Source organism: Phyllobates terribilis, unplaced genomic scaffold, assembly GCF_046119375.1.
Source record: "Phyllobates terribilis strain yellow unplaced genomic scaffold, ASM4611937v1 Scaffold_2__4_contigs__length_985480577, whole genome shotgun sequence".
Classification (NCBI taxonomy): domain Eukaryota; kingdom Metazoa; phylum Chordata; class Amphibia; order Anura; family Dendrobatidae; genus Phyllobates; species Phyllobates terribilis.
The window spans coordinates 552,592,446-552,880,803 of record NW_027362762.1 but is presented as its reverse complement, the minus strand read 5'-3'; positions in this window follow the sequence as shown (position 1 = coordinate 552,880,803).

Genomic DNA, 288,358 nt, shown 5'->3' with positions numbered 1-288,358 from the left:
CCGAAATTCTGCTGACGTTTAAAAATGCTTCCGATCTCTTTCATTGTTCAAGGAATTCCGCTGATGTTTAAAAATGCTTCGGAACTCTTCCATTGTTCTCAGAATTCAGCTGACATTTAATAACCCTTCGGAACTCTTCCACTGTTCTCGGAATTACGCTGGCGTTTAAAAATACTTCGGAACACTTCCATTGTTATCGGAAATCCGCCGAAGTTTAAAAATGCTTCGGAACTCTTCCATTGTTCCTGGAATTCTTCTGAAGTTTAAAAATGCTTCGGAACTCTTCCATTGTTCTCGGAATTCTGCTGACATTTAAAAATGCTTCAGAACTCTTCCATTGTTCCCGGAATTCTGCTGATGTTTAAAAATGCTTCGGAACTCATCCATTGTTCTCGGAATTCCGCTAAATTTTAAAAATGCTTCGGAACTCTTCCATTGTTCCCAGAATTCTGCTGATGTTTAAAAATGCTTCGGTACTCTTCCATTGTTCTCGGAATTCTGCTGACATTTAAAAATGCTTCGGAACTCTTCCATTGTTCCCGGAATTCTTTTGAAGTTTAAAAATGCTTCTGATCTCTTTCATTGTTCAAGGAATTCCACTGACGTTTAAAAATTCTTCGGAACTGTTCCATTGTTCCCGGAATACTGCTGACGTTTAAAAATGCTTCCGAACTCTTTCATTGTTCAAGGAATTCTGCTGACGTTTGAAAATGCTTCGGAACTCTTCCATTGTTCCTGGAATTCTTCTGAAGTTTAAAAATGCTACGGAACTCTTCCATTGTTCTCAGAATTCCACTGAAGTTTAAAAATGCTTTGGAACTCTTCCATTGTTCTCGAAATTCTGCTGACATTTAAAAATGCTTCGGAACTCTTCCATTTTTCTCGGAATTCTGCTGACGTTTAAAAATGCATTGCAACTCCTGCGTTGTTTTCGGAATTCTGCTGAAGTTTAAAAATGATTCTGAACCCTTCCATTGTTCTCAGAATTACGCTGAAGTTTAAAAATGCTTCTGAACACTTCCATTGTTCTCGGAAATCCGCCGGAGTTTAAAAATGCTTCTGAACTCTTCCATTGTTCTCGGAATTCCGCTGACGTTTAAAAATCTGTTGGAACTCTCCATTGTTCTGGGAATTCTGCTGACATTTAAAAATCCTTCGGAACTCTTCCATTGTTCTCGGAATTCTGCAGACGTTTAAAAATGCTTCGGAACTCTTCCATTATTCTGGAAATTCTGCTGATGTTTAAAAATGCTTCAGAACTCTTCCATTGTTCTCGGAATTCTGCTGAAGTTTAAAATTGCTTTGAAACTCTTCCATTGTTACTGGAATTCTTCTGAAGTTTAAAAATGCTACATAACTCTTCCATTGTTCTCAGAATTCCACTGAAGTTTAAAAATGCTTCGGAACTCTTCCAATGTTCACGGAATTCCGCTGATGTTTAAAAATCCTTCAGAACTCTTCCATGGTTCTCGAAATTCGCAGACATTTAAAAATTCTTCGGAACTCTTCCATTGTTCTTGGAATTCCGCTGAAGTTTAAAAATGCTTCGGAACTCTTCCATTGTTCCCAGAATTCTGCTGATGTTTAAAAATGCTTCGGAACTCATCCATTGTTCTCGGAATTCCGCTAAATTTTAAAAATGCTTCGGAACTCTTCCATTGTTCCCAGAATTCTGCTGATGTTTAAAAATGCTTCGGTACTCTTCCATTGTTCTCGGAATTCTGCTGACATTTAAAAATGCTTCGGAACTCTTCCATTGTTCCCGGAATTCTTTTGAAGTTTAAAAATGCTTCTGATCTCTTTCATTGTTCAAGGAATTCCACTGACGTTTAAAAATTCTTCGGAACTGTTCCATTGTTCCCGGAATACTGCTGACGTTTAAAAATGCTTCCGAACTCTTTCATTGTTCAAGGAATTCTGCTGACGTTTGAAAATGCTTCGGAACTCTTCCATTGTTCCTGGAATTCTTCTGAAGTTTAAAAATGCTACGGAACTCTTCCATTGTTCTCAGAATTCCACTGAAGTTTAAAAATGCTTCGGAACTCTTCCATTGTTCTCGAAATTCTGCTGACATTTAAAAATGCTTCGGAACTCTTCCATTTTTCTCGGAATTCTGCTGAAGTTTAAAAATGCTTCGGAACTCTTAAAATGTTCACGGAATTCCACTGATGTTTAAAAATCCTTCGGAACTCTTCCATGGTTCTCGAAATTCGCTGACATTTAAAAATTCTTCGGAACTCTTCCATTGTTCTCGGAATCCCGCTGGCGTTTAAAAATACTTCGGAAAACTTCCATTGTTCTCGGAACTCCGCCGAAGTTTAAAAATGCTTCGGAACTCTTCCATTGTTCCTGGAATTCTTCTGAAGTTTCAAAATGCTTTGGAACTCTTCCATTGTTCCTGGAATTCTTCTGAAGTTTAAAAATGCTACGGAACTCTTCCATTGTTCTCGGAATTCTGCAAATGTTTAAAAATGCTTCGGAACTCTTCCATTGTTCTCGGAATCCCGCTGGCGTTTAAAAATACTTCGGAACACTTCCATTGTTCTCGGAAATCCGCTGAAGTTTAAAAATGCTTCGGAACTCTTCCATTGTTCCTGGAATTCTTCTGATGTTTCAAAATGCTTTGGAACTCTTCCATTGTTCCTGGAATTCTTCTGAAGTTTAAAAATGCTTCGGAACTCTTCCATTGTTCCCGGAATTCTGCTGATGTTTAAAAATGCTTTGGAACTCAACCATTGTTCTCGGAATTCCGCTGAAGTTTAAAAATGCTTCGGAACTCTTCCCTTGTTCCCAGAATTCTGCTGATGTTTAAAAATTCTTCGGAACTCTTCCATTGTTCTCGGAATTCTGCTGACATTTAAAAATGCTTCGGAACTCTTCCATTGTTCCCGGAATTCTTTTGAAGTTTAAAAATGCTTCTGATCTCTTTCATTGTTCAAGGAATTCCACTGACGTTTAAAAATTCTTCGGAACTGTTCCATTGTTCCCGGAATTCTGCTGACGTTTAAAAATGCTTCCGAACTCATCCATTTTTCTCGGAATTCCGCTAAAGTTTAAAAATGCTTCGGAACTCTTCCATTGTTCCCAGAATTCTGCTGATGTTTAAAAATTCTTCGGAACTCTTCCAGTTTTCTCGGAATTCTGCTGACGTTTAAAAATGCATTGCAACTCTTGCATTGTTTTCGGAATTCTGCTGAAGTTTAAAAATGCTTCTGAACCCTTCCATTGTTCTCAGAATTACGCTGAAGTTTAAAAATGCTTCTGAACACTTCCATTGTTCTCGGAAATCCGCCGGAGTTTAAAAATGCTTCTGAACTCTTCCATTGTTCTTGGAATTCCGCTGACGTTTAAAAATCCTTCGGAACTCTTCCATTGTTCTGGGAATTCTGCTGACATTTAAAAATCCTTCAGAACTCTTCCATTGTTCTCGGAATTCTGCAGACGTTTAAAAATGCTTCGGAACTCTTCCATTATTCTGGAAATTCTGCTGATGTTTAAAAATGCTACATAACTCTTCCATTGTTCTCAGAATTCCACTGAAGTTTAAAAATGCTTCGGAACTCTTCCAATGTTCACGGAATTCCGATGATGTTTAAAAATCCTTCGGAACTCTTCCATGGTTCTCGAAATTCGCTGACATTTAAAAATTCTTCGGAACTCTTCCATTGTTCTCGGAATTCCGCTGACGTTTAAAAATGCTTCGGAATTCTTCCATTGTTCTCGGAATTCTGCAGACGTTTAAAAATGCTTCGGAACTCTTCCATTGTTCAAGGAATTCCGCTGACGTTTAAAAATGCTTTGGAACTCTTCCATTGTTCTCAGAATTCCGCTGACATTTAATAATCCTTCGGAACTCTTCCACTGTTCTCGGAATTCCGCTGGCGTTTAAAAATACTTCGGAACACTTCCATTGTTCTCGGAAATCCGCCGAAGTTTAAAAATGCTCCGGAAATCTTCCATTGTTCCTGGAATTCTTCTGAAGTTTAAAAATGCTTTGGAACTCTTCCATTGTTCCTGGATTTCTTTTGAAGTTTAAAAATGCTTCGGAACTCTTCCATTGTTCCCGGAATTCTGCTGATGTTTAAAAATGCTTCGGAACTCATCCATTGTTCTCGGAATTCCGCTGAAGTTTAAAAATGCTTCGGAACTCTTCCATTGTTCTCGGAATTCTGCTGACATTTAAAAATGCTTCGGAACTCTTCCATTGTTCCCGGAATTCTTTTGAAGTTTAAAAATGCTTCTGATCTCTTTCATTGTTCAAGGAATTCCACTGACGTTTAAAAATTCTTCGGAACTGTTCCATTGTTCCCGGAATTCTGCTGACGTTTAAAAATGCTTCCGAACTCATCCATTGTTCTCGGAATTCCGCTAAAGTTTAAAAATGCTTCGGAATTCTTCCATTGTTCCCAGAATTCTGCTGATGTTTAAAAGTGCTTCGGAACTCTTCCATTGTTCTCGAAATTCTGCTGACATTTAAAAATGCTTCGGAACTCTTCCATTGTTCCCGGAATTCTTTTGAAGTTTAAAAATGCTTCTGACCTCTTTCATTGTTCAAGGAATTCCACTGACGTTTAAAAATTCTTCGGAACTCTTCCATTTTTCTCGGAATTCTGCTGACGTTTAAAAATGCATTGCAACTCTTGCATTGTTTTCGGAATTCTGCTGAAGTTTAAAAATGCTTCTGAACCCTTCCATTGTTCTCAGAATTACGCTGAAGTTTAAAAATGCTTCTGAACACTTCCATTGTTCTCGGAAATCCGCCGGAGTTTAAAAATGCTTCTGAGCTCTTCCATTGTTCTCAGAATTCCGCTGACGTTTAAAAATCCTTCGGAACTCTTCCATTGTTCTGGGAATTCTGCTGACATTTAAAAATCCTTCGGAACTCTTCCATTGTTCTCGGAATTCTGCAGACGTTTAAAAATGCTTCGGAACTCTTCCATTATTCTTGAAATTCTGCTGATGTTTAATAATGCTTCAGAACTCTTCCATTGTTCTCGGAATTCTGCTGAAGTTTAAAATTGCTTTGAAACTCTTCCATTGTTACTGGAATTCTTCTGAAGTTTAAAAATGCTACATAACTCTTCCATTGTTCTCAGAATTCCACTGAAGTTTAAAAATGCTTCGGAACTCTTCCAATGTTCACGGAATTCAGCTGATGTTTAAAAATCCTTCAGAACTCTTCCATGGTTCTCGAAATTCGCTGACATTTAAAAATTCTTCGGAACTCTTCCATTGTTCTTGGAATTCCGCTGACGTTTAAAAATTCTTCGGAATTCTTCCATTGTTCTCGGAATTCTGCAGACGTTTAAAAATGCTTCGGAACTCTTCCATTGTTCTCGGAATCCCGCTGGAGTTTAAAAATACTTCGGAGCACTTCCATTGTTCTCGGAAATCCGCCGAAGTTTAAAAATGCTTCGGAACTCTTCCATTGTTCCTGGAATTCTTCTGAAGTTTAAAAATGCTTTGGAACTCTTCCATTGTTCCTGGAATTCTTCTGAAGTTTAAAAATGCTTCGAAACTCATCCATTGTTCTCGGAATTCCGCTGAAGTTTAAAAATGCTTCGGAACTCTTCCATTGTTCCCAGAATTCTGCTGATGTTTAAAAATGCTTCGGAACTCTTCCATTGTTCCCAGAATTCTGCTGATGTTTAAAAATGCTTCGGAACTCTTCCATTGTTCTCGGAATTCTGCTGACATTTAAAAATGCTTCAGAACTCTTCCATTGTTCCCGGAATTCTGCTGATGTTTAAAAATGCTTCGGAACTCTTCCATTGTTCCCAGAATTCTGCTGATGTTTCAAAATGCTTCGGTACTCTTCCATTGTTCTCGGAATTCTGCTGACATTTAAAAATGCTTCGGAACTCTTCCATTGTTCCCGGAATTCTTTTGAAGTTTAAAAATGCTTCTGATCTCTTTCATTGTTCAAGGAATTCCACTGACGTTTAAAAATTCTTCGGAACTGTTCCATTGTTCCCGGAATACTGCTGACGTTTAAAAATGCTTCCGAACTCTTTCATTGTTCAAGGAATTCTGCTGACGTTTGAAAATGCTTCGGAACTCTTCCATTGTTCCTGGAATTCTTCTGAAGTTTAAAAATGCTACGGAACTCTTCCATTGTTCTCAGAATTCCACTGAAGTTTAAAAATGCTTTGGAACTCTTCCATTGTTCTCGAAATTCTGCTGACATTTAAAAATGCTTCGGAACTCTTCCATTTTTCTCGGAATTCTGCTGACGTTTAAAAATGCATTGCAACTCCTGCGTTGTTTTCGGAATTCTGCTGAAGTTTAAATATGCTTCTGAACCCTTCCATTGTTCTCAGAATTACGCTGAAGTTTAAAAATGCTTCTGAACACTTCCATTGTTCTCGGAAATCCGCCGGAGTTTAAAAATGCTTCTGAACTCTTCCATTGTTCTCGGAATTCCGCTGACGTTTAAAAATCTTTTGGAACTCTCCATTGTTCTGGGAATTCTGCTGACATTTAAAAATCCTTCGGAACTCTTCCATTGTTCTCGGAATTCTGCAGACGTTTAAAAATGCTTCGGAACTCTTCCATTATTCTGGAAATTCTGCTGATGTTTAAAAATGCTTCAGAACTCTTCCATTGTTCTCGGAATTCTGCTGAAGTTTAAAATTGCTTGGAAACTCTTCCATTGTTACTGGAATTCTTCTGAAGTTTAAAAATGCTACATAACTCTTCCATTGTTCTCAGAATTCCACTGAAGTTTAAAAATGCTTCGGAACTCTTAAAATGTTCACGGAATTCCGCTGATGTTTAAAAATCCTTCGGAACTCTTCCATGGTTCTCGAAATTCGCTGACATTTAAAAATTCATCGGAACTCTTCCATTGTTCTCGGAATTCCGCTGACGTTTAAAAATGCTTCGGAATTCTTCCTTTGTTCTCGGAATTCTGCAGACGTTTAAAAATGCTTCGGAACTCTTCCATTGTTCCCGAAATTCTGCTGACGTTTAAAAATGCTTCCGATCTCTTTCATTGTTCAAGGAATTCCGCTGATGTTTAAAAATGCTTCGGAACTCTTCCATTGTTCTCAGAATTCAGCTGACATTTAATAACCCTTCGGAACTCTTCCACTGTTCTCGGAATTACGCTGGCGTTTAAAAATACTTCGGAACACTTCCATTGTTATCGGAAATCCGCCGAAGTTTAAAAATGCTTCGGAACTCTTCCATTGTTCCTGGAATTCTTCTGAAGTTTAAAAATGCTTTGGAACTCTTCCATTGTTCCCAGAATTCTGCTGATGTTTAAAAATGCTTCGGAACTCTTCCATTGTTCTCGGAATTCTGCTGACATTTAAAAATGCTTCAGAACTCTTCCATTGTTCCCGGAATTCTGCTGATGTTTAAAAATGCTTCGGAACTCATCCATTGTTCTCGGAATTCCGCTAAATTTTAAAAATGCTTCGGAACTCTTCCATTGTTCCCAGAATTCTGCTGATGTTTAAAAATGCTTCGGTACTCTTCCATTGTTCTCGGAATTCTGCTGACATTTAAAAATGCTTCGGAACTCTTCCATTGTTCCCGGAATTCTTTTGAAGTTTAAAAATGCTTCTGATCTCTTTCATTGTTCAAGGAATTCCACTGACGTTTAAAAATTCTTCGGAACTGTTCCATTGTTCCCGGAATACTGCTGACGTTTAAAAATGCTTCCGAACTCTTTCATTGTTCAAGGAATTCTGCTGACGTTTGAAAATGCTTCGGAACTCTTCCATTGTTCCTGGAATTCTTCTGAAGTTTAAAAATGCTACGGAACTCTTCCATTGTTCTCAGAATTCCACTGAAGTTTAAAAATGCTTTGGAACTCTTCCATTGTTCTCGAAATTCTGCTGACATTTAAAAATGCTTCGGAACTCTTCCATTTTTCTCGGAATTCTGCTGACGTTTAAAAATGCATTGCAACTCCTGCGTTGTTTTCGGAATTCTGCTGAAGTTTAAAAATGCTTCTGAACCCTTCCATTGTTCTCAGAATTACGCTGAAGTTTAAAAATGCTTCTGAACACTTCCATTGTTCTCGGAAATCCGCCGGAGTTTAAAAATGCTTCTGAACTCTTCCATTGTTCTCGGAATTCCGCTGACGTTTAAAAATCTGTTGGAACTCTCCATTGTTCTGGGAATTCTGCTGACATTTAAAAATCCTTCGGAACTCTTCCATTGTTCTCGGAATTCTGCAGACGTTTAAAAATGCTTCGGAACTCTTCCATTATTCTGGAAATTCTGCTGATGTTTAAAAATGCTTCAGAACTCTTCCATTGTTCTCGGAATTCTGCTGAAGTTTAAAATTGCTTTGAAACTCTTCCATTGTTACTGGAATTCTTCTGAAGTTTAAAAATGCTACATAACTCTTCCATTGTTCTCAGAATTCCACTGAAGTTTAAAAATGCTTCGGAACTCTTAAAATGTTCACGGAATTCCGCTGATGTTTAAAAATCCTTCGGAACTCTTCCATGGTTCTCGAAATTCGCTGACATTTAAAAATTCATCGGAACTCTTCCATTGTTCTCGGAATTCCGCTGACGTTTAAAAATGCTTCGGAATTCTTCCATTGTTCTCGGAATTCTGCAGACGTTTAAAAATGCTTCGGAACTCTTCCATTGTTCCCGAAATTCTGCTGACGTTTAAAAATGCTTCCGATCTCTTTCATTGTTCAAGGAATTCCGCTGATGTTTAAAAATGCTTCGGAACTCTTCCATTGTTCTCAGAATTCAGCTGACATTTAATAACCCTTCGGAACTCTTCCACTGTTCTCGGAATTACGCTGGCGTTTAAAAATACTTCGGAACACTTCCATTGTTATCGGAAATCCGCCGAAGTTTAAAAATGCTTCGGAACTCTTCCATTGTTCCTGGAATTCTTCTGAAGTTTAAAAATGCTTTGGAACTCTTCCATTGTTCCCAGAATTCTGCTGATGTTTAAAAATGCTTCGGAACTCTTCCATTGTTCTCGGAATTCTGCTGACATTTAAAAATGCTTCAGAACTCTTCCATTGTTCCCGGAATTCTGCTGATGTTTAAAAATGCTTCGGAACTCATCCATTGTTCTCGGAATTCCGCTAAATTTTAAAAATGCTTCGGAACTCTTCCATTGTTCCCAGAATTCTGCTGATGTTTAAAAATGCTTCGGTACTCTTCCATTGTTCTCGGAATTCTGCTGACATTTAAAAATGCTTCGGAACTCTTCCATTGTTCCCGGAATTCTTTTGAAGTTTAAAAATGCTTCTGATCTCTTTCATTGTTCAAGGAATTCCACTGACGTTTAAAAATTCTTCGGAACTGTTCCATTGTTCCCGGAATACTGCTGACGTTTAAAAATGCTTCTGAACTCTTTCATTGTTCAAGGAATTCCACTGACGTTTAAAAATTCTTCGGAACTCTTCCATTTTTCTCAGAATTCTGCTGACGTTTAAAAATGCATTGCAACTCTTGCATTGTTTTCGGAATTCTGCTGAAGTTTAAAAATGCTTCTGAACCCTTCCATTGTTCTCAGAATTACGCTGAAGTTTAAAAATGCTTCTGAACACTTCCATTGTTCTCGGAAATCCGCCGGAGTTTAAAAATGCTTCTGAGCTCTTCCATTGTTCTCAGAATTCCGCTGACGTTTAAAAATCCTTCGGAACTCTTCCATTGTTCTGGGAATTCTGCTGACATTTAAAAATCCTTCGGAACTCTTCCATTGTTCTCGGAATTCTGCAGACGTTTAAAAATGCTTCGGAACTCTTCCATTATTCTTGAAATTCTGCTGATGTTTAATAATGCTTCAGAACTCTTCCATTGTTCTCGGAATTCTGCTGAAGTTTAAAATTGCTTTGAAACTCTTCCATTGTTACTGGAATTCTTCTGAAGTTTAAAAATGCTACATAACTCTTCCATTGTTCTCAGAATTCCACTGAAGTTTAAAAATGCTTCGGAACTCTTCCAATGTTCACGGAATTCCGCTGATGTTTAAAAATCCTTCAGAACTCTTCCATGGTTCTCGAAATTCGCTGACATTTAAAAATTCTTCGGAACTCTTCCATTGTTCTTGGAATTCCGCTGACGTTTAAAAATTCTTCGGAATTCTTCCATTGTTCTCGGAATTCTGCAGACGTTTAAAAATGCTTCGGAACTCTTCCATTGTTCTCGGAATTCCGCTGGAGTTTAAAAATACTTCGGAGCACTTCCATTGTTCTCGGAAATCCGCCGAAGTTTAAAAATGCTTCGGAACTCTTCCATTGTTCCTGGAATTCTTCTGAAGTTTAAAAATGCTTTGGAACTCTTCCATTGTTCCTGGAATTCTTCTGAAGTTTAAAAATGCTTCGGAACTCTTCCATTGTTCCCGGAATTCTGCTGATGTTTAAAAATGCTTCGAAACTCATCCATTGTTCTCGGAATTCCGCTGAAGTTTAAAAATGCTTCGGAACTCTTCCATTGTTCCCAGAATTCTGCTGATGTTTAAAAATGCTTCGGAACTCTTCCATTGTTCTCGGAATTCTGCTGACATTTAAAAATGCTTCAGAACTCTTCCATTGTTCCCGGAATTCTGCTGATGTTTAAAAATGCTTCGGAACTCATCCATTGTTCTCGGAATTCCGCTAAATTTTAAAAATGCTTCGGAACTCTTCCATTGTTCCCAGAATTCTGCTGATGTTTCAAAATGCTTCGGTACTCTTCCATTGTTCTCGGAATTCTGCTGACATTTAAAAATGCTTCGGAACTCTTCCATTGTTCCCGGAATTCTTTTGAAGTTTAAAAATGCTTCTGATCTCTTTCATTGTTCAAGGAATTCCACTGACGTTTAAAAATTCTTCGGAACTGTTCCATTGTTCCCGGAATACTGCTGACGTTTAAAAATGCTTCCGAACTCTTTCATTGTTCAAGGAATTCTGCTGACGTTTGAAAATGCTTCGGAACTCTTCCATTGTTCCTGGAATTCTTCTGAAGTTTAAAAATGCTACGGAACTCTTCCATTGTTCTCAGAATTCCACTGAAGTTTAAAAATGCTTTGGAACTCTTCCATTGTTCTCGAAATTCTGCTGACATTTAAAAATGCTTCGGAACTCTTCCATTTTTCTCGGAATTCTGCTGACGTTTAAAAATGCATTGCAACTCCTGCGTTGTTTTCGGAATTCTGCTGAAGTTTAAATATGCTTCTGAACCCTTCCATTGTTCTCAGAATTACGCTGAAGTTTAAAAATGCTTCTGAACACTTCCATTGTTCTCGGAAATCCGCCGGAGTTTAAAAATGCTTCTGAACTCTTCCATTGTTCTCGGAATTCCGCTGACGTTTAAAAATCTTTTGGAACTCTCCATTGTTCTGGGAATTCTGCTGACATTTAAAAATCCTTCGGAACTCTTCCATTGTTCTCGGAATTCTGCAGACGTTTAAAAATGCTTCGGAACTCTTCCATTATTCTGGAAATTCTGCTGATGTTTAAAAATGCTTCAGAACTCTTCCATTGTTCTCGGAATTCTGCTGAAGTTTAAAATTGCTTGGAAACTCTTCCATTGTTACTGGAATTCTTCTGAAGTTTAAAAATGCTACATAACTCTTCCATTGTTCTCAGAATTCCACTGAAGTTTAAAAATGCTTCGGAACTCTTAAAATGTTCACGGAATTCCGCTGATGTTTAAAAATCCTTCGGAACTCTTCCATGGTTCTCGAAATTCGCTGACATTTAAAAATTCATCGGAACTCTTCCATTGTTCTCGGAATTCCGCTGACGTTTAAAAATGCTTCGGAATTCTTCCATTGTTCTCGGAATTCTGCAGACGTTTAAAAATGCTTCGGAACTCTTCCATTGTTCCCGAAATTCTGCTGACGTTTAAAAATGCTTCCGATCTCTTTCATTGTTCAAGGAATTCCGCTGATGTTTAAAAATGCTTCGGAACTCTTCCATTGTTCTCAGAATTCATCTGACATTTAATAACCCTTCGGAACTCTTCCACTGTTCTCGGAATTACGCTGGCGTTTAAAAATACTTCGGAACACTTCCATTGTTATCGGAAATCCGCCGAAGTTTAAAAATGCTTCGGAACTCTTCCATTGTTCCTGGAATTCTTCTGAAGTTTAAAAATGCTTTGGAACTCTTCCATTGTTCCCAGAATTCTGCTGATGTTTAAAAATGCTTCGGAACTCTTCCATTGTTCTCGGAATTCTGCTGACATTTAAAAATGCTTCAGAACTCTTCCATTGTTCCCGGAATTCTGCTGATGTTTAAAAATGCTTCGGAACTCATCCATTGTTCTCGGAATTCCGCTAAATTTTAAAAATGCTTCGGAACTCTTCCATTGTTCCCAGAATTCTGCTGATGTTTAAAAATGCTTCGGTACTCTTCCATTGTTCTCGGAATTCTGCTGACATTTAAAAATGCTTCGGAACTCTTCCATTGTTCCCGGAATTCTTTTGAAGTTTAAAAATGCTTCTGATCTCTTTCATTGTTCAAGGAATTCCACTGACGTTTAAAAATTCTTCGGAACTGTTCCATTGTTCCCGGAATACTGCTGACGTTTAAAAATGCTTCCGAACTCTTTCATTGTTCAAGGAATTCTGCTGACGTTTGAAAATGCTTCGGAACTCTTCCATTGTTCCTGGAATTCTTCTGAAGTTTAAAAATGCTACGGAACTCTTCCATTGTTCTCAGAATTCCACTGAAGTTTAAAAATGCTTTGGAACTCTTCCATTGTTCTCGAAATTCTGCTGACATTTAAAAATGCTTCGGAACTCTTCCATTTTTCTCGGAATTCTGCTGACGTTTAAAAATGCATTGCAACTCCTGCGTTGTTTTCGGAATTCTGCTGAAGTTTAAAAATGCTTCTGAACCCTTCCATTGTTCTCAGAATTACGCTGAAGTTTAAAAATGCTTCTGAACACTTCCATTGTTCCTGGAATTCTGCTGACATTTAAAAATGCTTCAGAACTCTTCCATTGTTCCCGGAATTCTGCTGATGTTTAAAAATGCTTCGGAACTCATCCATTGTTCTCGGAATTCCGCTAAATTTTAAAAATGCTTCGGAACTCTTCCATTGTTCCCAGAATTCTGCTGATGTTTAAAAATGCTTCGGTACTCTTCCATTGTTCTCGGAATTCTGCTGACATTTAAAAATGCTTCGGAACTCTTCCATTGTTCCCGGAATTCTTTTGAAGTTTAAAAATGCTTCTGATCTCTTTCATTGTTCAAGGAATTCCACTGACGTTTAAAAATTCTTCGGAACTGTTCCATTGTTCCCGGAATACTGCTGACGTTTAAAAATGCTTCTGAACTCTTTCATTGTTCAAGGAATTCTGCTGACGTTTGAAAATGCTTCGGAACTCTTCCATTGTTCCTGGAATTCTTCTGAAGTTTAAAAATGCTACGGAACTCTTCCATTGTTCTCAGAATTCCACTGAAGTTTAAAAATGCTTTGGAACTCTTCCATTGTTCTCGAAATTCTGCTGACATTTAAAAATGCTTCGGAACTCTTCCATTTTTCTCGGAATTCTGCTGACGTTTAAAAATGCATTGCAACTCCTGCGTTGTTTTCGGAATTCTGCTGAAGTTTAAAAATGCTACATAACTCTTCCATTGTTCTCAGAATTCCACTGAAGTTTAAAAATGCTTCGGAACTCTTCCAATGTTCACGGAATTCCGCTGATGTTTAAAAATCCTTCAGAACTCTTCCATGGTTCTCGAAATTCGCAGACATTTAAAAATTCTTCGGAACTCTTCCATTGTTCTTGGAATTCCGTTGAAGTTTAAAAATGCTTCGGAACTCTTCCATTGTTCCCAGAATTCTGCTGATGTTTAAAAATGCTTCGGAACTCTTCCATTGTTCTCGGAATTCTGCTGACATTTAAAAATGCTTCAGAACTCTTCCATTGTTCCCGGAATTCTGCTGATGTTTAAAAATGCTTCGGAACTCATCCATTGTTCTCGGAATTCCGCTAAATTTTAAAAATGCTTCGGAACTCTTCCATTGTTCCCAGAATTCTGCTGATGTTTAAAAATGCTTCGGTACTCTTCCATTGTTCTCGGAATTCTGCTGACATTTAAAAATGCTTCGGAACTCTTCCATTGTTCCCGGAATTCTTTTGAAGTTTAAATATGCTTCTGATCTCTTTCATTGTTCAAGGAATTCCACTGACGTTTAAAAATTCTTCGGAACTGTTCCATTGTTCCCGGAATTCTGCTGACGTTTAAAAATGCTTCCGAACTCATCCATTTTTCTCGGAATTCCGCTAAAGTTTAAAAATGCTTCGGAACTCTTCCATTGTTCCCAGAATTCTGCTGATGTTTAAAAATGCTTCGGAACTCTTCCATTGTTCTCGAAATTCTGCTAACATTTGAAAATTCTTCGGAACTCTTCCAGTTTTCTCGGAATTCTGCTGACGTTTAAAAATGCATTGCAACTCTTGCATTGTTTTCGGAATTCTGCTGAAGTTTAAAAATGCTTCTGAACCCTTCCATTGTTCTCAGAATTACGCTGAAGTTTAAAAATGCTTCTGAACACTTCCATTGTTCTCGGAATTCTGCAGACGTTTAAAAATGCTTCGGAACTCTTCCATTATTCTGGAAATTCTGCTGATGTTTAAAAATGCTACATAACTCTTCCATTGTTCTCAGAATTCTACTGAAGTTTAAAAATGCTTCGGAACTCTTCCAATGTTCACGGAATTCCGCTGATGTTTAAAAATCCTTCAGAACTCTTCCATGGTTCTCGAAATTCGCAGACATTTAAAAATTCTTCGGAACTCTTCCATTGTTCTTGGAATTCCGCTGAAGTTTAAAAATGCTTCGGAACTCTTCCATTGTTCCCAGAATTCTGCTGATGTTTAAAAATGCTTCGGAACTCATCCATTGTTCTCGGAATTCCGCTAAATTTTAAAAATGCTTCGGAACTCTTCCATTGTTCCCAGAATTCTGCTGATGTTTAAAAATGCTTCGGTACTCTTCCATTGTTCTCGGAAGTCTGCTGACATTTAAAAATGCTTCGGAACTCTTCCATTGTTCCCGGAATTCTTTTGAAGTTTAAAAATGCTTCTGATCTCTTTCATTGTTCAAGGAATTCCACTGACGTTTAAAAATTCTTCGGAACTGTTCCATTGTTCCCGGAATACTGCTGACGTTTAAAAATGCTTCCGAACTCTTTCATTGTTCAAGGAATTCTGCTGACGTTTGAAAATGCTTCGGAACTCTTCCATTGTTCCTGGAATTCTTCTGAAGTTTAAAAATGCTACGGAACTCTTCCATTGTTCTCAGAATTCCACTGAAGTTTAAAAATGCTTCGGAACTCTTCCATTGTTCTCGAAATTCTGCTGACATTTAAAAATGCTTCGGAACTCTTCCATTTTTCTCGGAATTCTGCTGAAGTTTAAAAATGCTTCGGAACTCTTAAAATGTTCACGGAATTCCACTGATGTTTAAAAATCCTTCGGAACTCTTCCATGGTTCTCGAAATTCGCTGACATTTAAAAATTCTTCGGAACTCTTCCATTGTTCTCGGAATCCCGCTGGCGTTTAAAAATACTTCGGAAAACTTCCATTGTTCTCGGAACTCCGCCGAAGTTTAAAAATGCTTCGGAACTCTTCCATTGTTCCTGGAATTCTTCTGAAGTTTCAAAATGCTTTGGAACTCTTCCATTGTTCCTGGAATTCTTCTGAAGTTTAAAAATGCTACGGAACTCTTCCATTGTTCTCGGAATTCTGCAAATGTTTAAAAATGCTTCGGAACTCTTCCATTGTTCTCGGAATCCCGCTGGCGTTTAAAAATACTTCGGAACACTTCCATTGTTCTCGGAAATCCGCTGAAGTTTAAAAATGCTTCGGAACTCTTCCATTGTTCCTGGAATTCTTCTGATGTTTCAAAATGCTTTGGAACTCTTCCATTGTTCCTGGAATTCTTCTGAAGTTTAAAAATGCTTCGGAACTCTTCCATTGTTCCCGGAATTCTGCTGATGTTTAAAAATGCTTCGGAACTCAACCATTGTTCTCGGAATTCCGCTGAAGTTTAAAAATGCTTCGGAACTCTTCCCTTGTTCCCAGAATTCTGCTGATGTTTAAAAATTCTTCGGAACTCTTCCATTGTTCTCGGAATTCTGCTGACATTTAAAAATGCTTCGGAACTCTTCCATTGTTCCCGGAATTCTTTTGAAGTTTAAAAATGCTTCTGATCTCTTTCATTGTTCAAGGAATTCCACTGACGTTTAAAAATTCTTCGGAACTGTTCCATTGTTCCCGGAATTCTGCTGACGTTTAAAAATGCTTCCGAACTCATCCATTTTTCTCGGAATTCCGCTAAAGTTTAAAAATGCTTCGGAACTCTTCCATTGTTCCCAGAATTCTGCTGATGTTTAAAAATTCTTCGGAACTCTTCCAGTTTTCTCGGAATTCTGCTGACGTTTAAAAATGCATTGCAACTCTTGCATTGTTTTCGGAATTCTGCTGAAGTTTAAAAATGCTTCTGAACACTTCCATTGTTCTCGGAAATCCGCCGGAGTTTAAAAATGCTTCTGAACTCTTCCATTGTTCTCGGAATTCCGCTGACGTTTAAAAATCCTTCGGAACTCTTCCATTGTTCTGGGAATTCTGCTGACATTTAAAAATCCTTCAGAACTCTTCCATTGTTCTCGGAATTCTGCAGACGTTTAAAAATGCTTCGGAACTCTTCCATTATTCTGGAAATTCTGCTGATGTTTAAAAATGCTACATAACTCTTCCATTGTTCTCAGAATTCCACTGAAGTTTAAAAATGCTTCGGAACTCTTCCAATGTTCACGGAATTCCGCTGATGTTTAAAAATCCTTCAGGACTCTTCCATGGTTCTCGAAATTCGCTGACATTTAAAAATTCTTCGGAACTCTTCCATTGTTCTCGGAATTCCGCTGACGTTTAAAAATGCTTCGGAATTCTTCCATTGTTCTCGGAATTCTGCAGACGTTTAAAAATGCTTCGGAACTCTTCCATTGTTCAAGGAATTCCGCTGACGTTTAAAAATGCTTTGGAACTCTTCCATTGTTCTCAGAATTCCGCTGACATTTAATAATCCTTCGGAACTCTTCCACTGTTCTCGGAATTCCGCTGGCGTTTAAAAATACTTCGGAACACTTGCATTGTTCTCGGAAATCCGCCGAAGTTTAAAAATGCTCCGGAAATCTTCCATTGTTCCTGGAATTCTTCTGAAGTTTAAAAATGCTTTGGAACTCTTCCATTGTTCCTGGATTTCTTTTGAAGTTTAAAAATGCTTCGGAACTCTTCCATTGTTCCCGGAATTCTGCTGATGTTTAAAAATGCTTCGGAACTCATCCATTGTTCTCGGAATTCCGCTGAAGTTTAAAAATGCTTCGGAACTCTTCCATTGTTCCCAGAATTCTGCTGATGTTTAAAAATGCTTCGGAACTCTTCCATTGTTCTCGGAATTCTGCTGACATTTAAAAATGCTTCGGAACTCTTCCATTGTTCCCGGAATTCTTTTGAAGTTTAAAAATGCTTCTGATCTCTTTCATTGTTCAAGGAATTCCACTGACGTTTAAAAATTCTTCGGAACTGTTCCATTGTTCCCGGAATTCTGCTGACGTTTAAAAATGCTTCCGAACTCATCCATTGTTCTCGGAATTCCGCTAAAGTTTAAAAATGCTTCGGAATTCTTCCATTGTTCCCAGAATTCTGCTGATGTTTAAAAGTGCTTCGGAACTCTTCCATTGTTCTCGAAATTCTGCTGACATTTAAAAATGCTTCGGAACTCTTCCATTGTTCCCGGAATTCTTTTGAAGTTTAAAAATGCTTCTGATCTCTTTCATTGTTCAAGGAATTCCACTGACGTTTAAAAATTCTTCGGAACTCTTCCATTTTTCTCGGAATTCTGCTGACGTTTAAAAATGCATTGCAACTCTTGCATTGTTTTCGGAATTCTGCTGAAGTTTAAAAATGCTTCTGAACCCTTCCATTGTTCTCAGAATTACGCTGAAGTTTAAAAATGCTTCTGAACACTTCCATTGTTCTCGGAAATCCGCCGGAGTTTAAAAATGCTTCTGAGCTCTTCCATTGTTCTCAGAATTCCGCTGACGTTTAAAAATCCTTCGGAACTCTTCCATTGTTCTGGGAATTCTGCTGACATTTAAAAATCCTTCGGAACTCTTCCATTGTTCTCGGAATTCTGCAGACGTTTAAAAATGCTTCGGAACTCTTCCATTATTCTTGAAATTCTGCTGATGTTTAATAATGCTTCAGAACTCTTCCATTGTTCTCGGAATTCTGCTGAAGTTTAAAATTGCTTTGAAACTCTTCCATTGTTACTGGAATTCTTCTGAAGTTTAAAAATGCTACATAACTCTTCCATTGTTCTCAGAATTCCACTGAAGTTTAAAAATGCTTCGGAACTCTTCCAATGTTCACGGAATTCCGCTGATGTTTAAAAATCCTTCAGAACTCTTCCATGGTTCTCGAAATTCGCTGACATTTAAAAATTCTTCGGAACTCTTCCATTGTTCTTGGAATTCCGCTGACGTTTAAAAATTCTTCGGAATTCTTCCATTGTTCTCGGAATTCTGCAGACGTTTAAAAATGCTTCGGAACTCTTCCATTGTTCTCGGAATCCCGCTGGAGTTTAAAAATACTTCGGAGCACTTCCATTGTTCTCGGAAATCCGCCGAAGTTTAAAAATGCTTCGGAACTCTTCCATTGTTCCTGGAATTCTTCTGAAGTTTAAAAATGCTTTGGAACTCTTCCATTGTTCCTGGAATTCTTCTGAAGTTTAAAAATGCTTCGGAACTCTTCCATTGTTCCCGGAATTCTGCTGATGTTTAAAAATGCTTCGAAACTCATCCATTGTTCTCGGAATTCCGCTGAAGTTTAAAAATGCTTCGGAACTCTTCCATTGTTCCCAGAATTCTGCTGATGTTTAAAAATGCTTCGGAACTCTTCCATTGTTCTCGGAATTCTGCTGACATTTAAAAATGCTTCAGAACTCTTCCATTGTTCCCGGAATTCTGCTGATGTTTAAAAATGCTTCGGAACTCATCCATTGTTCTCGGAATTCCGCTAAATTTTAAAAATGCTTCGGAACTCTTCCATTGTTCCCAGAATTCTGCTGATGTTTCAAAATGCTTCGGTACTCTTCCATTGTTCTCGGAATTCTGCTGACATTTAAAAATGCTTCGGAACTCTTCCATTGTTCCCGGAATTCTTTTGAAGTTTAAAAATGCTTCTGATCTCTTTCATTGTTCAAGGAATTCCACTGACGTTTAAAAATTCTTCGGAACTGTTCCATTGTTCCCGGAATACTGCTGACGTTTAAAAATGCTTCCGAACTCTTTCATTGTTCAAGGAATTCTGCTGACGTTTGAAAATGCTTCGGAACTCTTCCATTGTTCCTGGAATTCTTCTGAAGTTTAAAAATGCTACGGAACTCTTCCATTGTTCTCAGAATTCCACTGAAGTTTAAAAATGCTTTGGAACTCTTCCATTGTTCTCGAAATTCTGCTGACATTTAAAAATGCTTCGGAACTCTTCCATTTTTCTCGGAATTCTGCTGACGTTTAAAAATGCATTGCAACTCCTGCGTTGTTTTCGGAATTCTGCTGAAGTTTAAAAATGCTTCTGAACCCTTCCATTGTTCTCAGAATTACGCTGAAGTTTAAAAATGCTTCTGAACACTTCCATTGTTCTCGGAAATCCGCCGGAGTTTAAAAATGCTTCTGAACTCTTCCATTGTTCTCGGAATTCCGCTGACGTTTAAAAATCTTTTGGAACTCTCCATTGTTCTGGGAATTCTGCTGACATTTAAAAATCCTTCGGAACTCTTCCATTGTTCTCGGAATTCTGCAGACGTTTAAAAATGCTTCGGAACTCTTCCATTATTCTGGAAATTCTGCTGATGTTTAAAAATGCTTCAGAACTCTTCCATTGTTCTCGGAATTCTGCTGAAGTTTAAAATTGCTTTGAAACTCTTCCATTGTTACTGGAATTCTTCTGAAGTTTAAAAATGCTACATAACTCTTCCATTGTTCTCAGAATTCCACTGAAGTTTAAAAATGCTTCGGAACTCTTAAAATGTTCACGGAATTCCGCTGATGTTTAAAAATCCTTCGGAACTCTTCCATGGTTCTCGAAATTCGCTGACATTTAAAAATTCATCGGAACTCTTCCATTGTTCTCGGAATTCCGCTGACGTTTAAAAATGCTTCGGAATTCTTCCATTGTTCTCGGAATTCTGCAGACGTTTAAAAATGCTTCGGAACTCTTCCATTGTTCCCGAAATTCTGCTGACGTTTAAAAATGCTTCCGATCTCTTTCATTGTTCAAGGAATTCCGCTGATGTTTAAAAATGCTTTGGAACTCTTCCATTGTTCTCAGAATTCAGCTGACATTTAATAACCCTTCGGAACTCTTCCACTGTTCTCGGAATTACGCTGGCGTTTAAAAATACTTCGGAACACTTCCATTGTTATCGGAAATCCGCCGAAGTTTAAAAATGCTTCGGAACTCTTCCATTGTTCCTGGAATTCTTCTGAAGTTTAAAAATGCTTTGGAACTCTTCCATTGTTCCCAGAATTCTGCTGATGTTTAAAAATGCTTCGGAACTCTTCCATTGTTCTCGGAATTCTGCTGACATTTAAAAATGCTTCAGAACTCTTCCATTGTTCCCGGAATTCTGCTGATGTTTAAAAATGCTTCGGAACTCATCCATTGTTCTCGGAATTCCGCTAAATTTTAAAAATGCTTCGGAACTCTTCCATTGTTCCCAGAATTCTGCTGATGTTTAAAAATGCTTCGGTACTCTTCCATTGTTCTCGGAATTCTGCTGACATTTAAAAATGCTTCGGAACTCTTCCATTGTTCCCGGAATTCTTTTGAAGTTTAAAAATGCTTCTGATCTCTTTCATTGTTCAAGGAATTCCACTGACGTTTAAAAATTCTTCGGAACTGTTCCATTGTTCCCGGAATACTGCTGACGTTTAAAAATGCTTCCGAACTCTTTCATTGTTCAAGGAATTCTGCTGACGTTTGAAAATGCTTCGGAACTCTTCCATTGTTCCTGGAATTCTTCTGAAGTTTAAAAATGCTACGGAACTCTTCCATTGTTCTCAGAATTCCACTGAAGTTTAAAAATGCTTTGGAACTCTTCCATTGTTCTCGAAATTCTGCTGACATTTAAAAATGCTTCGGAACTCTTCCATTTTTCTCGGAATTCTGCTGGCGTTTAAAAATGCTTCTGAACCCTTCCATTGTTCTCAGAATTACGCTGAAGTTTAAAAATGCTTCTGAACACTTCCATTGTTCTCGGAAATCCGCCGGAGTTTAAAAATGCTTCTGAACTCTTCCATTGTTCTCGGAATTCCGCTGACGTTTAAAAATCTGTTGGAACTCTCCATTGTTCTGGGAATTCTGCTGACATTTAAAAATCCTTCGGAACTCTTCCATTGTTCTCGGAATTCTGCAGACGTTTAAAAATGCTTCGGAACTCTTCCATTATTCTGGAAATTCTGCTGATGTTTAAAAATGCTTCAGAACTCTTCCATTGTTCTCGGAATTCTGCTGAAGTTTAAAATTGCTTTGAAACTCTTCCATTGTTACTGGAATTCTTCTGAAGTTTAAAAATGCTACATAACTCTTCCATTGTTCTCAGAATTCCACTGAAGTTTAAAAATGCTTCGGAACTCTTAAAATGTTCACGGAATTCCGCTGATGTTTAAAAATCCTTCGGAACTCTTCCATGGTTCTCGAAATTCGCTGACATTTAAAAATTCATCGGAACTCTTCCATTGTTCTCGGAATTCCGCTGACGTTTAAAAATGCTTCGGAATTCTTCCATTGTTCTCGGAATTCTGCAGACGTTTAAAAATGCTTCGGAACTCTTCCATTGTTCCCGAAATTCTGCTGACGTTTAAAAATGCTTCCGATCTCTTTCATTGTTCAAGGAATTCCGCTGATGTTTAAAAATGCTTCGGAACTCTTCCATTGTTCTCAGAATTCAGCTGACATTTAATAACCCTTCGGAACTCTTCCACTGTTCTCGGAATTACGCTGGCGTTTAAAAATACTTCGGAACACTTCCTTTGTTATCGGAAATCCGCCGAAGTTTAAAAATGCTTCGGAACTCTTCCATTGTTCCTGGAATTCTTCTGAAGTTTAAAAATGCTTTGGAACTCTTCCATTGTTCCCAGAATTCTGCTGATGTTTAAAAATGCTTCGGAACTCTTCCATTGTTCTCGGAATTCTGCTGACATTTAAAAATGCTTCAGAACTCTTCCATTGTTCCCGGAATTCTGCTGATGTTTAAAAATGCTTCGGAACTCATCCATTGTTCTCGGAATTCCGCTAAATTTTAAAAATGCTTCGGAACTCTTCCATTGTTCCCAGAATTCTGCTGATGTTTAAAAATGCTTCGGTACTCTTCCATTGTTCTCGGAATTCTGCTGACATTTAAAAATGCTTCGGAACTCTTCCATTGTTCCCGGAATTCTTTTGAAGTTTAAAAATGCTTCTGATCTCTTTCATTGTTCAAGGAATTCCACTGACGTTTAAAAATTCTTCGGAACTGTTCCATTGTTCCCGGAATACTGCTGACGTTTAAAAATGCTTCCGAACTCTTTCATTGTTCAAGGAATTCTGCTGACGTTTGAAAATGCTTCGGAACTCTTCCATTGTTCCTGGAATTCTTCTGAAGTTTAAAAATGCTACGGAACTCTTCCATTGTTCTCAGAATTCCACTGAAGTTTAAAAATGCTTTGGAACTCTTCCATTGTTCTCGAAATTCTGCTGACATTTAAAAATGCTTCGGAACTCTTCCATTTTTCTCGGAATTCTGCTGACGTTTAAAAATGCATTGCAACTCCTGCGTTGTTTTCGGAATTCTGCTGAAGTTTAAAAATGCTTCTGAACCCTTCCATTGTTCTCAGAATTACGCTGAAGTTTAAAAATGCTTCTGAACACTTCCATTGTTCTCGGAAATCCGCCGGAGTTTAAAAATGCTTCTGAACTCTTCCATTGTTCTCGGAATTCCGCTGACGTTTAAAAATCTGTTGGAACTCTCCATTGTTCTGGGAATTCTGCTGTCATTTAAAAATCCTTCGGAACTCTTCCATTTTTCTCGGAATTCTGCAGACGTTTAAAAATGCTTCGGAACTCTTCCATTATTCTGGAAATTCTGCTGATGTTTAAAAATGCTTCAGAACTCTTCCATTGTTCTCGGAATTCTGCTGAAGTTTAAAATTGCTTTGAAACTCTTCCATTGTTACTGGAATTCTTCTGAAGTTTAAAAATGCTACATAACTCTTCCAATGTTCTCAGAATTCCACTGAAGTTTAAAAATGCTTCGGAACTCTTCCAATGTTCACGGAATTCCGCTGATGTTTAAAAATCCTTCAGAACTCTTCCATGGTTCTCGAAATTCGCAGACATTTAAAAATTCTTCGGAACTCTTCCATTGTTCTTGGAATTCCGCTGAAGTTTAAAAATGCTTCGGAACTCTTCCATTGTTCCCAGAATTCTGCTGATGTTTAAAAATGCTTCGGAACTCTTCCATTGTTCTCGGAATTCTGCTGACATTTAAAAATGCTTCAGAACTCTTCCATTGTTCCCGGAATTCTGCTGATGTTTAAAAATGCTTCGGAACTCATCCATTGTTCTCGGAATTCCGCTAAATTTTAAAAATGCTTCGGAACTCTTCCATTGTTCCCAGAATTCTGCTGATGTTTAAAAATGCTTCGGTACTCTTCCATTGTTCTCGGAATTCTGCTGACATTTAAAAATGCTTCGGAACTCTTCCATTGTTCCCGGAATTCTTTTGAAGTTTAAAAATGCTTCTGATCTCTTTCATTGTTCAAGGAATTCCACTGACGTTTAAAAATTCTTCGGAACTGTTCCATTGTTCCCGGAATACTGCTGACGTTTAAAAATGCTTCCGAACTCTTTCATTGTTCAAGGAATTCTGCTGACGTTTGAAAATGCTTCGGAACTCTTCCATTGTTCCTGGAATTCTTCTGAAGTTTAAAAATGCTACGGAACTCTTCCATTGTTCTCAGAATTCCACTGAAGTTTAAAAATGCTTCGGAACTCTTCCATTGTTCTCGAAATTCTGCTGACATTTAAAAATGCTTCGGAACTCTTCCATTTTTCTCGGAATTCTGCTGACGTTTAAAAATGCATTGCAACTCTTGCATTGTTTTCGGAATTCTGCTGAAGTTTAAAAATGCTTCTGAACCCTTCCATTGTTCTCAGAATTACGCTGAAGTTTAAAAATGCTTCTGAACACTTCCACTGTTCTCGGAAATCCGCCGGAGTTTAAAAATGCTTCTGAACTCTTCCATTGTTCTCGGAATTCCGCTGACGTTTAAAAATCCTTCGGAACTCTTCCATTGTTCTGGGAATTCTGCTGACATTTAAAAATCCTTCGGAACTGTTCCATTGTTCTCGGAATTCTGCAGACGTTTAAAAATGCTTCGGAACTCTTCCATTATTCTGGAAATTCTGCTGATGTTTAAAAATGTTTCAGAACTCTTCCATTGTTCTCGGAATTCTGCTGAAGTTTAAAATTGCTTTGAAACTCTTCCATTGTTACTGGAATTCTTCTGAAGTTTAAAAATGCTACATAACTCTTCCATTGTTCTCAGAATTCCACTGAAGTTTAAAAATGGTTCGGAACTCTTAAAATGTTCACGGAATTCCACTGATGTTTAAAAATCCTTCGGAACTCTTCCATGGTTCTCGAAATTCGCTGACATTTAAAAATTCTTCGGAACTCTTCCATTGTTCTCGGAATCCCGCTGGCGTTTAAAAATACTTCGGAAAACTTCCATTGTTCTCGGAACTCCGCCGAAGTTTAAAAATGCTTCGGAACTCTTCCATTGTTCCTGGAATTCTTCTGAAGTTTCAAAATGCTTTGGAACTCTTCCATTGTTCCTGGAATTCTTCTGAAGTTTAAAAATGCTACGGAACTCTTCCATTGTTCTCGGAATTCTGCAAATGTTTAAAAATGCTTCGGAACTCTTCCATTGTTCTCGGAATCCCGCTGGCGTTTAAAAATACTTCGGAACACTTCCATTGTTCTCGGAAATCCGCTGAAGTTTAAAAATGCTTCGGAACTCTTCCATTGTTCCTGGAATTCTTCTGATGTTTCAAAATGCTTTGGAACTCTTCCATTGTTCCTGGAATTCTTCTGAAGTTTAAAAATGCTTCGGAACTCTTCCATTGTTCCCGGAATTCTGCTGATGTTTAAAAATGCTTCGGAACTCAACCATTGTTCTCGGAATTCCGCTGAAGTTTAAAAATGCTTCGGAACTCTTCCCTTGTTCCCAGAATTCTGCTGATGTTTAAAAATTCTTCGGAACTCTTCCATTGTTCTCGGAATTCTGCTGACATTTAAAAATGCTTCGGAACTCTTCCATTGTTCCCGGAATTCTTTTGAAGTTTAAAAATGCTTCTGATCTCTTTCATTGTTCAAGGAATTCCACTGACGTTTAAAAATTCTTCGGAACTGTTCCATTGTTCCCGGAATTCTGCTGACGTTTAAAAATGCTTCCGAACTCATCCATTTTTCTCGGAATTCCGCTAAAGTTTAAAAATGCTTCGGAACTCTTCCATTGTTCCCAGAATTCTGCTGATGTTTAAAAATGCTTCGGAACTCTTCCAGTTTTCTCGGAATTCTGCTGACGTTTAAAAATGCATTGCAACTCTTGCATTGTTTTCGGAATTCTGCTGAAGTTTAAAAATGCTTCTGAACCCTTCCATTGTTCTCAGAATTACGCTGAAGTTTAAAAATGCTTCTGAACACTTCCATTGTTCTCGGAAATCCGCCGGAGTTTAAAAATGCTTCTGAACTCTTGCATTGTTCTCGGAATTCCGCTGACGTTTAAAAATCCTTCGGAACTCTTCCATTGTTCTGGGAATTCTGCTGACATTTAAAAATCCTTCAGAACTCTTCCATTGTTCTCAGAATTCTGCAGACGTTTAAAAATGCTTCGGAACTCTTCCATTATTCTGGAAATTCTGCTGATGTTTAAAAATGCTACATAACTCTTCCATTGTTCTCAGAATTCCACTGAAGTTTAAAAATGCTTCGGAACTCTTCCAATGTTCACGGAATTCCGCTGATGTTTAAAAATCCTTCGGAACTCTTCCATGGTTCTCGAAATTCGCTGACATTTAAAAATTCTTCGGAACTCTTCCATTGTTCTCGGAATTCCGCTGACGTTTAAAAATGCTTCGGAATTCTTCCATTGTTCTCGGAATTCTGCAGACGTTTAAAAATGCTTCGGAACTCTTCCATTGTTCAAGGAATTCCGCTGACGTTTAAAAATGCTTTGGAACTCTTCCATTGTTCTCAGAATTCTGCTGACATTTAATAATCCTTCGGAACTCTTCCACTGTTCTCGGAATTCCGCTGGCGTTTAAAAATACTTCGGAACACTTCCATTGTTCTCGGAAATCCGCCGAAGTTTAAAAATGCTCCGGAAATCTTCCATTGTTCCTGGAATTCTTCTGAAGTTTAAAAATGCTTTGGAACTCTTCCATTGTTCCTGGATTTCTTTTGAAGTTTAAAAATGCTTCGGAACTCTTCCATTGTTCCCGGAATTCTGCTGATGTTTAAAAATGCTTCGGAACTCATCCATTGTTCTCGGAATTCCGCTGAAGTTTAAAAATGCTTCGGAACTCTTCCATTGTTCCCAGAATTCTGCTGATGTTTAAAAATGCTTCGGAACTCTTCCATTGTTATCGGAATTCTGCTGACATTTAAAAATGCTTCGGAACTCTTCCATTGTTCCCGGAATTCTTTTGAAGTTTAAAAATGCTTCTGATCTCTTTCATTGTTCAAGGAATTCCACTGACGTTTAAAAATTCTTCGGAACTGTTCCATTGTTCCCGGAATTCTGCTGACGTTTAAAAATGCTTCCGAACTCATCCATTGTTCTCGGAATTCTGCTAAAGTTTAAAAATGCTTCGGAATTCTTCCATTGTTCCCAGAATTCTGCTGATGTTTAAAAATGCTTCGGAACTCTTCCATTGTTCTCGAAATTCTGCTGACATTTAAAAATGCTTCGGAACTCTTCCATTGTTCCCGGAATTCTTTTGAAGTTTAAAAATGCTTCTGATATCTTTCATTGTTCAAGGAATTCCACTGACGTTTAAAAATTCTTTGGAACTGTTCCATTGTTCCCGGAATTCTGCTGACGTTTAAAAATGCTTCGGAACTCTTCCATTGTTCTCGGAATCCCGCTGGAGTTTAAAAATACTTCTGAACACTTCCATTGTTCTCGGAAATCCGCCGAAGTTTAAAAATGCTTCGGAACTCTTCCATTGTTCCTGGAATTCTTCTGAAGTTTAAAAATGCTTCGGAACTCTTCCATTGTTCCTGGAATTCTTCTGAAGTTTAAAAATGCTTTGGAACACTTCCATTGTTCCTGGAATTCTTCTGAAGTTTAAAAATGCTTCGGAACTCTTCCATTGTTCCCGGAATTCTGCTGATGTTTAAAAATGCTTCGAAACTCATCCATTGTTCTCGGAATTCCGCTGAAGTTTAAAAATGCTTCGGAACTCTTCCATTGTTCCCAGAATTCTGCTGATGTTTAAAAATGCTTCGGAACTCTTCCATTGTTCTCGGAATTCTGCTGACATTTAAAAATGCTTCGGAACTCTTCCATTGTTCCCGGAATTCTTTTGAAGTTTAAAAATGCTTCTGATCTCTTTCATTGTTCAAGGAATTCCACTGACGTTTAAAAATTCTTCGGAACTGTTCCATTGTTCCCGGAATTCTGCTGACGTTTAAAAATGCTTCCGAACTCTTTCATTGTTCAAGGAATTCTGCTGACGTTTAAAAATGCTTCGGAACTCTTCCATTGTTCCTGGAATTCTTCTGAAGTTTAAAAATGCTACGGAACTCTTCCATTGTTCTCGGAATTCTGCAAACGTTTAAAAATCCTTTGGAACTCTTCCATTGTTCTCGGAATTCTGCTGACATTTAAAAATGCTTTGGAACTCTTCCATTGTTCCCGGAATTCTTTTGAAGTTTAAAAATGCTTCTGATCTCTTTCATTGTTCAAGGAATTCCACTGACGTTTAAAAATTCTTCGGAACTCTTCCATTTTTCTCGGAATTCTGCTGACGTTTAAAAATGCATTGCAACTCTTGCATTGTTTTCGGAATTCTGCTGAAGTTTAAAAATGCTTCTGAACCCTTCCATTGTTCTCAGAATTACGCTGAAGTTTAAAAATGCTTCTGAACACTTCCATTGTTCTCGGAAATCCGCCGGAGTTTAAAAATGCTTCTGAGCTCTTCCATTGTTCTCAGAATTCCGCTGACGTTTAAAAATCCTTCGGAACTCTTCCATTGTTCTGGGAATTCTGCTGACATTTAAAAATCCTTCGGAACTCTTCCATTGTTCTCGGAATTCTGCAGACGTTTAAAAATGCTTCGGAACTCTTCCATTGTTCTCGGAATCCCGCTGGAGTTTAAAAATACTTCGGAGCACTTCCATTGTTCTCGGAAATCCGCCGAAGTTTAAAAATGCTTTGGAACTCTTTCATTGTTCCTGGAATTCTTCTGAAGTTTAAAAATGCTTCTGAACTCTTCCATTGTTCTCGGAATTCCGCTGACGTTTAAAAATCCTTCGGAACTCTTCCATTGTTCTGGGAATTCTGCTGACATTTAAAAATCCTTCAGTACTCTTCCATTGTTCTCGGAATTCTGCTGAAGTTTAAAATTGCTTTGAAACTCTTCCATTGTTACTGGAATTCTTCTGAAGGTTAAAAATGATACATAACTCTTCCATTGTTCTCAGAATTCCACTGAAGTTTAAAAATGCTTCGGAACTCTTCCAATGTTCACGGAATTCCGCTGATGTTTAAAAATCCTTCAGAACTCTTCCATGGTTCTCGAAATTCGCTGACATTTAAAAATTCTTCGGAACTCTTCCATTGTTCTTGGAATTCAGCTGACGTTTAAAAATTCTTCGGAATTCTTCCATTGTTCTCGGAATTCTGCAGACGTTTAAAAATGCTTCGGAACTCTTCCATTGTTCTCGGAATCCCGCTGGAGTTTAAAAATACTTCGGAGCACTTCCATTGTTCTCGGAAATCCGCCGAAGTTTAAAAATGCTTCGGAACTCTTCCATTGTTCCTGGAATACTTCTGAAGTTTAAAAATGCTTTGGAACTCTTCCATTGTTCCTGGAATTCTTCTGAAGTTTAAAAATGCTTCTGAACTCTCCCATTGTTCTCGGAATTCCGCTGACGTTTAAAAATCCTTCGGAACTCTTCCATTGTACTGGGAATTCTGCTGACATTTAAAAATCCTTCAGAACTCTTCCATTGTTCTCGGAATTCTGCAGACGTTTAAAAATGCTTCGGAACACTTCCATTATTCTGGAAATTCTGCTGATGTTTAAAAATGCTACATAACTCTTCCATGGTTCTCGAAATTCGCTGACATTTAAAAATTCTTCGGAACTCTTCCATTGTTCTCGGAATTCCGCTGACGTTTAAAAATGCTTCGGAATTCTTCCATTGTTCTCGGAATTCTGCAGATGTTTAAAAATGCTTCGGAACTCTTCCATTGTTCAAGGAATTCCGCTGACGTTTAAAAATGCTTTGGAACTCTTCCATTGTTCTCAGAATTCCGCTGACATTTAATAATCCTTCGGAACTCTTCCACTGTTCTCGGAATTCCGCTGGCGTTTAAAAATACTTCGGAACACTTCCATTGTTCTCGGAAATCCGTCGAAGTTTAAAAATGCTCCGGAAATCTTCCATTGTTCCTGGAATTCTTCTGAAGTTTAAAAATGCTTTGGAACTCTTCCATTGTTCCTGGATTTCTTTTGAAGTTTAAAAATGCTTCGGAACTCTTCCATTGTTCCCGGAATTCTGCTGATGTTTAAAAATGCTTCGGAACTCATCCATTGTTCTCGGAATTCCGCTGAAGTTTAAAAATGCTTCGGAATTCTTCCATTGTTCCCAGAATTCTGCTGATGTTTAAAAATGCTTCGGAACTCTTCCATTGTTCTCGAAATTCTGCTGACATTTAAAAATGCTTCGGAACTCTTCCATTGTTCCCGGAATTCTTTTGAAGTTTAAAAATGCTTCTGATATCTTTCATTGTTCAAGGAATTCCACTGACGTTTAAAAATTCTTTGGAACTGTTCCATTCTTCCCGGAATTCTGCTGACGTTTAAAAATGCTTCGGAACTCTTCCATTGTTCTCGGAATCCCGCTGGAGTTTAAAAATACTTCTGAACACTTCCATTGTTCTCGGAAATCCGCCGAAGTTTAAAAATGCTTCGGAACTCTTCCATTGTTCCTGGAATTCTTCTGAAGTTTAAAAATGCTTCGGAACTATTCCATTGTTCCTGGAATTCTTCTGAAGTTTAAAAATGCTTTGGAACACTTCCATTGTTCCTGGAATTCTTCTGAAGTTTAAAAATGCTTCGGAACTCTTCCATTGTTCCCAGAATTCTGCTGATGTTTAAAAATGCTTCGGAACTCTTCCATTGTTCTCGGAATTCTGCTGACATTTAAAAATGCTTCGGAACTCTTCCATTTTCCCGAAATTCTGCTGACGTTTAAAAATGCTTCCGATCTCTTTCATTGTTCAAGGAATTCCGCTGACGTTTAAAAATGCTTTGGAACACTTCCATTGTTCTCAGAATTCCGCTGACATTTAATAATCCTTCGGAACTCTTCCACTGTTCTCGGAATTCCGCTGGCGTTTAAAAATACTTCGGAACACTTCCATTGTTCTCGGAAATCCGCCGAAGTTTAAAAATGCTCCGGAAATCTTCCATTGTTCCTCGAATTCTTCTGAAGTTTAAAAATGCTTTGGAACTCTTCCATTGTTCCTGGAATTCTTTTGAAGTTTAAAAATGCTTCGGAACTCTTCCATTGTTCCCGGAATTCTGCTGATGTTTAAAAATGCTTCGGAACTCATCCATTGTTCTCGGAATTCCGCTAAATTTTAAAAATGCTTCGGAACTCTTCCATTGTTCCCAGAATTCTGCTGATGTTTAAAAATGCTTCGGTACTCTTCCATTGTTCTCGGAATTCTGCTGACATTTAAAAATGCTTCGGAACTCTTCCATTGTTCCCGGAATTCTTTTGAAGTTTAAAAATGCTTCTGATCTCTTTCATTGTTCAAGGAATTCCACTGACGTTTAAAAATTCTTCGGAACTGTTCCATTGTTCCCGGAATACTGCTGACGTTTAAAAATGCTTCCGAACTCTTTCATTGTTCAAGGAATTCTGCTGACGTTTGAAAATGCTTCGGAACTCTTCCATTGTTCCTGGAATTCTTCTGAAGTTTAAAAATGCTACGGAACTCTTCCATTGTTCTCAGAATTCCACTGAAGTTTAAAAATGCTTTGGAACTCTTCCATTGTTCTCGAAATTCTGCTGACATTTAAAAATGCTTCGGAACTCTTCCATTTTTCTCGGAATTCTGCTGACGTTTAAAAATGCATTGCAACTCCTGCGTTGTTTTCGGAATTCTGCTGAAGTTTAAAAATGCTTCTGAACCCTTCCATTGTTCTCAGAATTACGCTGAAGTTTAAAAATGCTTCTGAACACTTCCATTGTTCTCGGAAATCCGCCGGAGTTTAAAAATGCTTCTGAACTCTTCCATTGTTCTCGGAATTCCGCTGACGTTTAAAAATCTGTTGGAACTCTCCATTGTTCTGGGAATTCTGCTGTCATTTAAAAATCCTTCGGAACTCTTCCATTGTTCTCGGAATTCTGCAGACGTTTAAAAATGCTTCGGAACTCTTCCATTATTCTGGAAATTCTGCTGATGTTTAAAAATGCTTCAGAACTCTTCCATTGTTCTCGGAATTCTGCTGAAGTTTAAAATTGCTTTGAAACTCTTCCATTGTTACTGGAATTCTTCTGAAGTTTAAAAATGCTACATAACTCTTCCAATGTTCTCAGAATTCCACTGAAGTTTAAAAATGCTTCGGAACTCTTCCAATGTTCACGGAATTCCGCTGATGTTTAAAAATCCTTCAGAACTCTTCCATGGTTCTCGAAATTCGCAGACATTTAAAAATTCTTCGGAACTCTTCCATTGTTCTTGGAATTCCGCTGAAGTTTAAAAATGCTTCGGAACTCTTCCATTGTTCCCAGAATTCTGCTGATGTTTAAAAATGCTTCGGAACTCTTCCATTGTTCTCGGAATTCTGCTGACATTTAAAAATGCTTCAGAACTCTTCCATTGTTCCCGGAATTCTGCTGATGTTTAAAAATGCTTCGGAACTCATCCATTGTTCTCGGAATTCCGCTAAATTTTAAAAATGCTTCGGAACTCTTCCATTGTTCCCAGAATTCTGCTGATGTTTAAAAATGCTTCGGTACTCTTCCATTGTTCTCGGAATTCTGCTGACATTTAAAAATGCTTCGGAACTCTTCCATTGTTCCCGGAATTCTTTTGAAGTTTAAAAATGCTTCTGATCTCTTTCATTGTTCAAGGAATTCCACTGACGTTTAAAAATTCTTCGGAACTGTTCCATTGTTCCCGGAATACTGCTGACGTTTAAAAATGCTTCCGAACTCTTTCATTGTTCAAGGAATTCTGCTGACGTTTGAAAATGCTTCGGAACTCTTCCATTGTTCCTGGAATTCTTCTGAAGTTTAAAAATGCTACGGAACTCTTCCATTGTTCTCAGAATTCCACTGAAGTTTAAAAATGCTTCGGAACTCTTCCATTGTTCTCGAAATTCTGCTGACATTTAAAAATGCTTCGGAACTCTTCCATTTTTCTCGGAATTCTGCTGACGTTTAAAAATGCATTGCAACTCTTGCATTGTTTTCGGAATTCTGCTGAAGTTTAAAAATGCTTCTGAACCCTTCCATTGTTCTCAGAATTACGCTGAAGTTTAAAAATGCTTCTGAACACTTCCATTGTTCTCGGAAATCCGCCGGAGTTTAAAAATGCTTCTGAACTCTTCCATTGTTCTCGGAATTCCGCTGACGTTTAAAAATCCTTCGGAACTCTTCCATTGTTCTGGGAATTCTGCTGACATTTAAAAATCCTTCGGAACTGTTCCATTGTTCTCGGAATTCTGCAGACGTTTAAAAATGCTTCGGAACTCTTCCATTATTCTGGAAATTCTGCTGATGTTTAAAAATGTTTCAGAACTCTTCCATTGTTCTCGGAATTCTGCTGAAGTTTAAAATTGCTTTGAAACTCTTCCATTGTTACTGGAATTCTTCTGAAGTTTAAAAATGCTACATAACTCTTCCATTGTTCTCAGAATTCCACTGAAGTTTAAAAATGGTTCGGAACTCTTAAAATGTTCACGGAATTCCACTGATGTTTAAAAATCCTTCGGAACTCTTCCATGGTTCTCGAAATTCGCTGACATTTAAAAATTCTTCGGAACTCTTCCATTGTTCTCGGAATCCCGCTGGCGTTTAAAAATACTTCGGAAAACTTCCATTGTTCTCGGAACTCCGCCGAAGTTTAAAAATGCTTCGGAACTCTTCCATTGTTCCTGGAATTCTTCTGAAGTTTCAAAATGCTTTGGAACTCTTCCATTGTTCCTGGAATTCTTCTGAAGTTTAAAAATGCTACGGAACTCTTCCATTGTTCTCGGAATTCTGCAAATGTTTAAAAATGCTTCGGAACTCTTCCATTGTTCTCGGAATCCCGCTGGCGTTTAAAAATACTTCGGAACACTTCCATTGTTCTCGGAAATCCGCTGAAGTTTAAAAATGCTTCGGAACTCTTCCATTGTTCCTGGAATTCTTCTGATGTTTCAAAATGCTTTGGAACTCTTCCATTGTTCCTGGAATTCTTCTGAAGTTTAAAAATGCTTCGGAACTCTTCCATTGTTCCCGGAATTCTGCTGATGTTTAAAAATGCTTCGGAACTCAACCATTGTTCTCGGAATTCCGCTGAAGTTTAAAAATGCTTCGGAACTCTTCCCTTGTTCCCAGAATTCTGCTGATGTTTAAAAATTCTTCGGAACTCTTCCATTGTTCTCGGAATTCTGCTGACATTTAAAAATGCTTCGGAACTCTTCCATTGTTCCCGGAATTCTTTTGAAGTTTAAAAATGCTTCTGATCTCTTTCATTGTTCAAGGAATTCCACCGACGTTTAAAAATTCTTCGGAACTGTTCCATTGTTCCCGGAATTCTGCTGACGTTTAAAAATGCTTCCGAACTCATCCATTTTTCTCGGAATTCCGCTAAAGTTTAAAAATGCTTCGGAACTCTTCCATTGTTCCCAGAATTCTGCTGATGTTTAAAAATGCTTCGGAACTCTTCCAGTTTTCTCGGAATTCTGCTGACGTTTAAAAATGCATTGCAACTCTTGCATTGTTTTCGGAATTCTGCTGAAGTTTAAAAATGCTTCTGAACCCTTCCATTGTTCTCAGAATTACGCTGAAGTTTAAAAATGCTTCTGAACACTTCCATTGTTCTCGGAAATCCGCCGGAGTTTAAAAATGCTTCTGAACTCTTGCATTGTTCTCGGAATTCCGCTGACGTTTAAAAATCCTTCGGAACTCTTCCATTGTTCTGGGAATTCTGCTGACATTTAAAAATCCTTCAGAACTCTTCCATTGTTCTCGGAATTCTGCAGACGTTTAAAAATGCTTCGGAACTCTTCCATTATTCTGGAAATTCTGCTGATGTTTAAAAATGCTACATAACTCTTCCATTGTTCTCAGAATTCCACTGAAGTTTAAAAATGCTTCGGAACTCTTCCAATGTTCACGGAATTCCGCTGATGTTTAAAAATCCTTCGGAACTCTTCCATGGTTCTCGAAATTCGCTGACATTTAAAAATTCTTCGGAACTCTTCCATTGTTCTCGGAATTCCGCTGACGTTTAAAAATGCTTCGGAATTCTTCCATTGTTCTCGGAATTCTGCAGACGTTTAAAAATGCTTCGGAACTCTTCCATTGTTCAAGGAATTCCGCTGACGTTTAAAAATGCTTTGGAACTCTTCCATTGTTCTCAGAATTCCGCTGACATTTAATAATCCTTCGGAACTCTTCCACTGTTCTCGGAATTCCGCTGGCGTTTAAAAATACTTCGGAACACTTCCATTGTTCTCGGAAATCCACCGAAGTTTAAAAATGCTCCGGAAATCTTCCATTGTTCCTGGAATTCTTCTGAAGTTTAAAAATGCTTTGGAACTCTTCCATTGTTCCTGGATTTCTTTTGAAGTTTAAAAATGCTTCGGAACTCTTCCATTGTTCCCGGAATTCTGCTGATGTTTAAAAATGCTTCGGAACTCATCCATTGTTCTCGGAATTCCGCTGAAGTTTAAAAATGCTTCGGAACTCTTCCATTGTTCCCAGAATTCTGCTGATGTTTAAAAATGCTTCGGAACTCTTCCATTGTTCTCGGAATTCTGCTGACATTTAAAAATGCTTCGGAACTCTTCCATTGTTCCCGGAATTCTTTTGAAGTTTAAAAATGCTTCTGATCTCTTTCATTGTTCAAGGAATTCCACTGACGTTTAAAAATTCTTCGGAACTGTTCCATTGTTCCCGGAATTCTGCTGACGTTTAAAAATGCTTCCGAACTCATCCATTGTTCTCGGAATTCTGCTAAAGTTTAAAAATGCTTCGGAATTCTTCCATTGTTCCCAGAATTCTGCTGATGTTTAAAAATGCTTCGGAACTCTTCCATTGTTCTCGAAATTCTGCTGACATTTAAAAATGCTTCGGAACTCTTCCATTGTTCCCGGAATTCTTTTGAAGTTTAAAAATGCTTCTGATATCTTTCATTGTTCAAGGAATTCCACTGACGTTTAAAAATTCTTTGGAACTGTTCCATTGTTCCCGGAATTCTGCTGACGTTTAAAAATGCTTCGGAACTCTTCCATTGTTCTCGGAATCCCGCTGGAGTTTAAAAATACTTCTGAACACTTCCATTGTTCTCGGAAATCCGCCGAAGTTTAAAAATGCTTCGGAACTCTTCCATTGTTCCTGGAATTCTTCTGAAGTTTAAAAATGCTTCGGAACTCTTCCATTGTTCCTGGAATTCTTCTGAAGTTTAAAAATGCTTTGGAACACTTCCATTGTTCCTGGAATTCTTCTGAAGTTTAAAAATGCTTCGGAACTCTTCCATTGTTCCCGGAATTCTGCTGATGTTTAAAAATGCTTCGAAACTCATCCATTGTTCTCGGAATTCCGCTGAAGTTTAAAAATGCTTCGGAACTCTTCCATTGTTCCCAGAATTCTGCTGATGTTTAAAAATGCTTCGGAACTCTTCCATTGTTCTCGGAATTCTGCTGACATTTAAAAATGCTTCGGAACTCTTCCATTGTTCCCGGAATTCTTTTGAAGTTTAAAAATGCTTCTGATCTCTTTCATTGTTCAAGGAATTCCACTGACGTTTAAAAATTCTTCGGAACTGTTCCATTGTTCCCGGAATTCTGCTGACGTTTAAAAATGCTTCCGAACTCTTTCATTGTTCAAGGAATTCTGCTGACGTTTAAAAATGCTTCGGAACTCTTCCATTGTTCCTGGAATTCTTCTGAAGTTTAAAAATGCTTCGGAACTCTTCCATTGTTCTCGGAATTCTGCTGACATTTAAAAATGCTTCGGAACTCTTCCATTGTTCCCGGAATTCTTTTGAAGTTTAAAAATGCTTCTGATCTCTTTCATTGTTCAAGGAATTCCACTGACGTTTAAAAATTCTTCGGAACTCTTCCATTTTTCTCGGAATTCTGCTGACGTTTAAAAATGCATTGCAACTCTTGCATTGTTTTCGGAATTCTGCTGAAGTTTAAAAATGCTTCTGAACCCTTCCATTGTTCTCAGAATTACGCTGAAGTTTAAAAATGCTTCTGAACATTTCCATTGTTCTCGGAAATCCGCCGGAGTTTAAAAATGCTTCTGAGCTCTTCCATTGTTCTCAGAATTCCGCTGACGTTTAAAAATCCTTCGGAACTCTTCCATTGTTCTGGGAATTCTGCTGACATTTAAAAATCCTTCGGAACTCTTCCATTGTTCTCGGAATTCTGCAGACGTTTAAAAATGCTTCGGAACTCTTCCATTGTTCTCGGAATCCCGCTGGAGTTTAAAAATACTTCGGAGCACTTCCATTGTTCTCGGAAATCCGCCGAAGTTTAAAAATGCTTTGGAACTCTTTCATTGTTCCTGGAATTCTTCTGAAGTTTAAAAATGCTTCTGAACTCTTCCATTGTTCTCGGAATTCCGCTGACGTTTAAAAATCCTTCGGAACTCTTCCATTGTTCTGGGAATTCTGCTGACATTTAAAAATCCTTCAGTACTCTTCCATTGTTCTCGGAATTCTGCTGAAGTTTAAAATTGCTTTGAAACTCTTCCATTGTTACTGGAATTCTTCTGAAGTTTAAAAATGCTACATAACTCTTCCATTGTTCTCAGAATTCCACTGAAGTTTAAAAATGCTTCGGAACTCTTCCAATGTTCACGGAATTCCGCTGATGTTTAAAAATCCTTCAGAACTCTTCCATGGTTCTCGAAATTCGCTGACATTTAAAAATTCTTCGGAACTCTTCCATTGTTCTTGGAATTCAGCTGACGTTTAAAAATTCTTCGGAATTCTTCCATTGTTCTCGGAATTCTGCAGACGTTTAAAAATGCTTCGGAACTCTTCCATTGTTCTCGGAATCCCGCTGGAGTTTAAAAATACTTCGGAGCACTTCCATTGTTCTCGGAAATCCGCCGAAGTTTAAAAATGCTTCGGAACTCTTCCATTGTTCCTGGAATTCTTCTGAAGTTTAAAAATGCTTTGGAACTCTTCCATTGTTCCTGGAATTCTTCTGAAGTTTAAAAATGCTTCTGAACTCTCCCATTGTTCTCGGAATTCCGCTGACGTTTAAAAATCCTTCGGAACTCTTCCATTGTTCTGGGAATTCTGCTGACATTTAAAAATCCTTCAGAACTCTTCCATTGTTCTCGGAATTCTGCAGACGTTTAAAAATGCTTCGGAACTCTTCCATTATTCTGGAAATTCTGCTGATGTTTAAAAATGCTACATAACTCTTCCATGGTTCTCGAAATTCGCTGACATTTAAAAATTCTTCGGAACTCTTCCATTGTTCTCGGAATTCCGCTGACGTTTAAAAATGCTTCGGAATTCTTCCATTGTTCTCGGAATTCTGCAGATGTTTAAAAATGCTTCGGAACTCTTCCATTGTTCAAGGAATTCCGCTGACGTTTAAAAATGCTTTGGAACTCTTCCATTGTTCTCAGAATTCCGCTGACATTTAATAATCCTTCGGAACTCTTCCACTGTTCTCGGAATTCCGCTGGCGTTTAAAAATACTTCGGAACACTTCCATTGTTCTCGGAAATCCGTCGAAGTTTAAAAATGCTCCGGAAATCTTCCATTGTTCCTGGAATTCTTCTGAAGTTTAAAAATGCTTTGGAACTCTTCCATTGTTCCTGGATTTCTTTTGAAGTTTAAAAATGCTTCGGAACTCTTCCATTGTTCCCGGAATTCTGCTGATGTTTAAAAATGCTTCGGAACTCATCCATTGTTCTCGGAATTCCGCTGAAGTTTAAAAATGCTTCGGAATTCTTCCATTGTTCCCAGAATTCTGCTGATGTTTAAAAGTGCTTCGGAACTCTTCCATTGTTCTCGAAATTCTGCTGACATTTAAAAATGCTTCGGAACTCTTCCATTGTTCCCGGAATTCTTTTGAAGTTTAAAAATGCTTCTGATATCTTTCATTGTTCAAGGAATTCCACTGACGTTTAAAAATTCTTTGGAACTGTTCCATTGTTCCCGGAATTCTGCTGACGTTTAAAAATGCTTCGGAACTCTTCCATTGTTCTCGGAATCCCGCTGGAGTTTAAAAATACTTCTGAACACTTCCATTTTTCTCGGAAATCCGCCGAAGTTTAAAAATGCTTCGGAACTCTTCCATTGTTCCTGGAATTCTTCTGAAGTTTAAAAATGCTTCGGAACTCTTCCATTGTTCCTGGAATTCTTCTGAAGTTTAAAAATGCTTTGGAACACTTCCATTGTTCCTGGAATTCTTCTGAAGTTTAAAAATGCTTCGGAACTCTTCCATTGTTCCCGGAATTCTGCTGATGTTTAAAAATGCTTCGAAACTCATCCATTGTTCTCGGAATTCCGCTGATGTTTAAAAATGCTTCGGAACTCTTCCATTGTTCCCAGAATTCTGCTGATGTTTAAAAATGCTTCGGAACTCTTCCATTGTTCTCGGAATTCTGCTGACATTTAAAAATGCTTCGGAACTCTTCCATTGTTCCCGAAATTCTGCTGACGTTTAAAAATGCTTCCGATCTCTTTCATTGTTCAAGGAATTCCGCTGACATTTAAAAATGCTTTGGAACACTTCCATTGTTCTCAGAATTCCGCTGACATTTAATAATCCTTCGGAACTCTTCCACTGTTCTCGGAATTCCGCTGGCGTTTAAAAATACTTCGGAACACTTCCATTGTTCTCGGAAATCCGCCGAAGTTTAAAAATGCTCCGGAAATCTTCCATTGTTCCTGGAATTCTTCTGAAGTTTAAAAATGCTTTGGAACTCTTCCATTGTTCCTGGAATTCTTTTGAAGTTTAAAAATGCTTCGGAACTCTTCCATTGTTCCCGGAATTCTACTGATGTTTAAAAATGCTTCGGAACTCATCCATTGTTCTCGGAATTCCGCTGAAGTTTAAAAATGCTTCGGAACTCTTCCATTGTTCCCAGAATTCGGCTGATGTTTAAAAATGCTTCGGAACTCTTCCATTGTTCTCGGAATTCTGCTGACATTTAAAAATGCTTCGGAACTCTTCCATTGTTCCCGGAATTCTTTTGAAGTTTAAAAATGCTTCTGATCTCTTTCATTGTTCAAGGAATTCCACTGACGTTTAAAAATTCTTCGGAACTGTTCCATTGTTCCCAGAATTCTGCTGACGTTTAAAAATGCTTCCGAACTCATCCATTGTTCTCGGAATTCCGCTAAAGTTTAAAAATGCTTCGGAATTCTTCCATTGTTCCCAGAATTCTGCTGATGTTTAAAAGTGCTTCGGAACTCTTCCATTGTTCTCGAAATTCTGCTGACATTTAAAAATGCTTCGGAACTCTTCCATTGTTCCCGGAATTCTTTTGAAGTTTAAAAATGCTTCTGATATCTTTCATTGTTCAAGGAATTCCACTGACGTTTAAAAATTCTTTGGAACTGTTCCATTGTTCCCGGAATTCTGCTGACGTTTAAAAATGCTTCGGAACTCTTCCATTGTTCTCGGAATCCCGCTGGAGTTTAAAAATACTTCTGAACACTTCCATTTTTCTCGGAAATCCGCCGAAGTTTAAAAATGCTTCGGAACTCTTCCATTGTTCCTGGAATTCTTCTGAAGTTTAAAAATGCTTCGGAACTCTTCCATTGTTCCTGGAATTCTTCTGAAGTTTAAAAATGCTTTGGAACACTTCCATTGTTCCTGGAATTCTTCTGAAGTTTAAAAATGCTTCGGAACTCTTCCATTGTTCCCGGAATTCTGCTGATGTTTAAAAATGCTTCGAAACTCATCCATTGTTCTCGGAATTCCGCTGATGTTTAAAAATGCTTCGGAACTCTTCCATTGTTCCCAGAATTCTGCTGATGTTTAAAAATGCTTCGGAACTCTTCCATTGTTCTCGGAATTCTGCTGACATTTAAAAATGCTTCGGAACTCTTCCATTGTTCCCGAAATTCTGCTGACGTTTAAAAATGCTTCCGATCTCTTTCATTGTTCAAGGAATTCCGCTGACGTTTAAAAATGCTTTGGAACACTTCCATTGTTCTCAGAATTCCGCTGACATTTAATAATCCTTCGGAACTCTTCCACTGTTCTCGGAATTCCGCTGGCGTTTAAAAATACTTCGGAACACTTCCATTGTTCTCGGAAATCCGCCGAAGTTTAAAAATGCTCCGGAAATCTTCCATTGTTCCTGGAATTCTTCTGAAGTTTAAAAATGCTTTGGACCTCTTCCATTGTTCCTGGAATTCTTTTGAAGTTTAAAAATGCTTCGGAACTCTTCCATTGTTCCCGGAATTCTGCTGATGTTTAAAAATGCTTCGGAACTCATCCATTGTTCTCGGAATTCCGCTGAAGTTTAAAAATGCTTCGGAACTCTTCCATTGTTCCCAGAATTCGGCTGATGTTTAAAAATGCTTCGGAACTCTTCCATTGTTCTCGGAATTCTGCTGACATTTAAAAATGCTTCGGAACTCTTCCATTGTTCCCGGAATTCTTTTGAAGTTTAAAAATGCTTCTGATCTCTTTCATTGTTCAAGGAATTCCACTGACGTTTAAAAATTCTTCGGAACTGTTCCATTGTTCCCGGAATTCTGCTGACGTTTAAAAATGCTTCCGAACTCATCCATTGTTCTCGGAATTCCGCTAAAGTTTAAAAATGCTTCGGAATTCTTCCATTGTTCCCAGAATTCTGCTGATGTTTAAAAGTGCTTCGGAACTCTTCCATTGTTCTCGAAATTCTGCTGACATTTAAAAATGCTTCGGAACTCTTCCTTTGTTCCCGGAATTCTTTTGAAGTTTAAAAATGCTTCTGATATCTTTCATTGTTCAAGGAATTCCACTGACGTTTAAAAATTCTTTGGAACTGTTCCATTGTTCCCGGAATTCTGCTGACGTTTAAAAATGCTTCGGAACTCTTCCATTGTTCTCGGAATCCCGCTGGAGTTTAAAAATACTTCTGAACACTTCCATTGTTCTCGGAAATCCGCCGAAGTTTAAAAATGCTTCGGAACTCTTCCATTGTTCCTGGAATTCTTCTGAAGTTTAAAAATGCTTCGGAACTCTTCCATTGTTCCTGGAATTCTTCTGAAGTTTAAAAATGCTTTGGAACTCTTCCATTGTTCCTGGAATTCTTCTGAAGTTTAAAAATGCTTCGAAACTCTTCCATTGTTCCCGGAATTCTGCTGATGTTTAAAAATGCTTCGGAACTCTTCCATTGTTCCCAGAATTCTGCTGATGTTTAAAAATGCTTCGGAACTCTTCCATTGTTCTCGGAATTCTGCTGACATTTAAAAATGCTTCGGAACTCTTCCATTGTTCCCGGAATTCTTTTGAAGTTTAAAAATGCTTCTGATCTCTTTCATTGTTCAAGGAATTCCACTGACGTTTAAAAATTCTTCGGAACTGTTCCATTGTTCCCGGAATTCTGCTGACGTTTAAAAATGCTTCCGAACTCTTTCATTGTTCAAGGAATTCTGCTGACGTTTAAAAATGCTTCGGAACTCTTCCATTGTTCCTGGAATTCTTCTGAAGTTTAAAAATGCTACGGAACTCTTCCATTGTTCTCGGAATTCTGCAAACGTTTAAAAATCCTTTGGAACTCTTCCATTGTTCTCGGAATTCTGCTGACATTTAAAAATGCTTCGGAACTCTTCCATTGTTCCCGGAATTCTTTTGAAGTTTAAAAATGCTTCTGATCTCTTTCATTGTTCAAGGAATTCCACTGACGTTTAAAAATTCTTCGGAACTCTTCCATTTTTCTCGGAATTCTGCTGACGTTTAAAAATGCATTGCAACTCTTGCATTGTTTTCGGAATTCTGCTGAAGTTTAAAAATGCTTCTGAACCATTCCATTGTTCTCAGAATTACGCTGAAGTTTAAAAATGCTTCTGAACACTTCCATTGTTCTCGGAAATCCGCCGGAGTTTAAAAATGCTTCTGAGCTCTTCCATTGTTCTCAGAATTCCGCTGACGTTTAAAAATCCTTCGGAACTCTTCCATTGTTCTGGGAATTCTGCTGACATTTAAAAATCCTTCGGAACTCTTCCATTGTTCTCGGAATTCTGCAGACGTTTAAAAATGCTTCGGAACTCTTCCATTATTCTTGAAATTCTGCTGATGTTTAATAATGCTTCAGAACTCTTCCATTGTTCTCGGAATTCTGCTGAAGTTTAAAATTGCTTTGAAACTCTTCCATTGTTACTGGAATTCTTCTGAAGTTTAAAAATGCTACATAACTCTTCCATTGTTCTCAGAATTCCACTGAAGTTTAAAAATGCTTCGGAACTCTTCCAATGTTCACGGAATTCCGCTGATATTTAAAAATCCTTCAGAACTCTTCCATGGTTCTCGAAATTCGCTGACATTTAAAAATTCTTCGGAACTCTTCCATTGTTCCTGGAATTCTTCTGAAGTTTAAAAATGCTACGGAACTCTTCCATTGTTCTCAGAATTCCACTGAAGTTTAAAAATGCTTTGGAACTCTTCCATTGTTCTCGAAATTCTGCTGACATTTAAAAATGCTTCGGAACTCTTCCATTTTTCTCGGAATTCTGCTGACGTTTAAAAATGCATTGCAACTCCTGCGTTGTTTTCGGAATTCTGCTGAAGTTTAAAAATGCTTCTGAACCCTTCCATTGTTCTCAGAATTACGCTGAAGTTTAAAAATGCTTCTGAACACTTCCATTGTTCTCGGAAATCCGCCGGAGTTTAAAAATGCTTCTGAACTCTTCCATTGTTCTCGGAATTCCGCTGACGTTTAAAAATCTTTTGGAACTCTCCATTGTTCTGGGAATTCTGCTGACATTTAAAAATCCTTCGGAACTCTTCCATTGTTCTCGGAATTCTGCAGACGTTTAAAAATGCTTCGGAACTCTTCCATTATTCTGGAAATTCTGCTGATGGTTAAAAATGCTTCAGAACTCTTCCATTGTTCTCGGAATTCTGCTGAAGTTTAAAATTGCTTTGAAACTCTTCCATTGTTACTGGAATTCTTCTGAAGTTTAAAAATGCTACATAACTCTTCCATTGTTCTCAGAATTCCACTGAAGTTTAAAAATGCTTCGGAACTCTTAAAATGTTCACGGAATTCCGCTGATGTTTAAAAATCCTTCGGAACTCTTCCATGGTTCTCGAAATTCGCTGACATTTAAAAATTCTTCGGAACTCTTCCATTGTTCTCGGAATTCCGCTGACGTTTAAAAATGCTTCGGAATTCTTCCATTGTTCTCGGAATTCTGCAGACGTTTAAAAATGCTTCGGAACTCTTCCATTGTTCCCGAAATTCTGCTGACGTTTAAAAATGCTTCCGATCTCTTTCATTGTTCAAGGAATTCCGCTGATGTTTAAAAATGCTTCGGAACTCTTCCATTGTTCTCAGAATTCAGCTGACATTTAATAATCCTTCGGAACTCTTCCACTGTTCTCGGAATTACGCTGGCGTTTAAAAATACTTCGGAACACTTCCATTGTTATCGGAAATCCGCCGAAGTTTAAAAATGCTTCGGAACTCTTCCATTGTTCCTGGAATTCTTCTGAAGTTTAAAAATGCTTTGGAACTCTTCCATTGTTCCCAGAATTCTGCTGATGTTTAAAAATGCTTCGGAACTCTTCCATTGTTCTCGGAATTCTGCTGACATTTAAAAATGCTTCAGAACTCTTCCATTGTTCCCGGAATTCTGCTGATGTTTAAAAATGCTTCGTAACTCATCCATTGTTCTCGGAATTCTGCTAAATTTTAAAAATGCTTCGGAACTCTTCCATTGTTCCCGGAATTCCGCTGAAGTTTAAAAATGCTTCGGAACTCTTCCATTGTTCCCAGAATTCGGCTGATGTTTAAAAATGCTTCGGAACTCTTCCATTGTTCTCGGAATTCTGCTGACATTTAAAAATGCTTCGGAACTCTTCCATTGTTCCCGGAATTCTTTTGAAGTTTAAAAATGCTTCTGATCTCTTTCATTGTTCAAGGAATTCCACTGACGTTTAAAAATTCTTCCGAACTCATCCATTGTTCTCGGAATTCCGCTAAAGTTTAAAAATGCTTCGGAATTCTTCCATTGTTCCCAGAATTCTGCTGATGTTTAAAAGTGCTTCGGAACTCTTCCATTGTTCTCGAAATTCTGCTGACATTTAAAAATGCTTCGGAACTCTTCCATTGTTCCCGGAATTCTTTTGAAGTTTAAAAATGCTTCTGATCTCTTTCATTGTTCAAGGAATTCCACTGACGTTTAAAAATGCTTCCGAACTCATCCATTGTTCTCGGAATTCCGCTAAAGTTTAAAAATGCTTCGGAATTCTTCCATTGTTCCCAGAATTCTGCTGATGTTTAAAAGTGCTTCGGAACTCTTCCATTGTTCTCGAAATTCTGCTGACATTTAAAAATGCTTCGGAACTCTTCCTTTGTTCCCGGAATTCTTTTGAAGTTTAAAAATGCTTCTGATATCTTTCATTGTTCAAGGAATTCCACTGACGTTTAAAAATTCTTTGGAACTGTTCCATTGTTCCCGGAATTCTGCTGACGTTTAAAAATGCTTCGGAACTCTTCCATTGTTCTCGGAATCCCGCTGGAGTTTAAAAATACTTCTGAACACTTCCATTGTTCTCGGAAATCCGCCGAAGTTTAAAAATGCTTCGGAACTCTTCCATTGTTCCTGGAATTCTTCTGAAGTTTAAAAATGCTTCGGAACTCTTCCATTGTTCCTGGAATTCTTCTGAAGTTTAAAAATGCTTTGGAACTCTTCCATTGTTCCTGGAATTCTTCTGAAGTTTAAAAATGCTTCGGAACTCTTCCATTGTTCCCGGAATTCTGCTGATGTTTAAAAATGCTTCGAAACTCATCCATTGTTCTCGGAATTCCGCTGAAGTTTAAAAATGCTTCGGAACTCTTCCATTGTTCCCAGAATTCTGCTGATGTTTAAAAATGCTTCGGAACTCTTCCATTGTTCTCGGAATTCTGCTGACATTTAAAAATGCTTCGGAACTCTTCCATTGTTCCCGGAATTCTTTTGAAGTTTAAAAATGCTTCTGATCTCTTTCATTGTTCAAGGAATTCCACTGACGTTTAAAAATTCTTCGGAACTGTTCCATTGTTCCCGGAATTCTGCTGACGTTTAAAAATGCTTCCGAACTCTTTCATTGTTCAAGGAATTCTGCTGACGTTTAAAAATGCTTCGGAACTCTTCCATTGTTCCTGGAATTCTTCTGAAGTTTAAAAATGCTACGGAACTCTTCCATTGTTCTCGGAATTCTGCAAACGTTTAAAAATCCTTTGGAACTCTTCCATTGTTCTCGGAATTCTGCTGACATTTAAAAATGCTTCGGAACTCTTCCATTGTTCCCGGAATTCTTTTGAAGTTTAAAAATGCTTCTGATCTCTTTCATTGTTCAAGGAATTCCACTGACGTTTAAAAATTCTTCGGAACTCTTCCATTTTTCTCGGAATTCTGCTGACGTTTAAAAATGCATTGCAACTCTTGCATTGTTTTCGGAATTCTGCTGAAGTTTAAAAATGCTTCTGAACCCTTCCATTGTTCTCAGAATTACGCTGAAGTTTAAAAATGATTCTGAACACTTCCATTGTTCTCGGAAATCCGCCCGAGTTTAAAAATGCTTCTGAGCTCTTCCATTGTTCTCAGAATTCCGCTGACGTTTAAAAATCCATCGGAACTCTTCCATTGTTCTGGGAATTCTGCTGACATTTAAAAATCCTTCGGAACTCTTCCATTGTTCTCGGAATTCTGCAGACGTTTAAAAATGCTTCGGAACTCTTCCATTATTCTTGAAATTCTGCTGATGTTTAATAATGCTTCAGAACTCTTCCATTGTTCTCGGAATTCTGCTGAAGTTTAAAATTGCTTTGAAACTCTTCCATTGTTACTGGAATTCTTCTGAAGTTTAAAAATGCTACATAACTCTTCCATTGTTCTCAGAATTCCACTGAAGTTTAAAAATGCTTCGGAACTCTTCCAATGTTCACGGAATTCCGCTGATGTTTAAAAATCCTTCAGAACTCTTCCATGGTTCTCGAAATTCGCTGACATTTAAAAATTCTTCGGAACTCTTCCATTGTTCCTGGAATTCTTCTGAAGTTTAAAAATGCTACGGAACTCTTCCATTGTTCTCAGAATTCCACTGAAGTTTAAAAATGCTTTGGAACTCTTCCATTGTTCTCGAAATTCTGCTGACATTTAAAAATGCTTCGGAACTCTTCCATTTTTCTCGGAATTCTGCTGACGTTTAAAAATGCATTGCAACTCCTGCGTTGTTTTCGGAATTCTGCTGAAGTTTAAAAATGCTTCTGAACCCTTCCATTGTTCTCAGAATTACGCTGAAGTTTAAAAATGCTTCTGAACACTTCCATTGTTCTCGGAAATCCGCCGGAGTTTAAAAATGCTTCTGAACTCTTCCATTGTTCTCGGAATTCCGCTGACGTTTAAAAATCTTTTGGAACTCTCCATTGTTCTGGGAATTCTGCTGACATTTAAAAATCCTTCGGAACTCTTCCATTGTTCTCGGAATTCTGCAGACGTTTAAAAATGCTTCGGAACTCTTCCATTATTCTGGAAATTCTGCTGATGGTTAAAAATGCTTCAGAACTCTTCCATTGTTCTCGGAATTCTGCTGAAGTTTAAAATTGCTTTGAAACTCTTCCATTGTTACTGGAATTCTTCTGAAGTTTAAAAATGCTACATAACTCTTCCATTGTTCTCAGAATTCCACTGAAGTTTAAAAATGCTTCGGAACTCTTAAAATGTTCACGGAATTCCGCTGATGTTTAAAAATCCTTCGGAACTCTTCCATGGTTCTCGAAATTCGCTGACATTTAAAAATTCTTCGGAACTCTTCCATTGTTCTCGGAATTCCGCTGACGTTTAAAAATGCTTCGGAATTCTTCCATTGTTCTCGGAATTCTGCAGACGTTTAAAAATGCTTCGGAACTCTTCCATTGTTCCCGAAATTCTGCTGACGTTTAAAAATGCTTCCGATCTCTTTCATTGTTCAAGGAATTCCGCTAATGTTTAAAAATGCTTCGGAACTCTTCCATTGTTCCTGGAATTCTTCTGAAGTTTAAAAATGCTACGGAACTCTTCCATTGTTCTCGGAATTCTGCAAACGTTTAAAAATCCTTTGGAACTCTTCCATTGTTCTCGGAATTCTGCTGACATTTAAAAATGCTTCGGAACTCTTCCATTGTTCCCGGAATTCTTTTGAAGTTTAAAAATGCTTCTGATCTCTTTCATTGTTCAAGGAATTCCACTGACGTTTAAAAATTCTTCGGAACTCTTCCATTTTTCTCGGAATTCTGCTGACGTTTAAAAATGCATTGCAACTCTTGCATTGTTTTCGGAATTCTGCTGAAGTTTAAAAATGCTTCTGAACCCTTCCATTGTTCTCAGAATTACGCTGAAGTTTAAAAATGCTTCTGAACACTTCCATTGTTCTCGGAAATCCGCCGGAGTTTAAAAATGCTTCTGAGCTCTTCCATTGTTCTCAGAATTCCGCTGACGTTTAAAAATCCTTCGGAACTCTTCCATTGTTCTGGGAATTCTGCTGACATTTAAAAATCCTTCGGAACTCTTCCATTGTTCTCGGAATTCTGCAGACGTTTAAAAATGCTTCGGAACTCTTCCATTATTCTTGAAATTCTGCTGATGTTTAATAATGCTTCAGAACTCTTCCATTGTTCTCGGAATTCTGCTGAAGTTTAAAATTGCTTTGAAACTCTTCCATTGTTACTGGAATTCTTCTGAAGTTTAAAAATGCTACATAACTCTTCCATTCTTCTCAGAATTCCACTGAAGTTTAAAAATGCTTCGGAACTCTTCCAATGTTCACGGAATTCCGCTGATGTTTAAAAATCCTTCAGAACTCTTCCATGGTTCTCGAAATTCGCTGACATTTAAAAATTCTTCGGAACTCTTCCATTGTTCTTGGAATTCCGCTGACGTTTAAAAATTCTTCGGAATTCTTCCATTGTTCTCGGAATTCTGCAGACGTTTAAAAATGCTTCGGAACTCTTCCATTGTTCTCGGAATCCCGCTGGAGTTTAAAAATACTTCGGAGCACTTCCATTGTTCTTGGAAATCCGCCGAAGTTTAAAAATGATTCGGAACTCTTCCATTGTTCCTGGAATTCTTCTGAAGTTTAAAAATGCTTTGGAACTCTTCCATTGTTCCTGGAATTCTTCTGAAGTTTAAAAATGCTTCGGAACTCTTCCATTGTTCCCGGAATTCTGCTGATGTTTAAAAATGCTTCGAAACTCATCCATTGTTCTCGGAATTCCGCTGAAGTTTAAAAATGCTTCGGAACTCTTCCATTGTTCCCAGAATTCTGCTGATGTTTAAAAATGCTTCGGAACTCTTCCATTGTTCTCGGAATTCTGCTGACATTTAAAAATGCTTCAGAACTCTTCCATTGTTCCCGGAATTCTGCTGATGTTTAAAAATGCTTCGGAACTCATCCATTGTTCTCGGAATTCCGCTAAATTTTAAAAATGCTTCGGAACTCTTCCATTGTTCCCAGAATTCTGCTGATGTTTAAAAATGCTTCGGTACTCTTCCATTGTTCTCGGAATTCTGCTGACATTTAAAAATGCTTCGGAACTCTTCCATTGTTCCCGGAATTCTTTTGAAGTTTAAAAATGCTTCTGATCTCTTTCATTGTTCAAGGAATTCCACTGACGTTTAAAAATTCTTCGGAACTGTTCCATTGTTCCCGGAATACTGCTGACGTTTAAAAATGCTTCCGAACTCTTTCATTGTTCAAGGAATTCTGCTGACGTTTGAAAATGCTTCGGAACTCTTCCATTGTTCCTGGAATTCTTCTGAAGTTTAAAAATGCTACGGAACTCTTCCATTGTTCTCAGAATTCCACTGAAGTTTAAAAATGCTTTGGAACTCTTCCATTGTTCTCGAAATTCTGCTGACATTTAAAAATGCTTCGGAACTCTTCCATTTTTCTCGGAATTCTGCTGACGTTTAAAAATGCATTGCAACTCCTGCGTTGTTTTCGGAATTCTGCTGAAGTTTAAAAATGCTTCTGAACCCTTCCATTGTTCTCAGAATTACGCTGAAGTTTAAAAATGCTTCTGAACACTTCCATTGTTCTCGGAAATCCGCCGGAGTTTAAAAATGCTTCTGAACTCTTCCATTGTTCTCGGAATTCCGCTGACGTTTAAAAATCTTTTGGAACTCTCCATTGTTCTGGGAATTCTGCTGACATTTAAAAATCCTTCGGAACTCTTCCATTGTTCTCGGAATTCTGCAGACGTTTAAAAATGCTTCGGAACTCTCCCATTATTCTGGAAATTCTGCTGATGTTTAAAAATGCTTCAGAACTCTTCCATTGTTCTCGGAATTCTGCTGAAGTTTAAAATTGCTTTGAAACTCTTCCATTGTTACTGGAATTCTTCTGAAGTTTAAAAATGCTACATAACTCTTCCATTGTTCTCAGAATTCCACTGAAGTTTAAAAATGCTTCGGAACTCTTAAAATGTTCACGGAATTCCGCTGATGTTTAAAAATCCTTCGGAACTCTTCCATGGTTCTCGAAATTCGCTGACATTTAAAAATTCATCGGAACTCTTCCATTGTTCTCGGAATTCCGCTGACGTTTAAAAATGCTTCGGAATTCTTCCATTGTTCTCGGAATTCTGCAGACGTTTAAAAATGCTTCGGAACTCTTCCATTGTTCCCGAAATTCTGCTGACGTTTAAAAATGCTTCCGATCTCTTTCATTGTTCAAGGAATTCCGCTGATGTTTAAAAATGCTTCGGAACTCTTCCATTGTTCTCAGAATTCAGCTGACATTTAATAACCCCTCGGAACTCTTCCACTGTTCTCGGAATTACGCTGGCGTTTAAAAATACTTCGGAACACTTCCATAGTTATCGGAAATCCGCCGAAGTTTAAAAATGCTTCGGAACTCTTCCATTGTTCCTGGAATTCTTCTGAAGTTTAAAAATGCTTTGGAACTCTTCCATTGTTCCTGGAATTCTTCTGAAGTTTAAAAATGCTTCGGAACTCTTCCATTGTTCCCGGAATTCTGCTGATGTTTAAAAATGCTTCGAAACTCATCCATTGTTCTCGGAATTCCGCTGAAGTTTAAAAATGCTTCGGAACTCTTCCATTGTTCCCAGAATTCTGCTGATGTTTAAAAATGCTTCGGAACTCTTCCATTGTTCTCGGAATTCTGCTGACATTTAAAAATGCTTCGGAACTCTTCCATTGTTCCCGGAATTCTTTTGAAGTTTAAAAATGCTTCTGATCTCTTTCATTGTTCAAGGAATTCCACTGACGTTTAAAAATTCTTCGGAACTGTTCCATTGTTCCCGGAATTCTGCTGACGTTTAAAAATGCTTCCGAACTCTTTCATATTTCAAGGAATTCTGCTGACGTTTAAAAATGCTTCTGAACTCTTCCATTGTTCCTGGAATTCTTCTGAAGTTTAAAAATGCTACGGAACTCTTCCATTGTTCTCGGAATTCTGCAAACGTTTAAAAATGCTTCGGAACTCTTCCATTGTTCCCGAAATTCTGCTGACGTTTAAAAATGCTTCCGATCTCTTTCATTGTTCAAGGAATTCCGCTAATGTTTAAAAATGCTTCGGAACTCTTCCATTGTTCCTGGAATTCTTCTGAAGTTTAAAAATGCTACGGAACTCTTCCATTGTTCTCGGAATTCTGCAAACGTTTAAAAATCCTTTGGAACTCTTCCATTGTTCTCGGAATTCTGCTGACATTTAAAAATGCTTCGGAACTCTTCCATTGTTCCCGGAATTCTTTTGAAGTTTAAAAATGCTTCTGATCTCTTTCATTGTTCAAGGAATTCCACTGACGTTTAAAAATTCTTCGGAACTCTTCCATTTTTCTCGGAATTCTGCTGACGTTTAAAAATGCATTGCAACTCTTGCATTGTTTTCGGAATTCTGCTGAAGTTTAAAAATGCTTCTGAACCCTTCCATTGTTCTCAGAATTACGCTGAAGTTTAAAAATGCTTCTGAACACTTCCATTGTTCTCGGAAATCCGCCGGAGTTTAAAAATGCTTCTGAGCTCTTCCATTGTTCTCAGAATTCCGCTGACGTTTAAAAATCCTTCGGAACTCTTCCATTGTTCTGGGAATTCTGCTGACATTTAAAAATCCTTCGGAACTCTTCCATTGTTCTCGGAATTCTGCAGACGTTTAAAAATGCTTCGGAACTCTTCCATTATTCTTGAAATTCTGCTGATGTTTAATAATGCTTCAGAACTCTTCCATTGTTCTCGGAATTCTGCTGAAGTTTAAAATTGCTTTGAAACTCTTCCATTGTTACTGGAATTCTTCTGAAGTTTAAAAATGCTACATAACTCTTCCATTGTTCTCAGAATTCCACTGAAGTTTAAAAATGCTTCGGAACTCTTCCAATGTTCACGGAATTCCGCTGATGTTTAAAAATCCTTCAGAACTCTTCCATGGTTCTCGAAATTCGCTGACATTTAAAAATTCTTCGGAACTCTTCCATTGTTCTTGGAATTCCGCTGACGTTTAAAAATTCTTCGGAATTCTTCCATTGTTCTCGGAATTCTGCAGACGTTTAAAAATGCTTCGGAACTCTTCCATTGTTCTCGGAATCCCGCTGGAGTTTAAAAATACTTCGGAGCACTTCCATTGTTCTTGGAAATCCGCCGAAGTTTAAAAATGATTCGGAACTCTTCCATTGTTCCTGGAATTCTTCTGAAGTTTAAAAATGCTTTGGAACTCTTCCATTGTTCCTGGAATTCTTCTGAAGTTTAAAAATGCTTCGGAACTCTTCCATTGTTCCCGGAATTCTGCTGATGTTTAAAAATGCTTCGAAACTCATCCATTGTTCTCGGAATTCCGCTGAAGTTTAAAAATGCTTCGGAACTCTTCCATTGTTCCCAGAATTCTGCTGATGTTTAAAAATGCTTCGGAACTCTTCCATTGTTCTCGGAATTCTGCTGACATTTAAAAATGCTTCAGAACTCTTCCATTGTTCCCGGAATTCTGCTGATGTTTAAAAATGCTTCGGAACTCATCCACTGTTCTCGGAATTCCGCTAAATTTTAAAAATGCTTCGGAACTCTTCCATTGTTCCCAGAATTCTGCTGATGTTTAAAAATGCTTCGGTACTCTTCCATTGTTCTCGGAATTCTGCTGACATTTAAAAATGCTTCGGAACTCTTCCATTGTTCCCGGAATTCTTTTGAAGTTTAAAAATGCTTCTGATCTCTTTCATTGTTCAAGGAATTCCACTGACGTTTAAAAATTCTTCGGAACTGTTCCATTGTTCCCGGAATACTGCTGACGTTTAAAAATGCTTCCGAACTCTTTCATTGTTCAAGGAATTCTGCTGACGTTTGAAAATGCTTCGGAACTCTTCCATTGTTCCTGGAATTCTTCTGAAGTTTAAAAATGCTACGGAACTCTTCCATTGTTCTCAGAATTCCACTGAAGTTTAAAAATGCTTTGGAACTCTTCCATTGTTCTCGAAATTCTGCTGACATTTAAAAATGCTTCGGAACTCTTCCATTTTTCTCGGAATTCTGCTGACGTTTAAAAATGCATTGCAACTCCTGCGTTGTTTTCGGAATTCTGCTGAAGTTTAAAAATGCTTCTGAACCCTTCCATTGTTCTCAGAATTACGCTGAAGTTTAAAAATGCTTCTGAACACTTCCATTGTTCTCGGAAATCCGCCGGAGTTTAAAAATGCTTCTGAACTCTTCCATTGTTCTCGGAATTCCGCTGACGTTTAAAAATCTTTTGGAACTCTCCATTGTTCTGGGAATTCTGCTGACATTTAAAAATCCTTCGGAACTCTTCCATTGTTCTCGGAATTCTGCAGACGTTTAAAAATGCTTCGGAACTCTTCCATTATTCTGGAAATTCTGCTGATGTTTAAAAATGCTTCAGAACTCTTCCATTGTTCTCGGAATTCTGCTGAAGTTTAAAATTGCTTTGAAACTCTTCCATTGTTACTGGAATTCTTCTGAAGTTTAAAAATGCTACATAACTCTTCCATTGTTCTCAGAATTCCACTGAAGTTTAAAAATGCTTCGGAACTCTTAAAATGTTCACGGAATTCCGCTGATGTTTAAAAATCCTTCGGAACTCTTCCATGGTTCTCGAAATTCGCTGACATTTAAAAATTCATCGGAACTCTTCCATTGTTCTCGGAATTCCGCTGACGTTTAAAAATGCTTCGGAATTCTTCCATTGTTCTCGGAATTCTGCAGACGTTTAAAAATGCTTCGGAACTCTTCCATTGTTCCCGAAATTCTGCTGACGTTTAAAAATGCTTCCGATCTCTTTCATTGTTCAAGGAATTCCGCTGATGTTTAAAAATGCTTCGGAACTCTTCCATTGTTCTCAGAATTCAGCTGACATTTAATAACCCCTCGGAACTCTTCCACTGTTCTCGGAATTACGCTGGCGTTTAAAAATACTTCGGAACACTTCCATAGTTATCGGAAATCCGCCGAAGTTTAAAAATGCTTCGGAACTCTTCCATTGTTCCTGGAATTCTTCTGAAGTTTAAAAATGCTTTGGAACTCTTCCATTGTTCCTGGAATTCTTCTGAAGTTTAAAAATGCTTCGGAACTCTTCCATTGTTCCCGGAATTCTGCTGATGTTTAAAAATGCTTCGAAACTCATCCATTGTTCTCGGAATTCCGCTGAAGTTTAAAAATGCTTCGGAACTCTTCCATTGTTCCCAGAATTCTGCTGATGTTTAAAAATGCTTCGGAACTCTTCCATTGTTCTCGGAATTCTGCTGACATTTAAAAATGCTTCGGAACTCTTCCATTGTTCCCGGAATTCTTTTGAAGTTTAAAAATGCTTCTGATCTCTTTCATTGTTCAAGGAATTCCACTGACGTTTAAAAATTCTTCGGAACTGTTCCATTGTTCCCGGAATTCTGCTGACGTTTAAAAATGCTTCCGAACTCTTTCATATTTCAAGGAATTCTGCTGACGTTTAAAAATGCTTCTGAACTCTTCCATTGTTCCTGGAATTCTTCTGAAGTTTAAAAATGCTACGGAACTCTTCCATTGTTCTCGGAATTCTGCAAACGTTTAAAAATGCTTCGGAACTCTTCCATAGTTCACGGAATCCCGCTGGCGTTTAAAAATACTTCGGAACACTTCCATTGTTCTCGGAAATCCGCTGAAGTTTAAAAATGCTTCGGAACTCTTCCATTGTTCCCAGAATTCGGCTGATGTTTAAAAATGCTTCGGAACTCTTCCATTGTTCTCGGAATTCTGCTGACATTTAAAAATGCTTCGGAACTCTTCCATTGTTCCCGGAATTCTTTTGAAGTTTAAAAATGCTTATGATCTCTTTCATTGTTCAAGGAATTCCACTGACGTTTAAAAATTCTTCGGAACTGTTCCATTGTTCCCGGAATTCTGCTGACGTTTAAAAATGCTTCCGAACTCATCCATTGTTCTCGGAATTCCGCTAAAGTTTAAAAATGCTTCGGAATTCTTCCATTGTTCCCAGAATTCTGCTGATGTTTAAAAGTGCTTCGGAACTCTTCCATTGTTCTCGAAATTCTGCTGACATTTAAAAATGCTTCGGAACTCTTCCATTGTTCCCGGAATTCTTTTGAAGTTTAAAAATGCTTCTGATATCTTTCATTGTTCAAGGAATTCCACTGACATTTAAAAATTCTTTGGAACTGTTCCATTGTTCCCGGAATTCTGCTGACGTTTAAAAATGCTACGGAACTCTTCCATTGTTCTCGGAATTCTGCAAACGTTTAAAAATGCTTCGGAACTCTTCCATAGTTCACGGAATCCCGCTGGCGTTTAAAAATACTGCGGAACACTTCCATTGTTCTCGGAAATCCGCTGGAGTTTAAAAATACTTCTGAACACTTCCATTGTTCTCGGAAATCCGCCGAAGTTTAAAAATGCTTCGGAACTCTTCCATTGTTCCCAGAATTCTGCTGATGTTTAAAAATGCTTCGGAACTCTTCCATTGTTCTCGGAATTCTGCTGACATTTAAAAATGCTTCGGAACTCTTCCATTGTTCCCGGAATTCTTTTGAAGTTTAAAAATGCTTCTGATCTCTTTCATTGTTCAAGGAATTCCACTGACGTTTAAAAATTCTTCGGAACTGTTCCATTGTTCCCGGAATTCTGCTGACGTTTAAAAATGCTTCCGAACTCTTTCATTGTTCAAGGAATTCTGCTGACGTTTAAAAATGCTTCGGAACTCTTCCATTGTTCCTGGAATTCTTCTGAAGTTTAAAAATGCTACGGAACTCTTCCATTGTTCTCGGAATTCTGCAAACATTTAAAAATCCTTTGGAACTCTTCCATTGTTCTCGGAATTCTGCTGACATTTAAAAATGCTTCAGAACTCTTCCATTGTTCCCGGAATTCTTTTGAAGTTTAAAAATGCTTCTGATCTCTTTCATTGTTCAAGGAATTCCACTGACGTTTAAAAATTCTTCGGAACTCTTCCATTTTTCTCGGAATTCTGCTGACGTTTAAAAATGCATTGCAACTCTTGCATTGTTTTCGGAATTCTGCTGAAGTTTAAAAATGCTTCTGAACCCTTCCATTGTTCTCAGAATTACGCTGAAGTTTAAAAATGCTTCTGAACACTTCCATTGTTCTCGGAAATCCGCCGGAGTTTAAAAATGCTTCTGAGCTCTTCCATTGTTCTCAGAATTCCGCTGACGTTTAAAAATCCTTCGGAACTCTTCCATTGTTCTGGGAATTCTGCTGACATTTAAAAATCCTTCGGAACTCTTCCATTGTTCTCGGAATTCTGCAGACGTTTAAAAATGCTTCGGAACTCTTCCATTATTCTTGAAATTCTGCTGATGTTTAATAATGCTTCAGAACTCTTCCATTGTTCTCGGAATTCTGCTGAAGTTTAAAATTGCTTTGAAACTCTTCCTTTGTTACTGGAATTCTTCTGAAGTTTAAAAATGCTACATAACTCTTCCATTGTTCTCAGAATTCCACTGAAGTTTAAAAATGCTTCGGAACTCTTCCAATGTTCACGGAATTCCGCTGATGTTTAAAAATCCTTCAGAACTCTTCCATGGTTCTCGAAATTCGCTGACATTTAAAAATTCTTCGGAACTCTTCCATTGTTCCTGGAATTCTTCTGAAGTTTAAAAATGCTACGGAACTCTTCCATTGTTCTCAGAATTCCACTGAAGTTTAAAAATGCTGTGGAACTCTTCCATTGTTCTCGAAATTCTGCTGACATTTAAAAATGCTTCGGAACTCTTCCATTTTTCTCGGAATTCTGCTGACGTTTAAAAATGCATTGCAACTCCTGCGTTGTTTTCGGAATTCTGCTGAAGTTTAAAAATGCTTCTGAACCCTTCCATTGTTCTCGGAAATCCGCCGGAGTTTAAAAATGCTTCTGAACTCTTCCATTGTTCTCAGAATTCCACTGAAGTTTAAAAATGCTTTGGAACTCTTCCATTGTTCTCGAAATTCTGCTGACATTTAAAAATGCTTCGGAACTCTTCCATTTTTCTCGGAATTCTGCTGACGTTTAAAAATGCATTGCAACTCCTGCGTTGTTTTCGGAATTCTGCTGAAGTTTAAAAATGCTTCTGAACCCTTCCATTGTTCTCAGAATTACGCTGAAGTTTAAAAATGCTTCTGAACACTTCCATTGTTCTCGGAAATCCGCCGGAGTTTAAAAATGCTTCTGAACACTTCCATTGTTCTCGGAAATCCGCCGGAGTTTAAAAATGCTTCAGAACTCTTCCATTGTTCTCGGAATTCTGCTGAAGTTTAAAATTGCTTTGAAACTCTTCCATTGTTACTGGAATTCTTCTGAAGTTTAAAAATGCTACATAACTCTTCCATTGTTCTCAGAATTCCACTGAAGTTTAAAAATGCTTCGGAACTCTTAAAATGTTCACGGAATTCCGCTGATGTTTAAAAATCCTTCGGAACTCTTCCATGGTTCTCGAAATTCGCTGACATTTAAAAATTCTTCGGAACTCTTCCATTGTTCTCGGAATTCCGCTGACGTTTAAAAATGCTTCGGAATTCTTCCATTGTTCTCGGAATTCTGCAGACGTTTAAAAATGCTTCGGAACTCTTCCATTGTTCCCGAAATTCTGCTGACGTTTAAAAATGCTTCCGATCTCTTTCATTGTTCAAGGAATTCCGCTGATGTTTAAAAATGCTTCGGAACTCTTCCATGGTTCTCAGAATTCAGCTGACATTTAATAATCCTTCGGAACTCTTCCACTGTTCTCGGAATTACGCTGGCGTTTAAAAATACTTCGGAACACTTCCATTGTTATCGGAAATCCGCCGAAGTTTAAAAATGCTTCGGAACTCATCCATTGTTCCTGGAATTCTTCTGAAGTTTAAAAATGCTTTGGAACTCTTCCATTGTTCCCAGAATTCTGCTGATGTTTAAAAATGCTTCGGAACTCTTCCATTGTTCTCGGAATTCTGCTGACATTTAAAAATGCTTCAGAACTCTTCCATTGTTCCCGGAATTCTGCTGATGTTTAAAAATGCTTCGGAACTCATCCATTGTTCTCGGAATTCCGCTAAATTTTAAAAATGCTTCAGAACTCTTCCATTGTTCCCAGAATTCTGCTGATGTTTAAAAATGCTTCGGTACTCTTCCATTGTTCTCGGAATTCTGCTGACATTTAAAAATGCTTCGGAACTCTTCCATTGTTCCCGGAATTCTTTTGAAGTTTAAAAATGCTTCTGATCTCTTTCATTGTTCAAGGAATTCCACTGACGTTTAAAAATTCTTCGGAACTGTTCCATTGTTCCCGGAATACTGCTGACGTTTAAAAATGCTTCCGAACTCTTTCATTGTTCAAGGAATTCTGCTGACATTTGAAAATGCTTCGGAACTCTTCCATTGTTCCTGGAATTCTTCTGAAGTTTAAAAATGCTACGGAACTCTTCCATTGTTCTCAGAATTCCACTGAAGTTTAAAAATGCTTTGGAACTCTTCCATTGTTCTCGAAATTCTGCTGACATTTAAAAATGCTTCGGAACTCTTCCATTTTTCTCGGAATTCTGCTGACGTTTAAAAATGCATTGCAACTCCTGCGTTGTTTTCGGAATTCTGCTGAAGTTTAAAAATGCTTCTGAACCCTTCCATTGTTCTCAGAATTACGCTGAAGTTTAAAAATGCTTCTGAACACTTCCATTGTTTTTGGAAATCCGCCGGAGTTTAAAAATGCTTCTGAACTCTTCCATTGTTCTCGGAATTCCGCTGACGTTTAAAAATCTTTTGGAACTCTCCATTGTTCTGGGAATTCTGCTGACATTTAAAAATCCTTCGGAACTCTTCCATTGTTCTCGGAATTCTGCAGACGTTTAAAAATGCTTCGGAACTCTTCCATTATTCTGGAAATTCTGCTGATGTTTAAAAATGCTTCAGAACTCTTCCATTGTTCTCGGAATTCTGCTGAAGTTTAAAATTGCTTTGAAACTCTTCCATTGTTACTGGAATTCTTCTGAAGTTTAAAAATGCTACATAACTCTTCCATTGTTCTCAGAATTCCACTGAAGTTTAAAAATGCTTCGGAACTCTTCCATTGTTCCCGGAATTCTGCTGATGTTTAAAAATGCTTCGGAACTCATCCATTGTTCTCGGAATTCCGCTAAAGTTTAAAAATGCTTCGGAACTCTTCCATTGTTCCCAGAATTCTGCTGATGTTTAAAAATGCTTCGGTACTCTTCCATTGTTCTCGGAATTCTGCTGACATTTAAAAATGCTTCGGAACTCTTCCATTGTTCCCGGAATTCTTTTGAAGTTTAAAAATGCTTCTGATCTCTTTCATTGTTCAAGGAATTCCACTGACGTTTAAAAATTCTTCGGAACTGTTCCATTGTTCCCGGAATACTGCTGACGTTTAAAAATGCTTCCGAACTCTTTCATTGTTCAAGGAATTCTGCTGACGTTTGAAAATGCTTCGGAACTCTTCCATTGTTCCTGGAATTCTTCTGAAGTTTAAAAATGCTACGGAACTCTTCCATTGTTCTCAGAATTCCACTGAAGTTTAAAAATGCTTTGGAACTCTTCCATTGTTCTCGAAATTCTGCTGACATTTAAAAATGCTTCGGAACTCTTCCAATTTTCTCGGAATTCTGCTGACGTTTAAAAATGCATTGCAACTCCTGCGTTGTTTTTGGAATTCTGCTGAAGTTTAAAAATGCTTCTGAACCCTTCCATTGTTCTCAGAATTACGCTGAAGTTTAAAAATGCTTCTGAACACTTCCATTGTTTTTGGAAATCCGCCGGAGTTTAAAAATGCTTCTGAACTCTTCCATTGTTCTCGGAATTCCGCTGACGTTTAAAAATCTTTTGGAACTCTCCATTGTTCTGGGAATTCTGCTGACATTTAAAAATCCTTCGGAACTCTTCCATTGTTCTCGGAATTCTGCAGACGTTTAAAAATGCTTCGGAACTCTTCCATTATTCTGGAAATTCTGCTGATGTTTAAAAATGCTTCAGAACTCTTCCATTGTTCTCGGAATTCTGCTGAAGTTTAAAATTGCTTTGAAACTCTTCCATTGTTACTGGAATTCTTCTGAAGTTTAAAAATGCTACATAACTCTTCCATTGTTCTCAGAATTCCACTGAAGTTTAAAAATGCTTCGGAACTCTTCCATTGTTCCCGAAATTCTGCTGACGTTTAAAAATGCTTCCGATCTCTTTCATTGTTCAAGGAATTCCGCTGATGTTTAAAAATGCTTCGGAACTCTTCCATGGTTCTCAGAATTCAGCTGACATTTAATAATCCTTCGGAACTCTTCCACTGTTCTCGGAATTACGCTGGCGTTTAAAAATACTTCGGAACACTTCCATTGTTATCGGAAATCCGCCGAAGTTTAAAAATGCTTCGGAACTCATCCATTGTTCCTGGAATTCTTCTGAAGTTTAAAAATGCTTTGGAACTCTTCCATTGTTCCCAGAATTCTGCTGATGTTTAAAAATGCTTCGGAACTCTTCCATTGTTCTCGGAATTCTGCTGACATTTAAAAATGCTTCAGAACTCTTCCATTGTTCCCGGAATTCTGCTGATGTTTAAAAATGCTTCGGAACTCATCCATTGTTCTCGGAATTCCGCTAAATTTTAAAAATGCTTCAGAACTCTTCCATTGTTCCCAGAATTCTGCTGATGTTTAAAAATGCTTCGGTACTCTTCCATTGTTCTCGGAATTCTGCTGACATTTAAAAATGCTTCGGAACTCTTCCATTGTTCCCGGAATTCTTTTGAAGTTTAAAAATGCTTCTGATCTCTTTCATTGTTCAAGGAATTCCACTGACGTTTAAAAATTCTTCGGAACTGTTCCATTGTTCCCGGAATACTGCTGACGTTTAAAAATGCTTCCGAACTCTTTCATTGTTCAAGGAATTCTGCTGACATTTGAAAATGCTTCGGAACTCTTCCATTGTTCCTGGAATTCTTCTGAAGTTTAAAAATGCTACGGAACTCTTCCATTGTTCTCAGAATTCCACTGAAGTTTAAAAATGCTTTGGAACTCTTCCATTGTTCTCGAAATTCTGCTGACATTTAAAAATGCTTCGGAACTCTTCCATTTTTCTCGGAATTCTGCTGACGTTTAAAAATGCATTGCAACTCCTGCGTTGTTTTCGGAATTCTGCTGAAGTTTAAAAATGCTTCTGAACCCTTCCATTGTTCTCAGAATTACGCTGAAGTTTAAAAATGCTTCTGAACACTTCCATTGTTTTTGGAAATCCGCCGGAGTTTAAAAATGCTTCTGAACTCTTCCATTGTTCTCGGAATTCCGCTGACGTTTAAAAATCTTTTGGAACTCTCCATTGTTCTGGGAATTCTGCTGACATTTAAAAATCCTTCGGAACTCTTCCATTGTTCTCGGAATTCTGCAGACGTTTAAAAATGCTTCGGAACTCTTCCATTATTCTGGAAATTCTGCTGATGTTTAAAAATGCTTCAGAACTCTTCCATTGTTCTCGGAATTCTGCTGAAGTTTAAAATTGCTTTGAAACTCTTCCATTGTTACTGGAATTCTTCTGAAGTTTAAAAATGCTACATAACTCTTCCATTGTTCTCAGAATTCCACTGAAGTTTAAAAATGCTTCGGAACTCTTCCATTGTTCCCGGAATTCTGCTGATGTTTAAAAATGCTTCGGAACTCATCCATTGTTCTCGGAATTCCGCTAAAGTTTAAAAATGCTTCGGAACTCTTCCATTGTTCCCAGAATTCTGCTGATGTTTAAAAATGCTTCGGTACTCTTCCATTGTTCTCGGAATTCTGCTGACATTTAAAAATGCTTCGGAACTCTTCCATTGTTCCCGGAATTCTTTTGAAGTTTAAAAATGCTTCTGATCTCTTTCATTGTTCAAGGAATTCCACTGACGTTTAAAAATTCTTCGGAACTGTTCCATTGTTCCCGGAATACTGCTGACGTTTAAAAATGCTTCCGAACTCTTTCATTGTTCAAGGAATTCTGCTGACGTTTGAAAATGCTTCGGAACTCTTCCATTGTTCCTGGAATTCTTCTGAAGTTTAAAAATGCTACGGAACTCTTCCATTGTTCTCAGAATTCCACTGAAGTTTAAAAATGCTTTGGAACTCTTCCATTGTTCTCGAAATTCTGCTGACATTTAAAAATGCTTCGGAACTCTTCCAATTTTCTCGGAATTCTGCTGACGTTTAAAAATGCATTGCAACTCCTGCGTTGTTTTTGGAATTCTGCTGAAGTTTAAAAATGCTTCTGAACCCTTCCATTGTTCTCAGAATTACGCTGAAGTTTAAAAATGCTTCTGAACACTTCCATTGTTTTTGGAAATCCGCCGGAGTTTAAAAATGCTTCTGAACTCTTCCATTGTTCTCGGAATTCCGCTGACGTTTAAAAATCTTTTGGAACTCTCCATTGTTCTGGGAATTCTGCTGACATTTAAAAATCCTTCGGAACTCTTCCATTGTTCTCGGAATTCTGCAGACGTTTAAAAATGCTTCGGAACTCTTCCATTATTCTGGAAATTCTGCTGATGTTTAAAAATGCTTCAGAACTCTTCCATTGTTCTCGGAATTCTGCTGAAGTTTAAAATTGCTTTGAAACTCTTCCATTGTTACTGGAATTCTTCTGAAGTTTAAAAATGCTACATAACTCTTCCATTGTTCTCAGAATTCCACTGAAGTTTAAAAATGCTTCGGAACTCTTCCATTGTTCCCGAAATTCTGCTGACGTTTAAAAATGCTTCCGATCTCTTTCATTGTTCAAGGAATTCCGCTGATGTTTAAAAATGCTTCGGAACTCTTCCATGGTTCTCAGAATTCAGCTGACATTTAATAATCCTTCGGAACTCTTCCACTGTTCTCGGAATTACGCTGGCGTTTAAAAATACTTCGGAACACTTCCATTGTTATCGGAAATCCGCCGAAGTTTAAAAATGCTTCGGAACTCATCCATTGTTCCTGGAATTCTTCTGAAGTTTAAAAATGCTTTGGAACTCTTCCATTGTTCCCAGAATTCTGCTGATGTTTAAAAATGCTTCGGAACTCTTCCATTGTTCTCGGAATTCTGCTGACATTTAAAAATGCTTCAGAACTCTTCCATTGTTCCCGGAATTCTGCTGATGTTTAAAAATGCTTCGGAACTCATCCATTGTTCTCGGAATTCCGCTAAATTTTAAAAATGCTTCAGAACTCTTCCATTGTTCCCAGAATTCTGCTGATGTTTAAAAATGCTTCGGTACTCTTCCATTGTTCTCGGAATTCTGCTGACATTTAAAAATGCTTCGGAACTCTTCCATTGTTCCCGGAATTCTTTTGAAGTTTAAAAATGCTTCTGATCTCTTTCATTGTTCAAGGAATTCCACTGACGTTTAAAAATTCTTCGGAACTGTTCCATTGTTCCCGGAATACTGCTGACGTTTAAAAATGCTTCCGAACTCTTTCATTGTTCAAGGAATTCTGCTGACATTTGAAAATGCTTCGGAACTCTTCCATTGTTCCTGGAATTCTTCTGAAGTTTAAAAATGCTACGGAACTCTTCCATTGTTCTCAGAATTCCACTGAAGTTTAAAAATGCTTTGGAACTCTTCCATTGTTCTCGAAATTCTGCTGACATTTAAAAATGCTTCGGAACTCTTCCATTTTTCTCGGAATTCTGCTGACGTTTAAAAATGCATTGCAACTCCTGCGTTGTTTTCGGAATTCTGCTGAAGTTTAAAAATGCTTCTGAACCCTTCCATTGTTCTCAGAATTACGCTGAAGTTTAAAAATGCTTCTGAACACTTCCATTGTTTTTGGAAATCCGCCGGAGTTTAAAAATGCTTCTGAACTCTTCCATTGTTCTCGGAATTCCGCTGACGTTTAAAAATCTTTTGGAACTCTCCATTGTTCTGGGAATTCTGCTGACATTTAAAAATCCTTCGGAACTCTTCCATTGTTCTCGGAATTCTGCAGACGTTTAAAAATGCTTCGGAACTCTTCCATTATTCTGGAAATTCTGCTGATGTTTAAAAATGCTTCAGAACTCTTCCATTGTTCTCGGAATTCTGCTGAAGTTTAAAATTGCTTTGAAACTCTTCCATTGTTACTGGAATTCTTCTGAAGTTTAAAAATGCTACATAACTCTTCCATTGTTCTCAGAATTCCACTGAAGTTTAAAAATGCTTCGGAACTCTTCCATTGTTCCCGGAATTCTGCTGATGTTTAAAAATGCTTCGGAACTCATCCATTGTTCTCGGAATTCCGCTAAAGTTTAAAAATGCTTCGGAACTCTTCCATTGTTCCCAGAATTCTGCTGATGTTTAAAAATGCTTCGGTACTCTTCCATTGTTCTCGGAATTCTGCTGACATTTAAAAATGCTTCGGAACTCTTCCATTGTTCCCGGAATTCTTTTGAAGTTTAAAAATGCTTCTGATCTCTTTCATTGTTCAAGGAATTCCACTGACGTTTAAAAATTCTTCGGAACTGTTCCATTGTTCCCAGAATACTGCTGACGTTTAAAAATGCTTCCGAACTCTTTCATTGTTCAAGGAATTCTGCTGACGTTTGAAAATGCTTCGGAACTCTTCCATTGTTCCTGGAATTCTTCTGAAGTTTAAAAATGCTACGGAACTCTTCCATTGTTCTCAGAATTCCACTGAAGTTTAAAAATGCTTTGGAACTCTTCCATTGTTCTCGAAATTCTGCTGACATTTAAAAATGCTTCGGAACTCTTCCATTTTTCTCGGAATTCTGCTGACGTTTAAAAATGCATTGCAACTCCTGCGTTGTTTTTGGAATTCTGCTGAAGTTTAAAAATGCTTCTGAACCCTTCCATTGTTCTCAGAATTACGCTGAAGTTTAAAAATGCTTCTGAACACTTCCATTGTTTTTGGAAATCCGCCGGAGTTTAAAAATGCTTCTGAACTCTTCCATTGTTCTCGGAATTCCGCTGACGTTTAAAAATCTTTTGGAACTCTCCATTGTTCTGGGAATTCTGCTGACATTTAAAAATCCTTCGGAACTCTTCCATTGTTCTCGGAATTCTGCAGACGTTTAAAAATGCTTCGGAACTCTTCCATTATTCTGGAAATTCTGCTGATGTTTAAAAATGCTTCAGAACTCTTCCATTGTTCTCGGAATTCTGCTGAAGTTTAAAATTGCTTTGAAACTCTTCCATTGTTACTGGAATTCTTCTGAAGTTTAAAAATGCTACATAACTCTTCCATTGTTCTCAGAATTCCACTGAAGTTTAAAAATGCTTCGGAACTCTTCCATTGTTCCCGGAATTCTGCTGATGTTTAAAAATGCTTCGGAACTCATCCATTGTTCTCGGAATTCCGCTAAAGTTTAAAAATGCTTCGGAACTCTTCCATTGTTCCCAGAATTCTGGTGATGTTTAAAAATGCTTCGGAACTCTTCCATTGTTCTCGGAATTCTGCTGACATTTAAAAATGCTTCGGAACTCTTCCATTGTTCCCGGAATTCTTTTGAAGTTTAAAAATGCTTCTGATCTCTTTCATTGTTCAAGGAATTCCACTGACGTTTAAAAATTCTTCGGAACTGTTCCATTGTTCCCGGAATACTGCTGACGTTTAAAAATGCTTCCGAACTCTTTCATTGTTCAAGGAATTCTGCTGACGTTTGAAAATGCTTCGGAACTCTTCCATTGTTCCTGGAATTCTTCTGAAGTTTAAAAATGCTACGGAACTCTTCCATTGTTCTCAGAATTCCACTGAAGTTTAAAAATGCTTCGGAACTCTTCCATTGTTCTCGAAATTCTGCTGACATTTAAAAATGCTTCGGAACTCTTCCATTTTTCTCGGAATTCTGCTGACGTTTAAAAATGCATTGCAACTCTTGCATTGTTTTCGGAATTCTGCTGAAGTTTAAAAATGCTTCTGAACCCTTCCATTGTTCTCAGAATTACGCTGAAGTTTAAAAATGCTTCTGAACACTTCCATTGTTCTCGGAAATCCGCCGGAGTTTAAAAATGCTTCTGAACTCTTCCATTGTTCTCGGAATTCCGCTGACGTTTAAAAATCCTTCGGAACTCTTCCATTGTTCTGGGAATTCTGCTGACGTTTAAAAATTCTTCGGAACTGTTCCATTGTTCCCGGAATTCTGCTGACGTTTAAAAATGCTTCCGAACTCATCCATTGTTCTCGGAATTCCGCTAAAGTTTAAAAATGCTTCGGAATTCTTCCATTGTTCCCAGAATTCTGCTGATGTTTAAAAGTGCTTCGGAACTCTTCCATTGTTCTCGAAATTCTGCTGACATTTAAAAATGCTTCGGAACTCTTCCATTGTTCCCGGAATTCTTTTGAAGTTTAAAAATGCTTCTGATATCTTTCATTGTTCAAGGAATTCCACTGACATTTAAAAATTCTTTGGAACTGTTCCATTGTTCCCGGAATTCTGCTGACGTTTAAAAATGCTACGGAACTCTTCCATTGTTCTCGGAATTCTGCAAACGTTTAAAAATGCTTCGGAACTCTTCCATAGTTCACGGAATCCCGCTGGCGTTTAAAAATACTTCGGAACACTTCCATTGTTCTCGGAAATCCGCTGGAGTTTAAAAATACTTCTGAACACTTCCATTGTTCTCGGAAATCCGCCGAAGTTTAAAAATGCTTCGGAACTCTTCCATTGTTCCCAGAATTCTGCTGATGTTTAAAAATGCTTCGGAACTCTTCCATTGTTCTCGGAATTCTGCTGACATTTAAAAATGCTTCGGAACTCTTCCATTGTTCCCGGAATTCTTTTGAAGTTTAAAAATGCTTCTGATCTCTTTCATTGTTCAAGGAATTCCACTGACGTTTAAAAATTCTTCGGAACTGTTCCATTGTTCCCGGAATTCTGCTGACGTTTAAAAATGCTTCCGAACTCTTTCATTGTTCAAGGAATTCTGCTGACGTTTAAAAATGCTTCGGAACTCTTCCATTGTTCCTGGAATTCTTCTGAAGTTTAAAAATGCTACGGAACTCTTCCATTGTTCTCGGAATTCTGCAAACATTTAAAAATCCTTTGGAACTCTTCCATTGTTCTCGGAATTCTGCTGACATTTAAAAATGCTTCAGAACTCTTCCATTGTTCCCGGAATTCTTTTGAAGTTTAAAAATGCTTCTGATCTCTTTCATTGTTCAAGGAATTCCACTGACGTTTAAAAATTCTTCGGAACTCTTCCATTTTTCTCGGAATTCTGCTGACGTTTAAAAATGCATTGCAACTCTTGCATTGTTTTCGGAATTCTGCTGAAGTTTAAAAATGCTTCTGAACCCTTCCATTGTTCTCAGAATTACGCTGAAGTTTAAAAATGCTTCTGAACACTTCCATTGTTCTCGGAAATCCGCCGGAGTTTAAAAATGCTTCTGAGCTCTTCCATTGTTCTCAGAATTCCGCTGACGTTTAAAAATCCTTCGGAACTCTTCCATTGTTCTGGGAATTCTGCTGACATTTAAAAATCCTTCGGAACTCTTCCATTGTTCTCGGAATTCTGCAGACGTTTAAAAATGCTTCGGAACTCTTCCATTATTCTTGAAATTCTGCTGATGTTTAATAATGCTTCAGAACTCTTCCATTGTTCTCGGAATTCTGCTGAAGTTTAAAATTGCTTTGAAACTCTTCCTTTGTTACTGGAATTCTTCTGAAGTTTAAAAATGCTACATAACTCTTCCATTGTTCTCAGAATTCCACTGAAGTTTAAAAATGCTTCGGAACTCTTCCAATGTTCACGGAATTCCGCTGATGTTTAAAAATCCTTCAGAACTCTTCCATGGTTCTCGAAATTCGCTGACATTTAAAAATTCTTCGGAACTCTTCCATTGTTCCTGGAATTCTTCTGAAGTTTAAAAATGCTACGGAACTCTTCCATTGTTCTCAGAATTCCACTGAAGTTTAAAAATGCTGTGGAACTCTTCCATTGTTCTCGAAATTCTGCTGACATTTAAAAATGCTTCGGAACTCTTCCATTTTTCTCGGAATTCTGCTGACGTTTAAAAATGCATTGCAACTCCTGCGTTGTTTTCGGAATTCTGCTGAAGTTTAAAAATGCTTCTGAACCCTTCCATTGTTCTCAGAATTACGCTGAAGTTTAAAAATGCTTCTGAACACTTCCATTGTTCTCGGAAATCCGCCGGAGTTTAAAAATGCTTCTGAACTCTTCCATTGTTCTCAGAATTCCACTGAAGTTTAAAAATGCTTTGGAACTCTTCCATTGTTCTCGAAATTCTGCTGACATTTAAAAATGCTTCGGAACTCTTCCATTTTTCTCGGAATTCTGCTGACGTTTAAAAATGCATTGCAACTCCTGCGTTGTTTTCGGAATTCTGCTGAAGTTTAAAAATGCTTCTGAACCCTTCCATTGTTCTCAGAATTACGCTGAAGTTTAAAAATGCTTCTGAACACTTCCATTGTTCTCGGAAATCCGCCGGAGTTTAAAAATGCTTCTGAACACTTCCATTGTTCTCGGAAATCCGCCGGAGTTTAAAAATGCTTCAGAACTCTTCCATTGTTCTCGGAATTCTGCTGAAGTTTAAAATTGCTTTGAAACTCTTCCATTGTTACTGGAATTCTTCTGAAGTTTAAAAATGCTACATAACTCTTCCATTGTTCTCAGAATTCCACTGAAGTTTAAAAATGCTTCGGAACTCTTAAAATGTTCACGGAATTCCGCTGATGTTTAAAAATCCTTCGGAACTCTTCCATGGTTCTCGAAATTCGCTGACATTTAAAAATTCTTCGGAACTCTTCCATTGTTCTCGGAATTCCGCTGACGTTTAAAAATGCTTCGGAACTCTTCCATTGTTCCCGAAATTCTGCTGACGTTTAAAAATGCTTCCGATCTCTTTCATTGTTCAAGGAATTCCGCTGATGTTTAAAAATGCTTCGGAACTCTTCCATGGTTCTCAGAATTCAGCTGACATTTAATAATCCTTCGGAACTCTTCCACTGTTCTCGGAATTACGCTGGCGTTTAAAAATACTTCGGAACACTTCCATTGTTATCGGAAATCCGCCGAAGTTTAAAAATGCTTCGGAACTCATCCATTGTTCCTGGAATTCTTCTGAAGTTTAAAAATGCTTTGGAACTCTTCCATTGTTCCCAGAATTCTGCTGATGTTTAAAAATGCTTCGGAACTCTTCCATTGTTCTCGGAATTCTGCTGACATTTAAAAATGCTTCAGAACTCTTCCATTGTTCCCGGAATTCTGCTGATGTTTAAAAATGCTTCGGAACTCATCCATTGTTCTCGGAATTCCGCTAAATTTTAAAAATGCTTCAGAACTCTTCCATTGTTCCCAGAATTCTGCTGATGTTTAAAAATGCTTCGGTACTCTTCCATTGTTCTCGGAATTCTGCTGACATTTAAAAATGCTTCGGAACTCTTCCATTGTTCCCGGAATTCTTTTGAAGTTTAAAAATGCTTCTGATCTCTTTCATTGTTCAAGGAATTCCACTGACGTTTAAAAATTCTTCGGAACTGTTCCATTGTTCCCGGAATACTGCTGACGTTTAAAAATGCTTCCGAACTCTTTCATTGTTCAAGGAATTCTGCTGACATTTGAAAATGCTTCGGAACTCTTCCATTGTTCCTGGAATTCTTCTGAAGTTTAAAAATGCTACGGAACTCTTCCATTGTTCTCAGAATTCCACTGAAGTTTAAAAATGCTTTGGAACTCTTCCATTGTTCTCGAAATTCTGCTGACATTTAAAAATGCTTCGGAACTCTTCCATTTTTCTCGGAATTCTGCTGACGTTTAAAAATGCATTGCAACTCCTGCGTTGTTTTCGGAATTCTGCTGAAGTTTAAAAATGCTTCTGAACCCTTCCATTGTTCTCAGAATTACGCTGAAGTTTAAAAATGCTTCTGAACACTTCCATTGTTTTTGGAAATCCGCCGGAGTTTAAAAATGCTTCTGAACTCTTCCATTGTTCTCGGAATTCCGCTGACGTTTAAAAATCTTTTGGAACTCTCCATTGTTCTGGGAATTCTGCTGACATTTAAAAATCCTTCGGAACTCTTCCATTGTTCTCGGAATTCTGCAGACGTTTAAAAATGCTTCGGAACTCTTCCATTATTCTGGAAATTCTGCTGATGTTTAAAAATGCTTCAGAACTCTTCCATTGTTCTCGGAATTCTGCTGAAGTTTAAAATTGCTTTGAAACTCTTCCATTGTTACTGGAATTCTTCTGAAGTTTAAAAATGCTACATAACTCTTCCATTGTTCTCAGAATTCCACTGAAGTTTAAAAATGCTTCGGAACTCTTCCATTGTTCCCGGAATTCTGCTGATGTTTAAAAATGCTTCGGAACTCATCCATTGTTCTCGGAATTCCGCTAAAGTTTAAAAATGCTTCGGAACTCTTCCATTGTTCCCAGAATTCTGCTGATGTTTAAAAATGCTTCGGTACTCTTCCATTGTTCTCGGAATTCTGCTGACATTTAAAAATGCTTCGGAACTCTTCCATTGTTCCCGGAATTCTTTTGAAGTTTAAAAATGCTTCTGATCTCTTTCATTGTTCAAGGAATTCCACTGACGTTTAAAAATTCTTCGGAACTGTTCCATTGTTCCCGGAATACTGCTGACGTTTAAAAATGCTTCCGAACTCTTTCATTGTTCAAGGAATTCTGCTGACGTTTGAAAATGCTTCGGAACTCTTCCATTGTTCCTGGAATTCTTCTGAAGTTTAAAAATGCTACGGAACTCTTCCATTGTTCTCAGAATTCCACTGAAGTTTAAAAATGCTTTGGAACTCTTCCATTGTTCTCGAAATTCTGCTGACATTTAAAAATGCTTCGGAACTCTTCCATTTTTCTCGGAATTCTGCTGACGTTTAAAAATGCATTGCAACTCCTGCGTTGTTTTTGGAATTCTGCTGAAGTTTAAAAATGCTTCTGAACCCTTCCATTGTTCTCAGAATTACGCTGAAGTTTAAAAATGCTTCTGAACACTTCCATTGTTTTTGGAAATCCGCCGGAGTTTAAAAATGCTTCTGAACTCTTCCATTGTTCTCGGAATTCCGCTGACGTTTAAAAATCTTTTGGAACTCTCCATTGTTCTGGGAATTCTGCTGACATTTAAAAATCCTTCGGAACTCTTCCATTGTTCTCGGAATTCTGCAGACGTTTAAAAATGCTTCGGAACTCTTCCATTATTCTGGAAATTCTGCTGATGTTTAAAAATGCTTCAGAACTCTTCCATTGTTCTCAGAATTCTGCTGAAGTTTAAAATTGCTTTGAAACTCTTCCATTGTTACTGGAATTCTTCTGAAGTTTAAAAATGCTACATAACTCTTCCATTGTTCTCAGAATTCCACTGAAGTTTAAAAATGCTTCGGAACTCTTCCATTGTTCCCGGAATTCTGCTGATGTTTAAAAATGCTTCGGAACTCATCCATTGTTCTCGGAATTCCGCTAAAGTTTAAAAATGCTTCGGAACTCTTCCATTGTTCCCAGAATTCTGCTGATGTTTAAAAATGCTTCGGAACTCTTCCATTGTTCTCGGAATTCTGCTGACATTTAAAAATGCTTCGGAACTCTTCCATTGTTCCCGGAATTCTTTTGAAGTTTAAAAATGCTTCTGATCTCTTTCATTGTTCAAGGAATTCCACTGACGTTTAAAAATTCTTCGGAACTGTTCCATTGTTCCCGGAATACTGCTGACGTTTAAAAATGCTTCCGAACTCTTTCATTGTTCAAGGAATTCTGCTGACGTTTGAAAATGCTTCGGAACTCTTCCATTGTTCCTGGAATTCTTCTGAAGTTTAAAAATGCTACGGAACTCTTCCATTGTTCTCAGAATTCCACTGAAGTTTAAAAATGCTTCGGAACTCTTCCATTGTTCTCGAAATTCTGCTGACATTTAAAAATGCTTCGGAACTCTTCCATTTTTCTCGGAATTCTGCTGACGTTTAAAAATGCATTGCAACTCTTGCATTGTTTTCGGAATTCTGCTGAAGTTTAAAAATGCTTCTGAACCCTTCCATTGTTCTCAGAATTACGCTGAAGTTTAAAAATGCTTCTGAACACTTCCATTGTTCTCGGAAATCCGCCGGAGTTTAAAAATGCTTCTGAACTCTTCCATTGTTCTCGGAATTCCGCTGACGTTTAAAAATCCTTCGGAACTCTTCCATTGTTCTGGGAATTCTGCTGACATTTAAAAATCCTTCGGAACTGTTCCATTGTTCTCGGAATTCTGCAGACGTTTAAAAATGCATCGGAACTCTTCCATTATTCTGGAAATTCTGCTGATGTTTAAAAATGTTTCAGAACTCTTCCATTGTTCTCGGAATTCTGCTGAAGTTTAAAATTGCTTTGAAACTCTTCCATTGTTACTGGAATTCTTCTGAAGTTTAAAAATGCTACATAACTCTTCCATTGTTCTCAGAATTCCACTGAAGTTTAAAAATGCTTCGGAACTCTTAAAATGTTCACGGAATTCCACTGATGTTTAAAAATCCTTCGGAACTCTTCCATGGTTCTCGAAATTCACTGACATTTAAAAATTCTTCGGAACTCTTCCATTTTTCTCGGAATCCCGCTGTCGTTTAAAAATACTTCGGAAAACTTCCATTGTTCTCGGAACTCCGCCGAAGTTTAAAAATGCTTCGGAACTCTTCCATTGTTCCTGGAATTCTTCTGAAGTTTCAAAATGCTTTGGAACTCTTCCATTGTTCCTGGAATTCTTCTGAAGTTTAAAAATGCTACGGAACTCTTCCATTGTTCTCGGAATTCTGCAAATGTTTAAAAATGCTTCGGAACTCTTCCATTGTTCTCGGAATCCCGCTGGCGTTTAAAAATACTTCGGAACACTTCCATTGTTCTCGGAATTCCGCTAAAGTTTAAAAATGCTTCGGAACTCTTCCATTGTTCCCAGAATTCTGCTGATGTTTAAAAATTCTTCGGAACTCTTCCATTGTTCTCGGAATTCTGCTGACATTTAAAAATGCTTCGGAACTCTTCCATTGTTCCCGGAATTCTTTTGAAGTTTAAAAATGCTTCTGATCTCTTTCATTGTTCAAGGAATTCCACTGACGTTTAAAAATTCTTCGGAACTGTTCCATTGTTCCCGGAATTCTGCTGACGTTTAAAAATGCTTCCGAACTCATCCATTTTTCTCGGAATTCCGCTAAAGTTTAAAAATGCTTCGGAACTCTTCCATTGTTCCCAGAATTCTGCTGATGTTTAAAAATGCTTCGGAACTCTTCCATTGTTCTCGAAATTCTGCTGACATTTAAAAATTCTTCGGAACTCTTCCAGTTTTCTCGGAATTCTGCTGACGTTTAAAAATGCATTGCAACTCTTGCATTGTTTTCGGAATTCTGCTGAAGTTTAAAAATGCTTCTGAACCCTTCCATTGTTCTCAGAATTACGCTGAAGTTTAAAAATGCTTCTGAACACTTCCATTGTTCTCGGAAATCCGACGGAGTTTAAAAATGCTTCTGAACCCTTCCATTGTTCTCGGAATTCCGCTGACGTTTAAAAATCCTTCGGAACTCTTCCATTGTTCTGGGAATTCTGCTGACATTTAAAAATCCTTCGGAACTCTTCCATTGTTCTCGGAATTCTGCAGACGTTTAAAAATGCTTCGGAACTCTTCCATTATTCTGGAAATTCTGCTGATGTTTAAAAATGCTACATAACTCTTCCATTGTTCTCAGAATTCCACTGAAGTTTAAAAATGCTTCGGAACTCTTCCAATGTTCACGGAATTCCGCTGATGTTTAAAAATCCTTCGGAATTCTTCCATTGTTCTCGGAATTCTGCAGACGTTTAAAAATGCTTCGGAACTCTTCCATTGTTCCCGAAATTCTGCTGACGTTTAAAAATGCTTCCGATCTCTTTCATTGTTCAAGGAATTCCGCTGACGTTTAAAAATGCTTTGGAACTCTTCCATTGTTCTCAGAATTCCGCTGACATTTAATAATCCTTCGGAACTCTTCCACTGTTCTCGGAATTCCGCTGGCGTTTAAAAATACTTCGGAACACTTCCATTGTTCTCGGAAATCCGCCGAAGTTTAAAAATGCTCCGGAAATCTTCCATTGTTCCTGGAATTCTTCTGAAGTTTAAAAATGCTTTGGAACTCTTCCATTGTTCCTGGAATTCTTTTGAAGTTTAAAAATGCTTTGGAACTCTTCCATTGTTCCCGGAATTCTGCTGATGTTTAAAAATGCTTCGGAACTCATCCATTGTTCTCGGAATTCCGCTGAAGTTTAAAAATGCTTCGGAACTCTTCCATTGTTCCCAGAATTCTGCTGATGTTTAAAAATGCTTCGGAACTCTTCCATTGTTCTCGGAATTCTGCTGACATTTAAAAATGCTTCGGAACTCTTCCATTGTTCCCGGAATTCTTTTGAAGTTTAAAAATGCTTCTGATCTCTTTCATTGTTCAAGGAATTCCACTGACGTTTAAAAATTCTTCGGAACTGTTCCATTGTTCCCGGAATTCTGCTGACGTTTAAAAATGCTTCCGAACTCATCCATTGTTCTCGGAATTCCGCTAAAGTTTAAAAATGCTTCGGCATTCTTCCATTGTTCCCAGAATTCTGCTGATGTTTAAAAATGCTTCGGAACTCTTCCATTGTTCTCGGAATCCCGCTAAAGTTTAAAAATGCTTCGGAATTCTTCCATTGTTCCCGGAATTCTGCTGATGTTTAAAAATGCTTCGGAACTCTTCCATTGTTCTCGGAATCCCGCTGGAGTTTAAAAATACTTCTGAACACTTCCATTGTTCTCGGAAATCCGCCGAAGTTTAAAAATGCTTCGGAACTCTTCCATTGTTCCTGGAATTCTTCTGAAGTTTAAAAATGCTTCGGAACTCTTCCATTGTTACTGGAATTCTTCTGAAGTTTAAAAATGCTTTGGAACTCTTCCATTGTTCCTGGAATTCTTCTGAAGTTTAAAAATGCTTCGGAACTCTTCCATTGTTCCCGGAATTCTGCTGATGTTTAAAAATGCTTCGGAACTCTTCCATTGTTCTCGGAATTCTGCTGACATTTAAAAATGCTTTGGAACTCTTCCATTGTTCCCGGAATTCTTTTGAAGTTTAAAAATGCTTCTGATCTCTTTCATTGTTCAAGGAATTCCACTGACGTTTAAAAATTCTTCGGAACTGTTTCATTGTTCCCGGAATTCTGCTGACGTTTAAAAATGCTTCCGAACTCTTTCATTGTTCAAGGAATTCTGCTGACGTTTAAAAATGCTTCGGAACTCTTCCATTGTTCCTGGAATTCTTCTGAAGTTTAAAAATGCTACGGAACTCTTCCATTGTTCTCGGAATTCTGCAAACGTTTAAAAATCCTTTGGAACTCTTCCATTGTTCTCGGAATTCTGCTGACATTTAAAAATGCTTCGGAACTCTTCCATTGTTCCCGGAATTCTTTTGAAGTTTAAAAATGCTTCTGATCTCTTTCATTGTTCAAGTAATTCCACTGACGTTTAAAAATTCTTCGGAACTCTTCCATTTTTCTCGGAATTCTGCTGATGTTTAAAAATGCATTGCAACTCTTGCATTGTTTTCGGAATTCTGCTGAAGTTTAAAAATGCTTCTGAACCCTTCCATTGTTCTCAGAATTACGCTGAAGTTTAAAAATGCTTCTGAACACTTCCATTGTTCGAGGAAATCCGCCGGAGTTTAAAAATGCTTCTGAGCTCTTCCATTGTTCTCAGAATTCCGCTGATGTTTAAAAATTCTTCGGAACTCTTCCATTGTTCTGGGAATTCTGCTGACATTTAAAAATCCTTCGAAACTCTTCCATTGTTCTCGGAATTCTGCAGACGTTTAAAAATGCTTCGGAACTCTTCCATTATTCTTGAAATTCTGCTGATGTTTAATAATGCTTCAGAACTCTTCCATTGTTCTCGGAATTCTGCTGAAGTTTAAAATTGCTTTGAAACTCTTCCATTGTTACTGGAATTCTTCTGAAGTTTAAAAATGCTACATAACTCTTCCATTGTTCTCAGAATTCCACTGAAGTTTAAAAATGCTTCGGAACTCTTCCAATGTTCACGGAATTCCGCTGATGTTTAAAAATCCTTCAGAACTCTTCCATGGTTCTCGAAATTCGCTGACATTTAAAAATTCTTCGGAACTCTTCCATTGTTCTTGGAATTCCGCTGACGTTTAAAAATTCTTCGGAATTCTTCCATTGTTCTCGGAATTCTGCAGACGTTTAAAAATGCTTCGGAACTCTTCCATTGTTCTCGGAATCCCGCTGGAGTTTAAAAATACTTCGGAGCACTTCCATTGTTCTCGGAAATCCGCCGAAGTTTAAAAATGCTTCGGAACTCTTCCATTGTTCCTGGAATTCTTCTGAAGTTTAAAAATGCTTTGGAACTCTTCCATTGTTCCTGGAATTCTTCTGAAGTTTAAAAATGCTTCGGAACTCTTCCATTGTTCCCGGAATTCTGCTGATGTTTAAAAATGCTTCGAAACTCATCCATTGTTCTCGGAATTCCGCTGAAGTTTAAAAATGCTTCGGAACTCTTCCATTGTTCCCAGAATTCTGCTGATGTTTAAAAATGCTTCGGAACTCTTCCATTGTTCTCGGAATTCTGCTGACATTTAAAAATGCTTCAGAACTCTTCCATTGTTCCCGGAATTCTGCTGATGTTTAAAAATGCTTCGGAACTCATCCATTGTTCTCGGAATTCCGCTAAATTTAAAAAATGCTTCGGAACTCTTCCATTGTTCCCAGAATTCTGCTGATGTTTAAAAATGCTTCGGTACTCTTCCATTGTTCTCGGAATTCTGCTGACATTTAAAAATGCTTCGGAACTCTTCCATTGTTCCCGGAATTCTTTTGAAGTTTAAAAATGCTTCTGATCTCTTTCATTGTTCAAGGAATTCCACTGACGTTTAAAAATTCTTCGGAACTGTTCCATTGTTCCCGGAATACTGCTGACGTTTAAAAATGCTTCCGAACTCTTTCATTGTTCAAGGAATTCTGCTGACGTTTGAAAATGCTTCGGAACTCTTCCATTGTTCCTGGAATTCCGCTGATGTTTAAAAATCCTTCGGAATTCTTCCATTGTTCTCGGAATTCTGCAGACGTTTAAAAATGCTTCGGAACTCTTCCATTGTTCCCGAAATTCTGCTGACGTTTAAAAATGCTTCCGATCTCTTTCATTGTTCAAGGAATTCCGCTGACGTTTAAAAATGCTTTGGAACTCTTCCATTGTTCTCAGAATTCCGCTGACATTTAATAATCCTTCGGAACTCTTCCACTGTTCTCGGAATTCCGCTGGCGTTTAAAAATACTTCGGAACACTTCCATTGTTCTCGGAAATCCGCCGAAGTTTAAAAATGCTCCGGAAATCTTCCATTGTTCCTGGAATTCTTCTGAAGTTTAAAAATGCTTTGGAACTCTTCCATTGTTCCTGGAATTCTTTTGAAGTTTAAAAATGCTTTGGAACTCTTCCATTGTTCCCGGAATTCTGCTGATGTTTAAAAATGCTTCGGAACTCATCCATTGTTCTCGGAATTCCGCTGAAGTTTAAAAATGCTTCGGAACTCTTCCATTGTTCCCAGAATTCTGCTGATGTTTAAAAATGCTTCGGAACTCTTCCATTGTTCTCGGAATTCTGCTGACATTTAAAAATGCTTCGGAACTCTTCCATTGTTCCCGGAATTCTTTTGAAGTTTAAAAATGCTTCTGATCTCTTTCATTGTTCAAGGAATTCCACTGACGTTTAAAAATTCTTCGGAACTGTTCCATTGTTCCCGGAATTCTGCTGACGTTTAAAAATGCTTCCGAACTCATCCATTGTTCTCGGAATTCCGCTAAAGTTTAAAAATGCTTCGGCATTCTTCCATTGTTCCCAGAATTCTGCTGATGTTTAAAAATGCTTCGGAACTCTTCCATTGTTCTCGGAATCCCGCTAAAGTTTAAAAATGCTTCGGAATTCTTCCATTGTTCCCGGAATTCTGCTGATGTTTAAAAATGCTTTGGAACTCTTCCATTGTTCTCGGAATCCCGCTGGAGTTTAAAAATACTTCTGAACTCTTCCATTGTTCTCGGAATTCCGCTGACGTTTAAAAATGTTTCGGAACTCTTCCATTGTTACTGGAATTCTTCTGAAGTTTAAAAATGCTACATAACTCTTCCATTGTTCTCAGAATTCCACTAAAGTTTAAAAATGCTTCGGAACTCTTAAAATGTTCACGGAATTCCGCTGATGTTTAAAAATCATTTGGAACTCTTCCATGGTTCTCGAAATTCGCTGACATTTAAAAATTCTTCGGAACTCTTCCATTGTTCTCGGAATTCCGCTGACGTTTAAAAATGCTTCGGAATTCTTCCATTGTTCTCGGAATTCTGCAGACGTTTAAAAATGCTTCGGAACTCTTCCATTGTTCCCGAAATTCTGCTGACGTTTAAAAATGCTTCCGATCTCTTTCATTGTTCAAGGAATTCCGCTGACGTTTAAAAATGCTTCGGAACTCTTCCATTGTTCTCAGAATTCAGCTGACATTTAATAATCCTTCGGAACTCTTCCACTGTTCTCGGAATTACGCTGGCGTTTAAAAATACTTCGGAACACTTCCATTGTTATCGGAATTCTGCTGATGTTTAAAAATGCTTTGGAACTCTTCCATTGTTCTCGGAATTCTGCTGACATTTAAAAATGCTTCGGAACTCTTCCATTGTTCCCGGAATTCTTTTGAAGTTTAAAAATGCTTCTGATCTCTTTCATTGTTCAAGGAATTCCACTGACGTTTAAAAATTCTTCGGAACTGTTCCATTGTTCCCGGAATTCTGCTGACGTTTAAAAATGCTTCCGAACTCATCCATTGTTCTTGGAATTCCGCTAAAGTTTAAAAATGCTTCGGAACTCTTCCATTGTTCTCGGAATTCTGCTGACATTTAAAAATGCTTCGGAACTCTTCCATTGTTCCCGGAATACTGCTGACGTTTAAAAATGCTTCCGAACTCTTTCATTGTTCAAGGAATTCTGCTGACGTTTGAAAATGCTTCGGAACTCTTCCATTGTTCCTGGAATTCTTCTGAAGTTTAAAAATGCTACGGAACTCTTCCATTGTTCTCAGAATTCCACTGAAGTTTAAAAATGCTTCGGCACTCTTCCATTGTTCTCGAAATTCTGCTGACATTTAAAAATGCTTCGGAACTCTTCCATTTTTCTCGGAATTCTGCAAACGTTTAAAAATGCTTCGGAACTCTTCCATTGTTCTCAGAATTACGCTGAAGTTTAAAAATGCTTCTGAACACTTCCATTGTTCTCGGAAATCCGCCAGAGTTTAAAAATGCTTCTGAACTCTTCCATTGTTCTCGGAATTCCGCTGACGTTTAAAAATCCTTCGGAACTCTTCCATTGTTCTGGGAATTCTGCTGACATTTAAAAATCCTTCGGAACTCTTCCATTGTTCTCGGAATTCTGCAGACGTTTAAAAATGCTTCGGAACTCTTCCATTATTCTGGAAATTCTGCTGATGTTTAAAAATGCTTCAGAACTCTTCCAATGTTCACGGAATTCTGCTGATGTTTAAAAATCCTTCGGAACTCTTCCATGGTTCTCGAAATTCGCTGACATTTAAAAATTCTTCGGAACTCTTCCATTGTTCTCGGAATTCAGCTGACGTTTAAAAATGCTTCGGAATTCTTCCATTGTTCTCGGAATTCTGCAGACGTTTAAAAATGCTTCGGAACTCTTCCATTGTTCTCGGAATCCCGCTGGAGTTTAAAAATACTTCGGAACACTTCCATTGTTCTCGGAAATCCGCCAAAGTTTAAAAATGCTTCGGAACTCTTCCATTGTTCCTGGAATTCTTCTGAAGTTTAAAAATGCTTTGGAACTCTTCCATTGTTCCTGGAATTCTTCTGAAGTTTAAAAATGCTTCGGAACTCTTCCATTGTTCCCGGAATTCTGCTGATGTTTAAAAATGCTTCGAAACTCTTCCATTGTTCCCAGAATTCTGCTGATGTTTAAAAATGCTTCGGAACTCTTCCATTGTTCTCGGTAATTCTGCTGACATTTAAAAATGCTTCGGAACTCTTCCATTGTTCCCGGAATTCTGCTGATGTTTAAAAATGCTTCGGAACTCATCCATTGTTCTCGGAATTCCGCTAAAGTTTAAAAATGCTTCGGAACTCTTCCATTGTTCCCAGAATTCTGCTGATGTTTAAAAATGCTTCGGAACTCTTCCATTGTTCTCGGAATTCTGCTGACATTTAAAAATGCTTCGGAACTCTTCCATTGTTCCCGGAATTCTTTTGAAGTTTAAAAATGCTTCTGATCTCTTTCATTGTTCAAGGAATTCCACTGACGTTTAAAAATTCTTCGGAACTGTTCCATTGTTCCCGGAATACTGCTGACGTTTAAAAATGCTTCCGAACTCTTTCATTGTTCAAGGAATTCTGCTGACGTTTGAAAATGCTTCGGAACTCTTCCATTGTTCCTGGAATTCTTCTGAAGTTTAAAAATGCTACGGAACTCTTCCATTGTTCTCAGAATTACGCTGAAGTTTAAAAATGCTTCTGAACACTTCCATTGTTCTCGGAAATCCGCCGGAGTTTAAAAATGCTTCTGAACTCTTCCATTGTTCTCGGAATTCCGCTGACGTTTAAAAATCCTTCGGAACTCTTCCATTGTTCTGGGAATTCTGCTGACATTTAAAAATCCTTTGGAACTGTTCCATTGTTCTCGGAATTGTGCAGACGTTTAAAAATGCTTCGGAACTCTTCCATTATTCTGGAAATTCTGCTGATGTTTAAAAATGTTTCGGAACTCTTCCATTGTTACTGGAATTCTTCTGAAGTTTAAAAATGCTACATAACTCTTCCATTGTTCTCAGAATTCCACTAAAGTTTAAAAATGCTTCGGAACTCTTAAAATGTTCACGGAATTCCGCTGATGTTTAAAAATCATTTGGAACTCTTCCATGGTTCTCGAAATTCGCTGACATTTAAAAATTCTTCGGAACTCTTCCATTGTTCTCGGAATTCCGCTGACGTTTAAAAATGCTTCGGAATTCTTCCATTGTTCTCGGAATTCTGCAGACGTTTAAAAATGCTTCGGAACTCTTCCATTGTTCCCGAAATTCTGCTGACGTTTAAAAATGCTTCCGATCTCTTTCATTGTTCAAGGAATTCCGCTGACGTTTAAAAATGCTTCGGAACTCTTCCATTGTTCTCAGAATTCAGATGACATTTAATAATCCTTCGGAACTCTTCCACTGTTCTCGGAATTACGCTGGCGTTTAAAAATACTTCGGAACACTTCCATTGTTATCGGAATTCTGCTGATGTTTAAAAATGCTTTGGAACTCTTCCATTGTTCTCGGAATTCTGCTGACATTTAAAAATGCTTCGGAACTCTTCCATTGTTCCCGGAATTCTTTTGAAGTTTAAAAATGCTTCTGATCTCTTTCATTGTTCAAGGAATTCCACTGACGTTTAAAAATTCTTCGGAACTGTTCCATTGTTCCCGGAATTCTGCTGACGTTTAAAAATGCTTCCGAACTCATCCATTGTTCTTGGAATTCCGCTAAAGTTTAAAAATGCTTCGGAACTCTTCCATTGTTCTCGGAATTCTGCTGACATTTAAAAATGCTTCGGAACTCTTCCATTGTTCCCGGAATACTGCTGACGTTTAAAAATGCTTCCGAACTCTTTCATTGTTCAAGGAATTCTGCTGACGTTTGAAAATGCTTCGGAACTCTTCCATTGTTCCTGGAATTCTTCTGAAGTTTAAAAATGCTACGGAACTCTTCCATTGTTCTCAGAATTCCACTGAAGTTTAAAAATGCTTCGGCACTCTTCCATTGTTCTCGAAATTCTGCTGACATTTAAAAATGCTTCGGAACTCTTCCATTTTTCTCGGAATTCTGCAAACGTTTAAAAATGCTTCGGAACTCTTCCATTGTTCTCAGAATTACGCTGAAGTTTAAAAATGCTTCTGAACACTTCCATTGTTCTCGGAAATCCGCCAGAGTTTAAAAATGCTTCTGAACTCTTCCATTGTTCTCGGAATTCCGCTGACGTTTAAAAATCCTTCGGAACTCTTCCATTGTTCTGGGAATTCTGCTGACATTTAAAAATCCTTCGGAACTCTTCCATTGTTCTCGGAATTCTGCAGACGTTTAAAAATGCTTCGGAACTCTTCCATTATTCTGGAAATTCTGCTGATGTTTAAAAATGCTTCAGAACTCTTCCAATGTTCACGGAATTCTGCTGATGTTTAAAAATCCTTCGGAACTCTTCCATGGTTCTCGAAATTCGCTGACATTTAAAAATTCTTCGGAACTCTTCCATTGTTCTCGGAATTCAGCTGACGTTTAAAAATGCTTCGGAATTCTTCCATTGTTCTCGGAATTCTGCAGACGTTTAAAAATGCTTCGGAACTCTTCCATTGTTCTCGGAATTCAGCTGACGTTTAAAAATGCTTCCGAACTCTTTCATTGTTCAAGGAATTCTGCTGACGTTTAAAAATGCTTCGGAACTCTTCCATTGTTCCTGGAATTCTTCTGAAGTTTAAAAATGCTACGGAACTCTTCCATTGTTCTCGGAATTCTGCAAACGTTTAAAAATCCTTTGGAACTCTTCCATTGTTCTCGGAATTCTGCTGACATTTAAAAATGCTTCGGAACTCTTCCATTGTTCCCGGAATTCTTTTGAAGTTTAAAAATGCTTCTGATCTCTTTCATTGTTCAAGTAATTCCACTGACGTTTAAAAATTCTTCGGAACTCTTCCATTTTTCTCGGAATTCTGCTGATGTTTAAAAATGCATTGCAACTCTTGCATTGTTTTCGGAATTCTGCTGAAGTTTAAAAATGCTTCTGAACCCTTCCATTGTTCTCAGAATTACGCTGAAGTTTAAAAATGCTTCTGAACACTTCCATTGTTCGAGGAAATCCGCCGGAGTTTAAAAATGCTTCTGAGCTCTTCCATTGTTCTCAGAATTCCGCTGATGTTTAAAAATTCTTCGGAACTCTTCCATTGTTCTGGGAATTCTGCTGACATTTAAAAATCCTTCGAAACTCTTCCATTGTTCTCGGAATTCTGCAGACGTTTAAAAATGCTTCGGAACTCTTCCATTATTCTTGAAATTCTGCTGATGTTTAATAATGCTTCAGAACTCTTCCATTGTTCTCGGAATTCTGCTGAAGTTTAAAATTGCTTTGAAACTCTTCCATTGTTACTGGAATTCTTCTGAAGTTTAAAAATGCTACATAACTCTTCCATTGTTCTCAGAATTCCACTGAAGTTTAAAAATGCTTCGGAACTCTTCCAATGTTCACGGAATTCCGCTGATGTTTAAAAATCCTTCAGAACTCTTCCATGGTTCTCGAAATTCGCTGACATTTAAAAATTCTTCGGAACTCTTCCATTGTTCTTGGAATTCCGCTGACGTTTAAAAATTCTTCGGAATTCTTCCATTGTTCTCGGAATTCTGCAGACGTTTAAAAATGCTTCGGAACTCTTCCATTGTTCTCGGAATCCCGCTGGAGTTTAAAAATACTTCGGAGCACTTCCATTGTTCTCGGAAATCCGCCGAAGTTTAAAAATGCTTCGGAACTCTTCCATTGTTCCTGGAATTCTTCTGAAGTTTAAAAATGCTTTGGAACTCTTCCATTGTTCCTGGAATTCTTCTGAAGTTTAAAAATGCTTCGGAACTCTTCCATTGTTCCCGGAATTCTGCTGATGTTTAAAAATGCTTCGAAACTCATCCATTGTTCTCGGAATTCCGCTGAAGTTTAAAAATGCTTCGGAACTCTTCCATTGTTCCCAGAATTCTGCTGATGTTTAAAAATGCTTCGGAACTCTTCCATTGTTCTCGGAATTCTGCTGACATTTAAAAATGCTTCAGAACTCTTCCATTGTTCCCGGAATTCTGCTGATGTTTAAAAATGCTTCGGAACTCATCCATTGTTCTCGGAATTCCGCTAAATTTAAAAAATGCTTCGGAACTCTTCCATTGTTCCCAGAATTCTGCTGATGTTTAAAAATGCTTCGGTACTCTTCCATTGTTCTCGGAATTCTGCTGACATTTAAAAATGCTTCGGAACTCTTCCATTGTTCCCGGAATTCTTTTGAAGTTTAAAAATGCTTCTGATCTCTTTCATTGTTCAAGGAATTCCACTGACGTTTAAAAATTCTTCGGAACTGTTCCATTGTTCCCGGAATACTGCTGACGTTTAAAAATGCTTCCGAACTCTTTCATTGTTCAAGGAATTCTGCTGACGTTTGAAAATGCTTCGGAACTCTTCCATTGTTCCTGGAATTCTTCTGAAGTTTAAAAATGCTACGGAACTCTTCCATTGTTCTCAGAATTCTGCTGACATTTAAAAATGCTTCGGAACTCTTCCATTTTTCTCGGAATTCTGCTGACGTTTAAAAATGCATTGCAACTCCTGCGTTGTTTTCGGAATTCTGCTGAAGTTTAAAAATGCTTCTGAACCCTTCCATTGTTCTCAGAATTACGCTGAAGTTTAAAAATGCTTCTGAACACTTCCATTGTTCTCGGAAATCCGCCGGAGTTTAAAAATGCTTCTGAACTCTTCCATTGTTCTCGGAATTCCGCTGACGTTTAAAAATCTTTTGGAACTCTCCATTGTTCTGGGAATTCTGCTGACATTTAAAAATCCTTCGGAACTCTTCCATTGTTCTCGGAATTCTGCAGACGTTTAAAAATGCTTCGGAACTCTTCCATTATTCTGGAAATTCTGCTGATGTTTAAAAATGCTTCAGAACTCTTCCATTGTTCTCGGAATTCTGCTGAAGTTTAAAATTGCTTTGAAACTCTTCCATTGTTCTCAGAATTCCACTGAAGTTTAAAAATGCTTCGGAACTCTTAAAATGTTCACGGAATTCCGCTGATGTTTAAAAATCCTTCGGAACTCTTCCATAATTCTCGAAATTCGCTGACATTTAAAAATTCTTCCGAACTCTTCCATTGTTCTCGGAATTCCGCTGACGTTTAAAAATGCTTCGGAATTCTTCCATTGTTCTCGGAATTCTGCAGACGTTTAAAAATGCTTCGGAACTCTTCCATTGTTCCCGAAATTCTGGTGACGTTTAAAAATGCTTCCGATCTCTTTCATTGTTCAAGGAATTCCGCTGATGTTTAAAAATGTTTCGGAACTCTTCCATTGTTCTCAGAATTCAGCTGACATTTAATAATCCTTCGGAACTCTTCCACTGTTCTCGGAATTACGCTGGCGTTTAAAAATACTTCGGAACACTTCCATTGTTATCGGAAATCCGCCGAAGTTTAAAAATGCTTCGGAACTCTTCCATTGTTCCTGGAATTCTTCTGAAGTTTAAAAATGCTTTGGAACTCTTCCATTGTTCCTGGAATTCTTCTGAAGTTTAAAAATGCTACATAACTCTTCCATTGTTCTCAGAATTCCACTGAAGTTTAAAAATGCTTCGGAACTCTTCCAATGTTCACGGAATTCCGCTGATGTTTAAAAATCCTTCAGAACTCTTCCATGGTTCTCGAAATTCGCAGACATTTAAAAATTCTTCGGAACTCTTCCATTGTTCTCGGAATCCCGCTGGAGTTTAAAAATACTTCGGAACACTTCCATTGTTCTCAGAAATCCGCCGAAGTTTAAAAATGCTTCGGAACTCTTCCATTGTTCCTGGAATTCTTCTGAAGTTTAAAAATGCTTTGGAACTCTTCCATTGTTCCTGGAATTCTTCTGAAGTTTAAAAATGCTTCGGAACTCTTCCATTGTTCCCGGAATTCTGCTGATGTTTAAAAATGCTTCGAAACTCTTCCATTGTTCCCAGAATTCTGCTGATGTTTAAAAATGCTTCGGAACTCTTCCATTGTTCTCGGAATTCTGCTGACATTTAAAAATGCTTCGGAACTCTTCCATTGTTCCCGGAATTCTTTTGAAGTTTAAAATGCTTCTGATCTCTTTCATTGTTCAAGGAATTCCACTGACGTTTAAAAATGCTTCCGATCTCTTTCATTGTTCAAGGAATTCTGCTGACTTTTAAAAATGCTTCGGAACTCTTTCATTGTTCCTGGAATTCTTCTGAAGTTTAAAAATGCTACGGAACTCTTCCATTGTTCTCGGAATTCTGCAAACGTTTAAAAATGCTTCGGAACTCTTCCATAGTTCTCGGAATCCCGCTGGCGTTTAAAAATACTTCGGAACACTTCCATTGTTCTCGGAAATCCGCTGAAGTTTAAAAATGTTTCGGAACTCTTCCATTGTTCCTGGAATTCTTCTGAAGTTTCAAAATGCTTTGGAACTCTTCCATTGTTCCTGGAATTCTTCTGAAGTTTAAAAATTCTTCGGAACTCTTCCATTGTTCCCGGAATTCTGCTGATGTTTAAAAATGCTTCGGAACTCATCCATTGTTCTCGGAATTCCGCTAAAGTTTAAAAATGCTTCGGAACTCTTCCATTGTTCCCAGAATTCTGCTGATGTTTAAAAATGCTTCGGAACTCTTCCATTGTTCTCGGAATTCTGCTGACATTTAAAAATGCTTCGGAACTCTTCCATTGTTCCCGGAATTTTTTTGAAGTTTAAAAATGCTTCTGATCTCTTTCATTGTTCAAGGAATTCCACTGACGTTTAAAAATTCTTCGGAACTGTTCCATTGTTCCCGGAATACTGCTGACGTTTAAAAATGCTTCCGAACTCTTTCATTGTTCAAGGAATTCTGCTGACGTTTGAAAATGCTTCGGAACTCTTCCATTGTTCCTGGAATTCTTCTGAAGTTTAAAAATGCTACGGAACTCTTCCATTGTTCTCAGAATTCCACTGAAGTTTAAAAATGCTACGGAACTCTTCCATTGTTCTCAGAATTCCACTGAAGTTTAAAAATGCTTCTGAACACTTCCATTGTTCTCGGAAATCCGCCGGAGTTTAAAAATGCTTCTGAACTCTTCCATTGTTCTCGGAATTCCGCTGACGTTTAAAAATCCTTCGGAACTCTTCCATTGTTCTGGGAATTCTGCTGACATTTAAAAATCCTTTGGAACTGTTCCATTGTTCTCGGAATTGTGCAGACGTTTAAAAATGCTTCGGAACTCTTCCATTATTCTGGAAATTCTGCTGATGTTTAAAAATGTTTCGGAACTCTTCCATTGTTACTGGAATTCTTCTGAAGTTTAAAAATGCTACATAACTCTTCCATTGTTCTCAGAATTCCACTAAAGTTTAAAAATGCTTCGGAACTCTTAAAATGTTCACGGAATTCCGCTGATGTTTAAAAATCATTTGGAACTCTTCCATGGTTCTCGAAATTCGCTGACATTTAAAAATTCTTCGGAACTCTTCCATTGTTCTCGGAATTCCGCTGACGTTTAAAAATGCTTCGGAATTCTTCCATTGTTCTCGGAATTCTGCAGACGTTTAAAAATGCTTCGGAACTCTTCCATTGTTCCCGAAATTCTGCTGACGTTTAAAAATGCTTCCGATCTCTTTCATTGTTCAAGGAATTCCGCTGACGTTTAAAAATGCTTCGGAACTCTTCCATTGTTCTCAGAATTCAGCTGACATTTAATAATCCTTCGGAACTCTTCCACTGTTCTCGGAATTACGCTGGCGTTTAAAAATACTTCGGAACACTTCCATTGTTATCGGAATTCTGCTGATGTTTAAAAATGCTTTGGAACTCTTCCATTGTTCTCGGAATTCTGCTGACATTTAAAAATGCTTCGGAACTCTTCCATTGTTCCCGGAATTCTTTTGAAGTTTAAAAATGCTTCTGATCTCTTTCATTGTTCAAGGAATTCCACTGACGTTTAAAAATTCTTCGGAACTGTTCCATTGTTCCCGGAATTCTGCTGACGTTTAAAAATGCTTCCGAACTCATCCATTGTTCTTGGAATTCCGCTAAAGTTTAAAAATGCTTCGGAACTCTTCCATTGTTCTCGGAATTCTGCTGACATTTAAAAATGCTTCGGAACTCTTCCATTGTTCCCGGAATACTGCTGACGTTTAAAAATGCTTCCGAACTCTTTCATTGTTCAAGGAATTCTGCTGACGTTTGAAAATGCTTCGGAACTCTTCCATTGTTCCTGGAATTCTTCTGAAGTTTAAAAATGCTACGGAACTCTTCCATTGTTCTCAGAATTCCACTGAAGTTTAAAAATGCTTCGGCACTCTTCCATTGTTCTCGAAATTCTGCTGACATTTAAAAATGCTTCGGAACTCTTCCATTTTTCTCGGAATTCTGCAAACGTTTAAAAATGCTTCGGAACTCTTCCATTGTTCTCAGAATTACGCTGAAGTTTAAAAATGCTTCTGAACACTTCCATTGTTCTCGGAAATCCGCCAGAGTTTAAAAATGCTTCTGAACTCTTCCATTGTTCTCGGAATTCCGCTGACGTTTAAAAATCCTTCGGAACTCTTCCATTGTTCTGGGAATTCTGCTGACATTTAAAAATCCTTCGGAACTCTTCCATTGTTCTCGGAATTCTGCAGACGTTTAAAAATGCTTCGGAACTCTTCCATTATTCTGGAAATTCTGCTGATGTTTAAAAATGCTTCAGAACTCTTCCAATGTTCACGGAATTCTGCTGATGTTTAAAAATCCTTCGGAACTCTTCCATGGTTCTCGAAATTCGCTGACATTTAAAAATTCTTCGGAACTCTTCCATTGTTCTCGGAATTCAGCTGACGTTTAAAAATGCTTCGGAATTCTTCCATTGTTCTCGGAATTCTGCAGACGTTTAAAAATGCTTCGGAACTCTTCCATTGTTCTCGGAATCCCGCTGGAGTTTAAAAATACTTCGGAACACTTCCATTGTTCTCGGAAATCCGCCGAAGTTTAAAAATGCTTCGGAACTCTTCCATTGTTCCTGGAATTCTTCTGAAGTTTAAAAATGCTTTGGAACTCTTCCATTGTTCCTGGAATTCTTCTGAAGTTTAAAAATGCTTCGGAACTCTTCCATTGTTCCCGGAATTCTGCTGATGTTTAAAAATGCTTCGAAACTCTTCCATTGTTCCCAGAATTCTGCTGATGTTTAAAAATGCTTCGGAACTCTTCCATTGTTCTCGGTAATTCTGCTGACATTTAAAAATGCTTCGGAACTCTTCCATTGTTCCCGGAATTCTGCTGATGTTTAAAAATGCTTCGGAACTCATCCATTGTTCTCGGAATTCCGCTAAAGTTTAAAAATGCTTCGGAACTCTTCCATTGTTCCCAGAATTCTGCTGATGTTTAAAAATGCTTCGGAACTCTTCCATTGTTCTCGGAATTCTGCTGACATTTAAAAATGCTTCGGAACTCTTCCATTGTTCCCGGAATTCTTTTGAAGTTTAAAAATGCTTCTGATCTCTTTCATTGTTCAAGGAATTCCACTGACGTTTAAAAATTCTTCGGAACTGTTCCATTGTTCCCGGAATACTGCTGACGTTTAAAAATGCTTCCGAACTCTTTCATTGTTCAAGGAATTCTGCTGACGTTTGAAAATGCTTCGGAACTCTTCCATTGTTCCTGGAATTCTTCTGAAGTTTAAAAATGCTACGGAACTCTTCCATTGTTCTCAGAATTACGCTGAAGTTTAAAAATGCTTCTGAACACTTCCATTGTTCTCGGAAATCCGCCGGAGTTTAAAAATGCTTCTGAACTCTTCCATTGTTCTCGGAATTCCGCTGACGTTTAAAAATCCTTCGGAACTCTTCCATTGTTCTGGGAATTCTGCTGACATTTAAAAATCCTTTGGAACTGTTCCATTGTTCTCGGAATTGTGCAGACGTTTAAAAATGCTTCGGAACTCTTCCATTATTCTGGAAATTCTGCTGATGTTTAAAAATGTTTCGGAACTCTTCCATTGTTACTGGAATTCTTCTGAAGTTTAAAAATGCTACATAACTCTTCCATTGTTCTCAGAATTCCACTAAAGTTTAAAAATGCTTCGGAACTCTTAAAATGTTCACGGAATTCCGCTGATGTTTAAAAATCATTTGGAACTCTTCCATGGTTCTCGAAATTCGCTGACATTTAAAAATTCTTCGGAACTCTTCCATTGTTCTCGGAATTCCGCTGACGTTTAAAAATGCTTCGGAATTCTTCCATTGTTCTCGGAATTCTGCAGACGTTTAAAAATGCTTCGGAACTCTTCCATTGTTCCCGAAATTCTGCTGACGTTTAAAAATGCTTCCGATCTCTTTCATTGTTCAAGGAATTCCGCTGACGTTTAAAAATGCTTCGGAACTCTTCCATTGTTCTCAGAATTCAGATGACATTTAATAATCCTTCGGAACTCTTCCACTGTTCTCGGAATTACGCTGGCGTTTAAAAATACTTCGGAACACTTCCATTGTTATCGGAATTCTGCTGATGTTTAAAAATGCTTTGGAACTCTTCCATTGTTCTCGGAATTCTGCTGACATTTAAAAATGCTTCGGAACTCTTCCATTGTTCCCGGAATTCTTTTGAAGTTTAAAAATGCTTCTGATCTCTTTCATTGTTCAAGGAATTCCACTGACGTTTAAAAATTCTTCGGAACTGTTCCATTGTTCCCGGAATTCTGCTGACGTTTAAAAATGCTTCCGAACTCATCCATTGTTCTTGGAATTCCGCTAAAGTTTAAAAATGCTTCGGAACTCTTCCATTGTTCTCGGAATTCTGCTGACATTTAAAAATGCTTCGGAACTCTTCCATTGTTCCCGGAATACTGCTGACGTTTAAAAATGCTTCCGAACTCTTTCATTGTTCAAGGAATTCTGCTGACGTTTGAAAATGCTTCGGAACTCTTCCATTGTTCCTGGAATTCTTCTGAAGTTTAAAAATGCTACGGAACTCTTCCATTGTTCTCAGAATTCCACTGAAGTTTAAAAATGCTTCGGCACTCTTCCATTGTTCTCGAAATTCTGCTGACATTTAAAAATGCTTCGGAACTCTTCCATTTTTCTCGGAATTCTGCAAACGTTTAAAAATGCTTCGGAACTCTTCCATTGTTCTCAGAATTACGCTGAAGTTTAAAAATGCTTCTGAACACTTCCATTGTTCTCGGAAATCCGCCAGAGTTTAAAAATGCTTCTGAACTCTTCCATTGTTCTCGGAATTCCGCTGACGTTTAAAAATCCTTCGGAACTCTTCCATTGTTCTGGGAATTCTGCTGACATTTAAAAATCCTTCGGAACTCTTCCATTGTTCTCGGAATTCTGCAGACGTTTAAAAATGCTTCGGAACTCTTCCATTATTCTGGAAATTCTGCTGATGTTTAAAAATGCTTCAGAACTCTTCCAATGTTCACGGAATTCTGCTGATGTTTAAAAATCCTTCGGAACTCTTCCATGGTTCTCGAAATTCGCTGACATTTAAAAATTCTTCGGAACTCTTCCATTGTTCTCGGAATTCAGCTGACGTTTAAAAATGCTTCGGAATTCTTCCATTGTTCTCGGAATTCTGCAGACGTTTAAAAATGCTTCGGAACTCTTCCATTGTTCTCGGAATCCCGCTGGAGTTTAAAAATACTTCGGAACACTTCCATTGTTCTCGGAAATCCGCCGAAGTTTAAAAATGCTTCGGAACTCTTCCATTGTTCCTGGAATTCTTCTGAAGTTTAAAAATGCTTTGGAACTCTTCCATTGTTCCTGGAATTCTTCTGAAGTTTAAAAATGCTTCGGAACTCTTCCATTGTTCCCGGAATTCTGCTGATGTTTAAAAATGCTTCGAAACTCTTCCATTGTTCCCAGAATTCTGCTGATGTTTAAAAATGCTTCGGAACTCTTCCATTGTTCTCGGAATTCTGCTGACATTTAAAAATGCTTCGGAACTCTTCCCTTGTTCCCGGAATTCTGCTGATGTTTAAAAATGCTTCGGAACTCATCCATTGTTCTCGGAATTCCGCTAAAGTTTAAAAATGCTTCGGAACTCTTCCATTGTTCCCAGAATTCTGCTGATGTTTAAAAATGCTTCGGAACTCTTCCATTGTTCTCGGAATTCTGCTGACATTTAAAAATGCTTCGGAACTCTTCCATTGTTCCCGGAATTCTTTTGAAGTTTAAAAATGCTTCTGATCTCTTTCATTGTTCAAGGAATTCCACTGACGTTTAAAAATTCTTCGGAACTGTTCCATTGTTCCCGGAATACTGCTGACGTTTAAAAATGCTTCCGAACTCTTTCATTGTTCAAGGAATTCTGCTGACGTTTGAAAATGCTTCGGAACTCTTCCATTGTTCCTGGAATTCTTCTGAAGTTTAAAAATGCTACGGAACTCTTCCATTGTTCTCAGAATTCCACTGAAGTTTAAAAATGCTTCGGAACTCTTCCATTGTTCTGGAAATTCTGCTGACATTTAAAAATGCTTCGGAACTCTTCCATTTTTCTCGGAATTCTGCTGACGTTTAAAAATGCATTGCAACTCTTGCATTGTTTTCGGAATTCTGCTGAAGTTTAAAAATGCTTCTGAACCCTTCCATTGTTCTCAGAATTACGCTGAAGTTTAAAAATGCTTCTGAACACTTCCATTGTTCTCGGAAATCCGCCGGAGTTTAAAAATGCTTCTGAACTCTTCCATTGTTCTCGGAATTCCGCTGACGTTTAAAAATCCTTCGGAACTCTTCCATTGTTCTGGGAATTCTGCTGACATTTAAAAATCCTTTGGAACTGTTCCATTGTTCTCGGAATTGTGCAGACGTTTAAAAATGCTTCGGAACTCTTCCATTATTCTGGAAATTCTGCTGATGTTTAAAAATGTTTCAGAACTCTTCCATTGTTCTCGGAATTCTGCTGAAGTTTAAAATTGCTTTGAAACTCTTCCATTGTTACTGGAATTCTTCTGAAGTTTAAAAATGCTACATAACTCTTCCATTGTTCTCAGAATTCCACTGAAGTTTAAAAATGCTTCGGAACTCTTAAAATGTTCACCGAATTCCGCTGATGTTTAAAAATCCTTCGGAACTCTTCCATGGTTCTCGAAATTCGCTGACATTTAAAAATTCTTCGGAACTCTTCCATTGTTCTCGGAATTCCGCTGACGTTTAAAAATGCTTCGGAATTCTTCCATTGTTCTCGGAATTCTGCAGACGTTTAAAAATGCTTTGGAACTCTTCCATTGTTCCCGAAATTCTGCTGACGTTTAAAAATGCTTCCGATCTCTTTCATTGTTCAAGGAATTCCGCTGACGTTTAAAAATGCTTCGGAACTCTTCCATTGTTCTCAGAATTCAGCTGACATTTAATAATCCTTCGGAACTCTTCCACTGTTCTCGGAATTACGCTGGCGTTTAAAAATACTTCGGAACACTTCCATTGTTATCGGAAATCCGCCGAAGTTTAAAAATGCTTCGGAACTCTTCCATTGTTCCTGGAATTCTTCTGAAGTTTAAAAATGCTTCGGAACTCTTCCATTGTTCCCGGAATTCTTTTGAAGTTTAAAAATGCTTTGGAACTCTTCCATTGTTCCCGGAATTCTTTTGAAGTTTAAAAATGCTTCTGATCTCTTTCATTGTTCAAGGAATTCCACTGACGTTTAAAAATTCTTCGGAACTGTTCCATTGTTCCCGGAATTCTGCTGACGTTTAAAAATGCTTCCGAACTCATCCATTGTTCTTGGAATTCCGCTAAAGTTTAAAAATGCTTCGGAACTCTTCCATTGTTCTCGGAATTCTGCTGACATTTAAAAATGCTTCGGAACTCTTCCATTGTTCCCGGAATACTGCTGACGTTTAAAAATGCTTCCAAACTCTTTCATTGTTCAAGGAATTCTGCTGACGTTTGAAAATGCTTCGGAACTCTTCCATTGTTCCTGGAATTCTTCTGAAGTTTAAAAATGCTTCGGAACTCTTCCATTATTCTGGAAATTCTGCTGATGTTTAAAAATGCTTCAGAACTCTTCCAATGTTCACGGAATTCTGCTGATGTTTAAAAATCCTTCGGAACTCTTCCATGGTTCTCGAAATTCGCTGACATTTAAAAATTCTTCGGAACTCTTCCATTGTTCTCGGAATTCAGCTGACGTTTAAAAATGCTTCGGAATTCTTCCATTGTTCTCGGAATTCTGCAGATGTTTAAAAATGCTTCGGAACTCATCCATTGTTCCCGAAATTCTGCTGACGTTTAAAAATGCTTCCGATCTCTTTCATTGTTCAAGGAATTCCGCTGACGTTTAAAAATGCTTTGGAACTCTTCCATTGTTCTCGGAAATCCGCCAAAGTTTAAAAATGCTTCGGAACTCTTCCATTGTTCCTGGAATTCTTCTGAAGTTAAAAAATGCTTTGGAATTCTTCCATTGTTCCTGGAATTCTTCTGAAGTTTAAAAATGCTTCGGAACTCTTCCATTGTTCCCGGAATTCTGCTGATATTTAAAAATGCTTCGGAACTCATCCATTGTTCTCGGAATTCCGCTGAAGTTTAAAAATGCTTCGGAACTCTTCCATTGTTCCCAGAATTCTGCTGATGTTTAAAAATGCTTCGGAACTCTTCCATTGTTCTCGGAATTCTGCTGACATTTAAAAATGCTTCGGAACTCTTCCATTGCTCCCGGAATTCTTTTGAAGTTTAAAAATGCTTCTGATCTCTTTCATTGTTCAAGGAATTCCACTGACGTTTAAAAATTCTTCGGAACTGTTCCATTGTTCCCGGAATTCTGCTGACGTTTAAAAATGCTTCCGAACTCTTTCATTGTTCAAGGAATTCTGCTGACGTTTAAAAATGCTTCGGAACTCTTCCATTGTTCCTGGAATTCTTCTGAAGTTTAACAATGCTACGCAACTCTTCCATTGTTCTCGGAATTCTGCAGACGTTTAAAAATGCTTCGGAACTCTTCCATTGTTCTCGGAATCCCGCTGGCGTTTAAAAATACTTCGGAACACTTCCATTGTTCTCGGAACTCCGCCGAAGTTTAAAAATGCTTCGGAACTCTTCCATTGTTCCTGGAATTCTTCTGAAGTTTCAAAATGCTTCGGAACTCTTCCATTGTTCCCGGAATTCTTTTGAAGTTTAAAAATGCTTCTGATCTCTTTCATTGTTCAAGGAATTCCACTGACGTTTAAAAATTCTTCGGAACTGTTCCATTGTTCCCGGAATACTACTGACGTTTAAAAATGCTTCGGAACTCTTCCATTGTTCCTGGAATTCTTCTGAAGTTTAAAAATGCTACGGAACTCTTCCATTGTTCTCGGAATTCTGCAAACGTTTAAAAATGCTTCGGAACTCTTCCATAGTTCTCGGAATCCCGCTGGCGTTTAAAAATACTTCGGAACACTTCCATTGTTCTCGGAAATCCGCTGAAGTTTAAAAATGCTTCGGAACTCTTCCATTGTTCCTGGAATTCTTCTGAAGTTTCAAAATGCTTTGGAACTCTTCCATTGTTCCTGGAATTATTCTGAAGTTTAAAAATGCTTCGGAACTCTTCCATTGTTCCCGGAATTCTGCTGATGTTTAAAAATGCTTCGGAACTCATCCATTGTTCTCGGAATTCCGCTAAAGTTTAAAAATGCTTCGGAACTCTTCCATTGTTCCCAGAATTCTGCTGATGTTTAAAAATGCTTCGGAACTCTTCCATTGTTCTCGGAATTCTGCTGACATTTAAAAATGCTTCGGTACTCTTCCATTGTTCCCGGAATTCTTTTGAAGTTTAAAAATGCTTCTGATCTCTTTCATTGTTCAAGGAATTCCACTGACGTTTAAAAATTCTTCGGAACTGTTCCATTGTTCCCGGAATACTGCTGACGTTTAAAAATGCTTCCGAACTCTTTCATTGTTCAAGGAATTCTGCTGACGTTTGAAAATGCTTCAGAACTCTTCCATTGTTCCTGGAATTCTTCTGAAGTTTAAAAATGCTACGGAACTCTTCCATGGTTCTCAGAATTCCACTGAAGTTTAAAAATGCTTCGGAACTCTTCCATTGTTCTCGAAATTCTGCTGACATTTAAAAATGCTTCGGAACTCTTCCATTTTTCTCGGAATTCTGCTGACGTTTAAAAATGCATTGCAACTCTTGCATTGTTTTCGGAATTCTGCTGAAGTTTAAAAATGCTTCTGAACCCTTCCATTGTTCTCAGAATTACGCTGAAGTTTAAAAATGCTTCTGAACACTTCCATTGTTCTCGGAAATCCACTGGAGTTTAAAAATGCTTCTGAAGTCTTCCATTGTTCTCGGAATTCCGCTGACGTTTAAAAATCCTTCGGAACTCTTCCATTGTTCTGGGAATTCTGCTGACATTTAAAAATCCTTCGGAACTGTTCCATTGTTCTCGGAATTCTGCTGACGTTTAAAAATGCTTCGGAACTCTTCCATTGTTCCCGGAATACTGCTGACGTTTAAAAATGCTTCCGAACTCTTTCATTGTTCAAGGAATTCTGCTGACGTTTGAAAATGCTTCGGAACTCTTCCATTGTTCCTGGAATTCTTCTGAAGTTTAAAAATGCTACGGAACTCTTCCATTGTTCTCAGAATTCCACTGAAGTTTAAAAATGCTTCGGCACTCTTCCATTGTTCTCGAAATTCTGCTGACATTTAAAAATGCTTCGGAACTCTTCCATTTTTCTCGGAATTCTGCAAACGTTTAAAAATGCTTCGGAACTCTTCCATTGTTCTCAGAATTACGCTGAAGTTTAAAAATGCTTCTGAACACTTCCATTGTTCTCGGAAATCCGCCAGAGTTTAAAAATGCTTCTGAACTCTTCCATTGTTCTCGGAATTCCGCTGACGTTTAAAAATCCTTCGGAACTCTTCCATTGTTCTGGGAATTCTGCTGACATTTAAAAATCCTTCGGAACTCTTCCATTGTTCTCGGAATTCTGCAGACGTTTAAAAATGCTTCGGAACTCTTCCATTATTCTGGAAATTCTGCTGATGTTTAAAAATGCTTCAGAACTCTTCCAATGTTCACGGAATTCTGCTGATGTTTAAAAATCCTTCGGAACTCTTCCATGGTTCTCGAAATTCGCTGACATTTAAAAATTCTTCGGAACTCTTCCATTGTTCTCGGAATTCAGCTGACGTTTAAAAATGCTTCGGAATTCTTCCATTGTTCTCGGAATTCTGCAGACGTTTAAAAATGCTTCGGAACTCTTCCATTGTTCTCGGAATCCCGCTGGAGTTTAAAAATACTTCGGAACACTTCCATTGTTCTCGGAAATCCGCCGAAGTTTAAAAATGCTTCGGAACTCTTCCATTGTTCCTGGAATTCTTCTGAAGTTTAAAAATGCTTTGGAACTCTTCCATTGTTCCTGGAATTCTTCTGAAGTTTAAAAATGCTTCGGAACTCTTCCATTGTTCCCGGAATTCTGCTGATGTTTAAAAATGCTTCGAAACTCTACCATTGTTCCCAGAATTCTGCTGATGTTTAAAAATGCTTCGGAACTCTTCCATTGTTCTCGGAATTCTGCTGACATTTAAAAATGCTTCGGAACTCTTCCATTGTTCCCGGAATTCTGCTGATGTTTAAAAATGCTTCGGAACTCATCCATTGTTCTCGGAATTCCGCTAAAGTTTAAAAATGCTTCGGAACTCTTCCATTGTTCCCAGAATTCTGCTGATGTTTAAAAATGCTTCGGAACTCTTCCATTGTTCTCGGAATTCTGCTGACATTTAAAAATGTTTCGGAACTCTTCCATTGTTCCCGGAATTCTTTTGAAGTTTAAAAATGCTTCTGATCTCTTTCATTGTTCAAGGAATTCCACTGACGTTTAAAAATTCTTCGGAACTGTTCCATTGTTCCCGGAATACTGCTGACGTTTAAAAATGCTTCCGAACTCTTTCATTGTTCAAGGAATTCTGCTGACGTTTGAAAATGCTTCGGAACTCTTCCATTGTTCCTGGAATTCTTCTGAAGTTTAAAAATGCTACGGAACTCTTCCATTGTTCTCAGAATTACGCTGAAGTTTAAAAATGCTTCTGAACACTTCCATTGTTCTCGGAAATCCGCCGGAGTTTAAAAATGCTTCTGAACTCTTCCATTGTTCTCGGAATTCCGCTGACGTTTAAAAATCCTTCGGAACTCTTCCATTGTTCTGGGAATTCTGCTGACATTTAAAAATCCTTTGGAACTGTTCCATTGTTCTCGGAATTGTGCAGACGTTTAAAAATGCTTCGGAACTCTTCCATTATTCTGGAAATTCTGCTGATGTTTAAAAATGTTTCGGAACTCTTCCATTGTTACTGGAATTCTTCTGAAGTTTAAAAATGCTACATAACTCTTCCATTGTTCTCAGAATTCCACTAAAGTTTAAAAATGCTTCGGAACTCTTAAAATGTTCACGGAATTCCGCTGATGTTTAAAAATCATTTGGAACTCTTCCATGGTTCTCGAAATTCGCTGACATTTAAAAATTCTTCGGAACTCTTCCATTGTTCTCGGAATTCCGCTGACGTTTAAAAATGCTTCGGAATTCTTCCATTGTTCTCGGAATTCTGCAGACGTTTAAAAATGCTTCGGAACTCTTCCATTGTTCCCGAAATTCTGCTGACGTTTAAAAATGCTTCCGATCTCTTTCATTGTTCAAGGAATTCCGCTGACGTTTAAAAATGCTTCGGAACTCTTCCATTGTTCTCAGAATTCAGCTGACATTTAATAATCCTTCGGAACTCTTCCACTGTTCTCGGAATTACGCTGGCGTTTAAAAATACTTCGGAACACTTCCATTGTTATCGGAATTCCGCTAAAGTTTAAAAATGCTTCGGAACTCTTCCATTGTTCTCGGAATTCTGCTGACATTTAAAAATGCTTCGGAACTCTTCCATTGTTCCCGGAATACTGCTGACGTTTAAAAATGCTTCCGAACTCTTTCATTGTTCAAGGAATTCTGCTGACGTTTGAAAATGCTTCGGAACTCTTCCATTGTTCCTGGAATTCTTCTGAAGTTTAAAAATGCTACGGAACTCTTCCATTGTTCTCAGAATTCCACTGAAGTTTAAAAATGCTTCGGCACTCTTCCATTGTTCTCGAAATTCTGCTGACATTTAAAAATGCTTCGGAACTCTTCCATTTTTCTCGGAATTCTGCAAACGTTTAAAAATGCTTCGGAACTCTTCCATTGTTCTCAGAATTACGCTGAAGTTTAAAAATGCTTCTGAACACTTCCATTGTTCTCGGAAATCCGCCAGAGTTTAAAAATGCTTCTGAACTCTTCCATTGTTCTCGGAATTCCGCTGACGTTTAAAAATCCTTCGGAACTCTTCCATTGTTCTGGGAATTCTGCTGACATTTAAAAATCCTTCGGAACTCTTCCATTGTTCTCGGAATTCTGCAGACGTTTAAAAATGCTTCGGAACTCTTCCATTATTCTGGAAATTCTGCTGATGTTTAAAAATGCTTCAGAACTCTTCCAATGTTCACGGAATTCTGCTGATGTTTAAAAATCCTTCGGAACTCTTCCATGGTTCTCGAAATTCGCTGACATTTAAAAATTCTTCGGAACTCTTCCATTGTTCTCGGAATTCAGCTGACGTTTAAAAATGCTTCGGAATTCTTCCATTGTTCTCGGAATTCTGCAGATGTTTAAAAATGCTTCGGAACTCATCCATTGTTCCCGAAATTCTGCTGACGTTTAAAAATGCTTCCGATCTCTTTCATTGTTCAAGGAATTCCGCTGACGTTTAAAAATGCTTTGGAACTCTTCCATTGTTCTCGGAAATCCGCCAAAGTTTAAAAATGCTTCGGAACTCTTCCATTGTTCCTGGAATTCTTCTGAAGTTAAAAAATGCTTTGGAATTCTTCCATTGTTCCTGGAATTCTTCTGAAGTTTAAAAATGCTTCGGAACTCTTCCATTGTTCCCGGAATTCTGCTGATATTTAAAAATGCTTCGGAACTCATCCATTGTTCTCGGAATTCCGCTGAAGTTTAAAAATGCTTCGGAACTCTTCCATTGTTCCCAGAATTCTGCTGACATTTAAAAATGCTTCGGAACTCTTCCATTGCTCCCGGAATTCTTTTGAAGTTTAAAAATGCTTCTGATCTCTTTCATTGTTCAAGGAATTCCACTGACGTTTAAAAATTCTTCGGAACTGTTCCATTGTTCCCGGAATTCTGCTGACGTTTAAAAATGCTTCCGAACTCTTTCATTGTTCAAGGAATTCTGCTGACGTTTAAAAATGCTTCGGAACTCTTCCATTGTTCCTGGAATTCTTCTGAAGTTTAACAATGCTACGCAACTCTTCCATTGTTCTCGGAATTCTGCAGACGTTTAAAAATGCTTCGGAACTCTTCCATTGTTCTCGGAATCCCGCTGGCGTTTAAAAATACTTCGGAACACTTCCATTGTTCTCGGAACTCCGCCGAAGTTTAAAAATGCTTCGGAACTCTTCCATTGTTCCTGGAATTCTTCTGAAGTTTCAAAATGCTTCGGAACTCTTCCATTGTTCCCGGAATTCTTTTGAAGTTTAAAAATGCTTCTGATCTCTTTCATTGTTCAAGGAATTCCACTGACGTTTAAAAATTCTTCGGAACTGTTCCATTGTTCCCGGAATACTACTGACGTTTAAAAATGCTTCGGAACTCTTCCATTGTTCCTGGAATTCTTCTGAAGTTTAAAAATGCTACGGAACTCTTCCATTGTTCTCGGAATTCTGCAAACGTTTAAAAATGCTTCGGAACTCTTCCATAGTTCTCGGAATCCCGCTGGCGTTTAAAAATACTTCGGAACACTTCCATTGTTCTCGGAAATCCGCTGAAGTTTAAAAATGCTTCGGAACTCTTCCATTGTTCCTGGAATTCTTCTGAAGTTTCAAAATGCTTTGGAACTCTTCCATTGTTCCTGGAATTATTCTGAAGTTTAAAAATGCTTCGGAACTCTTCCATTGTTCCCGGAATTCTGCTGATGTTTAAAAATGCTTCGGAACTCATCCATTGTTCTCGGAATTCCGCTAAAGTTTAAAAATGCTTCGGAACTCTTCCATTGTTCCCAGAATTCTGCTGATGTTTAAAAATGCTTCGGAACTCTTCCATTGTTCTCGGAATTCTGCTGACATTTAAAAATGCTTCGGTACTCTTCCATTGTTCCCGGAATTCTTTTGAAGTTTAAAAATGCTTCTGATCTCTTTCATTGTTCAAGGAATTCCACTGACGTTTAAAAATTCTTCGGAACTGTTCCATTGTTCCCGGAATACTGCTGACGTTTAAAAATGCTTCCGAACTCTTTCATTGTTCAAGGAATTCTGCTGACGTTTGAAAATGCTTCAGAACTCTTCCATTGTTCCTGGAATTCTTCTGAAGTTTAAAAATGCTACGGAACTCTTCCATGGTTCTCAGAATTCCACTGAAGTTTAAAAATGCTTCGGAACTCTTCCATTGTTCTCGAAATTCTGCTGACATTTAAAAATGCTTCGGAACTCTTCCATTTTTCTCGGAATTCTGCTGACGTTTAAAAATGCATTGCAACTCTTGCATTGTTTTCGGAATTCTGCTGAAGTTTAAAAATGCTTCTGAACCCTTCCATTGTTCTCAGAATTACGCTGAAGTTTAAAAATGCTTCTGAACACTTCCATTGTTCTCGGAAATCCACTGGAGTTTAAAAATGCTTCTGAAGTCTTCCATTGTTCTCGGAATTCCGCTGACGTTTAAAAATCCTTCGGAACTCTTCCATTGTTCTGGGAATTCTGCTGACATTTAAAAATCCTTCGGAACTGTTCCATTGTTCTCGGAATTCTGCTGACGTTTAAAAATGCTTCGGAACTCTTCCATTGTTCCCGGAATACTGCTGACGTTTAAAAATGCTTCCGAACTCTTTCATTGTTCAAGGAATTCTGCTGACGTTTGAAAATGCTTCGGAACTCTTCCATTGTTCCTGGAATTCTTCTGAAGTTTAAAAATGCTACGGAACTCTTCCATTGTTCTCAGAATTCCACTGAAGTTTAAAAATGCTTCGGCACTCTTCCATTGTTCTCGAAATTCTGCTGACATTTAAAAATGCTTCGGAACTCTTCCATTTTTCTCGGAATTCTGCAAACGTTTAAAAATGCTTCGGAACTCTTCCATTGTTCTCAGAATTACGCTGAAGTTTAAAAATGCTTCTGAACACTTCCATTGTTCTCGGAAATCCGCCAGAGTTTAAAAATGCTTCTGAACTCTTCCATTGTTCTCGGAATTCCGCTGACGTTTAAAAATCCTTCGGAACTCTTCCATTGTTCTGGGAATTCTGCTGACATTTAAAAATCCTTCGGAACTCTTCCATTGTTCTCGGAATTCTGCAGACGTTTAAAAATGCTTCGGAACTCTTCCATTATTCTGGAAATTCTGCTGATGTTTAAAAATGCTTCAGAACTCTTCCAATGTTCACGGAATTCTGCTGATGTTTAAAAATCCTTCGGAACTCTTCCATGGTTCTCGAAATTCGCTGACATTTAAAAATTCTTCGGAACTCTTCCATTGTTCTCGGAATTCAGCTGACGTTTAAAAATTCTTCGGAACTCTTCCATTGTTCTCGGAATTCAGCTGACGTTTAAAAATGCTTCGGAACTCTTCCATTGTTCTCGGAATCCCGCTGGAGTTTAAAAATACTTCGGAACACTTCCATTGTTCTCGGAAATCCGCCGAAGTTTAAAAATGCTTCGGAACTCTTCCATTGTTCCTGGAATTCTTCTGAAGTTTAAAAATGCTTTGGAACTCTTCCATTGTTCCTGGAATTCTTCTGAAGTTTAAAAATGCTTCGGAACTCTTCCATTGTTCCCGGAATTCTGCTGATGTTTAAAAATGCTTCGAAACTCTTCCATTGTTCCCAGAATTCTGCTGATGTTTAAAAATGCTTCGGAACTCTTCCATTGTTCTCGGAATTCTGCTGACATTTAAAAATGCTTCGGAACTCTTCCATTGTTCCCGGAATTCTGCTGATGTTTAAAAATGCTTCGGAACTCATCCATTGTTCTCGGAATTCCGCTAAAGTTTAAAAATGCTTCGGAACTCTTCCATTGTTCCCAGAATTCTGCTGATGTTTAAAAATGCTTCGGAACTCTTCCATTGTTCTCGGAATTCTGCTGACATTTAAAAATGCTTCGGAACTCTTCCATTGTTCCCGGAATTCTTTTGAAGTTTAAAAATGCTTCTGATCTCTTTCATTGTTCAAGGAATTCCACTGACGTTTAAAAATTCTTCGGAACTGTTCCATTGTTCCCGGAATACTGCTGACGTTTAAAAATGCTTCCGAACTCTTTCATTGTTCAAGGAATTCTGCTGACGTTTGAAAATGCTTCGGAACTCTTCCATTGTTCCTGGAATTCTTCTGAAGTTTAAAAATGCTACGGAACTCTTCCATTGTTCTCAGAATTACGCTGAAGTTTAAAAATGCTTCTGAACACTTCCATTGTTCTCGGAAATCCGCCGGAGTTTAAAAATGCTTCTGAACTCTTCCATTGTTCTCGGAATTCCGCTGACGTTTAAAAATCCTTCGGAACTCTTCCATTGTTCTGGGAATTCTGCTGACATTTAAAAATCCTTTGGAACTGTTCCATTGTTCTCGGAATTGTGCAGACGTTTAAAAATGCTTCGGAACTCTTCCATTATTCTGGAAATTCTGCTGATGTTTAAAAATGTTTCGGAACTCTTCCATTGTTACTGGAATTCTTCTGAAGTTTAAAAATGCTACATAACTCTTCCATTGTTCTCAGAATTCCACTAAAGTTTAAAAATGCTTCGGAACTCTTAAAATGTTCACGGAATTCCGCTGATGTTTAAAAATCATTTGGAACTCTTCCATGGTTCTCGAAATTCGCTGACATTTAAAAATTCTTCGGAACTCTTCCATTGTTCTCGGAATTCCGCTGACGTTTAAAAATGCTTCGGAATTCTTCCATTGTTCTCGGAATTCTGCAGACGTTTAAAAATGCTTCGGAACTCTTCCATTGTTCCCGAAATTCTGCTGACGTTTAAAAATGCTTCCGATCTCTTTCATTGTTCAAGGAATTCCGCTGACGTTTAAAAATGCTTCGGAACTCTTCCATTGTTCTCAGAATTCAGCTGACATTTAATAATCCTTCGGAACTCTTCCACTGTTCTCGGAATTACGCTGGCGTTTAAAAATACTTCGGAACACTTCCATTGTTATCGGAATTCTGCTGATGTTTAAAAATGCTTTGGAACTCTTCCATTGTTCTCGGAATTCTGCTGACATTTAAAAATTCTTCGGAACTCTTCCATTGTTCCCGGAATTCTTTTGAAGTTTAAAAATGCTTCTGATCTCTTTCATTGTTCAAGGAATTCCACTGACGTTTAAAAATTCTTCGGAACTGTTCCATTGTTCCCGGAATTCTGCTGACGTTTAAAAATGCTTCCGAACTCATCCATTGTTCTTGGAATTCCGCTAAAGTTTAAAAATGCTTCGGAACTCTTCCATTGTTCTCGGAATTCTGCTGACATTTAAAAATGCTTCGGAACTCTTCCATTGTTCCCGGAATACTGCTGACTAGTGTTGAGCCACCCCCGTAGTGTTCGGGTTCGGTTCGGTTCGTCGAACACCGGGATGTTCGAGGAACTGTTCGTCGAACTGTTCGTCGAACACCTTAGAACACCGTCGAACACCGTTAAAACCAATGGCAGGCAAACAAAAACACATAGAAACACATAGAAAACACCTGCAAAGGTGTCCAAAAGCTGACAAACTGCTCAGAAGACACTCTGTTTAAAAAAGCCGGCCGGCAAATTCAGCAGCGGCATACACCGGTACCCGACAATTTAGACAAGAAGGAATAGAGCATCACACATAGATTAGATAGATAGAAACATGTCAGTCACACATATAAGAAGCACAGTGACAGTGTTGGTTACTGCATTTGTCATTTAGTGTAAAGGATTTATTAAAAAAAATATTAGTGTTTTCATGCACCGTCTCTTTAAAAAAGCCGGCCGGCAATTCAGCATCTGTACCCGACAATTTAGAACAGAAAGAATAGAGCTTCACACATAGATTAGATAGATAGAAACATGTCAGTCACATATATAATAAGTACAGTGATAGTGTTGCTTACTGTACTTGTCATTTAGTGTAAAGGATTTATTTAAAAAAATATTAGTGTTTTCATGCACTGTCTCTTTAAAAAAGCCGGCCGGCAATTCAGCAGCGGTACCCGACAATTTAGAACAGAAAGATAGAGCATCACACATAGATTAGATAGATAGAAACATGTCAGTCACATATATAATAAGTACAGTGACAGTGTTGGTTACTGTACTTGTCATTTAGTATTAAAATAAAGGATTTATTATTAAAAAAATTGGCGTGGGGTTCCCCTTAATTTTAGGCTCTAGCGGAGGTTAAGCAGACGGCTGGGGCAGATGTTTGAAGCCTGGGAAGGGGGTAATACCCACGGAGCTTCCCAGGCTACTAATATCAGCCCCCAGCTGAATACATAGCCTTTACTAGCTATTAAAATGGGGGACACCCCAAAAAAAATGACGTGGGGTCCCCCCTAATTTAATAGCTAGCAAAGGCTAGGCAGACAGCTGGGGGCTGATATTAATAGCCCAGGAAGGGAGCCATGAATATTGGCCCCCTCCCAGGCTAGAAACACCAGCCGTCAGCCGCCCCAGAAATGGCGCATTCATAGGATGCGCCAATTCTGGCACTTAGCCTCGCTCTTCCACGCTGCCCTGGTGCGGTGGCAGGGGGTAATAGGGTTGGGGTTGATGTCAGCTTATAATGCCAGCTGACATCAAGCCCAGGTTAGTAATGGAGAGGCGTCTATAAGACACCCCCATTACTAACCCCATAGTCAAAGTTAAAAAAAACACAAACACCCAGAATAAAGTCCTTTAATTGAAATAAAGACACAATCCTTTATTGTTCTAAATTAAACCATACCTACCATCACGCCCATTCCAGCTGAAGCCAACGATCTCCTGCAATAAAAGAAAAATAATAAAGCAACCTCATCCTTACCTTTCCATGGTTCCCACGACAGCTTCAGCTCTGCTACATCGAGATGACAGGCTGGACCGCAGCAGAACGCCGCCATCCAGCCTGTCATCCCGCAGACACTGAGAAGCGCAGGCTTGCTTGCGCTGCTCAGCGTCTCTCTGTGACGACATCCAGATGAGCCGAGTTCATGTCCAATGAACTCGGCTCACCTCATGCACGTCACTGACAGCGTGGGAAAATTCTCACGCTGAAGCGCTGATTGCAGGAGAATTTTCCCACGCTGTCAGTGACGTGCAGGAGGTGAGCTGAGTTCATTGGACATGAGCTCACCTCATGCACATCACTGACAGCGTGGGAGAATTCTCCTGCACTCAGCACTTCAGCGTGAGAATTTTCCCACGCTGTCAGTGACGTGCATGAGGTGAGCCGAGTTCATTGGACATGACCTCGGCTCATCTGGATGCCGTCACAGCGAGACAGTGAGGAGCGCAAGCATGCCTGCGCTTCTCAGTGTCTGCGGCATGACAGGCGGGATGGCAGCGTTCTGCTGCGGTCCAGCCAGTCATCTCGATGTAGCAGAGCTGAAGCTGTCGTGGGAACCATGGAAAGGTAAGGATGAGGTTGGTTTATTATTTTTCTTTTATTGCAGGAGATCGTTGGCTTCAGCTGGAATGGGTGTGATGGTAAGTATGGTTTAATTTAGAACAATAAAGAATTGTGTCTTTATTTCAATTAAAGGACTTTATTCTGGGTGTTGTGTTTTTTTTAAATACTTTACTAGAAATTCATGGCGGTCATGTCTAATACTGGCGTGACCCCATGAATTTTGGGCTTGGGGCCAGCTGATAATACCAAGCTGGCCCTAACCCCTTTATTACCCAGTGAGCCACCGCACCAGGGCCCTGGATGAGTTGGGTACAGCGCCAGAAGATGGCGCTTCTATGAACGCGCCATTTTCCGGGGTGGCTGCGGACTGCAATTTGTAGCGGGGGGGGGCCCAGAAAGCTTGGGCCTCCCTGCGCTGCAGATTCCAGCCCCCAGCTGCCTAGTTGTACCTGGCTGGACACAAAAATAGGGCGAAGCCCCACGTACTTTTTTTTTAATTATTTCATGAATTTCATGAAATAATTAAGAAAAAAAGGCCTTCCCTATATTGTTGTGTCCGGCCAGGTACAAATAGGCAGCTGGTGGTTGGGGGCAGCCCGTTCCTGCCTGCTGTACCTGGCTGGACACAAATATAGTGCGAAGCCCCACTTCAATTTTTTTTAATTATTTCATGAAATTCATGAAATAATTAAGAAAAAAAGGGCTTCCCTATATTGTTGTGTCCGGCCAGGTACAAATAGGCAGCTGGTGGATGGGGGCAGCCCGTTCCTGCCTGCTGTACCTGGCTGGACACAAATATAGTGCGAAGCCCCACTTCAATTTTTTTAAATTATTTCAGGAAATTCATGAAATAATTAAAAAAAAATTGACGTGGGGCTTCGCACTATATTTGTGTCCAGCCAGGTACAGCAGGCAGGAACGGGCTGCCCCCAACCACCAGCTGCCTATTTGTACCTGGCCGGACACAACAATATAGGGAAGGCCTTTTTTTCTTAATTATTTCATGAAATTCATGAAATAATTAAAAAAAAAGTACGTGGGGCTTCGCCCTATTTTTGTGTCCAGCCAGGTACAACTAGGCAGCTGGGGGCTGGAATCTGCAGCGCAGGGAGACCCAAGCTTTCTGGGCCCCCCCCCCGCTACAAATTGCAGTCCGCAGCCACCCCGGAAAATGGCGCGTTCATAGAAGCGCCATCTTCTGGCGCTGTACCCAACTCATCCAGGGCCCTGGTGCGGTGGCTCACTGGGTAATAAAGGGGTTAGGGCCAGCTTGGCATTATCAGCTGGCCCTAAGCCCGAAATTCATGGGGTCACGCCAATATTAGACATGACCACCATGAATTTCTAGTAAAGTATTTAAAAAAAACACAACACCCAGAAAAAAGTCCTTTAATTGAAATAAACACACAATTCTTTATTGTTCTAAATTAAACCATACTTACCATCACGCCCATTCCAGCTGAAGCCAACGATCTCCTGAAATAAAAGAAAAATAATAAAGCAACATCATCCTTACCTTTCCATGGTTCCCATGACAGCTTCAGCTCTGCTACATCGAGATGACAGGCTGGACCGCAGCAGAACGCTGCCATCCAGCCTCTCATCCCGCAGACACTGAGAAGCGCAGGCTTGCTTGCGCTCCACAGTGTCTCTCTGTGAGGGCATCCAGATGAGCCGAGTTAATGTCCAATGAACTCGGCTCACCTCATGCACGTCACTGACAGCGTGGGAAAATTCTCCTGCACTCAGCGCTTCAGCGTGGGAGAATTCTCACACTGAAGCGCTGAGTGCAGGAGAATTCTCCCACGCTGTCAGTGACGTGCAGGAGGTGAGCTGAGTTCATTGGACATGAGCTCACCTTATGCACGTCACTGACAGCGTGGGAAAATTCTCCTGCACTCAGCGCTTCAGCGTGGGAGAATTCTCACGCTGAAGCGCTGAGTGCAGGAGAATTCTCCCACGCTGTCAGTGAAGTGCAGGAGGTGAGCTGAGTTCATTGGACATGAGCTCACCTTATGCACGTCACTGACAGCGTGGGAGAATTCTCCTGCACTCACCGCTTCAGCGTGAGAATTTTCCCACGCTGTCAGTGACGTGCATGAGGTGAGCCGAGTTCAGTGACGTGCATGAGGTGAGCCGAGTTCATTGGACATGAACTCGGCTCATCTGGATGTCGTCACAGAGAGACGCTGAGCAGCGCAAGCAAGCCTGCGCTTCTCAGTGTCTGCGGGATGAGAGGCTGGATGGCGGCGTTCTGCTGCGGTCCAGCCTGTCATCTCGATGTAGCAGAGCTGAAGCTGTCGTGGGAACCATGGAAAGGTAAGGATGAGGTTGCTTTATTATTTTTCTTTTATTGCAGGAGATCGTTGGCTTCAGCTGGAATGGGCGTGACAGTAAGTATGGTTTAATTTAGAACAATAAAGGATTGTGTCTTTATTTCAATTAAAGGACTTTATTCTGGGTGTTTGTGTTTTTTTTAACTTTGACTATGGGGTTAGTAATGGGGGTGTCTTATAGACGCCTCTCCATTACTAACCTGGGCTTGATGTCAGCTGGCATTATAAGCTGACATCAACCCCAACCCTATTACCCCCTGCCACCGCACCAGGGCAGCGTGGAAGAGCGAGGCTAAGTGCCAGAATTGGCGCATCCTATGAATGCGCCATTTCTGGGGCGGCTGACGGCTGGTGTTTCTAGCCTGGGAGGGGGCCAATATTCATGGCTCCCTTCCTGGGCTATTAATATCAGCCCCCAGCTGTCTGCCTAGCCTTTGCTAGCTATTAAATTAGGGGGGACCCCACGTCATTTTTTTTGGGGTGTCCCCCATTTTAATAGCTAGTAAAGGCTATGTATTCAGCTGGGGGCTGATATTAGTAGCCTGGGAAGCTCCGTGGGTATTACCCCCTTCCCAGGCTTCAAACATCTGCCCCAGCCGTCTGCTTAACCTCCGCTAGAGCCTAAAATTAAGGGGAACCCCACGCCAATTTTTTTAATAATAAATCCTTTATTTTAATACTAAATGACAAGTACAGTAACCAACACTATCACTGTACTTCATATATATGTGACTGACATGTTTCTATCTATCTAATCTATGTGTGAAGCTCTATTCTGTCTGTTATAAATTGTCGGGTACCGCTGCTGAATTGCCGGCCGGCTTTTTTAAAGAGACAGTGCATGAAAACACTATTATATTTTTTAATAAATCCTTTACGCTAAATGACAAGTACAGTAAGCAACACTGTCACTGTACTTCGTATATATGTGGCTGACATGTTTCTATCTATCTAATCTATGTGTGATGCCCTATTCTTTCGGTTCTAAATTGTCGGGTACAGGTGTATGCCGCTGCTGAATTGCCGGCTTTTCATGTTTCACTGTTGGCACTGTTCCCATCGATTTGGGCAACCACTGTAATGCCACAACCACCATGGCTGTGGCATTACAGTGAGTGGCAGACAATCCCTGCATGATTGGTGCTCTAAATAGCGCCAGACATGCAGGACACGCTTTTGGTGCACGAACAGTTATCGAACATAACCTCGAACAGCCGAATTTTTTGCAAATCGTTCGGGTTCGTCGAACAACTCGAACACCGCCCAAAACAGCTCGAATTTGAGATTGGCGAACAGTTCTAGTCGAACACCGCTCATCTCTACTGCTGACGTTTAAAAATGCTTCCGAACTCTTTCATTGTTCAAGGAATTCTGCTGACGTTTGAAAATGCTTCGGAACTCTTCCATTGTTCCTGGAATTCTTCTGAAGTTTAAAAATGCTACGGAACTCTTCCATTGTTCTCAGAATTCCACTGAAGTTTAAAAATGCTTCGGCACTCTTCCATTGTTCTCGAAATTCTGCTGACATTTAAAAATGCTTCGGAACTCTTCCATTTTTCTCGGAATTCTGCAAACGTTTAAAAATGCTTCGGAACTCTTCCATTGTTCTCAGAATTACGCTGAAGTTTAAAAATGCTTCTGAACACTTCCATTGTTCTCGGAAATCCGCCAGAGTTTAAAAATGCTTCTGAACTCTTCCATTGTTCTCGGAATTCCGCTGACGTTTAAAAATCCTTCGGAACTCTTCCATTGTTCTGGGAATTCTGCTGACATTTAAAAATCCTTCGGAACTCTTCCATTGTTCTCGGAATTCTGCAGACGTTTAAAAATGCTTCGGAACTCTTCCATTATTCTGGAAATTCTGCTGATGTTTAAAAATGCTTCAGAACTCTTCCAATGTTCACGGAATTCTGCTGATGTTTAAAAATCCTTCGGAACTCTTCCATGGTTCTCGAAATTCGCTGACATTTAAAAATTCTTCGGAACTCTTCCATTGTTCTCGGAATTCAGCTGACGTTTAAAAATGCTTCGGAATTCTTCCATTGTTCTCGGAATTCTGCAGACGTTTAAAAATGCTTCGGAACTCTTCCATTGTTCTCGGAATCCCGCTGGAGTTTAAAAATACTTCGGAACACTTCCATTGTTCTCGGAAATCCGCCGAAGTTTAAAAATGCTTCGGAACTCTTCCATTGTTCCTGGAATTCTTCTGAAGTTTAAAAATGCTTTGGAACTCTTCCATTGTTCCTGGAATTCTTCTGAAGTTTAAAAATGCTTCGGAACTCTTCCATTGTTCCCGGAATTCTGCTGATGTTTAAAAATGCTTCGAAACTCTTCCATTGTTCCCAGAATTCTGCTGATGTTTAAAAATGCTTCGGAACTCTTCCATTGTTCTCGGAATTCTGCTGACATTTAAAAATGCTTCGGAACTCTTCCATTGTTCCCGGAATTCTGCTGATGTTTAAAAATGCTTCGGAACTCATCCATTGTTCTCGGAATTCCGCTAAAGTTTAAAAATGCTTCGGAACTCTTCCATTGTTCCCAGAATTCTGCTGATGTTTAAAAATGCTTCGGAACTCTTCCATTGTTCTCGGAATTCTGCTGACATTTAAAAATGCTTCGGAACTCTTCCATTGTTCCCGGAATTCTTTTGAAGTTTAAAAATGCTTCCGAACTCTTTCATTGTTCAAGGAATTCTGCTGACGTTTGAAAATGCTTCGGAACTCTTCCATTGTTCCTGGAATTCTTCTGAAGTTTAAAAATGCTACGGAACTCTTCCATTGTTCTCAGAATTCCACTGAAGTTTAAAAATGCTTCGGAACTCTTCCATTGTTCTGGAAATTCTGCTGACATTTAAAAATGCTTCGGAACTCTTCCATTTTTCTCGGAATTCTGCTGACGTTTAAAAATGCATTGCAACTCTTGCATTGTTTTCGGAATTCTGCTGAAGTTTAAAAATGCTTCTGAACCCTTCCATTGTTCTCAGAATTACGCTGAAGTTTAAAAATGCTTCTGAACACTTCCATTGTTCTCGGAAATCCGCCGGAGTTTAAAAATGCTTCTGAACTCTTCCATTGTTCTCGGAATTCCGCTGACGTTTAAAAATCCTTCGGAACTCTTCCATTGTTCTGGGAATTCTGCTGACATTTAAAAATCCTTTGGAACTGTTCCATTGTTCTCGGAATTGTGCAGACGTTTAAAAATGCTTCGGAACTCTTCCATTATTCTGGAAATTCTGCTGATGTTTAAAAATGTTTCAGAACTCTTCCATTGTTCTCGGAATTCTGCTGAAGTTTAAAATTGCTTTGAAACTCTTCCATTGTTACTGGAATTCTTCTGAAGTTTAAAAATGCTACATAACTCTTCCATTGTTCTCAGAATTCCACTGAAGTTTAAAAATGCTTCGGAACTCTTAAAATGTTCACGGATTTCCGCTGATGTTTAAAAATCCTTCGGAACTCTTCCATGGTTCTCGAAATTCGCTGACATTTAAAAATTCTTCGGAACTCTTCCATTGTTCTCGGAATTCCGCTGACGTTTAAAAATGCTTCGGAATTCTTCCATTGTTCTCGGAATTCTGCAGACGTTTAAAAATGCTTCGGAACTCTTCCATTGTTCCCGAAATTCTGCTGACGTTTAAAAATGCTTCCGATCTCTTTCATTGTTCAAGGAATTCCGCTGTCGTTTAAAAATGCTTCGGAACTCTTCCATTGTTCTCAGAATTCAGCTGACATTTAATAATCCTTCGGAACTCTTCCACTGTTCTCGGAATTACGCTGGCGTTTAAAAATACTTCGGAACACTTCCATTGTTATCGGAAATCCGCCGAAGTTTAAAAATGCTTCGGAACTCTTCCATTGTTCCTGGAATTCTTCTGAAGTTTAAAAATGCTTCGGAACTCTTCCATTGTTCCCGGAATTCTTTTGAAGTTTAAAAATGCTTTGGAACTCTTCCATTGTTCCCGGAATTCTTTTGAAGTTTAAAAATGCTTCTGATCTCTTTCATTGTTCAAGGAATTCCACTGACGTTTAAAAATTCTTCGGAACTGTTCCATTGTTCCCGGAATTCTGCTGACGTTTAAAAATGCTTCCGAACTCATCCATTGTTCTTGGAATTCCGCTAAAGTTTAAAAATGCTTCGGAACTCTTCCATTGTTCTCGGAATTCTGCTGACATTTAAAAATGCTTCGGAACTCTTCAATTGTTCCCGGAATACTGCTGACGTTTAAAAATGCTTCCGAACTCTTTCATTGTTCAAGGAATTCTGCTGACGTTTGAAAATGCTTCGGAACTCTTCCATTGTTCCTGGAATTCTTCTGAAGTTTAAAAATGCTACGGAACTCTTCCATTGTTCTCAGAATTCCACTGAAGTTTAAAAATGCTTCGGCACTCTTCCATTGTTCTCGAAATTCTGCTGACATTTAAAAATGCTTCGGAACTCTTCCATTTTTCTCGGAATTCTGCAAACGTTTAAAAATGCTTCGGAACTCTTCCATTGTTCTCAGAATTACGCTGAAGTTTAAAAATGCTTCTGAACACTTCCATTGTTCTCGGAAATCCGCCAGAGTTTAAAAATGCTTCTGAACTCTTCCATTGTTCTCGGAATTCCGCTGACGTTTAAAAATCCTTCGGAACTCTTCCATTGTTCTGGGAATTCTGCTGACATTTAAAAATCCTTCGGAACTCTTCCATTATTCTGGAAATTCTGCTGATGTTTAAAAATGCTTCAGAACTCTTCCAATGTTCACGGAATTCTGCTGATGTTTAAAAATCCTTCGGAACTCTTCCATGGTTCTCGAAATTCGCTGACATTTAAAAATTCTTCGGAACTCTTCCATTGTTCTCGGAATTCAGCTGACGTTTAAAAATGCTTCGGAATTCTTCCATTGTTCTCGGAATTCTGCAGATGTTTAAAAATGCTTCGGAACTCTTCCATTGTTCCCGAAATTCTGCTGACGTTTAAAAATGCTTCCGATCTCTTTCATTGTTCAAGGAATTCCGCTGACGTTTAAAAATGCTTCGGAACTCTTCCATTGTTCTCGGAAATCCGCCAAAGTTTAAAAATGCTTCGGAACTCTTCCATTGTTCCTGGAATTCTTCTGAAGTTAAAAAATGCTTTGGAATTCTTCCATTGTTCCTGGAATTCTTCTGAAGTTTAAAAATGCTTCGGAACTCTTCCATTGTTCCCAGAATTCTGCTGATGTTTAAAAATGCTTCGGAACTCTTCCATTGTTCTCGGAATTCTGCTGACATTTAAAAATGCTTCGGAACTCTTCCATTGCTCCCGGAATTCTTTTGAAGTTTAAAAATGCTTCTGATCTCTTTCATTGTTCAAGGAATTCCACTGACGTTTAAAAATTCTTCGGAACTGTTCCATTGTTCCCGGAATTCTGCTGACGTTTAAAAATGCTTCCGAACTCTTTCATTGTTCAAGGAATTCTGCTGACGTTTAAAAATGCTTCGGAACTCTTCCATTGTTCCTGGAATTCTTCTGAAGTTTAACAATGCTACGCAACTCTTCCATTGTTCTCGGAATTCTGCAGACGTTTAAAAATGCTTCGGAACTCTTCCATTGTTCTCGGAATCCCGCTGGCGTTTAAAAATACTTCGGAACACTTCCATTGTTCTCGGAACTCCGCCGAAGTTTAAAAATGCTTCGGAACTCTTCCATTGTTCCTGGAATTCTTCTGAAGTTTCAAAATGCTTCGGAACTCTTCCATTGTTCCCGGAATTCTTTTGAAGTTTAAAAATGCTTCTGATCTCTTTCATTGTTCAAGTAATTCCACTGACGTTTAAAAATTCTTCGGAACTGTTCCATTGTTCCCGGAATACTACTGACGTTTAAAAATGCTTCGGAATTCTTCCATTGTTCCTGGAATTCTTCTGAAGTTTAAAAATGCTACGGAACTCTTCCATTGTTCTCGGAATTCTGCAAACGTTTAAAAATGCTTCGGAACTCTTCCATAGTTCTCGGAATCCCGCTGGCGTTTAAAAATACTTCGGAACACTTCCATTGTTCTCGGAAATCCGCTGAAGTTTAAAAATGCTTCGGAACTCTTCCATTGTTCCTGGAATTCTTCTGAAGTTTCAAAATGCTTTGGAACTCTTCCATTGTTCCTGGAATTGTTCTGAAGTTTAAAAATGCTTCGGAACTCTTCCATTGTTCCCGGAATTCTGCTGATGTTTAAAAATGCTTCGGAACTCATCCATTGTTCTCGGAATTCCGCTAAAGTTTAAAAATGCTTCGGAACTCTTCCATTGTTCCCAGAATTCTGCTGATGTTTAAAAATGCTTCGGAACTCTTCCATTGTTCTCGGAATTCTGCTGACATTTAAAAATGCTTCGGTACTCTTCCATTGTTCCCGGAATTCTTTTGAAGTTTAAAAATGCTTCTGATCTCTTTCATTGTTCAAGGAATTCCACTGACGTTTAAAAATTCTTCGGAACTGTTCCATTGTTCCCGGAATACTGCTGACGTTTAAAAATGCTTCCGAACTCTTTCATTGTTCAAGGAATTCTGCTGACGTTTGAAAATGCTTCAGAACTCTTCCATTGTTCCTGGAATTCTTCTGAAGTTTAAAAATGCTACGGAACTCTTCCATGGTTCTCAGAATTCCACTGAAGTTTAAAAATGCTTCGGAACTCTTCCATTGTTCTCGAAATTCTGCTGACATTTAAAAATGCTTCGGAACTCTTCCATTTTTCTCGGAATTCTGCTGACGTTTAAAAATGCATTGCAACTCTTGCATTGTTTTCGGAATTCTGCTGAAGTTTAAAAATGCTTCTGAACCCTTCCATTGTTCTCAGAATTACGCTGAAGTTTAAAAATGCTTCTGAACACTTCCATTGTTCTCGGAAATCCACTGGAGTTTAAAAATGCTTCTGAAGTCTTCCATTGTTCTCGGAATTCCGCTGACGTTTAAAAATCCTTCGGAACTCTTCCATTGTTCTGGGAATTCTGCTGACATTTAAAAATCCTTCGGAACTGTTCCATTGTTCTCGGAATTCTGCAGACGTTTAAAAATGCTTCGGAACTCTTCCATTATTCTGGAAATTATGCTGATGTTTAAAAATGTTTCAGAACTCTTCCATTGTTCTCGGAATTCTGCTGAAGTTTAAAATTGCTTTGAAACTCTTCCATTGTTACTGGAATTCTTCTGAAGTTTAAAAATGCTACATAACTCTTCCATTGTTCTCAGAATTCCACTGAAGTTTAAAAATGCTTCGGAACTCTTCCAATGTTCACGGAATTCCGCTGATGTTTAAAAATCCTTCAGAACTCTTCCATGGTTCTCGAAATTCGCAGACATTTAAAAATTCTTCGGAACTCTTCCATTGTTCTTGGAATTCCGCTGACGTTTAAAAATGCTTCGGAATTCTTCCATTGTTCTCGGAATTCTGCAGACGTTTAAAAATGCTTCGGAACTCTTCCATTGTTCTCGGAATCCCGCTGGAGTTTAAAAATACTTCGGAACACTTCCATTGTTCTCGGAAATCCGCCGAAGTTTAAAAATGCTTCGGAACTCTTCCATTGTTCCTGGAATTCTTCTGAAGTTTAAAAATGCTTTGGAACTCTTCCATTGTTCCTGGAATTCTTCTGAAGTTTAAAAATGCTTCGGAACTCTTCCATTGTTCCCGGAATTCTGCTGATGTTTAAAAATGCTTCGTAACTCATCCATTGTTCTCGGAATTCCGCTGAAGTTTAAAAATGCTTCGGAACTCTTCCATTGTTCCCAGAATTCTGCTGATGTTTAAAAATGCTTCGGAACTCTTCCATTGTTCTCGGAATTCTGCTGACATTTAAAAATGCTTCGGAACTCTTCCATTGTTCCCGGAATTCTTTTGAAGTTTAAAAATGCTTCTGATCTCTTTCATTGTTCAAGGAATTCCACTGACGTTTAAAAATTCTTCGGAACTGTTCCATTGTTCCCGGAATTCTGCTGACGTTTAAAAATGCTTCCGAACTCTTTCATTGTTCAAGGAATTCTGCTGACGTTTAAAAATGCTTCGGAACTCTTCCATTGTTCCTGGAATTCTTCTGAAGTTTAAAAATGCTACGGAACTCTTCCATTGTTCTCGGAATTCTGCAAACGTTTAAAAATGCTTCGGAACTCTTCCATAGTTCTCGGAATCCCGCTGGCGTTTAAAAATACTTCGGAACACTTCCATTGTTCTCGGAAATCCGCTGAAGTTTAAAAATGCTTCGGAACTCTTCCATTGTTCCTGGAATTCTTCTGAAGTTTCAAAATGCTTTGGAACTCTTCCATTGTTCCTGGAATTCTTCTGAAGTTTAAAAATTCTTTGGAACTCTTCCATTGTTCCCGCAATTCTGCTGATGTTTAAAAATGCTTCGGAACTCATCCATTGTTCTCGGAATTCCGCTAAAGTTTAAAAATGCTTCGGAACTCTTCCATTGTTCCCAGAATTCTGCTGAAGTTTAAAAATGCTTCGGAACTCTTCCATTGTTCTCGGAATTCTGCTGACATTTAAAAATGCTTCGGTACTCTTCCATTGTTCCCGGAATTCTTTTGAAGTTTAAAAATGCTTCGGAACTCTTCCATTGTTCCTGGAATTCTTCTGAAGTTTCAAAATGCTTTGGAACTCTTCCATTGTTCCTGGAATTCTTCTGAAGTTTAAAAATGCTTCGGAACTCTTCCATTGTTCCCGGAATTCTGCTGATGTTTAAAAATGCTTCGGAACTCATCCATTGTTCTCGGAATTCCGCTAAAGTTTAAAAATGCTTCGGAACTCTTCCATTGTTCCCAGAATTCTGCTGAAGTTTAAAAATGCTTCGGAACTCTTCCATTGTTTTCGGAATTCTGCTGAAGTTTAAAAATGCTTCTGAACCCTTCCATTGTTCTCAGAATTACGCTGAAGTTTAAAAATGCTTCTGAACACTTCCATTGTTCTCGGAAATCCACTGGAGTTTAAAAATGCTTCTGAACTCTTCCATTGTTCTCGGAATTCCGCTGACGTTTAAAAATCCTTCGGAACTCTTCCATTGCTCTGGGAATTCTGCTGACATTTAAAAATCCTTCGGAACTGTTCCATTGTTCTCGGAATTCTGCAGACGTTTAAAAATGCTTCGGAACTCTTCCATTATTCTGGAAATTCTGCTGATGTTTAAAAATGTTTCAGAACTCTTCCATTGTTCTCGGAATTCTGCTGAAGTTTAAAATTGCTTTGAAACTCTTCCATTGTTACTGGAATTCTTCTGAAGTTTAAAAATGCTACATAACTCTTCCATTGTTCTCAGAATTCCACTGAAGTTTAAAAATGCTTCGGAACTCTTAAAATGTTCACGGAATTCCGCTGATGTTTAAAAATCCTTCGGAACTCTTCCATGGTTCTCGAAATTCGCTGACATTTAAAAATTCTTCGGAACTCTTCCATTGTTCTCGGAATTCCGCTGACGTTTAAAAATTCTTCGGAACTGTTCCATTGTTCCCGGAATTCTGCTGACGTTTAAAAATGCTTCCGAACTCATCCATTGTTCTTGGAATTCCGCTAAAGTTTAAAAATGCTTCGGAACTCTTCCATTGTTCCTGGAATTCTTCTGAAGTTTAAAATTGCTACGGAACTCTTCCATTGTTCTCAGAATTACACTGAAGTTTAAAAATGCTTCGTCACTCTTCCATTGTTCTCGAAATTCTGCTGACATTTAAAAATGCTTCGGAACTCTTCCATTTTTCTCGGAATTCTGCAAACGTTTAAAAATGCTTCGGAACTCTTCCATTGTTCTCAGAATTCCGCTGAAGTTTAAAAATGCTTCGGAACTCTTCCATTGTTCTCGGAATCCCGCTGGCGTTTAAAAATACTTCGGAACACTTCCATTGTTCTCGGAACTCCGCCGAAGTTTAAAAATGCTTCGGAACTCTTCCATTGTTCCTGGAATTCTTCTGAAGTTTCAAAATGCTTCGGAACTCTTCCATTGTTCCCGGAATTCTTTTGAAGTTTAAAAATGCTTCTGATCTCTTTCATTGTTCAAGGAATTCCACTGACGTTTAAAAATTCTTCGGAACTGTTCCATTGTTCCCGGAATACTGCTGACGTTTAAAAATGCTTCGGAACTCTTCCATTGTTCCTGGAATTCTTCTGAAGTTTAAAAATGCTACGGAACTCTTCCATTGTTCTCGGAATTCTGCAAACGTTTAAAAATGCTTCGGAACTCTTCCATAGTTCTCGGAATCCCGCTGGCGTTTAAAAATACTTCGGAACACTTCCATTGTTCTCGGAAATCCGCTGAAGTTTAAAAATGCTTCGGAACTCTTCCATTGTTCCTGGAATTCTTCTGAAGTTTCAAAATGCTTTGGAACTCTTCCATTGTTCCTGGAATTCTTCTGAAGTTTAAAAATGCTTCGGAACTCTTCCATTGTTCCCGGAATTCTGCTGATGTTTAAAAATGCTTCGGAACTCATCCATTGTTCTCGGAATTCCGCTAAAGTTTAAAAATGCTTCGGAACTCTTCCATTGTTCCCAGAATTCTGCTGATGTTTAAAAATGCTTCGGAACTCTTCCATTGTTCTCGGAATTCTGCTGACATTTAAAAATGCTTCGGTACTCTTCCATTGTTCCCGGAATTCTTTTGAAGTTTAAAAATGCTTCTGATCTCTTTCATTGTTCAAGGAATTCCACTGACGTTTAAAAATTCTTCGGAACTGTTCCATTGTTCCCGGAATACTGCTGACGTTTAAAAATGCTTCCGAACTCTTTCATTGTTCAAGGAATTCTGCTGACGTTTGAAAATGCTTCGGAACTCTTCCATTGTTCCTGGAATTCTTCTGAAGTTTAAAAATGCTACGGAACTCTTCCATGGTTCTCAGAATTCCACTGAAGTTTAAAAATGCTTCGGAACTCTTCCATTGTTCTCGAAATTCTGCTGACATTTAAAAATGCTTCGGAACTCTTCCATTTTTCTCGGAATTCTGCTGACGTTTAAAAATGCATTGCAACTCTTGCATTGTTTTCGGAATTCTGCTGAAGTTTAAAAATGCTTCTGAACCCTTCCATTGTTCTCAGAATTACGCTGAAGTTTAAAAATGCTTCTGAACACTTCCATTGTTCTCGGAAATCCACTGGAGTTTAAAAATGCTTCTGAAGTCTTCCATTGTTCTCGGAATTCCGCTGACGTTTAAAAATCCTTCGGAACTCTTCCATTGTTCTGGGAATTCTGCTGACATTTAAAAATCCTTCGGAACTCTTCCATTGTTCCCGGAATTCTGCTGATGTTTAAAAATGCTTCGGAACTCTTCCATTGTTCTCGGAATTCTGCTGACATTTAAAAATGCTTCGGAACTCTTCCATTGTTCCCGGAATTCTTTTGAAGTTTAAAAATGCTTCTGATCTCTTTCATTGTTCGAGGAATTCCACTGACGTTTAAAAATTCTTCGGAACTGTTCCATTGTTCCCGGAATCCTGCTGACGTTTAAAAATGCTTCCGAACTCTTTCATTGTTCAAGGAATTCTTCTGACGTTTAAAAATGCTTCGGAACTCTTCCATTGTTCCTGGAATTCTTCTGAAGTTTAACAATGCTACGGAACTCTTCCATTGTTCTCGGAATTCTGCAGACGTTTAAAAATGCTTCGGAACTCTTCCATTGTTCTCGGAATCCCGCTGGTGTTTAAAAATACTTCGGAACTCTTCCATTGTTCCTGGAATTCTTCTGAAGTTTCAAAATGCTTTGGAACTCTTCCATTGTTCCTGGAATTCTTCTGAAGTTTAAAAATGCTTCGGAACTCTTCCATTGTTCCCGGAATTCTGCTGATGTTTAAAAATGCTTCGGAACTCATCCATTGTTCTCGGCATTCCGCTAAAGTTTAAAAATGCTTCAGATCTCTTCTATTGTTCCCAAAATTCTGCTGATGTTTAAAAATGCTTCGAAACTCTTCCATTGTTCCCGGAATTCTTTTGAAGTTTAAAAATGCTTCTGATCTCTTTCATTGTTCAAGGAATTCCACTGACGTTTAAAAATTCTTCGGAACTGTTCCATTGTTCCCGGAATTCTGCTGACGTTTAAAAATGCTTCCGAACTCTTTCATTGTTCAAGGAATTCTGCTGACGTTTAAAAATGCTACATAACTCTTCCATTGTTCTCAGAATTCCACTGAAGTTTAAAAATGCTTCGGAACTCTTAAAATGTTCACGGAATTCCGCTGATGTTTAAAAATCCTTCGGAACTCTTCCATGGTTCTCGAAATTCGCTGACATTTAAAAATTCTTCGGAACTCTTCCATTGTTCTCGGAATTCCGCTGACGTTTAAAAATTCTTCGGAACTGTTCCATTGTTCCCGGAATTCTGCTGACGTTTAAAAATGCTTCCGAACTCATCCATTGTTCTTGGAATTCCGCTAAAGTTTAAAAATGCTTCGGAACTCTTCCATTGTTCCTGGAATTCTTCTGAAGTTTAAAATTGCTACGGAACTCTTCCATTGTTCTCAGAATTACACTGAAGTTTAAAAATGCTTCGACACTCTTCCATTGTTCTCGAAATTCTGCTGACATTTAAAAATGCTTCGGAACTCTTCCATTTTTCTCGGAATTCTGCAAACGTTTAAAAATGCTTCGGAACTCTTCCATTGTTCTCAGAATTCCGCTGAAGTTTAAAAATGCTTCGGAACTCTTCCATTGTTCTCGGAATCCCGCTGGCGTTTAAAAATACTTCGGAACACTTCCATTGTTCTCGGAACTCCGCCGAAGTTTAAAAATGCTTCGGAACTCTTCCATTGTTCCTGGAATTCTTCTGAAGTTTCAAAATGCTTCGGAACTCTTCCATTGTTCCCGGAATTCTTTTGAAGTTTAAAAATGCTTCTGATCTCTTTCATTGTTCAAGGAATTCCACTGACGTTTAAAAATTCTTCGGAACTGTTCCATTGTTCCCGGAATACTGCTGACGTTTAAAAATGCTTCGGAACTCTTCCATTGTTCCTGGAATTCTTCTGAAGTTTAAAAATGCTACGGAACTCTTCCATTGTTCTCGGAATTCTGCAAACGTTTAAAAATGCTTCGGAACTCTTCCATAGTTCTCGGAATCCCGCTGGCGTTTAAAAATACTTCGGAACACTTCCATTGTTCTCGGAAATCCGCTGAAGTTTAAAAATGCTTCGGAACTCTTCCATTGTTCCTGGAATTCTTCTGAAGTTTCAAAATGCTTTGGAACTCTTCCATTGTTCCTGGAATTCTTCTGAAGTTTAAAAATGCTTCGGAACTCTTCCATTGTTCCCGGAATTCTGCTGATGTTTAAAAATGCTTCGGAACTCATCCATTGTTCTCGGAATTCCGCTAAAGTTTAAAAATGCTTCGGAACTCTTCCATTGTTCCCAGAATTCTGCTGATGTTTAAAAATGCTTCGGAACTCTTCCATTGTTCTCGGAATTCTGCTGACATTTAAAAATGCTTCGGTACTCTTCCATTGTTCCCGGAATTCTTTTGAAGTTTAAAAATGCTTCTGATCTCTTTCATTGTTCAAGGAATTCCACTGACGTTTAAAAATTCTTCGGAACTGTTCCATTGTTCCCGGAATACTGCTGACGTTTAAAAATGCTTCCGAACTCTTTCATTGTTCAAGGAATTCTGCTGACGTTTGAAAATGCTTCGGAACTCTTCCATTGTTCCTGGAATTCTTCTGAAGTTTAAAAATGCTACGGAACTCTTCCATGGTTCTCAGAATTCCACTGAAGTTTAAAAATGCTTCGGAACTCTTCCATTGTTCTCGAAATTCTGCTGACATTTAAAAATGCTTCGGAACTCTTCCATTTTTCTCGGAATTCTGCTGACGTTTAAAAATGCATTGCAACTCTTGCATTGTTTTCGGAATTCTGCTGAAGTTTAAAAATGCTTCTGAACCCTTCCATTGTTCTCAGAATTACGCTGAAGTTTAAAAATGCTTCTGAACACTTCCATTGTTCTCGGAAATCCACTGGAGTTTAAAAATGCTTCTGAAGTCTTCCATTGTTCTCGGAATTCCGCTGACGTTTAAAAATCCTTCGGAACTCTTCCATTGTTCTGGGAATTCTGCTGACATTTAAAAATCCTTCGGAACTCTTCCATTGTTCCCGGAATTCTGCTGATGTTTAAAAATGCTTCGGAACTCTTCCATTGTTCTCGGAATTCTGCTGACATTTAAAAATGCTTCGGAACTCTTCCATTGTTCCCGGAATTCTTTTGAAGTTTAAAAATGCTTCTGATCTCTTTCATTGTTCGAGGAATTCCACTGACGTTTAAAAATTCTTCGGAACTGTTCCATTGTTCCCGGAATCCTGCTGACGTTTAAAAATGCTTCCGAACTCTTTCATTGTTCAAGGAATTCTTCTGACGTTTAAAAATGCTTCGGAACTCTTCCATTGTTCCTGGAATTCTTCTGAAGTTTAACAATGCTACGGAACTCTTCCATTGTTCTCGGAATTCTGCAGACGTTTAAAAATGCTTCGGAACTCTTCCATTGTTCTCGGAATCCCGCTGGTGTTTAAAAATACTTCGGAACACTTCCATTGTTCTCGGAACTCCGCCGAAGTTTAAAAATGCTTCGGAACTCTTCCATTGTTCCTGGAATTCTTCTGAAGTTTCAAAATGCTTTGGAACTCTTCCATTGTTCCTGGAATTCTTCTGAAGTTTAAAAATGCTTCGGAACTCTTCCATTGTTCCCGGAATTCTGCTGATGTTTAAAAATGCTTCGGAACTCATCCATTGTTCTCGGCATTCCGCTAAAGTTTAAAAATGCTTCAGATCTCTTCTATTGTTCCCAAAATTCTGCTGATGTTTAAAAATGCTTCGAAACTCTTCCATTGTTCCCGGAATTCTTTTGAAGTTTAAAAATGCTTCTGATCTCTTTCATTGTTCAAGGAATTCCACTGACGTTTAAAAATTCTTCGGAACTGTTCCATTGTTCCCGGAATTCTGCTGACGTTTAAAAATGCTTCCGAACTCTTTCATTGTTCAAGGAATTCTGCTGACGTTTAAAAATGCTTCGGAACTCTTCCATTGTTCCTGGAATTCTTCTGAAGTTTAAAAATGCTACGGAACTCTTCCATTATTCTCAGAATTCCACTGAAGTTTAAAAATGCTTCGGAACTCTTCTATTGTTCTCGAAATTCTGCTGACATTTAAAAATGCTTCGGAACTCTTCCATTGTTCTCGGAATTCTGCTGACGTTTAAAAATGCATTGCAACTCTTGCATTGTTTTCGGAATTCTGCTGAAGTTTAAAAATGCTTCTGAACCCTTCCATTGTTCTCAGAATTACGCTGAAGTTTAAAAATGCTTCTGAACCCTTCCATTGTTCTCGGAAATCCGCCGGAGTTTAAAAATGCTTCTGAACTCTTCCATTTGTTCTCGGAATTCCGCTGACGTTTAAAAATCCTTCGGAACTCTTCCATTGTTCTGGGAATTCTGCTGACATTTAAAAATCCTTCGGAACTCTTCCATTGTTCTCGGAATTCTGCAGAAGTTTAAAAATGCTACATAACTCTTCCATTGTTCTCAGAATTCCACTGAAGTTTAAAAATGCTTCGGAACTCTTGCAATGTTCACGGAATTCCGCTGATGTTTAAAAATCCTTCGGAACTCTTCCATGGTTCTCGAAATTCGCTGACATTTAAAAATTCTTCGGAACTCTTCCATTGTTCTCGGAATTCCGCTGACGTTTAAAAATGCTTCGGAATTCTTCCATTGTTCTCGGAACTCTGCAGACGTTTAAAAATGCTTCGGAACTCTTCCATTGTTCCCGGAATTCTGCTGACGTTTAAAAATGCTTCCGATCTCTTTCATTGTTCAAGGAATTCCGCTGACGTTTAAAAATGCTTCGGAACTCTTCCATTGTTCTCAGAGTTCCGCTGGCGTTTAAAAATACTTCGGAACACTTCCATTGTTCTCGGAAATCCGCTGAAGTTTAAAAATGCTTCGGAACTCTTCCATTGTTCCTGGCATTCTTCTGAAGTTTCAAAATGCTTTGGAACTCTTCCATTGTTCCTGGAATTCTTCTGAAGTTTAAAAATGCTTCGGAACTCTTCCATTGTTCCCGGAATTCTTCTGAAGTTAAAAAATGCTTTGGAATTCTTCCATTGTTCCTGGAATTCTTCTGAAGTTTAAAAATGCTTCGAAACTCTTCCATTGTTCCCGGAATTCTTTTGAAGTTTAAAAATGCTTCTGATCTCTTTCATTGTTCAAGGAATTCCACTGACGTTTAAAAATTCTTCGGAACTGTTCCATTGTTCCCGGAATTCTGCTGAAGTTTAAAAATGCTTCTGAACCCTTCCATTGTTCTCAGAATTACGCTTAAATTTAAAAATGCTTCTGAACCCTTCCATTGTTCTCGGAAATCCGCCAGAGTTTAAAAATGCTTCTGAACTCTTCCATTTGTTCTCGGAATTCCGCTGACGTTTAAAAATCCTTCGGAACTCTTCCATTGTTCTGGGAATTTTGCTGACATTTAAAAATGCTTCGGAACTCTTCCATTGTTCTCGGAATTCTGCAGATGTTTAAAAATGCTTCGGAACTCTTCCATTATTCTGGAAATTCTGCTGATGTTTAAAAATGCTTCAGAACTCTTCCATTGTTCTCGGAATTCTGCTGAAGTTTAAAATTGCTTTGAAACTCTTCCATTGTTACTGGAATTCTTCTGAAGTTTAAAAATGCTACGGAACTCTTCCATTGTTCCCGGAATTCTTTTGAAGTTTAAAAATGCTTCTGATCTCTTTCATTGTTCAAGGAATTCCACTGACGTTTAAAAATTCTTCGGAACTGTTCCATTGTTCCCGGAATACTGCTGACGTTTAAAAATGCTTCCGAACTCTTTCATTGTTCAAGGAATTCTGCTGACGTTTGAAAATGCTTCGGAACTCTTCCATTGTTCCTGGAATTCTTCTGAAGTTTAAAAATGCTACGGAACTCTTCCATTGTTCTCAGAATTCCACTGAAGTTTAAAAATGCTTCGGAACTCTTCCATTGTTCTCGGAATTCCGCTGACGTTTAAAAATGCTTCGGAATTCTTCCATTGTTCTCGGAACTCTGCAGACGTTTAAAAATGCTTCGGAACTCTTCCATTGTTCCCGGAATTCTGCTGACGTTTAAAAATGCTTCCGATATCTTTCATTGTTCAAGGAATTCCGCTGACGTTTAAAAATGCTTCGGAACTCTTCCATTGTTCTCAGAATTCCGCTGGCGTTTAAAAATACTTCGGAACACTTCCATTGTTCTCGGAAATCCGCTGAAGTTTAAAAATGCTTCGGAACTCTTCCATTGTTCCTGGCATTCTTCTGAAGTTTCAAAATGCTTTGGAACTCTTCCATTGTTCCTGGAATTCTTCTGAAGTTTAAAAATGCTTCGGAACTCTTCCATTGTTCCCGGAATTCTTCTGAAGTTAAAAAATGCTTTGGAATTCTTCCATTGTTCCTGGAATTCTTCTGAAGTTTAAAAATGCTTCGAAACTCTTCCATTGTTCCCGGAATTCTTTTGAAGTTTAAAAATGCTTCTGATCTCTTTCATTGTTCAAGGAATTCCACTGACGTTTAAAAATTCTTCGGAACTGTTCCATTGTTCTCGAAATTCTGCTGACGTTTAAAAATGCTTCCTAACTCTTTCATTGTTCAAGGAATTCTGCTGACGTTTGAAAATGCTTCGGAACTCTTCCATTGTTCCTGGAATTCTTCTGAAGTTTAAAAATGCTACGGAACTCTTCCATTGTTCTCAGAATTCCACTGAAGTTTAAAAATGCTTCGGAACTCTTCCATTGTTCTCGAAATTCTGCTGACATTTAAAAATGCTTCGGAACTCTTCCATTTTTCTCGGAATTCTGCTGACTTTTAAAAATGCATTGCAACTCTTGCATTGTTTTCGGAATTCTGCTGAAGTTTAAAAATGCTTCTGAACACTTCCATTGTTCTCGGAAATCCGCCGGAGTTTAAAAATGCTTCTGAACTCTTCCATTGTTCTCGGAATTCCGCTGACGTTTAAAAATCCTTCGGAACTCTTCCATTGTTCTTGGAATTCTGCTGACATTTAAAAATCCTTCGGAACTCTTCCATTGTTCTCGGAATTCTGCAGACGTTTAAAAATGCTTCGGAACTCTTCCATTATTCTGGAAATTCTGCTGATGTTTAAAAATGCTTCAGAACTCTTCCATTGTTCTCGGAATTCTGCTGAAGTTTAAAATTGCTTTGAAACTCTTCCATTGTTACTGGAATTCTTCTGAAGTTTAAAAATGCTACATAACTCTTCCATTGTTCTCAGAATTCCACTGAAGTTTAAAAATGCTTCGGAACTCTACCAATGTTCACGGAATTCCGCTGATGTTTAAAAATCCTTCAGAACTCTTCCATGGTTCTCGAAATTCGCTGACATTTAAAAATTCTTCGGAACTCTTCCATTGTTCTCGGAATTCCGCTGACGTTTAAAAATGCTTCGGAATTCTTCCATTGTTCTCGGAATTCTGCAGACGTTTAAAAATGCTTCGGAACTCTTCCATTGTTCTCGGAATCCCGCTGGAGTTTAAAAATACTTCGGAACACTTCCATTGTTCTCGGAAATCCGCCGAAGTTTAAAATTGCTTCGGAACTCTTCCATTGTTCCTGGGATTCTTCTGAAGTTTAAAAATGCTTTGGAACTCTTCCATTGTTCCTGGAATTCTTCTGAAGTTTAAAAATGCTTCGGAACTCTTCCATTGTTCCCGGAATTCTGCTGATGTTTAAAAATGCTTCGAAACTCATCCATTGTTCTCGGAATTCCGCTGAAGTTTAAAAATGCTTCGGAACTCTTCCATTGTTCCCAGAATTCTGCTGATGTTTAAAAATGCTTCGGAACTCTTCCATTGTTCCTGGCATTCTTCTGAAGTTTCAAAATGCTTTGGAACTCTTCCATTGTTCCTGGAATTCTTCTGAAGTTTAAAAATGCTTCGGAACTCTTCCATTGTTCCCGGAATTCTTCTGAAGTTAAAAAATGCTTTGGAATTCTTCCATTGTTCCTGGAATTCTTCTGAAGTTTAAAAATGCTTCGAAACTCTTCCATTGTTCCCAGAATTCTTTTGAAGTTTAAAAATGCTTCTGATCTCTTTCATTGTTCAAGGAATTCCACTGACGTTTAAAAATTCTTCGGAACTGTTCCATTGTTCCCGGAATTCTGCTGAAGTTTAAAAATGCTTCTGAACCCTTCCATTGTTCTCAGAATTACGCTTAAATTTAAAAATGCTTCTGAACCCTTCCATTGTTCTCGGAAATCCGCCAGAGTTTAAAAATGCTTCTGAACTCTTCCATTTGTTCTCGGAATTCCGCTGACGTTTAAAAATCCTTCGGAACTCTTCCATTGTTCTGGGAATTTTGCTGACATTTAAAAATGCTTCGGAACTCTTCCATTGTTCTCGGAATTCTGCAGATGTTTAAAAATGCTTCGGAACTCTTCCATTATTCTGGAAATTCTGCTGATGTTTAAAAATGCTTCAGAACTCTTCCATTGTTCTCGGAATTCTGCTGAAGTTTAAAATTGCTTTGAAACTCTTCCATTGTTACTGGAATTCTTCTGAAGTTTAAAAATGCTACGGAACTCTTCCATTGTTCCCGGAATTCTTTTGAAGTTTAAAAATGCTTCTGATCTCTTTCATTGTTCAAGGAATTCCACTGACGTTTAAAAATTCTTCGGAACTGTTCCATTGTTCCCGGAATACTGCTGACGTTTAAAAATGCTTCCGAACTCTTTCATTGTTCAAGGAATTCTGCTGACGTTTGAAAATGCTTCGGAACTCTTCCATTGTTCCTGGAATTCTTCTGAAGTTTAAAAATGCTACGGAACTCTTCCATTGTTCTCAGAATTCCACTGAAGTTTAAAAATGCTTCGGAACTCTTCCATTGTTCTCGGAATTCCGCTGACGTTTAAAAATGCTTCGGAATTCTTCCATTGTTCTCGGAACTCTGCAGACGTTTAAAAATGCTTCGGAACTCTTCCATTGTTCCCGGAATTCTGCTGACGTTTAAAAATGCTTCCGATATCTTTCATTGTTCAAGGAATTCCGCTGACGTTTAAAAATGCTTCGGAACTCTTCCATTGTTCTCAGAATTCCGCTGGCGTTTAAAAATACTTCGGAACACTTCCATTGTTCTCGGAAATCCGCTGAAGTTTAAAAATGCTTCGGAACTCTTCCATTGTTCCTGGCATTCTTCTGAAGTTTCAAAATGCTTTGGAACTCTTCCATTGTTCCTGGAATTCTTCTGAAGTTTAAAAATGCTTCGGAACTCTTCCATTGTTCCCGGAATTCTTCTGAAGTTAAAAAATGCTTTGGAATTCTTCCATTGTTCCTGGAATTCTTCTGAAGTTTAAAAATGCTTCGAAACTCTTCCATTGTTCCCGGAATTCTTTTGAAGTTTAAAAATGCTTCTGATCTCTTTCATTGTTCAAGGAATTCCACTGACGTTTAAAAATTCTTCGGAACTGTTCCATTGTTCTCGAAATTCTGCTGACGTTTAAAAATGCTTCCTAACTCTTTCATTGTTCAAGGAATTCTGCTGACGTTTGAAAATGCTTCGGAACTCTTCCATTGTTCCTGGAATTCTTCTGAAGTTTAAAAATGCTACGGAACTCTTCCATTGTTCTCAGAATTCCACTGAAGTTTAAAAATGCTTCGGAACTCTTCCATTGTTCTCGAAATTCTGCTGACATTTAAAAATGCTTCGGAACTCTTCCATTTTTCTCGGAATTCTGCTGACTTTTAAAAATGCATTGCAACTCTTGCATTGTTTTCGGAATTCTGCTGAAGTTTAAAAATGCTTCTGAACACTTCCATTGTTCTCGGAAATCCGCCGGAGTTTAAAAATGCTTCTGAACTCTTCCATTGTTCTCGGAATTCCGCTGACGTTTAAAAATCCTTCGGAACTCTTCCATTGTTCTTGGAATTCTGCTGACATTTAAAAATCCTTCGGAACTCTTCCATTGTTCTCGGAATTCTGCAGACGTTTAAAAATGCTTCGGAACTCTTCCATTATTCTGGAAATTCTGCTGATGTTTAAAAATGCTTCAGAACTCTTCCATTGTTCTCGGAATTCTGCTGAAGTTTAAAATTGCTTTGAAACTCTTCCATTGTTACTGGAATTCTTCTGAAGTTTAAAAATGCTACATAACTCTTCCATTGTTCTCAGAATTCCACTGAAGTTTAAAAATGCTTCGGAACTCTACCAATGTTCACGGAATTCCGCTGATGTTTAAAAATCCTTCAGAACTCTTCCATGGTTCTCGAAATTCGCTGACATTTAAAAATTCTTCGGAACTCTTCCATTGTTCTCGGAATTCCGCTGACGTTTAAAAATGCTTCGGAATTCTTCCATTGTTCTCGGAATTCTGCAGACGTTTAAAAATGCTTCGGAACTCTTCCATTGTTCTCGGAATCCCGCTGGAGTTTAAAAATACTTCGGAACACTTCCATTGTTCTCGGAAATCCGCCGAAGTTTAAAATTGCTTCGGAACTCTTCCATTGTTCCTGGGATTCTTCTGAAGTTTAAAAATGCTTTGGAACTCTTCCATTGTTCCTGGAATTCTTCTGAAGTTTAAAAATGCTTCGGAACTCTTCCATTGTTCCCGGAATTCTGCTGATGTTTAAAAATGCTTCGAAACTCATCCATTGTTCTCGGAATTCCGCTGAAGTTTAAAAATGCTTCGGAACTCTTCCATTGTTCCCAGAATTCTGCTGATGTTTAAAAATGCTTCGGAACTCTCCCATTGTTCTCGGAATTCTGCTGACATTTAAAAATGCTTCGGAACTCTTCCATTGTTCCCGGAATTCTTTTGAAGTTTAAAAATGCTTCTGATCTCTTTCATTGTTCAAGGAATTCCACTGATGTTTAAAAATTCTTCGGAACTGTTCCATTGTTCCCGGAATACTGCTGACGTTTAAAAATGCTTCCGAACTCTTTCATTGTTCAAGGAATTCTGCTGACGTTTGAAAATGCTTCGGAACTCTTCCATTGTTCCCGGAATTCTGCTGATGTTTAAAAATGCTTCGAAACTCATCCATTGTTCTCAGAATTCCACTGAAGTTTAAAAATGCTTCGGCACTCTTCCATTGTTCCCAGAATTCTGCTGATGTTTAAAAATGCTTCGGAACTCTTCCATTGTTCCCGGAATACTGCTGACGTTTAAAAATGCTTCCGAACTCTTTCATTATTCAAGGAATTCTGCTGATGTTTGAAAATGCTTCGGAACTCTTCCATTGTTCCTGGAATTCTTCTGAAGTTTAAAAATGCTACGGAACTCTTCCATTGTTCTCAGAATTCCACTGAAGTTTAAAAATGCTTCGGCACTCTTCCATTGTTCTCGAAATTCTGCTGACATTTAAAAATGCTTCGGAACTCTTCCATTTTTCTCGGAATTCTGCAAACGTTTAAAAATGCTTCGGAACTCTTCCATTGTTCTCAGAATTACGCTGAAGTTTAAAAATGCTTCTGAACACTTCCATTGTTCTCGGAAATCCGCCAGAGTTTAAAAATGCTTCGGAACTCTTCCATTGTTCTCGGAATTCCGCTGACGTTTAAAAATCCTTCGGAACTCTTCCATTGTTCTGGGAATTCTGCTGACATTTAAAAATCCTTCGGAACTCTTCCATTGTTCTCGGAATTCTGCAGACGTTTAAAAATGCTTCGGAACTCTTCCATTATTCTGGAAATTCTGCTGATGTTTAAAAATGCTTCAGAACTCTTCCAATGTTCACGGAATTCTGCTGATGTTTAAAAATCCTTCGGAACTCTTGCATGGTTCTCGAAATTCGCTGACATTTAAAAATTCTTCGGAACTCTTCCATTGTTCTCGGAATTCCGCTGACGTTTAACAATGCTTCGGAATTCTTCCATTGTTCTCGGAATTCTGCAGATGTTTAAAAATGCTTCGGAACTCTTCCATTGTTCCCGAAATTCCGCTGACGTTTAAAAATGCTTCGGAACTCTTCCATTGTTCTCGGAAATCCGCCGAAGTTTAAAAATGCTTCAGAACTCTTCCATTGTTCTCGGAATTCTGCTGACATTTAAAAATGCTTCGGAACTCTTCCATTGTTCCCGGAATTCTTTTGAAGTTTAAAAATGCTTCTGATCTCTTTCATTGTTCAAGGAATTCCACTGACGTTTAAAAATTCTTCGGAACTGTTCCATTGTTCCCGAAATTCCGCTGACGTTTAAAAATGCTTCGGAACTCTTCCATTGTTCTCGGAAATCCGCCGAAGTTTAAAAATGCTTCAGAACTCTTCCATTGTTCCTGGAATTCTTCTGAAGTTAAAAAATGCTTTGGAACTCTTCCATTGTTCCTGGAATTCTTCTGAAGTTTAAAAATGCTTCGGAACTCTTCCATTGTTCCCGGAATTCTGCTGATGTTTAAAAATGCTTCGGAACTCTTCCATTGTTCTCGGAATTCTGCTGACATTTAAAAATGCTTCGGAACTCTTCCATTGTTCCCGGAATTCTTTTGAAGTTTAAAAATGCTTCTGATCTCTTTCATTTTTCAAGGAATTCCACTGACGTTTAAAAATTCTTCGGAACTGTTCCATTGTTCCCGGAATTCTGCTGACGTTTAAAAATGCTTCCGAACTCTTTCATTGTTCAAGGAATTCTTCTGACGTTTAAAAATGCTTCGGAACTCTTCCATTGTTCCTGGAATTCTTCTGAAGTTTAACAATGCTACGGAACTCTTCCATTGTTCTCGGAATTCTGCAGACGTTTAAAAATACTTCGGAACACTTCCATTGTTCTCGGAACTCCGCCGAAGTTTAAAAATGCTTCGGAACTCTTCCATTGTTCCTGGAATTCTTCTGAAGTTTCAAAATGCTTTGGAACTCTTCCATTGTTCCTGGAATTCTTCTGAAGTTTAAAAATGCTTCGGAACTCTTCCATTGTTCCCGGAATTCTGCTGATGTTTAAAAATGCTTCGGAACTCATCCATTGTTCTCGGCATTCCGCTAAAGTTTAAAAATGCTTCAGATCTCTTCTATTGTTCCCAAAATTCTGCTGATGTTTAAAAATGCTTCGAAACTCTTCCATTGTTCCCGGAATTCTTTTGAAGTTTAAAAATGCTTCTGATCTCTTTCATTGTTCAAGGAATTCCACTGACGTTTAAAAATTCTTCGGAACTGTTCCATTGTTCCCGGAATTCTGCTGACGTTTAAAAATGCTTCCGAACTCATTCATTGTTCAAGGAATTCTGCTGATGTTTAAAAATGCTTCGGAACTCTTCCATTGTTCCTGGAATTCTTCTGAAGTTTATAAATGCTACGGAACTCTTCCATTATTCTCAGAATTCCACTGAAGTTTAAAAATGCTTCGGAACTCTTCTATTGTTCTTGAAATTCTGCTGACATTTAAAAATGCTTCGGAACTCTTCCATTGTTCTCGGAATTCTGCTGACGTTTAAAAATGCATTGCAACTCTTGCATTGTTTTCGGAATTCTGCTGAAGTTTAAAAATGCTTCTGAACCCTTCCATTGTTCTCAGAATTACGCTGAAGTTTAAAAATGCTTCTGAACCCTTCCATTGTTCTCGGAAATCCGCCGGAGTTTAAAAATGCTTCTGAACTCTTCCATTTGTTCTCGGAATTCCGCTGACGTTTAAAAATCCTTCGGAACTCTTCCATTGTTCTGGGAATTCTGCTGACATTTAAAAATCCTTCGGAACTCTTCCATTGTTCTCGGAATTCTGCAGATGTTTAAAAATGCTTCGGAACTCTTCCATTATTCTGGAAATTCTGCTGATGTTTAAAAATGCTTCAGAACTCTTCCATTGTTCTCGGAATTCTGCTGAAGTTTAAAATTGCTTTGAAACTCTTCCATTGTTACTGGAATTCTTCTGAAGTTTAAAAATGCTACATAACTCTTCCATTGTTCTCAGAATTCCACTGAAGTTTAAAAATGCTTCGGAACTCTTCCAATGTTCACGGAATTCCGCTGATGTTTAAAAATCCTTCGGAACTCTTCCATGGTTCTCGAAATTCGCTGACATTTAAAAATTCTTCGGAACTCTTCCATTGTTCTCGGAATTCCGCTGACGTTTAAAAATGCTTCGGAATTCTTCCATTGTTCTCGGAACTCTGCAGACGTTTAAAAATGCTTCGGAACTCTTCCATTGTTCCCGGAATTCTGCTGACGTTTAAAAATGCTTCCGATCTCTTTCATTGTTCAAGGAATTCCGCTGACGTTTAAAAATGCTTCGGAACTCTTCCATTGTTCTCAGAATTCCGCTGGCGTTTAAAAATACTTCGGAACACTTCCATTGTTCTCGGAAATCCGCTGAAGTTTAAAAATGCTTCGGAACTCTTCCATTGTTCCTGGCATTCTTCTGAAGTTTCAAAATGCTTTGGAATTCTTCCATTGTTCCTGGAATTCTTCTGAAGTTTAAAAATGCTTCGAAACTCTTCCATTGTTCCCGGAATTCTTTTGAAGTTTAAAAATGCTTCTGATCTCTTTCATTGTTCAAGGAATTCCACTGACGTTTAAAAATTCTTCGGAACTGTTCCATTGTTCCCGGAATTCTGCTGACGTTTAAAAATGCTTCGGAACTCTTTCATTGTTCTCGGAATTCTGCTGACGTTTAAAAATGCATTGCAACTCTTGCATTGTTTTCGGAATTCTGCTGAAGTTTAAAAATGCTTCTGAACCCTTCCATTGTTCTCAGAATTACGCTTAAATTTAAAAATGCTTCTGAACCCTTCCATTGTTCTCGGAAATCCGCCAGAGTTTAAAAATGCTTCTGAACTCTTCCATTTGTTCTCGGAATTCCGCTGACGTTTAAAAATCCTTCGGAACTCTTCCATTGTTCTGGGAATTCTGCTGACATTTAAAAATGCTTCGGAACTCTTCCATTGTTCTCGGAATTCTGCAGATGTTTAAAAATGCTTCGGAACTCTTCCATTATTCTGGAAATTCTGCTGATGTTTAAAAATGCTTCAGAACTCTTCCATTGTTCTCGGAATTCTGCTGAAGTTTAAAATTGCTTTGAAACTCTTCCATTGTTACTGGAATTCTTCTGAAGTTTAAAAATGCCACGGAACTCTTCCATTGTTCCCGGAATTCTGCTGATATTTAAAAATGCTTCGGAACTCATCCATTGTTCTCGGAATTCTGCTGACATTTAAAAATGCTTCGGAACTCTTCCATTGTTCCCGGAATTCTTTTGAAGTTTAAAAATGCTTCAGATCTCTTTCATTGTTCAAGGAATTCCACTGACGTTTAAAAATTCTTCGGAACTGTTCCATTGTTCCCGGAATACTGCTGACGTTTAAAAATGCTTCCGAACTCTTTCATTGTTCAAGGAATTCTGCTGACGTTTGAAAATGCTTCGGAACTCTTCCATTGTTCCTGGAATTCTTCTGAAGTTTAAAAATGCTACGGAACTCTTCCATTGTTCTCAGAATTCCACTGAAGTTTAAAAATGCTTCGGAACTCTTCCATTGTTCTCGAAATTCTGCTGACATTTAAAAATGCTTCGGAACTCTTCCATTTTTCTCGGAATTCTGCTGACTTTTAAAAATGCATTGCAACTCTTGCATTGTTTTCGGAATTCTGCTGAAGTTTAAAAATGCTTCTGAACCCTTCCATTGTTCTCAGAATTACGCTGAAGTTTAAAAATGCTTCTGAACCCTTCCATTGTTCTCGGAAATCCGCCGGAGTTTAAAAATGCTTCTGAACTCTTCCATTTGTTCTCGGAATTCCGCTGACGTTTAAAAATCCTTCGGAACTCTTCCATTGTTCTGGGAATTCTGCTGACATTTAAAAATCCTTCGGAACTCTTCCATTGTTCTCGGAATTCTGCAGATGTTTAAAAATGCTTCGGAACTCTTCCATTATTCTGGAAATTCTGCTGATGTTTAAAAATGCTTCAGAACTCTTCCATTGTTCTCGGAATTCTGCTGAAGTTTAAAATTGCTTTGAAACTCTTCCATTGTTACTGGAATTCTTCTGAAGTTTAAAAATGCTACATAACTCTTCCATTGTTCTCAGAATTCCACTGAAGTTTAAAAATGCTTCGGAACTCTTCCAATGTTCACGGAATTCCGCTGATGTTTAAAAATCCTTCGGAACTCTTCCATGGTTCTCGAAATTTGCTGACATTTAAAAATTCTTCGGAACTCTTCCATTGTTCTCGGAATTCCGCTGACGTTTAAAAATGCTTCGGAATTCTTCCATTGTTCTCGGAACTCTGCAGACGTTTAAAAATGCTTCGGAACTCTTCCATTGTTCCCGGAATTCTGCTGACGTTTAAAAATGCTTCCGATCTCTTTCATTGTTCAAGGAATTCCGCTGACGTTTAAAAATGCTTCGGAACTCTTCCATTGTTCTCAGAATTCCGCTGGCGTTTAAAAATACTTCGGAACACTTCCATTGTTCTCGGAAATCCGCTGAAGTTTAAAAATGCTTCGGAACTCTTCCATTGTTCCTGGCATTCTTCTGAAGTTTCAAAATGCTTTGGAACTCTTCCATTGTTCCTGGAATTCTTCTGAAGTTTAAAAATGCTTCGGAACTCTTCCATTGTTCCCGGAATTCTTCTGAAGTTAAAAAATGCTTTGGAATTCTTCCATTGTTCCTGGAATTCTTCTGAAGTTTAAAAATGCTTCGAAACTCTTCCATTGTTCCCGGAATTCTTTTGAAGTTTAAAAATGCTTCTGATCTCTTTCATTGTTCAAGGAATTCCACTGACGTTTAAAAATTCTTCGGAACTGTTCCATTGTTCCCGGAATTCTGCTGACGTTTAAAAATGCTTCGGAACTCTTCCATTGTTCTCGGAATTCTGCTGACGTTTAAAAATGCATTGCAACTCTTGCATTGTTTTCGGAATTCTGCTGAAGTTTAAAAATGCTTCTGAACCCTTCCATTGTTCTCAGAATTACGCTTAAATTTAAAAATGCTTCTGAACCCTTCCATTGTTCTCGGAAATCCGCCAGAGTTTAAAAATGCTTCTGAACTCTTCCATTTGTTCTCGGAATTCCGCTGACGTTTAAAAATCCTTCGGAACTCTTCCATTGTTCTCGGAATTCTGCAGATGTTTAAAAATGCTTCGGAACTCTTCCATTATTCTGGAAATTCTGCTGATGTTTAAAAATGCTTCAGAACTCTTCCATTGTTCTCGGAATTCTGCTGAAGTTTAAAATTGCTTTGAAACTCTTCCATTGTTACTGGAATTCTTCTGAAGTTTAAAAATGCTACGGAACTCTTCCATTGTTCCCGGAATTCTTTTGAAGTTTAAAAATGCTTCTGATCTCTTTCATTGTTCAAGGAATTCCACTGACGTTTAAAAATTCTTCGGAACTGTTCCATTGTTCCCGGAATACTGCTGACGTTTAAAAATGCTTCCGAACTCTTTCATTGTTCAAGGAATTCTGCTGACGTTTGAAAATGCTTCGGAACTCTTCCATTGTTCCTGGAATTCTTCTGAAGTTTAAAAATGCTACGGAACTCTTCCATTGTTCTCAGAATTCCACTGAAGTTTAAAAATGCTTCGGAACTCTTCCATTGTTCTCGGAATTCCGCTGACGTTTAAAAATGCTTCGGAATTCTTCCATTGTTCTCGGAACTCTGCAGACGTTTAAAAATGCTTCGGAACTCTTCCATTGTTCCCGGAATTCTGCTGACGTTTAAAAATGCTTCCGATATCTTTCATTGTTCAAGGAATTCCGCTGACGTTTAAAAATGCTTCGGAACTCTTCCATTGTTCTCAGAATTCCGCTGGCGTTTAAAAATACTTCGGAACACTTCCATTGTTCTCGGAAATCCGCTGAAGTTTAAAAATGCTTCGGAACTCTTCCATTGTTCCTGGCATTCTTCTGAAGTTTCAAAATGCTTTGGAACTCTTCCATTGTTCCTGGAATTCTTCTGAAGTTTAAAAATGCTTCGGAACTCTTCCATTGTTCCCGGAATTCTTCTGAAGTTAAAAAATGCTTTGGAATTCTTCCATTGTTCCTGGAATTCTTCTGAAGTTTAAAAATGCTTCGAAACTCTTCCATTGTTCCCGGAATTCTTTTGAAGTTTAAAAATGCTTCTGATCTCTTTCATTGTTCAAGGAATTCCACTGACGTTTAAAAATTCTGCGGAACTGTTCCATTGTTCCCGGAATTCTGCTGACGTTTAAAAATGCTTCGGAACTCTTCCATTGTTCTCGGAATTCTGCTGACGTTTAAAAATGCATTGCAACTCTTGCATTGTTTTCGGAATTCTGCTGAAGTTTAAAAATGCTTCTGAACCCTTCCATTGTTCTCAGAATTACGCTTAAATTTAAAAATGCTTCTGAACCCTTCCATTGTTCTCGGAAATCCGCCAGAGTTTAAAAATGCTTCTGAACTCTTCCATTTGTTCTCGGAATTCCGCTGACGTTTAAAAATCCTTCGGAACTCTTCCATTGTTCTCGGAATTCTGCAGATGTTTAAAAATGCTTCGGAACTCTTCCATTATTCTGGAAATTCTGCTGATGTTTAAAAATGCTTCAGAACTCTTCCATTGTTCTCGGAATTCTGCTGAAGTTTAAAATTGCTTTGAAACTCTTCCATTGTTACTGGAATTCTTCTGAAGTTTAAAAATGCTACGGAACTCTTCCATTGTTCCCGGAATTCTTTTGAAGTTTAAAAATGCTTCTGATCTCTTTCATTGTTGAAGGAATTCCACTGACGTTTAAAAATTCTTCGGAACTGTTCCATTGTTCCCGGAATACTGCTGACGTTTAAAAATGCTTCCGAACTCTTTCATTGTTCAAGGAATTCTGCTGACGTTTGAAAATGCTTCGGAACTCTTCCATTGTTCCTGGAATTCTTCTGAAGTTTAAAAATGCTACGGAACTCTTCCATTGTTCTCAGAATTCCACTGAAGTTTAAAAATGCTTCGGAACTCTTCCATTGTTCTCGGAATTCCGCTGACGTTTAAAAATGCTTCGGAATTCTTCCATTGTTCTCGGAACTCTGCAGACGTTTAAAAATGCTTCGGAACTCTTCCATTGTTCCCGGAATTCTGCTGACGTTTAAAAATGCTTCCGATATCTTTCATTGTTCAAGGAATTCCGCTGACGTTTAAAAATGCTTCGGAACTCTTCCATTGTTCTCAGAATTCCGCTGGCGTTTAAAAATACTTCGGAACACTTCCATTGTTCTCGGAAATCCGCTGAAGTTTAAAAATGCTTCGGAACTCTTCCATTGTTCCTGGCATTCTTCTGAAGTTTCAAAATGCTTTGGAACTCTTCCATTGTTCCTGGAATTCTTCTGAAGTTTAAAAATGCTTCGGAACTCTTCCATTGTTCCCGGAATTCTTCTGAAGTTAAAAAATGCTTTGGAATTCTTCCATTGTTCCTGGAATTCTTCTGAAGTTTAAAAATGCTTCGAAACTCTTCCATTGTTCCCGGAATTCTTTTGAAGTTTAAAAATGCTTCTGATCTCTTTCATTGTTCAAGGAATTCCACTGACGTTTAAAAATTCTTCGGAACTGTTCCATTGTTCTCGAAATTCTGCTGACGTTTAAAAATGCTTCCTAACTCTTTCATTGTTCAAGGAATTCTGCTGACGTTTGAAAATGCTTCGGAACTCTTCCATTGTTCCTGGAATTCTTCTGAAGTTTAAAAATGCTACGGAACTCTTCCATTGTTCTCAGAATTCCACTGAAGTTTAAAAATGCTTCGGAACTCTTCCATTGTTCTCGAAATTCTGCTGACATTTAAAAATGCTTCGGAACTCTTCCATTTTTCTCGGAATTCTGCTGACTTTTAAAAATGCATTGCAACTCTTGCATTGTTTTCGGAATTCTGCTGAAGTTTAAAAATGCTTCTGAACACTTCCATTGTTCTCGGAAATCCGCCGGAGTTTAAAAATGCTTCTGAACTCTTCCATTGTTCTCGGAATTCCGCTGACATTTAAAAATCCTTCGGAACTCTTCCATTGTTCTTGGAATTCTGCTGACATTTAAAAATCCTTCGGAACTCTTCCATTGTTCTCGGAATTCTGCAGACGTTTAAAAATGCTTCGGAACTCTTCCATTATTCTGGAAATTCTGCTGATGTTTAAAAATGCTTCAGAACTCTTCCATTGTTCTCGGAATTCTGCTGAAGTTTAAAATTGCTTTGAAACTCTTCCATTGTTACTGGAATTCTTCTGAAGTTTAAAAATGCTACATAACTCTTCCATTGTTCTCAGAATTCCACTGAAGTTTAAAAATGCTTCGGAACTCTACCAATGTTCACGGAATTCCGCTGATGTTTAAAAATCCTTCAGAACTCTTCCATGGTTCTCGAAATTCGCTGACATTTAAAAATTCTTCGGAACTCTTCCATTGTTCTCGGAATTCCGCTGACGTTTAAAAATGCTTCGGAATTCTTCCATTGTTCTCGGAATTCTGCAGACATTTAAAAATGCTTCGGAACTCTTCCATTGTTCTCGGAATCCCGCTGGAGTTTAAAAATACTTCGGAACACTTCCATTGTTCTCGGAAATCCGCCGAAGTTTAAAATTGCTTCGGAACTCTTCCATTGTTCCTGGGATTCTTCTGAAGTTTAAAAATGCTTTGGAACTCTTCCATTGTTCCTGGAATTCTTCTGAAGTTTAAAAATGCTTCGGAACTCTTCCATTGTTCCCGGAATTCTGCTGATGTTTAAAAATGCTTCGAAACTCATCCATTGTTCTCGGAATTCCGCTGAAGTTTAAAAATGCTTCGGAACTCTTCCATTGTTCCCAGAATTCTGCTGATGTTTAAAAATGCTTCGGAACTCTCCCATTGTTCTCGGAATTCTGCTGACATTTAAAAATGCTTCGGAACTCTTCCATTGTTCCCGGAATTCTTTTGAAGTTTAAAAATGCTTCTGATCTCTTTCATTGTTCAAGGAATTCCACTGATGTTTAAAAATTCTTCGGAACTGTTCCATTGTTCCCGGAATACTGCTGACGTTTAAAAATGCTTCCGAACTCTTTCATTGTTCAAGGAATTCTGCTGACGTTTGAAAATGCTTCGGAACTCTTCCATTGTTCCTGGAATTCTTCTGAAGTTTAAAAATGCTACGGAACTCTTCCATTGTTCTCAGAATTCCACTGAAGTTTAAAAATGCTTCGGCACTCTTCCATTGTTCCCAGAATTCTGCTGATGTTTAAAAATGCTTCGGAACTCTTCCATTGTTCCCGGAATACTGCTGACGTTTAAAAATGCTTCCGAACTCTTTCATTGTTCAAGGAATTCTGCTGATGTTTGAAAATGCTTCGGAACTCTTCCATTGTTCCTGGAATTCTTCTGAAGTTTAAAAATGCTACGGAACTCTTCCATTGTTCTCAGAATTCCACTGAAGTTTAAAAATGCTTCGGCACTCTTCCATTGTTCTCGAAATTCTGCTGACATTTAAAAATGCTTCGGAACTCTTCCATTTTTCTCGGAATTCTGCAAACGTTTAAAAATGCTTCGGAACTCTTCCATTGTTCTCAGAATTACGCTGAAGTTTAAAAATGCTTCTGAACACTTCCATTGTTCTCGGAAATCCGCCAGAGTTTAAAAATGCTTCGGAACTCTTCCATTGTTCTCGGAATTCCGCTGACGTTTAAAAATCCTTCGGAACTCTTCCATTGTTCTGGGAATTCTGCTGACATTTAAAAATCCTTCGGAACTCTTCCATTGTTCTCGGAATTCTGCAGACGTTTAAAAATGCTTCGGAACTCTTCCATTATTCTGGAAATTCTGCTGATGTTTAAAAATGCTTCAGAACTCTTCCAATGTTCACGGAATTCTGCTGATGTTTAAAAATCCTTCGGAACTCTTGCATGGTTCTCGAAATTCGCTGACATTTAAAAATTCTTCGGAACTCTTCCATTGTTCTCGGAATTCCGCTGACGTTTAACAATGCTTCGGAATTCTTCCATTGTTCTCGGAATTCTGCAGATGTTTAAAAATGCTTCGGAACTCTTCCATTGTTCCCGAAATTCCGCTGACGTTTAAAAATGCTTCGGAACTCTTCCATTGTTCTCGGAAATCCGCCGAAGTTTAAAAATGCTTCAGAACTCTTCCATTGTTCTCGGAATTCTGCTGACATTTAAAAATGCTTCGGAACTCTTCCATTGTTCCCGGAATTCTTTTGAAGTTTAAAAATGCTTCTGATCTCTTTCATTGTTCAAGGAATTCCACTGACGTTTAAAAATTCTTCGGAACTGTTCCATTGTTCCCGAAATTCCGCTGACGTTTAAAAATGCTTCGGAACTCTTCCATTGTTCTCGGAAATCCGCCGAAGTTTAAAAATGCTTCAGAACTCTTCCATTGTTCCTGGAATTCTTCTGAAGTTAAAAAATGCTTTGGAACTCTTCCATTGTTCCTGGAATTCTTCTGAAGTTTAAAAATGCTTCGGAACTCTTCCATTGTTCCCGGAATTCTGCTGATGTTTAAAAATGCTTCGGAACTCTTCCATTGTTCTCGGAATTCTGCTGACATTTAAAAATGCTTCGGAACTCTTCCATTGTTCCCGGAATTCTTTTGAAGTTTAAAAATGCTTCTGATCTCTTTCATTTTTCAAGGAATTCCACTGACGTTTAAAAATTCTTTGGAACTGTTCCATTTTTCCCGGAATTCTGCTGACGTTTAAAAATGCTTCCGAACTCTTTCATTGTTCAAGGAATTCTTCTGACGTTTAAAAATGCTTCGGAACTCTTCCATTGTTCCTGGAATTCTTCTGAAGTTTAACAATGCTACGGAACTCTTCCATTGTTCTCGGAATTCTGCAGACGTTTAAAAATACTTCGGAACACTTCCATTGTTCTCGGAACTCCGCCGAAGTTTAAAAATGCTTCGGAACTCTTCCATTGTTCCTGGAATTCTTCTGAAGTTTCAAAATGCTTTGGAACTCTTCCATTGTTCCTGGAATTCTTCTGAAGTTTAAAAATGCTTCGGAACTCTTCCATTGTTCCCGGAATTCTGCTGATGTTTAAAAATGCTTCGGAACTCATCCATTGTTCTCGGCATTCCGCTAAAGTTTAAAAATGCTTCAGATCTCTTCTATTGTTCCCAAAATTCTGCTGATGTTTAAAAATGCTTCGAAACTCTTCCATTGTTCCCGGAATTCTTTTGAAGTTTAAAAATGCTTCTGATCTCTTTCATTGTTCAAGGAATTCCACTGACGTTTAAAAATTCTTCGGAACTGTTCCATTGTTCCCGGAATTCTGCTGACGTTTAAAAATGCTTCCGAACTCATTCATTGTTCAAGGAATTCTGCTGATGTTTAAAAATGCTTCGGAACTCTTCCATTGTTCCTGGAATTCTTCTGAAGTTTATAAATGCTACGGAACTCTTCCATTATTCTCAGAATTCCACTGAAGTTTAAAAATGCTTCGGAACTCTTCTATTGTTCTTGAAATTCTGCTGACATTTAAAAATGCTTCGGAACTCTTCCATTGTTCTCGGAATTCTGCTGACGTTTAAAAATGCATTGCAACTCTTGCATTGTTTTCGGAATTCTGCTGAAGTTTAAAAATGCTTCTGAACCCTTCCATTGTTCTCAGAATTACGCTGAAGTTTAAAAATGCTTCTGAACCCTTCCATTGTTCTCGGAAATCCGCCGGAGTTTAAAAATGCTTCTGAACTCTTCCATTTGTTCTCGGAATTCCGCTGACGTTTAAAAATCCTTCGGAACTCTTCCATTGTTCTGGGAATTCTGCTGACATTTAAAAATCCTTCGGAACTCTTCCATTGTTCTCGGAATTCTGCAGATGTTTAAAAATGCTTCGGAACTCTTCCATTATTCTGGAAATTCTGCTGATGTTTAAAAATGCTTCAGAACTCTTCCATTGTTCTCGGAATTCTGCTGAAGTTTAAAATTGCTTTGAAACTCTTCCATTGTTACTGGAATTCTTCTGAAGTTTAAAAATGCTACATAACTCTTCCATTGTTCTCAGAATTCCACTGAAGTTTAAAAATGCTTCGGAACTCTTCCAATGTTCACGGAATTCCGCTGATGTTTAAAAATCCTTCGGAACTCTTCCATGGTTCTCGAAATTCGCTGACATTTAAAAATTCTTCGGAACTCTTCCATTGTTCTCGGAATTCCGCTGACGTTTAAAAATGCTTCGGAATTCTTCCATTGTTCTCGGAACTCTGCAGACGTTTAAAAATGCTTCGGAACTCTTCCATTGTTCCCGGAATTCTGCTGACGTTTAAAAATGCTTCCGATCTCTTTCATTGTTCAAGGAATTCCGCTGACGTTTAAAAATGCTTCGGAACTCTTCCATTGTTCTCAGAATTCCGCTGGCGTTTAAAAATACTTCGGAACACTTCCATTGTTCTCGGAAATCCGCTGAAGTTTAAAAATGCTTCGGAACTCTTCCATTGTTCCTGGCATTCTTCTGAAGTTTCAAAATGCTTTGGAATTCTTCCATTGTTCCTGGAATTCTTCTGAAGTTTAAAAATGCTTCGAAACTCTTCCATTGTTCCCGGAATTCTTTTGAAGTTTAAAAATGCTTCTGATCTCTTTCATTGTTCAAGGAATTCCACTGACGTTTAAAAATTCTTCGGAACTGTTCCATTGTTCCCGGAATTCTGCTGACGTTTAAAAATGCTTCGGAACTCTTTCATTGTTCTCGGAATTCTGCTGACGTTTAAAAATGCATTGCAACTCTTGCATTGTTTTCGGAATTCTGCTGAAGTTTAAAAATGCTTCTGAACCCTTCCATTGTTCTCAGAATTACGCTTAAATTTAAAAATGCTTCTGAACCCTTCCATTGTTCTCGGAAATCCGCCAGAGTTTAAAAATGCTTCTGAACTCTTCCATTTGTTCTCGGAATTCCGCTGACGTTTAAAAATCCTTCGGAACTCTTCCATTGTTCTGGGAATTCTGCTGACATTTAAAAATGCTTCGGAACTCTTCCATTGTTCTCGGAATTCTGCAGATGTTTAAAAATGCTTCGGAACTCTTCCATTATTCTGGAAATTCTGCTGATGTTTAAAAATGCTTCAGAACTCTTCCATTGTTCTCGGAATTCTGCTGAAGTTTAAAATTGCTTTGAAACTCTTCCATTGTTACTGGAATTCTTCTGAAGTTTAAAAATGCCACGGAACTCTTCCATTGTTCCCGGAATTCTGCTGATATTTAAAAATGCTTCGGAACTCATCCATTGTTCTCGGAATTCTGCTGACATTTAAAAATGCTTCGGAACTCTTCCATTGTTCCCGGAATTCTTTTGAAGTTTAAAAATGCTTCAGATCTCTTTCATTGTTCAAGGAATTCCACTGACGTTTAAAAATTCTTCGGAACTGTTCCATTGTTCCCGGAATACTGCTGACGTTTAAAAATGCTTCCGAACTCTTTCATTGTTCAAGGAATTCTGCTGACGTTTGAAAATGCTTCGGAACTCTTCCATTGTTCCTGGAATTCTTCTGAAGTTTAAAAATGCTACGGAACTCTTCCATTGTTCTCAGAATTCCACTGAAGTTTAAAAATGCTTCGGAACTCTTCCATTGTTCTCGAAATTCTGCTGACATTTAAAAATGCTTCGGAACTCTTCCATTTTTCTCGGAATTCTGCTGACTTTTAAAAATGCATTGCAACTCTTGCATTGTTTTCGGAATTCTGCTGAAGTTTAAAAATGCTTCTGAACCCTTCCATTGTTCTCAGAATTACGCTGAAGTTTAAAAATGCTTCTGAACCCTTCCATTGTTCTCGGAAATCCGCCGGAGTTTAAAAATGCTTCTGAACTCTTCCATTTGTTCTCGGAATTCCGCTGACGTTTAAAAATCCTTCGGAACTCTTCCATTGTTCTGGGAATTCTGCTGACATTTAAAAATCCTTCGGAACTCTTCCATTGTTCTCGGAATTCTGCAGATGTTTAAAAATGCTTCGGAACTCTTCCATTATTCTGGAAATTCTGCTGATGTTTAAAAATGCTTCAGAACTCTTCCATTGTTCTCGGAATTCTGCTGAAGTTTAAAATTGCTTTGAAACTCTTCCATTGTTACTGGAATTCTTCTGAAGTTTAAAAATGCTACATAACTCTTCCATTGTTCTCAGAATTCCACTGAAGTTTAAAAATACTTCGGAACACTTCCATTGTTCTCGGAAATCCGCTGAAGTTTAAAAATGCTTCGGAACTCTTCCATTGTTCCTGGCATTCTTCTGAAGTTTCAAAATGCTTTGGAACTCTTCCATTGTTCCTGGAATTCTTCTGAAGTTTAAAAATGCTTCGGAACTCTTCCATTGTTCCCGGAATTCTTCTGAAGTTAAAAAATGCTTTGGAATTCTTCCATTGTTCCTGGAATTCTTCTGAAGTTTAAAAATGCTTCGAAACTCTTCCATTGTTCCCGGAATTCTTTTGAAGTTTAAAAATGCTTCTGATCTCTTTCATTGTTCAAGGAATTCCACTGACGTTTAAAAATTCTTCGGAACTGTTCCATTGTTCCCGGAATTCTGCTGACGTTTAAAAATGCTTCGGAACTCTTCCATTGTTCTCGGAATTCTGCTGACGTTTAAAAATGCATTGCAACTCTTGCATTGTTTTCGGAATTCTGCTGAAGTTTAAAAATGCTTCTGAACCCTTCCATTGTTCTCAGAATTACGCTTAAATTTAAAAATGCTTCTGAACCCTTCCATTGTTCTCGGAAATCCGCCAGAGTTTAAAAATGCTTCTGAACTCTTCCATTTGTTCTCGGAATTCCGCTGACGTTTAAAAATCCTTCGGAACTCTTCCATTGTTCTCGGAATTCTGCAGATGTTTAAAAATGCTTCGGAACTCTTCCATTATTCTGGAAATTCTGCTGATGTTTAAAAATGCTTCAGAACTCTTCCATTGTTCTCGGAATTCTGCTGAAGTTTAAAATTGCTTTGAAACTCTTCCATTGTTACTGGAATTCTTCTGAAGTTTAAAAATGCTACGGAACTCTTCCATTGTTCCCGGAATTCTGCTGATATTTAAAAATGCTTCGGAACTCATCCATTGTTCTCGAAATTCTGCTGACATTTAAAAATGCTTCGGAACTCTTCCATTGTTCCCGGAATTCTTTTGAAGTTTAAAAATGCTTCTGATCTCTTTCATTGTTCAAGGAATTCCACTGACGTTTAAAAATTCTTCGGAACTGTTCCATTGTTCCCGGAATACTGCTGACGTTTAAAAATGCTTCCGAACTCTTTCATTGTTCAAGGAATTCTGCTGACGTTTGAAAATGCTTCGGAACTCTTCCATTGTTCCTGGAATTCTTCTGAAGTTTAAAAATGCTACGGAACTCTTCCATTGTTCTCAGAATTCCACTGAAGTTTAAAAATGCTTCGGAACTCTTCCATTGTTCTCGAAATTCTGCTGACATTTAAAAATGCTTCGGAACTCTTCCATTTTTCTCGGAATTCTGCTGACTTTTAAAAATGCATTGCAACTCTTGCATTGTTTTTGGAATTCTGCTGAAGTTTAAAAATGCTTCTGAACACTTCCATTGTTCTCGGAAATCCGCCGGAGTTTAAAAATGCTTCTGAACTCTTCCATTGTTCTCGGAATTCCGCTGACGTTTAAAAATCCTTCGGAACTCTTCCATTGTTCTTGGAATTCTGCTGACATTTAAAAATCCTTTGGAACTCTTCCATTGTTCTTGGAATTCTGCAGACGTTTAAAAATGCTTCGGAACTCTTCCATTATTCTGGAAATTCTGCTGATGTTTAAAAATGCTTCAGAACTCTTCCATTGTTCTCGGAATTCTGCTGAAGTTTAAAATTGCTTTGAAACTCTTCCATTGTTACTGGAATTCTTCTGAAGTTTAAAAATGCTACATAACTCTTCCATTGTTCTCAGAATTCCACTGAAGTTTAAAAATGCTTCGGAACTCTTCCAATGTTCACGGAATTCCGCTGATGTTTAAAAATCCTTCAGAACTCTTCCATGGTTCTCGAAATTCGCTGACATTTAAAAATTCTTCGGAACTCTTCCATTGTTATCGGAATTCCGCTGACGTTTAAAAATGCTTCGGAATTCTTCCATTGTTCTCGGAATTCTGCAGACGTTTAAAAATGCTTCGGAACTCTTCCATTGTTCTCGGAATCCCGCTGGAGTTTAAAAATACTTCGGAAAACTTCCATTGTTCTCGGAAATCCGCCGAAGTTTAAAAATGCTTCGGAACTCTTCCATTGTTCCTGGGATTCTTCTGAAGTTTAAAAATGCTTTGGAACTCTTCCATTGTTCCTGGAATTCTTCTGAAGTTTAAAAATGCTTCGGAACTCTTCCATTGTTCCCGGAATTCTGCTGATGTTTAAAAATGCTTCGAAACTCATCCATTGTTCTCGGAATTCCGCTGAAGTTTAAAAATGCTTCGGAACTCTTCCATTGTTCCCAGAATTCTGCTGATGTTTAAAAATGCTTCGGAACTCTTCCATTGTTCTCAGAATTCTGCTGACATTTAAAAATGCTTCGGAACTCTTCCATTGTTCCCGGAATTCTTTTGAAGTTTAAAAATGCTTCTGATCTCTTTCATTGTTCAAGGAATTCCACTGACGTTTAAAAAATCTTCGGAACTGTTCCATTGTTCCCGGAATTCTGCTGACGTTTAAAAATGCTTCCGAACTCATCCATTGTTCTCGGAATTCCGCTAAAGTTTAAAAATGCTTCGGAACTCTTCCATTGTTCCCAGAATTCTGCTGATGTTTAAAAATGCTTCGGAACTCTTCCATTGTTCTCGGAATTCTGCTGACATTTAAAAATGCTTCGGAACTCTTCCATTGTTCCCAAAATTCTGCTGATGTTTAAAAATGCTTCGGAACTCTTCCATTGTTCCCGGAATACTGCTGACGTTTAAAAATGCTTCCGAACTCTTTCATTGTTCAAGGAATTCTGCTGACGTTTGAAAATGCTTCGGAACTCTTCCATTGTTCCTGGAATTCTTCTGAAGTTTAAAAATGCTACGGAACTCTTCCATTGTTCTCAGAATTCCACTGAAGTTTAAAAATGCTTCGGCACTCTTCCATTGTTCTCGGAATTCTGCTGACATTTAAAAATGCTTCGGAACTCTTCCATTTTTCTCGGAATTCTGCAAACGTTTAAAAATGCTTCGGAACTCTTCCATTGTTCTCGGAATTCCGCTGATGTTTAAAAATCCTTCGGAACTCTTCCATTGTTCTGGGAATTCTGCTGACATTTAAAAATCCTTCGGAACTCTTCCATTGTTCTCGGAATTCTGCAGACGTTTAAAAATGCTTCGGAACTCTTCCATTATTCTGGAAATTCTGCTGATGTTTAAAAATGCTTCAGAACTCTTCCAATGTTCACGGAATTCTGCTGATGTTTAAAAATCCTTCGGAACTCTTCCATGGTTCTCGAAATTCGCTGACATTTAAAAATTCTTCGGAACTCTTCCATTGTTCTCGGAATTCCGCTGACGTTTAAAAATGCTTCGGAATTCTTCCATTGTTCTCGGAATTCTGCAGATGTTTAAAAATGCTTAGGAACTCTTCCATTGTTCCCGAAATTCTGCTGACGTTTAAACATGCTTCCGATCTCTTTCATTGTTCAAGGAATTCCGCTGACGTTTAAAAATGCTTCGGAACACTTCCATTGTTCTCGGAAATCCGCTGAAGTTTAAAAATGCTTCGGAACTCTTCCATTGTTCCTGGCATTCTTCTGAAGTTTCAAAATGCTTTGGAACTCTTCCATTGTTCCTGGAATTCTTCTGAAGTTTAAAAATGCTTCGGAACTCTTCCATTGTTCCCGGAATTCTTCTGAAGTTAAAAAATGCTTTGGAATTCTTCCATTGTTCCTGGAATTCTTCTGAAGTTTAAAAATGCTTCGGAACTCTTCCATTGTTCCCGGAATTCTGCTGATATTTAAAAATGCTTCGGAACTCATCCATTGTTCTCGGAATTCCGCTGAAGTTTAAAAATGCTTCGGAACCCTTCCATTGTTCCCAGAATTCTGCTGATGTTTAAAAATGCTTCGGAACTCTTCCATTGTTCTCGGAATTCTGCTGACATTTAAAAATGCTTCGGAACTCTTCCATTGCTCCCGGAATTCTTTTGAAGTTTAAAAATGCTTCTGATCTCTTTCATTGTTCAAGGAATTCCACTGGCGTTTAAAAATTCTTCGGAACTGTTCCATTGTTCCCGGAATTCTGCTGATGTTTAAAAATGCTTCCGAACTCTTTCATTGTTCAAGGAATTCTGCTGACGTTTAAAAATGCTTCGGAACTCTTCCATTGTTCCTGGAATTCTTCTGAAGTTTAACAATGCTACGGAACTCTTCCATTGTTCTCGGAATTCTGCAGACGTTTAAAAATGCTTCGGAACTCTTCCATTGTTCTCGGAATCCCGCTGGCGTTTAAAAATACTTCGGAACACTTCCATTGTTCTCGGAACTCCGCCGAAGTTTAAAAATGCTTTCGAACTCTTCCATTGTTCCTGGAAATCTTCTGAAGTTTCAAAATGATTTGGTACTCTTCCATTGTTCCTGGAATTCTTCTGAAGTTTAAAAATGCTTCGGAACTCTTCCATTGTTCCCGGAATTCTGCTGATGTTTAAAAATGCTTCGGAACTCATCCATTGTTCTCGGCATTCCGCTAAAGTTTAAAAATGCTTCGGATCTCTTCTATTGTTCCCAGAATTCTGCTGATGTTTAAAAATGCTTCGAAACTCTTCCATTGTTCCCGGAATTCTTTTGAAGTTTAAAAATGCTTCTGATCTCTTTCATTGTTCAAGGAATTCCACTGACGTTTAAAAATTCTTCGGAACTGATCCATTGTTCCCGGATTTCTGCTGACGTTTAAGAATGCTTCGGAACTCTTCCATTGTTCTCGGAATTCTGCTGACGTTTAAAAATGCATTGCAACTCTTGCATTGTTTTCGGAATTCTGCTGAAGTTTAAAAATGCTTCTGAACCCTTCCATTGTTCTCAGAATTACGCTGAAGTTTAAAAATGCTTCTGAACCCTTCCATTGTTCTCGGAAATCCGCCAGAGTTTAAAAATGCTTCTGAACTCTTCTATTTGTTCTCGGAATTCCGCTGACGTTTAAAAATCCTTCGGAACTCTTCCATTGTTCTGGGAATTCTGCTGACATTTAAAAATGCTTCGGAACTCTTCCATTGTTCTCGGAATTCTGCAGATGTTTAAAAATGCTTCGGAACTCTTCCATTATTCTGGAAATTCTGCTGATGTTTAAAAATGCTTCAGAACACTTCCATTGTTCTCGGAATTCTGCTTAAGTTTAAAATTGCTTTGAAACTCTTCCATTGTTACTGGAATTCTTCTGAAGTTTAAAAATGCTACATAACTCTTCCATTGTTCTCAGAATTACACTGAAGTTTAAAAATGCTTCGGTACTCTTCCATGGTTCTCATAATTCGCTGACATTTAAAAATTCTTCGGGAACTCTTCCATTGTTCTCGGAATTCCGCTGACGTTTAAAAATGCTTCGGAATTCTTCCATTGTTCTCGGAATTCTGCAGACGTTTAAAAATGCTTCGGAACTCTTCCATTGTTCTCAGAATTCCGCTGGCGTTTAAAAATACTTCGGAACACTTCCATTGTTCTCGGAAATCCGCTGAAGTTTAAAAATGCTTCGGAACTCTTCCATTGTTCCTGGCATTCTTCTGAAGTTTCAAAATGCTTTGGAACTCTTCCATTGTTCCTGGAATTCTTCTGAAGTTTAAAAATGCTTCGGAACTCTTCCATTGTTCCCGGAATTCTGCTGATGTTTAAAAATGCTTCGGAACTCATCCATTGTTCTCGGAATTCCGCTAAAGTTTAAAAATGATTCGGAACTCTTCCATTGTTCCCAGAATTCTGCTGATGTTTAAAAATGCTTCGGAACTCTTCCATTGTTCTCGGAATTCTGCTGACATTTAAAAATGCTTCGGAACTCTTCCATTGTTCCCGGAATTCTTTTGAAGTTTAAAAATGCTTCTGATCTCTTTCATTGTTCAAGGAATTCCACTGACGTTTAAAAATTCTTCGGAACTGTTCCATTGTTCCCGGAATACTGCTGACGTTTAAAAATGCTTCCGAACTCTTTCATTGTTCAAGGAATTCTGCTGACGTTTGAAAATGCTTCGGAACTCTTCCATTGTTCCTGGAATTCTTCTGAAGTTTAAAAATGCTACGGAACTCTTCCATTTTTCTCAGAATTCCACTGAAGTTTAAAAATGCTTCGGAACTCTTCCATTGTTCTCGAAATTCTGCTGACATTTAAAAATGCTTCGGAACTCTTCCATTTTTCTCGGAATTCTGCTGACTTTTAAAAATGCATTGCAACTCTTGCATTGTTTTCGGAATTCTGCTGAAGTTTAAAAATGCTTCTGAACCCTTCCATTGTTCTCAGAATTACGCTGAAGTTTAAAAATGCTTCTGAACACTTCCATTGTTCTCGGAAATCTGCCGGAGTTTAAAAATGCTTCTGAACTCTTCCATTGTTCTCGGAATTCCGCTGACGTTTAAAAATCCTTCGGAACTCTTCCATTGTTCTTGGAATTCTGCTGACATTTAAAAATCCTTCGGAACTCTTCCATTGTTCTCGGAATTCTGCAGACGTTTAAAAATGCTTCGGAACTCTTCCATTGTTCTCGGAATTCTGCTGAAGTTTAAAATTGCTTTGAAACTCTTCCATTGTTACTGGAATTCTTCTGAAGTTTAAAAATGCTACATAACTCTTCCATTGTTCTCAGAATTCCACTGAAGTTTAAAAATGCTTCGGAACTCTTCCAATGTTCACGGAATTCCGCTGATGTTTAAAAATCCTTCAGAACTCTTCCATGGTTCTCGAAATTCGCTGACATTTAAAAATTCTTCGGAACTCTTCCATTGTTCTCGGAATTCCGCTGACGTTTAAAAATGCTTCGGAATTCTTCCATTGTTCTCGGAATTCTGCAGACGTTTAAAAATGCTTCGGAACTCTTACATTGTTCTCGGAATCCCGCTGGAGTTTAAAAATACTTCGGAACACTTCCATTGTTCTCGGAAATCCGCCGAAGTTTAAAAATGCTTCGGAACTCTTCCATTGTTCCTGGGATTCTTCTGAAGTTTAAAAATGCTTTGGAACTCTTCCATTGTTCCTGGAATTCTTCTGAAGTTTAAAAATGCTTCGGAACTCTTCCATTGTTCCCGGAATTCTGCTGATGTTTAAAAATGCTTCGGAACTCTTCCATTGTTCTCGGAATTCTGCTGACATTTAAAGTTGCTTCGGAACTCTTCCATTGTTCCCGGAATTCTTTTGAAGTTTAAAAATGCTTCTGATCTCTTTCATTGTTCAAGGAATTCCACTGACGTTTAAAAATTCTTCGGAACTGTTCCATTGTTCCCGGAATACTGCTGACGTTTAAAAATGCTTCCGAACTCTTTCATTGTTCAAGGAATTCTGCTGACGTTTGAAAATGCTTCGGAACTCTTCCATTGTTCCTGGAATTCTTCTGAAGTTTAAAAATGCTACGGAACTCTTCCATTTTTCTCAGAATTCCACTGAAGTTTAAAAATGCTTCGGAACTCTTCCATTGTTCTCGAAATTCTGCTGACATTTAAAAATGCTTCGGAACTCTTCCATTTTTCTCGGAATTCTGCTGACTTTTAAAAATGCATTGCAACTCTTGCATTGTTTTCGGAATTCTGCTGAAGTTTAAAAATGCTTCTGAACCCTTCCATTGTTCTCAGAATTACGCTGAAGTTTAAAAATGCTTCGGAACTCTTCCATTGTTCCTGGGATTCTTCTGAAGTTTAAAAATGCTTTGGAACTCTTCCATTGTTCCTGGAATTCTTCTGAAGTTTAAAAATGCTTCGGAACTCTTCCATTGTTCCCGGAATTCTGCTGATGTTTAAAAATGCTTCGAAACTCATCCATTGTTCTCGGAATTCCGCTGAAGTTTAAAAATGCTTCGGAACTCTTCCATTGTTCCCAAAATTCTGCTGATGTTTAAAAATGCTTCGGAACTCTTCCATTGTTCTCAGAATTCTGCTGACATTTAAAAATGCTTCGGAACTCTTGCATTGTTCCCGGAATTCTTTTGAAGTTTAAAAATGCTTCTGATCTCTTTCATTGTTCAAGGAATTCCACTGACGTTTAAAAAATCTTCGGAACTGTTCCATTGTTCCCGGAATTCTGCTGACGTTTAAAAATGCTTCCGAACTCATCCATTGTTCTCGGAATTCCGCTAAAGTTTAAAAATGCTTCGGAACTCTTCCATTGTTCCCAGAATTCTGCTGATGTTTAAAAATGCTTCGGAACTCTTCCATTGTTCTCGCAATTCTGCTGACATTTAAAAATGCTTCGGAACTCTTCCATTGTTCCCAGAATTCTGCTGATGTTTAAAATTGCTTCAGAACTCTTCCATTGTTCCCGGAATACTGCTGACGTTTAAAAATGCTTCCGAACTCTTTCATTGTTCAAGGAATTCTGCTGACGTTTGAAAATGCTTCGGAACTCTTCCATTGTTCCTGGAATTCTTCTGAAGTTTAAAAATGCTACGGAACTCTTCCATTGTTCTCAGAATTCCACTGAAGTTTAAAAATGCTTCGGCACTCTTCCATTGTTCTCGAATTTCTGCTGACATTTAAAAATGATTCGGAACTCTTCCATTTTTCTCGGAATTCTGCAAACGTTTAAAAATGCTTCGGAACTCTTCCATTGTTCTCAGAATTACGCTGAAGTTTAAAAATGCTTCTGAACACTTCCATTGTTCTCGGAAATCCGCCAGAGTTTAAAAATGCTTCGGAACTCTTCCATTGTTCTCGGAATTCCGCTGACGTTTAAAAATCCTTCGGAACTCTTCCATTGTTCTGGGAATTCTGCTGACATTTAAAAATCCTTCGGAACTCTTCCATTGTTCTCGGAATTCTGCAGACGTTTAAAAATGCTTCGGAACTCTTCCATTATTCTGGAAATTCTGCTGATGTTTAAAAATGCTTCAAAACTCTTCCAATGTTCACGGAATTCTGCTGATGTTTAAAAATCCTTCGGAACTCTTCCATGGTTCTCGAAATTCGCTGAGATTTAAAAATTCTTTGGAACTCTTCCATTGTTCCAGGAATTCTGCTGATGTTTAAAAATGCTTCGGAACTCTTCCATTGTTCTCGGAATTCTGCTGACATTTAAAAATGCTTTGGAACTCTTCCATTGTTCCCGGAATTCTTTTGAAGTTTAAAAATGCTTCTGATCTCTTTCATTGTTCAAGGAATTCCACTGACGTTTAAAAATTCTTCGGAACTGTTCCATTGTTCCCGGAATTCTGCTGATGTTTAAAAATGCTTCCGAACTCTTTCATTGTTCAAGGAATTCTGCTGACGTTTAAAAATGCTTCGGAACTCTTCCATTGTTCCTGGAATTCTTCTGAAGTTTAACAATGCTACGGAACTCTTCCATTGTTCTCGGAATTCTGCAGACGTTTAAAAATGCTTCGGAACTCTTCCATTGTTCTCGGAATCCCGCTGGCGTTTAAAAATACTTCGGAACACTTCCATTGTTCTCGGAACTCCGCCGAAGTTTAAAAATGCTTTCGAACTCTTCCATTGTTCCTGGAATTCTTCTGAAGTTTCAAAATGATTTGGTACTCTTCCATTGTTCCTGGAATTCTTCTGAAGTTTAAAAATGCTTCGGAACTCTTCCATTGTTCCCGGAATTCTGCTGATGTTTAAAAATGCTTCGGAACTCATCCATTGTTCTCGGCATTCCGCTAAAGTTTAAAAATGCTTCGAATCTCTTCTATTGTTCCCAGAATTCTGCTGATGTTTAAAAATGCTTCGAAACTCTTCCATTGTTCCCGGAATTCTTTTGAAGTTTAAAAATGCTTCTGATCTCTTTCATTGTTCAAGGAATTCCACTGACGTTTAAAAATTCTTCGGAACTCTTCCATTGTTCCTGGAATTCTTCTGAAGTTTAAAAATGCTACGGAACTCTTCCATTTTTCTCAGAATTCCACTGAAGTTTAAAAATGCTTCGGAACTCTTCCATTGTTCTCGAAATTCTGCTGACATTTAAAAATGCTTCGGAACTCTTCCATTTTTCTCGGAATTCTGCTGACTTTTAAAAATGCATTGCAACTCTTGCATTGTTTTCGGAATTCTGCTGAAGTTTAAAAATGCTTCTGAACCCTTCCATTGTTCTCAGAATTACGCTGAAGTTTAAAAATGCTTCTGAACACTTCCATTGTTCTCGGAAATCTGCCGGAGTTTAAAAATGCTTCTGAACTCTTCCATTGTTCTCGGAATTCCGCTGACGTTTAAAAATCCTTCGGAACTCTTCCATTGTTCTTGGAATTCTGCTGACATTTAAAAATCCTTCGGAACTCTTCCATTGTTCTCGGAATTCTGCAGACGTTTAAAAATGCTTCGGAACTCTTCCATTGTTCTCGGAATTCTGCTGAAGTTTAAAATTGCTTTGAAACTCTTCCATTGTTACTGGAATTCTTCTGAAGTTTAAAAATGCTACATAACTCTTCCATTGTTCTCAGAATTCCACTGAAGTTTAAAAATGCTTCGGAACTCTTCCAATGTTCACGGAATTCCGCTGATGTTTAAAAATCCTTCAGAACTCTTCCATGGTTCTCGAAATTCGCTGACATTTAAAAATTCTTCGGAACTCTTCCATTGTTCTCGGAATTCCGCTGACGTTTAAAAATGCTTCGGAATTCTTCCATTGTTCTCGGAATTCTGCAGACGTTTAAAAATGCTTCGGAACTCTTACATTGTTCTCGGAATCCCGCTGGAGTTTAAAAATACTTCGGAACACTTCCATTGTTCTCGGAAATCCGCCGAAGTTTAAAAATGCTTCGGAACTCTTCCATTGTTCCTGGGATTCTTCTGAAGTTTAAAAATGCTTTGGAACTCTTCCATTGTTCCTGGAATTCTTCTGAAGTTTAAAAATGCTTCGGAACTCTTCCATTGTTCCCGGAATTCTGCTGATGTTTAAAAATGCTTCGGAACTCTTCCATTGTTCTCGGAATTCTGCTGACATTTAAAGTTGCTTCGGAACTCTTCCATTGTTCCCGGAATTCTTTTGAAGTTTAAAAATGCTTCTGATCTCTTTCATTGTTCAAGGAATTCCACTGACGTTTAAAAATTCTTCGGAACTGTTCCATTGTTCCCGGAATACTGCTGACGTTTAAAAATGCTTCCGAACTCTTTCATTGTTCAAGGAATTCTGCTGACGTTTGAAAATGCTTCGGAACTCTTCCATTGTTCCTGGAATTCTTCTGAAGTTTAAAAATGCTACGGAACTCTTCCATTTTTCTCAGAATTCCACTGAAGTTTAAAAATGCTTCGGAACTCTTCCATTGTTCTCGAAATTCTGCTGACATTTAAAAATGCTTCGGAACTCTTCCATTTTTCTCGGAATTCTGCTGACTTTTAAAAATGCATTGCAACTCTTGCATTGTTTTCGGAATTCTGCTGAAGTTTAAAAATGCTTCTGAACCCTTCCATTGTTCTCAGAATTACGCTGAAGTTTAAAAATGCTTCGGAACTCTTCCATTGTTCCTGGGATTCTTCTGAAGTTTAAAAATGCTTTGGAACTCTTCCATTGTTCCTGGAATTCTTCTGAAGTTTAAAAATGCTTCGGAACTCTTCCATTGTTCCCGGAATTCTGCTGATGTTTAAAAATGCTTCGAAACTCATCCATTGTTCTCGGAATTCCGCTGAAGTTTAAAAATGCTTCGGAACTCTTCCATTGTTCCCAGAATTCTGCTGATGTTTAAAAATGCTTCGGAACTCTTCCATTGTTCTCAGAATTCTGCTGACATTTAAAAATGCTTCGGAACTCTTGCATTGTTCCCGGAATTCTTTTGAAGTTTAAAAATGCTTCTGATCTCTTTCATTGTTCAAGGAATTCCACTGACGTTTAAAAAATCTTCGGAACTGTTCCATTGTTCCCGGAATTCTGCTGACGTTTAAAAATGCTTCCGAACTCATCCATTGTTCTCGGAATTCCGCTAAAGTTTAAAAATGCTTCGGAACTCTTCCATTGTTCCCAGAATTCTGCTGATGTTTAAAAATGCTTCGGAACTCTTCCATTGTTCTCGCAATTCTGCTGACATTTAAAAATGCTTCGGAACTCTTCCATTGTTCCCAGAATTCTGCTGATGTTTAAAATTGCTTCGGAACTCTTCCATTGTTCCCGGAATACTGCTGACGTTTAAAAATGCTTCCGAACTCTTTCATTGTTCAAGGAATTCTGCTGACGTTTGAAAATGCTTCGGAACTCTTCCATTGTTCCTGGAATTCTTCTGAAGTTTAAAAATGCTACGGAACTCTTCCATTGTTCTCAGAATTCCACTGAAGTTTAAAAATGCTTCGGCACTCTTCCATTGTTCTCGAATTTCTGCTGACATTTAAAAATGATTCGGAACTCTTCCATTTTTCTCGGAATTCTGCAAACGTTTAAAAATGCTTCGGAACTCTTCCATTGTTCTCAGAATTACGCTGAAGTTTAAAAATGCTTCTGAACACTTCCATTGTTCTCGGAAATCCGCCAGAGTTTAAAAATGCTTCGGAACTCTTCCATTGTTCTCGGAATTCCGCTGACGTTTAAAAATCCTTCGGAACTCTTCCATTGTTCTGGGAATTCTGCTGACATTTAAAAATCCTTCGGAACTCTTCCATTGTTCTCGGAATTCTGCAGACGTTTAAAAATGCTTCGGAACTCTTCCATTATTCTGGAAATTCTGCTGATGTTTAAAAATGCTTCAAAACTCTTCCAATGTTCACGGAATTCTGCTGATGTTTAAAAATCCTTCGGAACTCTTCCATGGTTCTCGAAATTCGCTGACATTTAAAAATTCTTTGGAACTCTTCCATTGTTCCAGGAATTCTGCTGATGTTTAAAAATGCTTCGGAACTCTTCCATTGTTCTCGGAATTCTGCTGACATTTAAAAATGCTTTGGAACTCTTCCATTGTTCCCGGAATTCTTTTGAAGTTTAAAAATGCTTCTGATCTCTTTCATTGTTCAAGGAATTCCACTGACGTTTAAAAATTCTTCGGAACTGTTCCATTGTTCCCGGAATTCTGCTGATGTTTAAAAATGCTTCCGAACTCTTTCATTGTTCAAGGAATTCTGCTGACGTTTAAAAATGCTTCGGAACTCTTCCATTGTTCCTGGAATTCTTCTGAAGTTTAACAATGCTACGGAACTCTTCCATTGTTCTCGGAATTCTGCAGACGTTTAAAAATGCTTCGGAACTCTTCCATTGTTCTCGGAATCCCGCTGGCGTTTAAAAATACTTCGGAACACTTCCATTGTTCTCGGAACTCCGCCGAAGTTTAAAAATGCTTTCGAACTCTTCCATTGTTCCTGGAATTCTTCTGAAGTTTCAAAATGATTTGGTACTCTTCCATTGTTCCTGGAATTCTTCTGAAGTTTAAAAATGCTTCGGAACTCTTCCATTGTTCCCGGAATTCTGCTGATGTTTAAAAATGCTTCGGAACTCATCCATTGTTCTCGGCATTCCGCTAAAGTTTAAAAATGCTTCGGATCTCTTCTATTGTTCCCAGAATTCTGCTGATGTTTAAAAATGCTTCGAAACTCTTCCATTGTTCCCGGAATTCTTTTGAAGTTTAAAAATGCTTCTGATCTCTTTCATTGTTCAAGGAATTCCACTGACGTTTAAAAATTCTTCGGAACTGTTCCATTGTTCCCGGATTTCTGCTGACGTTTAAGAATGCTTCGGAACTCTTCCATTGTTCTCGGAATTCTGCTGACGTTTAAAAATGCATTGCAACTCTTGCATTGTTTTCGGAATTCTGCTGAAGTTTAAAAATGCTTCTGAACCCTTCCATTGTTCTCAGAATTACGCTGAAGTTTAAAAATGCTTCTGAACCCTTCCATTGTTCTCGGAAATCCGCCAGAGTTTAAAAATGCTTCTGAACTCTTCTATTTGTTCTCGGAATTCCGCTGACGTTTAAAAATCCTTCGGAACTCTTCCATTGTTCTGGGAATTCTGCTGACATTTAAAAATGCTTCGGAACTCTTCCATTGTTCTCGGAATTCTGCAGATGTTTAAAAATGCTTCGGAACTCTTCCATTATTCTGGAAATTCTGCTGATGTTTAAAAATGCTTCAGAACTCTTCCATTGTTCTCGGAATTCTGCTGAAGTTTAAAATTGCTTTGAAACTCTTCCATTGTTACTGGAATTCTTCTGAAGTTTAAAAATGCTACATAACTCTTCCATTGTTCTCAGAATTACACTGAAGTTTAAAAATGCTTCGGAACTCTTCCAATGTTCACGGAATTCCGCTGATGTTTAAAAATCCTTCGGAACTCTTCCATGGTTCTCATAATTCGCTGACATTTAAAAATTCTTCGGAACTCTTCCATTGTTCTCGGAATTCCGCTGACGTTTAAAAATGCTTCGGAATTCTTCCATTGTTCTCGGAATTCTGCAGACGTTTAAAAATGCTTCGGAACTCTTCCATTGTTCTCAGAATTCCGCTGGCGTTTAAAAATACTTCGGAACACTTCCATTGTTCTCGGAAATCCGCTGAAGTTTAAAAATGCTTCGGAACTCTTCCATTGTTCCTGGCATTCTTCTGAAGTTTCAAAATGCTTTGGAACTCTTCCATTGTTCCTGGAATTCTTCTGAAGTTTAAAAATGCTTCGGAACTCTTCCATTGTTCCTGGCATTCTTCTGAAGTTTCAAAATGCTTTGGAACTCTTCCATTGTTCCTGGAATTCTTCTGAAGTTTAAAAATGCTTCGGAACTCTTCCATTGTTCCCGGAATTCTGCTGATGTTTAAAAATGCTTCGGAACTCATCCATTGTTCTCGGAATTCCGCTAAAGTTTAAAAATGATTCGGAACTCTTCCATTGTTCCCAGAATTCTGCTGATGTTTAAAAATGCTTCGGAACTCTTCCATTGTTCTCGGAATTCTGCTGACATTTAAAAATGCTTCGGAACTCTTCCATTGTTCCCGGAATTCATTTGAAGTTTAAAAATGCTTCTGATCTCTTTCATTGTTCAAGGAATTCCACTGACGTTTAAAAATTCTTCGGAACTGTTCCATTGTTCCCGGAATACTGCTGACGTTTAAAAATGCTTCCGAACTCTTTCATTGTTCAAGGAATTCTGCTGACGTTTGAAAATGCTTCGGAACTCTTCCATTGTTCCTGGAATTCTTCTGAAGTTTAAAAATGCTACGGAACTCTTCCATTTTTCTCAGAATTCCACTGAAGTTTAAAAATGCTTCGGAACTCTTCCATTGTTCTCGAAATTCTGCTGACATTTAAAAATGCTTCGGAACTCTTCCATTTTTCTCGGAATTCTGCTGACTTTTAAAAATGCATTGCAACTCTTGCATTGTTTTCGGAATTCTGCTGAAGTTTAAAAATGCTTCTGAACCCTTCCATTGTTCTCAGAATTACGCTGAAGTTTAAAAATGCTTCTGAACACTTCCATTGTTCTCGGAAATCTGCCGGAGTTTAAAAATGCTTCTGAACTCTTCCATTGTTCTCGGAATTCCGCTGACGTTTAAAAATCCTTCGGAACTCTTCCATTGTTCTTGGAATTCTGCTGACATTTAAAAATCCTTCGGAACTCTTCCATTGTTCTCGGAATTCTGCAGACGTTTAAAAATGCTTCGGAACTCTTCCATTGTTCTCGGAATTCTGCTGAAGTTTAAAATTGCTTTGAAACTCTTCCATTGTTACTGGAATTCTTCTGAAGTTTAAAAATGCTACATAACTCTTCCATTGTTCTCAGAATTCCACTGAAGTTTAAAAATGCTTCGGAACTCTTCCAATGTTCACGGAATTCCGCTGATGTTTAAAAATCCTTCAGAACTCTTCCATGGTTCTCGAAATTCGCTGACATTTAAAAATTCTTCGGAACTCTTCCATTGTTCTCGGAATTCTGCAGACGTTTAAAAATGCTTCGGAACTCTTACATTGTTCTCGGAATCCCGCTGGAGTTTAAAAATACTTCGGAACACTTCCATTGTTCTCGGAAATCCGCCGAAGTTTAAAAATGCTTCGGAACTCTTCCATTGTTCCTGGGATTCTTCTGAAGTTTAAAAATGCTTTGGAACTCTTCCATTGTTCCTGGAATTCTTCTGAAGTTTAAAAATGCTTCGGAACTCTTCCATTGTTCCCGGAATTCTGCTGATGTTTAAAAATGCTTCGGAACTCTTCCATTGTTCTCGGAATTCTGCTGACATTTAAAGTTGCTTCGGAACTCTTCCATTGTTCCCGGAATTCTTTTGAAGTTTAAAAATGCTTCTGATCTCTTTCATTGTTCAAGGAATTCCACTGACGTTTAAAAATTCTTCGGAACTGTTCCATTGTTCCCGGAACACTGCTGACGTTTAAAAATGCTTCCGAACTCTTTCATTGTTCAAGGAATTCTGCTGACGTTTGAAAATGCTTCGGAACTCTTCCATTGTTCCTGGAATTCTTCTGAAGTTTAAAAATGCTACGGAACTCTTCCATTTTTCTCAGAATTCCACTGAAGTTTAAAAATGCTTCGGAACTCTTCCATTGTTCTCGAAATTCTGCTGACATTTAAAAATGCTTCGGAACTCTTCCATTTTTCTCGGAATTCTGCTGACTTTTAAAAATGCATTGCAACTCTTGCATTGTTTTCGGAATTCTGCTGAAGTTTAAAAATGCTTCTGAACCCTTCCATTGTTCTCAGAATTACGCTGAAGTTTAAAAATGCTTCGGAACTCTTCCATTGTTCCTGGGATTCTTCTGAAGTTTAAAAATGCTTTGGAACTCTTCCATTGTTCCTGGAATTCTTCTGAAGTTTAAAAATGCTTCGGAACTCTTCCATTGTTCCCGGAATTCTGCTGATGTTTAAAAATGCTTCGGAACTCTTGCATTGTTCCCGGAATTCTTTTGAAGTTTAAAAATGCTTCTGATCTCTTTCATTGTTCAAGGAATTCCACTGACGTTTAAAAAATCTTCAGAACTGTTCCATTGTTCCCGGAATTCTGCTGACGTTTAAAAATGCTTCCGAACTCATCCATTGTTCTCGGAATTCCGCTAAAGTTTAAAAATGCTTCGGAACTCTTCCATTGTTCCCAGAATTCTGCTGATGTTTAAAAATGCTTCGGAACTCTTCCATTGTTCTCGCAATTCTGCTGACATTTAAAAATGCTTCAGAACTCTTCCATTGTTCCCAGAATTCTGCTGATGTTTAAAATTGCTTCGGAACTCTTCCATTGTTCCCGGAATACTGCTGACGTTTAAAAATGCTTCCGAACTCTTTCATTGTTCAAGGAATTCTGCTGACGTTTGAAAATGCTTCGGAACTCTTCCATTGTTCCTGGAATTCTTCTGAAGTTTAAAAATGCTACGGAACTCTTCCATTGTTCTCAGAATTCCACTGAAGTTTAAAAATGCTTCGGCACTCTTCCATTGTTCTCGAATTTCTGCTGACATTTAAAAATGATTCGGAACTCTTCCATTTTTCTCGGAATTCTGCAAACGTTTAAAAATGCTTCGGAACTCTTCCATTGTTCTCAGAATTACGCTGAAGTTTAAAAATGCTTCTGAACACTTCCATTGTTCTCGGAAATCCGCCAGAGTTTAAAAATGCTTCGGAACTCTTCCATTGTTCTCGGAATTCCGCTGACGTTTAAAAATCCTTCGGAACTCTTCCATTGTTCTGGGAATTCTGCTGACATTTAAAAATCCTTCGGAACTCTTCCATTGTTCTCGGAATTCTGCAGACGTTTAAAAATGCTTCGGAACTCTTCCATTATTCTGGAAATTCTGATGATGTTTAAAAATGCTTCAAAACTCTTCCAATGTTCACGGAATTCTGCTGATGTTTAAAAATCCTTCGGAACTCTTCCATGGTTCTCGAAATTCGCTGACATTTAAAAATTCTTTGGAACTCTTCCATTGTTCCAGGAATTCTGCTGATGTTTAAAAATGCTTCAAAACTCTTCCAATGTTCACGGAATTCTGCTGATGTTTAAAAATCCTTCGGAACTCTTCCATTGTTCTCGGAATTCTGCTGACATTTAAAAATGCTTTGGAACTCTTCCATTGTTCCCGGAATTCTTTTGAAGTTTAAAAATGCTTCTGATCTCTTTCATTGTTCAAGGAATTCCACTGACGTTTAAAAATTCTTCGGAACTGTTCCATTGTTCCCCGAATTCTGCTGACGTTTAAAAATGCTTCCGAACTCTTTCATTGTTCAAGGAATTCTTCTGACGTTTAAAAATGCTTCGGAACTCTTCCATTGTTCCTGGAATTCTTCTGAAGTTTAACAATGCTACGGAACTCTTCCATTGTTCTCGGAATTCTGCAGATGTTTAAAAATGCTTCGGAACTCTTCCATTGTTCCCGAAATTCTGCTAATATTTAAAAATGCTTCGGAACTCATCCATTGTTCTCGGAATTCCGCTGAAGTTTAAAAATGCTTCGGAACTCTTCCATTGTTCCCAGAATTCTGCTGATGTTTAAAAATGCTTCGGAACTCTTCCATTGTTCTCGGAATTCTGCTGACATTTAAAAATGCTTCGGAACTCTTCCATTGTTCCCGGAATTCTTTTGAAGTTTAAAAATGCTTCTGATCTCTTTCATTGTTCAAGGAATTCCACTGACGTTTAAAAATTCTTCGGAACTGTTCCATTGTTCCCGGAATACTGCTGACGTTTAAAAATGCTTCCGAACTCTTTCATTGTTCAAGGAATTCTGCTGACATTTGAAAATGCTTCGGAACTCTTCCATTGTTCCTGGAATTCTTCTGAAGTTTAAAAATGCTACGGAACTCTTCCATTTTTCTCAGAATTCCACTGAAGTTTAAAAATGCTTCGGAACTCTTCCATTGTTCTCGAAATTCTGCTGACATTTAAAAATGCTTCGGAACTCTTCCATTTTTCTCGGAATTCTGCTGACTTTTAAAAATGCATTGCAACTCTTGCATTGTTTTCGGAATTCTGCTGAAGTTTAAAAATGCTTCTGAACCCTTCCATTGTTCTCAGAATTACGCTGAAGTTTAAAAATGCTTCTGAACACTTCCATTGTTCTCGGAAATCTGCCGGAGTTTAAAAATGCTTCTGAACTCTTCCATTGTTCTCGGAATTCCGCTGACGTTTAAAAATCCTTCGGAACTCTTCCATTGTTCTTGGAATTCTGCTGACATTTAAAAATCCTTCGGAACTCTTCCATTGTTCTCGGAATTCTGCAGACGTTTAAAAATGCTTCGGAACTCTTCCATTGTTCTCGGAATTCTGCTGAAGTTTAAAATTGCTTTGAAACTCTTCCATTGTTACTGGAATTCTTCTGAAGTTTAAAAATGCTACATAACTCTTCCATTGTTCTCAGAATTCCACTGAAGTTTAAAAATGCTTCGGAACTCTTCCAATGTTCACGGAATTCCGCTGATGTTTAAAAATCCTTCAGAACTCTTCCATGGTTCTCGAAATTCGCTGACATTTAAAAATTCTTCGGAACTCTTCCATTGTTCTCGGAATTCCGCTGACGTTTAAAAATGCTTCGGAATTCTTCCATTGTTCTCGGAATTCTGCAGACGTTTAAAAATGCTTCGGAACTCTTACATTGTTCTCGGAATCCCGCTGGAGTTTAAAAATACTTCGGAACACTTCCATTGTTCTCGGAAATCCGCCGAAGTTTAAAAATGCTTCGGAACTCTTCCATTGTTCCTGGGATTCTTCTGAAGTTTAAAAATGCTTTGGAACTCTTCCATTGTTCCTGGAATTCTTCTGAAGTTTAAAAATGCTTCGGAACTCTTCCATTGTTCCCGGAATTCTGCTGATGTTTAAAAATGCTTCGGAACTCTTCCATTGTTCTCGGAATTCTGCTGACATTTAAAGTTGCTTCGGAACTCTTCCATTGTTCCCGGAATTCTTTTGAAGTTTAAAAATGCTTCTGATCTCTTTCATTGTTCAAGGAATTCCACTGACGTTTAAAAATTCTTCGGAACTGTTCCATTGTTCCCGGAACACTGCTGACGTTTAAAAATGCTTCCGAACTCTTTCATTGTTCAAGGAATTCTGCTGACGTTTGAAAATGCTTCGGAACTCTTCCATTGTTCCTGGAATTCTTCTGAAGTTTAAAAATGCTACGGAACTCTTCCATTTTTCTCAGAATTCCACTGAAGTTTAAAAATGCTTCGGAACTCTTCCATTGTTCTCGAAATTCTGCTGACATTTAAAAATGCTTCGGAACTCTTCCATTTTTCTCGGAATTCTGCTGACTTTTAAAAATGCATTGCAACTCTTGCATTGTTTTCGGAATTCTGCTGAAGTTTAAAAATGCTTCTGAACCCTTCCATTGTTCCTGGGATTCTTCTGAAGTTTAAAAATGCTTTGGAACTCTTCCATTGTTCCTGGAATTCTTTTGAAGTTTAAAAATGCTTCTGATCTCTTTCATTGTTCAAGGAATTCCACTGACGTTTAAAAAATCTTCGGAACTGTTCCATTGTTCCCGGAATTCTGCTGACGTTTAAAAATGCTTCCGAACTCATCCATTGTTCTCGGAATTCCGCTAAAGTTTAAAAATGCTTCGGAACTCTTCCATTGTTCCCAGAATTCTGCTGATGTTTAAAAATGCTTCGGAACTCTTCCATTGTTCTCGCAATTCTGCTGACATTTAAAAATGCTTCGGAACTCTTCCATTGTTCCCAGAATTCTGCTGATGTTTAAAATTGCTTCGGAACTCTTCCATTGTTCCCGGAATACTGCTGACGTTTAAAAATGCTTCCGAACTCTTTCATTGTTCAAGGAATTCTGCTGACGTTTGAAAATGCTTCGGAACTCTTCCATTGTTCCTGGAATTCTTCTGAAGTTTAAAAATGCTACGGAACTCTTCCATTGTTCTCAGAATTCCACTGAAGTTTAAAAATGCTTCGGCACTCTTCCATTGTTCTCGAATTTCTGCTGACATTTAAAAATGATTCGGAACTCTTCCATTTTTCTCGGAATTCTGCAAACGTTTAAAAATGCTTCGGAACTCTTCCATTGTTCTCAGAATTACGCTGAAGTTTAAAAATGCTTCTGAACACTTCCATTGTTCTCGGAAATCCGCCAGAGTTTAAAAATGCTTCGGAACTCTTCCATTGTTCTCGGAATTCCGCTGACGTTTAAAAATCCTTCGGAACTCTTCCATTGTTCTGGGAATTCTGCTGACATTTAAAAATCCTTCGGAACTCTTCCATTGTTCTCGGAATTCTGCAGACGTTTAAAAATGCTTCGGAACTCTTCCATTATTCTGGAAATTCTGCTGATGTTTAAAAATGCTTCAAAACTCTTCCAATGTTCACGGAATTCTGCTGATGTTTAAAAATCCTTCGGAACTCTTCCATGGTTCTCGAAATTCGCTGACATTTAAAAATTCTTTGGAACTCTTCCATTGTACCAGGAATTCTGCTGATGTTTAAAAATGCTTCGGAACTCTTCCATTGTTCTCGGAATTCTGCTGACATTTAAAAATGCTTTGGAACTCTTCCATTGTTCCCGGAATTCTTTTGAAGTTTAAAAATGCTTCTGATCTCTTTCATTGTTCAAGGAATTCCACTGACGTTTAAAAATTCTTCGGAACTGTTCCATTGTTCCCGGAATTCTGCTGATGTTTAAAAATGCTTCCGAACTCTTTCATTGTTCAAGGAATTCTGCTGACGTTTAAAAATGCTTCGGAACTCTTCCATTGTTCCTGGAATTCTTCTGAAGTTTAACAATGCTACGGAACTCTTCCATTGTTCTCGGAATTCTGCAGACGTTTAAAAATGCTTCGGAACTCTTCCATTGTTCTCGGAATCCCGCTGGCGTTTAAAAATACTTCGGAACACTTCCATTGTTCTCGGAACTCCGCCGAAGTTTAAAAATGCTTTCGAACTCTTCCATTGTTCCTGGAATTCTTCTGAAGTTTCAAAATGATTTGGTACTCTTCCATTGTTCCTGGAATTCTTCTGAAGTTTAAAAATGCTTCGGAACTCTTCCATTGTTCCCGGAATTCTGCTGATGTTTAAAAATGCTTCGGAACTCATCCATTGTTCTCGGCATTCCGCTAAAGTTTAAAAATGCTTCGGATCTCTTCTATTGTTCCCAGAATTCTGCTGATGTTTAAAAATGCTTCGAAACTCTTCCATTGTTCCCGGAATTCTTTTGAAGTTTAAAAATGCTTCTGATCTCTTTCATTGTTCAAGGAATTCCACTGACGTTTAAAAATTCTTCGGAACTGTTCCATTGTTCCCGGATTTCTGCTGACGTTTAAGAATGCTTCGGAACTCTTCCATTGTTCTCGGAATTCTGCTGACGTTTAAAAATGCATTGCAACTCTTGCATTGTTTTCGGAATTCTGCTGAAGTTTAAAAATGCTTCTGAACCCTTCCATTGTTCTCAGAATTACGCTGAAGTTTAAAAATGCTTCTGAACCCTTCCATTGTTCTCGGAAATCCGCCAGAGTTTAAAAATGCTTCTGAACTCTTCTATTTGTTCTCGGAATTCCGCTGACGTTTAAAAATCCTTCGGAACTCTTCCATTGTTCTGGGAATTCTGCTGACATTTAAAAATGCTTCGGAACTCTTCCATTGTTCTCGGAATTCTGCAGATGTTTAAAAATGCTTCGGAACTCTTCCATTATTCTGGAAATTCTGCTGATGTTTAAAAATGCTTCAGAACTCTTCCATTGTTCTCGGAATTCTGCTGAAGTTTAAAATTGCTTTGAAACTCTTCCATTGTTACTGGAATTCTTCTGAAGTTTAAAAATGCTACATAACTCTTCCATTGTTCTCAGAATTACACTGAAGTTTAAAAATGCTTCGGAACTCTTCCAATGTTCACGGAATTCCGCTGATGTTTAAAAATCCTTCGGAACTCTTCCATGGTTCTCATAATTCGCTGACATTTAAAAATTCTTCGGAACTCTTCCATTGTTCTCGGAATTCCGCTGACGTTTAAAAATGCTTCGGAATTCTTCCATTGTTCTCGGAATTCTGCAGACGTTTAAAAATGCTTCGGAACTCTTCCATTGTTCTCAGAATTCCGCTGGCGTTTAAAAATACTTCGGAACACTTCCATTGTTCTCGGAAATCCGCTGAAGTTTAAAAATGCTTCGGAACTCTTCCATTGTTCCTGGCATTCTTCTGAAGTTTCAAAATGCTTTGGAACTCTTCCATTGTTCCTGGAATTCTTCTGAAGTTTAAAAATGCTTCGGAACTCTTCCATTGTTCCCGGAATTCTGCTGATGTTTAAAAATGCTTCGGAACTCATCCATTGTTCTCGGAATTCCGCTAAAGTTTAAAAATGATTCGGAACTCTTCCATTATTCCCAGAATTCTGCTGATGTTTAAAAATGCTTCGGAACTCTTCCATTGTTCTCGGAATTCTGCTGACATTTAAAAATGCTTCGGAACTCTTCCATTGTTCCCGGAATTCTTTTGAAGTTTAAAAATGCTTCTGATCTCTTTCATTGTTCAAGGAATTCCACTGACGTTTAAAAATTCTTCGGAACTGTTCCATTGTTCCCGGAATACTGCTGACGTTTAAAAATGCTTCGGAACTCTTCCATTGTTCCTGGAATTCTTCTGAAGTTTAAAAATGCTACGGAACTCTTCCATTTTTCTCAGAATTCCATTGAAGTTTAAAAATGCTTCGGAACTCTTCCATTGTTCTCGAAATTCTGCTGACATTTAAAAATGCTTCGGAACTCTTCCATTTTTCTCGGAATTCTGCTGACTTTTAAAAATGCATTGCAACTCTTGCATTGTTTTCGGAATTCTGCTGAAGTTTAAAAATGCTTCTGAACCCTTCCATTGTTCTCAGAATTACGCTGAAGTTTAAAAATGGTTCTGAACACTTCCATTGTTCTCGGAAATCTGCCGGAGTTTAAAAATGCTTCTGAACTCTTCCATTGTTCTCGGAATTCCGCTGACGTTTAAAAATCCTTCGGAACTCTTCCATTGTTCTTGGAATTCTGCTGACATTTAAAAATCCTTCGGAACTCTTCCATTGTTCTCGGAATTCTGCAGACGTTTAAAAATGCTTCGGAACTCTTCCATTGTTCTCGGAATTCTGCTGAAGTTTAAAATTGCTTTGAAACTCTTCCATTGTTACTGGAATTCTTCTGAAGTTTAAAAATGCTACATAACTCTTCCATTGTTCTCAGAATTCCACTGAAGTTTAAAAATGCTTCGGAACTCTTCCAATGTTCACGGAATTCCGCTGATGTTTAAAAATCCTTCAGAACTCTTCCATGGTTCTCGAAATTCGCTGACATTTAAAAATTCTTCGGAACTCTTCCATTGTTCTCGGAATTCCGCTGACGTTTAAAAATGCTTCGGAATTCTTCCATTGTTCTCGGAATTCTGCAGACGTTTAAAAATGCTTCGGAACTCTTACATTGTTCTCGGAATCCCGCTGGAGTTTAAAAATACTTCGGAACACTTCCATTGTTCTCGGAAATCCGCCGAAGTTTAAAAATGCTTCGGAACTCTTCCATTGTTCCTGGGATTCTTCTGAAGTTTAAAAATGCTTTGGAACTCTTCCATTGTTCCTGGAATTCTTCTGAAGTTTAAAAATGCTTCGGAACTCTTCCATTGTTCCCGGAATTCTGCTGATGTTTAAAAATGCTTCGGAACTCTTCCATTGTTCTCGGAATTCTGCTGACATTTAAAGTTGCTTCGGAACTCTTCCATTGTTCCCAGAATTCTTTTGAAGTTTAAAAATGCTTCTGATCTCTTTCATTGTTCAAGGAATTCCACTGACGTTTAAAAATTCTTCGGAACTGTTCCATTGTTCCCGGAACACTGCTGACGTTTAAAAATGCTTCCGAACTCTTTCATTGTTCAAGGAATTCTGCTGACGTTTGAAAATGCTTCGGAACTCTTCCATTGTTCCTGGAATTCTTCTGAAGTTTAAAAATGCTACGGAACTCTTCCATTTTTCTCAGAATTCCACTGAAGTTTAAAAATGCTTCGGAACTCTTCCATTGTTCTCGAAATTCTGCTGACATTTAAAAATGCTTCGGAACTCTTCCATTTTTCTCGGAATTCTGCTGACTTTTAAAAATGCATTGCAACTCTTGCATTGTTTTCGGAATTCTGCTGAAGTTTAAAAATGCTTCTGAACCCTTCCATTGTTCTCAGAATTACGCTGAAGTTTAAAAATGCTTCGGAACTCTTCCATTGTTCCTGGGATTCTTCTGAAGTTTAAAAATGCTTTGGAACTCTTCCATTGTTCCTGGAATTCTTCTGAAGTTTAAAAATGCTTCGGAACTCTTCCATTGTTCCCGAAATTCTGCTGATGTTTAAAAATGCTTCGGAACTCTTGCATTGTTCCCGGAATTCTTTTGAAGTTTAAAAATGCTTCTGATCTCTTTCATTGTTCAAGGAATTCCACTGACGTTTAAAAAATCTTCAGAACTGTTCCATTGTTCCCGGAATTCTGCTCACGTTTAAAAATGCTTCCGAACTCATCCATTGTTCTCGGAATTCCGCTAAAGTTTAAAAATGCTTCGGAACTCTTCCATTGTTCCCAGAATTCTGCTGATGTTTAAAAATGCTTCGGAACTCTTCCATTGTTCTCGCAATTCTGCTGACATTTAAAAATGCTTCAGAACTCTTCCATTGTTCCCAGAATTCTGCTGATGTTTAAAATTGCTTCGGAACTCTTCCATTGTTCCCGGAATACTGCTGACGTTTAAAAATGTTTCCGAACTCTTTCATTGTTCAAGGAATTCTGCTGACGTTTGAAAATGCTTCGGAACTCTTCCATTGTTCCTGGAATTCTTCTGAAGTTTAAAAATGCTACGGAACTCTTCCATTGTTCTCAGAATTCCACTGAAGTTTAAAAATGCTTCGGCACTCTTCCATTGTTCTCGAATTTCTGCTGACATTTAAAAATGATTCGGAACTCTTCCATTTTTCTCGGAATTCTGCAAACGTTTAAAAATGCTTCGGAACTCTTCCATTGTTCTCAGAATTACGCTGAAGTTTAAAAATGCTTCTGAACACTTCCATTGTTCTCGGAAATCCGCCAGAGTTTAAAAATGCTTCGGAACTCTTCCATTGTTCTCGGAATTCCGCTGACGTTTAAAAATCCTTCGGAACTCTTCCATTGTTCTGGGAATTCTGCTGACATTTAAAAATCCTTCGGAACTCTTCCATTGTTCTCGGAATTCTGCAGACGTTTAAAAATGCTTCGGAACTCTTCCATTATTCTGGAAATTCTGATGATGTTTAAAAATGCTTCAAAACTCTTCCAATGTTCACGGAATTCTGCTGATGTTTAAAAATCCTTCGGAACTCTTCCATGGTTCTCGAAATTCGCTGACATTTAAAAATTCTTTGGAACTCTTCCATTGTTCCAGGAATTCTGCTGATGTTTAAAAATGCTTCAAAACTCTTCCAATGTTCACGGAATTCTGCTGATGTTTAAAAATCCTTCGGAACTCTTCCATTGTTCTCGGAATTCTGCTGACATTTAAAAATGCTTTGGAACTCTTCCATTGTTCCCGGAATTCTTTTGAAGTTTAAAAATGCTTCTGATCTCTTTCATTGTTCAAGGAATTCCACTGACGTTTAAAAATTCTTCGGAACTGTTCCATTGTTCCCCGAATTCTGCTGACGTTTAAAAATGCTTCCGAACTCTTTCATTGTTCAAGGAATTCTTCTGACGTTTAAAAATGCTTCGGAACTCTTCCATTGTTCCTGGAATTCTTCTGAAGTTTAACAATGCTACGGAACTCTTCCATTGTTCTCGGAATTCTGCAGACGTTTAAAAATGCTTCGGAATTCTTCCATTGTTCTCGGAATTCTGCAGATGTTTAAAAATGCTTCGGAACTCTTCCATTGTTCCCGAAATTCTGCTAATATTTAAAAATGCTTCGGAACTCATCCATTGTTCTCGGAATTCCGCTGAAGTTTAAAAATGCTTCGGAACTCTTCCATTGTTCCCAGAATTCTGCTGATGTTTAAAAATGCTTCGGAACTCTTCCATTGTTCTCGGAATTCTGCTGACATTTAAAAATGCTTCGGAACTCTTCCATTGTTCCCGGAATTCTTTTGAAGTTTAAAAATGCTTCTGATCTCTTTCATTGTTCAAGGAATTCCACTGACGTTTAAAAATTCTTCGGAACTGTTCCATTGTTCCCGGAATACTGCTGACGTTTAAAAATGCTTCCGAACTCTTTCATTGTTCAAGGAATTCTGCTGACGTTTGAAAATGCTTCGGAACTCTTCCATTGTTCCTGGAATTCTTCTGAAGTTTAAAAATGCTACGGAACTCTTCCATTTTTCTCAGAATTCCACTGAAGTTTAAAAATGCTTCGGAACTCTTCCATTGTTCTCGAAATTCTGCTGACATTTAAAAATGCTTCGGAACTCTTCCATTTTTCTCGGAATTCTGCTGACTTTTAAAAATGCATTGCAACTCTTGCATTGTTTTCGGAATTCTGCTGAAGTTTAAAAATGCTTCTGAACCCTTCCATTGTTCTCAGAATTACGCTGAAGTTTAAAAATGCTTCTGAACACTTCCATTGTTCTCGGAAATCTGCCGGAGTTTAAAAATGCTTCTGAACTCTTCCATTGTTCTCGGAATTCCGCTGACGTTTAAAAATCCTTCGGAACTCTTCCATTGTTCTTGGAATTCTGCTGACATTTAAAAATCCTTCGGAACTCTTCCATTGTTCTCGGAATTCTGCAGACGTTTAAAAATGCTTCGGAACTCTTCCATTGTTCTCGGAATTCTGCTGAAGTTTAAAATTGCTTTGAAACTCTTCCATTGTTACTGGAATTCTTCTGAAGTTTAAAAATGCTACATAACTCTTCCATTGTTCTCAGAATTCCACTGAAGTTTAAAAATGCTTCGGAACTCTTCCAATGTTCACGGAATTCCGCTGATGTTTAAAAATCCTTCAGAACTCTTCCATGGTTCTCGAAATTTGCTGACATTTAAAAATTCTTCGGAACTCTTCCATTGTTCTCGGAATTCCGCTGACGTTTAAAAATGCTTCGGAATTCTTCCATTGTTCTCGGAATTCTGCAGACGTTTAAAAATGCTTCGGAACTCTTACATTGTTCTCGGAATCCCGCTGGAGTTTAAAAATACTTCGGAACACTTCCATTGTTCTCGGAAATCCGCCGAAGTTTAAAAATGCTTCGGAACTCTTCCATTGTTCCTGGGATTCTTCTGAAGTTTAAAAATGCTTTGGAACTCTTCCATTGTTCCTGGAATTCTTCTGAAGTTTAAAAATGCTTCGGAACTCTTCCATTGTTCCCGGAATTCTGCTGATGTTTAAAAATGCTTCGGAACTCTTCCATTGTTCTCGGAATTCTGCTGACATTTAAAGTTGCTTCGGAACTCTTCCATTGTTCCCGGAATTCTTTTGAAGTTTAAAAATGCTTCTGATCTCTTTCATTGTTCAAGGAATTCCACTGACGTTTAAAAATTCTTCGGAACTGTTCCATTGTTCCCGGAACACTGCTGACGTTTAAAAATGCTTCCGAACTCTTTCATTGTTCAAGGAATTCTGCTGACGTTTGAAAATGCTTCGGAACTCTTCCATTGTTCCTGGAATTCTTCTGAAGTTTAAAAATGCTACGGAACTCTTCCATTTTTCTCAGAATTCCACTGAAGTTTAAAAATGCTTCGGAACTCTTCCATTGTTCTCGAAATTCTGCTGACATTTAAAAATGCTTCGGAACTCTTCCATTTTTCTCGGAATTCTGCTGACTTTTAAAAATGCATTGCAACTCTTGCATTGTTTTCGGAATTCTGCTGAAGTTTAAAAATGCTTCTGAACCCTTCCATTGTTCTCAGAATTACGCTGAAGTTTAAAAATGCTTCGGAACTCTTCCATTGTTCCTGGGATTCTTCTGAAGTTTAAAAATGCTTTGGAACTCTTCCATTGTTCCTGGAATTCTTCTGAAGTTTAAAAATGCTTCGGAACTCTTCCATTGTTCCCGGAATTCTGCTGATGTTTAAAAATGCTTCGGAACTCTTGCATTGTTCCCGGAATTCTTTTGAAGTTTAAAAATGCTTCTGATCTCTTTCATTGTTCAAGGAATTCCACTGACGTTTAAAAAATCTTCGGAACTGTTCCATTGTTCCCGGAATTCTGCTGACGTTTAAAAATGCTTCCGAACTCATCCATTGTTCTCGGAATTCCGCTAAAGTTTAAAAATGCTTCGGAACTCTTCCATTGTTCCCAGAATTCTGCTGATGTTTAAAAATGCTTCGGAACTCTTCCATTGTTCTCGCAATTCTGCTGACATTTAAAAATGCTTCAGAACTCTTCCATTGTTCCCAGAATTCTGCTGATGTTTAAAATTGCTTCGGAACTCTTCCATTGTTCCCGGAATACTGCTGACGTTTAAAAATGCTTCCGAACTCTTTCATTGTTCAAGGAATTCTGCTGACGTTTGAAAATGCTTCGGAACTCTTCCATTGTTCCTGGAATTCTTCTGAAGTTTAAAAATGCTACGGAACTCTTCCATTGTTCTCAGAATTCCACTGAAGTTTAAAAATGCTTCGGCACTCTTCCATTGTTCTCGAATTTCTGCTGACATTTAAAAATGATTCGGAACTCTTCCATTTTTCTCGGAATTCTGCAAACGTTTAAAAATGCTTCGGAACTCTTCCATTGTTCTCAGAATTACGCTGAAGTTTAAAAATGCTTCTGAACACTTCCATTGTTCTCGGAAATCCGCCAGAGTTTAAAAATGCTTCGGAACTCTTCCATTGTTCTCGGAATTCCGCTGACGTTTAAAAATCCTTCGGAACTCTTCCATTGTTCTGGGAATTCTGCTGACATTTAAAAATCCTTCGGAACTCTTCCATTGTTCTCGGAATTCTGCAGACGTTTAAAAATGCTTCGGAACTCTTCCATTATTCTGGAAATTCTGCTGATGTTTAAAAATGCTTCAAAACTCTTCCAATGTTCACGGAATTCTGCTGATGTTTAAAAATCCTTCGGAACTCTTCCATGGTTCTCGAAATTCGCTGACATTTAAAAATTCTTTGGAACTCTTCCATTGTTCCAGGAATTCTGCTGATGTTTAAAAATGCTTCAAAACTCTTCCAATGTTCACGGAATTCTGCTGATGTTTAAAAATCCTTCGGAACTCTTCCATTGTTCTCGGAATTCTGCTGACATTTAAAAATGCTTTGGAACTCTTCCATTGTTCCCGGAATTCTTTTGAAGTTTAAAAATGCTTCTGATCTCTTTCATTGTTCAAGGAATTCCACTGACGTTTAAAAATTCTTCGGAACTGTTCCATTGTTCCCCGAATTCTGCTGACGTTTAAAAATGCTTCCGAACTCTTTCATTGTTCAAGGAATTCTTCTGACGTTTAAAAATGCTTCGGAACTCTTCCATTGTTCCTGGAATTCTTCTGAAGTTTAACAATGCTACGGAACTCTTCCATTGTTCTCGGAATTCTGCAGACGTTTAAAAATGCTTCGGAATTCTTCCATTGTTCTCGGAATTCTGCAGATGTTTAAAAATGCTTCGGAACTCTTCCATTGTTCCCGAAATTCTGCTAATATTTAAAAATGCTTCGGAACTCATCCATTGTTCTCGGAATTCCGCTGAAGTTTAAAAATGCTTCGGAACTCTTCCATTGTTCCCAGAATTCTGCTGATGTTTAAAAATGCTTCGGAACTCTTCCATTGTTCTCGGAATTCTGCTGACATTTAAAAATGCTTCGGAACTCTTCCATTGCTCCCGGAATTCTTTTGAAGTTTAAAAATGCTTCTGATCTCTTTCATTGTTCAAGGAATTCCACTGACGTTTAAAAATTCTTCGGAACTGTTCAATTGTTCCCGGAATTCTGCTGACGTTTAAAAATGCTTCCGAACTCTTTCATTGTTTAAGGAATTCTGCTGACGTTTAAAAATGCTTCGGAACTCTTCCATTGTTCTTGGAATTCTTCTGAAGTTTAAAAATGCTTCGGAACTCATCCATTGTTCTCGGCATTCCGCTAAAGTTTAAAAATGCTTCTGATCTCTTCTATTGTTCCCAGAATTCTGCTGATGTTTAAAAATGCTTCGAAACTCTTCCATTGTTCCCGGAATTCTTTTGAAGTTTAAAAATGCTTCTGATCTCTTTCATTGTTCAAGGAATTCCACTGACGTTTAAAAATTCTTCGGAACTGTTCCATTGTTCCCGGAATTCTGCTGACGTTTAAAAATGATTCCGAACTCTTTCATTGTTCAAGGAATTCTGCTGACGTTTAAAAATGCTTCGGAACTCTTCCATTGTTCCTGGAATTCTTCTGAAGTTTAAAAATGCTACGGAACTCTTCCATTGTTCTCAGAATTCCACTGAAGTTTAAAAATGCTTCGGAACTCTTCTATTGTTCTCGAAATTCTGCTGACATTTAAAAATGCTTCGGAACTCTTCCATTGTTTTCGGAATTCTGCTGAAGTTTAAAAATGCTTCTGAACCCTTCCATTGTTCTCAGAATTACGCTGAAGTTTAAAAATGCTTCTGAACCCTTCCATTGTTCTCGGAAATCCGCCGGAGTTTAAAAATGCTTCTGAACTCTTCCATTTGTTCTCGGAATTCCGCTGACGTTTAAAAATCCTTCGGAACTCTTCCATTGTTCTGGGAATTCTGCTGACATTTAAAAATGCTTCGGAACTCTTCCATTGTTCTCGGAATTCTGCAGATGTTTAAAAATGCTTCGGAACTCTTCCATTATTCTGGAAATTCTGCTGATGTTTAAAAATGCTTCAGAACTCTTCCATTGTTCTCGGAATTCTGCTGAAGTTTAAAATTGCTTTGAAACTCTTCCATTGTTACTGGAATTCTTCTGAAGTTTAAAAATGCTACATAACTCTTCCATTGTTCTCAGAATTACACTGAAGTTTAAAAATGCTTCGGAACTCTTCCAATGTTCACGGAATTCCGCTGATGTTTAAAAATCCTTCGGAACTCTTCCATGGTTCTCATAATTCGCTGACATTTAAAAATTCTTCGGAACTCTTCCATTGTTCTCGGAATTCCGCTGACGTTTAAAAATGCTTCGGAATTCTTCCATTGTTCTCGGAATTCTGCAGACGTTTAAAAATGCTTCGGAACTCTTCCATTGTTCTCAGAATTCCGCTGGCGTTTAAAAATACTTCGGAACACTTCCATTGTTCTCGGAAATCCGCTGAAGTTTAAAAATGCTTCGGAACTCTTCCATTGTTCCTGGCATTCTTCTGAAGTTTCAAAATGCTTTGGAACTCTTCCATTGTTCCTGGAATTCTTCTGAAGTTTAAAAATGCTTCGGAACTCTTCCATTGTTCCCGGAATTCTGCTGATGTTTAAAAATGCTTCGGAACTCATCCATTGTTCTCGGAATTCCGCTAAAGTTTAAAAATGATTCGGAACTCTTCCATTGTTCCCAGAATTCTGCTGATGTTTAAAAATGCTTCGGAACTCTTCCATTGTTCTCGGAATTCTGCTGACATTTAAAAATGCTTCGGAACTCTTCCATTGTTCCCGGAATTCTTTTGAAGTTTAAAAATGCTTCTGATCTCTTTCATTGTTCAAGGAATTCCACTGACGTTTAAAAATTCTTCGGAACTGTTCCATTGTTCCCGGAATACTGCTGACGTTTAAAAATGCTTCCGAACTCTTTCATTGTTCAAGGAATTCTGCTGACGTTTGAAAATGCTTCGGAACTCTTCCATTGTTCCTGGAATTCTTCTGAAGTTTAAAAATGCTACGGAACTCTTCCATTTTTCTCAGAATTCCACTGAAGTTTAAAAATGCTTCGGAACTCTTCCATTGTTCTCGAAATTCTGCTGACATTTAAAAATGCTTCGGAACTCTTCCATTTTTCTCGGAATTCTGCTGACTTTTAAAAATGCATTGCAACTCTTGCATTGTTTTCGGAATTCTGCTGAAGTTTAAAAATGCTTCTGAACCCTTCCATTGTTCTCAGAATTACGCTGAAGTTTAAAAATGCTTCTGAACACTTCCATTGTTCTCGGAAATCTGCCGGAGTTTAAAAATGCTTCTGAACTCTTCCATTGTTCTCAGAATTCCGCTGACGTTTAAAAATCCTTCGGAACTCTTCCATTGTTCCCAGAATTCTGCTGATGTTTAAAAATGCTTCGGAACTCTTCCATTGTTCTCGGAATTCTGCTGACATTTAAAAATGCTTCGGAACTCTTCCATTGTTCCCGGAATTCTTTTGAAGTTTAAAAATGCTTCTGATCTCTTTCATTGTTCAAGGAATTCCACTGACGTTTAAAAATTCTTCGGAACTGTTCCATTGTTCCCGGAATACTGCTGACGTTTAAAAATGCTTCCGAATTCTTTCATTGTTCAAGGAATTCTGCTGACGTTTGAAAATGCTTCGGAACTCTTCCATTGTTCCTGGAATTCTTCTGAAGTTTAAAAATGCTACGGAACTCTTCCATTTTTCTCAGAATTCCACTGAAGTTTAAAAATGCTTCGGAACTCTTCCATTGTTCTCGAAATTCTGCTGACATTTAAAAATGCTTCGGAACTCTTCCATTTTTCTCGGAATTCTGCTGACTTTTAAAAATGCATTGCAACTCTTGCATTGTTTTCGGAATTCTGCTGAAGTTTAAAAATGCTTCTGAACCCTTCCATTGTTCTCAGAATGACGCTGAAGTTTAAAAATGCTTCTGAACACTTCCATTGTTCTCGGAAATCTGCCGGAGTTTAAAAATGCTTCTGAACTCTTCCATTGTTCTCGGAATTCCGCTGACGTTTAAAAATGCTTCGGAACTCTTCCATTATTCTGGAAATTCTGCTGATGTTTAAAAATGCTTCAGAACTCTTCCATTGTTCTCGGAATTCTGCTGAAGTTTAAAATTGCTTTGAAACTCTTCCATTGTTACTGGAATTCTTCTGAAGTTTAAAAATGCTACATAACTCTTCCATTGTTCTCAGAATTCCACTGAAGTTTAAAAATGCTTTGGAACTCTTCCAATGTTCACGGAATTCCGCTGATGTTTAAAAATCCTTCAGAACTCTTCCATGGTTCTCGAAATTCGCTGACATTTAAAAATTCTTCGGAACTCTTCCATTGTTCTCGGAATTCCGCTGACGTTTAAAAATGCTTCGGAATTCTTCCATTGTTCTCGGAATTCTGCAGACGTTTAAAAATGCTTCGGAACTCTTACATTGTTCTCGGAATCCCGCTGGAGTTTAAAAATACTTCGGAACACTTCCATTGTTCTCGGAAATCCGCCGAAGTTTAAAAATGCTTCGGAACTCTTCCATTGTTCCTGGGATTCTTCTGAAGTTTAAAAATGCTTTGGAACTCTTCCATTGTTCCTGGAATTCTTCTGAAGTTTAAAAATGCTTCGGAACTCTTCCATTGTTCCCGGAATTCTGCTGATGTTTAAAAATGCTTCGGAACTCTTCCATTGTTCTCGGAATTCTGCTGACATTTAAAGTTGCTTCGGAACTCTTCCATTGTTCCCGGAATTCTTTTGAAGTTTAAAAATGCTTCTGATCTCTTTCATTGTTCAAGGAATTCCACTGACGTTTAAAAATTCTTCGGAACTGTTCCATTGTTCCCGGAATACTGCTGACTTTTAAAAATGCTTCCGAACTCTTTCATTGTTCAAGGAATTCTGCTGACGTTTGAAAATGCTTCGGAACTCTTCCATTGTTCCTGGAATTCTTCTGAAGTTTAAAAATGCTACGGAACTCTTCCATTTTTCTCAGAATTCCACTGAAGTTTAAAAATGCTTCGGAACTCTTCCATTGTTCTCGAAATTCTGCTGACATTTAAAAATGCTTCGGAACTCTTCCATTTTTCTCGGAATTCTGCTGACTTTTAAAAATGCATTGCAACTCTTGCATTGTTTTCGGAATTCTGCTGAAGTTTAAAAATGCTTCTGAACCCTTCCATTGTTCTCAGAATTCCACTGAAGTTTAAAAATGCTTCGGAACTCTTCCATTGTTCTCGAAATTCTGCTGACATTTAAAAATGCTTCGGAACTCTTCCATTTTTCTCGGAATTCTGCTGACTTTTAAAAATGCATTGCAACTCTTGCATTGTTTTCGGAATTCTGCTGAAGTTTAAAAATGCTTCTGAACCCTTCCATTGTTCTCAGAATTACGCTGAAGTTTAAAAATGCTTCGGAACTCTTCCATTGTTCCTGGGATTCTTCTGAAGTTTAAAAATGCTTTGGAACTCTTCCATTGTTCCTGGGATTCTTCTGAAGTTTAAAAATGCTTTGGAACTCTTCCATTGTTCCTGGAATTCTTCTGAAGTTTAAAAATGCTTCGGAACTCTTCCATTGTTCCCGGAATTCTGCTGATGTTTAAAAATGCTTCAAAACTCATCCATTGTTCTCGGAATTCCGCTGAAGTTTAAAAATGCTTCGGAACTCTTCCATTGTTCCCAGAATTCTGCTGATGTTTAAAAATGCTTCGGAACTCTTCCATTGTTCTCAGAATTCTGCTGACATTTAAAAATGCTTCGGAACTCTTCCATTGTTCCCGGAATTCTTTTGAAGTTTAAAAATGCTTCTGATCTCTTTCATTGTTCAAGGAATTCCACTGACGTTTAAAAAATCTTCGGAACTGTTCCATTGTTCCCGGAATTCTGCTGACGTTTAAAAATGCTTCCGAACTCATCCATTGTTCTCGGAATTCCGCTAAAGTTTAAAAATGCTTCGGAACTCTTCCATTGTTCCCAGAATTCTGCTGATGTTTAAAAATGCTTCGGAACTCTTCCATTGTTCTCGCAATTCTGCTGACATTTAAAAATGCTTCGGAACTCTTCCATTGTTCCCAGAATTCTGCTGATGTTTAAAATTGCTTCGGAACTCTTCCATTGTTCCCGGAATATTGCTGACGTTTAAAAATGCTTCCGAACTCTTTCATTGTTCAAGGAATTCTGCTGACGTTTGAAAATGCTTCGGAACTCTTCCATTGTTCCTGGAATTCTTCTGAAGTTTAAAAATGCTACGGAACTCTTCCATTGTTCTCAGAATTCCACTGAAGTTTAAAAATGCTTCGGCACTCTTCCATTGTTCTCGAATTTCTGCTGACATTTAAAAATCCTTCGGAACTCTTCCATTGTTCTCGGAATTCTGCAGACGTTTAAAAATGCTTCGGAACTCTTCCATTATTCTGGAAATTCTGCTGATGTTTAAAAATGCTTCAGAACTCTTCCAATGTTCACGGAATTCTGCTGATGTTTAAAAATCCTTCGGAACTCTTCCATGGTTCTCGAAATTCGCTGACATTTAAAAATTCTTTGGAACTCTTCCATTGTTCCAGGAATTCTGCTGATGTTTAAAAATGCTTCGGAACTCTTCCATTGTTCTCGGAATTCTGCTGACATTTAAAAATGCTTTGGAACTCTTCCATTGTTCCCGGAATTCTTTTGAAGTTTAAAAATGCTTCTGATCTCTTTCATTGTTCAAGGAATTCCACTGACGTTTAAAAATTCTTCGGAACTGTTCCATTGTTCCCGGAATTCTGCTGACGTTTAAAAATGCTTCCGAACTCTTTCATTGTTCAAGGAATTCTTCTGATGTTTAAAAATGCTTCGGAACTCTTCCATTGTTCCTGGAATTCTTCTGAAGTTTAACAATGCTACGGAACTCTTCCATTGTTCTCGGAATTCTGCAGACGTTTAAAAATGCTTCAGAATTCTTCCATTGTTCTCGGAATTCTGCAGATGTTTAAAAATGCTTCGAAACTCTTCCATTTTTCCCGGAATTCTTTTGAAGTTTAAAAATGCTTCTGATCTCTTTCATTGTTCAAGGAATTCCACTGACGTTTAAAAATTCTTCGGAACTGTTCCATTGTTCCCGGAATTCTGCTGACGTTTAAAAATGCTTCCGAACTCTTTCATTGTTCAAGGAATTCCACTGACGTTTAAAAATTCTTCGGAACTGTTCCATTGTTCCCGGAATTCTGCTGACGTTTAAAAATGCTTCCGAACTCTTTCATTGTTCAAGGAATTCTGCTGACGTTTAAAAATGCTTCGGAACTCTTCCATTGTTCCTGGAATTCTTCTGAAGTTTAAAAATGCTACGGAACTCTTCCATTGTTCCTGGAATTCTTCTGAAGTTTAAAAATGCTACGGAACTCTTCCATTGTTCTCAGAATTCCACTGAAGTTTAAAAATGCTTCGGAACTCTTCTATTGTTCTCGAAATTCTGCTGACATTTAAAAATGCTTCGGAACTCTTCCATTGTTCTCGGAATTCTGCTGACGTTTAAAAATGCATTGCAACTCTTGCATTGTTTTCGGAATTCTGCTGAAGTTTAAAAATGCTTCTGAACCCTTCCATTGTTCTCAGAATTACGCTGAAGTTTAAAAATGCTTCTGAACCCTTCCATTGTTCTCGGAAATCCGCCGGAGTTTAAAAATGCTTCTGAACTCTTCCATTTGTTCTCGGAATTCCGCTGACGTTTAAAAATCCTTCGGAACTCTTCCATGGTTCTCATAATTCGCTGACATTTAAAAATTCTTCGGAACTCTTCCATTGTTCTCGGAATTCCGCTGACGTTTAAAAATGCTTCGGAATTCTTCCATTGTTCTCGGAATTCTGCAGACGTTTAAAAATGCTTCGGAACTCTTCCATTGTTCTCAGAATTCCGCTGGCGTTTAAAAATACTTCGGAACACTTTCATTGTTCTCGGAAATCCGCTGAAGTTTAAAAATGCTTCGGAACTCTTCCATTGTTCCTGGCATTCTTCTGAAGTTTCAAAATGCTACGGAACTCTTCCATTGTTCTCAGAATTCCACTGAAGTTTAAAAATGCTTCGGCACTCTTCCATTGTTCTCGAATTTCTGCTGACATTTAAAAATGATTCGGAACTCTTCCATTTTTCTCGGAATTCTGCAAACGTTTAAAAATGCTTCGGAACTCTTCCATTGTTCTCAGAATTACGCTGAAGTTTAAAAATGCTTCTGAACACTTCCATTGTTCTCGGAAATCCGCCAGAGTTTAAAAATGCTTCGGAACTCTTCCATTGTTCTCGGAATTCCGCTGACGTTTAAAAATCCTTCGGAACTCTTCCATTGTTCTGGGAATTCTGCTGACATTTAAAAATCCTTCGGAACTCTTCCATTGTTCTCGGAATTCTGCAGACGTTTAAAAATGCTTCGGAACTCTTCCATTATTCTGGAAATTCTGCTGATGTTTAAAAATGCTTCAAAACTCTTCCAATGTTCACGGAATTCTGCTGATGTTTAAAAATCCTTCGGAACTCTTCCATGGTTCTCGAAATTCGCTGACATTTAAAAATTCTTTGGAACTCTTCCATTGTTCCAGGAATTCTGCTGATGTTTAAAAATGCTTCAAAACTCTTCCAATGTTCACGGAATTCTGCTGATGTTTAAAAATCCTTCGGAACTCTTCCATTGTTCTCGGAATTCTGCTGACATTTAAAAATGCTTTGGAACTCTTCCATTGTTCCCGGAATTCTTTTGAAGTTTAAAAATGCTTCTGATCTCTTTCATTGTTCAAGGAATTCCACTGACGTTTAAAAATTCTTCGGAACTGTTCCATTGTTCCCCGAATTCTGCTGACGTTTAAAAATGCTTCCGAACTCTTTCATTGTTCAAGGAATTCTTCTGACGTTTAAAAATGCTTCGGAACTCTTCCATTGTTCCTGGAATTCTTCTGAAGTTTAACAATGCTACGGAACTCTTCCATTGTTCTCGGAATTCTGCAGACGTTTAAAAATGCTTCGGAATTCTTCCATTGTTCTCGGAATTCTGCAGATGTTTAAAAATGCTTCGGAACTCTTCCATTGTTCCCGAAATTCTGCTAATATTTAAAAATGCTTCGGAACTCATCCATTGTTCTCGGAATTCCGCTGAAGTTTAAAAATGCTTCGGAACTCTTCCATTGTTCCCAGAATTCTGCTGATGTTTAAAAATGCTTCGGAACTCTTCCATTGTTCTCGGAATTCTGCTGACATTTAAAAATGCTTCGGAACTCTTCCATTGCTCCCGGAATTCTTTTGAAGTTTAAAAATGCTTCTGATCTCTTTCATTGTTCAAGGAATTCCACTGACGTTTAAAAATTCTTCGGAACTGTTCAATTGTTCCCGGAATTCTGCTGACGTTTAAAAATGCTTCCGAACTCTTTCATTGTTTAAGGAATTCTGCTGACGTTTAAAAATGCTTCGGAACTCTTCCATTGTTCTTGGAATTCTTCTGAAGTTTAAAAATGCTTCGGAACTCTTCCATTGTTCCCGGAATTCTGCTGATGTTTAAAAATGCTTCGGAACTCATCCATTGTTCTCGGCTTTCCGCTAAAGTTTAAAAATGCTTCTGATCTCTTCTATTGTTCCCAGAATTCTGCTGATGTTTAAAAATGCTTCGAAACTCTTCCATTGTTCCCGGAATTCTTTTGAAGTTTAAAAATGCTTCTGATCTCTTTCATTGTTCAAGGAATTCCACTGACGTTTAAAAATTCTTCGGAACTGTTCCATTGTTCCCGGAATTCTGCTGACGTTTAAAAATGCTTCCGAACTCTTTCATTGTTCAAGGAATTCTGCTGACGTTTAAAAATGCTTCGGAACTCTTCCATTGTTCCTGGAATTCTTCTGAAGTTTAAAAATGCTACGGAACTCTTCCATTGTTCTCAGAATTCCACTGAAGTTTAAAAATGCTTCGGAACTCTTCTATTGTTCTCGAAATTCTGCTGACATTTAAAAATGCTTCGGAACTCTTCCATTGTTTTCGGAATTCTGCTGAAGTTTAAAAATGCTTCTGAACCCTTCCATTGTTCTCAGAATTACGCTGAAGTTTAAAAATGCTTCTGAACCCTTCCATTGTTCTCGGAAATCCGCCGGAGTTTAAAAATGCTTCTGAACTCTTCCATTTGTTCTCGGAATTCCGCTGACGTTTAAAAATCCTTCGGAACTCTTCCATTGTTCTGGGAATTCTGCTGACATTTAAAAATGCTTCGGAACTCTTCCATTGTTCTCGGAATTCTGCAGATGTTTAAAAATGCTTCGGAACTCTTCCATTATTCTGGAAATTCTGCTGATGTTTAAAAATGCTTCAGAACTCTTCCATTGTTCTCGGAATTCTGCTGAAGTTTAAAATTGCTTTGAAACTCTTCCATTGTTACTGGAATTCTTCTGAAGTTTAAAAATGCTACATAACTCTTCCATTGTTCTCAGAATTACACTGAAGTTTAAAAATGCTTCGGAACTGTTCCAATGTTCACGGAATTCCGCTGATGTTTAAAAATCCTTCGGAACTCTTCCATGGTTCTCATAATTCGCTGACATTTAAAAATTCTTCGGAACTCTTCCATTGTTCTCGGAATTCCGCTGACGTTTAAAAATGCTTCGGAATTCTTCCATTGTTCTCGGAATTCTGCAGACGTTTAAAAATGCTTCGGAACTCTTCCATTGTTCTCAGAATTCCGCTGGCGTTTAAAAATACTTCGGAACACTTCCATTGTTCTCGGAAATCCGCTGAAGTTTAAAAATGCTTCGGAACTCTTCCATTGTTCCTGGCATTCTTCTGAAGTTTCAAAATGCTTTGGAACTCTTCCATTGTTCCTGGAATTCTTCTGAAGTTTAAAAATGCTTCGGAACTCTTCCATTGTTCCCGGAATTCTGCTGATGTTTAAAAATGCTTCGGAACTCATCCATTGTTCTCGGAATTCCGCTAAAGTTTAAAAATGATTCGGAACTCTTCCATTGTTCCCAGAATTCTGCTGATGTTTAAAAATGCTTCGGAACTCTTCCATTGTTCTCGGAATTCTGCTGACATTTAAAAATGCTTCGGAACTCTTCCATTGTTCCCGGAATTCTTTTGAAGTTTAAAAATGCTTCTGATCTCTTTCATTGTTCAAGGAATTCCACTGACGTTTAAAAATTCTTCGGAACTGTTCCATTGTTCCCGGAATACTGCTGACGTTTAAAAATGCTTCCGAACTCTTTCATTGTTCAAGGAATTCTGCTGACGTTTGAAAATGCTTCGGAACTCTTCCATTGTTCCTGGAATTCTTCTGAAGTTTAAAAATGCTACGGAACTCTTCCATTTTTCTCAGAATTCCACTGAAGTTTAAAAATGCTTCGGAACTCTTCCATTGTTCTCGAAATTCTGCTGACATTTAAAAATGCTTCGGAACTCTTCCATTTTTCTCGGAATTCTGCTGACTTTTAAAAATGCATTGCAACTCTTGCATTGTTTTCGGAATTCTGCTGAAGTTTAAAAATGCTTCTGAACCCTTCCATTGTTCTCAGAATTACGCTGAAGTTTAAAAATGCTTCTGAACACTTCCATTGTTCTCGGAAATCTGCCGGAGTTTAAAAATGCTTCTGAACTCTTCCATTGTTCTCAGAATTCCGCTGACGTTTAAAAATCCTTCGGAACTCTTCCATTGTTCCCAGAATTCTGCTGATGTTTAAAAATGCTTCGGAACTCTTCCATTGTTCTCGGAATTCTGCTGACATTTAAAAATGCTTCGGAACTCTTCCATTGTTCCCGGAATTCTTTTGAAGTTTAAAAATGCTTCTGATCTCTTTCATTGTTCAAGGAATTCCACTGACGTTTAAAAATTCTTCGGAACTGTTCCATTGTTCCCGGAATACTGCTGACGTTTAAAAATGCTTCCGAACTCTTTCATTGTTCAAGGAATTCTGCTGACGTTTGAAAATGCTTCGGAACTCTTCCATTGTTCCTGGAATTCTTCTGAAGTTTAAAAATGCTACGGAACTCTTCCATTTTTCTCAGAATTCCACTGAAGTTTAAAAATGCTTCGGAACTCTTCCATTGTTCTCGAAATTCTGCTGACATTTAAAAATGCTTCGGAACTCTTCCATTTTTCTCGGAATTCTGCTGACTTTTAAAAATGCATTGCAACTCTTGCATTGTTTTCGGAATTCTGCTGAAGTTTAAAAATGCTTCTGAACCCTTCCATTGTTCTCAGAATGACGCTGAAGTTTAAAAATGCTTCTGAACACTTCCATTGTTCTCGGAAATCTGCCGGAGTTTAAAAATGCTTCTGAACTCTTCCATTGTTCTCGGAATTCCGCTGACGTTTAAAAATGCTTCGGAACTCTTCCATTATTCTGGAAATTCTGCTGATGTTTAAAAATGCTTCAGAACTCTTCCATTGTTCTCGGAATTCTGCTGAAGTTTAAAATTGCTTTGAAACTCTTCCATTGTTACTGGAATTCTTCTGAAGTTTAAAAATGCTACATAACTCTTCCATTGTTCTCAGAATTCCACTGAAGTTTAAAAATGCTTCGGAACTCTTCCAATGTTCACGGAATTCCGCTGATGTTTAAAAATCCTTCAGAACTCTTCCATGGTTCTCGAAATTCGCTGACATTTAAAAATTCTTCGGAACTCTTCCATTGTTCTCGGAATTCCGCTGACGTTTAAAAATGCTTCGGAATTCTTCCATTGTTCTCGGAATTCTGCAGACGTTTAAAAATGCTTCGGAACTCTTACATTGTTCTCGGAATCCCGCTGGAGTTTAAAAATACTTCGGAACACTTCCATTGTTCTCGGAAATCCGCCGAAGTTTAAAAATGCTTCGGAACTCTTCCATTGTTCCTGGGATTCTTCTGAAGTTTAAAAATGCTTTGGAACTCTTCCATTGTTCCTGGAATTCTTCTGAAGTTTAAAAATGCTTCGGAACTCTTCCATTGTTCCCGGAATTCTGCTGATGTTTAAAAATGCTTCGGAACTCTTCCATTGTTCTCGGAATTCTGCTGACATTTAAAGTTGCTTCGGAACTCTTCCATTGTTCCCGGAATTCTTTTGAAGTTTAAAAATGCTTCTGATCTCTTTCATTGTTCAAGGAATTCCACTGACGTTTAAAAATTCTTCGGAACTGTTCCATTGTTCCCGGAATACTGCTGACGTTTAAAAATGCTTCCGAACTCTTTCATTGTTCAAGGAATTCTGCTGACGTTTGAAAATGCTTCGGAACTCTTCCATTGTTCCTGGAATTCTTCTGAAGTTTAAAAATGCTACGGAACTCTTCCATTTTTCTCAGAATTCCACTGAAGTTTAAAAATGCTTCGGAACTCTTCCATTGTTCTCGAAATTCTGCTGACATTTAAAAATGCTTCGGAACTCTTCCATTTTTCTCGGAATTCTGCTGACTTTTAAAAATGCATTGCAACTCTTGCATTGTTTTCGGAATTCTGCTGAAGTTTAAAAATGCTTCTGAACCCTTCCATTGTTCTCAGAATTCCACTGAAGTTTAAAAATGCTTCGGAACTCTTCCATTGTTCTCAAAATTCTGCTGACATTTAAAAATGCTTCGGAACTCTTCCATTTTTCTCGGAATTCTGCTGACTTTTAAAAATGCATTGCAACTCTTGCATTGTTTTCGGAATTCTGCTGAAGTTTAAAAATGCTTCTGAACCCTTCCATTGTTCTCAGAATTACGCTGAAGTTTAAAAATGCTTCGGAACTCTTCCATTGTTCCTGGGATTCTTCTGATGTTTAAAAATGCTTTGGAACTCTTCCATTGTTCCTGGGATTCTTCTGAAGTTTAAAAATGCTTTGGAACTCTTCCATTGTTCCTGGAATTCTTCTGAAGTTTAAAAATGCTTCGGAACTCTTCCATTGTTCCCGGAATTCTGCTGATGTTTAAAAATGCTTCAAAACTCATCCATTGTTCTCGGAATTCCGCTGAAGTTTAAAAATGCTTCGGAACTCTTCCATTGTTCCCAGAATTCTGCTGATGTTTAAAAATGCTTCGGAACTCTTCCATTGTTCTCAGAATTCTGCTGACATTTAAAAATGCTTCGGAACTCTTCCATTGTTCCCGGAATTCTTTTGAAGTTTAAAAATGCTTCTGATCTCTTTCATTGTTCAAGGAATTCCACTGACGTTTAAAAAATCTTCGGAACTGTTCCATTGTTCCCGGAATTCTGCTGACGTTTAAAAATGCTTCCGAACTCATCCATTGTTCTCGGAATTCCGCTAAAGTTTAAAAATGCTTCGGAACTCTTCCATTGTTCCCAGAATTCTGCTGATGTTTAAAAATGCTTCGGAACTCTTCCATTGTTCTCGCAATTCTGCTGACATTTAAAAATGCTTCGGAACTCTTCCATTGTTCCCAGAATTCTGCTGATGTTTAAAATTGCTTCGGAACTCTTCCATTGTTCCCGGAATACTGCTGACGTTTAAAAATGCTTCCGAACTCTTTCATTGTTCAAGGAATTCTGCTGACGTTTGAAAATGCTTCGGAACTCTTCCATTGTTCCTGGAATTCTTCTGAAGTTTAAAAATGCTACGGAACTCTTCCATTGTTCTCAGAATTCCACTGAAGTTTAAAAATGCTTCAGCACTCTTCCATTGTTCTCGAATTTCTGCTGACATTTAAAAATCCTTCGGAACTCTTCCATTGTTCTCGGAATTCTGCAGACGTTTAAAAATGCTTCGGAACTCTTCCATTATTCTGGAAATTCTGCTGATGTTTAAAAATGCTTCAGAACTCTTCCACTGTTCTCGGAATTCTGCTGAAGTTTAAAATTGCTTTGAAACTCTTCCATTGTTACTGGAATTCTTCTGAAGTTTAAAAATGCTACATAACTCTTCCATTGTTCTCAGAATTCCACTGAAGTTTAAAAATGCTTCGGAACTCTTCCAATGTTCACGGAATTCCGCTGATGTTTAAAAATCCTTCAGAACTCTTCCATGGTTCTCGAAATTCTCTGACATTTAAAAATTCTTCGGAACTCTTCCATTGTTCTCGGAATTCCGCTGACGTTTAAAAATGCTTCGGAATTCTTCCATTGTTCTCGGAATTCTGCAGACGTTTAAAAATGCTTCGGAACTCTTCCATTGTTCTCAGAATTCCGCTGGCGTTTAAAAATACTTCGGAACACTTCCATTGTTCTCGGAAATCCGCTGAAGTTTAAAAATGCTTCGGAACTCTTCCATTGTTCCTGGCATTCTTCTGAAGTTTCAAAATGCTTTGGAACTCTTCCATTGTTCCTGGAATTCTTCTGAAGTTTAAAAATGCTTCGGAACTCTTCCATTGTTCTCGGAATTCTGCTGACATTTAAAAATGCTTCGGAACTCTTCCATTGTTCCCGGAATTCTTTTGAAGTTTAAAAATGCTTCTGGTCTCTTTCATTGTTCAAGGAATTCCACTGACGTTTAAAAATTCTTCGGAACTGTTCCATTGTTCCCGGAATACTGCTGACGTTTAAAAATGCTTCCGAACTCTTTCATTGTTCAAGGAATTCTGCTGACGTTTGAAAATGCTTCGGAACTCTTCCATTGTTCCTGGAATTCTTCTGAAGTTTAAAAATGCTACGGAACTCTTCCATTGTTCTCAGAATTCCACTGAAGTTTAAAAATGCTTCGGAACTCTTCCATTGTTCTCGAAATTCTGCTGACATTTAAAAATGCTTCGGAACTCTTCCATTGTTCTCGGAATTCTGCTGACGTTTAAAAATGCATTGCAACTCTTGCATTGTTTTTGGAATTCTGCTGAAGTTTAAAAATGCTTCTGAACCCTTCCATTGTTCTCAGAATTACGCTGAAGTTTAAAAATGCTTCTGAACCCTTCCATTGTTCTCGGAAATCCGCCGGAGTTTAAAAATGCTTCTGAACTCTTCCATTTGTTCTCGGAATTCCGCTGACGTTTAAAAATCCTTCGGAACTCTTCCATTGTTCTGGGAATTCTGCTGACATTTAAAAATGCTTCGGAACTCTTCCATTGTTCTCGGAATTCTGCAGATGTTTAAAAATGCTTCGGAACTCTTCCATTATTCTGGAAATTCTGCTGATGTTTAAAAATGCTTCAGAACTCTTCCATTGTTCTCGGAATTCGGCTGAAGTTTAAAATTGCTTTGAAACTCTTCCATTGTTACTGGAATTCTTCTGAAGTTTAAAAATGCTACATAACTCTTCCATTGTTCTCAGAATTACACTGAAGTTTAAAAATGCTTCGGAACTCTTCCAATGTTCACGGAATTCCGCTGATGTTTAAAAATCCTTCGGAACTCTTCCATGGTTCTCATAATTCGCTGACATTTAAAAATTCTTCGGAACTCTTCCATTGTTCTCGGAATTCCGCTGACGTTTAAAAATGCTTCGGAATTCTTCCATTGTTCTCGGAATTCTGCAGACGTTTAAAAATGCTTCGGAACTCTTCCATTGTTCTCAGAATTCCGCTGGCGTTTAAAAATACTTCGGAACACTTCCATTGTTCTCGGAAATCCGCTGAAGTTTAAAAATGCTTCGGAACTCTTCCATTGTTCCTGGCATTCTTCTGAAGTTTCAAAATGCTTTGGAACTCTTCCATTGTTCCTGGAATTCTTCTGAAGTTTAAAAATGCTTCGGAACTCTTCCATTGTTCCCGGAATTCTGCTGATGTTTAAAAATGCTTCGGAACTCATCCATTGTTCTCGGAATTCCGCTAAAGTTTAAAAATGATTCGGAACTCTTCCATTGTTCCCAGAATTCTGCTGATGTTTAAAAATGCTTCGGAACTCTTCCATTGTTCTCCGAATTCTGCTGACATTTAAAAATGCTTCGGAACTCTTCCATTGTTCTCGGAATTCTGCTGAAGTTTAAAATTGCTTTGAAACTCTTCCATTGTTACTGGAATTCTTCTGAAGTTTAAAAATGCTACATAACTCTTCCATTGTTCTCAGAACTCCACTGAAGTTTAAAAATGCTTCGGAACTCTTCCAATGTTCACGGAATTCCGCTGATGTTTAAAAATCCTTCAGAACTCTTCCATGGTTCTCGAATTTCTGCTGACATTTAAAAATGATTCGGAACTCTTCCATTTTTCTCGGAATTCTGCAAACGTTTAAAAATGCTTCGGAACTCTTCCATTGTTCTCAGAATTACGCTGAAGTTTAAAAATACTTCGGAACACTTCCATTGTTCTCGGAAATCCGCTGAAGTTTAAAAATGCTTCGGAACTCTTCCATTGTTCCTGGCATTCTTCTGAAGTTTCAAAATGCTTTGGAACTCTTCCATTGTTCCTGGAATTCTTCTGAAGTTTAAAAATGCTTCGGAACTCTTCCATTGTTCTCGGAATTCTGCTGACATTTAAAAATTCTTCGGAACTCTTCCATTGTTCCCGGAATTCTTTTGAAGTTTAAAAATGCTTCTGATCTCTTTCATTGTTCAAGGAATTCCACTGACGTTTAAAAATTCTTCGGAACTGTTCCATTGTTCCCGGAATACTGCTGACGTTTAAAAATGCTTCCGAACTCATTCATTGTTCAAGGAATTCTGCTGACGTTTGAAAATTCTTCGGAACTCTTCCATTGTTCCTGGAATTCTTCTGAAGTTTAAAAATGCTTCGGAACTCTTCCATTGTTCTCGCAATTCTGCTGACATTTAAAAATGCTTCGGAACTCTTCCATTGTTCCCAGAATTCTGCTGATGTTTAAAAATGCTTCGGAACTCTTCCATTGTTCCCGGAATACTGCTGACGTTTAAAAATGCTTCCGAACTCTTTCATTGTTCAAGGAATTCTGCTGACGTTTGAAAATGCTTCGGAACTCTTCCATTGTTCCTGGAATTCTTCTGAAGTTTAAAAATGCTACGGAACTCTTCCATTTTTCTCAGAATTCCACTGAAGTTTAAAAATGCTTCGGAACTCTTCCATTGTTCTCGAAATTCTGCTGACATTTAAAAATGCTTCGGAACTCTTCCATTTTTCTCGGAATTCTGCTGACTTTTAAAAATGCATTGCAACTCTTGCATTGTTTTCGGAATTCTGCTGAAGTTTAAAAATGCTTCTGAACCCTTCCATTGTTCTCAGAATTACGCTGAAGTTTAAAAATGCTTCGGAACTCTTCCATTGTTCCTGGGATTCTTCTGAAGTTTAAAAATGCTTTGGAACTCTTCCATTGTTCCTGGAATTCTTCTGAAGTTTAAAAATGCTTCGGAACTCTTCCATTGTTCCCGGAATTCTGCTGATGTTTAAAAATGCTTCGAAACTCATCCATTGTTCTCGGAATTCCGCTGAAGTTTAAAAATGCTTCGGAACTCTTCCATTGTTCCCAGAATTCTGCTGATGTTTAAAAATGCTTCGGAACTCTTCCATTGTTCTCAGAATTCTGCTGACATTTAAAAATGCTTCGGAACTCTTCCATTGTTCCCGGAATTCTTTTGAAGTTTAAAAATGCTTCTGATCTCTTTCATTGTTCAAGGAATTCCACTGACGTTTAAAAAATCTTCGGAACTGTTCCATTGTTCCCGGAATTTTGCTGACGTTTAAAAATGCTTCCGAACTCATCCATTGTTCTCGGAATTCCGCTAAAGTTTAAAAATGCTTCGGAACTCTTCCATTGTTCCCAGAATTCTGCTGATGTTTAAAAATGCTTCGGAACTCTTCCATTGCTCTCGCAATTCTGCTGACATTTAAAATTGCTTCGGAACTCTTCCATTGTTCCCGGAATACTGCTGACGTTTAAAAATGCTTCCGAACTCTTTCATTGTTCAAGGAATTCTGCTGACGTTTGAAAATGCTTCGGAACTCTTCCATTGTTCCTGGAATTCTTCTGAAGTTTAAAAATGCTACGGAACTCTTCCATTGTTCTCAGAATTCCACTGAAGTTTAAAAATGCTTCGGCACTCTTCCATTGTTCTCGAAATTCTGCTCACATTTAAAAATGCTTCGGAACTCTTCCATTTTTCTCGGAATTCTGCAAACGTTTAAAAATGCTTCGGAACTCTTCCATTGTTCTCAGAATTACGCTGAAGTTTAAAAATGCTTCTGAACACTTCCATTGTTCTCGGAAATCCGCCAGAGTTTAAAAATGCTTCGGAACTCTTCCATTGTTCTCGGAATTCCGCTGACGTTTAAAAATGCTTCGGAACTCTTCCATTGTTCTGGGAATTCTGCTGACATTTAAAAATCCTTCGGAACTCTTCCATTGTTCTCGGAATTCTGCAGACGTTTAAAAATGCTTCGGAACTCTTCCATTATTCTGGAAATTCTGCTGATGTTTAAAAATGCTTCAGAACTCTTCCAATGTTCACGGAATTCTGCTGATGTTTAAAAATCCTTCGGAACTCTTCCATGGTTCTCGAAATTCGCTGACATTTAAAAATTCTTTGGAACTCTTCCATTGTTCCAGGAATTCTGCTGATGTTTAAAAATGCTTCGGAACTCTTCCATTGTTCTCGGAATTCTGCTGACATTTAAAAATGCTTTGGAACTCTTCCATTGTTCCCGGAATTCTTTTGAAGTTTAAAAATGCTTCTGATCTCTTTCATTGTTCAAGGAATTCCACTGACGTTTAAAAATTCTTCGGAACTGTTCCATTGTTCCCGGAATTCTGCTGACGTTTAAAAATGCTTCCGAACTCTTTCATTGTTCAAGGAATTCTTCTGACGTTTAAAAATGCTTCGGAACTCTTCCATTGTTCCTGGAATTCTTCTGAAGTTTAACAATGCTACGGAACTCTTCCATTGTTCAAGGAATTCTGCAGACGTTTAAAAATGCTTCGGAATTCTTCCATTGTTCTCGGAATTCTGCAGATGTTTAAAAATGCTTCGGAACTCTTCCATTGTTCCCGAAATTCTGCTGATATTTAAAAATGCTTCGGAACTCATCCATTGTTCTCGGAATTCCGCTGAAGTTTAAAAATGCTTCGGAACTCTTCCATTGTTCCCAGAATTCTGCTGATGTTTAAAAATGCTTCGGAACTCTTCCATTGTTCTCGGAATTCTGCTGACATTTAAAAATGCTTCGGAACTCTTCCATTGCTCCCGGAATTCTTTTGAAGTTTAAAAATGCTTCTGATCTCTTTCATTGTTCAAGGAATTCCATTGACGTTTAAAAATTCTTCGGAACTGTTCCATTGTTCCCGGAATTCTGCTGACGTTTAAAAATGCTTCCGAACTCTTTCATTGTTCAAGGAATTCTGCTGACGTTTAAAAATGCTTCGGAACTCTTCCATTGTTCCTGGAATTCTTCTGAAGTTTAAAAATGCTTCGGAACTCTTCTATTGTTCCCGGAATTCTGCTGATGTTTAAAAATGCTTCGGAACTCATCCATTGTTCTCGGCATTCCGCTAAAGTTTAAAAATGCTTCTGATCTCTTCTATTGTTCCCAGAATTCTGCTGATGTTTAAAAATGCTTCGAAACTCTTCCATTGTTCCCGGAATTCTTTTGAAGTTTAAAAATGCTTCTGATCTCTTTCATTGTTCAAGGAATTCCACTGACGTTTAAAAATTCTTCGGAACTGTTCCATTGTTCCCGGAATTCTGCTGACGTTTAAAAATGCTTCCGAACTCTTTCATTGTTCAAGGAATTCTGCTGACGTTTAAAAATGCTTCGGAACTCTTCCATTGTTCCTGGAATTCTTCTGAAGTTTAAAAATGCTTCGGAACTCTTCCATTGTTCTCAGAATTCCACTGAAGTTTAAAAATGCTTCGGAACTCTTCTATTGTTCTCGAAATTCTGCTGACATTTAAAAATGCTTCGGAACTCTTCCATTGTTCTCGGAATTCTGCTGACGTTTAAAAATGCATTGCAACTCTTGCATTGTTTTCGGAATTCTGCTGAAGTTTAAAAATGCTTCTGAACCCTTCCATTGTTCTCAGAATTACGCTGAAGTTTAAAAATGCTTCTGAACCCTTCCATTGTTCTCGGAAATCCGCCGGAGTTTAAAAATGCTTCTGAACTCTTCCATTTGTTCTCGGAATTCCGCTGACGTTTAAAAATCCTTCGGAACTCTTCCATTGTTCTGGGAATTCTGCTGACATTTAAAAATGCTTCGGAACTCTTCCATTGTTCTCGGAATTCTGCAGATGTTTAAAAATGCTTCGGAACTCTTCCATTATTCTGTAAATTCTGCTGATGTTTAAAAATGCTTCAGAACTCTTCCATTGTTCTCGGAATTCTGCTGAAGTTTAAAATTGCTTTGAAACTCTTCCATTGTTACTGGAATTCTTCTGAAGTTTAAAAATGCTACATAACTCTTCCATTGTTCTCAGAATTACACTGAAGTTTAAAAATGCTTCGGAACTCTTCCAATGTTCACGGAATTCCGCTGATGTTTAAAAATCCTTCGGAACTCTTCCATGGTTCTCATAATTCGCTGACATTTAAAAATTCTTCGGAACTCTTCCATTGTTCTCGGAATTCCGCTGACGTTTAAAAATGCTTCGGAATTCTTCTATTGTTCTCGGAATTCTGCAGACGTTTAAAAATGCTTCGGAACTCTTCCATTGTTCTCAGAATTCCGCTGGCGTTTAAAAATACTTCGGAACACTTCCATTGTTCTCGGAAATCCGCTGAAGTTTAAAAATGCTTCGGAACTCTTCCATTGTTCCTGGAATTCTTCTGAAGTTTAAAAATGCTTCGGAACTCTTCCATTGTTCTCGGAATTCTGCTGACATTTAAAAATGCTTCGGAACTCTTCCATTGTTCCCGGAATTCTTTTGAAGTTTAAAAATGCTTCTGATCTCTTTCATTGTTCAAGGAATTCCACTGACGTTTAAAAATTCTTCGGAACTGTTCCATTGTTCCCGGAATACTGCTGACGTTTAAAAATGCTTCCGAACTCTTTCATTGTTCAAGGAATTCTGCTGACGTTTGAAAATGCTTCGGAAATCTTCCATTGTTCCTGGAATTCTTCTGAAGTTTAAAAATGCTACGGAACTCTTCCATTGTTCTCAGAATTCCACTGAAGTTTAAAAATGCTTCGGAACTCTTCCATTGTTCTCGAAATTCTGCTGACATTTAAAAATGCTTCGGAACTCTTCCATTTTTCTCGGAATTCTGCTGACTTTTAAAAATGCATTGCAACTCTTGCATTGTTTTCGGAATTCTGCTGAAGTTTAAAAATGCTTCTGAACCGTTCCATTGTTCTCAGAATTACGCTGAAGTTTAAAAATGCTTCTGAACACTTCCATTGTTCTCGGAAATCCGCCGGAGTTTAAAAATGCTTCGGAACTCTTCCATTGTTCTCGGAATTCTGCAGACGTTTAAAAATGCTTCGGAACTCTTCCATTATTCTGGAAATTCTGCTGATGCTTAAAAATGCTTCAGAACTCTTCCAATGTTCACGGAATTCTGCTGATGTTTAAAAATCCTTCGGAACTCTTCCATGGTTCTCGAAATTCGCTGACATTTAAAAATTCTTTGGAACTCTTCCATTGTTCCTGGAATTCTTCTGAAGTTTAACAATGCTACGGAACTCTTCCATTGTTCTCGGAATTCTGCTGACATTTAAAAATGCTTCGGAACTCTTCCATTGCTCCCGGAATTCTTTTGAAGTTTAAAAATGCTTCTGATCTCTTTCATTGTTCAAGGAATTCCATTGACGTTTAAAAATTCTTCGGAACTGTTCCATTGTTCCCGGAATTCTGCTGACGTTTAAAAATGCTTCCGAACTCTTTCATTGTTCAAGGAATTCTGCTGACGTTTAAAAATGCTTCGGAACTCTTCCATTGTTCCTGGAATTCTTCTGAAGTTTAAAAATGCTTCGGAACTCTTCTATTGTTCCCGGAATTCTGCTGATGTTTAAAAATGCTTCGGAACTCATCCATTGTTCTCGGCATTCCGCTAAAGTTTAAAAATGCTTCTGATCTCTTCTATTGTTCCCAGAATTCTGCTGATGTTTAAAAATGCTTCGAAACTCTTCCATTGTTCCCGGAATTCTTTTGAAGTTTAAAAATGCTTCTGATCTCTTTCATTGTTCAAGGAATTCCACTGACGTTTAAAAATTCTTCGGAACTGTTCCATTGTTCCCGGAATTCTGCTGACGTTTAAAAATGCTTCCGAACTCTTTCATTGTTCAAGGAATTCTGCTGACGTTTAAAAATGCTTCGGAACTCTTCCATTGTTCCTGGAATTCTTCTGAAGTTTAAAAATGCTTCGGAACTCTTCCATTGTTCTCAGAATTCCACTGAAGTTTAAAAATGCTTCGGAACTCTTCTATTGTTCTCGAAATTCTGCTGACATTTAAAAATGCTTCGGAACTCTTCCATTGTTCTCGGAATTCTGCTGACGTTTAAAAATGCATTGCAACTCTTGCATTGTTTTCGGAATTCTGCTGAAGTTTAAAAATGCTTCTGAACCCTTCCATTGTTCTCAGAATTACGCTGAAGTTTAAAAATGCTTCTGAACCCTTCCATTGTTCTCGGAAATCCGCCGGAGTTTAAAAATGCTTCTGAACTCTTCCATTTGTTCTCGGAATTCCGCTGACGTTTAAAAATCCTTCGGAACTCTTCCATTGTTCTGGGAATTCTGCTGACATTTAAAAATGCTTCGGAACTCTTCCATTGTTCTCGGAATTCTGCAGATGTTTAAAAATGCTTCGGAACTCTTCCATTATTCTGTAAATTCTGCTGATGTTTAAAAATGCTTCAGAACTCTTCCATTGTTCTCGGAATTCTGCTGAAGTTTAAAATTGCTTTGAAACTCTTCCATTGTTACTGGAATTCTTCTGAAGTTTAAAAATGCTACATAACTCTTCCATTGTTCTCAGAATTACACTGAAGTTTAAAAATGCTTCGGAACTCTTCCAATGTTCACGGAATTCCGCTGATGTTTAAAAATCCTTCGGAACTCTTCCATGGTTCTCATAATTCGCTGACATTTAAAAATTCTTCGGAACTCTTCCATTGTTCTCGGAATTCCGCTGACGTTTAAAAATGCTTCGGAATTCTTCTATTGTTCTCGGAATTCTGCAGACGTTTAAAAATGCTTCGGAACTCTTCCATTGTTCTCAGAATTCCGCTGGCGTTTAAAAATACTTCGGAACACTTCCATTGTTCTCGGAAATCCGCTGAAGTTTAAAAATGCTTCGGAACTCTTCCATTGTTCCTGGAATTCTTCTGAAGTTTAAAAATGCTTCGGAACTCTTCCATTGTTCTCGGAATTCTGCTGACATTTAAAAATGCTTCGGAACTCTTCCATTGTTCCCGGAATTCTTTTGAAGTTTAAAAATGCTTCTGATCTCTTTCATTGTTTAAGGAATTCCACTGACGTTTAAAAATTCTTCGGAACTGTTCCATTGTTCCCGGAATACTGCTGACGTTTAAAAATGCTTCCGAACTCTTTCATTGTTCAAGGAATTCTGCTGACGTTTGAAAATGCTTCGGAAATCTTCCATTGTTCCTGGAATTCTTCTGAAGTTTAAAAATGCTTCTGAACACTTCCATTGTTCTCGGAAATCCGCCGGAGTTTAAAAATGCTTCGGAACTCTTCCATTGTTCCCAGAATTCTGCTGATGTTTAAAAATGCTTCGGAACTCTTCCATTGTTCTCAGAATTCTGCTGACATTTAAAAATGCTTCGGAACTCTTCCATTGTTCCCGGAATTCTTTTGAAGTTTAAAAATGCTTCTGATCTCTTTCATTGTTCAAGGAATTCCACTGACGTTTAAAAAATCTTCGGAACTGTTCCATTGTTCCCGGAATTCTGCTGACGTTTAAAAATGCTTCCGAACTCATCCATTGTTCTCGGAATTCCGCTAAAGTTTAAAAATGCTTCGGAACTCTTCCATTGTTCCCAGAATTCTGCTGATGTTTAAAAATGCTTCGGAACTCTTCCATTGTTCTCGCAATTCTGCTGACATTTAAAAATGCTTCGGAACTCTTCCATTGTTCCCAGAATTCTGCTGATGTTTAAAAATGCTTCGGAACTCTTCCATTGTTCCCGGAATACTGCTGACGTTTAAAAATGCTTCCGAACTCTTTCATTGTTCAAGGAATTCTGCTGACGTTTGAAAATGCTTCGGAACTCTTCCATTGTTCCTGGAATTCTTCTGAAGTTTAAAAATGCTACGGAACTCTTCCATTTTTCTCAGAATTCCACTGAAGTTTAAAAATGCTTCGGAACTCTTCCATTGTTCTCGAAATTCTGCTGACATTTAAAAATGCTTCGGAACTCTTCCATTTTTCTCGGAATTCTGCTGACTTTTAAAAATGCATTGCAACTCTTGCATTGTTTTCGGAATTCTGCTGAAGATTAAAAATGCTTCTGAACCCTTCCATTGTTCTCAGAATTACGCTGAAGTTTAAAAATGCTTCGGAACTCTTCCATTGTTCCTGGGATTCTTCTGAAGTTTAAAAATGCTTTGGAACTCTTCCATTGTTCCTGGAATTCTTCTGAAGTTTAAAAATGCTTCGGAACTCTTCCATTATTCCCGGAATTCTGCTGATGTTTAAAAATGCTTCGAAACTCATCCATTGTTCTCGGAATTCCGCTGAAGTTTAAAAATGCTTCGGAACTCTTCCATTGTTCCCAGAATTCTGCTGATGTTTAAAAATGCTTCGGAACTCTTCCATTGTTCTCAGAATTCTGCTGACATTTAAAAATGCTTCGGAACTCTTCCATTGTTCCCGGAATTCTTTTGAAGTTTAAAAATGCTTCTGATCTCTTTCATTGTTCAAGGAATTCCACTGACGTTTAAAAAATCTTCGGAACTGTTCCATTGTTCCCGGAATTTTGCTGACGTTTAAAAATGCTTCCGAACTCATCCATTGTTCTCGGAATTCCGCTAAAGTTTAAAAATGCTTCGGAACTCTTCCATTGTTCCCAGAATTCTGCTGATGTTTAAAAATGCTTCGGAACTCTTCCATTGCTCTCGCAATTCTGCTGACATTTAAAATTGCTTCGGAACTCTTCCATTGTTCCCGGAATACTGCTGACGTTTAAAAATGCTTCCGAACTCTTTCATTGTTCAAGGAATTCTGCTGACGTTTGAAAATGCTTCGGAACTCTTCCATTGTTCCTGGAATTCTTCTGAAGTTTAAAAATGCTACGGAACTCTTCCATTGTTCTCAGAATTCCACTGAAGTTTAAAAATGCTTCGGCACTCTTCCATTGTTCTCGAAATTCTGCTGACATTTAAAAATGCTTCGGAACTCTTCCATTGTTCTCAGAATTACGCTGAAGTTTAAAAATGCTTCTGAACACTTCCATTGTTCTCGGAAATCCGCCAGAGTTTAAAAATGCTTCGGAACTCTTCCATTGTTCTCGGAATTCCGCTGACGTTTAAAAATGCTTCGGAACTCTTCCATTGTTCTGGGAATTCTGCTGACATTTAAAAATCCTTCGGAACTCTTCCATTGTTCTCGGAATTCTGCAGACGTTTAAAAATGCTTCGGAACTCTTCCATTATTCTGGAAATTCTGCTGATGTTTAAAAATGCTTCAGAACTCTTCCAATGTTCACGGAATTCTGCTGATGTTTAAAAATCCTTCGGAACTCTTCCATGGTTCTCGAAATTCGCTGACATTTAAAAATTCTTTGGAACTCTTCCATTGTTCCAGGAATTCTGCTGATGTTTAAAAATGCTTCGGAACTCTTCCATTGTTCTCGGAATTCTGCTGACATTTAAAAATGCTTTGGAACTCTTCCATTGTTCCCGGAATTCTTTTGAAGTTTAAAAATGCTTCTGATCTCTTTCATTGTTCAAGGAATTCCACTGACGTTTAAAAATTCTTCGGAACTGTTCCATTGTTCCCGGAATTCTGCTGACGTTTAAAAATGCTTCCGAACTCTTTCATTGTTCAAGGAATTCTTCTGACGTTTAAAAATGCTTCGGAACTCTTCCATTGTTCCTGGAATTCTTCTGAAGTTTAACAATGCTACGGAACTCTTCCATTGTTCTCGGAATTCTGCAGACGTTTAAAAATGCTTCGGAATTCTTCCATTGTTCTCGGAATTCTGCAGATGTTTAAAAATGCTTCGGAACTCTTCCATTGTTCCCGAAATTCTGCTGATATTTAAAAATGCTTCGGAACTCATCCATTGTTCTCGGAATTCCGCTGAAGTTTAAAAATGCTTCGGAACTCTTCCATTGTTCCCGGAATACTGCTGACGTTTAAAAATGCTTCCGAACTCTTTCATTGTTCAAGGAATTCTGCTGACGTTTGAAAATGCTTCGGAACTCTTCCATTGTTCCTGGAATTCTTCTGAAGTTTAAAAATGCTACGGAACTCTTCCATTTTTCTCAGAATTCCACTGAAGTTTAAAAATGCTTCGGAACTCTTCCATTGTTCTCGAAATTCTGCTGACATTTAAAAATGCTTCGGAACTCTTCCATTTTTCTCGGAATTCTGCTGACTTTTAAAAATGCATTGCAACTCTTGCATTGTTTTCGGAATTCTGCTGAAGATTAAAAATGCTTCTGAACCCTTCCATTGTTCTCAGAATTACGCTGAAGTTTAAAAATGCTTCGGAACTCTTCCATTGTTCCTGGGATTCTTCTGAAGTTTAAAAATGCTTTGGAACTCTTCCATTGTTCCTGGAATTCTTCTGAAGTTTAAAAATGCTTCGGAACTCTTCCATTATTCCCGGAATTCTGCTGATGTTTAAAAATGCTTCGAAACTCATCCATTGTTCTCGGAATTCCGCTGAAGTTTAAAAATGCTTCGGAACTCTTCCATTGTTCCCAGAATTCTGCTGATGTTTAAAAATGCTTCGGAACTCTTCCATTGTTCTCAGAATTCTGCTGACATTTAAAAATGCTTCGGAACTCTTCCATTGTTCCCGGAATTCTTTTGAAGTTTAAAAATGCTTCTGATCTCTTTCATTGTTCAAGGAATTCCACTGACGTTTAAAAAATCTTCGGAACTGTTCCATTGTTCCCGGAATTTTGCTGACGTTTAAAAATGCTTCCGAACTCATCCATTGTTCTCGGAATTCCGCTAAAGTTTAAAAATGCTTCGGAACTCTTCCATTGTTCCCAGAATTCTGCTGATGTTTAAAAATGCTTCGGAACTCTTCCATTGCTCTCGCAATTCTGCTGACATTTAAAATTGCTTCGGAACACTTCCATTGTTCCCGGAATACTGCTGACGTTTAAAAATGCTTCCGAACTCTTTCATTGTTCAAGGAATTCTGCTGACGTTTGAAAATGCTTCGGAACTCTTCCATTGTTCCTGGAATTCTTCTGAAGTTTAAAAATGCTACGGAACTCTTCCATTGTTCTCAGAATTCCACTGAAGTTTAAAAATGCTTCGGCACTCTTCCATTGTTCTCGAAATTCTGCTGACATTTAAAAATGCTTCGGAACTCTTCCATTGTTCTCAGAATTACGCTGAAGTTTAAAAATGCTTCTGAACACTTCCATTGTTCTCGGAAATCCGCCAGAGTTTAAAAATGCTTCGGAACTCTTCCATTGTTCTCGGAATTCCGCTGACGTTTAAAAATGCTTCGGAACTCTTCCATTGTTCTGGGAATTCTGCTGACATTTAAAAATCCTTCGGAACTCTTCCATTGTTCTCGGAATTCTGCAGACGTTTAAAAATGCTTCGGAACTCTTCCATTATTCTGGAAATTCTGCTGATGTTTAAAAATGCTTCAGAACTCTTCCAATGTTCACGGAATTCTGCTGATGTTTAAAAATCCTTCGGAACTCTTCCATGGTTCTCGAAATTCGCTGACATTTAAAAATTCTTTGGAACTCTTCCATTGTTCCAGGAATTCTGCTGATGTTTAAAAATGCTTCGGAACTCTTCCATTGTTCTCGGAATTCTGCTGACATTTAAAAATGCTTTGGAACTCTTCCATTGTTCCCGGAATTCTTTTGAAGTTTAAAAATGCTTCTGATCTCTTTCATTGTTCAAGGAATTCCACTGACGTTTAAAAATTCTTCGGAACTGTTCCATTGTTCCCGGAATTCTGCTGACGTTTAAAAATGCTTCCGAACTCTTTCATTGTTCAAGGAATTCTTCTGACGTTTAAAAATGCTTCGGAACTCTTCCATTGTTCCTGGAATTCTTCTGAAGTTTAACAATGCTACGGAACTCTTCCATTGTTCTCGGAATTCTGCAGACGTTTAAAAATGCTTCGGAATTCTTCCATTGTTCTCGGAATTCTGCAGATGTTTAAAAATGCTTCGGAACTCTTCCATTGTTCCCGAAATTCTGCTGATATTTAAAAATGCTTCGGAACTCATCCATTGTTCTCGGAATTCCGCTGAAGTTTAAAAATGCTTCGGAACTCTTCCATTGTTCCCAGAATTCTGCTGATGTTTAAAAATGCTTCGGAACTCTTCCATTGTTCTCGGAATTCTGCTGACATTTAAAAATGCTTCGGAACTCTTCCATTGCTCCCGGAATTCTTTTGAAGTTTAAAAATGCTTCTGATCTCTTTCATTGTTCAAGGAATTCCATTGACGTTTAAAAATTCTTCGGAACTGTTCCATTGTTCCCGGAATTCTGCTGACGTTTAAAAATGCTTCCGAACTCTTTCATTGTTCAAGGAATTCTGCTGACGTTTAAAAATGCTTCGGAACTCTTCCATTGTTCCTGGAATTCTTCTGAAGTTTAAAAATGCTTCGGAACTCTTCTATTGTTCCCGGAATTCTGCTGATGTTTAAAAATGCTTCGGAACTCATCCATTGTTCTCGGCATTCCGCTAAAGTTTAAAAATGCTTCTGATCTCTTCTATTGTTCCCAGAATTCTGCTGATGTTTAAAAATGCTTCGAAACTCTTCCATTGTTCCCGGAATTCTTTTGAAGTTTAAAAATGCTTCTGATCTCTTTCATTGTTCAAGGAATTCCACTGACGTTTAAAAATTCTTCGGAACTGTTCCATTGTTCCCGGAATTCTGCTGACGTTTAAAAATGCTTCCGAACTCTTTCATTGTTCAAGGAATTCTGCTGACGTTTAAAAATGCTTCGGAACTCTTCCATTGTTCCTGGAATTCTTCTGAAGTTTAAAAATGCTTCGGAACTCTTCCATTGTTCTCAGAATTCCACTGAAGTTTAAAAATGCTTCGGAACTCTTCTATTGTTCTCGAAATTCTGCTGACATTTAAAAATGCTTCGGAACTCTTCCATTGTTCTCGGAATTCTGCTGACGTTTAAAAATGCATTGCAACTCTTGCATTGTTTTCGGAATTCTGCTGAAGTTTAAAAATGCTTCTGAACCCTTCCATTGTTCTCAGAATTACGCTGAAGTTTAAAAATGCTTCTGAACCCTTCCATTGTTCTCGGAAATCCGCCGGAGTTTAAAAATGCTTCTGAACTCTTCCATTTGTTCTCGGAATTCCGCTGACGTTTAAAAATCCTTCGGAACTCTTCCATTGTTCTGGGAATTCTGCTGACATTTAAAAATGCTTCGGAACTCTTCCATTGTTCTCGGAATTCTGCAGATGTTTAAAAATGCTTCGGAACTCTTCCATTATTCTGTAAATTCTGCTGATGTTTAAAAATGCTTCAGAACTCTTCCATTGTTCTCGGAATTCTGCTGAAGTTTAAAATTGCTTTGAAACTCTTCCATTGTTACTGGAATTCTTCTGAAGTTTAAAAATGCTACATAACTCTTCCATTGTTCTCAGAATTACACTGAAGTTTAAAAATGCTTCGGAACTCTTCCAATGTTCACGGAATTCCGCTGATGTTTAAAAATCCTTCGGAACTCTTCCATGGTTCTCATAATTCGCTGACATTTAAAAATTCTTCGGAACTCTTCCATTGTTCTCGGAATTCCGCTGACGTTTAAAAATGCTTCAGAATTCTTCTATTGTTCTCGGAATTCTGCAGACGTTTAAAAATGCTTCGGAACTCTTCCATTGTTCTCAGAATTCCGCTGGCGTTTAAAAATACTTCGGAACACTTCCATTGTTCTCGGAAATCCGCTGAAGTTTAAAAATGCTTCGGAACTCTTCCATTGTTCCTGGAATTCTTCTGAAGTTTAAAAATGCTTCGGAACTCTTCCATTGTTCTCGGAATTCTGCTGACATTTAAAAATGCTTCGGAACTCTTCCATTGTTCCCGGAATTCTTTTGAAGTTTAAAAATGCTTCTGATCTCTTTCATTGTTCAAGGAATTCCACTGACGTTTAAAAATTCTTCGGAACTGTTCCATTGTTCCCGGAATACTGCTGACGTTTAAAAATGCTTCCGAACTCTTTCATTGTTCAAGGAATTCTGCTGACGTTTGAAAATGCTTCGGAAATCTTCCATTGTTCCCGGAATTCTTTTGAAGTTTAAAAATGCTTCTGATCTCTTTCATTGTTCATGGAATTCCACTGACGTTTAAAAAATCTTCGGAACTGTTCCATTGTTCCCGGAATTCTGCTGACGTTTAAAAATGCTTCCGAACTCATCCATTGTTCTCGGAATTCCGCTAAAGTTTAAAAATGCTTCGGAACTCTTCCATTGTTCCCAGAATTCTGCTGATGTTTAAAAATGCTTCGGAACTCTTCCATTGTTCTCGCAATTCTGCTGACATTTAAAAATGCTTCGGAACTCTTCCATTGTTCCCAGAATTCTGCTGATGTTTAAAAATGCTTCGGAACTCTTCCATTGTTCCCGGAATACTGCTGACGTTTAAAAATGCTTCCGAACTCTTTCATTGTTCAAGGAATTCTGCTGACGTTTGAAAATGCTTCGGAACTCTTCCATTGTTCCTGGAATTCTTCTGAAGTTTAAAAATGCTACGGAACTCTTCCATTTTTCTCAGAATTCCACTGAAGTTTAAAAATGCTTCGGAACTCTTCCATTGTTCTCGAAATTCTGCTGACATTTAAAAATGCTTCGGAACTCTTCCATTTTTCTCGGAATTCTGCTGACTTTTAAAAATGCATTGCAACTCTTGCATTGTTTTCGGAATTCTGCTGAAGTTTAAAAATGCTTCTGAACCCTTCCATTGTTCTCAGAATTACGCTGAAGTTTAAAAATGCTTCGGAACTCTTCCATTGTTCCTGGGATTCTTCTGAAGTTTAAAAATGCTTTGGAACTCTTCCATTGTTCCTGGAATTCTTCTGAAGTTTAAAAATGCTTCGGAACTCTTCCATTATTCCCGGAATTCTGCTGATGTTTAAAAATGCTTCGAAACTCATCCATTGTTCTCGGAATTCCGCTGAAGTTTAAAAATGCTTCGGAACTCTTCCATTGTTCCCAGAATTCTGCTGATGTTTAAAAATGCTTCGGAACTCTTCCATTGTTCTCAGAATTCTGCTGACATTTAAAAATGCTTCGGAACTCTTCCATTGTTCCCGGAATTCTTTTGAAGTTTAAAAATGCTTCTGATCTCTTTCATTGTTCAAGGAATTCCACTGACGTTTAAAAAATCTTCGGAACTGTTCCATTGTTCCCGGAATTTTGCTGACGTTTAAAAATGCTTCCGAACTCATCCATTGTTCTCGGAATTCCGCTAAAGTTTAAAAATGCTTCGGAACTCTTCCATTGTTCCCAGAATTCTGCTGATGTTTAAAAATGCTTCGGAACTCTTCCATTGCTCTCGCAATTCTGCTGACATTTAAAATTGCTTCGGAACTCTTCCATTGTTCCCGGAATACTGCTGACGTTTAAAAATGCTTCCGAACTCTTTCATTGTTCAAGGAATTCTGCTGACGTTTGAAAATGCTTCGGAACTCTTACATTGTTCCTGGAATTCTTCTGAAGTTTAAAAATGCTACGGAACTCTTCCATTGTTCTCAGAATTCCACTGAAGTTTAAAAATGCTTCGGCACTCTTCCATTGTTCTCGAAATTCTGCTGACATTTAAAAATGCTTCGGAACTCTTCCATTATTCTGGAAATTCTGCTGATGTTTAAAAATGCTTCAGAACTCTTCCATTGTTCCCAGAATTCTGCTGATGTTTAAAAATGCTTCGGAACTCTTCCATTGTTCTCGGAATTCTGCAGATGTTTAAAAATGCTTCGGAACTCTTCCATTATTCTGTAAATTCTGCTGATGTTTAAAAATGCTTCAGAACTCTTCCATTGTTCTCGGAATTCTGCTGAAGTTTAAAATTGCTTTGAAACTCTTCCATTGTTACTGGAATTCTTCTGAAGTTTAAAAATGCTACATAACTCTTCCATTGTTCTCAGAATTACACTGAAGTTTAAAAATGCTTCGGAACTCTTCCAATGTTCACGGAATTCCGCTGATGTTTAAAAATCCTTCGGAACTCTTCCATGGTTCTCATAATTCGCTGACATTTAAAAATTCTTCGGAACTCTTCCATTGTTCTCGGAATTCCGCTGACGTTTAAAAATGCTTCGGAATTCTTCCATTGTTCTCGGAATTCTGCAGACGTTTAAAAATGCTTCGGAACTCTTCCATTGTTCTCAGAATTCCGCTGGCGTTTAAAAATACTTCGGAACACTTCCATTGTTCTCGGAAATCCGCTGAAGTTTAAAAATGCTTCGGAACTCTTCCATTGTTCCTGGCATTCTTCTGAAGTTTCAAAATGCTTTGGAACTCTTCCATTGTTCCTGGAATTCTTCTGAAGTTTAAAAATGCTTCGGAACTCTTCCATTGTTCTCGGAATTCTGCTGACATTTAAAAATGCTTCGGAACTCTTCCATTGTTCCCGGAATTCTTTTGAAGTTTAAAAATGCTTCTGATCTCTTTCATTGTTCAAGGAATTCCACTGACGTTTAAAAATTCTTCGGAACTGTTCCATTGTTCCCGGAATACTGCTGACGTTTAAAAATGCTTCCGAACTCTTTCATTGTTCAAGGAATTCTGCTGACGTTTGAAAATGCTTCGGAACTCTTCCATTGTTCCTGGAATTCTTCTGAAGTTTAAAAATGCTACGGAACTCTTCCATTGTTCTCAGAATTCCACTGAAGTTTAAAAATGCTTCGGAACTCTTCCATTGTTCTCGAAATTCTGCTGACATTTAAAAATGCTTTGGAACTCTTCCATTTTTCTCGGAATTCTGCTGACTTTTAAAAATGCATTGCAACTCTTGCATTGTTTTCGGAATTCTGCTGAAGTTTAAAAATGCTTCTGAACACTTCCATTGTTCTCGGAAATCCGCCGGAGTTTAAAAATGCTTCGGAACTCTTCCATTGTTCCCAGAATTCTGCTGATGTTTAAAAATGCTTCGGAACTCTTCCATTGTTCTCAGAATTCTGCTGACATTTAAAAATGCTTCGGAACTCTTCCATTGTTCCCGGAATTCTTTTGAAGTTTAAAAATGCTTCTGATCTCTTTCATTGTTCAAGGAATTCCACTGACGTTTAAAAAATCTTCGGAACTGTTCCATTGTTCCCGGAATTCTGCTGACGTTTAAAAATGCTTCCGAACTCATCCATTGTTCTCGGAATTCCGCTAAAGTTTAAAAATGCTTCGGAACTCTTCCATTGTTCCCAGAATTCTGCTGATGTTTAAAAATGCTTCGGAACTCTTCCATTGTTCTCGCAATTCTGCTGACATTTAAAAATGCTTCGGAACTCTTCCATTGTTCCCAGAATTCTGCTGATGTTTAAAAATGCTTCGGAACTCTTCCATTGTTCCTGGAATTCTTCTGAAGTTTAAAAATGCTACGGAACTCTTCCATTTTTCTCAGAATTCCACTGAAGTTTAAAAATGCTTCGGAACTCTTCCATTGTTCTCGAAATTCTGCTGACATTTAAAAATGCTTCGGAACTCTTCCATTTTTCTCGGAATTCTGCTGACTTTTAAAAATGCATTGCAACTCTTGCATTGTTTTCGGAATTCTGCTGAAGTTTAAAAATGCTTCTGAACCCTTCCATTGTTCTCAGAATTACGCTGAAGTTTAAAAATGCTTCGGAACTCTTCCATTGTTCCTGGGATTCTTCTGAAGTTTAAAAATGCTTTGGAACTCTTCCATTGTTCCTGGAATTCTTCTGAAGTTTAAAAATGCTACGGAACTCTTCCATTGTTCTCAGAATTCCACTGAAGTTTAAAAATGCTTCGGAACTCTTCCATTATTCTGGAAATTCTGCTGATGTTTAAAAATGCTTCAGAACTCTTCCAATGTTCACGGAATTCTGCTGATGTTTAAAAATCCTTCGGAACTCTTCCATGGTTCTCGAAATTCGCTGACATTTAAAAATTCTTTGGAACTCTTCCATTGTTCCAGGAATTCTGCTGATGTTTAAAAATGCTTCGGAACTCATCCATTGTTCTCGGAATTCCGCTGAAGTTTAAAAATGCTTCGGAACTCTTCCATTGTTCCCAGAATTCTGCTGATGTTTAAAAATGCTTCGGAACTCTTCCATTGTTCTCGGAATTCTGCTGACATTTAAAAATGCTTCGGAACTCTTCCATTGCTCCCGGAATTCTTTTGAAGTTTAAAAATGCTTCTGATCTCTTTCATTGTTCAAGGAATTCCACTGACGTTTAAAAATTCTTCGGAACTGTTCCATTGTTCCCGGAATTCTGCTGACGTTTAAAAATGCTTCCGAACTCTTTCATTGTTCAAGGAATTCTGCTGACGTTTAAAAATGCTTCGGAACTCTTCCATTGTTCCTGGAATTCTTCTGAAGTTTAAAAATGCTTCGGAACTCTTCCATTGTTCTCGCAATTCTGCTGACATTTAAAAATGCTTCGGAACTCTTCCATTGTTCCCAGAATTCTGCTGATGTTTAAAAATGCTTCGGAACTCTTCCATTGTTCCCGGAATACTGCTGACGTTTAAAAATGCTTCCGAACTCTTTCATTGTTTAAGGAATTCTGCTGACGTTTGAAAATGCTTCGGAACTCTTCCATTGTTCCTGGAATTCTTCTGAAGTTTAAAAATGCTACGGAACTCTTCCATTTTTCTCAGAATTCCACTGAAGTTTAAAAATGCTTCGGAACTCTTCCATTGTTCTCGAAATTCTGCTGACATTTAAAAATGCTTCGGAACTCTTCCATTGTTCCCGGAATTCTGCTGATGTTTAAAAATGCTTCGAAACTCATCCATTGTTCTCGGAATTCCGCTGAAGTTTAAAAATGCTTCGGAACTCTTCCATTGTTCCCAGAATTCTGCTGATGTTTAAAAATGCTTCGGAACTCTTCCATTGTTCTCAGAATTCTGCTGACATTTAAAAATGCTTCGGAACTCTTCCATTGTTCCCGGAATTCTTTTGAAGTTTAAAAATGCTTCTGATCTCTTTCATTGTTCAAGGAATTCCACTGACGTTTAAAAAATCTTCGGAACTGTTCCATTGTTCCCGGAATTTTGCTGACGTTTAAAAATGCTTCCGAACTCATCCATTGTTCTCGGAATTCCGCTAAAGTTTAAAAATGCTTCGGAACTCTTCCATTGTTCCCAGAATTCTGCTGATGTTTAAAAATGCTTCGGAACTCTTCCATTGCTCTCGCAATTCTGCTGACATTTAAAATTGCTTCGGAACTCTTCCATTGTTCCCGGAATACTGCTGACGTTTAAAAATGCTTCCGAACTCTTTCATTGTTCAAGGAATTCTGCTGACGTTTGAAAATGCTTCGGAACTCTTCCATTGTTCCTGGAATTCTTCTGAAGTTTAAAAATGCTACGGAACTCTTCCATTGTTCTCAGAATTCCACTGAAGTTTAAAAATGCTTCGGCACTCTTCCATTGTTCTCGAAATTCTGTTGACATTTAAAAATGCTTCGGAACTCTTCCATTTTTCTCGGAATTCTGCAAACGTTTAAAATGCTTCGGAACTCTTCCATTGTTCTCAGAATTACGCTGAAGTTTAAAAATGCTTCCGAACTCTTTCATTGTTCAAGGAATTCTGCTGACGTTTGAAAATGCTTCGGAACTCTTCCATTGTTCCTGGAATTCTTCTGAAGTTTAAAAATGCTTCGGAACTCTTCCATTGTTCTCGGAATTCTGCAGATGTTTAAAAATGCTTCGGAACTCTTCCATTATTCTGTAAATTCTGCTGATGTTTAAAAATGCTTCAGAACTCTTCCATTGTTCTCGGAATTCTGCTGAAGTTTAAAATTGCTTTGAAACTCTTCCATTGTTACTGGAATTCTTCTGAAGTTTAAAAATGCTACATAACTCTTCCATTGTTCTCAGAATTACACTGAAGTTTAAAAATGCTTCGGAACTCTTCCAATGTTCACGGAATTCCGCTGATGTTTAAAAATCCTTCGGAACTCTTCCATGGTTCTCATAATTCGCTGACATTTAAAAATTCTTCGGAACACTTCCATTGTTCTCGGAAATCCGCTGACGTTTAAAAATGCTTCGGAATTCTTCTATTGTTCTCGGAATTCTGCAGACGTTTAAAAATGCTTCGGAACTCTTCCATTGTTCTCAGAATTCCGCTGGCGTTTAAAAATACTTCGGAACACTTCCATTGTTCTCGGAAATCCGCTGAAGTTTAAAAATGCTTCGGAACTCTTCCATTGTTCCTGGAATTCTTCTGAAGTTTAAAAATGCTTCGGAACTCTTCCATTGTTCTCGGAATTCTGCTGACATTTAAAAATTCTTCGGAACTCTTCCATTGTTCCCGGAATTCTTTTGAAGTTTAAAAATGCTTCTGATCTCTTTCATTGTTCAAGGAATTCCACTGACGTTTAAAAATTCTTCGGAACTGTTCCATTGTTCCCGGAATACTGCTGACGTTTAAAAATGCTTCCGAACTCTTTCATTGTTCAAGGAATTCTGCTGACGTTTGAAAATGCTTCGGAAATCTTCCATTGTTCCTGGAATTCTTCTGAAGTTTAAAAATGCTACGGAACTCTTCCATTGTTCTCAGAATTCCACTGAAGTTTAAAAATGCTTCGGAACTCTTCCATTGTTCTCGAAATTCTGCTGACATTTAAAAATGCTTCGGAACTCTTCCATTTTTCTCGGAATTCTGCTGACTTTTAAAAATGCATTGCAACTCTTGCATTGTTTTCGGAATTCTGCTGAAGTTTAAAAATGCTTCTGAACCGTTCCATTGTTCTCAGAATTACGCTGAAGTTTAAAAATGCTTCTGAACACTTCCATTGTTCTCGGAAATCCGCCGGAGTTTAAAAATGCTTCGGAACTCTTCCATTGTTCCCAGAATTCTGCTGATGTTTAAAAATGCTTCGGAACTCTTCCATTGTTCTCAGAATTCTGCTGACATTTAAAAATGCTTCGGAACTCTTCCATTGTTCCCGGAATTCTTTTGAAGTTTAAAAATGCTTCTGATCTCTTTCATTGTTCAAGGAATTCCACTGACGTTTAAAAAATCTTCGGAACTGTTCCATTGTTCCCGGAATTCTGCTGACGTTTAAAAATGCTTCCGAACTCATCCATTGTTCTCGGAATTCCGCTAAAGTTTAAAAATGCTTCGGAACTCTTCCATTGTTCCCAGAATTCTGCTGATGTATAAAAATGCTTCGGAACTCTTCCATTTTTCTCGGAATTCTGCTGACTTTTAAAAATGCATTGCAACTCTTGCATTGTTTTCGGAATTCTGCTGAAGTTTAAAAATGCTTCTGAACCCTTCCATTGTTCTCAGAATTACGCTGAAGTTTAAAAATGCTTCGGAACTCTTCCATTGTTCCTGGGATTCTTCTGAAGTTTAAAAATGCTTTGGAACTCTTCCATTGTTCCTGGAATTCTTCTGAAGTTTAAAAATGCTTCGGAACTCTTCCATTATTCCCGGAATTCTGCTGATGTTTAAAAATGCTTCGAAACTCATCCATTGTTCTCGGAATTCCGCTGAAGTTTAAAAATGCTTCGGAACTCTTCCATTGTTCCCAGAATTCTGCTGATGTTTAAAAATGCTTCGGAACTCTTCCATTGTTCTCAGAATTCTGCTGACATTTAAAAATGCTTCGGAACTCTTCCATTGTTCCCGGAATTCTTTTGAAGTTTAAAAATGCTTCTGATCTCTTTCATTGTTCAAGGAATTCCACTGACGTTTAAAAAATCTTCGGAACTGTTCCATTGTTCCCGGAATTTTGCTGACGTTTAAAAATGCTTCCGAACTCATCCATTGTTCTCGGAATTCCGCTAAAGTTTAAAAATGCTTCGGAACTCTTCCATTGTTCCCAGAATTCTGCTGATGTTTAAAAATGCTTCGGAACTCTTCCATTGCTCTCGCAATTCTGCTGACATTTAAAATTGCTTCGGAACTCTTCCATTGTTCCCGGAATACTGCTGACGTTTAAAAATGCTTCCGAACTCTTTCATTGTTCAAGGAATTCTGCTGACGTTTGAAAATGCTTCGGAACTCTTACATTGTTCCTGGAATTCTTCTGAAGTTTAAAAATGCTACGGAACTCTTCCATTGTTCTCAGAATTCCACTGAAGTTTAAAAATGCTTCGGCACTCTTCCATTGTTCTCGAAATTCTGCTGACATTTAAAAATGCTTCGGAACTCTTCCATTATTCTGGAAATTCTGCTGATGTTTAAAAATGCTTCAGAACTCTTCCAATGTTCACGGAATTCTGCTGATGTTTAAAAATCCTTCGGAACTCTTCCATGGTTCTCGAAATTCGCTGACATTTAAAAATTCTTTGGAACTCTTCCATTGTTCCAGGAATTCTGCTGATGTTTAAAAATGCTTCGGAACTCTTCCATTGTTCTCGGAATTCTGCTGACATTTAAAAATGCTTTGGAACTCTTCCATTGTTCCCGGAATTCTTTTGAAGTTTAAAAATGCTTCTGATCTCTTTCATTGTTCAAGGAATTCCACTGACGTTTAAAAATTCTTCGGAACTGTTCCATTGTTCCCGGAATTCTGCTGACGTTTAAAAATGCTTCCGAACTCTTTCATTGTTCAAGGAATTCTTCTGATGTTTAAAAATGCTTCGGAACTCTTCCATTGTTCCTGGAATTCTTCTGAAGTTTAACAATGCTACGGAACTCTTCCATTGTTCTCGGAATTCTGCAGACGTTTAAAAATGCTTCGGAATTCTTCCATTGTTCTCGGAATTCTGCAGATGTTTAAAAATGCTTCGGAACTCTTCCATTGTTCCCGAAATTCTGCTGATATTTAAAAATGCTTCGGAACTCATCCATTGTTCTCGGAATTCCGCTGAAGTTTAAAAATGCTTCGGAACTCTTCCATTGTTCCCAGAATTCTGCTGATGTTTAAAAATGCTTCGGAACTCTTCCATTGTTCTCGGAATTCTGCTGACATTTAAAAATGCTTCGGAACTCTTCCATTGCTCCCGGAATTCTTTTGAAGTTTAAAAATGCTTCTGATCTCTTTCATTGTTCAAGGAATTCCACTGACGTTTAAAAATTCTTCGGAACTGTTCCATTGTTCCCGGAATTCTGCTGACGTTTAAAAATGCTTCCGAACTCTTTCATTGTTCAAGGAATTCTGCTGACGTTTAAAAATGCTTCGGAACTCTTCCATTGTTCCTGGAATTCTTCTGAAGTTTAAAAATGCTTCGGAACTCTTCCATTGTTCTCGCAATTCTGCTGACATTTAAAAATGCTTCGGAACTCTTCCATTGTTCCCAGAATTCTGCTGATGTTTAAAAATGCTTCGGAACTCTTCCATTGTTCCCGGAATACTGCTGACGTTTAAAAATGCTTCCGAACTCTTTCATTGTTTAAGGAATTCTGCTGACGTTTGAAAATGCTTCGGAACTCTTCCATTGTTCCTGGAATTCTTCTGAAGTTTAAAAATGCTACGGAACTCTTCCATTTTTCTCAGAATTCCACTGAAGTTTAAAAATGCTTCGGAACTCTTCCATTGTTCTCGAAATTCTGCTGACATTTAAAAATGCTTCGGAACTCTTCCATTGTTCCCGGAATTCTGCTGATGTTTAAAAATGCTTCGAAACTCATCCATTGTTCTCGGAATTCCGCTGAAGTTTAAAAATGCTTCGGAACTCTTCCATTGTTCCCAGAATTCTGCTGATGTTTAAAAATGCTTCGGAACTCTTCCATTGTTCTCAGAATTCTGCTGACATTTAAAAATGCTTCGGAACTCTTCCATTGTTCCCGGAATTCTTTTGAAGTTTAAAAATGCTTCTGATCTCTTTCATTGTTCAAGGAATTCCACTGACGTTTAAAAAATCTTCGGAACTGTTCCATTGTTCCCGGAATTTTGCTGACGTTTAAAAATGCTTCCGAACTCATCCATTGTTCTCGGAATTCCGCTAAAGTTTAAAAATGCTTCGGAACTCTTCCATTGTTCCCAGAATTCTGCTGATGTTTAAAAATGCTTCGGAACTCTTCCATTGCTCTCGCAATTCTGCTGACATTTAAAATTGCTTCGGAACTCTTCCATTGTTCCCGGAATACTGCTGACGTTTAAAAATGCTTCCGAACTCTTTCATTGTTCAAGGAATTCTGCTGACGTTTGAAAATGCTTCGGAACTCTTCCATTGTTCCTGGAATTCTTCTGAAGTTTAAAAATGCTACGGAACTCTTCCATTGTTCTCAGAATTCCACTGAAGTTTAAAAATGCTTCGGCACTCTTCCATTGTTCTCGAAATTCTGTTGACATTTAAAAATGCTTCGGAACTCTTCCATTTTTCTCGGAATTCTGCAAACGTTTAAAATGCTTCGGAACTCTTCCATTGTTCTCAGAATTACGCTGAAGTTTAAAAATGCTTCCAAACTCTTTCATTGTTCAAGGAATTCTGCTGACGTTTGAAAATGCTTCGGAACTCTTCCATTGTTCCTGGAATTCTTCTGAAGTTTAAAAATGCTTCGGAACTCTTCCATTGTTCTCGGAATTCTGCAGATGTTTAAAAATGCTTCGGAACTCTTCCATTATTCTGTAAATTCTGCTGATGTTTAAAAATGCTTCAGAACTCTTCCATTGTTCTCGGAATTCTGCTGAAGTTTAAAATTGCTTTGAAACTCTTCCATTGTTACTGGAATTCTTCTGAAGTTTAAAAATGCTACATAACTCTTCCATTGTTCTCAGAATTACACTGAAGTTTAAAAATGCTTCGGAACTCTTCCAATGTTCACGGAATTCCGCTGATGTTTAAAAATCCTTCGGAACTCTTCCATGGTTCTCATAATTCGCTGACATTTAAAAATTCTTCGGAACACTTCCATTGTTCTCGGAAATCCGCTGACGTTTAAAAATGCTTCGGAATTCTTCTATTGTTCTCGGAATTCTGCAGACGTTTAAAAATGCTTCGGAACTCTTCCATTGTTCTCAGAATTCCGCTGGCGTTTAAAAATACTTCGGAACACTTCCATTGTTCTCGGAAATCCGCTGAAGTTTAAAAATGCTTCGGAACTCTTCCATTGTTCCTGGAATTCTTCTGAAGTTTAAAAATGCTTCGGAACTCTTCCATTGTTCTCGGAATTCTGCTGACATTTAAAAATTCTTCGGAACTCTTCCATTGTTCCCGGAATTCTTTTGAAGTTTAAAAATGCTTCTGATCTCTTTCATTGTTCAAGGAATTCCACTGACGTTTAAAAATTCTTCGGAACTGTTCCATTGTTCCCGGAATACTGCTGACGTTTAAAAATGCTTCCGAACTCTTTCATTGTTCAAGGAATTCTGCTGACGTTTGAAAATGCTTCGGAAATCTTCCATTGTTCCTGGAATTCTTCTGAAGTTTAAAAATGCTACGGAACTCTTCCATTGTTCTCAGAATTCCACTGAAGTTTAAAAATGCTTCGGAACTCTTCCATTGTTCTCGAAATTCTGCTGACATTTAAAAATGCTTCGGAACTCTTCCATTTTTCTCGGAATTCTGCTGACTTTTAAAAATGCATTGCAACTCTTGCATTGTTTTCGGAATTCTGCTGAAGTTTAAAAATGCTTCTGAACCGTTCCATTGTTCTCAGAATTACGCTGAAGTTTAAAAATGCTTCTGAACACTTCCATTGTTCTCGGAAATCCGCCGGAGTTTAAAAATGCTTCGGAACTCTTCCATTGTTCCCAGAATTCTGCTGATGTTTAAAAATGCTTCGGAACTCTTCCATTGTTCTCAGAATTCTGCTGACATTTAAAAATGCTTCGGAACTCTTCCATTGTTCCCGGAATTCTTTTGAAGTTTAAAAATGCTTCTGATCTCTTTCATTGTTCAAGGAATTCCACTGACGTTTAAAAAATCTTCGGAACTGTTCCATTGTTCCCGGAATTCTGCTGACGTTTAAAAATGCTTCCGAACTCATCCATTGTTCTCGGAATTCCGCTAAAGTTTAAAAATGCTTCGGAACTCTTCCATTGTTCCCAGAATTCTGCTGATGTATAAAAATGCTTCGGAACTCTTCCATTTTTCTCGGAATTCTGCTGACTTTTAAAAATGCATTGCAACTCTTGCATTGTTTTCGGAATTCTGCTGAAGTTTAAAAATGCTTCTGAACCCTTCCATTGTTCTCAGAATTACGCTGAAGTTTAAAAATGCTTCGGAACTCTTCCATTGTTCCTGGGATTCTTCTGAAGTTTAAAAATGCTTTGGAACTCTTCCATTGTTCCTGGAATTCTTCTGAAGTTTAAAAATGCTTCGGAACTCTTCCATTATTCCCGGAATTCTGCTGATGTTTAAAAATGCTTCGAAACTCATCCATTGTTCTCGGAATTCCGCTGAAGTTTAAAAATGCTTCGGAACTCTTCCATTGTTCCCAGAATTCTGCTGATGTTTAAAAATGCTTCGGAACTCTTCCATTGTTCTCAGAATTCTGCTGACATTTAAAAATGCTTCGGAACTCTTCCATTGTTCCCGGAATTCTTTTGAAGTTTAAAAATGCTTCTGATCTCTTTCATTGTTCAAGGAATTCCACTGACGTTTAAAAAATCTTCGGAACTGTTCCATTGTTCCCGGAATTTTGCTGACGTTTAAAAATGCTTCCGAACTCATCCATTGTTCTCGGAATTCCGCTAAAGTTTAAAAATGCTTCGGAACTCTTCCATTGTTCCCAGAATTCTGCTGATGTTTAAAAATGCTTCGGAACTCTTCCATTGCTCTCGCAATTCTGCTGACATTTAAAATTGCTTCGGAACTCTTCCATTGTTCCCGGAATACTGCTGACGTTTAAAAATGCTTCCGAACTCTTTCATTGTTCAAGGAATTCTGCTGACGTTTGAAAATGCTTCGGAACTCTTACATTGTTCCTGGAATTCTTCTGAAGTTTAAAAATGCTACGGAACTCTTCCATTGTTCTCAGAATTCCACTGAAGTTTAAAAATGCTTCGGCACTCTTCCATTGTTCTCGAAATTCTGCTGACATTTAAAAATGCTTCGGAACTCTTCCATTATTCTGGAAATTCTGCTGATGTTTAAAAATGCTTCAGAACTCTTCCAATGTTCACGGAATTCTGCTGATGTTTAAAAATCCTTCGGAACTCTTCCATGGTTCTCGAAATTCGCTGACATTTAAAAATTCTTTGGAACTCTTCCATTGTTCCAGGAATTCTGCTGATGTTTAAAAATGCTTCGGAACTCTTCCATTGTTCTCGGAATTCTGCTGACATTTAAAAATGCTTTGGAACTCTTCCATTGTTCCCGGAATTCTTTTGAAGTTTAAAAATGCTTCTGATCTCTTTCATTGTTCAAGGAATTCCACTGACGTTTAAAAATTCTTCGGAACTGTTCCATTGTTCCCGGAATTCTGCTGACGTTTAAAAATGCTTCCGAACTCTTTCATTGTTCAAGGAATTCTTCTGATGTTTAAAAATGCTTCGGAACTCTTCCATTGTTCCTGGAATTCTTCTGAAGTTTAACAATGCTACGGAACTCTTCCATTGTTCTCGGAATTCTGCAGACGTTTAAAAATGCTTCGGAATTCTTCCATTGTTCTCGGAATTCTGCAGATGTTTAAAAATGCTTCGGAACTCTTCCATTGTTCCCGAAATTCTGCTGATATTTAAAAATGCTTCGGAACTCATCCATTGTTCTCGGAATTCCGCTGAAGTTTAAAAATGCTTCGGAACTCTTCCATTGTTCCCAGAATTCTGCTGATGTTTAAAAATGCTTCGGAACTCTTCCATTGTTCTCGGAATTCTGCTGACATTTAAAAATGCTTCGGAACTCTTCCATTGCTCCCGGAATTCTTTTGAAGTTTAAAAATGCTTCTGATCTCTTTCATTGTTCAAGGAATTCCACTGACGTTTAAAAATTCTTCGGAACTGTTCCATTGTTCCCGGAATTCTGCTGACGTTTAAAAATGCTTCCGAACTCTTTCATTGTTCAAGGAATTCTGCTGACGTTTAAAAATGCTTCGGAACTCTTCCATTGTTCCTGGAATTCTTCTGAAGTTTAAAAATGCTTCGGAACTCTTCCATTGTTCTCGCAATTCTGCTGACATTTAAAAATGCTTCGGAACTCTTCCATTGTTCCCAGAATTCTGCTGATGTTTAAAAATGCTTCGGAACTCTTCCATTGTTCCCGGAATACTGCTGACGTTTAAAAATGCTTCCGAACTCTTTCATTGTTTAAGGAATTCTGCTGACGTTTGAAAATGCTTCGGAACTCTTCCATTGTTCCTGGAATTCTTCTGAAGTTTAAAAATGCTACGGAACTCTTCCATTTTTCTCAGAATTCCACTGAAGTTTAAAAATGCTTCGGAACTCTTCCATTGTTCTCGAAATTCTGCTGACATTTAAAAATGCTTCGGAACTCTTCCATTGTTCCCGGAATTCTGCTGATGTTTAAAAATGCTTCGAAACTCATCCATTGTTCTCGGAATTCCGCTGAAGTTTAAAAATGCTTCGGAACTCTTCCATTGTTCCCAGAATTCTGCTGATGTTTAAAAATGCTTCGGAACTCTTCCATTGTTCTCAGAATTCTGCTGACATTTAAAAATGCTTCGGAACTCTTCCATTGTTCCCGGAATTCTTTTGAAGTTTAAAAATGCTTCTGATCTCTTTCATTGTTCAAGGAATTCCACTGACGTTTAAAAAATCTTCGGAACTGTTCCATTGTTCCCGGAATTTTGCTGACGTTTAAAAATGCTTCCGAACTCATCCATTGTTCTCGGAATTCCGCTAAAGTTTAAAAATGCTTCGGAACTCTTCCATTGTTCCCAGAATTCTGCTGATGTTTAAAAATGCTTCGGAACTCTTCCATTGCTCTCGCAATTCTGCTGACATTTAAAATTGCTTCGGAACTCTTCCATTGTTCCCGGAATACTGCTGACGTTTAAAAATGCTTCCGAACTCTTTCATTGTTCAAGGAATTCTGCTGACGTTTGAAAATGCTTCGGAACTCTTCCATTGTTCCTGGAATTCTTCTGAAGTTTAAAAATGCTACGGAACTCTTCCATTGTTCTCAGAATTCCACTGAAGTTTAAAAATGCTTCGGCACTCTTCCATTGTTCTCGAAATTCTGTTGACATTTAAAAATGCTTCGGAACTCTTCCATTTTTCTCGGAATTCTGCAAACGTTTAAAATGCTTCGGAACTCTTCCATTGTTCTCAGAATTACGCTGAAGTTTAAAAATGCTTCTGAACACTTCCATTGTTCTCGGAAATCCGCCAGAGTTTAAAAATGCTTCGGAACTCTTCCATTGTTCTCGGAATTCCGCTGACGTTTAAAAATCCTTCGGAACTCTTCCATTGTTCTGGGAATTCTGCTGACATTTAAAAATCCTTCGGAACTCTTCCATTGTTCTCGGAATTCTGCAGACGTTTAAAAATGCTTCGGAACTCTTCCATTATTCTGGAAATTCTGCTGATGTTTAAAAATGCTTCAGAACTCTTCCAATGTTCACGGAATTCTGCTGATGTTTAAAAATCCTTCGGAACTCTTCCATGGTTCTCGAAATTCGCTGACATTTAAAAATTCTTTGGAACTCTTCCATTGTTCCAGGAATTCTGCTGATGTTTAAAAATGCTTCGGAACTCTTCCATTGTTCTCGGAATTCTGCTGACATTTAAAAATGCTTTGGAACTCTTCCATTGTTCCCGGAATTCTTTTGAAGTTTAAAAATGCTTCTGATCTCTTTCATTGTTCAAGGAATTCCACTGACGTTTAAAAATTCTTCGGAACTGTTCCATTGTTCCCGGAATTCTGCTGACGTTTAAAAATGCTTCCGAACTCTTTCATTGTTCAAGGAATTCTTCTGACGTTTAAAAATGCTTCGGAACTCTTCCATTGTTCCTGGAATTCTTCTGAAGTTTAACAATGCTACGGAACTCTTCCATTGTTCTCGGAATTCTGCAGACGTTTAAAAATGCTTTGGAATTCTTCCATTGTTCCTGGAATTCTTCTGAAGTTTAAAAATGCTTCGGAACTCTTCCATTGTTCCCGGAATTCTGCTGATGTTTAAAAGTGCTTCGGAACTCATCCATTGTTCTCGGCATTCCGCTAAAGTTTAAAAATGCTTCTGATCTCTTCCATTGTTCTCAGAATTCCACTGAAGTTTAAAAATGCTTCGGAACTCTTCTATTGTTCTCGAAATTCTGCTGACATTTAAAAATGCTTCGGAACTCTTCCATTGTTCTCGGAATTCTGCTGACGTTTAAAAATGCATTGCAACTCTTGCATTGTTTTCGGAATTCTGCTGAAGTTTAAAAATGCTTCTGAACCCTTCCATTGTTCTCAGAATTACGCTGAAGTTTAAAAATGCTTCTGAACCCTTCCATTGTTCTCGGAAATCCGCCGGAGTTTAAAAATGCTTCTGAACTCTTCCATTTGTTCTCGGAATTCCGCTGACGTTTAAAAATCCTTCGGAACTCTTCCATTGTTCTGGGAATTCTGCTGACATTTAAAAATGCTTCGGAACTCTTCCATTGTTCTCGGAATTCTGCAGATGTTTAAAAATGCTTCGGAACTCTTCCATTATTCTGTAAATTCTGCTGATGTTTAAAAATGCTTCAGAACTCTTCCATTGTTCTCGGAATTCTGCTGAAGTTTAAAATTGCTTTGAAACTCTTCCATTGTTACTGGAATTCTTCTGAAGTTTAAAAATGCTACATAACTCTTCCATTGTTCTCAGAATTACACTGAAGTTTAAAAATGCTTCGGAACTCTTAAAAATGTTCACGGAATTCCGCTGATGTTTAAAAATCCTTCGGAACTCTTCCATGGTTCTCATAATTCGCTGACATTTAAAAATTCTTCGGAACACTTCCATTGTTCTCGGAAATCCGCTGACGTTTAAAAATGCTTCGGAATTCTTCTATTGTTCTCGGAATTCTGCAGACGTTTAAAAATGCTTCGGAACTCTTCCATTGTTCTCAGAATTCCGCTGGCGTTTAAAAATACTTCGGAACACTTCCATTGTTCTCGGAAATCCGCTGAAGTTTAAAAATGCTTCGGAACTCTTCCATTGTTCCTGGAATTCTTCTGAAGTTTAAAAATGCTTCGGAACTCTTCCATTGTTCTCGGAATTCTGCTGACATTTAAAAATTCTTCGGAACTCTTCCATTGTTCCCGGAATTCTTTTGAAGTTTAAAAATGCTTCTGATCTCTTTCATTGTTCAAGGAATTCCACTGACGTTTAAAAATTCTTCGGAACTGTTCCATTGTTCCCGGAATACTGCTGACGTTTAAAAATGCTTCCGAACTCTTTCATTGTTCAAGGAATTCTGCTGACGTTTGAAAATGCTTCGGAAATCTTCCATTGTTCCTGGAATTCTTCTGAAGTTTAAAAATGCTACGGAACTCTTCCATTGTTCTCAGAATTCCACTGAAGTTTAAAAATGCTTCGGAACTCTTCCATTGTTCTCGAAATTCTGCTGACATTTAAAAATGCTTCGGAACTCTTCCATTTTTCTCGGAATTCTGCTGACTTTTAAAAATGCATTGCAACTCTTGCATTGTTTTCGGAATTCTGCTGAAGTTTAAAAATGCTTCTGAACCGTTCCATTGTTCTCAGAATTACGCTGAAGTTTAAAAATGCTTCTGAACACTTCCATTGTTCTCGGAAATCCGCCGGAGTTTAAAAATGCTTCGGAACTCTTCCATTGTTCCCAGAATTCTGCTGATGTTTAAAAATGCTTCGGAACTCTTCCATTGTTCTCAGAATTCTGCTGACATTTAAAAATGCTTCGGAACTCTTCCATTGTTCCCGGAATTCTTTTGAAGTTTAAAAATGCTTCTGATCTCTTTCATTGTTCAAGGAATTCCACTGACGTTTAAAAAATCTTCGGAACTGTTCCATTGTTCCCGGAATTCTGCTGACGTTTAAAAATGCTTCCGAACTCATCCATTGTTCTCGGAATTCCGCTAAAGTTTAAAAATGCTTCGGAACTCTTCCATTGTTCCCAGAATTCTGCTGATGTATAAAAATGCTTCGGAACTCTTCCATTGTTCTCGCAATTCTGCTAAAGTTTAAAAATACTTCGGAACTCTTCCATTGTTCCCAGAATTCTGCTGATGTATAAAAATGCTTCGGAACTCTTCCATTGTTCTCGCAATTCTGCTGACATTTAAAAATGCTTCGGAACTCTTCCATTGTTCCCAGAATTCTGCTGATGTTTAAAAATGCTTCGGAACTCTTCCATTGTTCCCGGAATACTGCTGACGTTTAAAAATGCTTCCGAACTCTTTCATTGTTCAAGGAATTCTGCTGACGTTTGAAAATGCTTCGGAACTCTTCCATTGTTCCTGGAATTCTTCTGAAGTTTAAAAATGCTACGGAACTCTTCCATTTTTCTCAGAATTCCACTGAAGTTTAAAAATGCTTCGGAATTCTTCCATTGTTCTCGAAATTCTGCTGACATTTAAAAATGCTTCGGAACTCTTCCATTTTTCTCGGAATTCTGCTGACTTTTAAAAATGCATTGCAACTCTTGCATTGTTTTCGGAATTCTGCTGAAGTTTAAAAATGCTTCTGAACCCTTCCATTGTTCTCAGAATTACGCTGAAGTTTAAAAATGCTTCGGAACTCTTCCATTGTTCCTGGGATTCTTCTGAAGTTTAAAAATGCTTTGGAACTCTTCCATTGTTCCTGGAATTCTTCTGAAGTTTAAAAATGCTTCGGAACTCTTCCATTGTTCCCGGAATTCTGCTGATGTTTAAAAATGCTTCGAAACTCATCCATTGTTCTCGGAATTCCGCTGAAGTTTAAAAATGCTTCGGAACTCTTCCATTGTTCCCAGAATTCTGCTGATGTTTAAAAATGCTTCGGAACTCTTCCATTGTTCTCAGAATTCTGCTGACATTTAAAAATGCTTCGGAACTCTTCCATTGTTCCCGGAATTCTTTTGAAGTTTAAAAATGCTTCTGATCTCTTTCATTGTTCAAGGAATTCCACTGACGTTTAAAAAATCTTCGGAACTGTTCCATTGTTCCCGGAATTCTGCTGACGTTTAAAAATGCTTCCGAACTCATCCATTGTTCTCGGAATTCCGCTAAAGTTTAAAAATGCTTCGGAACTCTTCCATTGTTCCCAGAATTCTGCTGATGTTTAAAAATGCTTCGGAACTCTTTAAAAATGTGCTCAGAATTACGCTGAAGTTTAAAAATGCTTCTGAACACTTCCATTGTTCTCGGAAATCCGCCAGAGTTTAAAAATGCTTCGGAACTCTTCCATTGTTCTCGGAATTCCGCTGACGTTTAAAAATCCTTCGGAACTCTTCCATTGTTCTGGGAATTCTGCTGACATTTAAAAATCCTTCGGAACTCTTCCATTGTTCTCGGAATTCTGCAGACGTTTAAAAATGCTTCGGAACTCTTCCATTATTCTGGAAATTCTGCTGATGTTTAAAAATGCTTCAGAACTCTTCCAATGTTCACGGAATTCTGCTGATGTTTAAAAATCCTTCGGAACTCTTCCATGGTTCTCGAAATTCGCTGACATTTAAAAATTCTTTGGAACTCTTCCATTGTTCCAGGAATTCTGCTGATGTTTAAAAATGCTTCGGAACTCTTCCATTGTTCTCGGAATTCTGCTGACATTTAAAAATGCTTTGGAACTCTTCCATTGTTCCCGGAATTCTTTTGAAGTTTAAAAATGCTTCTGATCTCTTTCATTGTTCAAGGAATTCCACTGACGTTTAAAAATTCTTCGGAACTGTTCCATTGTTCCCGGAATTCTGCTGACGTTTAAAAATGCTTCCGAACTCTTTCATTGTTCAAGGAATTCTTCTGACGTTTAAAAATGCTTCGGAACTCTTCCATTGTTCCTGGAATTCTTCTGAAGTTTAACAATGCTACGGAACTCTTCCATTGTTCTCGGAATTCTGCAGACGTTTAAAAATGCTTCGGAATTCTTCCATTGTTCTCGGAATTCTGCAGATGTTTAAAAATGCTTCGGAACTCATCCATTGTTCTCGGAATTCCGCTGAAGTTTAAAAATGCTTCGGAACTCTTCCATTGTTCCCAGAATTCTGCTGATGTTTAAAAATGCTTCGGAACTCTTCCATTGTTCTCGGAATTCTGCTGACATTTAAAAATGCTTCGGAACTCTTCCATTGCTCCCGGAATTTTTTTGAAGTTTAAAAATGCTTCTGATCTCTTTCATTGTTCAAGGAATTCCACTGACGTTTAAAAATTCTTCGGAACTGTTCCATTGTTCCCGGAATTCTGCTGACGTTTAAAAATGCTTCCGAACTCTTTCATTGTTCAAGGAATTCTGCTGACGTTTAAAAATGCTTCGGAACTCTTCCATTGTTCCTGGAATTCTTCTGAAGTTTAAAAATGCTTCGGAACTCTTCCATTGTTCCCGGAATTCTGCTGATGTTTAAAAATGCTTCGGAACTCATCCATTGTTCTCGGCATTCCGCTAAAGTTTAAAAATGCTTCTGATCTCTTCTATTGTTCCCAGAATTCTGCTGATGTTTAAAAATGCTTCGAAACTCTTCCATTGTTCCCGGAATTCTTTTGAAGTTTAAAAATGCTTCTGATCTCTTTCATTGTTCAAGGAATTCCACTGACGTTTAAAAATTCTTCGGAACTGTTCCATTGTTCCCGGAATTCTGCTGACGTTTAAAAATGCTTCCGAACTCTTTCATTGTTCAAGGAATTCTGCTGACGTTTAAAAATGCTTCGGAACTCTTCCATTGTTCCTGGAATTCTTCTGAAGTTTAAAAATGCTACGGAACTCTTCCATTGTTCTCAGAATTCCATTGAAGTTTAAAAATGCTTCGGAACTCTTCTATTGTTCTCGAAATTCTGCTGACATTTAAAAATGCTTCGGAACTCTTCCATTGTTCTCGGAATTCTGCTGACGTTTAAAAATGCATTGCAACTCTTGCATTGTTTTCAGAATTCTGCTGAAGTTTAAAAATGCTTCTGAACCCTTCCATTGTTCTCAGAATTACGCTGAAGTTTAAAAATGCTTCTGAACCCTTCCTTTGTTCTCGGAAATTCGCCGGAGTTTAAAAATGCTTCTGAACTCTTCCATTTGTTCTCGGAATTCCGCTGACGTTTAAAAATCCTTCGGAACTCTTCCATTGTTCTGGGAATTCTGCTGACATTTAAAAATGCTTCGGAACTCTTCCATTGTTCTCGGAATTCTGCAGATGTTTAAAAATGCTTCGGAACTCTTCCATTATTCTGTAAATTCTGCTGATGTTTAAAAATGCTTCAGAACTCTTCCATTGTTCTCGGAATTCTGCTGAAGTTTAAAATTGCTTTGAAACTCTTCCATTGTTACTGGAATTCTTCTGAAGTTTAAAAATGCTACATAACTCTTCCATTGTTCTCAGAATTACACTGAAGTTTAAAAATGCTTCGGAACTCTTCCAATGTTCACGGAATTCCGCTGATGTTTAAAAATCCTTCGGAACTCTTCCATGGTTCTCATAATTCGCTGACATTTAAAAATTCTTCGGAACTCTTCAATTGTTCTCGGAATTCCGCTGACGTTTAAAAATGCTTCTTAATTCTTCCATTGTTCTCGGAATTCTGCAGACGTTTAAAAATGCTTCGGAACTCTTCCATTGTTCTCAGAATTCCGCTGGTGTTTAAAAATACTTCGGAACACTTCCTTTGTTCTCGGAAATCCGCTGAAGTTTAAAAATGCTTCGGAACTCTTCCATTGTTCCTGGCATTCTTCTGAAGTTTCAAAATGCTTCGGAACTCTTCCATTGTTCCTGGAATTCTTCTGAAGTTCAAAAATGCTTCGGAACTCTTCCATTGTTCCTGGAATTCTTCTGAAGTTTAAAAATGCTACGGAACTCTTCCATTGTTCTCAGAATTCCACTGAAGTTTAAAAATGCTTCGGAACTCTTCCATTGTTCTCGAAATTCTGCTGACATTTAAAAATGCTTCGGAACTCTTCCATTTTTCTCGGAATTCTGCTGACTTTTAAAAATGCATTGCAACTCTTGCATTGTTTTCGGAATTCTGCTGAAGTTTAAAAATGCTTCTGAACCCTTCCATTGTTCTCAGAATTACGCTGAAGTTTAAAAATGCTTCTGAACACTTCCATTGTTCTCGGAAATCCGCCGGAGTTTAAAAATGCTTCGGAACTCTTCCATTGTTCCCAGAATTCTGCTGATGTTTAAAAATGCTTCAGAACTCTTCCATTGTTCTCAGAATTCTGCTGACATTTAAAAATGCTTCGGAACTCTTCCATTGTTCCCGGAATTCTTTTGAAGTTTAAAAATGCTTCTGATCTCTTTCATTGTTCAAGGAATTCCACTGACGTTTAAAAAATCTTCGGAACTGTTCCATTGTTCCCGGAATTCTGCTGACGTTTAAAAATGCTTCCGAACTCATCCATTGTTCTCGGAATTCCGCTAAAGTTTAAAAATGCTTCGGAACTCTTCCATTGTTCCCAGAATTCTGCTGATGTATAAAAATGCTTCGGAACTCTTCCATTGTTCTCGCAATTCTGCTGACATTTAAAAATGCTTCGGAACTCTTCCATTGTTCCCAGAATTCTGCTGATGTTTAAAAATGCTTCGGAACTCTTCCATTGTTCCGGAATACTGCTGACGTTTAAAAATGCTTCCGAACTCTTCCATTGTTCCCAGAATTCTGCTGATGTATAAAAATGCTTCGGAACTCTTCCATTGTTCTCGCAATTCTGCTGACATTTAAAAATGCTTCCGAACTCTTCCATTGTTCCCAGAATTCTGCTGATGTTTAAAAATGCTTCGGAACTCTTCCATTGTTCCCGGAATACTGCTGACGTTTAAAAATGCTTCCGAACTCTTTCATTGTTCAAGAAATTCTGCTGACGTTTGAAAATGCTTCGGAACTCTTCCATTGTTCCTGGAATTCTTCTGAAGTTTAAAAATGCTACGGAACTCTTCCATTTTTCTCAGAATTCCACTGAAGTTTAAAAATGCTTCGGAATTCTTCCATTGTTCTCGAAATTCTGCTGACATTTAAAAATGCTTCGGAACTCTTCCATTTTTCTCGGAATTCTGCTGACTTTTAAAAATGCATTGCAACTCTTGCATTGTTTTCGGAATTCTGCTGAAGTTTAAAAATGCTTCTGAACCCTTCCATTGTTCTCAGAATTACGCTGAAGTTTAAAAATGCTTCGGAACTCTTCCATTGTTCCTGGGATTCTTCTGAAGTTTAAAAATGCTTTGGAACTCTTCCATTGTTCCTGGAATTCTTCTGAAGTTTAAAAATGCTTCGGAACTCTTCCATTGTTCCCGGAATTCTGCTGATGTTTAAAAATGCTTCGAAACTCATCCATTGTTCTCGGAATTCCGCTGAAGTTTAAAAATGCTTCGGAACTCTTCCATTGTTCCCAGAATTCTGCTGATGTTTAAAAATGCTTCGGAACTCTTCCATTGTTCTCAGAATTCTGCTGACATTTAAAAATGCTTCGGAACTCTTCCATTGTTCCCGGAATTCTTTTGAAGTTTAAAAATGCTTCTGATCTCTTTCATTGTTCAAGGAATTCCACTGACGTTTAAAAAATCTTCGGAACTGTTCCATTGTTCCCGGAATTCTGCTGACGTTTAAAAATGCTTCCGAACTCTTTCATTGTTCAAGGAATTCTTCTGACGTTTAAAAATGCTTCGGAACTCTTCCATTGTTCCTGGAATTCTTCTGAAGTTTAACAATGCTACGGAACTCTTCCATTGTTCTCGGAATTCTGCAGACGTTTAAAAATGCTTCGGAATTCTTCCATTGTTCTCGGAATTCTGCAGATGTTTAAAAATGCTTCGGAACTCATCCATTGTTCTCGGAATTCCGCTGAAGTTTAAAAATGCTTCGGAACTCTTCCATTGTTCCCAGAATTCTGCTGATGTTTAAAAATGCTTCGGAACTCTTCCATTGTTCTCGGAATTCTGCTGACATTTAAAAATGCTTCGGAACTCTTCCATTGCTCCCGGAATTTTTTTGAAGTTTAAAAATGCTTCTGATCTCTTTCATTGTTCAAGGAATTCCACTGACGTTTAAAAATTCTTCGGAACTGTTCCATTGTTCCCGGAATTCTGCTGACGTTTAAAAATGCTTCCGAACTCTTTCATTGTTCAAGGAATTCTGCTGACGTTTAAAAATGCTTCGGAACTCTTCCATTGTTCCTGGAATTCTTCTGAAGTTTAAAAATGCTTCGGAACTCTTCCATTGTTCCCGGAATTCTGCTGATGTTTAAAAATGCTTCGGAACTCATCCATTGTTCTCGGCATTCCGCTAAAGTTTAAAAATGCTTCTGATCTCTTCTATTGTTCCCACAATTCTGCTGATGTTTAAAAATGCTTCGAAACTCTTCCATTGTTCCCGGAATTCTTTTGAAGTTTAAAAATGCTTCTGATCTCTTTCATTGTTCAAGGAATTCCACTGACGTTTAAAAATTCTTCGGAACTGTTCCATTGTTCCCGGAATTCTGCTGACGTTTAAAAATGCTTCCGAACTCTTTCATTGTTCAAGGAATTCTGCTGACGTTTAAAAATGATTCGGAACTCTTCCATTGTTCCTGGAATTCTTCTGAAGTTTAAAAATGCTACGGAACTCTTCCATTGTTCTCAGAATTCCATTGAAGTTTAAAAATGCTTCGGAACTCTTCTATTGTTCTCGAAATTCTGCTGACATTTAAAAATGCTTCGGAACTCTTCCATTGTTCTCGGAATTCTGCTGACGTTTAAAAATGCATTGCAACTCTTGCATTGTTTTCAGAATTCTGCTGAAGTTTAAAAATGCTTCTGAACCCTTCCATTGTTCTCAGAATTACGCTGAAGTTTAAAAATGCTTCTGAACCCTTCCTTTGTTCTCGGAAATCCGACGGAGTTTAAAAATGCTTCTGAACTCTTCCATTTGTTCTCGGAATTCCGCTGACGTTTAAAAATCCTTCGGAACTCTTCCATTGTTCTGGGAATTCTGCTGACATTTAAAAATGCTTCGGAACTCTTCCATTGTTCTCGGAATTCTGCAGATGTTTAAAAATGCTTCGGAACTCTTCCATTATTCTGTAAATTCTGCTGATGTTTAAAAATGCTTCAGAACTCTTCCATTGTTCTCGGAATTCTGCTGAAGTTTAAAATTGCTTTGAAACTCTTCCATTGTTACTGGAATTCTTCTGAAGTTTAAAAATGCTACATAACTCTTCCATTGTTCTCAGAATTACACTGAAGTTTAAAAATGCTTCGGAACTCTTCCAATGTTCACGGAATTCCGCTGATGTTTAAAAATCCTTCGGAACTCTTCCATGGTTCTCATAATTCGCTGACATTTAAAAATTCTTCGGAACTCTTCAATTGTTCTCGGAATTCCGCTGACGTTTAAAAATGCTTCGGAATTCTTCCATTGTTCTCGGAATTCTGCAGACGTTTAAAAATGCTTCGGAACTCTTCCATTGTTCTCAGAATTCCGCTGGCGTTTAAAAATACTTCGGAACACTTCCTTTGTTCTCGGAAATCCGCTGAAGTTTAAAAATGCTTCGGAACTCTTCCATTGTTCCTGGCATTCTTCTGAAGTTTCAAAATGCTTCGGAACTCTTCCATTGTTCCTGGAATTCTTCTGAAGTTCAAAAATGCTTCGGAACTCTTCCATTGTTCCTGGAATTCTTCTGAAGTTTAAAAATGCTACGGAACTCTTCCATTGTTCTCAGAATTTCACTGAAGTTTAAAAATGCTTCGGAACTCTTCCATTGTTCTCGAAATTCTGCTGACATTTAAAAATGCTTCGGAACTCTTCCATTTTTCTCGGAATTCTGCTGACTTTTAAAAATGCATTGCAACTCTTGCATTGTTTTCGGAATTCTGCTGAAGTTTAAAAATGCTTCTGAACCCTTCCATTGTTCTCAGAATTACGCTGAAGTTTAAAAATGCTTCTGAACACTTCCATTGTTCTCGGAAATCCGCCGGAGTTTAAAAATGCTTCGGAACTCTTCCATTGTTCCCAGAATTCTGCTGATGTTTAAAAATGCTTCAGAACTCTTCCATTGTTCTCAGAATTCTGCTGACATTTAAAAATGCTTCGGAACTCTTCCATTGTTCCCGGAATTCTTTTGAAGTTTAAAAATGCTTCTGATCTCTTTCATTGTTCAAGGAATTCCACTGACGTTTAAAAAATCTTCGGAACTGTTCCATTGTTCCCGGAATTCTGCTGACGTTTAAAAATGCTTCCGAACTCATCCATTGTTCTCGGAATTCCGCTAAAGTTTAAAAATGCTTCGGAACTCTTCCATTGTTCCCAGAATTCTGCTGATGTTTAAAAATGCTTCGGAACTCTTCCATTGTTCTCGCAATTCTGCTGACATTTAAAAATGCTTCGGAACTCTTCCATTGTTCCCAGAATTCTGCTGATGTTTAAAAATGCTTCGGAACTCTTCCATTGTTCCCGGAATACTGCTGACGTTTAAAAATGCTTCCGAACTCTTTCATTGTTCAAGGAATTCTGCTGACGTTTGAAAATGCTTCGGAACTCTTCCATTGTTCCTGGAATTCTTCTGAAGTTTAAAAATGCTACGGAACTCTTCCATTTTTCTCAGAATTCCACTGAAGTTTAAAAATGCTTCGGAACTCTTCCATTGTTCTCGAAATTCTGCTGACATTTAAAAATGCTTCGGAACTCTTCCATTTTTCTCGGAATTCTGCTGACTTTTAAAAATGCATTGCAACTCTTGCATTGTTTTCGGAATTCTGCTGAAGTTTAAAAATGCTTCTGAACCCTTCCATTGTTCTCAGAATTACGCTGAAGTTTAAAAATGCTTCGGAACTCTTCCATTGTTCCTGGGATTCTTCTGAAGTTTAAAAATGCTTTGGAACTCTTCCATTGTTCCTGGAATTCTTCTGAAGTTTAAAAATGCTTCGGAACTCTTCCATTGTTCCCGGAATTCTGCTGATGTTTAAAAATGCTTCGAAACTCATCCATTGTTCTCGGAATTCCGCTGAAGTTTAAAAATGCTTCGGAACTCTTCCATTGTTCCCAGAATTCTGCTGATGTTTAAAATTGCTTCGGAACTCTTCCATTGTTCCCGGAATACTGCTGACGTTTAAAAATGCTTCCGAACTCATCCATTGTTCTCGGAATTCCGCTAAAGTTTAAAAATGCTTCGGAACTCTTCCATTGTTCTCGCAATTCTGCTGACATTTAAAAATGCTTCGGAACTCTTCCATTGTTCCCAGAATTCTGCTGATGTTTAAAATTGCTTCGGAACTCTTCCATTGTTCCCGGAATACTGCTGACGTTTAAAAATGCTTCCGAACTCTTTCATTGTTCAAGGAATTCTGCTGACGTTTGAAAATGCTTCGGAACTCTTCCATTGTTCCTGGAATTCTTTTGAAGTTTAAAAATGCTACGGAACTCTTCCATTGTTCTCAGAATTCCACTGAAGTTTAAAAATGCTTCGGCACTCTTCCATTGTTCTCGAAATTCTGCTGACATTTAAAAATGCTTCGGAACTCTTCCATTTTTCTCGGAATTCTGCAAACGTTTAAAAATGCTTCTGAACTCTTCCATTGTTCTCAGAATTACGCTGAAGTTTAAAAATGCTTCTGAACACTTCCATTGTTCTCGGAAATCCGCCAGAGTTTAAAAATGCTTCGGAACTCTTCCATTGTTCTCGGAATTCCGCTGACGTTTAAAAATCCTTCGGAACTCTTCCATTGTTCTGGGAATTCTGCTGACATTTAAAAATCCTTCGGAACTCTTCCATTGTTCTCGGAATTCTGCAGACGTTTAAAAATGCTTCGGAACTCTTCCATTATTCTGGAAATTCTGCTGATGTTTAAAAATGCTTCAGAACTCTTCCATGGTTCTCGAAATTCGCTGACATTTAAAAATTCTTTGGAACTCTTCCATTGTTCCAGGAATTCTGCTGATGTTTAAAAATGCTTCGGAACTCTTCCATTGTTCTCGGAATTCTGCTGACATTTAAAAATGCTTTGGAACTCCTCCATTGTTCCCGGAATTCTTTTGAAGTTTAAAAATGCTTCTGATCTCTTTCATTGTTCAAGGAATTCCACTAACGTTTAAAAATTCTTCGGAACTGTTCCATTGTTCCCGGAATTCTGCTGACGTTTAAAAATGCTTCCGAACTCTTTCATTGTTCAAGGAATTCTTCAGACGTTTAAAAATGCTTCGGAACTCTTCCATTGTTCCTGGAATTCTTCTGAAGTTTAACAATGCTACGAAACTCTTCCATTGTTCTCGGAATTCTGCAGACATTTAAAAATGCTTCGGAATTCTTCCATTGTTCTCGGAATTCTGCAGATGTTTAAAAATGCTTCGGAACTCTTCCATTGTTCCCGAAATTCTGCTGATATTTAAAAATGCTTCGGAACTCATCCATTGTTCTCGGAATTCCGCTGAAGTTTAAAAATGCTTCGGAACTCTTCCATTGTTCCCAGAATTCTGCTGATGTTTAAAAATGCTTCGGAACTCTTCCATTGTTCTCGGAATTCTGCTGACATTTAAAAATGCTTCGGAACTCTTCCATTGCTCCCGGAATTCTTTTGAAGTTTAAAAATGCTTCTGATCTCTTTCATTTTCAAGGAATTCCACTGACGTTTAAAAATTCTTCGGAACTGTTCCATTGTTCCCGGAATTCTGCTGACGTTTAAAAATGCTTCCGAACTCTTTCATTGTTCAAGGAATTCTGCTGACGTTTAAAAATGCTTCGGAACTCTTCCATTGTTCCTGGAATTCTTCTGAAGTTTAAAAATGCTTCGGAACTCTTCCATTGTTCCCGGAATTCTGCTGATGTTTAAAAATGCTTCGGAACTCATCCATTGTTCTCGGCATTCCGCTAAAGTTTAAAAATGCTTCTGATCTCTTATATTGTTCCCAGAATTCTGCTGATGTTTAAAAATGCTTCGAAACTCTTCCATTGTTCCCGGAATTCTTTTGAAGTTTAAAAATGCTTCTGATCTCTTTCATTGTTCAAGGAATTCCACTGACGTTTAAAAATTCTTCGGAACTGTTCCATTGTTCCCGGAATTCTGCTGACGTTTAAAAATGCTTCCGAACTCTTTCATTGTTCAAGGAATTCTGCTGACGTTTAAAAATGCTTCGGAACTCTTCCATTGTTCCTGGAATTCTTCTGAAGTTTAAAAATGCTACGGAACTCTTCCATTGTTCTCAGAATTCTACTTAAGTTTAAAAATGCTTCGGAACTCTTCTATTGTTCTCGAAATTCTGCTGACATTTAAAAATGCTTCGGAACTCTTCCATTGTTCTCGGAATTCTGCTGACGTTTAAAAATGCATTGCAACTCTTGCATTGTTTTCGGAATTCTGCTGAAGTTTAAAAATGCTTCTGAACCCTTCCATTGTTCTCAGAATTACGCTGAAGTTTAAAAATGCTTCTGAACCCTTCCATTGTTCTCGGAAATCCGCCGGAGTTTAAAAATGCTTCTGAACTCTTCCATTTGTTCTCGGAATTCCGCTGACGTTTAAAAATCCTTCGGAACTCTTCCATTGTTCTGGGAATTCTGCTGACATTTAAAAATGCTTCGGAACTCTTCCATTGTTCTCGGAATTCTGCAGATGTTTAAAAATGCTTCGGAACTCTTCCATTATTCTGTAAATTCTGCTGATGTTTAAAAATGCTTCAGAACTCTTCCATTGTTCTCGGAATTCTGCTGAAGTTTAAAATTGCTTTGAAACTCTTCCATTGTTACTGGAATTCTTCTGAAGTTTAAAAATGCTACATAACTCTTCCATTGTTCTCAGAATTACACTGAAGTTTAAAAATGCTTCGGAACTCTTCCAATGTTCACGGAATTCCGCTGATGTTTAAAAATCCTTCGGAACTCTTCCATGGTTCTCATAATTCGCTGACATTTAAAAATTCTTCGGAACTCTTCCATTGTTCTCGGAATTCCGCTGACGTTTAAAAATGCTTCGGAATTCTTCCATTGTTCTCGGAATTCTGCAGACGTTTAAAAATGCTTCGGAACTCTTCCATTGTTCTCGGAATTCTGCTGACATTTAAAAATGCTTCGGAACTCTTCCATTGTTCCCGGAATTCTTTTGAAGTTTAAAAATGCTTCTGATCTCTTTCATTGTTCAAGGAATTCCACTGACGTTTAAAAATTCTTCGGAACTGTTCCATTGTTCCCGGAATACTGCTGACGTTTAAAAATGCTTCCGAACTCTTTCATTGTTCAAGGAATTCTGCTGACGTTTGAAAATGCTTCGGAACTCTTCCATTGTTCCTGGAATTCTTCTGAAGTTTAAAAATGCTACGGAACTCTTCCATTGTTCTCAGAATTCCACTGAAGTTTAAAAATGCTTCGGAACTCTTCCATTGTTCTCGAAATTCTGCTGACATTTAAAAATGCTTCGGAACTCTTCCATTTTTCTCGGAATTCTGCTGACTTTTAAAAATGCATTGCAACTCTTGCATTGTTTTCGGAATTCTGCTGAAGTTTAAAAATGCTTCTGAACCCTTCCATTGTTCTCAGAATTACGCTGAAGTTTAAAAATGCTTCTGAACACTTCCATTGTTCTCGGAAATCCGCCGGAGTTTAAAAATGCTTCGGAACTCTTCCATTGTTCCCGGAATTCTGCTGACGTTTAAAAATGCTTCCGAACTCATCCATTGTTCTCGGAATTCCGCTAAAGTTTAAAAATGCTTCGGAACTCTTCCATTGTTCCCAGAATTCTGCTGATGTTTAAAAATGCTTCGGAACTCTTCCATTGTTCTCGCAATTCTGCTGACATTTAAAAATGCTTCGGAACTCTTCCATTGTTCCCAGAATTCTGCTGATGTTTAAAAATGCTTCGGAACTCTTCCATTGTTCCCGGAATACTGCTGACGTTTAAAAATGCTTCCGAACTCTTTCATTGTTCAAGCAATTCTGCTGACGTTTGAAAATGCTTCGGAACTCTTCCATTGTTCCTGGAATTCTTCTGAAGTTTAAAAATGCTACGGAACTCTTCCATTGTTCTCAGAATTCCACTGAAGTTTAAAAATGCTTCAGCACTCTTCCATTGTTCTCGAAATTCTGCTGACATTTAAAAATGCTTCGGAACTCTTCCATTTTTCTCGGAATTCTGCAAACGTTTAAAAATGCTTTGGAACTCTTCCATTGTTCTCAGAATTACGCTGAAGTTTAAAAATGCTTCTGAACACTTCCATTGTTCTCGGAAATCCGCCAGAGTTTAAAAATGCTTCGGAACTCTTCCATTGTTCTTGGAATTCCGCTGACGTTTAAAAATCCTTCGGAACTCTTCCATTGTTCTGGGAATTCTGCTGACATTTAAAAATCCTTCGGAACTCTTCCATTGTTCTCGGAATTCTGCAGACGTTTAAAAATGCTTCGGAACTCTTCCATTATTCTGGAAATTCTGCTGATGTTTAAAAATGCTTCAGAACTCTTCGAATGTTCACGGAATTCTGCTGATGTTTAAAAATCCTTCGGAACTCTTCCATGGTTCTCGAAATTCGCTGACATTTAAAAATTCTTTGGAACTCTTCCATTGTTCTCGGAATTCCGCTGACGTTTAAAAATGCTTCGGAATTCTTCCATTGTTCTCGGAATTCTGCAGATGTTTAAAAATGCTTCGGAACTCTTCCATTGTTCTCGAAATTCTGCTGACGTTTAAAAATGCTTCCGATCTCTTTCATTGTTCAAGGAATTCCGCTGACGTTTAAAAATGCTTCGGAACTCTTCCATTGTTCTCGGAAATCCGCCGAAGTTTAAAAATGCTTCAGAACTCTTCCATTGTTCCTGGAATTCTTCTGAAGTTAAAAAATGCTTTGGAACTCTTCCATTGTTCCTGGAATTCTTCTGAAGTTTAAAAATGCTTCGGAACTCTTCCATTGTTCCAGGAATTCTGCTGATGTTTAAAAATGCTTCGGAACTCTTCCATTGTTCTCGGAATTCTGCTGACATTTAAAAATGCTTCGGAACTCTTCCATTGTTCCCAGAATTCTTTTGAAGTTTAAAAATGCTTCTGATCTCTTTCATTGTTCAAGGAATTCCACTGACGTTTAAAAATTCTTCGGAACTGTTCCATTGTTCCCGGAATTCTGCTGATGTTTAAAAATGCTTCCGAACTCTTTCATTGTTCAAGGAATTCTTCTGACGTTTAAAAATGCTTCGGAACTCTTCCATTGTTCCTGGAATTCTTCTGAAGTTTAACAATGCTACGGAACTCTTCCATTGTTCTCGGAATTCTGCAGACGTTTAAAAATGCTTCGGAATTCTTCCATTGTTCTCGGAATTCTGCAGATGTTTAAAAATGCTTCGGAACTCTTCCATTGTTCCCGAAATTCTGCTGATATTTAAAAATGCTTCGGAACTCATCCATTGTTCTTGGAATTCCGCTGAAGTTTAAAAATGCTTCGGAACTCTTCCATTGTTCCCAGAATTCTGCTGATGTTTAAAAATGCTTCGGAACTCTTCCATTGTTCTCGGAATTCTGCTGACATTTAAAAATGCTTCGGAACTCTTCCATTGCTCCCGGAATTCTTTTGAAGTTTAAAAATGCTTCTGATCTCTTTCATTGTTCAAGGAATTCCACTGACGTTTAAAAATTCTTCGGAACTGTTCCATTGTTCCCGGAATTCTGCTGACGTTTAAAAATGCTTCGGAACTCTTCCATTATTCTGGAAATTCTGCTGATGTTTAAAAATGCTTCAGAACTCTTCGAATGTTCACGGAATTCTGCTGATGTTTAAAAATCCTTCGGAACTCTTCCATGGTTCTCGAAATTCGCTGACATTTAAAAATTCTTTGGAACTCTTCCATTGTTCTCGGAATTCCGCTGACGTTTAAAAATGCTTCGGAATTCTTCCATTGTTCTCGGAATTCTGCAGATGTTTAAAAATGCTTCGGAACTCTTCCATTGTTCTCGAAATTCTGCTGACGTTTAAAAATGCTTCCGATCTCTTTCATTGTTCAAGGAATTCCGCTGACGTTTAAAAATGCTTCGGAACTCTTCCATTGTTCTCGGAAATCCGCCGAAGTTTAAAAATGCTTCAGAACTCTTCCATTGTTCCTGGAATTCTTCTGAAGTTAAAAAATGCTTTGGAACTCTTCCATTGTTCCTGGAATTCTTCTGAAGTTTAAAAATGCTTCGGAACTCTTCCATTGTTCCAGGAATTCTGCTGATGTTTAAAAATGCTTCGGAACTCTTCCATTGTTCTCGGAATTCTGCTGACATTTAAAAATGCTTCGGAACTCTTCCATTGTTCCCGGAATTCTTTTGAAGTTTAAAAATGCTTCTGATCTCTTTCATTGTTCAAGGAATTCCACTGATGTTTAAAAATTCTTCGGAACTGTTCCATTGTTCCCGGAATTCTGCTGATGTTTAAAAATGCTTCCGAACTCTTTCATTGTTCAAGGAATTCTTCTGACGTTTAAAAATGCTTCGGAACTCTTCCATTGTTCCTGGAATTCTTCTGAAGTTTAACAATGCTACGGAACTCTTCCATTGTTCTCGGAATTCTGCAGACGTTTAAAAATGCTTCGGAATTCTTCCATTGTTCTCGGAATTCTGCAGATGTTTAAAAATGCTTCGGAACTCTTCCATTGTTCCCGAAATTCTGCTGATATTTAAAAATGCTTCGGAACTCATCCATTGTTCTTGGAATTCCGCTGAAGTTTAAAAATGCTTCGGAACTCTTCCATTGTTCCCAGAATTCTGCTGATGTTTAAAAATGCTTCGGAACTCTTCCATTGTTCTCGGAATTCTGCTGACATTTAAAAATGCTTCGGAACTCTTCCATTGCTCCCGGAATTCTTTTGAAGTTTAAAAATGCTTCTGATCTCTTTCATTGTTCAAGGAATTCCACTGACGTTTAAAAATTCTTCGGAACTGTTCCATTGTTCCCGGAATTCTGCTGACGTTTAAAAATGCTTCGGAACTCTTCCATTGTTCCTGGAATTCTTCTGAAGTTTAACAATGCTACGGAACTCTTCCATTGTTCTCGGAATCCCGCTGGCATTTAAAAATACTTCGGAACACTTCCATTGTTCTCGGAACTCCGCCGAAGTTTAAAAATGCTTCGGAACTCTTCCATTGTTCCTGGAATTCTTCTGAAGTTTCAAAATGCTTTGGTACTCTTTCATTGTTCCTGGAATTCTTCTGAAGTTTTAAAATGCTTCGGAACTCTTCCATTGTTCCCGGAATTCTGCTGATGTTTAAAAATGCTTCGGAACTCATCCATTGTTCTCGGCATTCCGCTAAAGTTTAAAAATGCTTCGGATCTCTTCTATTGTTCCCAGAATTCTGCTGATGTTTAAAAATGCTTCGAAACTCTTCCATTGTTCCCGGAATTCTTTTGAAGTTTAAAAATGCTTCTGATCTCTTTCATTGTTCAAGGAATTCCACTGACGTTTAAAAATTCTTCGGAACTGTTCCATTGTTCCCGGAATTCTGCTGACGTTTAAAAATGCTTCCGAACTCTTTCATTGTTCAAGGAATTCTGATGACGTTTAAAAATGCTTCGGAACTCTTCCATTGTTCTCGGAATTCTGCTGACGTTTAAAAATGCATTGCAACTCTTGCATTGTTTTCGGAATTCTGCTGAAGTTTAAAAATGCTTCTGAACCCTTCCATTGTTCTCAGAATTACGCTGAAGTTTAAAAATGCTTCTGAACCCTTCCATTGTTCTCGGAAATCCGCCGGAGTTTAAAAATGCTTCTGAACTCTTCCATTTGTTCTCGGAATTCCGCTGACGTTTAAAAATCCTTCGGAACTCTTCCATTGTTCTGGGAATTCTGCTGACATTTAAAAATGCTTCGGAACTCTTCCATTGTTCTCGGAATTCTGCAGATGTTTAAAAATGCTTCGGAACTCTTCCATTATTCTGTAAATTCTGCTGATGTTTAAAAATGCTTCAGAACTCTTCCATTGTTCTCGGAATTCTGCTGAAGTTTAAAATTGCTTTGAAACTCTTCCATTGTTACTGGAATTCTTCTGAAGTTTAAAAATGCTACATAACTCTTCCATTGTTCTCAGAATTACACTGAAGTTTAAAAATGCTTCGGAACTCTTCCAATGTTCACGGAATTCCGCTGATGTTTAAAAATCCTTCGGAACTCTTCCATGGTTCTCATAATTCGCTGACATTTAAAAATTCTTCGGAACTCTTCCATTGTTCTCGGAATTCCGCTGACGTTTAAAAATGCTTCGGAATTCTTCCATTGTTCTCGGAATTCTGCAGACGTTTAAAAATGCTTCGGAACTCTTCCATTGTTCTCAGAATTCCGCTGGCGTTTAAAAATACTTCGGAACACTTCCATTGTTCTCGGAAATCCGCTGAAGTTTAAAAATGCTTCTGAACTCTTCCATTGTTCCTGGCATTCTTCTGAAGTTTCAAAATGCTTTGGAACTCTTCCATTGTTCCTGGAATTCTTCTGAAGTTTAAAAATGCTTCGGAACTCTTCCATTGTTCTCGGAATTCTGCTGACATTTAAAAATGCTTCGGAACTCTTCCATTGTTCCCGGAATTCTTTTGAAGTTTAAAAATGCTTCTGATCTCTTTCATTGTTCAAGGAATTCCACTGACGTTTAAAAATTCTTCGGAACTGTTCCATTGTTCCCTTAATACTGCTGACGTTTAAAAATGCTTCCGAACTCTTTCATTGTTCAAGGAATTCTGCTGACGTTTGAAAATGCTTCGGAACTCTTCCATTGTTCCTGGAATTCTTCTGAAGTTTAAAAATGCTACGGAACTCTTCCATTGTTCTCAGAATTCCACTGAAGTTTAAAAATGCTTCGGAACTCTTCCATTGTTCTCGAAATTCTGCTGACATTTAAAAATGCTTCGGAACTCTTCCATTTTTCTCGGAATTCTGCTGACTTTTAAAAATGCATTGCAACTCTTGCATTGTTTTCGGAATTCTGCTGAAGTTTAAAAATGCTTCTGAACCCTTCCATTGTTCTCAGAATTACGCTGAAGTTTAAAAATGCTTCTGAACACTTCCATTGTTCTCGGAAATCCGCCGGAGTTTAAAAATGCTTCTGAACTCTTCCATTGTTCTCGGAATTCCGCTGACGTTTAAAAATCCTTCGGAACTCTTCCATTGTTCTCGGAATTCTGCAGACGTTTAAAAATGCTTCGGAACTCTTCCATTATTCTGGAAATTCTGCTGATGTTTAAAAATGCTTCAGAACTCTTCCATTGTTCTCGGAATTCTGCTGAAGTTTAAAATTGCTTTGAAACTCTTCCATTGTTACTGGAATTCTTCTGAAGTTTAAAAATGCTACATAACTCTTCCATTGTTCTCAGAATTCCACTGAAGTTTAAAAATGCTTCGGAACTCTTCCAATGTTCACGGAATTCCGCTGATGTTTAAAAATCCTTCAGAACTCTTCCATGGTTCTCGAAATTCGCTGACATTTAAAAATTCTTCGGAACTCTTCCATTGTTCTCGGAATTCCGCTGACGTTTAAAAATGCTTCGGAATTCTTCCATTGTTCTCGGAATTCTGCAGACGTTTAAAAATGCTTCGCAACTCTTCCATTGTTCTCGGAATCCCGCTGGAGTTTAAAAATACTTCGGAACACTTCCATTGTTCTCAGAAATCCGCCGAAGTTTAAAAATGCTTCGGAACTCTTCCATTGTTCCTGGGATTCTTCTGAAGTTTAAAAATGCTTTGGAACTCTTCCATTGTTCCTGGACTTCTTCTGAAGTTTAAAAATGCTTCGGAACTCTTCCATTGTTCCCGGAATTCTTTTGAAGTTTAAAAATGCTTCTGATCTCTTTCATTGTTCAAGGAATTCCACTGACGTTTAAAAAATCTTCGGAACTGTTCCATTGTTCCCAGAATTCTGCTGATGTTTAAAAATGCTTCGGAACTCTTCCATTGTTCCCGGAATACTGCTGACGTTTAAAAATGCTTCCGAACTCTTTCATTGTTCAAGGAATTCTGCTGACGTTTGAAAATGCTTCGGAACTCTTCCATTGTTCCTGGAATTCTTCTGAAGTTTAAAAATGCTACGGAACTCTTCCATTGTTCTCAGAATTCCACTGAAGTTTAAAAATGCTTCGGCACTCTTCCATTGTTCTCGAAATTCTGCTGACATTTAAAAATGCTTCGGAACTCTTCCATTTTTCTCGGAATTCTGCAAACGTTTAAAAATGCTTCGGAACTCTTCCATTGTTCTCAGAATTACGCTGAAGTTTAAAAATGCTTCTGAACACTTCCATTGTTCTCGGAAATCCGCCAGAGTTTAAAAATGCTTCGGAACTCTTCCATTGTTCTCGGAATTCCGCTGACGTTTAAAAATCCTTCGGAACTCTTCCATTGTTCTGGGAATTCTGCTGACATTTAAAAATCCTTCGGAACTCTTCCATTGTTCTCGGAATTCTGCAGACGTTTAAAAATGCTTCGGAACTCTTCCATTATTCTGGAAATTCTGCTGATGTTTAAAAATGCTTCAGAACTCTTTAAATGTTCACGGAATTCTGCTGATGTTTAAAAATCCTTCGGAACTCTTCCATGGTTCTCGAAATTCGCTGACATTTAAAAATTCTTCGGAACTCTTCCATTGTTCTCGGAATTCCGCTGACGTTTAAAAATGCTTCGGAATTCTTCCATTGTTCTCGGAACTCCGCCGAAGTTTAAAAATGCTTCGGAACTCTTCCATTGTTCCTGGAATTCTTCTGAAGTTTCAAAATGCTTTGGAACTCTTCCATTGTTCCTGGAATTCTTCTGAAGTTTAAAAATGCTTCGGAACTCTTCCATTGTTCCCGGAATTCTGCTGATGTTTAAAAATGCTTCGGAACTCATCCATTGTTCTCGGCATTCCGCTAAAGTTTAAAAATGCTTCAGATCTCTTCTATTGTTCCCAAAATTCTGCTGATGTTTAAAAATGCTTCGAAACTCTTCCATTGTTCCCGGAATTCTTTTGAAGTTTAAAAATGCTTCTGATCTCTTTCATTGTTCAAGGAATTCCACTGACGTTTAAAAATTCTTCGGAACTGTTCCATTGTTCCCGGAATTCTGCTGACGTTTAAAAATGCTTCCGAACTCTTTCATTGTTCAAGGAATTCTGCTGACGTTTAAAAATGCTTCGGAACTCTTCCATTGTTCCTGGAATTCTTCTGAAGTTTAAAAATGCTACGGAGCTCTTCCATTATTCTCAGAATTCCACTGAAGTTTAAAAATGCTTCGGAACTCTTCTATTGTTCTCGAAATTCTGCTGACATTTAAAAATGCTTTGGAACTCTTCCATTGTTCTCGGAATTCTGCTGACGTTTAAAAATGCATTGCAACTCTTGCATTGTTTTCGGAATTCTGCTGAAGTTTAAAAATGCTTCTGAACCCTTCCATTGTTCTCAGAATTACGCTGAAGTTTAAAAATGCTTCTGAACCCTTCCATTGTTCTCGGAAATCCGCCGGAGTTTAAAAATGCTTCTGAACTCTTCCATTTGTTCTCGGAATTCCGCTGACGTTTAAAAATCCTTCGGAACTCTTCCATTGTTCTGGGAATTCTGCTGACATTTAAAAATCCTTTGGAACTCTTCCATTGTTCTCGGAATTCTGCAGATGTTTAAAAATGCTTCGGAACTCTTCCATTATTCTGGAAATTCTGCTGATGTTTAAAAATGCTTCAGAACTCTTCCATTGTTCTCGGAATTCTGCTGAAGTTTAAAATTGCTTTGAAACTCTTCCATTGTTACTGGAATTCTTCTGAAGTTTAAAAATGCTACATAACTCTTCCATTGTTCTCAGAATTCCACTGAAGTTTAAAAATGCTTCGGAACTCTTCCAATGTTCACGGAATTCCGCTGATGTTTAAAAATCCTTCAGAACTCTTCCATGGTTCTCGAACTTCGCTGACATTTAAAAATTCTTCGGAACTCTTCCATTGTTCTCGGAATTCCGCTGACGTTTAAAAATGCTTCGGAATTCTTCCATTGTTCTCGGAATTCTGCAGACGTTTAAAAATGCTTCGGAACTCTTTCATTGTTCTCGGAATCCCGCTGGAGTTTAAAAATACTTCGGAACACTTCCATTGTTCTCTGAAATCCGCCGAAGTTTAAAAATGCTTCGGAACTCTTCCATTGTTCCTGGGATTCTTCTGAAGTTTAAAAATGCTTTGGAACTCTTCCATTGTTCCTGGAATTCTTCTGAAGTTTAAAAATGCTTCGGAACTCTTCCATTGTTCCCGGAATTCTGCTGATGTTTAAAAATGCTTCGAAACTCATCCATTGTTCTCGGAATTCCGCTGAAGTTTAAAAATGCTTCGGAACTCTTCCATTGTGCCCAGAATTCTGCTGATGTTTAAAAATGCTTCGGAACTCTTCCATTGTTCTCAGAATTCTGCTGACATTTAAAAATGCTTCGGAACTCTTCCATTGTTCCCGGAATTCTTTTGAAGTTTAAAAATGCTTCTGATCTCTTTCATTGTTCAAGGAATTCCACTGACGTTTAAAAAATCTTCGGAACTGTTCCATTGTTCCCGGAATTCTGCTGACGTTTAAAAAGGCTTCCGAACTCATCCATTGTTCTCGGAGTTCCGCTAAAGTTTAAAAATGCTTTGGAACTCTTCCATTGTTCCCAGAATTCTGCTGATGTTTAAAAATGCTTCGGAACTCTTCCATTGTTCTCGGAATTCTGCTGACATTTAAAAATGCTTCGGAACTCTTCCATTGTTCCCAGAATTCTGCTGATGTTTAAAAATGCTTCGGAACTCTTCCATTGTTCCCGGAATACTGCTGACGTTTAAAAATGCTTCCGAACTCTTTCATTGTTCAAGGAATTCTGCTGACGTTTGAAAATGCTTCGGAACTCTTCCATTTTTCCTGGAATTCTTCTGAAGTTTAAAAATGCTACGGAACTCTTCCATTGTTCTCAGAATTCCACTGTAGTTTAAAAATGCTTCGGCACTCTTCCATTGTTCTCGAAATTCTGCTGACATTTAAAAATGCTTCGGAACTCTTCCATTTTTCTCGGAATTCTGCAAACGTTTAAAAATGCTTCGGAACTCTTCCATTGTTCTCAGAATTACGCTGAAGTTTAAAAATGCTTCTGAACACTTCCATTGTTCTCGGAAATCCGCCAGAGTTTAAAAATGCTTCGGAACTCTTCCATTGTTCTCGGAATTCCGCTGACGTTTAAAAATCCTTCGGAACTCTTCCATTGTTCTGGGAATTCTGCTGACATTTAAAAATCCTTCGGAACTCTTCCATTGTTCTCGGAATTCTGCAGACGTTTAAAAATGCTTCGGAACTCTTCCATTATTCTGGAAATTCTGCTGATGTTTAAAAATGCTTCAGAACTCTTACAATGTTCACGGAATTCTGCTGACATTTAAAAATGCTTCGGAACTCTTCCATTGCTCCCGGAATTCTTTTGAAGTTTAAAAATGCTTCTGATCTCTTTCATTGTTCAAGGAATTCCACTGACGTTTAAAAATTCTTCGGAACTGTTCCATTGTTCCCGGAATACTGCTGACGTTTAAAAATGCTTCCGAACTCTTTCATTGTTCAAGGAATTCTGCTGACGTTTGAAAATGCTTCGGAACTCTTCCATTGTTCCTGGAATTCTTCTGAAGTTTAAAAATGCTACGGAACTGTTCCATTGTTCTCAGAATTCCACTGAAGTTTAAAAATGCTTCGGAACTCTTCCATTTTTCTCGGAATTCTGCTGACGTTTAAAAATGCATTGCAACTCTTGCATTGTTTTCGGAATTCTGAAGTTTAAAAATGCTTCTGAACCCTTCCATTGTTCTCAGAATTACGCTGAAGTTTAAAAATGCTTCTGAACACTTCCATTGTTCTCGGAAATCCGCCGGAGTTTAAAAATGCTTCTGAACTCTTCCATTGTTCTCGGAATTCCGCTGACGTTTAAAAATCCTTCGGAACTCTTCCATTGTTCTTGGAATTCTGCTGACATTTAAAAATCCTTCGGAACTCTTCCATTGTTCTCGGAATTCTGCTGAAGTTTAAAATTGCTTTGAAACTCTTCCATTGTTACTGGAATTCTTCTGAAGTTTAAAAATGATACATAACTCTTCCATTGTTCTCAGAATTCCACTGAAGTTTAAAAATGCTTCAGAACTCTTCCAATGTTCACGGAATTCCGCTGATGTTTAAAAATCCTTCAGAACTTTTCCATGGTTCTCGAAATTCGCTGACATTTAAAAATTCTTCGGAACTCTTCCATTGTTCTCGGAATTCCGCTGACGTTTAAAAATGCTTCGGAATTCTTCCATTGTTCTCGGAATTCTGCAGACGTTTAAAAATGCTTCGGAACTCTTCCATTGTTCTCGGAATCCCGCTGGAGTTTAAAAATAGTTCGGAACACTTCCATTGTTCTCGGAAATCCGCCGAAGTTTAAAAATGCTTCGGAACTCTTCCATTGTTCCTGGAATTCTTCTGAAGTTTAAAAATGCTTTGGAACTCTTCCATTGTTCCTGGAATTCTTCTGAAGTTTAAAAATGCTTCGGAACTCTTCCATTTTTCCCGGAATTCTGCTGATGTTTAAAAATGCTTCGAAACTCATCCATTGTTCTCGGAATTCCGCTGAAGTTTAAAAATGCTTCGGAACTCTTTCATTGTTCCCAGAATTCTGCTGATGTTTAAAAATGCTTCGGAACTCTTCCATTGTTCTCAGAATTCTGCTGACATTTAAAAATGCTTCAGAACTCTTCCATTGTTCCCGGAATTCTTTTGAAGTTTAAAAATGCTTCTGATCTCTTTCATTGTTCAAGAAATTCCACTGACGTTTAAAAATTCTTTGGAACTGTTCCATTGTTCCCGGAATTCTGCTGACGTTTAAAAATGCTTCGGAACTCTTTCATTGTTCAAGGAATTCTGCTGACGTTTAAAAATGCTTCGGAACTCTTCCATTGTTCCTGGAATTCTTCTGAAGTTTAAAAATGCTACGGAACTCATCCATTGTTCTCAGAATTCCGCTAAAGTTTAAAAATGCTTCGGAACTCTTCCATTGTTCTCGGAATCCCGCTGGCGTTTAAAAATACTTCGGAACTCTTCCATTGTTCTCGGAAATCCGCTGAAGTTTAAAAATGCTTCGGAACTCTTCCATTGTTCCTGGAATTTTTCTGAAGTTTCAAAATGCTTTGGAACTCTTCCATTGTTCCTGGAATTCTTCTGAAGTTTAAAAATGCTTCGGAACTCTTCCATTGTTCCCGGAATTCTGCTGACGTTTAAAAATGCTTCGGAACTCATCCATTGTTCTCAGAATTCCGCTAAAGTTTAAAAATGCTTCGGAACTCTTCCATTGTTCCCAGAATTCTGCTGATGTTTAAAAATGCTTCGGAACTCTTCCATTGTTATCGGAATTCTGCTGACATTTAAAAATGCTTCGGAACTCTTCCATTGTTCCCGGAATTCTTTTGAAGTTTAAAAATGCTTCTGATCTCTTTCATTGTTCAAGGAATACCACTGACGTTTAAAAATTCTTCGGAACTGTTCCATTGTTCCCGGAATACTGCTGACGTTTAAAAATGCTTCCGAACTCTTTCATTGTTCAAGGAATTCTGCTGACGTTTGAAAATGCTTCGTAACTCTTCCATTGTTCCTGGAATTCTTCTGAAGTTTAAAAATGCTACGGAACTCTTCCATTATTCTCAGAATTCCACTGAAGTTTAAAAATGCTTCGGAACTCTTCCATTGTTCTCGAAATTCTGCTGACATTTAAAAATGCTTCGGAACTCTTCCATTTTTCTCGGAATTCTGCTGACGTTTAAAAATGCATTGCAACTCTTGCATTGTTTTCGGAATTCTGCTGAAGTTTAAAAATGCTTCTGAACCCTTCCATTGTTCTCAGAATTACGCTGAAGTTTAAAAATGCTTCTGAACACTTCCATTGTTCTCGGTAATCCGCCGGAGTTTAAAAATGCTTCTGAACTCTTCCATTGTTCTCGGAATTCCGCTGACATTTAAAAATCCTTCGGAACTCTTCCATTGTTCTGGGAATTCTGCTGACATTTAAAAATCCTTCGGAACTGTTCCATTGTTCTCGGAATTCTGCAGACGTTTAAAAATGCTTCGGAACTCTTCCATTGTTCCCGGAATACTGCTGACGTTTAAAAATGCTTCCGAACTCTTTCATTGTTCAAGGAATTCTGCTGACGTTTGAAAATGCTTCGGAACTCTTCCATTTTTCCTGGAATTCTTCTGAAGTTTAAAAATGCTACGGAACTCTTCCATTGTTCTCGAAATTCTGCTGACATTTAAAAATGCTTCGGAACTCTTCCATTTTTCTCGGAATTCTGCAAACGTTTAAAAATGCTTCGGAACTCTTCCATTGTTCTCAGAATTACGCTGAAGTTTAAAAATGCTTCTGAACACTTCCATTGTTCTCGGAAATCCGCCAGAGTTTAAAAATGCTTCGGAACTCTTCCATTGTTCTCGGAATTCCGCTGACGTTTAAAAATCCTTCGGAACTCTTCCATTGTTCTGGGAATTCTGCTGACATTTAAAAATCCTTCGGAACTCTTCCATTGTTCTCGGAATTCTGCAGACGTTTAAAAATGCTTCGGAACTCTTCCATTATTCTGGAAATTCTGCTGATGTTTAAAAATGCTTCAGAACTCTTACAATGTTCACGGAATTCTGCTGATGTTTAAAAATCCTTCGGAACTCTTCCATGGTTCTCGAAATTCGCTGACATTTAAAAATTCTTCGGAACTCTTCCATTGTTCTCGGAATTCCGCTGACGTTTAAAAATGCTTCGGAATTCTTCCATTGTTCTCGGAATTCTGCAGATGTTTAAAAATGCTTCGGAACTCTTCCATTGTTCCCGAAATTCTGCTGACGTTTAAAATTGCTTCCGATCTCTTTCATTGTTCAAGGAATTCCGCTGACGTTTAAAAATGCTTCGGAACTCTTCCATTGTTCTCGGAAATCCGCCGAAGTTTAAAAATGCTTCAGAACTCTTCCATTGTTCCTGGAATTCTTCTGAAGTTAAAAAATGCTTTGGAACTCTTCCATTGTTCCTGGAATTCTTCTGAAGTTTAAAAATGCTTCGGAACTCTTCCATTGTTCCCGGAATTCTGCTGATGTTTAAAAATGCTTCGGAACTCTTCCATTGTTCTCGGAATTCTGCTGACATTTAAAAATGCTTCGGAACTCTTCCATTGTTCCCGGAATTCTTTTGAAGTTTAAAAATGCTTCTGATCTCTTTCATTGTTCAAGGAATTCCACTGACGTTTAAAAATTCTTCGGAACTGTTCCATTGTTCCTGGAATTCTGCTGACGTTTAAAAATGCTTCCGAACTCTTTCATTGTTCAAGGAATTCTTCTGACGTTTAAAAATGCTTCGGAACTCTTCCATTGTTCCTGGAATTCTTCTGAAGTTTAACAATGCTACGGAACTCTTCCATTGTTCTCGGAATTCTGCAAACGTTTAAAAATGCTTCGGAACTCTTCCATTGTTCTCGGAATCCCGCTGGTGTTTAAAAATACTTCGGAACACTTCCATTGTTCTCGGAATTCTGCAGACGTTTAAAAATGCTTCGGAACTCTTCCATTGTTCCCGGAATTCTGCTGACGTTTAAAAATGCTTCCGCTCTATTTCATTGTTCAAGGAATTCCGCTGACGTTTAAAAATGCTTCGGAACTCTTCCATTGTTCTCAGAATTCCGCTGGCGTTTAAAAATACTTCGGAACACTTCCATTGTTCTCGGAAATCCGCTGAAGTTTAAAAATGCTTCGGAACTCTTCCATTGTTCTTGGCATTCTTCTGAAGTTTCAAAATGCTTTGGAACTCTTCCATTGTTCCTGGAATTCTTCTGAAGTTTAAAAATGCTTCGGAACTCTTCCATTGTTCCCGGAATTCTGCTGATGTTTAAAAATGCTTCGGAACTCATCCATTGTTCTCGGAATTCCGCTAAAGTTTAAAAATGCTTCGGAACTCTTCCATTGTTCCCAGAATTCTGCTGATGTTTAAAAATGCTTCGGAACTCTTCCATTGTTCTCGGAATTCTGCTGACATTTAAAAATGCTTCGGAACTCTTCCATTGTTCTCGGAATTCTTTTGAAGTTTAAAAATGCTTCTGATCTCTTTCATTGTTCAAGGAATTCCACTGACGTTTAAAAATTCTTCGGAACTGTTCCATTGTTCCCGGAATACTGCTGACGTTTAAAAATGCTTCCGAACTCTTTCATTGTTCAAGGAATTCTGCTGACGTTTGAAAATGCTTCGGAACTCTTCCATTGTTCCTGGAATTCTTCTGAAGTTTAAAAATGCTACGGAACTGTTCCATTGTTCTCAGAATTCCACTGAAGTTTAAAAATGCTTCGGAACTCTTCCATTTTTCTCGGAATTCTGCTGACGTTTAAAAATGCATTGCAACTCTTGCATTGTTTTCGGAATTCTGAAGTTTAAAAATGCTTCTGAACCCTTCCATTGTTCTCAGAATTACGCTGAAGTTTAAAAATGCTTCTGAACACTTCCATTGTTCTCGGAAATCCGCCGGAGTTTAAAAATGCTTCTGAACTCTTCCATTGTTCTCGGAATTCCGCTGACGTTTAAAAATCCTTTGGAACTCTTCCATTGGTCTTGGAATTCTGCTGACATTTAAAAATCCTTCGGAACTCTTCCATTGTTCTCGGAATTCTGCAGACGTTTAAAAATGCTTCGGAACTCTTCCATTATTCTGGAAATTCTGCTGATGTTTAAAAATGCTTCAGAACTCTTCCATTGTTCTCGGAATTCTGCTGAAGTTTAAAATTGCTTTGAAACTCTTCCATTGTTACTGGAATTCTTCTGAAGTTTAAAAATGCTACATAACTCTTCCATTGTTCTCAGAATTCCACTGAAGTTTAAAAATGCTTCAGAACTCTTCCAATGTTCACGGAATTCCGCTGATGTTTAAAAATCCTTCAGAACTTTTCCATGGTTCTCGAAATTCGCTGACATTTAAAAATTCTTCGGAACTCTTCCATTGTTCTCGGAATTCCGCTGACGTTTAAAAATGCTTCGGAATTCTTCCATTGTTCTCGGAATTCTGCAGACGTTTAAAAATGCTTCGGAACTCTTCCATTGTTCTCGGAATCCCGCTGGAGTTTAAAAATACTTCGGAACACTTCCATTGTTCTCGGAAATCCGCCGAAGTTTAAAAATGCTTCGGAACTCTTCCATTGTTCCTGGAATTCTTCTGAAGTTTAAAAATGCTTTGGAACTCTTCCATTGTTCCTGGAATTCTTCTGAAGTTTAAAAATGCTTCGGAACTCTTCCATTTTTCCCGGAATTCTGCTGATGTTTAAAAATGCTTCGAAACTCATCCATTGTTCTCGGAATTCCGCTGAAGTTTAAAAATGCTTCGGAACTCTTTCATTGTTCCCAGAATTCTGCTGATGTTTAAAAATGCTTCGGAACTCTTCCATTGTTCTCAGAATTCTGCTGACATTTAAAAATGCTTCAGAACTCTTCCATTGTTCCCGGAATTCTTTTGAAGTTTAAAAATGCTTCTGATCTCTTTCATTGTTCAAGGAATTCCACTGACGTTTAAAAATTCTTTGGAACTGTTCCATTGTTCCCGGAATTCTGCTGACGTTTAAAAATGCTTCGGAACTCTTTCATTGTTCAAGGAATTCTGCTGACGTTTAAAAATGCTTCGGAACTCTTCCATTGTTCCTGGAATTCTTCTGAAGTTTAAAAATGCTACGGAACTCATCCATTGTTCTCAGAATTCCGCTAAAGTTTAAAAATGCTTCGGAACTCTTCCATTGTTCTCGGAATCCCGCTGGCGTTTAAAAATACTTCGGAACTCTTCCATTGTTCTCGGAAATCCGCTGAAGTTTAAAAATGCTTCGGAACTCTTCCATTGTTCTCGGAATTCTGCTGACATTTAAAAATGCTTCGGAACTCTTCCATTGTTCCCGGAATTCTTTTGAAGTTTAAAAATGCTTCTGATCTCTTTCATTGTTCAAGGAATTCCACTGACGTTTAAAAATTCTTCGGAACTGTTCCATTGTTCCCGGAATACTGCTGACGTTTAAAAATGCTTCCGAACTCTTTCATTGTTCAAGGAATTCTGCTGACGTCTGAAAATGCTTCGTAACTCTTCCATTGTTCCTGGAATTCTTCTGAAGTTTAAAAATGCTAAGGAACTCTTCCATTATTCTCAGAATTCCACTGAAGTTTAAAAATGCTTCGGAACTCTTCCATTGTTCTCGAAATTCTGCTGACATTTAAAAATGCTTCGGAACTCTTCCATTTTTCTCGGAATTCTGCTGACGTTTAAAAATGCATTGCAACTCTTGCATTGTTTTCGGAATTCTGCTGAAGTTTAAAAATGCTTCTGAACCCTTCCATTGTTCTCAGAATTATGCTGAAGTTTAAAACTGCTTCTGAACACTTCCATTGTTCTCGGAAATCCGCCGGAGTTTAAAAATGCTTCTGAACTCTTCCATTGTTCTCGGAATTCCGCTGACATTTAAAAATCCTTCGGAACTCTTCCACTGTTCTCGGAATTCCGCTGGCGTTTAAAAATACTTCGGAACACTTCCATTGTTCTCGGAAATCCGCTGAAGTTTAAAAATGCTTCGGAACTCTTCCATTGTTCCTGGAATTCTTCTGAAGTTTAAAAATGCTTTGGAACTCTTCCATTGTTCCTGGAATTCTTCTGAAGTTTAAAAATGCTTTGGAACTCTTCCATTGTTCCTGGAATTCTTCTGAAGTTTAAAAATGCTTCGGAACTCTTCCATTGTTCCCGGAATCCCGCTGGAGTTTAAAAATACTTCGGAACACTTCCATTGTTCTCAGAAATCCGCCGAAGTTTAAAAATGCTTCGGAACTCTTCCATTGTTCCTGGGATTCTTCTGAAGTTTAAAAATGCTTTGGAACTCTTCCATTGTTCCTGGACTTCTTCTGAAGTTTAAAAATGCTTCGGAACTCTTCCATTGTTCCCGGAATTCTTTTGAAGTTTAAAAATGCTTCTGATCTCTTTCATTGTTCAAGGAATTCCACTGACGTTTAAAAAATCTTCGGAACTGTTCCATTGTTCCCGGAATTCTGCTGACGTTTAAAAATGCTTCCGAACTCATCCATTGTTCTCGGAATTCCGCTAAAGTTTAAAAATGCTTCGGAACTCTTCCATTGTTCCCAGAATTCTGCTGATGTTTAAAAATGCTTCGGAACTCTTCCATTGTTCCCGGAATACTGCTGACGTTTAAAAATGCTTCCGAACTCTTTCATTGTTCAAGGAATTCTGCTGACGTTTGAAAATGCTTCGGAACTCTTCCATTGTTCCTGGAATTCTTCTGAAGTTTAAAAATGCTACGGAACTCTTCCATTGTTCTCAGAATTCCACTGAAGCTTAAAAATGCTTCGGAACTCTTCCATTGTTCCTGGAATTCTTCTGAAGTTTAAAAATGCTTTGGAACTCTTCCATTGTTCCTGGAATTCTTCTGAAGTTTAAAAATGCTTTGGAACTCTTCCATTGTTCCTGGAAGTCTTCTGAAGTTTAAAAATGCTTCGGAACTCTTCCATTGTTTCCGGAATCCCGCTGGAGTTTAAAAATACTTCGGAACACTTCCATTGTTCTCAGAAATCCGCCGAAGTTTAAAAATGCTTCGGAACTCTTCCATTGTTCCTGGGATTCTTCTGAAGTTTAAAAATGCTTTGGAACTCTTCCATTGTTCCTGGACTTCTTCTGAAGTTTAAAAATGCTTCGGAACTCTTCCATTGTTCCCGGAATTCTTTTGAAGTATAAAAATGCTTCTGATCTCTTTCATTGTTCAAGGAATTCCACTGACGTTTAAAAAATCTTCGGAACTGTTCCATTGTTCCCGGAATTCTGCTGACGTTTAAAAATGCTTCCGAACTCATCCATTGTTCTCGGAATTCCGCTAAAGTTTAAAAATGCTTCGGAACTCTTCCATTGTTCCCAGAATTCTGCTGATGTTTAAAAATGCTTCGGAACTCTTCCATTGTTCCCGGAATACTGCTGACGTTTAAAAATGCTTCCGAACTCTTTCATTGTTCAAGGAATTCTGCTGACGTTTGAAAATGCTTCGGAACTCTTCCATTGTTCCTGGAATTCTTCTGAAGTTTAAAAATGCTACGGAACTCTTCCATTGTTCTCAGAATTCCACTGTAGTTTAAAAATGCTTCGGCACTCTTCCATTGTTCTCGAAATTCTGCTGACATTTAAAAATGCTTCGGAACTCTTCCATTTTTCTCGGAATTCTGCAAACGTTTAAAAATGCTTCGGAACTCTTCCATTGTTCTCAGAATTACGCTGAAGTTTAAAAATGCTTCTGAACACTTCCATTGTTCTCGGAAATCCGCCAGAGTTTAAAAATGCTTCGGAACTCTTCCATTGTTCTCGGAATTCCGCTGACGTTTAAAAATCCTTCGGAACTCTTCCATTGTTCTGGGAATTCTGCTGACATTTAAAAATCCTTCGGAACTCTTCCATTGTTCTCGGAATTCTGCAGACGTTTAAAAATGCTTCGGAACTCTTCCATTATTCTGGAAATTCTGCTGATGTTTAAAAATGCTTCAGAACTCTTACAATGTTCACGGAATTCTGCTGATGTTTAAAAATCCTTCGGAACTCTTCCATGGTTCTCGAAATTCGCTGACATTTAAAAATTCTTCGGAACTCTTCCATTGTTCTCGGAATTCCGCTGACGTTTAAAAATGCTTCGGAATTCTTCCATTGTTCTCGGAATTCTGCAGATGTTTAAAAATGCTTCGGAACTCTTCCATTGTTCCCGAAATTCTGCTGACGTTTAAAAATGCTTCCGATCTCTTTCATTGTTCAAGGAATTCCGCTGACGTTTAAAAATGCTTCGGAACTCTTCCATTGTTCTCGGAAATCCGCCGAAGTTTAAAAATGCTTCAGAACTCTTCCATTGTTCCTGGAATTCTTCTGAAGTTAAAAAATGCTTTGGAACTCTTCCATTGTTCCTGGAATTCTTCTGAAGTTTAAAAATGCTTCGGTACTCTTCCATTGTTCCCGGAATTCTGCTGATGTTTAAAAATGCTTCGGAACTCTTCCATTGTTTTTGGAATTCTGCTGACATTTAAAAATGCTTCGGAACTCTTCCATTGTTCCCGGAATTCTTTTGAAGTTTAAAAATGCTTCTGATCTCTTTCATTGTTCAAGGAATTCCACTGACGTTTAAAAATTCTTCGGAACTGTTCCATTGTTCCCGGAATTCTGCTGACGTTTAAAAATGCTTCCGAACTCTTTCATTGTTCAAGGAATTCTTCTGACGTTTAAAAATGCTTCGGAACTCTTCCATTGTTCCTGGAATTCTTCTGAAGTTTAAAAATGCTTCGGAACTCTTCCATTGTTCCCGGAATTCTGCTGACGTTTAAAAATGCTTCGGAACTCATCCATTGTTCTCAGAATTCCGCTAAAGTTTAAAAATGCTTCGGAACTCTTCCATTGTTCCCAGAATTCTGCTGATGTTTAAAAATGCTTCGGAACTCTTCCATTGTTATCGGAATTCTGCTGACATTTAAAAATGCTTCGGAACTCTTCCATTGTTCCCGGAATTCTTTTGAAGTTTAAAAATGCTTCTGATCTCTTTCATTGTTCAAGGAATACCACTGACGTTTAAAAATTCTTCGGAACTGTTCCATTGTTCCCGGAATACTGCTGACGTTTAAAAATGCTTCCGAACTCTTTCATTGTTCAAGGAATTCTGCTGACGTTTGAAAATGCTTCGTAACTCTTCCATTGTTCCTGGAATTCTTCTGAAGTTTAAAAATGCTACGGAACTCTTCCATTATTCTCAGAATTCCACTGAAGTTTAAAAATGCTTCGGAACTCTTCCATTGTTCTCGAAATTCTGCTGACATTTAAAAATGCTTCGGAACTCTTCCATTTTTCTCGGAATTCTGCTGACGTTTAAAAATGCATTGCAACTCTTGCATTGTTTTCGGAATTCTGCTGAAGTTTAAAAATGCTTCTGAACCCTTCCATTGTTCTCAGAATTACGCTGAAGTTTAAAAATGCTTCTGAACACTTCCATTGTTCTCGGTAATCCGCCGGAGTTTAAAAATGCTTCTGAACTCTTCCATTGTTCTCGGAATTCCGCTGACATTTAAAAATCCTTCGGAACTCTTCCATTGTTCTGGGAATTCTGCTGACATTTAAAAATCCTTCGGAACTGTTCCATTGTTCTCGGAATTCTGCAGACGTTTAAAAATGCTTCGGAACTCTTCCATTGTTCCCGGAATACTGCTGACGTTTAAAAATGCTTCCGAACTCTTTCATTGTTCAAGGAATTCTGCTGACGTTTGAAAATGCTTCGGAACTCTTCCATTTTTCCTGGAATTCTTCTGAAGTTTAAAAATGCTACGGAACTCTTCCATTGTTCTCGAAATTCTGCTGACATTTAAAAATGCTTCGGAACTCTTCCATTTTTCTCGGAATTCTGCAAACGTTTAAAAATGCTTCGGAACTCTTCCATTGTTCTCAGAATTACGCTGAAGTTTAAAAATGCTTCTGAACACTTCCATTGTTCTCGGAAATCCGCCAGAGTTTAAAAATGCTTCGGAACTCTTCCATTGTTCTCGGAATTCCGCTGACGTTTAAAAATCCTTCGGAACTCTTCCATTGTTCTGGGAATTCTGCTGACATTTAAAAATCCTTCGGAACTCTTCCATTGTTCTCGGAATTCTGCAGACGTTTAAAAATGCTTCGGAACTCTTCCATTATTCTGGAAATTCTGCTGATGTTTAAAAATGCTTCAGAACTCTTACAATGTTCACGGAATTCTGCTGATGTTTAAAAATCCTTCGGAACTCTTCCATGGTTCTCGAAATTCGCTGACATTTAAAAATTCTTCGGAACTCTTCCATTGTTCTCGGAATTCCGCTGACGTTTAAAAATGCTTCGGAATTCTTCCATTGTTCTCGGAATTCTGCAGATGTTTAAAAATGCTTCGGAACTCTTCCATTGTTCCCGAAATTCTGCTGACGTTTAAAATTGCTTCCGATCTCTTTCATTGTTCAAGGAATTCCGCTGACGTTTAAAAATGCTTCGGAACTCTTCCATTGTTCTCGGAAATCCGCCGAAGTTTAAAAATGCTTCAGAACTCTTCCATTGTTCCTGGAATTCTTCTGAAGTTAAAAAATGCTTTGGAACTCTTCCATTGTTCCTGGAATTCTTCTGAAGTTTAAAAATGCTTCGGAACTCTTCCATTGTTCCCGGAATTCTGCTGATGTTTAAAAATGCTTCGGAACTCTTCCATTGTTCTCGGAATTCTGCTGACATTTAAAAATGCTTCGGAACTCTTCCATTGTTCCCGGAATTCTTTTGAAGTTTAAAAATGCTTCTGATCTCTTTCATTGTTCAAGGAATTCCACTGACGTTTAAAAATTCTTCGGAACTGTTCCATTGTTCCCGGAATTCTGCTGACGTTTAAAAATGCTTCCGAACTCTTTCATTGTTCAAGGAATTCTTCTGACGTTTAAAAATGCTTCGGAACTCTTCCATTGTTCCTGGAATTCTTCTGAAGTTTAACAATGCTACGGAACTCTTCCATTGTTCTCGGAATTCTGCAGACGTTTAAAAATGCTTCGGAACTCTTCCATTGTTCTCGGAATCCCGCTGGTGTTTAAAAATACTTCGGAACACTTCCATTGTTCTCGGAATTCTGCAGACGTTTAAAAATGCTTCGGAACTCTTCCATTGTTCCCGGAATTCTGCTGACGTTTAAAAATGCTTCCGCTCTATTTCATTGTTCAAGGAATTCCGCTGACGTTTAAAAATGCTTCGGAACTCTTCCATTGTTCTCAGAATTCCGCTGGCGTTTAAAAATACTTCGGAACACTTCCATTGTTCTCGGAAATCCGCTGAAGTTTAAAAATGCTTCGGAACTCTTCCATTGTTCTTGGCATTCTTCTGAAGTTTCAAAATGCTTTGGAACTCTTCCATTGTTCCTGGAATTCTTCTGAAGTTTAAAAATGCTTCGGAACTCTTCCATTGTTCCCGGAATTCTGCTGATGTTTAAAAATGCTTCGGAACTCATCCATTGTTCTCGGAATTCCGCTAAAGTTTAAAAATGCTTCGGAACTCTTCCATTGTTCCCAGAATTCTGCTGATGTTTAAAAATGCTTCGGAACTCTTCCATTGTTCTCGGAATTCTGCTGACATTTAAAAATGCTTCGGAACTCTTCCATTGTTCTCGGAATTCTTTTGAAGTTTAAAAATGCTTCTGATCTCTTTCATTGTTCAAGGAATTCCACTGACGTTTAAAAATTCTTCGGAACTGTTCCATTGTTCCCGGAATACTGCTGACGTTTAAAAATGCTTCCGAACTCTTTCATTGTTCAAGGAATTCTGCTGACGTTTGAAAATGCTTCGGAACTCTTCCATTGTTCCTGGAATTCTTCTGAAGTTTAAAAATGCTACGGAACTGTTCCATTGTTCTCAGAATTCCACTGAAGTTTAAAAATGCTTCGGAACTCTTCCATTTTTCTCGGAATTCTGCTGACGTTTAAAAATGCATTGCAACTCTTGCATTGTTTTCGGAATTCTGAAGTTTAAAAATGCTTCTGAACCCTTCCATTGTTCTCAGAATTACGCTGAAGTTTAAAAATGCTTCTGAACACTTCCATTGTTCTCGGAAATCCGCCGGAGTTTAAAAATGCTTCTGAACTCTTCCATTGTTCTCGGAATTCCGCTGACGTTTAAAAATCCTTTGGAACTCTTCCATTGGTCTTGGAATTCTGCTGACATTTAAAAATCCTTCGGAACTCTTCCATTGTTCTCGGAATTCTGCAGACGTTTAAAAATGCTTCGGAACTCTTCCATTATTCTGGAAATTCTGCTGATGTTTAAAAATGCTTCAGAACTCTTCCATTGTTCTCGGAATTCTGCTGAAGTTTAAAATTGCTTTGAAACTCTTCCATTGTTACTGGAATTCTTCTGAAGTTTAAAAATGCTACATAACTCTTCCATTGTTCTCAGAATTCCACTGAAGTTTAAAAATGCTTCAGAACTCTTCCAATGTTCACGGAATTCCGCTGATGTTTAAAAATCCTTCAGAACTTTTCCATGGTTCTCGAAATTCGCTGACATTTAAAAATTCTTCGGAACTCTTCCATTGTTCTCGGAATTCCGCTGACGTTTAAAAATGCTTCGGAATTCTTCCATTGTTCTCGGAATTCTGCAGACGTTTAAAAATGCTTCGGAACTCTTCCATTGTTCTCGGAATCCCGCTGGAGTTTAAAAATACTTCGGAACACTTCCATTGTTCTCGGAAATCCGCCGAAGTTTAAAAATGCTTCGGAACTCTTCCATTGTTCCTGGAATTCTTCTGAAGTTTAAAAATGCTTTGGAACTCTTCCATTGTTCCTGGAATTCTTCTGAAGTTTAAAAATGCTTCGGAACTCTTCCATTTTTCCCGGAATTCTGCTGATGTTTAAAAATGCTTCGAAACTCATCCATTGTTCTCGGAATTCCGCTGAAGTTTAAAAATGCTTCGGAACTCTTTCATTGTTCCCAGAATTCTGCTGATGTTTAAAAATGCTTCGGAACTCTTCCATTGTTCTCAGAATTCTGCTGACATTTAAAAATGCTTCAGAACTCTTCCATTGTTCCCGGAATTCTTTTGAAGTTTAAAAATGCTTCTGATCTCTTTCATTGTTCAAGGAATTCCACTGACGTTTAAAAATTCTTTGGAACTGTTCCATTGTTCCCGGAATTCTGCTGACGTTTAAAAATGCTTCGGAACTCTTTCATTGTTCAAGGAATTCTGCTGACGTTTAAAAATGCTTCGGAACTCTTCCATTGTTCCTGGAATTCTTCTGAAGTTTAAAAATGCTACGGAACTCATCCATTGTTCTCAGAATTCCGCTAAAGTTTAAAAATGCTTCGGAACTCTTCCATTGTTCTCGGAATCCCGCTGGCGTTTAAAAATACTTCGGAACTCTTCCATTGTTCTCGGAAATCCGCTGAAGTTTAAAAATGCTTCGGAACTCTTCCATTGTTCCTGGAATTTTTCTGAAGTTTCAAAATGCTTTGGAACTCTTCCATTGTTCCTGGAATTCTTCTGAAGTTTAAAAATGCTTCGGAACTCTTCCATTGTTCCCGGAATTCTGCTGACGTTTAAAAATGCTTCGGAACTCATCCATTGTTCTCAGAATTCCGCTAAAGTTTAAAAATGCTTCGGAACTCTTCCATTGTTCCCAGAATTCTGCTGATGTTTAAAAATGCTTCGGAACTCTTCCATTGTTATCGGAATTCTGCTGACATTTAAAAATGCTTCGGAACTCTTCCATTGTTCCCGGAATTCTTTTGAAGTTTAAAAATGCTTCTGATCTCTTTCATTGTTCAAGGAATACCACTGACGTTTAAAAATTCTTCGGAACTGTTCCATTGTTCCCGGAATACTGCTGACGTTTAAAAATGCTTCCGAACTCTTTCATTGTTCAAGGAATTCTGCTGACGTTTGAAAATGCTTCGTAACTCTTCCATTGTTCCTGGAATTCTTCTGAAGTTTAAAAATGCTACGGAACTCTTCCATTATTCTCAGAATTCCACTGAAGTTTAAAAATGCTTCGGAACTCTTCCATTGTTCTCGAAATTCTGCTGACATTTAAAAATGCTTCGGAACTCTTCCATTTTTCTCGGAATTCTGCTGACGTTTAAAAATGCATTGCAACTCTTGCATTGTTTTCGGAATTCTGCTGAAGTTTAAAAATGCTTCTGAACCCTTCCATTGTTCTCAGAATTACGCTGAAGTTTAAAAATGCTTCTGAACACTTCCATTGTTCTCGGTAATCCGCCGGAGTTTAAAAATGCTTCTGAACTCTTCCATTGTTCTCGGAATTCCGCTGACATTTAAAAATCCTTCGGAACTCTTCCATTGTTCTGGGAATTCTGCTGACATTTAAAAATCCTTCGGAACTGTTCCATTGTTCTCGGAATTCTGCAGACGTTTAAAAATGCTTCGGAACTCTTCCATTATTCTGGAAATTCTGCTGATGTTTAAAAATGCTTCAGAACTCTTCCATTGTTCTCGGAATTCTGCTGAAGTTTAAAATTGCTTTGAAACTCTTCCATTGTTACTGGAATTCTTCTGAAGTTTAAAAATGCTACATAACTCTTCCATTGTTCTCAGAATTCCACTGAAGTTTAAAAATGCTTCGGAACTCTTCCAATGTTCACGGAATTCCGCTGATGTTTAAAAACCCTTCGGAACTCTTCCATGGTTCTCGAAATTCGCTGACATTTAAAAATTCTTCGGAACTCTTCCATTGTTCTCGGAATTCCGCTGACGTTTAAAAATGCTTCGGAATTCTTCCATTGTTCTCGGAATTCTGCAGACGTTTAAAAATGCTTCGGAACTCTTCCATTGTTCTCGGAATCCCGCTGGAGTTTAAAAATACTTCGGAACACTTCCATTGTTCTCGGAAATCCGCCGAAGTTTAAAAATGCTTCGGAACTCTTCCATTGTTCCTGGAATTCTTCTGAAGTTTAAAAATGCTTTGGAACTCTTCCATTGTTCCTGGAATTCTTCTGAAGTTTAAAAATGCTTCGGAACTCTTCCATTTTTCCCGGAATTCTGCTGATGTTTAAAAATGCTTCGAAACTCATCCATTGTTCTCGGAATTCCGCTGAAGTTTAAAAATGCTTCGGAACTCTTCCATTGTTCCCAGAATTCTGCTGATGTTTAAAAATGCTTCGGAACTCTTCCATTGTTCTCAGAATTCTGCTGACATTTAAAAATGCTTCGGAACTCTTCCATTGTTCCCGGAATTCTTTTGAAGTTTAAAAATGCTTCTGATCTCTTTCATTGTTCAAGGAATTCCACTGACGTTTAAAAATTCTTTGGAACTGTTCCATTGTTCCCGGAATTCTGCTGACGTTTAAAAATGCTTCGGAACTCTTCCATTGTTCCTGGAATTCTTCTGAAGTTTAAAAATGCTACGGAACTCTTCCATTGTTCTCGGAATTCTGCAAACGTTTAAAAATGCTTTGGAACTCTTCCATTGTTCCTGGAATTCTTCTGAAGTTTAAAAATGCTTCGGAACTCTTCCATTGTTCCCGGAATTCTGCTGATGTTTAAAAATGCTTCGGAACTCATCCATTGTTCTCGGAATTCCGCTAAAGTTTAAAAATGCTTCGGAACTCTTCCATTGTTCCCAGAATTCTGCTGATGTTTAAAAATGCTTCGGAACTCTTCCATTGTTCTCGGAATTCTGCTGACATTTAAAAATGCTTCGGAACTCTTCCATTGTTCCCGGAATTCTTTTGAAGTTTAAAAATGCTTCTGATCTCTTTCATTGTTCAAGGAATTCCACTGACGTTTAAAAATTCTTCGGAACTGTTCCATTGTTCCCGGAATACTGCTGACGTTTAAAAATGCTTCCGAACTCTTTCATTGTTCAAGGAATTCTGCTGACGTCTGAAAATGCTTCGTAACTCTTCCATTGTTCCTGGAATTCTTCTGAAGTTTAAAAATGCTAAGGAACTCTTCCATTATTCTCAGAATTCCACTGAAGTTTAAAAATGCTTCGGAACTCTTCCATTGTTCTCGAAATTCTGCTGACATTTAAAAATGCTTCGGAACTCTTCCATTTTTCTCGGAATTCTGCTGACGTTTAAAAATGCATTGCAACTCTTGCATTGTTTTCGGAATTCTGCTGAAGTTTAAAAATGCTTCTGAACCCTTCCATTGTTCTCAGAATTATGCTGAAGTTTAAAACTGCTTCTGAACACTTCCATTGTTCTCGGAAATCCGCCGGAGTTTAAAAATGCTTCTGAACTCTTCCATTGTTCTCGGAATTCCGCTGACATTTAAAAATCCTTCGGAACTCTTCCACTGTTCTCGGAATTCCGCTGGCGTTTAAAAATACTTCGGAACACTTCCATTGTTCTCGGAAATCCGCTGAAGTTTAAAAATGCTTCGGAACTCTTCCATTGTTCCTGGAATTCTTCTGAAGTTTAAAAATGCTTTGGAACTCTTCCATTGTTCCTGGAATTCTTCTGAAGTTTAAAAATGCTTTGGAACTCTTCCATTGTTCCTGGAATTCTTCTGAAGTTTAAAAATGCTTCGGAACTCTTCCATTGTTCCCGGAATCCCGCTGGAGTTTAAAAATACTTCGGAACACTTCCATTGTTCTCAGAAATCCGCCGAAGTTTAAAAATGCTTCGGAACTCTTCCATTGTTCCTGGGATTCTTCTGAAGTTTAAAAATGCTTTGGAACTCTTCCATTGTTCCTGGACTTCTTCTGAAGTTTAAAAATGCTTCGGAACTCTTCCATTGTTCCCGGAATTCTTTTGAAGTTTAAAAATGCTTCTGATCTCTTTCATTGTTCAAGGAATTCCACTGACGTTTAAAAAATCTTCGGAACTGTTCCATTGTTCCCGGAATTCTGCTGACGTTTAAAAATGCTTCCGAACTCATCCATTGTTCTCGGAATTCCGCTAAAGTTTAAAAATGCTTCGGAACTCTTCCATTGTTCCCAGAATTCTGCTGATGTTTAAAAATGCTTCGGAACTCTTCCATTGTTCCCGGAATACTGCTGACGTTTAAAAATGCTTCCGAACTCTTTCATTGTTCAAGGAATTCTGCTTACGTTTGAAAATGCTTCGGAACTCTTCCATTGTTCCTGGAATTCTTCTGAAGTTTAAAAATGCTACGGAACTCTTCCATTGTTCTCAGAATTCCACTGAAGCTTAAAAATGCTTCGGAACTCTTCCATTGTTCCTGGAATTCTTCTGAAGTTTAAAAATGCTTTGGAACTCTTCCATTGTTCCTGGAATTCTTCTGAAGTTTAAAAATGCTTTGGAACTCTTCCATTGTTCCTGGAATTCTTCTGAAGTTTAAAAATGCTTCGGAACTCTTCCATTGTTTCCGGAATCCCGCTGGAGTTTAAAAATACTTCGGAACACTTCCATTGTTCTCAGAAATCCGCCGAAGTTTAAAAATGCTTCGGAACTCTTCCATTGTTCCTGGGATTCTTCTGAAGTTTAAAAATGCTTTGGAACTCTTCCATTGTTCCTGGACTTCTTCTGAAGTTTAAAAATGCTTCGGAACTCTTCCATTGTTCCCGGAATTCTTTTGAAGTATAAAAATGCTTCTGATCTCTTTCATTGTTCAAGGAATTCCACTGACGTTTAAAAAATCTTCGGAACTGTTCCATTGTTCCCGGAATTCTGCTGACGTTTAAAAATGCTTCCGAACTCATCCATTGTTCTCGGAATTCCGCTAAAGTTTAAAAATGCTTCGGAACTCTTCCATTGTTCCCAGAATTCTGCTGATGTTTAAAAATGCTTCGGAACTCTTCCATTGTTCCCGGAATACTGCTGACGTTTAAAAATGCTTCCGAACTCTTTCATTGTTCAAGGAATTCTGCTGACGTTTGAAAATGCTTCGGAACTCTTCCATTGTTCCTGGAATTCTTCTGAAGTTTAAAAATGCTACGGAACTCTTCCATTGTTCTCAGAATTCCACTGTAGTTTAAAAATGCTTCGGCACTCTTCCATTGTTCTCGAAATTCTGCTGACATTTAAAAATGCTTCGGAACTCTTCCATTTTTCTCGGAATTCTGCAAACGTTTAAAAATGCTTCGGAACTCTTCCATTGTTCTCAGAATTACGCTGAAGTTTAAAAATGCTTCTGAACACTTCCATTGTTCTCGGAAATCCGCCAGAGTTTAAAAATGCTTCGGAACTCTTCCATTGTTCTCGGAATTCCGCTGACGTTTAAAAATCCTTCGGAACTCTTCCATTGTTCTGGGAATTCTGCTGACATTTAAAAATCCTTCGGAACTCTTCCATTGTTCTCGGAATTCTGCAGACGTTTAAAAATGCTTCGGAACTCTTCCATTATTCTGGAAATTCTGCTGATGTTTAAAAATGCTTCAGAACTCTTACAATGTTCACGGAATTCTGCTGATGTTTAAAAATCCTTCGGAACTCTTCCATGGTTCTCGAAATTCGCTGACATTTAAAAATTCTTCGGAACTCTTCCATTGTTCTCGGAATTCCGCTGACGTTTAAAAATGCTTCGGAATTCTTCCATTGTTCTCGGAATTCTGCAGATGTTTAAAAATGCTTCGGAACTCTTCCATTGTTCCCGAAATTCTGCTGACGTTTAAAAATGCTTCCGATCTCTTTCATTGTTCAAGGAATTCCGCTGACGTTTAAAAATGCTTCGGAACTCTTCCATTGTTCTCGGAAATCCGCCGAAGTTTAAAAATGCTTCAGAACTCTTCCATTGTTCCTGGAATTCTTCTGATGTTTAAAAATGCTTCGGAACTCTTCCATTGTTTTTGGAATTCTGCTGACATTTAAAAATGCTTCGGAACTCTTCCATTGTTCCCGGAATTCTTTTGAAGTTTAAAAATGCTTCTGATCTCTTTCATTGTTCAAGGAATTCCACTGACGTTTAAAAATTCTTCGGAACTGTTCCATTGTTCCCGGAATTCTGCTGACGTTTAAAAATGCTTCCGAACTCTTTCATTGTTCAAGGAATTCTTCTGACGTTTAAAAATGCTTCGGAACTCTTCCATTGTTCCTGGAATTCTTCTGAAGTTTAACAATGCTACGGAACTCTTCCATTGTTCTCGGAATTCTGCAGACGTTTAAAAATGCTTCGGAACTCTTCCATTGTTCTCGGAATCCCGCTGGTGTTTAAAAATACTTCGGAACACTTCCATTGTTCTCGGAATTCTGCAGACGTTTAAAAATGCTTCGGAACTCTTCCATTGTTCCCGGAATTCTGCTGACGTTTAAAAATGCTTCCGCTCTCTTTCATTGTTCAAGGAATTCCGCTGACGTTTAAAAATGCTTCGGAACTCTTCCATTATTCTGGAAATTCTGCTGATGTTTAAAAATGCTTCAGAACTCTTACAATGTTCACGGAATTCTGCTGATGTTTAAAAATCCTTCGGAACTCTTCCATGGTTCTCGAAATTCGCTGACATTTAAAAATTCTTCGGAACTCTTCCATTGTTCTCGGAATTCCGCTGACGTTTAAAAATGCTTCGGAATTCTTCCATTGTTCTCGGAATTCTGCAGATGTTTAAAAATGCTTCGGAACTCTTCCATTGTTCCCGAAATTCTGCTGACGTTTAAAAATGCTTCCGATCTCTTTCATTGTTCAAGGAATTCCGCTGACGTTTAAAAATGCTTCGGAACTCTTCCATTGTTCTCGGAAATCCGCCGAAGTTTAAAAATGCTTCAGAACTCTTCCATTGTTCCTGGAATTCTTCTGAAGTTAAAAAATGCTTTGGAACTCTTCCATTGTTCCTGGAATTCTTCTGAAGTTTAAAAATGCTTCGGTACTCTTCCATTGTTCCCGGAATTCTGCTGATGTTTAAAAATGCTTCGGAACTCTTCCATTGTTCTCGGAATTCTGCTGACATTTAAAAATGCTTCGGAACTCTTCCATTGTTCCCGGAATTCTTTTGAAGTTTAAAAATGCTTCTGATCTCTTTCATTGTTCAAGGAATTCCACTGACGTTTAAAAATTCTTCGGAACTGTTCCATTGTTCCCGGAATTCTGCTGACGTTTAAAAATGCTTCCGAACTCTTTCATTGTTCAAGGAATTCTTCTGACGTTTAAAAATGCTTCGGAACTCTTCCATTGTTCCTGGAATTCTTCTGAAGTTTAACAATGCTACGGAACTCTTCCATTGTTCTCGGAATTCTGCAGACGTTTAAAAATGCTTCGGAACTCTTCCATTGTTCTCGGAATCCCGCTGGTGTTTAAAAATACTTCGGAACACTTCCATTGTTCTCGGAATTCTGCAGACGTTTAAAAATGCTTCGGAACTCTTCCATTGTTCCCGGAATTCTGCTGACGTTTAAAAATGCTTCCGCTCTCTTTCATTGTTCAAGGAATTCCGCTGACGTTTAAAAATGCTTCGGAACTCTTCCATTGTTCTCAGAATTCCGCTGGCGTTTAAAAATACTTCGGAACACTTCCATTGTTCTCGGAAATCCGCTGAAGTTTAAAAATGCTTCGGAACTCTTCCATTGTTCCTGGCATTCTTCTGAAGTTTCAAAATGCTTTGGAACTCTTCCATTGTTCCTGGAATTCTTCTGAAGTTTAAAAATGCTTCGGAACTCTTACATTGTTCCCGGAATTCTGCTGATGTTTAAAAATGCTTCGGAACTCATCCATTGTTCTCGGAATTCCGCTAAAGTTTAAAAATGCTTCGGAACTCTTCCATTGTTCCCAGAATTCTGCTGATGTTTAAAAATGCTTCGGAACTCTTCCATTGTTCTCGGAATTCTGCTGACATTTAAAAATGCTTCGGAACTCTTCCATTGTTCTCGGAATTCTTTTGAAGTTTAAAAATGCTTCTGAACTCTTTCATTGTTCAAGGAATTCCACTGACGTTTAAAAATTCTTCGGAACTGTTCCATTGTTCCCGGAATACTGCTGACGTTTAAAAATGCTTCCGAACTCTTTCATTGTTCAAGGAATTCTGCTGACGTTTGAAAATGCTTCGGAACTCTTCCATTGTTCCTGGAATTCTTCTGAAGTTTAAAAATGCTACGGAACTGTTCCATTGTTCTCAGAATTCCACTGAAGTTTAAAAATGCTTCGGAACTCTTCCATTTTTCTCGGAATTCTGCTGACGTTTAAAAATGCATTGCAACTCTTGCATTGTTTTCGGAATTCTGAAGTTTAAAAATGCTTCTGAACCCTTCCATTGTTCTCGGAATTCCGCTGACGTTTAAATATCCTTCGGAACTCTTCCATTGTTCTTGGAATTCTGCTGACATTTAAAAATCCTTCGGAACTCTTCCATTGTTCTCGGAATTCTGCAGACGTTTAAAAATGCTTCGGAACTCTTCCATTATTCTGGAAATTCTGCTGATGTTTAAAAATGCTTCAGAACTCTTCCATTGTTCTCGGAATTCTGCTGAAGTTTAAAATTGCTTTGAAACTCTTCCATTGTTACTGGAATTCTTCTGAAGTTTAAAAATGCTACATAACTCTTCCATTGTTCTCAGAATTCCACTGAAGTTTAAAAATGCTTCAGAACTCTTCCAATGTTCACGGAATTCCGCTGATGTTTAAAAATCCTTCAGAACTTTTCCATGGTTCTCGAAATTCGCTGACATTTAAAAATTCTTCGGAACTCTTCCATGGTTCTCGAAATTCGCTGACATTTAAAAATTCTTCGGAACTCTTCCATTGTTCTCGGAATTCCGCTGACGTTTAAAAATGCTTCGGAATTCTTCCATTGTTCTCGGAACTCCGCCGAAGTTTAAAAATGCTTCGGTACTCTTCCATTGTTCCTGGAATTCTTCTGAAGTTTCAAAATGCTTTGGAACTCTTCCATTGTTCCTGGAATTCTTCTGAAGTTTAAAAATGCTTCGGAACTCTTCCATTGTTCCCGGAATTCTGCTGATGTTTAAAAATGCTTCGGAACTCATCCATTGTTCTCGGCATTCCGCTAAAGTTTAAAAATGCTTCAGATCTCTTCTATTGTTCCCAAAATTCTGCTGATGTTTAAAAATGCTTCGAAACTCTTCCATTGTTCCCGGAATTCTTTTGAAGTTTAAAAATGCTTCTGATCTCTTTCATTGTTCAAGGAATTCCACTGACGTTTAAAAATTCTTCGGAACTGTTCCATTGTTCCCGGAATACTGCTGACGTTTAAAAATGCTTCCGAACTCTTTCATTGTTCAAGGAATTCTGCTGACGTTTAAAAATGCTTCGGAACTCTTCCATTGTTCCTGGAATTCTTCTGAAGTTTAAAAATGCTACGGAGCTCTTCCATTATTCTCAGAATTCCACTGAAGTTTAAAAATGCTTCGGAACTCTTCTATTGTTCTCGAAATTCTGCTGACATTTAAAAATGCTTTGGAACTCTTCCATTGTTCTCGGAATTCTGCTGACGTTTAAAAATGCATTGCAACTCTTGCATTGTTTTCGGAATTCTGCTGAAGTTTAAAAATGCTTCTGAACCCTTCCATTGTTCTCAGAATTACGCTGAAGTTTAAAAATGCTTCTGAACCCTTCCATTGTTCTCGGAAATCCGCCGGAGTTTAAAAATGCTTCTGAACTCTTCCATTTGTTCTCGGAATTCCGCTGACGTTTAAAAATCCTTCGGAACTCTTCATTTGTTCTGGGAATTCTGCTGACATTTAAAAATCCTTCGGAACTCTTCCATTGTTCTCGGAATTCTGCAGATGTTTAAAAATGCTTCGGAACTCTTCCATTATTCTGGAAATTCTGCTGATGTTTAAAAATGCTTCAGAACTCTTCCATTGTTCTCGGAATTCTGCTGAAGTTTAAAATTGCTTTGAAACTCTTCCATTGTTACTGGAATTCTTCTGAAGTTTAAAAATGCTACATAACTCTTCCATTGTTCTCAGAATTCCACTGAAGTTTAAAAATGCTTCGGAACTCTTCCAATGTTCACGAAATTCCGCTGATGTTTAAAAATCCTTCAGAACTCTTCCATGGTTCTCGAAATTCGCTGACATTTAAAAATTCTTCGGAACTCTTCCATTGTTCTCGGAATTCCGCTGACGTTTAAAAATGCTTCGGAATTCTTCCATTGTTCTCGGAATTCTGCAGACGTTTAAAAATGCTTCGGAACTCTTCCATTGTTCTCGGAATCCCGCTGGAGTTTAAAAATACTTCGGAACACTTCCATTGTTCTCGGAAATCCGCCGAAGTTTAAAAATGCTTCGGAACTCTTCCATTGTTCCTGGGATTCTTCTGAAGTTTAAAAATGCTTTGGAACTCTTCCATTGTTCCTGGAATTCTTCTGAAGTTTAAAAATGCTTCGGAACTCTTCCATTGTTCCCGGAATTCTGCTGATGTTTAAAAATGCTTCGAAACTCATCCATTGTTCTCGGAATTCCGCTGAAGTTTAAAAATGCTTCGGAACTCTTCCATTGTTCCCAGAATTCTGCTGATGTTTAAAAATGCTTCGGAACTCTTCCATTGTTCTCAGAATTCTGCTGACATTTAAAAATGCTTCGGAACTCTTCCATTGTTCCCGGAATTCCTTTGAAGTTTAAAAATGCTTCTGATCTCTTTCATTGTTCAAGGAATTCCACTGACGTTTAAAAAATCTTCGGAACTGTTCCATTGTTCCCGGAATTCTGCTGACGTTTAAAAATGCTTCCGAACTCATCCATTGTTCTCGGAATTCCGCTAAAGTTTAAAAATGCTTTGGAACTCTTCCATTGTTCCCAGAATTCTGCTGATGTTTAAAAATGCTTCGGAACTCTTCCATTGTTCTCGGAATTCTGCTGACATTTAAAAATGCTTCGGAACTCTTCCATTGTTCCCAGAATTCTGCTGATGTTTAAAAATGCTTCGGAACTCTTCCATTGTTCCCGGAATACTGCTGACGTTTAAAAATGCTTCCGAACTCTTTCATTGTTCAAGGAATTCTGCTGACGTTTGAAAATGCTTCGGAACTCTTCCATTGTTCCTGGAATTCTTCTGAAGTTTAAAAATGCTACGGAACTCTTCCATTGTTCTCAGAATTCCACTGTAGTTTAAAAATGCTTCGGCACTCTTCCATTGTTCTCGAAATTCTGCTGACATTTAAAAATGCTTCGGAACTCTTCCATTTTTCTCGGAATTCTGCAAACGTTTAAAAATGCTTCGGAACTCTTCCATTGTTCTCAGAATTACGCTGAAGTTTAAAAATGCTTCTGAACACTTCCATTGTTCTCGGAAATCCGCCAGAGTTTAAAAATGCTTCGGAACTCTTCCATTGTTCTCGGAATTCCGCTGACGTTTAAAAATCCTTCGGAACTCTTCCATTGTTCTGGGAATTCTGCAGACGTTTAAAAATGCTTCGGAACTCTTCCATTATTCTGGAAATTCTGCTGATGTTTAAAAATGCTTCAGAACTCTTACAATGTTCACGGAATTCTGCTGATGTTTAAAAATCCTTCGGAACTCTTCCATGGTTCTCGAAATTCGCTGACATTTAAAAATTCTTCGGAACTCTTCCATTGTTCTCGGAATTCCGCTGACGTTTAAAAATGCTTCGGAATTCTTCCATTGTTCTCGGAATTCTGCAGATGTTTAAAAATGCTTCGGAACTCTTCCATTGTTCCCGAAATTCTGCTGACGTTTAAAAATGCTTCCGATCTCTTTCATTGTTCAAGGAATTCCGCTGACGTTTAAAAATGCTTCGGAACTCTTCCATTGTTCTCGGAAATCCGCCGAAGTTTAAAAATGCTTCAGAACTCTTCCATTGTTCCTGGAATTCTTCTGAAGTTAAAAAATGCTTTGGAACTCTTCCATTGTTCCTGGAATTCTTCTGAAGTTTAAAAATGCTTCGGTACTCTTCCATTGTTCCCGGAATTCTGCTGATGTTTAAAAATGCTTCGGAACTCTTCCATTGTTCTCGGAATTCTGCTGACATTTAAAAATGCTTCGGAACTCTTCCATTGTTCCCGGAATTCTTTTGAAGTTTAAAAATGCTTCTGATCTCTTTCATTGTTCAAGGAATTCCACTGACGTTTAAAAATTCTTCGGAACTGTTCCATTGTTCCCGGAATTCTGCTGACGTTTAAAAATGCTTCCGAACTCTTTCATTGTTCAAGGAATTCTTCTGACGTTTAAAAATGCTTCGGAACTCTTCCATTGTTCCTGGAATTCTTCTGAAGTTTAACAATGCTACGGAACTCTTCCATTGTTCTCGGAATTCTGCAGACGTTTAAAAATGCTTCGGAACTCTTCCATTGTTCTCGGAATCCCGCTGGTGTTTAAAAATACTTCGGAACACTTCCATTGTTCTCGGAATTCTGCAGACGTTTAAAAATGCTTCGGAACTCTTCCATTGTTCCCGGAATTCTGCTGACGTTTAAAAATGCTTCCGCTCTCTTTCATTGTTCAAGGAATTCCGCTGACGTTTAAAAATGCTTCGGAACTCTTCCATTGTTCTCAGAATTCCGCTGGCGTTTAAAAATACTTCGGAACACTTCCATTGTTCTCGGAAATCCGCTGAAGTTTAAAAATGCTTCGGAACTCTTCCATTGTTCCTGGCATTCTTCTGAAGTTTCAAAATGCTTTGGAACTCTTCCATTGTTCCTGGAATTCTTCTGAAGTTTAAAAATGCTTCGGAACTCTTACATTGTTCCCGGAATTCTGCTGATGTTTAAAAATGCTTCGGAACTCATCCATTGTTCTCGGAATTCCGCTAAAGTTTAAAAATGCTTCGGAACTCTTCCATTGTTCCCAGAATTCTGCTGATGTTTAAAAATGCTTCGGAACTCTTCCATTGTTCTCGGAATTCTGCTGACATTTAAAAATGCTTCGGAACTCTTCCATTGTTCTCGGAATTCTTTTGAAGTTTAAAAATGCTTCTGATCTCTTTCATTGTTCAAGGAATTCCACTGACGTTTAAAAATTCTTCGGAACTGTTCCATTGTTCCCGGAATACTGCTGACGTTTAAAAATGCTTCCGAACTCTTTCATTGTTCAAGGAATTCTGCTGACGTTTGAAAATGCTTCGGAACTCTTCCATTGTTCCTGGAATTCTTCTGAAGTTTAAAAATGCTACGGAACTGTTCCATTGTTCTCAGAATTCCACTGAAGTTTAAAAATGCTTCGGAACTCTTCCATTTTTCTCGGAATTCTGCTGACGTTTAAAAATGCATTGCAACTCTTGCATTGTTTTCGGAATTCTGAAGTTTAAAAATGCTTCTGAACCCTTCCATTGTTCTCGGAATTCCGCTGACGTTTAAAAATCCTTCGGAACTCTTCCATTGTTCTTGGAATTCTGCTGACATTTAAAAATCCTTCGGAACTCTTCCATTGTTCTCGGAATTCTGCAGACGTTTAAAAATGCTTCGGAACTCTTCCATTATTCTGGAAATTCTGCTGATGTTTAAAAATGCTTCAGAACTCTTCCATTGTTCTCGGAATTCTGCTGAAGTTTAAAATTGCTTTGAAACTCTTCCATTGTTACTGGAATTCTTCTGAAGTTTAAAAATGCTACATAACTCTTCCATTGTTCTCAGAATTCCACTGAAGTTTAAAAATGCTTCAGAACTCTTCCAATGTTCACGGAATTCCGCTGATGTTTAAAAATCCTTCAGAACTTTTCCATGGTTCTCGAAATTCGCTGACATTTAAAAATTCTTCGGAACTCTTCCATGGTTCTCGAAATTCGCTGACATTTAAAAATTCTTCGGAACTCTTCCATTGTTCTCGGAATTCCGCTGACGTTTAAAAATGCTTCGGAATTCTTCCATTGTTCTCGGAACTCCGCCGAAGTTTAAAAATGCTTCGGTACTCTTCCATTGTTCCTGGAATTCTTCTGAAGTTTCAAAATGCTTTGGAACTCTTCCATTGTTCCTGGAATTCTTCTGAAGTTTAAAAATGCTTCGGAACTCTTCCATTGTTCCCGGAATTCTGCTGATGTTTAAAAATGCTTCGGAACTCATCCATTGTTCTCGGCATTCCGCTAAAGTTTAAAAATGCTTCAGATCTCTTCTATTGTTCCCAAAATTCTGCTGATGTTTAAAAATGCTTCGAAACTCTTCCATTGTTCCCGGAATTCTTTTGAAGTTTAAAAATGCTTCTGATCTCTTTCATTGTTCAAGGAATTCCACTGACGTTTAAAAATTCTTCGGAACTGTTCCATTGTTCCCGGAATACTGCTGACGTTTAAAAATGCTTCCGAACTCTTTCATTGTTCAAGGAATTCTGCTGACGTTTAAAAATGCTTCGGAACTCTTCCATTGTTCCTGGAATTCTTCTGAAGTTTAAAAATGCTACGGAGCTCTTCCATTATTCTCAGAATTCCACTGAAGTTTAAAAATGCTTCGGAACTCTTCTATTGTTCTCGAAATTCTGCTGACATTTAAAAATGCTTTGGAACTCTTCCATTGTTCTCGGAATTCTGCTGACGTTTAAAAATGCATTGCAACTCTTGCATTGTTTTCGGAATTCTGCTGAAGTTTAAAAATGCTTCTGAACCCTTCCATTGTTCTCAGAATTACGCTGAAGTTTAAAAATGCTTCTGAACCCTTCCATTGTTCTCGGAAATCCGCCGGAGTTTAAAAATGCTTCTGAACTCTTCCATTTGTTCTCGGAATTCCGCTGACGTTTAAAAATCCTTCGGAACTCTTCATTTGTTCTGGGAATTCTGCTGACATTTAAAAATCCTTCGGAACTCTTCCATTGTTCTCGGAATTCTGCAGATGTTTAAAAATGCTTCGGAACTCTTCCATTATTCTGGAAATTCTGCTGATGTTTAAAAATGCTTCAGAACTCTTCCATTGTTCTCGGAATTCTGCTGAAGTTTAAAATTGCTTTGAAACTCTTCCATTGTTACTGGAATTCTTCTGAAGTTTAAAAATGCTACATAACTCTTCCATTGTTCTCAGAATTCCACTGAAGTTTAAAAATGCTTCGGAACTCTTCCAATGTTCACGAAATTCCGCTGATGTTTAAAAATCCTTCAGAACTCTTCCATGGTTCTCGAAATTCGCTGACATTTAAAAATTCTTCGGAACTCTTCCATTGTTCTCGGAATTCCGCTGACGTTTAAAAATGCTTCGGAATTCTTCCATTGTTCTCGGAATTCTGCAGACGTTTAAAAATGCTTCGGAACTCTTCCATTGTTCTCGGAATCCCGCTGGAGTTTAAAAATACTTCGGAACACTTCCATTGTTCTCGGAAATCCGCCGAAGTTTAAAAATGCTTCGGAACTCTTCCATTGTTCCTGGGATTCTTCTGAAGTTTAAAAATGCTTTGGAACTCTTCCATTGTTCCTGGAATTCTTCTGAAGTTTAAAAATGCTTCGGAACTCTTCCATTGTTCCCGGAATTCTGCTGATGTTTAAAAATGCTTCGAAACTCATCCATTGTTCTCGGAATTCCGCTGAAGTTTAAAAATGCTTCGGAACTCTTCCATTGTTCCCAGAATTCTGCTGATGTTTAAAAATGCTTCGGAACTCTTCCATTGTTCTCAGAATTCTGCTGACATTTAAAAATGCTTCGGAACTCTTCCATTGTTCCCGGAATTCCTTTGAAGTTTAAAAATGCTTCTGATCTCTTTCATTGTTCAAGGAATTCCACTGACGTTTAAAAAATCTTCGGAACTGTTCCATTGTTCCCGGAATTCTGCTGACGTTTAAAAATGCTTCCGAACTCATCCATTGTTCTCGGAATTCCGCTAAAGTTTAAAAATGCTTTGGAACTCTTCCATTGTTCCCAGAATTCTGCTGATGTTTAAAAATGCTTCGGAACTCTTCCATTGTTCTCGGAATTCTGCTGACATTTAAAAATGCTTCGGAACTCTTCCATTGTTCCCAGAATTCTGCTGATGTTTAAAAATGCTTCGGAACTCTTCCATTGTTCCCGGAATACTGCTGACGTTTAAAAATGCTTCCGAACTCTTTCATTGTTCAAGGAATTCTGCTGACGTTTGAAAATGCTTCGGAACTCTTCCATTGTTCCTGGAATTCTTCTGAAGTTTAAAAATGCTACGGAACTCTTCCATTGTTCTCAGAATTCCACTGTAGTTTAAAAATGCTTCGGCACTCTTCCATTGTTCTCGAAATTCTGCTGACATTTAAAAATGCTTCGGAACTCTTCCATTTTTCTCGGAATTCTGCAAACGTTTAAAAATGCTTCGGAACTCTTCCATTGTTCTCAGAATTACGCTGAAGTTTAAAAATGCTTCTGAACACTTCCATTGTTCTCGGAAATCCGCCAGAGTTTAAAAATGCTTCGGAACTCTTCCATTGTTCTCGGAATTCCGCTGACGTTTAAAAATCCTTCGGAACTCTTCCATTGTTCTGGGAATTCTGCAGACGTTTAAAAATGCTTCGGAACTCTTCCATTATTCTGGAAATTCTGCTGATGTTTAAAAATGCTTCAGAACTCTTACAATGTTCACGGAATTCTGCTGATGTTTAAAAATCCTTCGGAACTCTTCCATGGTTCTCGAAATTCGCTGACATTTAAAAATTCTTCGGAACTCTTCCATTGTTCTCGGAATTCCGCTGACGTTTAAAAATGCTTCGGAATTCTTCCATTGTTCTCGGAATTCTGCAGATGTTTAAAAATGCTTCGGAACTCTTCCATTGTTCCCGAAATTCTGCTGACGTTTAAAAATGCTTCCGATCTCTTTCATTGTTCAAGGAATTCCGCTGACGTTTAAAAATGCTTCGGAACTCTTCCATTGTTCTCGGAAATCCGCCGAAGTTTAAAAATGCTTCAGAACTCTTCCATTGTTCCTGGAATTCTTCTGAAGTTAAAAAATGCTTTGGAACTCTTCCATTGTTCCTGGAATTCTTCTGAAGTTTAAAAATGCTTCGGTACTCTTCCATTGTTCCCGGAATTCTGCTGATGTTTAAAAATGCTTCGGAACTCTTCCATTGTTCTCGGAATTCTGCTGACATTTAAAAATGCTTCGGAACTCTTCCATTGTTCCCGGAATTCTTTTGAAGTTTAAAAATGCTTCTGATCTCTTTCATTGTTCAAGGAATTCCACTGACGTTTAAAAATTCTTCGGAACTGTTCCATTGTTCCCGGAATTCTGCTGACGTTTAAAAATGCTTCCGAACTCTTTCATTGTTCAAGGAATTCTTCTGACGTTTAAAAATGCTTCGGAACTCTTCCATTGTTCCTGGAATTCTTCTGAAGTTTAACAATGCTACGGAACTCTTCCATTGTTCTCGGAATTCTGCAGACGTTTAAAAATGCTTCGGAACTCTTCCATTGTTCTCGGAATCCCGCTGGTGTTTAAAAATACTTCGGAACACTTCCATTGTTCTCGGAATTCTGCAGACGTTTAAAAATGCTTCGGAACTCTTCCATTGTTCCCGGAATTCTGCTGACGTTTAAAAATGCTTCCGCTCTCTTTCATTGTTCAAGGAATTCCGCTGACATTTAAAAATGCTTCGGAACTCTTCCATTGTTCTCAGAATTCCGCTGGCGTTTAAAAATACTTCGGAACACTTCCATTGTTCTCGGAAATCCGCTGAAGTTTAAAAATGCTTCGGAACTCTTCCATTGTTCCTGGCATTCTTCTGAAGTTTCAAAATGCTTTGGAACTCTTCCATTGTTCCTGGAATTCTTCTGAAGTTTAAAAATGCTTCGGAACTCTTCCATTGTTCCCGGAATTCTGCTGATGTTTAAAAATGCTTCGGAACTCATCCATTGTTCTCGGAATTCCGCTAAAGTTTAAAAATGCTTCGGAACTCTTCCATTGTTCCCAGAATTCTGCTGATGTTTAAAAATGCTTCGGAACTCTTCCATTGTTCTCGGAATTCTGCTGACATTTAAAAATGCTTCGGAACTCTTCCATTGTTCTCGGAATTCTTTTGAAGTTTAAAAATGCTTCTGATCTCTTTCATTGTTCAAGGAATTCCACTGACGTTTAAAAATTCTTCGGAACTGTTCCATTGTTCCCGGAATACTGCTGACGTTTAAAAATGCTTCCGAACTCTTTCATTGTTCAAGGAATTCTGCTGACGTTTGAAAATGCTTCGGAACTCTTCCATTGTTCCTGGAATTCTTCTGAAGTTTAAAAATGCTACGGAACTGTTCCATTGTTCTCAGAATTCCACTGAAGTTTAAAAATGCTTCGGAACTCTTCCATTTTTCTCGGAATTCTGCTGACGTTTAAAAATGCATTGCAACTCTTGCATTGTTTTCGGAATTCTGAAGTTTAAAAATGCTTCTGAACCCTTCCATTGTTCTCAGAATTACGCTGAAGTTTAAAAATGCTTCTGAACACTTCCATTGTTCTCGGAAATCCGCCGGAGTTTAAAAATGCTTCTGAACTCTTCCATTGTTCTCGGAATTCCGCTGACGTTTAAAAATCCTTCGGAACTCTTCCATTGTTCTTGGAATTCTGCTGACATTTAAAAATCCTTCGGAACTCTTCCATTGTTCTCGGAATTCTGCAGACGTTTAAAAATGCTTCGGAACTCTTCCATTATTCTGGAAATTCTGCTGATGTTTAAAAATGCTTCAGAACTCTTCCATTGTTCTCGGAATTCTGCTGAAGTTTAAAATTGCTTTGAAACTCTTCCATTGTTACTGGAATTCTTCTGAAGTTTAAAAATGCTACATAACTCTTCCATTGTTCTCAGAATTCCACTGAAGTTTAAAAATGCTTCAGAACTCTTCCAATGTTCACGGAATTCCGCTGATGTTTAAAAATCCTTCAGAACTTTTCCATGGTTCTCGAAATTCGCTGACATTTAAAAATTCTTCGGAACTCTTCCATTGTTCTCGGAATTCCGCTGACGTTTAAAAATGCTTCGGAATTCTTCCATTGTTCTCGGAATTCTGCAGACGTTTAAAAATGCTTCGGAACTCTTCCATTGTTCTCGGAATCCCGCTGGAGTTTAAAAATACTTCGGAACACTTCCATTGTTCTCGGAATTCTGCAGACGTTTAAAAATGCTTCGGAACTCTTCCATTGTTCCCGGAATTCTGCTGACGTTTAAAAATGCTTCCGCTCTCTTTCATTGTTCAAGGAATTCCGCTGACATTTAAAAATGCTTCGGAACTCTTCCATTGTTCTCAGAATTCCGCTGGCGTTTAAAAATACTTCGGAACACTTCCATTGTTCTCGGAAATCCGCTGAAGTTTAAAAATGCTTCGGAACTCTTCCATTGTTCCTGGCATTCTTCTGAAGTTTCAAAATGCTTTGGAACTCTTCCATTGTTCCTGGAATTCTTCTGAAGTTTAAAAATGCTTCGGAACTCTTCCATTGTTCCCGGAATTCTGCTGATGTTTAAAAATGCTTCGGAACTCATCCATTGTTCTCGGAATTCCGCTAAAGTTTAAAAATGCTTCGGAACTCTTCCATTGTTCCCAGAATTCTGCTGATGTTTAAAAATGCTTCGGAACTCTTCCATTGTTCTCGGAATTCTGCTGACATTTAAAAATGCTTCGGAACTCTTCCATTGTTCTCGGAATTCTTTTGAAGTTTAAAAATGCTTCTGATCTCTTTCATTGTTCAAGGAATTCCACTGACGTTTAAAAATTCTTCGGAACTGTTCCATTGTTCCCGGAATACTGCTGACGTTTAAAAATGCTTCCGAACTCTTTCATTGTTCAAGGAATTCTGCTGACGTTTGAAAATGCTTCGGAACTCTTCCATTGTTCCTGGAATTCTTCTGAAGTTTAAAAATGCTACGGAACTGTTCCATTGTTCTCAGAATTCCACTGAAGTTTAAAAATGCTTCGGAACTCTTCCATTTTTCTCGGAATTCTGCTGACGTTTAAAAATGCATTGCAACTCTTGCATTGTTTTCGGAATTCTGAAGTTTAAAAATGCTTCTGAACCCTTCCATTGTTCTCAGAATTACGCTGAAGTTTAAAAATGCTTCTGAACACTTCCATTGTTCTCGGAAATCCGCCGGAGTTTAAAAATGCTTCTGAACTCTTCCATTGTTCTCGGAATTCCGCTGACGTTTAAAAATCCTTCGGAACTCTTCCATTGTTCTTGGAATTCTGCTGACATTTAAAAATCCTTCGGAACTCTTCCATTGTTCTCGGAATTCTGCAGACGTTTAAAAATGCTTCGGAACTCTTCCATTATTCTGGAAATTCTGCTGATGTTTAAAAATGCTTCAGAACTCTTCCATTGTTCTCGGAATTCTGCTGAAGTTTAAAATTGCTTTGAAACTCTTCCATTGTTACTGGAATTCTTCTGAAGTTTAAAAATGCTACATAACTCTTCCATTGTTCTCAGAATTCCACTGAAGTTTAAAAATGCTTCAGAACTCTTCCAATGTTCACGGAATTCCGCTGATGTTTAAAAATCCTTCAGAACTTTTCCATGGTTCTCGAAATTCGCTGACATTTAAAAATTCTTCGGAACTCTTCCATTGTTCTCGGAATTCCGCTGACGTTTAAAAATGCTTCGGAATTCTTCCATTGTTCTCGGAATTCTGCAGACGTTTAAAAATGCTTCGGAACTCTTCCATTGTTCTCGGAATCCCGCTGGAGTTTAAAAATACTTCGGAACACTTCCATTGTTCTCGGAAATCCGCCGAAGTTTAAAAATGCTTCGGAACTCTTCCATTGTTCCTGGAATTCTTCTGAAGTTTAAAAATGCTTTGGAACTCTTCCATTGTTCCTGGAATTCTTCTGAAGTTTAAAAATGCTTCGGAACTCTTCCATTTTTCCCGGAATTCTGCTGATGTTTAAAAATGCTTCGAAACTCATCCATTGTTCTCGGAATTCCGCTGAAGTTTAAAAATGCTTCGGAACTCTTCCATTGTTCCCAGAATTCTGCTGATGTTTAAAAATGCTTCGGAACTCTTCCATTGTTCTCAGAATTCTGCTGACATTTAAAAATGCTTCGGAACTCTTCCATTGTTCCCGGAATTCCTTTGAAGTTTAAAAATGCTTCTGATCTCTTTCATTGTTCAAGGAATTCCACTGACGTTTAAAAAATCTTCGGAACTGTTCCATTGTTCCCGGAATTCTGCTGACGTTTAAAAATGCTTCCGAACTCATCCATTGTTCTCGGAATTCCGCTAAAGTTTAAAAATGCTTTGGAACTCTTCCATTGTTCCCAGAATTCTGCTGATGTTTAAAAATGCTTCTGAACCCTTCCATTGTTCTCGGAATTCTGCTGACATTTAAAAATGCTTCGGAACTCTTCCATTGTTCCCAGAATTCTGCTGATGTTTAAAAATGCTTCGGAACTCTTCCATTGTTCCCGGAATACTGCTGACGTTTAAAAATGCTTCCGAACTCTTTCATTGTTCAAGGAATTCTGCTGACGTTTGAAAATGCTTCGGAACTCTTCCATTGTTCCTGGAATTCTTCTGAAGTTTAAAAATGCTACGGAACTCTTCCATTGTTCTCAGAATTCCACTGTAGTTTAAAAATGCTTCGGCACTCTTCCATTGTTCTCGAAATTCTGCTGACATTTAAAAACGCTTCGGAACTCTTCCATTTTTCTCGGAATTCTGCAAACGTTTAAAAATGCTTCGGAACTCTTCCATTGTTCTCAGAATTACGCTGAAGTTTAAAAATGCTTCTGAACACTTCCATTGTTCTCGGAAATCCGCCAGAGTTTAAAAATGCTTCGGAACTCTTCCATTGTTCTCGGAATTCCGCTGACGTTTAAAAATCCTTCGGAACTCTTCCATTGTTCTGGGAATTCTGCAGACGTTTAAAAATGCTTCGGAACTCTTCCATTATTCTGGAAATTCTGCTGATGTTTAAAAATGCTTCAGAACTCTTACAATGTTCACGGAATTCTGCTGATGTTTAAAAATCCTTCGGAACTCTTCCATGGTTCTCGAAATTCGCTGACATTTAAAAATTCTTCGGAACTCTTCCATTGTTCTCGGAATTCCGCTGACGTTTAAAAATGCTTCGGAATTCTTCCATTGTTCTCGGAATTCTGCAGATGTTTAAAAATGCTTCGGAACTCTTCCATTGTTCCCGAAATTCTGCTGACGTTTAAAAATGCTTCCGATCTCTTTCATTGTTCAAGGAATTCCGCTGACGTTTAAAAATGCTTCGGAACTCTTCCATTGTTCTCGGAAATCCGCCGAAGTTTAAAAATGCTTCAGAACTCTTCCATTGTTCCTGGAATTCTTCTGAAGTTAAAAAATGCTTTGGAACTCTTCCATTGTTCCTGGAATTCTTCTGAAGTTTAAAAATGCTTCGGTACTCTTCCATTGTTCCCGGAATTCTGCTGATGTTTAAAAATGCTTCGGAACTCTTCCATTGTTCTCGGAATTCTGCTGACATTTAAAAATGCTTCGGAACTCTTCCATTGTTCCCGGAATTCTTTTGAAGTTTAAAAATGCTTCTGATCTCTTTCATTGTTCAAGGAATTCCACTGACGTTTAAAAATTCTTCGGAACTGTTCCATTGTTCCCGGAATTCTGCTGACGTTTAAAAATGCTTCCGAACTCTTTCATTGTTCAAGGAATTCTTCTGACGTTTAAAAATGCTTCGGAACTCTTCCATTGTTCCTGGAATTCTTCTGAAGTTTAACAATGCTACGGAACTCTTCCATTGTTCTCGGAATTCTGCAGACGTTTAAAAATGCTTCGGAACTCTTCCATTGTTCTCGGAATCCCGCTGGTGTTTAAAAATACTTCGGAACACTTCCATTGTTCTCGGAATTCTGCAGACGTTTAAAAATGCTTCGGAACTCTTCCATTGTTCCCGGAATTCTGCTGACGTTTAAAAATGCTTCCGCTCTCTTTCATTGTTCAAGGAATTCCGCTGACATTTAAAAATGCTTCGGAACTCTTCCATTGTTCTCAGAATTCCGCTGGCGTTTAAAAATACTTCGGAACACTTCCATTGTTCTCGGAAATCCGCTGAAGTTTAAAAATGCTTCGGAACTCTTCCATTGTTCCTGGCATTCTTCTGAAGTTTCAAAATGCTTTGGAACTCTTCCATTGTTCCTGGAATTCTTCTGAAGTTTAAAAATGCTTCGGAACTCTTCCATTGTTCCCGGAATTCTTTTGAAGTTTAAAAATGCTTCTGATCTCTTTCATTGTTCAAGGAATTCCACTGACGTTTAAAAATTCTTTGGAACTGTTCCATTGTTCCCGGAATTCTGCTGACGTTTAAAAATGCTTCGGAACTCTTTCATTGTTCAAGGAATTCTGCTGACGTTTAAAAATGCTTCGGAACTCTTCCATTGTTCCTGGAATTCTTCTGAAGTTTAAAAATGCTACGGAACTCATCCATTGTTCTCAGAATTCCGCTAAAGTTTAAAAATGCTTCGGAACTCTTCCATTGTTCTCGGAATCCCGCTGGCGTTTAAAAATACTTCGGAACTCTTCCATTGTTCTCGGAAATCCGCTGAAGTTTAAAAATGCTTCGGAACTCTTCCATTGTTCCTGGAATTCTTCTGAAGTTTCAAAATGCTTTGGAACTCTTCCATTGTTCCTGGAATTCTTCTGAAGTTTAAAAATGCTTCGGAACTCATCCATTGTTCTCAGAATTCCGCTAAAGTTTAAAAATGCTTCGGAACTCTTCCATTGTTCCCAGAATTCTGCTGATGTTTAAAAATGCTTCGGAACTCTTCCATTGTTATCGGAATTCTGCTGACATTTAAAAATGCTTCGGAACTCTTCCATTGTTCCCGGAATTCTTTTGAAGTTTAAAAATGCTTCTGATCTCTTTCATTGTTCAAGGAATACCACTGACGTTTAAAAATTCTTCGGAACTGTTCCATTGTTCCCGGAATACTGCTGACGTTTAAAAATGCTTCCGAACTCTTTCATTGTTCAAGGAATTCTGCTGACGTTTGAAAATGCTTCGGAACTCTTCCATTGTTCCTGGAATTCTTCTGAAGTTTAAAAATGCTACGGAACTCTTCCATTATTCTCAGAATTCCACTGAAGTTTAAAAATGCTTCGGAACTCTTCCATTGTTCTCGAAATTCTGCTGACATTTAAAAATGCTTCGGAACTCTTCCATTTTTCTCGGAATTCTGCTGACGTTTAAAAATGCATTGCAACTCTTGCATTGTTTTCGGAATTCTGCTGAAGTTTAAAAATGCTTCTGAACCCTTCCATTGTTCTCAGAATTACGCTGAAGTTTAAAAATGCTTCTGAACACTTCCATTGTTCTCGGAAATCCGCCGGAGTTTAAAAATGCTTCTGAACTCTTCCATTGTTCTCGGAATTCCGCTGACATTTAAAAATCCTTCGGAACTCTTCCATTGTTCTGGGAATTCTGCTGACATTTAAAAATCCTTCGGAACTGTTCCATTGTTCTCGGAATTCTGCAGACGTTTAAAAATGCTTCGGAACTCTTCCATTATTCTGGAAATTCTGCTGATGTTTAAAAATGCTTCAGAACTCTTCCATTGTTCTCGGAATTCTGCTGAAGTTTAAAATTGCTTTGAAACTCTTCCATTGTTACTGGAATTCTTCTGAAGTTTAAAAATGCTACATAACTCTTCCATTGTTCTCAGAATTCCACTGAAGTTTAAAAATGCTTCGGAACTCTTCCAATGTTCACGGAATTCCGCTGATGTTTAAAAACCCTTCGGAACTCTTCCATGGTTCTCGAAATTCGCTGACATTTAAAAATTCTTCGGAACTCTTCCATTGTTCTCGGAATTCCGCTGACGTTTAAAAATGCTTCGGAATTCTTCCATTGTTCTCGGAATTCTGCAGACGTTTAAAAATGCTTCGGAACTCTTCCATTGTTCTCGGAATCCCGCTGGAGTTTAAAAATACTTCGGAACACTTCCATTGTTCTCGGAAATCCGCCGAAGTTTAAAAATGCTTCGGAACTCTTCCATTGTTCCTGGAATTCTTCTGAAGTTTAAAAATGCTTTGGAACTCTTCCATTGTTCCTGGAATTCTTCTGAAGTTTAAAAATGCTACGGAACTCTTCCATTGTTCTCGGAATTCTGCAAACGTTTAAAAATGCTTCGGAACTCTTCCATTGTTCTCGGAATCCCGCTGGCGTTTAAAAATACTTCGGAACACTTCCATTGTTCTCGGAAATCCGCTGAAGTTTAAAAATGCTTCGGAACTCTTCCATTGTTCCTGGAATTCTTCTGAAGTTTCAAAATGCTTTGGAACTCTTCCATTGTTCCTGGAATTCTTCTGAAGTTTAAAAATGCTTCGGAACTCTTCCATTGTTCCCGGAATTCTGCTGATGTTTAAAAATGCTTCGGAACTCATCCATTGTTCTCGGAATTCCGCTAAAGTTTAAAAATGCTTCGGAACTCTTCCATTGTTCCCAGAATTCTGCTGATGTTTAAAAATGCTTCGGAACTCTTCCATTGTTCTCGGAATTCTGCTGACATTGAAAAATGCTTCGGAACTCTTCCATTGTTCCCGGAATTCTTTTGAAGTTTAAAAATGCTTCTGATCTCTTTCATTGTTCAAGGAATTCCACTGACGTTTAAAAATTCTTCGGAACTGTTCCATTGTTCCCGGAATACTGCTGACGTTTAAAAATGCTTCCGAACTCTTTCATTGTTCAAGGAATTCTGCTGACGTTTGAAAATGCTTCGTAACTCTTCCATTGTTCCTGGAATTCTTCTGAAGTTTAAAAATGCTAAGGAACTCTTCCATTATTCTCAGAATTCCACTGAAGTTTAAAAATGCTTCGGAACTCTTCCTTTGTTCTCGAAATTCTGCTGACATTTAAAAATGCTTCGGAACTCTTCCATTTTTCTCGGAATTCTGCTGACGTTTAAAAATGCATTGCAACTCTTGCATTGTTTTCGGAATTCTGCTGAAGTTTAAAAATGCTTCTGAACCCTTCCATTGTTCTCAGAATTATGCTGAAGTTTAAAAATGCTTCTGAACACTTCCATTGTTCTCGGAAATCCGCCGGAGTTTAAAAATGCTTCTGAACTCTTCCATTGTTCTCAGAATTCCACTGAAGTTTAAAAATGCTTCGGAACTCTTCCATTGTTCTCGAAATTCTGCTGACATTTAAAAGTCCTTCGGAACTCTTCCATTGTTCTGGGAATTCTGCTGACATTTAAAAATCCTTCGGAACTCTTCCATTATTCTGGAAATTCTGCTGATGTTTAAAAATGCTTCAGAACTCTTACAATGTTCACGGAATTCTGCTGATGTTTAAAAATCCTTCGGAACTCTTCCATGGTTCTCGAAATTCGCTGACATTTAAAAATTCTTCGGAACTCTTCCATTGTTCTCGGAATTCCGCTGACGTTTAAAAATGCTTCGGAATTCTTCCATTGTTCTCGGAATTCTGCAGATGTTTAAAAATGCTTCGGAACTCTTCCATTGTTCCCGAAATTCTGCTGACGTTTAAAAATGCTTCCGATCTCTTTCATTGTTCAAGGAATTCCGCTGACGTTTAAAAATGCTTCGGAACTCTTCCATTGTTCTCGGAAATCCGCCGAAGTTTAAAAATGCTTCAGAACTCTTCCATTGTTCCTGGAATTCTTCTGAAGTTAAAAAATGCTTTGGAACTCTTCCATTGTTCCTGGAATTCTTCTGAAGTTTAAAAATGCTTCGGTACTCTTCCATTGTTCCCGGAATTCTGCTGATGTTTAAAAATGCTTCGGAACTCTTCCATTGTTCTCGGAATTCTGCTGACATTTAAAAATGCTTCGGAACTCTTCCATTGTTCCCGGAATTCTTTTGAAGTTTAAAAATGCTTCTGATCTCTTTCATTGTTCAAGGAATTCCACTGACGTTTAAAAATTCTTCGGAACTGTTCCATTGTTCCCGGAATTCTGCTGACGTTTAAAAATGCTTCCGAACTCTTTCATTGTTCAAGGAATTCTTCTGACGTTTAAAAATGCTTCGGAACTCTTCCATTGTTCCTGGAATTCTTCTGAAGTTTAACAATGCTACGGAACTCTTCCATTGTTCTCGGAATTCTGCAGACGTTTAAAAATGCTTCGGAACTCTTCCATTGTTCTCGGAATCCCGCTGGTGTTTAAAAATACTTCGGAACACTTCCATTGTTCTCGGAATTCTGCAGACGTTTAAAAATGCTTCGGAACTCTTCCATTGTTCCCGGAATTCTGCTGACGTTTAAAAATGCTTCCGCTCTCTTTCATTGTTCAAGGAATTCCGCTGACATTTAAAAATGCTTCGGAACTCTTCCATTGTTCTCAGAATTCCGCTGGCGTTTAAAAATACTTCGGAACACTTCCATTGTTCTCGGAAATCCGCTGAAGTTTAAAAATGCTTCGGAACTCTTCCATTGTTCCTGGCATTCTTCTGAAGTTTCAAAATGCTTTGGAACTCTTCCATTGTTCCTGGAATTCTTCTGAAGTTTAAAAATGCTTCGGAACTCTTCCATTGTTCCCGGAATTCTTTTGAAGTTTAAAAATGCTTCTGATCTCTTTCATTGTTCAAGGAATTCCACTGACGTTTAAAAATTCTTTGGAACTGTTCCATTGTTCCCGGAATTCTGCTGACGTTTAAAAATGCTTCGGAACTCTTTCATTGTTCAAGGAATTCTGCTGACGTTTAAAAATGCTTCGGAACTCTTCCATTGTTCCTGGAATTCTTCTGAAGTTTAAAAATGCTACGGAACTCATCCATTGTTCTCAGAATTCCGCTAAAGTTTAAAAATGCTTCGGAACTCTTCCATTGTTCTCGGAATCCCGCTGGCGTTTAAAAATACTTCGGAACTCTTCCATTGTTCTCGGAAATCCGCTGAAGTTTAAAAATGCTTCGGAACTCTTCCATTGTTCCTGGAATTCTTCTGAAGTTTCAAAATGCTTTGGAACTCTTCCATTGTTCCTGGAATTCTTCTGAAGTTTAAAAATGCTTCGGAACTCATCCATTGTTCTCAGAATTCCGCTAA